The 205,820-nt window shown below is 40.0% G+C and overlaps 2 protein-coding genes, 1 long non-coding RNA gene and 1 other non-coding gene across 19 annotated transcripts; 2 read left to right on the top strand and 2 right to left on the bottom strand.

Moving 5' to 3' along the window:
- Positions 1–3,108: 3,108 nt before the first annotated feature.
- LOC101081568 (phosphatidylinositol glycan anchor biosynthesis class P) lies at positions 3,109–39,490 on the bottom strand. Of its 8 annotated transcripts, none has more exons than XR_006584794.1 (7): positions 38,693–38,796; positions 32,159–32,231; positions 31,500–31,618; positions 30,306–30,439; positions 18,459–18,610; positions 8,881–9,026; positions 3,109–3,171 (listed from the first exon to the last, which is right to left on the bottom strand). XR_006584794.1 is itself a non-coding variant. In XM_045036623.1 (6 exons), exons 3-6 carry the CDS (start codon positions 38,772–38,774, stop codon positions 30,309–30,311), a joined length of 405 nt encoding a protein of 134 aa, XP_044892558.1. In that variant the 5' UTR covers positions 38,775–38,796; positions 39,217–39,305; positions 39,408–39,490; the 3' UTR covers positions 30,185–30,308. The 8 variants fall into 8 exon arrangements, 5 of the variants coding, with proteins under 5 accessions (XP_044892558.1, XP_023094515.1, XP_044892557.1 ...); XR_006584795.1 differs by lacking the exons at positions 3,109–3,171; positions 18,459–18,610 and adding exons at positions 4,227–4,704; positions 18,641–18,700; XR_006584793.1 differs by lacking the exon at positions 3,109–3,171 and adding an exon at positions 4,227–4,704.
- A 63-nt stretch (positions 39,491–39,553) lies between these two features.
- Positions 39,554–167,488, top strand: TTC3 (tetratricopeptide repeat domain 3). Of its 9 annotated transcripts, none has more exons than XM_045036617.1 (46): positions 39,554–39,641; positions 52,309–52,463; positions 53,569–53,611; positions 54,451–54,601; positions 55,069–55,156; positions 56,402–56,455; positions 58,564–58,684; positions 61,026–61,111; positions 62,566–62,660; positions 63,798–63,860; positions 74,420–74,474; positions 82,687–82,849; positions 83,787–83,832; positions 84,886–85,006; positions 86,119–86,182; positions 88,320–88,380; positions 91,361–91,445; positions 96,541–96,675; positions 97,330–97,410; positions 100,047–100,159; positions 103,326–103,446; positions 105,846–105,968; positions 106,981–107,082; positions 108,657–108,749; positions 109,378–109,442; positions 110,461–110,597; positions 112,406–112,732; positions 115,047–115,298; positions 118,152–118,198; positions 119,358–119,414; positions 119,949–120,022; positions 122,032–122,196; positions 126,695–127,763; positions 128,693–128,758; positions 134,317–134,466; positions 145,238–145,377; positions 149,462–149,530; positions 150,962–151,058; positions 152,474–152,574; positions 155,304–155,394; positions 155,826–155,927; positions 158,568–158,929; positions 160,698–160,824; positions 160,998–161,132; positions 164,656–164,748; positions 165,926–167,488. In XM_045036617.1, exons 2-46 carry the CDS (start codon positions 52,320–52,322, stop codon positions 165,989–165,991), a joined length of 6,000 nt encoding a protein of 1,999 aa, XP_044892552.1. In that variant the 5' UTR covers positions 39,554–39,641; positions 52,309–52,319; the 3' UTR covers positions 165,992–167,488. The 9 variants fall into 9 exon arrangements, with proteins under 9 accessions (XP_044892552.1, XP_044892548.1, XP_023094514.2 ...); XM_045036613.1 differs by having other exon boundaries at positions 39,566–39,750; positions 122,035–122,196; XM_023238746.2 differs by having other exon boundaries at positions 39,566–39,750.
- On the bottom strand, positions 95,496–113,742 carry LOC123379860. Its single transcript, XR_006584796.1, has 2 exons — positions 113,370–113,742; positions 95,496–96,938 (listed from the first exon to the last, which is right to left on the bottom strand). It is a non-coding gene; the product is annotated as an uncharacterized LOC123379860 (long non-coding RNA).
- LOC111556510 lies at positions 100,974–101,079 on the top strand. Its single transcript, XR_002735959.1, has one exon. It is a non-coding gene; the product is annotated as a U6 spliceosomal RNA (small nuclear RNA).
- Positions 167,489–205,820: the final 38,332 nt, after the last annotated feature.

Genomic DNA, 205,820 nt, shown 5'->3' with positions numbered 1-205,820 from the left:
TTGAAAAACACATTTTTTAGGGGAAATTTCATAGCAATTTTATTATAAATACTAACATTAAGAAATAAAGCATCCTTTCTTCCCTCCAGGCTAATTTTTCATTGTAAATTTTTTTATTGAAGAATGACACCTGTGAAAACATATGGCATAAGCTTGATATGTATTTGCAAGGTTAATATGATCATGCAAACAGCACTCCAGATCAAATAGAAAACACAAGTAGGGGCACGTGGGTGGCTCAGTCTGTTAAGGGTCTGATCTCAGCTTAGGTCATATCACAGTTTGTGAGTTTGAGCCCTGCATCAGGCTCTCTGCTGTCAGCACAGAGCCTGCTTCGGATCCTCTGTGCCCCTCTCTCTCTGCCCCTGTTCATTCTCTCTTTGTCTCTCTCAAAATAAGTAAATTGAAAAAAAAAACCTCAAAAAAGGTTTAGGGGTGCCTGGGTTGCTCAGTTAAGTGTCCAACTTCATTCAGCTCAGGTCTTCATCTCCCGGTTCGTGAGTTCGAGCCCCACGTCGGGTTCTGTGCTGACAGCTCAGAGCCTGCAGCCTGCTTTGGATTCTGTGTCTCCCTCTCTCTCTGCCCCTCTCCGACTCATGCTCTGTCTCTCAGTCTCTCTCTGAAAAATAAATAAACATTAAAAAACACATAAAAAAAAAAAAGGAAACACAACTAGCCCCCTAGGATAAGTCCATGTGCTCCCTTCCGGTCATGACCCCCTCTTACACTATAGACTCCATGTGACAGGTTTTGAACTTGGGATCAGTAGGATCACAGGACATGTGCTCTTTCCTGTCTGGCTTCTTTCCTTGACATTCGTTTGTGAGATTCTTTCAAACTGTGTGGGCAGTTGTAGGGGTCTCATTCTCTGCTGAAGAGACCCCCACTGTGTGGCTGTACTACATGTGTCCATCCCCTCTCCTTGTGGTGCATATGTGGTTTGTTTCCAGCTTGGGGCTATGAGAAATAACACTTCTTCAACTGTTTCCATACTCGTCTACGGGTGGACAGGGGCCCGATTCCATTGTGTGTACATATAGAAGCAGGAACAAGAGCACAGTTTTTAGAAGCCTGTCCTGAACATGTCTGGTCTCCTCCAGCCAGAAAATAACATAAGGGGTTGGGTGAAGGTGCACGGGCCAGGAAGTTCCAGAGGAAAAGAACGACATTACCAACAAGGCCAATCTTTTCTTTGAGACCTTTTTTTTTTAATTAATTAATTTTTGAGAGAAGGAGAAAGTGTGAGTGTGTACGAGTGCAGGAGGGGCAGAGAGAGGATCCCAAGCAGGCTCAACACTGTCGGAGCAGAGCCCAATGTGGGGCTCAAAATGAGGTTTGAACCCATGAACCATGAGATCATGACCTGAGCTGAAGTCAGATGTTACCCAGCTGAGCCACCCAGAGGCCCCTCTTTAGATCTTTATGAATGGGCTAGAGCTCAGGAGTGCTGAGGTGCCCAGTGAGTGACCGTGGGCAGTGGGCTCTTCATTTTTCTTGAGTTGAGATTTTGTAAAAGGGTTTAGGAGCTTACTTCATTAGCAATGAAACGGGTTGTGAAATGGAAATGTGAAAAGAGATCTGGAACATTCCATCCTGGAGGAGAAAGTCTAAGAACTCTTCTCTGCAGGTTCCAAGAAGTTTCCAGGAATTTGGTAAGGTTTCAACCAAGCTCTTGAACTCACCTGATGCCTTTACATACAGAGGAAATTCAGTTACAACAAGAGTCAAGTTTGAGAACAGAACCCGCATCCGGCAACATGTCCCCTTTCCAGCAATGAGGCCCAGCTCCGTCCCCACTTCCCTGTGACGGGGCAGCTTTGTACGCCAACCATGGGCCTCATGATGCTTTTTCTAGCTGTTTCTGTAGCTCATCCCTGCCATGCTAATTATATAGACTCTACTAAGAGTTTTCCATTATTTTATTTTAGACCCTGAACAACCAACTGAAATCAGAGGGGTTGTTTGTTTGTTTGGGCAACTTATTTCTATCATCTCTCCCCCCACCCCCCACCCCATGATAGGAAGATAATATACCCAAGCAAAAGGAAAAACTACCTGTTTTTCTCTGTCTGTGTGACTCATTTTTGTAGAATTGCTGGTGAAACACCAACGCATAAATAGGTTAACTTTTTATGATGATTACGAAAATGATGGATATTTATAAAAATAACTTCAACTGCCTTGGAGTTTGCTGGGCAAATCTAGAATATGATATTATTGTAATATTCCATTATATCATTACACAGTAACCTTTACAAGCAGATTTTATTTTATAGTTTGAAATATTTAAAAAAGATGCTTAACACAACTAGCTATTACATAAATGAAAATTAAAACCACAGATACTGTCACGCGCCTACTAGAATGATTACATTAAAAATTTTCCTTATGCTTATTTATTTATTTTGAGAGAGAGAGAGAGAGATTGAAAGTGCATGCGCAAGAGGGGGAGGGGCAGAGAGAGAGAGGAGAGAGAATTCCAAGCTGACTCCGTGCTGTCAGGGAAAAGCCCAACATGAGTCTGGAAACCACGAACCATGAGATCATGGCCTGAGCCGAAATCAAGAGTCGGACGCTCACCAACTGAGCTGCCCAGGCGTCCCTAGAATGATTACAATTTTTAAGAGACAGATAATAACAAGTATTGGTGGGGATGTGCAGTAATAATTGGAAGCCTCATACATCACTGGTGGGAACGTAAAATGGTTAACAGTTTGGAAAACAGTTTGGCAATTTCATTAAAAAGTTAAACATACATCACTCAGGGCGCCTGGGTGGCTCAGTCGGTTGAGCATCCGACTTCGGCTCAGGTCATGATCTCACGGTCCGTGAGTTCAAGCCCCGCGTCGGGCTCTGTGCTGACAGCTCGGAGCCTGGAGCCTGTTTCGGATTCCGTGTCTCCCTCTCTCTGACCCTCCCCCGTTCATGCTCTGTCTCTCTCTGTCTCAAAAATAAATAAACGTTAAAAAAAAATTTTTAAAAACAAAAAAAAACAAAAAAAACATACATCACTCACCATCAGAAATACAAATCAAAACCACAATGAGATACCAACACACCTGTCAGAGTGGCGAACATTGACAACTCCGGCAACAACAGATGTTGGCAAGGGTGCGGAGAAAGAGGATCCCTTTTGCATTGTTGGTGGGAAAGCAAGCTGGTGCAGCCACTCTGGAAAACAATATGGAGGTTCCTCAAAAAATTAAAAATAGAACTATCCTACAACCCAGAAACTGCACTACTGGGCATTTATCCAAGGGATACAGGTGTGCTGTTTTGAAGGAGCACGTACACCCCAATGTTTATAGCAGTGCTATGGACAATAGCCAGATTACAGAAGAAGACCAAATGTCTACCAATGGATGAATGGATAAAGAAGATGTGGTCTATATATATATACACACACACACACACAATGGAGTATTACTGTGTCATCAAAAAGAATGAAATCTTGCCATTTGCAACAACATGGATGGGAACTAGAGGGTATTATGCTAAGCAAAATAAGTCAGTCAGAGAAAGACAGATAACATGATTTCACCCATATATGGAATTTAAGATACAAAACAGAAGAACATAAGAGAAGCAAAAATAATATAAAAACAGAGAGGGGGACAAGACATAAGAGACTCAAATACAGAGAACAAACTGTTGCTGGAGGGGAGGTGGGTGGGGGGGATGGGCTAAATGGGCAAGGGGCATTAAGGAAGACACTTGTTGGGATGAGCACTGGGTGTTGTACGTAGGAGATGAATCACTGGAATCTACTCCTGAAGTCATTATAACACTATATGCTATACTATAATCATTATAACATTATATGCTAACTAACTTGGATGTAAGTTAAAAAAAAACTGATAAAACAGAATAAAATGAAAAATATCCCCCCCCCCAAAAAAAGAATTCTTGCTTAAGTTTCATTATATGTGTCACATCATTCACTTCTTTTCAAGTTGAGTCTTCTCTCAGTACAAAACTTAGAACATTATAACACTCAGCAAATATTTTTAAATGGATAGATTTATAAATGTATAACATGAGCATATGCAATGCTTGGAGGCTCAGGCTTTATTTAACTGGTCTATCAATATTACTGCAATAAATAAAAAATCCAAATAGAAAAAAAAAGTTAAACATAAATTTACCACACAACCCAACACTACCACTCACAGGTGTCTACCCAGCAGAAACGAAAACATTTGTCCACACAAAGACACGGACACCAATGTCCATAGCAGCTTTATTTGCAAGAATCCCAAACTGAAACCAATCCAGATGTAGATCAACTGGTGAATGGATCAATAAAATGTGGTCTATCCATGCAATGGGATATAATTCAGTAATAAAAAGAGATGAAATGAAATAGTAAAACATGCTGACACATGAATGGACCGTGAAAACATTGTGCCAAGTGAAAGAATCCAGATACCACAGACTACCCTGCGTGGTTCCATTACATGAAATGTCAAGAGAAGGCTTGCAGCATGCTCGGAAAGAGAGTCATTGTTCAGGAACCAGGTCGAAGGGTCTCGTGCAGCAAGCTCAGGGGCCCGGCCGATCCACAGAGGGCTGTGGAGAAGAGCCTTGTAGAGTTTTGAACAGGAAAGTGATAGGATCAGGTTTGTGCTCTGAGCATTCTTTCTGTAGAGACGCAAGACTGGGCACAGGAAAGTCAGATGGGAGGCTGTCACAGTGGCTGGGACCCTGGGAGGAAGACCAGAGAGGAGGACACCTGTTTGAGGATGTACATTTCCGTATGCACATTTCTGAGCACTTGTTGTGGGGGTTGCTGACTCGTAGAAGATACTCCTGCTAACTAGACAACTGCTGTAGCTCCCCCAAATTCATGCTGGCCAACTTACACAGGCGATTGCTTTAGGACACCCCAGCTACTCTCCATTCCTCTGTCTTCCTATAATGAGATTTCGTATAAACTGCTCCACGAAGGAGATTGTACTCTCTGATTATGGGTAAAGAAAATCAAAAGCTTTGTCTTAAGCATGTGATTTCTCCTCTGCCTTCTGTCCCATTGTGCTGAGCTCCTCAGCAGAATGAAAGGCATGCTTGTTTCTTGTTAATAGGCCCTGAACATAAATCTAAGTAAGCAAGAAAAAACAAAAGAAAAAAAAGAGAAAAGGCAAGTCTTTAATCACAAAGCATAATATATAATTATATATTATATACGGCTATATAACATGCATTATACATTATATATATGTGTATAATGCAGAATGCTTGCTTAGCGCTGGGAGTGAGTGCCCTCCTACAACAGGGATTGACTGACAATGGGTGCAAAGAAATTTTGGGGGTGATGGAAATGTTCTAAAACTGGATTATGGTGATTGTTGCACAATTCTATAAATTTCCTAAAATTATTGAATTGTGCAGTGCCACGATTGGGTAAATATATGGTACATAAGCTACACCCCAATAAAGCTGTTAAAAAGCTGAGACTCAACTACTAAAACAGTATTTGTATCTTTTTTTTGCCCATTAAGCCACTAAACAAATAATGCAATCTTTTTTTGGCATGAAAAAAAAAAACCCATATTAAAAAAAAAATCAACTCAAAGGAGAAAGCTCTAAAGAAATCATTTGGTTTCTTCCCTGACACCCTTCGTTTTTGACTCTCTGGGTTTCTCAAGGCCTTGTCTTCTGCACACTTGCAGTGACCTCTGAGCCATCCATCACAAAAAGGTGAAGAGGTCTCAGGTGTATGTTCAGGATGATGACTTCAGTTCCAAAGTAAGACACGAAAGGAAGACCATTTGCTGAGATCCAGGCCATCAGGAAGTTAGATCTTTCGGTGAGTATCTTAAGTTACTTTAAACTCCAAGATTACATTTTTGAACAATGTGGTAGGGTTATGACCCGGATTTAAGTTAGGTGTAAGACTTGGGGCTCATTACTAACAATACCAAACAATAATGGTCACCAGCTGTCATAATTTGGGGGTCTCTCCAAGTACATCCACTACACCTGCAAATGCAAAAGTTTTACATAGTTTTCCACAAACAATATACTGATCCAATAGTTACACCTACCATATAGATCGTTAAAAGGTATTTTTTAAAATACATTCATCAGCATACAACAGATACAGAAAAGTGAACAAATCATAAGTGCTTGATGAATTTCATTTTTTTAATTAAAGATTTTGTTTTTAAGTAATGTCTCAACCCAACATGGGCCTTGAACTCGCAATCCCTAGATCAAGGGTCCCACGCTCTACCAACTAAGCTAACTGGGTTTCCCGGTACTTGATGAATTTTAAAATAGAACACAGCCTTTAAAATACAAGCCAGGGGGATGCCTTGAGTGGCTCAGTCAGTAGAGCGTCTGACTTTGGCTCAGGTGTGATCTGAGTTCATGAATTCAAGCCCCATATTGGGCTAACTGCTGTCAGCATGGAGCCCGATTTGGATCCTCTGTCCCTCTCTCTGCCCCTTCCCCTGCTTCTTTCTTTCTCTCTCTCTCTCTCAAAAATAAATACAACACTAAAAATTTTTTTTAAATACAAGCCAGGTTAAGAAATAGATTATCATCACCCCGGAAGCTCCTTTTATGTGTTCCCCTAGCTAACACACTCACTCCCTTCCCCAAGGATAGCCACTATTCTGACTTCTAATACCACTGATTTTTCTTGCCCAGTTTTGAAATTTACCATACAGTGTGTGCTTATTTGTGTCTGGTTTCTTTTACTCAAGATTGTGTACCTAAGAGTCACTCATTGTTCTAGGGTATTCTATTGTAGGAGTATATCACTACTTATCCATTCTATTGTCGATGGATGTTTGGATTGCTTCCAGGGTTTTGGCTATTATGGATAATTCCGCTATGAATTCTTTTGAATATGCCTTTTGTGCATATGTGTGTGCATTTCTATTGAGTACGTATCTAGGAGCAGTCCCTGGGTCATAGGGTATGTGTATGGTTAGCTTTAGTATAAATCATTTTAGTTTGCTAAAATCAAGAAAGCCACTTGAAGTGATTTAAGAGTAAATACACTCAAATGCAGAAATTTTCTAAATATAAACACACGTTCATTCTTCGTCAGAGTTGGCCTGAACAAACACTGGCATAGGCAGGACAATTGAATATCAGTCACGAAGTCACTGGAGTGTGATGTCTCACAAACATAACTTCTGAAGACACCATCTCCTGTGAGTTTCAGCCCTCAGGAAATGAGGCCGCTGCGAGCTCTCTGGCATTCCTGTCTGCGCCTGGGCGGGAGTCTAAATGAGCAAGGCTTGTATCCCTGCCTTGGCTTTGATCTCAGAGAAAGCGTTATGTTTGTTCCATTTCCCCCTACAATCTGGAAATAAATTTATTTTGGGGTTAGTAAAAAGTCTCAGGTAGTTATTTGCACAGGATACCAGGCTGAGGCTCTCGGTTCCTGGACGGCCCTTCCGTGGCTGTCTTCTGGAGTTCCGTGGCTGTTTCCCAGGAGGGCCTATAGGCCTTGCCTCCACCAGTTCTTCTGGGGTGGCCTTGGGCTCATCAACTACCCCGTGTCATAGCCTATCCCTGAGCCGACACCTTGAGATTCGAATGCAACCCACAGCCTTCCAGCAGGATGTTTTCACGGCACAGGTTAATTTCAGAAATTCAGAGGATTTGCCCCAACAAACAAAGCATCCACATCAGTTTCACTTCCTGGTCTCCGGACTGGTTTTCCACTGGGATTTGGAGAAAACTTTCTCTCAAAACAAGGAAACTTCTAGCTTCCTGCCTGCCTTTGGGAATTTGAGGGGCTCACCAGAATTCCTGGGCCTCGGGGTTTTTACAACCCTTAATAGACCAGGCTGTGGCAGGAGGGGGCGGGGGTCTCAGTTTTCTTTTCTTTCTATTTGGATTCCTCCTGTTGCTGCCTGTTCTTTCTGAGGTCTCCGAGGTACTTAGTCCCTAGAAGGAGCGGCTTTTGGAATAGTGTCCATTATGTCTTAGTGTTTAGACGGGAAGCGATGACTACATCTTCTTTCTTTTTTACAACACCCTAGTGTCCCAAAGAGACCGGCTTCAGCTTTAAGAGAAGTTACCATACCCTCTTAACTGTCCGCTTTGGTTTGCTTTAAAAATTGCCACAATGTTTGACGTTCTCATTTGCCAGTGGCTGAACAGAAATTATGTTCTCTGAGTCAGATGGGCTCCCTGAATTCGGTCACACTTTTCCTGTTTTGATAAACCATGGCCGTGTTCTAAAGCTCTGCCCAGAACATGTTTTGTGGAAAACTTGTTATTTGTAAAATGGCAAATATTTAGTACAAAGACATATAGGACAGCTAATGACCTACTTGCTTAGGTTTATGAAATGGAAAGTAATTATTTTTTTTTAATTTTTTTGTTTTTAACGTTTATTTATTTTTGAGACAGGGAGAGACAGAGCATGAACCGGGGAGGGTCAGAGAGAGAGGGAGACACAGAATCTGAAACAGGCTCCAGGCTCTGAGCGGTCAGCACAGAGCCCGACGCGGGGCTCGAACTCACGGACCGCGAGATCGTGACCTGGCTGAAGTCGGACGCTTAACCGACTGCGCCACCCAGGCGCCCTTGGGATCCCATATTTTGGGCTAACTTAACATTTTTAAATAATTATTTATTGCATAAGAATATATATTCTTAGGGGCCCCTGGGTGGCTCAGTCGGTTAAGCGTCTGACTCTTGACTTTGGCTCGGGTCATGATCTCACAGTTCATGAGTTTGAGCCACGTCAGGCTCTGCGCTGACAGTGTGGAGCCTGCTTGGGATTCTCTCTCTCTCCCTCTTTCCAGGCCCCCTTCCCTGCTTACTTGCTGTCTCTCAAAATAGATAAAAATAAACTTAAAAAGAAGTATACATCCTTATAACATATAAGAATGCAAAGAATATAAATTCACTCACCATTAGAAAGCTGGTTTGTTAATACAAGAGGAGAAGTCTTTATCAAGAGAACAGGTGAGGGGTGCTTGGTTGGCTCAGTCAGTACAGCATATGACTCTTGATCTCGAGGTCATGAGTTCAAGCCCCATATCGGGCAGGGAGCTCATCTAAAAAAAAAAAAATTTTTTTTAAAAAGAGAGAGAGAGAGAGAGACCAAGTTAGTCAACCAGCCCTTCCTAGTTTTCCATGTTTAAGATGATATAGATGTGGCTGACTTAAATTGCTTTTTTTTTTTTTTAAGTTTACTTATTAATCCAGAGAGAGAGAGAGAGAGGAGTGGGGCAGGAGCAGAGAGAGGGAGAGACAGAGAATTCCAAGCAGGCTCCGTGCTGTCAGCACAGAGCCCAATATGGGGCTCGATCCCACAAACTATGAGCCAAAATCAAGAGTCGGATGCTTAACCCACTGAGCCACTCAGGTGTTCCAGATAGCTTTTTGTTTTAAAACCAGTTTTCTTCCATCCAACCATTAATTTTTTAGCAGCTTTATTGAGATGGAATTCACATATACTGTAATTCATTTAAATTGTACAACTCAGTGGTTTTTTTAGTACATTCACAAATATGCGCAACTCTCACCACAGTAAATTTTAGAACATTTCATCATCTCGAAAAGAAACCCCACAGTCTTTAGTTATCAGCTCCTTCCTCTCCCACCCTGAGCAACCACAAATCTGCTTTTGGTTTCTGTAGATTTACATTTTCCCCCCCAAGTTTTAATTTTATTTATTTATTTATTTATTTATTTATTTATTTATTTATTTATATTAAATTTTTTAAATCATTTATTTATTTTTGAGAGACAGAGACAGGGTGTGAGCGGGGGAGAGGCAGAGAGAGAGAGAGAGAGGAGACACAGATTCCGAAGGAGGAGACACAGATTCCGAAGGAGGCTCCCGGCTGAGCTGTCAGCACAGAGCCCGACGCGGGGCTCAAACTCATGAACTGTGAGAACGTGACTTGAACTGATGTCAAACACTTAACAGACTGAGCCACCCAGGTGCCCTGAGAATCCCATGTTTAATGAATTGCTCTTTCTTACTCTTCCATTTGCTTCTCCGCTGGCTCTTTCAGATAAAACTAAAATAAAAATAGGAGATACACGGAGGATTTCCTCAATTAACCAGGAAAATGAGCACAATTATTCTGTGCACAAGGGAAGCCACAAAGCTCACTGGAATAGCGGTTTTGTCAGTTACTTTGATCACCCTGAGTACTTTTCAGTATGGTTTGACCATTTCCAAGCGCATCACTCAGAAAAGCTATCTTCTGGGATGCCTGGGTGGCTCAAGTAGGTTAAGTGTCCGATTTCTGCTCAGGTCTTGATCTCACGGGTTCACGAGTTTGAGCCCCACGTTGGGCTCTGTGCTAACAGCTCAGAGTCTGGAGCCTGCTTCGGATTCTGTGTGTGTGTGTCTCTCTCTCTGTCCCTTCCCTGCTCATGCTCTGTCTCTCTCTGTCTCAAAAAAAAAAAAAAAAAAAAAAAACACACACACACACACACACACAAAAGAAAAGATATCTTCTTCACCTCATACATCCAACGAAATATTTAAAATGTGACAAGAAGGTAACAGTAGATGCAATAAAAATAACTTCAGAAATTTTAAAATAGCTTCTGAATAGTCCAAGCCCTTGAGATCAGGACCGTGCCTTTTCTTTATGCCATTGTGCCTTGGTTGTTATTTGGAGTGCAATGGCTTCCAACTTCAGGTCCAAATAAAAGAAAATATCGTTTTGCATTAGTCCAAGAGATATCTTGATTTAATTCTACCGATCGTGACATCTAATGTTTTAGTTTTTTGCTTTTTCATTTCAGAAAGGACAGAAATTCCGACTGTCATTTTGATATCGGCATGCGATGAATTCCTACTGATGCTCTCTTTTGTCCTCTAGTAGACATCTTTTGGGGGGGGGTACGTCCAACTCACAATCATTTCCCTCTTCTTTGGGGACCATCCCTCAGTTCACCAGGGAAGCCAACCTAGGAACGTGGGTGGGTCTATACCACGAGCATTTCGGAGTTGTGAGTGGACACGTCTGGCCCCGCAGTAGACAAGGTTAATCTATAGCGAGATGAGAAATGAAACAGACGTGCTTGGAGGAACAGAGATGAGTGGCCGAGAAACCTGTTGGTTGGTCAATTCCTGGTTCCGCTGCATTCCTGACACCTAGCTGCATTCCTGCCCTATAGATGTTCCCTCCACACAAAAGTTCAAAATAAGGAGACCTATAGAAGCCGAAACTAATACTGTAGTGTATGTTAACTAGCTGGAACTTAAATAAAAACTTGGAATAGGGCGTCCGGGTGGCTCAGTCAGTTGAGTGTCCAACTCTTGATTTTGGCTCAGGTCATGATCTCACGGTTCCTGCCCTGAGATGTTATGTTTTTTTCAACAAGAGTGATACATACTCATATGACACCGATAGAATACCTACCATGTGCCAGATGCTGTTCTAAGGACTTCTGTTGTGACAGTCTCACGAGACCCTATGATGTCATGACTGTTATGGTGCCCACTTGACAGATGAGAAAACCGTTCAACCCTTGCTGGAGACACTTGGGGGCAGTGCCCAAGACCCCGGGATTCTGTTGGTGGCACGCAGGAGGGGTGGCCCTGTCAGAGAGTGCTGAGGGAGGAGCAAGGAACCCACAGCCACGGGTTGGCCTGAGGAAGGACCTCAAGAGTAGAACAAGAGAGTGTCTGTCCAGCTCCAGGTGAATGAGCATTGCAGCAACTAAGTGACCCTGTTCTCTGCCTCTGCTGCCTACCAGGCTGACATCAGTGAGGAAGAAAGGGAAGATCTGGGGTGACAATGGAAGGTGAAGTTATAGTTTCTCCCACCTCAGAGAGGGGGAGGACTACTGGCATAGACATGGGGGCCTCAGGTCTGTCCTTCGGAAAGCTGGCCCCTTTCACCAGCACTTCTGGGGGTTCCGAGGGTGGGTGATTCTATTTGCGCGGTGGCCGGAACAGGCATCCTCAACACTCGGGGGTGGACGTTTAGCACAGGGCTGCCCATGGCCACACAGTTAAGAGCATTGCAGACTTATGCTTCTTACATCACAGACGCAGCACCGTGGCTAAGGTTACACCATTGTGCCCACAAGCCAGTTGCATGGGCCGACGTGACGCCCTGGAAGGGCCTGGCCCGGGGTGCCGACCGCCTGGAGCCCATCCTCTTGCCAGAGAAGCCCCTGTCTTCCTTGTCGTTCTAGGCCTGCCCCCTTGTCCTGTCCCTCCCTCCCTCTGCACTGGGCGATGCAGCCACCGTGCCTCTTCCAAGCTCCACTGCTTTCTGTGGCCTGTGGCACCAGGTTCCACCGCCCACCCTGGGCTGAGTGACTTCCTGTGTCTTCCTGGCTCCCCTCTGCTTTCTGTCCTGGACTCAACACGTGAAACGGCTGTTCTCATTTACCTACAGAAATCACACCTTCTCATAGGTCACCTTAAACTCAGGCCTTTTAATTTTTTTATTTATGGGAGAGCACAAGCAGGGGGAGAGGCAGGGAGAGGGGGACAGCAGATCCGAAGCGGGCTGGAACTCGCCAACCGTGAGATCATCACTTGAGGGGAACTCAGATGCTCAACTGACTGAGCCACCCAGGCGCCCCAAACAGTAGGCCTTTTTTATTTGAAACATCTTGCTGCTCACTGCCGCAGGAAAATACACAGAAACAAAGTAGGAAATCTGGGCACACGACAGACTCCCTGGAGACTGTACAAGATCGCTTTCCCGGCCTGTCTGCCTTTCCCAGGGGCCTTTTAAACAGGGAGTTTTGAGGACGTCTCCCAAGGTTACCCCATGGCCTGACCTGAATGTCGGACCCAGTGGCTCTGCTCAGACGGTGGTTGGGCCCGGCCCACCCTCCTATCCTCGTCCTCACATCTCTGCTTCCCTCTTCTCTCCTTCCTGCAGGCTTTTCTTCTGCAGCCGCCTCTTGGTCCCGGGCTGTCTCCCAACCCCCGTGAGAAGGAGGCCTGGCTGCTCAGGCCTGTGTGACCTCGCCGTTACCTCCCCGTCCTGTCCTGGAGGCCCCTGGGGCCAGCCCCCCGCCCCCCACTTGCCTGTTTCTCTCTGTACCGTGTGTTTTGCCCACAACATTTCTCCTGGCCAGGCTGCTAAGTCCAGAAAAGTTTAGTTGCCTTATCTCCGCTGTGGGTTTCTATCTGAGCCAGCTCTCTCCTCAATTCACGTTTCCCTACACAGCAGGAGCCACCTTTGCAAGCCCACCAGCGGCTTCCCCCACCCCCACCCTGCAGATTCTGTCTCTGTTTCGGGCCTGAGTCCCTGCTGGCCTCCCTCTGGGGCCCAGTGTCGAGGCTGCATGGCCCGCTCCGGAGCAGAGGGCCGCTGACCGCCAGCTGACTCCACCCAAACCTGACTCCCCAGACTCACTCTCTGAAACTCCCCTCAGGTAGCCCGTTGCCCCCTCCCAGTGCACGGCAATGGATCTTGAGTGGAATTTCTACTCGGGGTCCTCAGAGGGAATCTGATCAGAGATCAGAGGGTTACCAGTCGGAGCACGGGGGACAGGCCGAGCAGAGCTACTCTGGGATAAAACCAGGCTGCTATGTTGGCAAAGCCCGCTCCTGGGGCCTCTCATGAGCCTGGGCAGGGAGAGCACTGCTGAGTCATTCCTGGGCCCCTGCTGGTCCCCCATGATGCCTGCAGACTTCACCACCAGCACCCAGCCACTTGGCCAACAGTGACCAACCCAGCCAATCCACCCATCGGGCCCCTCTTTTCTATACACCCTCTTTTATAGTGACCGGTTGTTCATTCAACCACTCACGCCATTCAATAGAAATGTGTTGAACACCTAGCGCCTGCCAGGTACATTTTAGGCCTTAGGGACATGTGGTGAATAAGACAGATGAGGTCCCTTCCACTATGGAGTTAATAGTCCAGTGGGGACAAACCAATGATTATCCAGCTGCATGGGCTAGTAGGGTCTGTGGACTAGAGCTGGGACACAGATCTGTGTTACCAGCTTGAGTTGAGGTAACACAGAAGTTGAGAGAAGTGTTTAGAAACTTCTTTTTTTATTTATTTTTATTTTTTTAATGTTTATTTTTGAGAGAGAGAGGGGTGGGAGGGGCAGAAACAAAGGCTCCAGGCTCTGAGCTGTCAGCACAGAGCCTGACAAGAGGCTTGAACTCACAAGCTGTGAGATCATGACCTGAGCCAAAGTCAGACGTTTAACCAACTGAACCACTCAGGCACCCCTAGAAACTTCTATAGTGATTTGATAGAGTAATCTTATGTTCATTGAGTCTAGTAAAAAAAAAAAAAATCTGGCTTCTATTGTTTGTCTTTTTTTCATTTTATTTTTCTAGTAATTCATTTCTAATATATTTTACAAAAATATAGATCTGCAATGGGTTGCAAATTTAGAAAAATTCATCCTATACTCCAGAAATTTTGAGAAGCATTGCTCTAAATTACAAATTGCAATTTGTGCCATGAAAAACATGATGGAGAATAACGGGAAAAACTTGGTCTAAGAAGGGTGGTGTGTGATGTGACCTAAAGGGTGAGGAGGAACCAACCAGGCAGAGCTGGGGATGGAGCTTTCCAGGCAAAGGAACAGCCGATGCAAAGGCCCTGAGGGGAGTGAGAACCTGGAGGGCTAAAACAGAAAAGAACCTGGCGGAGTAAGGGGAGACAGGTGGGGCAGGCAGGGTGGGCGGAGCAAGGGGAGACAGGTGGGGCAGGTGGGGTGGGCGGAGCAAGGGACACAGGTGGGGCAGGTGGGGTGGGCGGAGCAAGGGGAGACAGGTCGGGCAGGCAGGGTGGGCAGTCAGAGGCCCCCATCCCGGGAGTGCATTTGAAGGGCAAGGAGAAGCTACTGAAGTGCTTTAAGTGTCGCATCAGGGCTTCCTACCTGCCCCTTTCCTATAACACATGCACAGCCAAAAAGGGACCGCTTCATCCTGGACTCCATCGGGAGGGCTTAATGGCTGGATCCAGGACATTGTGATAGCAGTATCTCTACTAAAGTCCAGTTCTGAAACAGGAATTTTCATAACAGCTTTCTTGGGGCACCTGGGTGGCTCAGTCAGTTAAGCGCCCGACTTGGGCTCGGGTCATGATCTCGAGGTCTGTGAGTTCGAGCCCCGCGTCTGGCTCTGTGCTGACAGCTCAGAGCCTGGAGCCTGTTTCAGATTCTGTGTCTCCCTCTTTCTCTGACCCTTCCCTGTTCATGCTCTGTCTCTCTCTGTCTCAAAAATAAATAAACGTTAACAAAAAAGTTAAAAAAAACAGCTTTCTTGTAAAGGTCTGCAAACCTTTTTTAAAGGAACTTCTTGTGGGGCCCCCGGGTGGCTCAGTCAGTTAAGTGTCAGATTCTTGATACTGGCTCAGGTCACGATCTCATGGTTCATGAGTTCGAGCCCCGCATTGAGCTCTGTGCTGACAGTGCTGAGCCCGCTTGGGATTCTCTCTTCCTCTCTCTCTGCCCCTCCTCCATCTCTTTCCCTCAAAATAAATAACATTAAAGAAAAAAAAAAGACACTTCTTGTACCTTGGGCACTTACTGGTTGAGACAAAATGTTGCCAGGATGGAATTTGATTTAAAGAAGGATTTTCAGGGCACCTGGCTGGCTCAGTCGTTAGAGCATGAGACTCTTGATCTCAGGGTCATAAGCTAGAGCCCCACATTGGGCATAGAGTTTACTTAAAAAACAAAAACAAGGGGCCCCTGGGTGGCTCAGTTGGTTGGGCCAATGACTTCGGCTCAGGTCATGATCTTGCAGTTTGTGAGTTCGAGCCCCGCATCGTGCTCTGTGCTGACAGCTCGGAGCCTGGAGCCTACTTCGGATTCTATGTCTCCCCCTCTCTCTGCCCCTACCTTGCTCACACTCTGTGTCTCTCTGTCTCTCAATAATAAATAAATGTTTAAAAAAAACACAAAATCTTTAAAAGAAATAAAGAAGGATTTTCTCAAAGATACTACACTTTGCAGGGTGCCTGGGTGGCTCTGTCGGTTGAACATCTGACTTTGGCTCAGGTCGTGATCTCCTGGTTTCTGAGTTCAAGCCCCGCATTGGGCTGTCTGCTGTCAGCACAGAGACCACTTTGGATCCTATGTCCCCCTCTTTCTGCCCCTCCCCTGCTCACTCCTCTCTCTCTCAAAAATAAATAAATATTTTTTAAAAAGATACTGTATCTTGCAACTAGGGAAAAAAACTAAAGAATGGAAAAGAGGATTCTAATCCATCATTTTTCCTTTTTTAAAGTTTTCATTTAAATTTCAGTTAGTTAACATACAGTATATTAGTTTCAGTTGCACAATATAGTGAATCAACACTTCCATACAACACCTGGTGCTCATCACAGGTGTGCACTCCTTTTTTAAATAAGAATAGGGATTGGGTAACATGGTTGGTTGATCTGGCCTTCCATCAACCGGTCTGTGCTTCAACAACTGTTAATAACGACAATGATGCTAAGGCTCTAAATATTTATAAAGTATCTTGTAAGTCCCCCAAAGCAAAATTATATAATTTAAGCATTATTTTAGAATTGTGGTTTCTGTATTCTTTAAAAAAAAAATGTGGTGCCTGGGTGGCTCAGTCGGTGGAGCATCTAACTCTTGATCTCGGCTCAGGTCATGATTTTGCCATTTGTGTTGGGTTCTGCACTGACAGCATGGAGCCTGCTTGAGATTCTCTCTCTCCCTTTCTCTCTGCCTTTTCCCTGCATGTGCATGCACACAGTCTCTCTCAAAATAAACTTAAAAAAAAAATGTAACTGAGATCTATTGAACAGGATAGACTGGCTTTAACTTTAACGACTGGCTTGTGTCTAAAATGAGATCATTGTCGTCTCCTTGCATTCTGTTACTTTAACAGACTTTGCTAGGCTCTTTTCACTGCAGGTGAAGGTCTTTGTATATTCCAGAGAGTTATTGCACATTGTTTGCAAAAGATAACTTAGGTGGGCTCAAAGTTTGAACCAGCCCCATAACCTTTTTCATTATTGTAAAGTAATTTGTATGTGAAGGGGATTTCCTGCATGAGTTTGTATGTGAAGGGGATTTCCTGCATGAGTTTGGTGAAACTTTAAGTTATGCCCTGCAGATAAGTCATTTCTACCTCCTAGACCTGCCAGGAAGCTCTTAGTTCTGGTTTACATGTTAAATAAGTCTCGCTAAATTCCTAAGAGATCATTGCCTTCAAATTTCTTTGAACTTATTTAGTTATTCTGAAAATGATCATAGAAGATCTACTATCATTTTCTTGAATAGTTAAAGCTTAAAATGCATATTAAATAAATAAATAGGTTAGCAATACATGATGTCGACAAATGAACAGTCACGCTTTGCTGGTGGAAATGTAAAAACGGAGGTTAGCTTCCTGGCAATTTGGCGATAGGTAATAAGAGCTTTAAGAAATTTCATATCGCTTACCCTTCAAATACATTTCCAAGAGATATAATCAGAGATAAGAACAAAGATTTCTATACAGGGATATTTGTTACACTGACATTTATAAAAATGAAAATCAGAACGATCCTTAGAGTCCTTTAATAGAGAATTTGTGAAATTATGGTGCATCCATATGCCACAATATTATGCAATTATTAACTGCTCATAATATAATGTTATTTGAAAAATGAGGCACACAAAATTATATTCACAGTATTTTTTTGTTTTTTGTTTGTTTGCACACACATGTAGAAGGGCTTATAGAAGACAATTAAGAATATCTTTGAGTGATGGGTTATGGTTGATTTAGTTTTGTTTTCTATAATTTAAAAATTCTCGGGGTGCCTGGGTGGCTCGGTCAGCTAAGCGTCCGACTTCAGCTCAGGTCATGAACTTGCAGTTTGTGGGTTCGAGCCCCGCGTCAGGCTCCGTGCTAACAGCTTAGGGCCTGGAGCCTCCTTCGGATTCTGTTTCCCTCTCTCTCTGTTCCTCCCCTGCTCGCACCCTATCTCTCTGTCTTTCTCTCAAAAATAAATAAAGAATAAAAAAAAAGAAATCTCTATGATGCATGTGTATTACTTTAAAAATAAATGATACTGATTAAAAACAATGCAAATATTTAAAGTATCCGTCATTAGATACCATTCCACATTCATTACTTATGTAGATTTAAAATGCTATAATCATGAAATGATCTTAGCCAAAATCTTACGAACTTTAATCAAGGGCATTTCTGATATGGTCTGTTGATCCATAGACTGTGTGGCTGATGGGCTCTTCAGTACCTTTCAATCACATAAGTTATTTGGTTCTTGGCATTTTCATGATTAATCCAACATGAAAAATCTGATCTAGCCCAATGCACTAACTACCACTAATCTTATTGGTGACAAGAAGCTTCTGATAAGGATGGCTTGGAGAGGTGAAAAAGAGGGCAAGTTTGGGGATTTAACTTCACTGAAACCATTTTCTTTGAGGGATGGGATATCTGATCCGATTTCGTTTACTTCAGATCTTTGAACAAATCATTACACAGGGATTTTGGGGGAAAAGGAGTTAAGTCGAGAAGCAGTGCTTGATTTAGCATTTGTTTTGGAATCACTTACCTTTTGGGTTGCTGACAGCAACAAACATTTTCTAAATGCCCAAAAGAACAAAAGTAGATTGTCTTCCCATAAGAAGTGGCAGATGAAAGTTGGTTATTTCTCTATATTCATTCAGATGAATGTTTGAGCGAGAAAAAAACCCAAGAAACAACCTGAAACCAAACAAAACAGGTAGAAGTTACCTCTTAAATTTGTCAGGCATCCGTACATGGTGTGTGGCCTTCTCTAACTTCCAAGATGGCCTAGGAGAGATATTTATTTTGTAAAATAAAGTTCAGAAAGGCAGAGATATCATCCACTTAGACCAAACATTCAGTAACTCCTGCAAATGGATTGTCAATAGGCCTTGACATCCATTCCTTATTCTGGCCAGGAAGGAATAGAGTTATTCTCAAGGTTAAGTAAAGGTCATCTCTCTCTGCCAACTGCCAGTCAGCAGTGATGGAAAAGCACAGGCTGGGGCTAGGTGCCTGGAAATTTCACTTAAGAAACAAATGGCCCCAGTCTGTCTGTTCACTCAGGTCACTTCTGTTAGTTTTCCCATAATTGTGCTAGATCGGTAGGCAAGTGAAATGACAGATTCGTCACTGATAGAATCTCTATCTTGGGTTGACAATTCTTTAATTTGTGGCCCTTTGTGGTCAGAGGCCATTATTTCTGATTGCCTTTTTGTCCCACGGCAGTTCATCTGTCTTTCACGAGCATTAAATTTAATCTTCTCGTTCAGAGATGACAGTGAATTCAGTCTGAGGTAGCTTTCAAACTGATTTCATAAATTTAGTAAATTCAGGGGGAAAAAAATCTTAAAAGGCACCAGAATTTGAAAGTAGAAGACAAATAATGATGGCTTTCTGGAAATTTCGGGTCGTTACAAGATCTCCATATTGATCATCCTAAATATTTACGGCCTTAAATGATTTGACTCCTTAAAAATATGAGAAAAGTTTATATCTCCCTCATTCCACCTTCAAAACCATTTAATTGTAATGCTTCTGATGATTCCAGCTAGGAGCCTCTGAATTTTTCCTTTTTCACTCAATAACCATATACTTTGTTGTCTGTGCTAGAAACCCAGGACCCAAGATGAATCAGCCAAACTCTCAGGAAGTGAAGTAAAAACCAAGTGTGTGCGTGGCCCTGTGTGTGTAGCACAGAGGACATTCGGTGAGAGATGGACACAGTGTGGACGGGGTGTGGGGTGTGGACAGGGAGCAGCAGGGACAGATGTGGGCCAGGATCTGTGATTCCAGGATTTTCATCGCTTTACCTGATTCAACCCTCAAGATTATCTCAAGGTAGGTGTATCCCTCTAGCACGTGAGAAAACGGAGCTTTCAGGGTGGGGGGAGGGGAAATCTCTCCAAGGCCTCCCACTCCACCCAGGAGGTGAAGTGAGGACTCGAGAGCTTGTGTTCTCATCCAAAACCCAAACTCTTAACTTTGCAGGCTCTCTTCCTGAGGACAGGGGCAAAATCGGAAAGGGTTTCTATGAGTGTGGTGGTCCAGCCAAGTGGGGGGTGAGGGGACAGGGGACAGGTGGGGGTAGAGAGAGACAGCAGAGGAGAGAGAGAAGAGTAATACTGTGTATGGGCATGTTGATCTCTCTCTCTGAGTCACAAGAGGGATTTATTGTCTAACACAGTCCACTTATGGCATCGGCTCTCTCTGGGTTTGGGGTATTCTGTGGCACACTTTGCCATCAAAGATAAAGGGTTTTCTTCGTCGTGCTGTGCCAACCTTAGCACTTGGGTTTTCATCCTCAGGCTTGAGGGAATACTTTCTCTTCTGTTTCCTGACATGGATTTTAAGCCAACCTTGATATATGATTGGGGTAGCCTGAATAATGGCCCCCAAAGACATTGGCAGGTGCCAGTTCCTGGACTCTGTAAATGTCATCCTATAAGGGAAGAACGGTCTCTGAAGATGTGACAAAGTTAAGCCTTGTCTTGTTTTACTATATCAACACTTTATTAAAAGCAGCAGACCAGCGGGGCGCCTGGGTGGTTCAGTTGGTTAAGCATCTGACTTTGATCTCACAGTTCACCAGTTCAAGCCCCGAGTCGGGCTCTGTGCTGACAGCTCGGAGCCTGGAGCCTGCTTTGGATTCTGTGTCTCCCTCTCTCTCTCTGCCCCCTCCCACTTGTGCTCTGTCTCTCTCTGTCTCTCTCTCTCTGTGTCTCTCTCAAAAATAAATAAAATGGAAAAAAAAAAAAAAAGAATGGGTGGAGAAATGGCATAGATTATAGACAGTGGCCCGCATGAGGAAAAGAGTGAGATAGAATCATGACGACCGTTAAAGGCCTACCATGTGCCAAACATGTTTCCCTATATCCTATAAAATGGGTGTTGTTTGACAGATGCAGAAACTGAAGGTCAGAGAGGTCAAGTGACCTGCCCAAGGTCACACTGGCAGGAAGTGGCAGAGCGGGGATTTGGACTCAGGACTCATTGATGCCAAAGCCCTAGTCTTTTTGCTTTGTTTCCTGAAAGTTGGCCATTTGAAGGTATATTTATTATTTTTTTATATAAAAATAGGTACATTTATATACTTATATAAATTTTTGTATAAAAATTTTTGTAATATTTTTTGTATAAAATATTGAGCCTAGTTGTATTCAAATATGCAGATTAAAACCGCGTACATTCGTGTACTTATTCCATTAGCAAAAGCAGAGCAGGCAATGCTTCCCCGGCCACACTGTGGCAGATTGCTCATGTTTTGCTGCTATAGATTCACTAAGAAAAACATACAGTGTCTTCCCTTCCCATACCATCAAGGAGAGACTGGCAGAGGGTCCAGGTTTCTTTTAGGGGGTGGTGTGCATGTGTGTCTGGAGGAGAAGTGAATGGAACTTTCTGTGCAGATCAAGGAGACTTTGCAGCCTGGAGGCCCTCCCTACCGAGGCTTGTGGTTTTCAAGGGTCATTATCAACATGGGGTCTGTGGCCTATTCCCAGCAGAGCCTCCAAGGAGGCCTGTTAAAAATGCAGATTCCAGGGCCTTCCAGACTTACTAGAGCTGGGAACCTGCATTTTAACAGCTCCTCAGGTGGTTCTTGGCCATTTCAAAGTTGAAAATAGACCTCCAAGCCCATTCTGGCCATCAGCAGGGTATTCCAGAAGGAAGAAGATGATGGCTTTGTGCCTGAACACTGGTGGGAACTGTATTGTTAGGTTTAGCTATGGCTGTGACTGGACGACCCAAAATTAACAGTGGCTGAAACCAGATAGAAGGACGTTTCTCTGTCCAAATCCGGAGGTTGGCCATCCAGGGCTGGTGTGATGTCAGGATTTGGGCTCTTTCAATCTTTTTGCTCTGCTGCTGTGTGGCTTCAACTCCTAAGGGCACCTCATGGTCTAAGGGGCATTTCCATTTCCAGTCATTAAATCCACACCCCGGACAGTAGAAATGAGGAGAGCCGAAGCAGGGCATGATATGTCCTTGAAAGACACCTTACCAAAGTGACACACACCCCTTCCCCTCCCGTCCAATGTACTGCCCAGAAGAAACTCAGGTGGTGCTGTCTTGCTACAAGGGAGAGAGCACTTTGTTCTAGGTAACCATGCACCTCATTAAAATTTTTTTAAATGTTATTTATTTTCAAGAGAGAGGGAGAGAGACAGGGCGTGCACGGGGAGGGGCAGAGAGAGAGGGAGACACAGAATCCGAAGCAGGCTCCAGGCTCTGAGCTGGGCATGGAGCCTGCTTGGGATTCCCTTTCTCCCTCTCTGCCCCTACACCATTCACGCACTCTTTTTCTCTCAAAATAAATAAAATAAACTTAAAAAAAAAAAAGAAAGGCTCCACATTAAAAACAAATAAAAAGAAGAGAGAGAAAAATCCACCCTTCCTCCACTTTTTATTCTATCTGGGGCTCTCAAAGGACTGGAGGTCCACCCACACTGGAGAGGTTGGATGTTCTTTACCTAGACTGATTCAGATGCTAATCTCTTCTTGAAACACCCTCGTGGACACATTCAGAAATAATGTTTTATCAGTTGTCTGGGCATCCCTTAGCCCAGTCAAGTCGACACATAAAATTAACCATCACACCAGTATAGCAGCGAACTGTAGGGAGTGTGTTTAATAGATATGACCTTTTTGAAGATCAGTCTGACATCACATATTAAGTGTGAGAAGTAAGGGAGAGGACTCATTTTCAGAAGTACCAAATAAAAGCCACGCTGTCTAGTTAACAGTAGGTTTATAACCTATTGGAAATATGTACAACCCCTCCCCCCTCTCCACAATGGGGTCCTAAACCTTAGACACTTCACTTCCTGGTTTTTCTTTCCCTTTCTGTTTCATGGGCTTATTTTTGCAGCCTTTGCAATGAGCATGCGCCAAAGAACAAAGGGAGGAGGGACTGAAAGTCTCTGTCACCTCAGAGAATGTACCTTTGTTCCAATCAGGCTACTTTTTTTTTTTTTTTTTAAACGTTTATTTATTTTTGAGACAGAGAGAGAGAGAGAGAGAGAGAGAGAGACAGATCATGAACGGGGAGGGTCAGAGAGAGGGAGACACAGAATCTGAAACAGGCTCCAGGCTCTGAGCTGTCAGCACAGAGCCTGACGTGGGGCTTGAACTCACGGACAGCGAGATCATGCCCTGAGCTGAAGTAGGCCGCTTAACAGACTGAGCCACCCAGGCGCCCCTCAGTCGGACTACTTTTTGCCTTCCATGGGCATAGGCGACTTCCAGGTAAGGCTATAACCTCTGTAGTGCTCAGCCAATGAGGAACCAGGGGAGGGACTTACCTCTGTGGTGCTCAGCCAATGAGGAACCAGGGGAGGGACTTACACTGTAGGAGATAAATTATCTGCTGTAACTGCCCCAACTGTGCCTATCCGTCAGACACCTGCTCTTGCGAGAACGTTGATTAAAGCCTTGCTTCACTGTGCTCCGCCTCCCTCCTTTGATTGATTGGGTTGGTGGGCTTATTCCTCCCTTTAAGTATCTTCAAGATGTTCAAGCCCTTTGATCCTGTCACAATTCCAATGTCAGGAACCTAGCCCAAGGGCACAATTTCACAAAGCTTATCCACAAAGATTTCCACTGATTGTTCCTAATAGGGGAAAACAGGAGACAACCTAAGTGGCCAGAGTAGGGAAACCATCATCCTTCTGCTCATATTTCTGCCTCAGTGACTAAAACAGCCTGCCTTCTTGGGAAAGCATTGGGGGAACACACTCCTGCACTATATTCCACACTCAACACTCACAGGTGTGTGACTTATCTGATGGGTGAGAAATGGCCACACTGACTGCACAAGACTTGTCTGCTATCTGCCAGGACCACACAGGACGCAGTGCACCACGCTCTCTTGTGCATGCAGATGGCTGGGCCGTGTCTAACTCTGCAGGCCAGCCCTCCTCACATCAGATTTAAGGAAGAAAGCTGGGTTTTGGCTTCATTTTTATGCAGCACTTGAACATCTGGCTCCATCAGTATTAAGGTGGACAATGTATTAAAAAAAATGTTTTTAATGTTTATTTTTGAGAGAGCACAAGTTGGGGAGGGGCAGAGAGAGAGAGGGAGACACAGAATCCAAAGCAGGCTGCAGGCTCTTGGCTGTCAGCACAGAGCCTAATGCAGGGCTCAAACTCACAAAAGGTGAGATCATGACCTGAGCTTAAGTTGGAGGCTTAATCGACTGAGCCACCCAGGTGCCCCAATGGACAATGTATTTGAATTCCCATCAGGCACTTGTCCTTCACAGAACAGTGACGACGAGTGTTGTGTTCACCCCAGTGGAATGCATGTCAACCTGTGGTTCACTGAGAGGTGTCAAAAGAGGGGGTCCTGGAAACTATAGTGCCAGAAGGCAGGATGGGGCCTTTAGAAGCGGCCACGGGAGCAGGGTGAACAGGCTTTATAACACAAGTGGGCCAGCCTGGCCAACTATGGTGCAATTGGAGGGTGCCATTTGATGCTTTAACTGGCATCATCCAGCCCTGGCCATATGGCCCTCTGTGACTGACCTATACAAGCAGAGCTTGGACACTGGATTTGCAGAAAGAGCCTGATGAGACAGGTATTGAGTTACTGGAGTTTTTCCCCTGCATCACGTGAAACAGATTCACAGGGGGAAAACTCAGATCCACAAAAGCATCTGCTCACCAATTATAACTCAGTTTCTGTAAAGCCATTATTTTGAACTCTGTGGCTCCTTCGGTCCCTGAGGTTTCCGTTGCATTTCTGGAACACTGGGACTTATGTGGTGGTGAGGAATGGAGGGGTAGGGAACATTTGGTCCCTGGTCATAAGTCCACACAGGTGACCAGAGACATCCACGGTCTCTGTCTACATGGCTCCATTCTGATTTGGTGGTTATCTCCAAGTGCTGAACTTTTGTTGTGTCTACACCGATTGGAAAGGTGGGGGAAGTACGTCTGCCCATTCTGAAGTAGTATATATATAGTGCTACGGTTAATCCACCTGAGTTTTACCCTGAACAAGGAGAATCTTGACAACGGCCACAGCCTGAGCTGCACCTTGGGAAAACAAACCAAAAAGAATCTCTTTGTTTCTGCCTCCCGTTCCCCACATCCCATCCAGTCTGCGCTGAAGTGACTGCCTAGGACAGGGCATCTGTGTTGCCCAATGTACTGGGTCTGGGATAACTGCAGTAGCACTGGATTTACTTGAGTTTTCCAAGTTCTGTGGTCATGGGCCTGGTAATATGATACTGCTTGTCCCATCGGCTCTTTGAAATAGTGGCACATAGAAGAAATTATGGGCTGGATCAATTTGCTTAAGGAGTAACACCAGTTCTAATGAGCCCCAAGGCATCGGCTTCTGTAGAAAACCCAGCCTCCTGATTGAGATACTTCTCAGTAAGACAGGTAAGGTCAAGAAATTAGGGAGGGAAGAATTTTGGATTTGAATTGTTGGCTTTTCATTTAGGTGATTTCGTGTCTGGACTTCTATAATATAATTCTTGTTGGTAATCTAATTACTAGAGGGGGTTTTGCCAAAATCAGAAAATGTCTATATTGCTGACATTTGGGGAGTATTTTATGCTATTATTTAGGCTTATTGTAAAACATGGTGTCTTTCAAACCTTTTTCTTTTTAAAATTGTTTCAGTGTTTATTTTTGAGAGAGAAAGAGAGAGAGAGAGAGAGAGAGAGAGAGAGAGAGAGAGAGAGAGAGAGATCATGAGCCAGGGAAGGGCAGAGAGAGAGGGAGACACAGAATCAGAAGCAGGCTCCAGGCTCTGAGATGTCAGCACAGAGTCCAAAGCGGGGCTCGAACCCACGGAGGGGGCCGTGAGATCACGACCTGAGGTGAAGTCTGACTCTTAACCAACTGAGCCATCCAGGCATTCCTCAAATCTTTTTCTTAAACTACAGCGTGCAGCAGGGAAATGCATTACATATCACGGCCCTGCAACTGAAGCAAAATTTTTACAGAAAAGCCACATCTCAGCCTGGGGTTCTCATGAAAGCAGAGCCTGTGACAAAGGCTTGTGCGTAGGCAGTCTATTTGGAAAGTGACACTAGGGAAGAGTGGGCAGCAATGGAGCAAAACCGAGAAGAGCCAATTCAGGCATGCGCTACTGAGCTCACCATTGCCATGGTGACCACAGCTCAATCTCCCAGGGCCTCCTGAGGAGCTCCCGAAAATGAAGCTCACAATTGCTTCTTTGGGGGACGGACGCCTGCCCCACATGGAGCTCCATGGCGTCCTCTGGGGGTTGACCTCCCCTCTCTCCAGGGTGCACTGTCAAGGGGCACCTGTGGCTGATCAAAGGGGCATCAGTGGCTGGAATAAGGCGTGGAACCAAGCAGATCTGAAGTGGCCATTAGAGGTATTCAATTAAGATACTTATCCTTCCTAAGTGCAATACCGTATCCTACACACACACACACACACACACACACACACACAGTCTCTCTCTCTCTCTTTCTAGTTGAGGCCCACTAACCAGCAGTTCTCCAAGTGTGGTCTGGAGACTCTGTTTCAGGGAGTCCATGAGGTCAAAACCAATTTCATAAAACCATTAAGATGCTATTTGTCTTTTCCACTCTCATTCTCTCACAAGTGTGCAGTGGTTTTCCAGAAGCTCTGTGACATGTGGTATTGGAACAGACTGAATACAGAAGCAGATAGGAGAACCCAGCTGTCTTCCATTAAGCCAGATATTTAAAGCGATTTGCAAAAATGTAAAACAATTCCACTCATTTCATGAAGTTTCTTTTAGGAAAATATAGTTGTTTTTCATAAAATGTTATTTAAACATGTCAAAATGTAATGGGTATATTATTTATAAACAAATATTTTAAAAATTCCTATGTTAATTTCTAAATATAATCCACCTACACAAAAGCTCTTTGGGAACACTCTTTATGAATATAAAGGGGTCCTGAGGTTTAAAAAAAATGGTGAGAACTGCTGCACTAAACCAAGACCCTGGAAAGAACTGCATCCCATAATTTAAGAAAAAGCGACATACGGACAAAATGTCTTATAAAGTGTAAGAACAGCAGGGCTGGGAAACAGAATGAAAAGTTAATAGGGGGCTGGAGGCGAGGTGGGGTACTGCAGTTAATGAAGGGCCTTTTCTCACCCATTTCAACACCTTCATAGGCCTATCATTGGCCTGAGGGGAATGCAAAGGAGTGATGCTGATCCGGGCAGGAGTCTCACAAAGGTGGGAGGGCCGCTCCAACACTGCCTGTTCTTTCAAAGCTAACACCACTCCCTGGTTGACCACAGGCTCAGTTAAATCCAATGAATTAAGGCAGGAAGTTCTCAATCCTGGCTGCATGTTTTAAGTGTCCGGTTGCCATTAAAAACTACCCCTGCTTGGGTCCCACTCCAGACCAATGAATTAAAATTTCTGGGGATGAGGCATCGGCACTGTTCTTTACCTTTTTATTGATGTGTAAGTTACTTCTTGGTTGAAGGGACGGGTGAAACAGGTGTAGGGGATGAAGGAACTTCTAACTTACAAACTTCTCATAAAATAAGCCACAGGGATGTAATATACAGCATAGGGAATACAGTCGGTAATACTGTAATAACTTTATATGGTGACCTACTGTGGTGGGCATTTTGTAATGTACAAAACTATCCAATTACTAACTTGTACACCTGAAACGAATACAACATTGTATATAAACCATAATTCAATTTTAAAAAGCATTAAGTCAAATGATATTAACACAATGATTGTTATACCCAAGTAACTACAACCCATATCAAGGTGCGGGGCATTTTCAACAACCCCCCCACCTGCCCCCGGCAGGTTCCCTCATGGCTCTGCTAGTTAATATCACCATTCCAATATTTATCACCAGAGTAGTTTTTCCTGATTTTGAATTTCATGTAAATGAAAACATATAGTATATATTCTTTTACGTCTGTTTTTTCCCCCCAACATATATCTGTGATATTCATTCCTGTTGTTAGATAAAGCAGTGATTCATTGTTTGTACGGCTGTAGGGTTTTTCAATGTATAAACAGATCACCATTTATTTACCATTCTATCCTGGATGGACCTGACTGGTCCTCTTAAACTGCTCTTAAATGTGGTGAGATGCTCTTACCATAAAAATACAGGAAATGGGACAAACAACAGAACAGAAATAGCAGATTCCGGTCATCCTTCTCGTGCTCATTGGGCAGGGATACTGTCCTTGAAATGGAAGTCCTAGTTTTCTCAACTATTTAAAATAGTTTCTTTTTTTTTCATTTTACAGAAGGTATAGTTAAATCTGCACAAAAATGGGTAGCTCCACCTCTATGTAGAGATTTAGTGTGTTCAAAGTTAGAAGGCCTTGAATGCTTGCTAAGACTGGCCAACTGTGAGTATACTCTTACAAAGTTATACATGGTTTGTTTTTCAAACTTTAAGCTTCTTAATCTCACGTGGATGCAAACAGATGTTCACAAGGTGGCATCAGTCCAAGTAACTCATATACCAAATTCTCCAACCCCTTCACCTACACTTCCCCAAATACTGTCTGATTCGGCAAAAGGTAGAACCATCTACTCATTGATCCAAAAGAACCCAGGAGGGGCCCTTGATCACAACTTGTCTCAGCAGCTTGCCTACCCCGCACAGTCAGTCAGCTGCGTCTCCGACAAAGGCTGCAGAGTGACTCCTCCCCAGCTCCACCGCCACCACTCTGCTCCATACTCTTGCCCCATCCCCGACTCTCCCTCCTGAATCCATCCTCTATCCACCAGCCTGAGCGACTTTTTAAAAACATACATCAGGCCATGTCATGCCTTCCCTTAAAGCCTCCCGATCGCTCAGTGTCTAAAGGGTTCCAATGCCTCACACGGACTTCCTACTGGCCAAACTTCCTACACTGGCCCACAAAGCCCACTGCCGTGTTGCTGGCCTCTCTGGGCTCCCTTGACCACACCCCCTGGCACAGAGCACTCTAGGCCCCCTGCTGGCCTTCCGCCCTCAGGACAGGCTGAGCTCCTTCTCACCTGGAGGCCTCTGCCCTGGCTGCTTCACACCTGCAAGGTCTCCCTTGTCTCTGATCCTTCTGTTGGGCTCCTGCTTTTGCTAATCAAATTTCAGTCTCAACTGCCTCTCTCTGAGCAGCCTTCCCTGACCCAATCTAAAGTAGTCATCCCTTTACTTTCTAGAACATTATATTATTTTAATTCTCTGCATAGCACTCATCACAAATATTTTATTTGCTTAGTCTGTCTCAATCTGCCTCTAAAATGTAGGCTCTTTCGGAGAGAATCTTTTCATCGCTACATCTAGAAAAATACCTGGTATGTTGGAAGTACTCCACAAATGTTTCTTTGTGTCTTAGACACAAATATGATGGCAAGAACATACAAATTAAATGTACCCTTCTCCCAAATCAGAGTTCGAATTCTGGGCTTCCAAGAACAAACAGCAGGAAGGACATAATTGCCATTTAAAAATTGCAGCATGAGGGGCGCCTGTGTGGCTCAGTTGGTTAACTGGCCGACTTTGGATCGTGTCATGATCTCACGGTTCGTGAGTTTGAGCCCCACATCGGGCTCTCTGCTGACAGCTTGGAGCCTGGAGCCTGCTTTTGATTCTGTGTCTCCTCTCCCTCGGCCCCTGCCCTGCTTGCAGTCTCTATCTCTCTCTCAAAAATAAATAAACATTAAAAAAAAAAATTAAAAGGGGCGCCTGGGTGGCGCAGTCGGTTAAGCGTCCGACTTCAGCCAGGTCATGATCTCGCGGTCCGGGAGTTCAAGACCCGCGTCAGGCTCTGGGCTGATGGCTCGGAGCCTGGAGCCTGTTTCCGATTCTGTGTCTCCCTTTCTCTCTCTGCCCCTCCCCCGTTCATGCTCTGTCTCTCTGTCCCAAAAATAAATAAACGTTGAAAAAAAAAATTAAAAAAGAATTACAGCATAAATGTCTCTCTGGAGGGATTTCTTGATTTTACAGATACTTATGTTTCAAAAAGTCTGGTATGTGGTAATGCAGTATTTATTTATTTTGTCCATTAATAACTAATACTTGAGAACATCTGCATTTTTTAAATGTTTATTTTTGAGAGAGAGAGAGCGTGTGTGCAAGCACAAGACGGGGAGGGGCAGAGAGAGGGGGAGAAAGAGGATCTGAAGTGGAATCTGTGCTGATAGCAGACAGCACAATGTGGGGCTCGAACTCACGAACTGTGAGATCATGACCTGAGCTGAACTCAGGTGCTTAACCGACTGAGCTACCCAGGCGCCCCAAGAATATTCACAATATTAATGGAATTTAATCTAAAATAGGCTCAACTTATTTTTTTACATTTCAATATCATGTTTTAACAAGAGAGTGAAAATAATTATGGTCAAAATTATTACATCAAAAACTTTTATAATAAATGCTTGTTGTTAGTCTACATACAGTTTAGTTTTGGGTGTGATGTTCTTTGGCTGCAAGAAAGAACATTTGGTTTACTTCACTAATAGGAATATCTCTTAATGCCGGGATGGCCTCTTCTTGGTAATTCTTCCGCTGTTGATTTTTAGCATAGTTATCTGTAAGAAGAGGACAAAAAGCTATGCTTACCTAAGTAATTTCTTCTACGGTTTCTGTGGTTTATGGAGATCCACCACACAGTTTACTGAGCTAATATCTGCATAATAATAAATACCGTGTTAACATAATTAAGACTACTTGAATGCTCTCTTTAAAAGAAATGTCCCAACTGGAATAAAAACCAAAAAAGTCCTTTCTATATCTAACTAGGGTAAGAAATTAATATTTCATTCAACTGTACAGTGATGATTAAAGTCCCACTTGCACACTTCTCATAGGGACAGAATTAGACTGAGGCTTGGAAAACAGATTTAACCCAATATCCCCAAACTATTAAATCATTCATGCAAACTTAACGACATCCCCTTTGTACAAATTGTCTATTTGCAGTAATTCCAGGCAAGAATTCAGGAAATACAGTAGGTTCTCAGAAAAGAAATATAAAAATACTGTAACTGGTTCAAAATATATTGTAGAGACTCATGAAACAAAAGCTTTGAAAACTTAAAAAAAATCATACCAAGCAATATGGTGTGATTAATACCGTAAGTATAATAAAAAATACTTCACTTCTTACAATCTGAGCAAGCTCAGGAATTTACTTTGATCGTTAGACTTACGGGAATTTAAAAAAACTACAGAAACATGCTGTGGCTCTTTATCTACAGAACTGGGGTCAGATAGACACAAGGGTCCTGAGGAGGGGGCACATTGTCACATTGCTCTCCTAGACAAGGTCTACAGGTAACGATTTGCCTGCCTTGATCAACACTGCCTGTTTAGGATAAAATTTGTTTTTCTCAGGAACAGTTGCTAAGGAACATATTATGTACTTGTGGTCTTTATGGGAAAATACACATGCTATAAACAGCAGATTTAGAATTTATTTCTGCCATGTAAACATCTCCTCTGGTATAACTTTGTATTTATTTCTCCCAGGTTCTTTTTACCGGGCCAGTGTGTGTCACCTACTGTAGCCTATTCTCGGTTGCTTGTCTTGATAAAACTGCTGACCCTTTCTCTTCCATTCCCCCACACTTCCCTCTGAGGTACGTTTACCTGTGATCGTATGAATGGAGTTGAGTGGAGAGGTACTCATCATGTTTATTCCAAACAAGAGTACATAACCGATTACTATAGTAATGAGGAGGTAGACGGGCAATGCAATTGCCCAATACCTGCAGAAGAAAATATTAAAGTAGGTAACTGCCTAAAAAGTCATCATTCTCAAGAGTCTGTCACCAAGGTAACATGCTTTTTGAATTTAATTTAATTTTTGATTAGACAAATCATTCTACAAGGTCTCATGATGAAAAGCTGCAATCCTGTATCATTCCATACCATAGCAACATGGAAAAAGTGGAAACTAAGTCAGTTACCACTCACCTACCTGCAATCCATTTCCTTAAATTCTGTTGATACTTCTTACCTGCTATCCCATTATTTGTTCCCATGGGTTTACACCTTAAAATGTTTTTTTCTGTAGTGTTATCTGAGCAAGATGTCAGGAGGAAATGGAGATAATGATGTTGTGTCCACCTCACCATTTTTAATTAAAGGTGTATCAGTGATGTCCTTTAAAAAGCTTTAGATTTCTATATGGCTTTTTATGGATCTTAAAAGAATAAATATTTAAGATTTGGGAAGTCTAAAGGAAAAACTATGATCCTGAGAAACAGCATTAATACATTTTTATTTAAGAAAATCATTAAACTTACTTTTGAGGCCAGTAGGTTAAGCCTAAGGAGTTTAGCCAAGTTTCAGGAATAAAAGCCCACACAAGATATAGTACTGCAGAAAAGGGGAACAAAAAGAAAAAAGAGAAGTTAGTAAGGCATGTATCCAATCTATCAAGGTTTAGATAACACAAAAAGCTCCTTTGAAGGTTCCCTGATCACCTCAAAAATGACTTTTCTTTCCCTTCAGTCTTCTAGCTCCTTATCTGTATCATTCCTATGGTACTTACAACAAGTTAAAGTAGTATATTTCCATTGCTGTGAAATGGATCTCTAGAACTTTACCATCTTGCAAATCTAAAACTCTATACTCATTAAGCTACTCTTCCCCCCCCATTAGTCTTTTTTGTTTTAAAACATGTCTTAAGTCTTATACTATATTTTAAGCAATGTAAGGTCAGAAATCACTTTTTTAAAAAATGTTTATTTATTCTGAGAGAGAGCACATGTGTCTAAGGGAGGGAGGGGCAGAGAGAGAGGAGAAAGATAATCCTAAGCAGGCTCCATGGGGTCAGCACAGAGCCCAACGCAGAGCCCAATGTTGGGCTTAGTCCCATCCATCAACAGTGACATCAAGAGTCAGTTGATGAGCCGAAATCAAGAGTCAGTTGCTTAACCGACTGAGCCACCCAGGCTCCCCAGGATATAAATCACATCTTAGCTGTTACTGTGATCCTTACAGAACCTAGCAATTTGCCTTATATACAGTAGCTGTTCAACACTTCGTCCCCACAGGGTTGAAATGATTACAGACACTTGTTGCTCAAAGGTGAACGTATCTACTACCCTTGTCTGGACCCACTACCTGTTGGGCTTCTGCCCCATCTCCCAGAATACAATCTTATTTCCCTCAAGTGGAGTCTTTGTGGCCCCCTTTACTGTTGTTAATATGTAAAAACAACAGTCAACCTCCAAGTGCTCACTGTTGGCTAAGCATTTTACATGTAGTATTTAATTTAATCCTTAAAACAATCCTATGTGTGTATGTCATTTTTACAGCTGAGTAAATGAAATCTTAGAAATGTTACATCATCTGCCCAAGGTAAGGGGCAGAGATAAAATTCGAACTATCGGTGTCAATGATGATGAGTCATATTCTGTATCAGGAGCATGAGAAACGGTGGTGAACCCAAAAGACATGGCCTCTGTCCTCCCCGAGCATAAAATTAGGGGGGAGGGGGGACAGAGAGAAGTAAATTGATATTTTCACTGCACTGTGATTAAGTGGTATAAGTAATAAAAGACATAAGAACATATGAGGACCTTAGCCCACACTAGTGCTGATGGAGATGATGTTAGTGGTCAGGAAAGATTTCCTGGAAGAAATGACTAAACTGGGGCCTAAATAATGAGTAGCGGATTAGCCAGATTAAAGATGCATATAATTGGGGCCTGCAGATGAGGAAGGAAGGAAATATGAGACAACGATGTTCCCTGCCATGATCTACAGAGAGAGCATGAAGGATCTGGTGAGGCATTTAGTGTGGCTGGATGGTAGAGGGAAAAGATGGCAAGGGACCAGCTTGAAGCTTGTGATGGCTTTTAAGACTAAAGAAATGCAGGGGCGCCTGGGTGGTTCAGTCGGTTAAGCATCTGACTTCAGCTCGGGTCATGATCTCATGGTTAGTGAGTTCGAGCCGGGCGTCTGGCTCTGTGCTGACAGCCTGGAGCCTGCTTCGGATTCTGTGTCTCCTTCTCTCTCTCTGCCCCTCCCCAACTTGTGCTCTGTCTCTCAAAAATAAATAAATGTAAAAAAAAATTAAAAACAAAACAAAACAAAAAAACAAACTAGTGTATGAGACAGAAATGAGTCAAACGTAGTGGCAGGAACTTCCCATACAGTATCTTGTCTGACTCTTTCCAAATCCTTTGAGGTGCATGCTATTATTATTCATTAGCCACAGACAGAAAAATCAAAGCACAGGGAATTTACGTAACTTGCCTAAGCTGGACTGTGAACCCATGCAGTGTGTTCATACTATGCTTTCAGGCAGCAGCAAGAGCATTAGTTAAAATGGAAGTGAAGAGGAATGTGATGCTTCTGGGGGAAACTAAGGAGTTTAGAGTACGTACGGCATAAAGCATAAGGCTGTGAGTGCTGAGAGATAAAGCCGGAAAAGTGAACAGGTCCCAGATCATGAAATATGTTGTACAAGGAACTTGGACTTTATGCTCTAGGCAATGAGGACAGCCGGAGATACATATATATACACGTATATATATACACACATATATGTATATGTGTATGTATACATATATATACATATATATGTACATATGTATATACGTGTATATGTATATATTTTTTGCTTTCAAGATCTAGCAAACTATGAAGACAAATAACCATTTATACTCCGACCAGAGGTTTTAAGTAGAGGAGTTGGGTCTGCGTCCCAAATGAGTCACTGTGATGATTGTGTGTGTGGGGTCTATCTGTGGAAGAGCAGAGGCAGTAGAAAGCCCCACCAGATTCAGCGGCAGGAGCAGATGAATGAGTTGGGAGAAGAAAAAGTGTAAGTGAAGAACGACTCCGGGTTTTTTGAGTGGGTGTCTAGTAATTTCAAGGCTGAGAACACATGAGCAGTCATTCTCCACATGGCAATGAGTGATCTTCCAAAGATATAAATCTGACCATATTGCTTGCCTGCTCAAACCCTTAGAATAAATTAAGTGCCTTTAGAATAAAATTCAAACTCCTTTCTTGCAAGGACTTCAACATTCTGCTCACTTCTCCAATGTCTAGTCCTGCTGCGCAATGCTCCTGTTCCAGGCGGAGTCTCAGGGCCCTTGCACTGACAGTGAGTGCAGTGATTACTGTCTGCCTGGAATGTTCTTCATTTGATTCTTTCAATGGATGATTCCTTCTCTTCCATTCATTTCTTGGCTCAAATACCCTCTTTTTAAATGAGGCATTTTCCATCACTTGCTGTTCTAGCTGTGTGCCACCCACCACCCCCTCCTGACTCCTTTCATTTCCCTTTATTTCCTTCTAAGTTACTATCAAAATCTATAATTATTGTTATGGAACCAAGGTTTATATCTCCCTCAAATTCGTATGTTGAAGCTAGAATCCCCAGTGTGGAGGTATTTGGAGGCAGGGCCTTTGGGAGGTAGTTAGGTTTAGAAAAGGTCATGAGGGTGGGGCCCCATGCTGGGATTAGTGTCCTTGTAAGGAAAGTAAGAGACCAGAGCTTCCACTTGCTCTCTTGCCACTCTGTGAGGACACATCAAGAAGGTGGCTGTCTGTAAGCCAGGAGGAGGGCCTTCACCAAGAACCACCCATGCTGTTACCCTGATCTTGCACCTCCCAGCTTCCAGAACCGGAAGAAATGTTGATTGTTTAAGCCTCCAGTCTACGGAATTGTTACAGTGGCCTAAGCAGACTAAGAAAATTGCTTGTTTTCAATTCAGTAAATATTTAAATGTAGAGAGAATCATGTAATCCCTTTGTACCTAATACCTTCTTTTATCGTAACTGCTGGGTACAGCCTCTGACCTCTGTCCTATTACTTTCTACCTCATTTTCTCAGGCTTCAAGCCTACACCTCCATCGGTTTCTCAAACTCATAGGCACGTTCTTCTAAATGCTTCTGGTACTGGCTGTTCTCTGTCTGACTTTTTCCCGACTGCCCCACAGCTAACTCGCACTTTTCACGTCTGTGCTTAAATCACATCTCTCAGGGAGGTGCTTCCAGATTGCTGTATTTAAAACAACAACCTCCTCCTATGAGCCTTAGCCTCCTTTCTTGCTTCATTTTTCCCCATGGTACATGTTATCATCTGACATCATATATGTGGTACTTACTTAATTTGTCCACTGGCTATCTCCCCATACTAGAATGAAAACGCTAGGAGAGCAGGTAAGTTTTGAATGTTTTGCTCCTCCTTTGCCTATCACAGTGCCTGGCATCTGGTAAGTACTCAAAAATTTGTAGCATTACTTTTTGGTTGTGGGCTGTAGCAATTTCTTACTAGATAGGTCTCCTGAGGCAAGAGAAACAAAAGCAAAAATAAACTACCGGGACCTCGTCAAAATAAAAAGCTTCTGCACAGCAAAGGAAACAATCAACAAAACTCATAACGCAATCTATGAAATGGAAGATAATCACAAATGACGTATCTGATAATGGGTTAGTAGTGAAAATATATAAAGAACTTATCAAACTCAACACCCATAAAACAAACAATCCAGTCAAAAAAATGGGAAGAATGGACATTTTTCCAAAGAAACAGATGGCTAACAGATACATGAAAAGATGTCCAACGTGGCCCATCATCAAGGAAATACAAATCAAAACTAAAATGAGATACCACCTCACACCGTCAGAATGGCTAAATGAATTAAAGAAAACAAGCAATACTAGCGAGGGTGTGGCCCTTATACTGTTGGGAATGCCACCTGGTGCAGCCACTCTGAAAAACCCGTATGGAGGTTCCTCAAAAAATTAAAAGTAGTGGGTATTATTGGATTTAGGTCTTAAAGTCATTGCCTTTATTTACTTGTATAGTGTGTAATCTTTCTAATACTAAAACAGGGATTTAAAAAAAAATTTTTTTTTCAACGTTTTTATTTATTTTTGGGACAGAGAGAGACAGAGCATGAACGGGGGAGGGGCAGAGAGAGAGGGAGACACAGAATCGGAAACAGGCTCTGAGCCATCAGCCCGGAGCCTGACGCGGGGCTCGAACTCACGGACCGCGAGATCGTGACCTGGCTGAAGTCGGACGCTTAACCGACTGCGCCACCCAGGTGCCCCTAAAACAGGGATTTTTAAAAATGATGTTGTTGATGATAATAGTAACAGCAGCTAACACCTAAGTAATTATGTTCCTATATGTTAACTGCTTTTCATAAGTCACAGCAATTAATCCTCACAAGACCCGTGAGAGGCAGCAGGGTGAAGCCAACCCAGTGTCTGGGTTCAAATTCCAAGCTGTATCATTTACAGGGTATATTAGTTTGAACACATTATTAAAACCCTGTGCCTCAGGACTGTCGTTGTAAAATGAGGACAGTAATAGTAAGATCTACTTCACAGGACTGTCTTGCACGCAATAAACATTCAGTAAACTTGACCACCACCTTTTCACAGATGAAGAATCTGAAAGTTCAAGAGGTTAAGCAAATGGTCTCAGGTGACACAGCTCATCTCTAGAGGAGTCCCGATTTGAACTCAAGTTAGAACATCTTTACTCCGTACGCTACCCTAGCCAAAAGCATGGCTGGCTGTACTGATGCAGTTAAGGTTCAGAAACACCACCACTCCCTCACCTCCCTGGTTTCTACAAAATTCCAAGATGTTGGATGGGGACACCCAATTTTCTCTCAGGTTTTCCTCACAATTCCCGCATCCTTTTTTTTATTAAAAAAATTTTTTTTTAAGTTTGAGACAGCACAAGTGGGGGAGAGGCAGAGAGGAGAGAGGGGAGAGGGAGGGGGAGGGGGAGGGGGAGAGGGAGAGGGAGAGAGGGAGAGAGGGAGAGAGGGAGAGAGGGAGAGAGGGAGAGAGGGAGAGAGGGAGAGAGAGAGAGACAGAGAATCCCAAGCCGGTTCTGTCAGCGCAGAGGCGGATGTGGAGCTCAAACCCAGGAAACCGCTACTAGATCATGACCTGAGCCAAAACCAAGAGTCAGATGCTTTACTGTCTGAGCCTCCGAGGCATCCCCCCACATCCTTTAGAGGAGAGATGTGGGTCCTGCTGTGTGACCGTGGGCACATTAGTGTCTCAATGAGCATCAGTTTTCTTATCTGGAAAACCGGATCCTCCCCAGGGACTGAGCCAGATCCAGGATGTGAAGCACCCATGGCTTCTCTGGCCTAATTCTCTTCACTTCCTAGCTCCCACAGGCTGCACCCGCACCAAATTACTCACTCTACACCCTTCATTCAAAACCTTCCCACGTCTAGCCTGAGTGGCTCAGTGGGTTAAGCGTCCCACTTTGGCTCAGGTCATGATCTTGCGGTTTGTGAGTTCGAGCCCCGCGTCAGGCTCTGTGGTGCTGACAGCTCAGAGCGTGGAGCCTGCTTGGGATTCTGTGTCTCCCTCTCTGCCCCTCCCCTACTTATGCTCTGTCTCTCTCAATAATAAATTAACGTTAAAAAAAAAAAAAACAAAAAGTAAACCTTCCCACGTCTTGCTTCTTACTGGTTATTGTCGGGGAGAAAGCTGACCCTGATTTCCCAGGTTGATTTCATGTCGCTCTACTGGGTTCCCATGGCTCTTTTCACACTCTTAATTGTAAATTTACTTGTCTGCCTTGTCCAGAAGACTATGACCACTGGGACCAGGTTTTATCCACTTTGCAGTCCTGTCTGGTGCTATATAAATATTTGTTGAGTTAAACTATTTACGCTGGTGCCTGGCATACACAACACCAAACACAACTTCCCTTCGGGTTTTCTTAAAGACATAGGTAGAAAGAATCACAGTTCAGATGGGCCCATTCTAAGAACAAATGCAGTAATTTCCTTGTCCTTGAACACCAGAAAAAGGCCCTGGCCATCAAAGTACTCACTGAAGCCAAACTGGGAGCTTAAGAAAAGAACAAAGCCATAAATCGCTCTTTCTGGTAATGGCGACGGTGAATTTTCCACCATTTTCCCTGTGGCTTTGGACAATCTGTGGGAAAGAAACACAATCATCGTCAGTGATTTACTCCCCTTCGTCACTGGTCTGTCGTAGCCCCATTGCTTTGCTATGGGCACAGCCTCTGCAGTTTTTTCCCCTAGCCTAAACCACTGCACGCGGCCAACCTGCGGACACACCTCCCAACACACACCGCTTGCACGCGCGCACAAGCCTCCGGACCTCGCGTGCGCGCGCACACCCTGCAGCTGATGGGGAGGGAGCGCAGAGGAGGGACAGACGCCGCTCCAGCCCTGCAGACTTCGCTTCCCTGCGGAAGGGCAGGGCAGGGCCGGGCTCCTCCCCAGGTTTGGGCCCCGGCACCCGGGACCGGACCCTGCCCTCTCGGAGGAGCTTCTTGTTTCTCATTCGAGGCTAGGGGTGGGGAGTGGGGGGGGGGGGTTGGCCCTCGACCTTGGGTCCTTGAAGCGTCCACTCAGGCCCCTCCCGACAGCTCGACCACCTCAGCTTCGAGTCCCCTGCGCAAGCGCTGTCCGGGAAGCCTGGGGGGGGGGGGGGCGGTGCGAGAGAAGAAAAACTGATGGAAAGGCCGGGTCGCGATGGCGCTCCCCCCACGCCTCCCCCCACCCCAGGCGCAGGCGCACCGCGACCCTCCCCGGCTTGCAGCAAGCCCGCGCTGGGGGAAGCTAGATCGCTCCGCTCGCCGCCGCGGAAGGGGGGGCGGGGGGGCACGGTTACGCATGCGCGCTGCTGCCCACGTGATACGCCCGCCGCCTGCGCTGCCGCCCGCTCCCGCCCGCCCGCTGGCTGACGTGGAGGGCCCGAGGCGGCGGCGTCGGCGGCGGCCCGCGTCCGAGGCTCGCGGGCGGCGGGCCCCGGTGAGTGCACATCTGGCGCGCGGCGGGGCTCCCGGATGTGTCACCTTGTCGCGCTGCAGCCGAGATGCCCGGGGAGAGGGGCCCTCCACACCCCCTCCGTGGGTGTGTGGTGAGTGTGGGTGTGTGTGCGTCGCCCCGCGTCGCTAGCTGTGGTGCCCGTGGTGTGTCTGCGTGGGTCGGGGTGCCGGTGCGCTGGGGGTGTGGCCGCCTTTTTCGGCCCCAGTGGGTGTGTCCCCTTTGTCTTCTGGTCCCCTTCTGCAAGCTTGGGCCCCTCCGGGCGTCTGTGCGAGGGTGGGAGTAGCCCCTTTGTGTGCGCATCCCCCTGCCGCCCGCGCACTCTCGTCTGGAGGGTGACAACCCTGATAGGCGAGGGGTCCTTCGGCCCGGGCGTGCGAGCACGCGCCTGTGTGTCCACTCTCGGCTTCTTTGTGTCGCGACCGTTCTTCTTGGCGTGGGCGCCTGTGGCCCGTGTGGGTGGCCCCTCGTTGTGTCACCGTCCCTCTCCGGGGGGTGCGCGTCCACTCCTCGCGTGGCTGCGCGTTCTGCAGTCGTGACCCTGTCCTGGGGCATCTCCCGCCCAGGTGTGCGTCTTATCGTGTACCCGCCCGCGTGTCGCGCCCGGATCCTGTCGAATGTATGATTCCCCCTTGTGCGCGTTTTCGTTCGCGAGTGTTCGTGAACGTTCGTGCACGCTCCATCCTCTGTGTTTTGTGTGCCTTACGTCTGCGCCACCTGCTTTCGTGAGAACGGCAGTCGAGTCCGGGGGTGGTGGCCTCCTTCCCTGGAAGGGACCAGGGAAGGGAAACGCTCCCTCCTCCCTTCTTTTGGAAGCATCCTCCCACCCCCAACGCTGGTGGGAAGAGGGGAGACGGCAGCGGGTCTGGCCAGCTGCTCTATAGTGTTGACGACAAGTGTGGCCTGTCGAACCAGCCTATTCTGGGGATGGAATAAGGGGGGAGCCAAGGGCCCCAAATCGAGCCTAGGCCTAGGCGAATTTTGGCTGGTACCCGTGCAGAGTGCCTTTTCCAGAAGCGCCCTAGACACCCAAAGCCCTTCAACTGCAGACTCCTTCCAAAATATACGTACACGCCAGCTGGGTAAATATGTTTTAGCTGTTCCTGGGCATTCTTGATCATACTTAACGGTTCGTATAGTGTTTTATGGCGTTCACATAAATTGTCACTTGATTCTGACCAACACCCTGGCGAGGGGAGTCAAGGTAGACGTCTTACAGATTTTACTCCTCCCTTGGGAGCAGTGTCCTTATAGTTACAGCTTCAGTTAGGACATTTTTTTATTGCAAGAAATTTGCATTTTATCCTGAGCGAAATGGGATTTATTACAAGGATACCCAGGGAAAGAGACTTCAAACCCGTTAAAGACCCTACCTTCTACGCCTCCTCTTGCTCAAAGGTTCGTGCTCTGCGCTCAAAGGCTGTGTTTTGGTGTCTGTTTATTTCTGTTCATTTGTTCAGTTTTCTTACCTTTGCCTAATCTCCCTTTTTCTTTTTAACTTCTGGAATAGTTCACACGTAATATACGTAGGGGGATCTAACCAGTCCATGACCCAGATTTACAAATGTAATTATTTTGCCAGATTTACTTCAGATCCTTTTTTTTTTTAAGAAGTAAAATTGCAGATATTGGAGGTGCTCCGAGCTCCTCCACCTCCTCTAGAGGCAGCCACCGTGTTCCTATTTTATACTTGATTCACAGTGAATCCGTAAACAATATGTAGTGGTATGTGTTTTAAATTTTAAACGGTGTTAAATGATAAGTGTCTTTTGCAACTTGCTTTTTTCGATCAGCATAATATTTTGAGATTTATATACAAATAAATTGGATAATTGTGTTATCTTTGGTTCATTTCAATTACTGGTAAAGAACTCAATTGTATGAATATACCATAATCTATCCATTTCCTTATTGATGGATTTTGAAGTTGTTTCTGGTTTTTGACTCTAAAACAATCCTGCAATAAACCTCTTTGTACTTGCCTGCTTGTGCACACATCGGGAAGTTTGTCTAGAAAATGCACCTGTAGCAGCGTTGCTAGATAGGTTATGTGCATTTTCAATTTACTAAATATCACACAAGCTCTCAAGGTGGTTGTAGTAATTTTCACTCACTGGTTTTGAGTGAGGACACCCATTTATTTCCTCACACCCTTGCTAATATTTTATGTTATTAGACTTTTAACTTTTTTTGTCTTCTCTTTACTGACCAGCTTCCTTGTACTTTAGTGTATGGCTAAATCTGCTTGCAGCCACCTTGGCTACTGCTCCAGCTCTGTGTCAGATGGGTTCATCTCTCACAGCTAATTTGCTCAGTCTTTATCTCATGTGGTCCTCATAAGTTTAATTCCAGTAAAAATTTATTTTGCACCTATGGTTGATGTAAAGTTAGTAATTTCCGTGATATGTATATGTACCTCTCTAGTGGCAGTTGAGGCGATTTAATTGCTTTTTAAAATACGATGAATGGTTTTGAAAAATCTTTTTTTCCTTTTTAATGTACTATTTGATATAATCAAAATATATGTAACACAATAAAGATAATAAAAAACAAAATATATGTAATATATATGCAGGTTATGAAGCAAAATAATAAAATGAACACCAATCAATACACCCAATCCAAGAATCAAAATGACCAATATCGAATGTACTCAACTGCAGAGTGACTACTATCCTGAATGGTGTCAATTCTTGCTTTTTAAATATAATTTTGCCAGATATGTGTATATTCCTCAACAATGTATTGTATGGTTTTTGACTTAAAAAAAAAGGAATTCTGGATGCAGTTTTCTGAGACTTGGTTGTTTCACTCAATGTTATTTCTAAGAATCACTGATACTGAGTATAGATGTAAGTCATTTTTTAAGGCTGTGTAATATTCCATGGCGAATATAACACAGTGTATGCATTCTTCTTTGATGAACATTTTGGCTCTTTCTAGGTGTTGCTATTACGAAATTTTCATACATATCTTCTGGTACACAGTTGCAAGAATTTCTCTAATTTTCATGCTGGGGTGTATGACCCTCAGGGGAGTAATGAAGGTATTTCTAGGGAGTACTTGGGCACCACGGATATTAATGCCTCCGTTTCTAGATGATTAAATTCCATGTGTACTCTTTCCTGACGTTGGTAACACCTGAGGCCTGTAATAGAGGCCTCCTGTTGCTTCCACTTTCACCTTACCTTTCCTAGTAGCACTTCTACCTTAGATAAGGAAGGCATACCACTCATCCACGTGGAGTCTGACGAAGGCATTGTTCCAAGTGGAAAAGCTCCATGGAAAACAAAGAGATAATTTAAAATCTAGTGTATGTTGTTAGAGAAAGCCTTTTTAAAACCAGGCACTTCCCATTTCCTCAAGACTGCATTTGCAGTACATTTTAACACTTATCTTCAATTATCAGCGTATATAGTTATTGTTGATCAGTCGTATGCAATAATACGTATAACAATTTAAGTCAGTGATGTGTCAGCTTTATTTTTAAATGTCACAAGAAATTCATCCTTTGCAATTATTTAAACTTAGACTGAGCATTTTAGGTGTCATCTTAGTGTGAAATGATTAGAAGTATTTTTTGTGGTTTGTGAGTAAAAAAAGGTTGGAATACCACTGTGGTAAGCTATTTGCTAGAAGTGAAATTGCTGGATTATGGGGTATGAATGTTCAACTTTACCAAATTGTTTTCTGAAGTGGTTGTACCACCTTGTACTTCGACTAGCAGTTTTGTCAATTTATATACTTGGATGAGCAGTGTGTAAGAGTTATGGTTGATCTGTATCCACTCCAACACTTATTATCATCATCAGATTTCTTTATATTTGCTGATCAAATGGGTATGAAATGATTTGTCATTGTGATTTTTACTTGCATTTCTTTGTTAATGAGTTTGAGCATCTTTTCACATGTTTATGAACGGTTTTCCTTTTGTGACATGCCTGCTCGTATCTTTTAGCCATTTTTCTGTTGTCTTTTAAAACTAACAAATGGGTAACAGTGATCCTTTATTGATTGTATGCATTGTAAATATCTTCTTCCAGTTCATGGCTTGTCTTTTTACTCTTTATGGTGTATTTTGGTGAACAGAAGTTCTTAATTTTAATGTAATCTAATTGGAAACTTTACCTGGCCTTGGAATTATGAAGACGTTCTCCTATGTTTCTTTTTAGAAGTTTTAAAATGATGTCTTTCACATTTAAATTCATAATCCATCTGGTATTGATTTTTGTGTATAGTGTGAGGCACTGATCCACATTCATTTTTTTTTTCCTCCATGTGGTTACAGCTGTCCTCATACCATAGGTGGAATTGTCCCTCTGTTCACCAGCATGGGTTTGTTTCTGGCTCCCTTTTTCTTTGCCACTTGTTTCCTTGTCTATCTCTGTGTTATACCACACTGTTATAATTATTAATCCTGTAGCTTTACCAGAAATCTTGCTATTTGGGCCAGGAGGTCTTGAGTCTCAGCTGTTCTTGGACCTCTGTTCTTGTTTTAAGAATCAACTTGTCACATGACATGAAAAACTCTTTGGGAATTAATTGGAATTATTGAATCAATTTGAGGGAGAATTGAAATCTTTAAGATTTTGAGCCTTCCTGTCTGAGAAAATGGTATGTATTTCTATTTATTTAGGGTTTTAATGTCTTTTAATTTGGTTTTGTAACTTTATACAGAGAGAACATTAAACATTAAAATATTCTAATGTTTCTAGTAGTTTTGTTTCAATTATAAATGGTGTGATTTTTTAAGATTCTATTTTCTGTGTTTACTGTTAGCAAATAGAAATTTAATGGATTTTTATATTAGTCTTTAGCCACCCAATTGATAAACTTTTATTGTTCCTAATATATTTTGTGTAATTCTTTTGAGTTCTATGTGAATAATTATGTCATTGCAAATACACTTTTTGTTCTTCCTTTCAATTATTTTCCTTAAAAATTTTTTTTCTTGTCTTAATATGCTGGCATACTTTTACATCTATGTTCAATGGAAGTGATGATGATGATTGTTCATTAAAAGTGATTGTAGTGGACATATACATGTCTCATTCCCGATTTTAAAGGGAATGTTTCTGCATTAAAAATATTTAAGTTCTTGTAAATAACTCTTTATAAGTTAGGGAAGTCTTTGCAGTTTTGTCACATCCCTTTCTGCATGGGACAGAAAAACTTGAGAGAGAGTATCTTGTAGTTTTTCTTTTTTAATCTGTTAAATGTAGTGGATTTCAGGTAATACATTTTAAAATTCTTAATTCTCTTTTGTATTCTCTACTGAGATAAACCCAAATTGATCTTAGTGAATTGTTGTTTTTTTTTTGTTTTGTTTTGTTTTGTTTTGTTTTTTATGAACTACTGGATTGAGTTTGCTAATATTAGGATTTTTTTTATCTGTTTATGAGTGAAATCACATATCATTATTATTTATTGACTATCTGGTTTTGGCATTAATGTTACGCCACCCTTATACAATTAAAGAATAGTTCTTTTTTTTTCTGTTCCCTAGGACAGTTTGGATTGGGGTGATTTGTTTCTTAAATGTTTGGTGGAATTTACCCCTAAGATCATTTGGATCTAATGTTTTCTTTGTAGAAAGATTGTAAATGGTTGATAATTTGGTAGTAATTAGCAATGGAATAATAGTAGGACTTTAAGTTTTCCATTGCTTTTAATCAGTTTTGGTAAGTTTAAGAAATTTGTCTTTTCAACAAAAACTTGAAGTAGATTGGCATCAAGTTCATGGTATTGTCTTAATTTCTACCCCCCCTTTTTTTTTTATGTTTATTTATTTTTGAGAGAGAGGGAGAGACAGAGCATGAGCAGGGGAGGGGCAGAGAGAGAGGGAGACACAATCCAAAGCAGGCTCCAGGCTCTGAGCTTTCAGCACAGAGCCCAACACGGGGCTTGAACTCACAAACCGCGAGATCATGACCTGCGCCTGTGCTGAAGTCAGACGCTCAGCCAACTGAGCCACTCAGGTGCCCTCTTAATTCCCTTTTTAATTTATGCTTTATCTGTAGTTATGTTCCCTTTCTTATTTGTTTTGTTTATTATTATTATTTTTTATTTTGGAAGAGAGAGAAAGAGAGTGCAGGGGAGGAGCAGAGAGAGAGGGAGAGAGAGAATCCCAAGCAGGCCCATACTGTCATTACAGAGTGTCGATGGGGGTTCAGTCCCACTCACCTTGAGATCATGACCTGAGACAAAATCAAGAGTTGGTGCTTACCTGACTGAGCCATCCAGGCGCCCCAACCCCCTTTTCTCATTTTGAATATTTGTGCGTGACTTCTCTTTTTTCTAGATTAATCTTGCCAAAAATTTGTCTATTTTACTAATCTTGGAAATGGATTAATTTTTGGCATAATTAGTTCTATTAAATTTTTGTTGTTGTTCATTGACTCCTTTTCGTTTATTTACTTCCTTTTTCTTTCTTTGGGCTTATATTACTTTTTTAACTTAAATTCCATGTTTAACTTAGTAATTTCCAGCCATTGTTATTACCTAGTATAAGTGTGTTAGGCTGTAAACTTAACCCAAAATTTATTTTTGCCTTAGCTAACATTGTTTAACTTACAATGTTTTCATTAACTTTCAAATCTAAGTGCTTTAAAATTTTCATTTTGATTTCTTCTTTGATATACATGTTTTAAAATTTTCTTTGAAACATGTAACATGTTTTTTTAATTTTCGAAAGTATCTACATTAACATTTTTCTTTTTGTTATTCACTCCTAAATTGTGTTATCAGAGAATGTAGTATTTTGTCTTTTAAAAAATGTTTGCTTGCTCTTAATTTGTGGCCTTGTACATAGTGAATAATAACTGTTAAGTGTGTACTTGTGACAAGTATGTGCTTTCTAACTGTTATGTATCTGTTAGATCAAACTTGCAAATTGTGTTGTTCAGACTGTCTTTATTAATTTTTGTTTCACTGGTCATTAATTGAGAGAGATGTGTGCAATCTCCTGCTACTACTTTCTAACTGACTTCCTATAGTTCTAACAACTTTTCTGATGTGTGGTGAGATTATTTGATTAGGGATATAAAAGTTTAACATTATTTTCTTGATGGATTGAATCTTTTCTATTATGCTGTGATCCTCTCCATGCTTAATTTAGCTTTTTGTGTTAGTATCTATTTAGTCTATCTCACCTTCCTTTTGGTGGTAATTTACCTGGAATATACTTTTCCTTTATTTTGCTGTCACTTTTTTTATGCCCTGACATTTTAGGTGTCTGTTACAGAGAATATATTACTGGATTTTTCTTTCAATCCAATCAGTTTATGTCTTTTAGTTGGTATTTTTTAAGAAGTTAGTTCAGGTCTCTTGGTAGCTCAATTTTTATATAAAATTATTTTGATTTTATCCTTGTTCTTGAGAGAGGTTTGATGGGTATACACATTCTAGGTTGATCGATTATTTTCTGTCCACATGGTGAAGATATTATTCTACATGGAAAGCCTCCTGTGCGTTTATTTTTGCTACTTTGAAGAAACTTCTTTTTCTTTTGGTTGCATTGGATATTCTATCTTTGGTGCTATGTCATTTCCTTTTTAAGTCTAATGGAGATTGCTTTTTGTTTATCCTCTTTTGGATACACACATTTCTTGATTCTGAATTTTGTTGGATTCTGAATTTTGTCTTTCAAGAGGTCTAGAAGATTCTGAGCCTTGTAATAAATATTGTCTCTTTGGAAATTTAGTTGAATGTGCATGTATTGAACTGTTTCCAGGTTAGGTACTTTTCATCTTTCATAGTTTTCATTTCCTTGTTTCCCTATCAGAATTTACAGTGCTGGGTAATTTTATCAGCCATATCTTCTAGTTCATCAATTTCTCTTCATCTGTGCTTAGTCTTCTCTATAATGCGTCCATTTTTTCCCTTTTACTCTTAACCGTTATATTTTTTATTTGTAAAAGTTCCACTTGGTTCTTTTTTCAGATACATCAAGTCTTTCTTTCATGTTGCTTCCTCGTTTTTCTGAACCCATGGGTATTCTGTGGACTGTATCTGGCAGTCCCAATGTCTGATGTCTTTAGGGATCTAAATTTATTCCTTGTTTTTTTCTGTTGTGTATCTCTCATATTGGGTTGTCACCTCCTATGCTTGATGATCTTTGGTTTGAACTCTTTGATTGATCTTTCTCCGTGGGATCTTGAAAGTTTGATTTGGAGGCCCTTTTCTTCTGATAGGATTTGTATCATGTTTGGTTGGGAGCCAGGGAGTTTACATTGGACCACTTCCGGTGTCTTCCCTTTGCTTCTGGCCCAGGGCTGTGTCCGTTGCTGCTCTTGGCAATACTACTTGTAGCTCTTGACTCTCAGCTTTAGTTTTTAGCCAGAGGTTTGTTGCTTTTGGGGGAAAGGGTGGTTTTAGACATTCCTAGTTCTATAAGCTCAGCAAAATTTAAAAAATTTTAGAATCGAGGATCTACTTTGTTTTGCAGTGAGAGTCCCCTATTAGTTCATTGTAACTGATGGGTTTAGAAGTCCTTTACATTCTTACTTGAGTGTATTAGAAAAAAAAAAAAAAGTCCTTCCAAGTGTAAGGTTTCTTGTGGTATCAAATTTTCTATTAAAACAAGCTTAGATCTGAGTTAAAAGTTGAGTTATTCTCAAAAAAATATTGAGTAACAGTAGTAGAGGTAGCAAGTGGATTTAGCAAAGTTTTCTACTTAGGGAGCTTGAATAAAAAATTTGGCAAGTACTGAGCTAGGGAATCAAGATGAATAGAGCACAGTGTACCCTCTCAGCCTACAAAGATAAGCCTGTGATGACCAGTGTGAGAACTGCTGTCAAAAAGATGTGGGCAGGGCGCTCTGGGCTTATGGAGAAGAGGTGCAGAAAGGAACTTGGTAGTAGTAGTGAGAAGATCAGGAAATGCTTCCCAGACTGGTAGGCCTTAGGTGGTTGTAGAACAAGGTTTGTTTATGAATCAGAGGCAGTTGAGTATGAATGTCTTCTGTGTTGCATGTTGTGGAGTGACTGGAAATAAAAGCAGAAACAGGATTATTAAAGACCTTCCAAGCTGCAGTACGAAGTTTGGACTTTATTCTGAAGGTGAAGGGAAGCTATTGAATGAATTTAAGCAGTAAAATGTTACGGTCAGAGTTTTAGAGAGTGCCAAGTTTGAAGGCAAATCACCAGCTGGGAGTCTGCTTGTTAAGTTAGTTCAGAGAAGAAAAGATGAAGCGAAAATGAAGGTAGTGTCATTGGCATTAACAGGTGTATGGGTGCTAATTTTAGATTTCATAGGTGGGTAGAAACGACAGGACTTTGTGGTCAGATGGATAGCAATGTTGAGAGAGGCTGGGGAGTCCAGATGGCCTCCGGATCACTGGTTTGCTTAACCATGTGGCATGTAGAACAGTTGACTGGTAACATACGGAAAGAGGAGAGAACTTCGTTTCATTTGTTTGTTTTTGAAGAAAAAGATAAGTTTATTTTTGAACTTAATCTGAGAAACTTGTGGGACATCTTGTTGACAGGGACTATAGAGATGCAGTGCAGCCTGGAGAAATTAGAGACTTCAGCATCTGGACGTTTCAGCCGTTGTTTGCTTCAGTGCAGTTTGAGATAATTTAAAGTGGCACATGGATTCTGTAATAGTTAAGAACTTAATGTGTATGAAAAATGTAAATTGTATCTCAAATCTATGATATCATGGATATTACCACTTAGGCCAAGTGAGCCCAATAAAAGAGAACTACTAAATAAATAAAAATACATGCGATATGTGGAAATTGGAAAAATCATGGTGAAGCTGTGCAAATGATGGAAGTGCAGAAAGTACTATTTTGAAGCCCTGGGTATGGTGGATGAGGTCACCGAGGAGAGAGTAAGCCTGACAAAAAAAAGAGAGGTGACATTTGGGTGGCGGGGAATGGAGAAGAAGAGCCCATGGAAACTGAGGAAAAGCAGCCAGAAGAATAGGAGGAAAACCAGGAGAAGATGGTCTTTGGAGTCCATATGAAGAGTTCTGAGAAGGAGGAAGTGGTCAACAGCGTCAAGTAAGTTGTAAGCTGAAAAGTGCTCTTTGGACTTAGCAGTTAAGGTAGACCGTTTAGCTGGAAGCATCCAAACAGTGGATTTTTAAAAATATGCATCTAATACTAATGTTAACAATAGCTGATATTTATAATATTTCCTATATGCCTTGTACTATTCTAAGCACTATAAATGTGTTACTGGTTAATCAAATAGGTAGTATTGCTATCCCCATTGGAAATGTGAGGAAAGCGAAGTACAGAGAGGTTAAGTGACTCGCCCAGGATCACACACTCAGGAAATGAGGGAGCCAGGATTCAAGCCCAGGCAGTCTGGTTCCAGAGTCCATGCTCTTAATTAACCACTGTGCCATATTGCCTCTTTGGTTAAAACAAGATAGAAAATAAAAATTACTTGAGTGTCTAATCATAGAATAGTTGGTATAGGATGTGGTGAGTCAGGTGTGATGTCAGTGAGATCTGCCAGGCTGTGAATGACCAGCATGCTGTCACAGTGGCTCAGTCTCCTGGGTATGAGCACGTTAATTGGATTATAACCGATGCCGTGATGGCGATGTGTGGGCTATGACAGAGAGTTCTTGGCTCTACACACACAGAATGTTTGTAAGGCAAATGAATTAAAAAGTGTATATATTTTCCAGATAGCATATGTCCCACTTTATGTGCCATACCGTGGGTGCTAAAATGTCTATTTTTTTCCAGTCATTCGCTTTTGGAGTTAAATTCTCCAAACTCTGGAAACCTTGTTCATACAGACAGTTCAGGTTCCAGACATAATAGATAATCAGTCTCTTGTAGAAGGTCATTAATGACCTTGTTGCAAGCAGTTTTCCTTGAATAACAGAGGTGGAAAGCCAGTTGCAGAAAGCTGAAAGGATTCGAATGGGAGAAAAGGGAGGAAGAATTCTTGATGAAGAATGTCTGTGGTAGGAGGCAGGGGACACAAGAGCTGTATGACTCTTGGTTGTGGTCAGAAAGGAGCTAATCAAAGTTAAAGGTTTAAAAACTGGCTTAAACCTGCACAGTGATCTGGGGTGTAGCCTTGGGAAGGAAGAGCCTTGGTGTCACAGGTGGTGAAGATCGTTTTAGCCAAAGAGGTGGATGGTAAGGCTGGGGTCCTGAAGGGATCGTGTATACAGGCCTTGGTGTGGCTGGGTTGGTGAGAGTTTGGAGGAGAGAGGGGAACACTGTGATGATTGCCAGTGTTCTTAAACATGGCAACAAGCAAGAACTGGCTAGGTGGCAGTGACAAGGAAGAGTGTGTGAGAGGAGAGACTATGGAATCAGAGGACCTAAGTTTAAATCCTTCTAGCTTGGTGACCTTGAGCAAATTACTTAATTTTACTAAGCATGCTTCTTATCTGCACACTGGAGGTGATGATCGGACCTGAGAATTGCTGCGAGGATGAATGAGATGGTGTATGTGAAAATGTTTGGTACAACGTGTGACAAATAGCGTGAATAGTTTGCTAGGAAGATGGTTCTTGTTCTTCACTTCTGCTACTGTGAGGTTTTCGTACAGCGAATTGGACACAAGAAGAATTAAAAGAACAGGTTTGTATTTCAAGGACTGACGGTGGTCTTGCTTAGGAAAAAAGAAGCTTTGTTTGTCCTAACAGGAGCGGGGTGATAGTGGTGAAGTGGAAAGGTGTAAGAAACGGTGTTCATGATGGTGCTGGTGAGGAGAGGGAAAGACGGCCGTTACATGGGCGAGAGTTAGAAGCACTACCATGCTGCATTTTTCAGTGATACTTAGGTTTTGTAGCTAATCTCTGAGAGCTATAAATCTTTATTATTGAACTTTCTTCTGGAAAAAAGCCTTAGTCTGAAACTCCAGCCCTAATTTCCCTCTCCTCCCATTGAAATGATTCTTTTTAAAACATAGTTAATATGTTTGATAATACGAGGCTGTTGATAATATGAGGGTTTTTGCCTACCTTTGCAATCTAGCAGTGCTCTGTGGTGTGGTAGTTGTGAGAGTGAGAGATGCAATGATTGTTAGGAGGATGGAAGTCTGGATGTGGCTGTGGGAAGTTGGGAGATTGACAGTCTCACCCAGGACCACTCCAGCTCTGCCTCTTTGTCCAAGACAGGAACACACACGGAGGGATGGATAGCAGAATATGAACAGCCAGTAAGACACCATTTTCTCAGTGGAGTCAGGATTTACTTCTGGCCAGGAGGTTGAGAATATGGTAGAGTTTGTGTGTGATGAAATGGCATATTTTATAGGATGCAGTAAAAGCAGATGGTGTAGAAGGGCAGCAGTGGGAAGATGTCTTTTGTTCATTCAGCAAACAATTATTTGAGGGCTTACCATGTGCCAGGCACATACAAAAGTGAGTAAAATGCCCTTAATTATCTCCCAGCTAAGGGAGACATGCAAACAGATAAATTCAGAGTAGAGATGGTGACTATGTGAGTCTAAGGAAGAAAAGAAAGATAAACTGATCATTTGAGGAGAGTTGGGGAAAGAATAGCAGACTGAGGATGAGAATCTTCCAGAGCTCAGTGTCCTTATTGATTATTTTGAGGAGGCCTAAGTTCCAAGGTTTTTTTCTAATATACCATAGAAGCCAGGAAAACTGCTTCTCATATTATCTCAAATGATTTAATTACTAATTTGGGTTTGTGTTATTTCCTTAGGATGGTACAGCATGGATGATTTTGCCCTGGGAGATTTCACTGTAGTAGATGATGCCTTGTTAGAAGATTGCCCTTATGTGGACGATTGTGTCCTTGCTCCTGAATTTATGTCCAATGATTGTGTTCGCGTGACTCAACTTTACTGCAATGGGGTGGTAAGATTTGTTGATTCTTTAACATTGTGTCTTCTTCTTCTTCTTCTTTTTTTTTTTTTAATGTTTTTTTCTTTATTTTGAGAGAGAGAGAGTGAGAGGAGGGGCAGAGAGAGAGGGACAAAGAGAATCCCAGGCAGGCTCGTTGATAACAGTCTGGGCCCGATGTGGGGCTGGATCTCAGGAACCGTGAGATCATGGCCTGGGGCGAAATCAAGAGTCGGCTAGTTAGCCAACTGAGCCACCGAGGTCCCCCTAACATTGTGTCTTCTTAAAGGTTTATCATTTTATTGAGGTATAATTGACCTAAAACATTGTATTAGTTTCCCATGTACAATATAATGACTTGAAATACGTACGTGTCGTGAAATTATCACCACAGTAAGTTTAGTTAAAACTACGTTCATTACTGTTCGTAGTTAAAGATCTTTTTTTATTCTGAGAACTTTTAATGTCTACTTTTTAAAGGTGTTTTGATTTAGAGCTATGGGAGTAAAGATGTTTTTGTGGTACACAAGTTTTTAAAAAAATTTTTTTAATGTTTATTTTTGACAGAGAGAGAGAGAGAGAGAGATAGCGCACGTGTGCACATATAAGTGGGGAAGGGACAGAGAGAGAGGGAGACACAGAATCTGAAACAAGCTCCAGGCTTTGAGCTCTCAGCATAGAGCCCGATGCGGGGCTCGAACTCACGGACAGTGAGATCATGACCTGAGCTGAAGTTGGACGCTCAACCGACTGAGCCACCCAGGTGCCCCTGTGGTACACAAGTTTTACAGGAGGTACAAATGTGATTTCAGAAGGGAAAGTAAGCAGTGCCTCAACAAGAATGTACAATACCAGAGAATGAGTGATGAGGAAATATGGTTTTCTGACTGGAGATTAGAATGGTTCTCGAGAGAGCCGTAGATACAGGCTCAGGGGAAATGAAACGCTTTGAAAAAAGGCTTAAAGGCTCACCACTGAGCATAGATAGTGTAATCAAAGTGTATAAGTAAATGGGCACTGAAATTTGTTACTTTAGTACTGATAATCCTTACATTAAAAATTGAAAGCTGTATTTTTGCATTTCACCAGATACAAATCAAAAGAATTTTTTTCTATTTAGGGGATGCAGTATAAAGATTTTACCCAAAGTGAGAGAAACTTAGGTGAGTAACTTGGTATTTTAATTTGTTAAAAGACTGTAATGGGAGGTTCATCCATTCGCATCAACATACCAGTCCTACATATCTGTCATTTTTATTTTTTGATTTATGTCTTTTTAAAACATTTTTAACGTTTATTTATTTTTGAGAGACAGAGAGAGAGCGCAAAAAGGGGAGGGGCAGAGAGAGAGACACACAGAATCTGAAGCAGGCTCCAGGCTCCAAGCTGTCAGAACAGAGCCCGATGCAGGGCTCGAACCCACAAGCCGTGAGATCGTGACCTGAAACAAAGTCGGACACTTAACTGACTAAGCCACCCAGGCACCTTGGTTTATGGTTTTTTTTTGGTTTGTTTGTTTTTTGCTCATTTGTTTTTTAATTTGGCTCCATGCCCAGCACAGAGCCCACTGTGGGTCTTGAACTCACGACCCTTAGATCAGGACCTGATCTGAAATCATGTCAGACATTTAACCAACTGAGCCACCCAGGTGCCCCAATTTATATATTTTTAGTTGAAGTATAGTTGGTATACAGTATTCTGTTAGTTTCAGGTGTACAACATTTATATATATTAGGAAATGCTCACCATAATAGTTACCATATGTTACCATACAGAGTTATTACCTTGCTGATGACGATATCCCTCATCCTGTCTATACTTTACAGCCCCGCGATTTATTTGTTTATGACCGGAAGTTTTACCTCCTAATGCCCTTCACCTATCCTGCTCACCCCTTCTTTTTTACCTTTCCATATCTGTTGTAGCCTTTCCTTTATTAACAGTGTTGATTTATTTCAAAACGAGGCACAAAATATTAATTGAGTACTTTTTTCTAATTAAGAATTTGATATCTGCAATATGTGGTGTAGTAAACCAGTTTCTGTCCTGCAAGATTACTGTGATGCCATTAAAATACACATCTTCTGGCCACTTCTGTTTCAACGTCAGCACAGTTCTGTAATATCAAGGTTGCATCCTTGTGTGGAGGCTGGGTAAGTTGCTACATGTTATTTGTTTTGTGTAAACAGTTGTAAGCATGTTGCCCATTATTAAGGAACACCAAGTACAAGGGAAGCCTTATTCTTATTCTTATGTCTTATTCTTATATATTGTTTGCCTTCACTGTAATGTAATAAGGTGGAAAAAGTTAATGCTTTGGATTTAGATATGATTGACTAATCATGGTAACGTAATGAATGAATATCTGAAGAGCATAGATGGTAGGTTTGAAACCTACCTAGAGAGAATTAATATGCTTGTTTATAAATAAGAGTATTGTTATACAGAAGAGAGAAAAAAGTACAGAATTTTGTCCACTTAATAAATAACTTACTGTTACCTAGAGTGAAGAGAGAATTTTTTTCCAAATAGTTTAAATTGAGGTATAATGTAAAGTATAAAAGTCAATGAATTTTTATATATAAGAACCTGATGTTTTAAAAATGAATTTGTATTTAAGCAATTCTCATGCTTCTGAGATAAGTTTGAAGAAATTACAACATCTAGAATTGATGGAAGATATTGTGGATTTGGCAAAGAAAGTTGTGGTAAGTGATAGAATCCCCCATATCTAAAGAATATAAATACTCACAGGGTGTCAGGGCCACGTTAGTAACTTATAGTGGCTAACAGGTTATGGTTTCAGTTTGGTTTAACATGACATTATTCTGCTACCCATGAGTTTGCTGTGTATTTGAGAGATTAGATGGACTGCTATTTTCATGGTTCTGACATGAATGATGAGATCCAGGACTATTCCTTGTCAGTAAAGAATAGAAACTGGAATTTGGCACAGATGAAAGTATGCTCCTGGTTCACAGGAACTTTTGTCGCTGAAAGTGACAAGGTTCTCTCTTATAAAATCATGCCACTGTCACTATCACCACAATAAATACTACTACTTTGTGGTAAACTTTTATTATGCCGTATTTGAGGTAGTATCCCTGTACTGCACTGAGGGTTATTTTTTTTCCCTGTGAAAGCCATTTAGTAATTTTTCTTACTTCAGTTGGTTATGGAGCCAAGTGTTTTTCTTGGTATTATTCTGATTGCAAACTTAAATAAAAGACATTCTGATATTCATTTCCTGCTGATAATCCTTTGCTATAACTTCTGTCAGCCAGTGTAGTTGCTTTTTTTTTTTTTAATGTTTATTTTTGAGAGCGAGAGAACATGAGCAGGAGAAGGGCAGAGAGAAGAGGGCAGAGGATCCCAAGCGGGCTTTGTGCTGACAGCAGAGACCCTGATGAAGGGCTCAAACTCACAAACTGAGATCATGACTTGTGCTGAAGTCGGACACTTAACTGAGCCACCCAGGTGCCCCAGCCAATGTAGTTTTATAAAAAAATTGGTGTGGGGTGCCTGGGTGGCTCGGTTGGTTAAGCGTCTGACTCTTAGTTTCGGCTCAGGTCATGATCTCCTGGTTTCATGGGTTCCGCCAGCTCAGAGCCCGCTTGGAATTCTCTCTTCCTCCTGCTCTCTGCCCCTACACCACTCATGCAGTCTGTCTCTCTTGGAATGAACTTTAAAATCCATACATCTAAAAGGTACACTGAGTCATTTTATTATTAGAAGCCAATTTAAGACTATTTCTTAATTCCTGTTTCAGGGTTCTTAGGAGGTAAATTGGGCATGAAAGTACTTGTAGGAAGTGGACTCTGAACACACAGCAGTATTCATGAAATGTAGGATTTTTTTTTTGTTTTTTTATTTTTTTTGTCCACTGGAAAATTCAAGTGTAATTCATTGAATAAGGAAATAACTGTGTTTTTTTGTTTTGTTTTGTTTTGCAGAACGATTCATTCTTTATTGGAGGCTTATTGAGAATTGGTTATAAAATAGAAAATGTAAGTGTTAGATATGGGAAGCAGGCACAACAACTGCCAGTAACTGGCAGTCATCTCACTGGTCATTGCCCATGGATCGAGTTCACATGTTTAGTGTTTTACGTGTAGTATTTGGTAGTATCGATTTCTATATTTTGCTTAAAAAATCTCCTTACTCTGGAGGTTTGCATCATTTTCTTCTCCCTCCCGTGTAAGTAGTATAATTTTGAGCTTCTTTTACAAGTTGATTCTTTTTTCTTTTTTAGATTATTTACCTTGCATATATTCTCCCAAATGAAATTACTAGGTCTCTAGTATGAACGTTTTGAATATGTAATTACTAGATAATCTCCAGGTACAATAATCCAATTTTTAATGCTACTGGTAACATAATAAACATCTACCTGTTTCCCTTAAGCCTGATGCCAGCATCGATAACTCCACTACTTCTGAAGTCATTTCATATATATATATATATTTTTAATGTTTTTATTTATTTTTGAGAGGCAGAAGGAGACAGAGCATGAGCGGGGAAGGGGCAGAGACAGAGAGGGAGCCACAGAATCTGAAGCAGGCTCCAGGCTTCAGGCTCCAGGCTTCAGGCTGTCAACACAGAGCCCAGTTCGGGGCTCGAACCCACGAACTGCAAGATCATGACCTAAGCTAAAGTTGGACGCTCAACTGACTGAGCCACCCAGGCGCCCCTCGTATATATATATATATATGAGTGTGTGTGTATATATATATATACACACACACTCATATATATATATATATACACACATATATACGTATATATATGTGTATGTATATACACATATATACACGTATATACGTATATATACGTATATGTGTACGTATATACACATATATACGTATATGTGTGTGTGTGTATATATATATATAGTTTTTATTCTTATTTTTTTAATTTAATTTTGAAGGAGAGACAGAGTGCAAGTGGAGGAGGGCAGAGAGAGAGGGAAATACAGAATCTGAAGTAGGCTCCAGGCTCTGAGCTGTCAGCACAGAGCCTGATGTGGGGCTTGAATTCAAGAACCGTGAAATCATGACCTGAGCCGAAGTCAGACGCTTAGCTGACTGAGCTACCCAGGCACCCCTGAAGTCATTTTAGACCAGAAGTATGAATAACATTCTTGTGAACTCCTGACTCTTCATGAAGATCTTTGCACTGAATGCTCATTTGAGCAGTTGTGCTTTTCTCCTGTTGTTTATCTGCTTACTCTTCTCTGTTTGCCACAGACCATTTAAAATACCCAGTCCTGCGGTGCTGGGGGACTCAGTCAGTTAAGCGTCCAACTCTTGATCTCGGCTCAGGTCACGATCTCACAGTTCGTGAGTTCGAGCCCCACGTTGGGCTCTGTGCTGATAGTACGGAACCTGCTTGGGTTCTGTTTCTCCTTCTTTGTACCCCTCCTCCACTGTGCGTGTTCTCTCTCTCTCAAAATAAATAAACTTAAAAAATTAAAAAATTTTTTGAATGTTTATTTTTGAGAGACAGAGCATGAGCGGGGTAGGGGCAGAGAGAGAGGGAGACACAGAATCTGAAGCAGGCTCCAGGCTCTGAGCTGTCAGCACAGAACCCAGTGTGGGGCTCGAACTCACAAACCGCAAGATCATGACCTGAGCTGAAGTTGGGTGCTTAACCAACTGAGCCACCCAGGTGCCCTCCAAAAATGTTTTTAAAATACACAGTCCCTTTCATGAACCTTAATCTCTATACGTTTCACTTTGTGGTAAGGGTGGAAGTCCTGGTTTAGATGAGATCTGAGACCCCTCACTCACCTTTTGTTATTGTACTTTAGTGCTACACAGAGCATCCTCTGGCCAGGTTGTAAACCTCAGCTTCCAGGTCTGTAATCATTGAAGCAGCATCCTGTTCTCTGAGGGTGGCCTGAGGTTACTTAAAGATGTAACGTGTGAGTCCATGGTATCTGTTAACTTACAAATCGGGGTCCAGCTGTTCTAAGTTGCATGCTAGTGTAATGAAAGTAGGAGATCGTGTAAGTTTTTATCAAGAATCTAAAATGCTATATGTTACATATATAGTGTCACATGTAAATTTAGAGTTAATACCCAAATCACATTCTTTATCCATCTTTTTGATACAGAAAATCTTGGCAATGGAAGAAGCTTTGAATTGGGTGAAATACACAGGTGATGTAACAATTCTACCTAAATTAGGAGCGGTTGACAATTGTTGGCCTATGTTAAGTATTTTCTTCACTGAATGTAAGTATACATGCATTAAATTGTTTCTTGACTCAGTTTTTAAAGGAATTATTTGGGAAATGGAATGTGTGGTTATTTATCTTAGGATTTTTTTTAATGTTTGTTTATTTTTAAGAGAGAGAGAGGAACACAGAGCACAAACAGGAGAGGGACAGAGAGAGAGGGAGACACAGAATCCAAAGCAGACTCCAGGCTCAGCTGTCAGCACAGAGCCCAACATGGAGCTTGAACTCATGAACCGCGAGATAATGACCTGAGCCACGTTAGGTCCTCAACCGACTGAGCCACCCAGGCATCCCTATCTTAGGATTTAAAAAAATGTTTTTCTCTTGTGAATAAGAGAAAAGCCTGAATAAGAGAACTTTAAGCTTATAGTTTTATTCTTCTGTACTTCCTGTCTTAATGTTTTTTATGACATCATACTTCTAAAAATCCTACCTAATGAATGTCATGTTATTATATATAATACCCAGAAAAAGAGATCACAACTGGCACTTTATGTATTCTCATTCAAAAGAGAAATAAGGGGGCACTTGGGTGGCTCAGTCGGTTAAGCATCTGACTTCGGCTCAGGTCATGATCTCACGGTTCCTGAGTTCAAGCCCCACATGGGGCTCTGTGCTGACAGCTCAGAACCTGGAGCCTGCTTCGAATTCTTTGTCTCCCTCTCTCTCTGCCTCTCCCTTGCTCATGCTCTGTCTCTCTCTCTCAAAAATAAAGATAAAAAAAAAGAGAAATAAGAGCTGAGATTGTAATTTTCATTTCTCTGATGACTGTTAATCTTTTGTATGATGAAACTGCTTTATATATTTATTTACTTTGTGAAATACATTTCTCTAAATAATTTGAATGTTAGCAGTTTTTTTGTAGTATATCTTTTTTTTAATTAAAAATTTTTTTTAAATGTTTATTTTTGAGAGAGAGAGAGAGAGTACGCGTGCGTGCACGTGAGCGGGGGTGGGGTAGTGAGAGAGGGAGACGCAGAATCTGAAGCAGGCTCCAGGCTCTGAGCTGTCAGCACAGAGCCCAGTGCGGGGCTGGAACTCCCGAACTGTGAGGTCCTGACCTGAGCTGAAGTTGGGCACTTACTGACTGAGCCACCCAGGTGCCCCTAGCTATAGGGATCTTGAAGCAGAAGATATTTGGCTCCTTAGTTGATGATGACTGGTAATTTGGCATCCCTACTGAGAAGAGGTCAAGTCTTATGCTGTTTAATGAAAGTGGTAGAGAGAAATTAAGCTTAAACATGAAGGCTGGGTTGATAGAGGTGGTTCTCCTCATTGTTCTGGAGGCCTTTAATTACAGGGTAGATTTTATGGTAAAAGTGGAGGAGCACTATCACATCGGGCACCCATGTGGACTCGGTTCCAACGCTCTTTCTCTGGTCTCTTCTTTACAATAGCTGTCTTATGGTAGCTGCTGTTGTCCTTATTTTAGAAGTAAGCAAACTAAGGCTTTGGGAGGTTAAGTGATATTTCTGCAATCTAGTGAGTAGTACAGCCTAGGTGAGAGGTCAAGATTCCCTAATTTCAAAGCCTAGGTTTTTATCCTGTAATCTTACTTTATCCCTTATTAATTACTTTATTTGGTGACCTTTCAAAATTCTTTCTTAAATCTTAGATTTTAGATACCTTTTTCACCTTGGAAATGTATGTGTTTGGTAGAGGCTTAACTATGATTTTGTTGGGATAAAATTACTATCCGTTAAAAAATATTTTTTATAGAATAGCTAAAAATATAGAAAATGAAGTCTTGGTATACTTTTAATATAAGTTTTGGTTATTACCTACTGTGTTTTAATTAGTTTATTAAATTTTTAAAAGAATGGTATTTCAAATAACATTTTAACATTTCATTCATGAGAGTCAGAATGTTAGATTAAGGTATTTAAAATTATTTGTTACATTAAATACATTTTAGAGAGTTTTCCATGTTTTTGTTGTTAGACATTTTTATTGAATATTGTGCCAGGTACACCATACATGCTCAGTAATGTTTGTGGAACTGACTTGAGTAATTATGAGACCTGTTTGGAATATCATGACCGAACATTTATTTAAACTATAATTAGAACTAATGTAATAATAAGTGCTTTTTTTTAATGCTAGACATAAAACAGACGAGACTCACAGCAAGCAATGAATCTAATAATGTGTTCTAAAACATTCTCAGTTGTGTATTTTCAGCTGTATTATTTGGTACATGTAAAAGATTACAAGAAACATGTTATTTAGAAGGTATAATAATTAATTGACTTTATGGATTGACTTACATAACCTAAGTTTTAGAACATTAACAGTACCAATTTGTTTTCTCACTCTCTCCTAAAAATAAAATTTAGACAAGTATCACATAACTAAAGTCATAACAGAAAACTGCAATTTGCTTGAAGAATTTAAAACTCAAAATTGTGTGGAGTGTATAGAGGTGAGAATAAATATTTACTTGTAAGTATATTTTAAGATTTATCTGTTAGAACTTTTTATTAACATTCAAAGGAAGTTCAAAAAAACTGTCAGCACACAACGAACTGTAAAATTCATAAACAGGTTTGAGGGAAATTTTTAATAAATTTTAATTGGAATATTTATTTTTTTGGAACAGGCAAACAACATCTTGATCAAAATTTTCTAATGTTACACATATATTTTTAAAATATATATTTATATATTATTAAATTAAATTCACATAATGTTGAATAACGTAAACATCAAATTGTACATATTTTAAGAGTTAATTATAAACTGAAATTTGATTTTTTTAAATTGAAAGGCTTTTACTTAGTTGAGGAAGTATGATTTTCTCTGGTATAGCTTTTTTTAAGATGTAATTCACATGCCATAGAATTTAATCATAGGAAATACAGTTTTTTTTTATTTAAAGATTTTATTTTTAAGTAATCTCTGCACCCAGTGTGGGGCTCAAACTTAAACCCTGAAATCAAGAGTCACATGCTGTACCAACTGAGCCAGCTGAGTGCTCAAGTAAATAAGATTCAACTAAATTTTTAAAGAAGGATTTAGGAAAATACTTAATGTTCTATTTAATTCACTAATTAAAGCCTAATTAAAGCCATTTATGTGATCCAGTTTATTTTACTCTGTTTATTCTGAAACTGTAAGTATTTGAAGTGAAAAGTTTCAGTTGCATCTGTAGCATCTTTGATTTCACATTCTTACTAATTTTACTGCTTCATTTTTTGGCAATTAATCCATTCAATATTGCCTATATGTTACTGATTTATATATTGGGGTTTTTTTTGGCACTTAGGTTATTGAATAATACCACATTTTCTTTTTTTTAAGTTTATTTATTTTGAGAGAGAAAGAGTGCGTGCACGCTAGCACACAAGCAGGGGAGGGGCAGAAAGAGGGAGAAAGAGAATTGCAAGCAGGCTCTGTACTGTCAGCACAGAGCCTTACATGGAGCTTGAACTTACGGAATTGTGAGATCATGACTTGAGCTGAAATCAAGAGTTGGATACTCAACTGACTGAGCTGCCCAGGTGCCCCTAAATAATATCACATTTTCTAACTCTTGCATCTGCTTTTTTCCCTGCTGTGTGGCAGGCTCAGTAGGTATATTTAAAAGTGGGCCTGCCAAATACTATACACAAGGGGATTAATTATTAGTAGTTATTCATAATGTGGTTTTACTTTCTAATATTCCTTTAACAAAGTTAGCATTGAATCATCAGAGACTGGTTTCTTTAAATATATATATCAACATATTGGGTATTGCATTCCCCTTTTCCACATAAATAATACCCCAGGTTATTTCTGTTGTCAATGACAAAAACCTAGAACTATTTTTCCTAGATACTGGGTTCTTGATTGCCTTTGCATTTAATTTATGAGTCTTTTTTCACCTTGGTTTCTCAGCAAGGAGAACTAATGAAAATGAAAGGAAATGAAGAGTTTTCAAAAGAAAGATTTGATATAGCTATTATCTATTACACCAGAGCCATTGAATATAGGTAAGAGCGAAACAGAACGAGATCCTTTTTGTGTGGCAGATCAAGTTAGAATGCTAGTCAGGAGAAATAAAAACAAGGCAAGGAATTAGAGAGTAATTTCAGTTTGCCAAGTGGAATAGATGTTCTCGCCCTTCGGCACCAGAAGTATTAGGGATGGCCTGGGTCAATGAACTTAACCGAGCAGTAGAATTCAAGCAAGTCAGGCAGGATTGTGAATATTACTTTTACCCTACCCCATTTTCTCTCAAGCTTTCCAGTATAGGGTCATCTGTTTTTTTTTCTTGTTCTCATTTTGCCTTTAGCTGATATCTTCCAGATCGTTAACTGATCAAAAAGGGTTAGTTACTAATACTTAAGATTCCCATTAGAAATTCCCATTTGGGAAGTTTTGCTTCCTAAGAGGGAACTTTTAAAGGATAATAGTTGGGAGTGTTGAGAGAAGGTGTGTATTTTTTCTACCTCATCTTCTGTTTGCTCAGCTGCTAGAATTTTGTAGCATTCCTGCATGTGTAACTCATATTTGGTTCCTACTGACATATTAGCTGGGCCACCTAGTATTGTAGCAGCCTTTGCTTTGGAGGATGTGTTGCAGACAGCTACTCTCTTTCGTGCCTTGCCCATCTCCATGGGGAATGAGTGACTCAAGGTAGCACACCACACCTGGAAGGCTGCTGCTCTGCTCTGAGGAAAGAAACAGATAAGACTAGAAAGGATAAAATGTGAAATGAAGCTGTTTAAATTATTGTTGTAGTTTAAAGACTTTCAGAGTTCTTTGTCAAAGTGGTATAGTCCTGACTTATGTGAGTATAATTCTGTCCTTTGTACCTATGCCACACTTGTGGTTTGCTAACTTTTTATTATGCCTTATTTTATCTTCACAGCATCCCTATGAGCTAGGCAGAAATAGTAGAACATTTTGAATACAGGGAAATATAGATTGATTTGAATAAAGTTACTATGGCAGGAAGTGAAGGAACCAGGACTTAGCCAATTAGGTCTCCAAATCCTATATTCCTTCTGCTCTGCCACATAGATGTAAAGGTTTTGAGAAGTTTTTCATGCCTTATGTTTTCTGTGTGCTTTTTATTTGTTTTGTATGTAATGTACTTTCCTGACTAAACATTATTTCTTTTAAAGACCTGAAAATCACCTTCTTTATGGTAACCGAGCTCTTTGTTTTCTTCGCACTGGACAGTTTAGGTAAGTTGGTTAGAGTACCCCAGTCACTGAGCTATTATGCTAAACTACCCATTTTTGAGAAATATTTCTGTTTTGCAGGTAGACAAGAAAATCCTTCAGTAGTTTTGGCAGAAATAGTTAAATGGTTAAAGGGGCTCTATAGGCTTTATATAGAACAACAATGACAGCAGCAGCTGTTGATTGAATGGATAACATGTATGCTTTTTTCAGTACTTGTACATGTGTTTCTTAATTCTCATAACACACTTAACAGGTAATGTTATTCTCCACATTGAAATTTGGCGGGGGGCTCATACTATTAGTAAGTAGTGATGTCAGGATTTGAACACAGATCTTATCTGATGGTATCAAAGTTTGTGTTTATAATATCTATGTTACTCCCCCCCTTTTTTTTTAAGTTTATTTATTTTGAGAGAGAAAGCACGAGTGGGAGAGGGGCAGAGAGAGAGAGAGAGAATCCCAGGTGTTCCTGTGTTACCTCCTTTTGCTCCTTTAATTGATCTTTCTAATTCTGGAAGAATTTTTGCTGTTTCTTTCCTATATCTTGATATAAAAAATTAAGTAAATCTCACTTATAAGTGAAAGAAAGAAAAGATATTTAATGGTTTAGCTGTGAGACTCGAATTATGATTTATGTAATTCAGTCTTAGTTTCTTCTGTTGCATTGAGATTTTATGTATTAGTTGAGAAAGATTGTTGACACTGTGCCATGATTTTGTTGTTCCTCAATTAAAAATTTTTAGGATAATATCACAAACATTAGTAGTGAACAGTATATGCTATTACGTTTAGTTATATCCTGCCATACTGTAAGATGGGCTTAGAGTGGCTGGAGGAATGTATGCACTCAGTAGAAGAATATTACAAGCACAACAAGACAAACTAAAAAGCCAGTTTAGAGCTGGGGATCCTCAGAGTAAAGCTGCATAGGCATAAAGTCCTGTAAAGTTATTAGTTATAATTCATATTTGTGTTTGACCTTTCTATTGCCAAAATAAAAGGAGAAAACCTGACAAGTTACACGAGATTTTTCACTGTCCATGAAGAAGGAGGACAGAAGTTGTTCGGGTGAAACAGTTTTCCTGATGTTTAGTTCTGGAAGAAATTTCTTAGATGGCTTACAAGTAACTTGAATTGAGTGATGGACAAGAAAGAACCTCCACAACTTTTCTGTGAAAGCAGAAAACTCTCTGAAAGTGCAGTTTTGGGTTTCACAATTTTTTTGTGGCGTTTTCTGATGAAAGCAGAGAGTTTGATACCAGTGATTTTTTAGTTAAAGTGCTTACATTGGGATGCGGGAGGGTGGGAGTGGGGAAGAGAGTATGTTCCAAGTATGTAGCTTTTAAAAATAACATGTGTTTTTCTTTTATTATAAACAGAACACATTCTCATGGTAGAAAATTTGGAAAATACGAGAGTTTAAAAAGAAGAAAATAAAAATCACCAGTAATCCAACCACCTCGGAGAATACCGCTGTATTAACGTTATGCAGCTTTTAGATGGCTTAAGCCGTGGATAAACCGAGGCTATCTAGACTAGAGGAATGGATGGGCTTGACACAGTCTTCCATCAATACCACTGTCCTCAACTGGTTCTGACAAGAAATGAGCTGCAAATGTCCTTAGGTTACTGCGTCTGGCTAGGTCCAGAATTGCAGATATCCTATGCTGTTTGATGGTGAATCTGTGTGCTTTCAAGATGAATAGGTTGGCAACTTGGCTAGCCTCTTGTGAAAATCGAAATGTTGATTGGGCAAAAGGTCATCCGCTCTGCATAGGGGAGCTCCGAGAGCTGAGAGGCCAGCCAGGGGGTTTCTGCCCTCTTTCACGAGTGTTGAATGCTAGACATTCAAGGAGGATCCTCTTAAAACTGTGCTGCAAACGAGGTGCATCAAAGTAGAAATACAGAAGCCAGGTAGCCTGATGAGGTAAAGGTTAAAAGCAGGGTTGTGTGTCCATCCTTGTACTGACTTCCTGATGGTTTAGCTTGTGGTTCGACACCATCGAAGTTTTCACTAGAGGCAGGTCAGCAGCATTTCCTTCTTAGGTGATCACCAATATGTATTGGATGCCAATGTAATGTCAGAAATATTGTGCCACACGGGTTTGTTGGTGTTTCCCACCTTCTCACACATTGTTTACATGACTTGCTCAGTAACCTAGGGATGTTTTCTGAGTCCACAGTACGTTTCATTCCTGATTAAGTGAATAGATAGTGTAGATAGTGTGACTTCAGGAAGGAACACGTTGCCAGTGATTCACTCGTGTCATTGACAGCAGAAGGACCCATGCCCTTTAGCTGAGTTACCGTGGTTGAGATGTTTTGAAGGTCTCACATCTGAGGTTTGGTAGATCTGTCATGGGAATCTGGCTGAGCAGCTGTGGGACACCTGAGGGTAAAGCCTCCAACCACCACCACCCCCGCGCCCCCCCCCCCCGCCCCCGGCACTGTTCTGAGCACTTTACACACACAAGCTCAACAACCCTCCACGACCCCGTGAGGTGGTTGCTCCTGACTCTTTTTAGATGAGGAAACAGGAATGGGGAGGTCAAGTAAAGTGTTCTCAGATACTAGGTGGGTGTGATGGAGCCAGAATTTAAACCCAGACAGCCTGGATGCAGGGTCTCTACTACTAATCCCCATGGACGGGTGATGGTAGAATCAAAGGGTAATGTGAAAGCTGAAAAGAAAATTAAAAATAAATGCTTCAAATAGTCAATAAACATTAATATCCTTATAGGACATGCTGATTACAAACCGTGAGTCTTTTTTTCATGTCCATCAGATTGGCAAAAATTTTTAAAGCTTCATAATACCAAGTGTTTGAGAGGATGTGGAACAAAGGAAACTTGCGTACTCCGCCGGAGAAAATATAAATTGGTGCAATCACTTTCGACAGCAATTTGGCAAGGTGAAGATGTGCATACTCTGCAGCCCACTTCTAGGCTCATATCCTCCAAACTCAGACGTGTCCCCAAGAAGATACGTGCAAGCCTTCACGATAGCATTGTTTGTAAGAGTAAAGGAATGGAAACAACTCAAATGTCCATCAGTGGGGGAATGGATAAACAAATGATGGTATATTCATACAATGGAATCTTATGTAGCAGTTAAAATGATGACAATGCTGAGTGAAAAAGCAAGTTGCAGAATGATTTGTATGGTATGATGCCATTTATATAATGTTCACAATATGCAAAATGACTTACATATCCACAATTAATACATAGTGTGTATTAAAACTTTTTAAAATGCATGGGCATGTTAAACACTAGGGGAGTGGCTGTCTCCTGGGGAGGGAAGGAGGGAAAAGGATCGGAGATAAGAAAGATGATACACAGTGGATGTCAACTGTAACAAAGTTCTGCAAAAAGATCTGAAGTGAATGTGGCAAAATGTTAAGATCTTGCTAAGCTGGTACATGGGTGTTGACTATATTAATGTTATTCTTTGTACTTTTATGTATACTTGAAATATGTGATAAAAAGTGATACAGTGAAATTGAAAATGCACATGATGAGATGAAAAAAGAAAAAAGCAGCACTCCCTAAACATCAAGGATAAAATAAGTGAAAAGTAATCTTGAAAGAAGAGAAATAAGTATTTTAAGACCAAAGGTGGGGAGCCGGATATGAGGTGTATGGGGAAAATGCTTCATTCAGAAATGGTCCAAGTGGTGGTGGTGTGGTTTTAATGCCAGATAGTCACAGTTTGTAAATCAGGTCACCTTTGGGTGAGTGTAGGTGAGGCCAAGAGCCCACCTGAACTCTTCCCATTCATCAGACACGTGCACCTCCAGGTCTGCAGATGTTGCACTTGGGGAATCCTTGGAACGGGATTGGGGTGAGGGGGGTAGTGTGTGTGGAAATGCTCTATCTCCTGCTACAGCATCTGCTGAATACTTCAGGCTCAGGACTGTGCAGTGTACCCCAAAATGCCTGGTGTGGCTGAGATGTCCTTTTATTCATGTCTTCCAGAAGTTTACTTTTCAAATGCGATTTGGCAGTTACAGAGCATTATAGAGTGATAGTTTTTTTTCTTTAATGTTTTTATTTATTTTTGAGAGAGAGAGAGCATGAGCAGGGGAGGGGCAGGGAGAGAGGGAGACACAATCTGAAGCAGGCTCCGGGCTCTGAGCTGTCAGCACAGAGCCCAACGCAGAGCTCGAACTCACAGACTGTGAGATCATGACCTGAGCTGAAGTCGGATGCTTAAGCAACTGAGCCACCCAGGTGCCCCTAGAGTGGTAGTTTTAATTGAAGTAATCAGCTGTTTTTAGTTTAAAGGAGACTCTAGAAAAAGCAATTAGACATATCTATGGCTTCTGTAGTTATGGTACTTAAGCGAGGTATGTGATTAGGCTGTGCCTCCTTACTGTTTCATTCCTTCTGGTACTCACATGTGGAAATCTGCATTCTTTGATGGGATGTGATAAACTGTGTAAGGGGAAATGTAATTGGAGAAAGGGAAAGTTTAGCCTTGGGTGTTTTTTTTTTAATTTACTTTGGAAAATTATCGAGCTTTAAACTTGGTATTTACTTTGACCTTCACTATTTAATTACCCATCATAATACGTTCTCTTCTTTTAGATCCAACTTGTGATTAATAGCAGGAAGATAGACTTTAAAATGACTTCTGTTTTTTTGTTTTTGTTTCTTTGGTGTCTTTCTGAATTTCTCTGAGGCCAGAGGCATAAATCAAGTCAATTGTATGTTCCTGCGAGAACTTAAAAAAATCCTAGTGTGTGGTGCTTGACTGGCTCAGTCAGTAGAGCATGTGTGACTCTTGAACTCTTGATCTTGGGGTCATGAGTTTGAGCCTCACATTGGGCCTAGAGCCTACTTAAAAAAATCCTAGTGTGTGTGAGGAATGTCACTGTGAGTGTTTTGGTTTGGTGAATTTTTGCTCATGCTGCTCTCTTTCTTTTGCGGACTCTATTTTTACAAGCTGCTGAATTTGCTTTTGAAGCTTTTGAATTTATTTTTTCAGTCTTCTTTGTGCTTTTAAAAAGCAGTAATGCACATCATAAGAAGTTAAGAGTACAAAAGAATGAACCGAAAACTCTTGCCAAGCTCAGACCCCTGCCCTAATTCATCTTTTCAGATCCTTATGTGTTTCCATAACGTCTTATGGCTATATAAGCGCTTATTATGTTGAATCAAATGCAGTTGCCATTTTTATAAGTCAGAATATAGGCAGTTTCGTTTGGTTCAATGTAATGTTCGTGTGTGTGTGTGTGTGTGTGTGTGTGTGTGTGTTAAAATATATTCCTTGTGTGTGTATTAAAATATATGTATTTTAACATAGGAGCATGCTTTATACACTGTTGCACTTTTTTCCACCTAATACTTAAATCTTGGAGCTTGTTGCATATCAGTGTATATAGAGATATACCCTTGTATATGTTCATGGCTCCGTAGCCTTTTACGAAATGGATTACTCATGCTTTGGTTAGTTTGTATTAGAATATAAATTATTTCTAGTTAAAAAAAATTACAGCTCTGTAATGATATCCTTTTACTTATATTCTGCACTCAGGTACAAGTATATCTGTAGAGAAATTGCTGATTGCTTTTACTTGGATGAAAGAGTTTATATAATTTTAATTCCAGATGACACCTTTTGATATATAGTGTATGTGTTTATTCAGTTGATGGTTATCAGTCACTGCTTATTTGGCAGTGAATGACCATTACATCTGAATCCTGCTTTTGTCGCTTCATTGTAAGATCTGTGAACTTGAGGAGGAGTATTACTATTTCTTTGTTGGTCTGGTCAGTCCCTGATAGTGATGACTTATAATAGGGAATGAAAAAAGTGATAATCCTTTTATGTCTTGCAAAGTCCTTACATATATTGTGATTTGAGAGAGTCAGTAAATAGCATCCCATGTCCCTCCCAAGTCCAGAATCAGTTAAGAGATGGAAACAAAAGACAGGCAAATGATGATCCAGTCTTACCTCTAATGCTGATCCAGTTTTTAGAGAACAGAGCTTTATCAGGATAGTCTTATAGCTAAGTGACTTATTCATCCATGATCACAGACAGAACTGGCTACAGCGACTTTTATGAACTTTAAGCTTGGAGGAAAAGGGAATCTGGTGTTATGATGGTGTTCAGTAGAAGATTCCAAAGAGAAAAAGAAGAGGCTACGCCACTATGATTTGTGCCCCTCCCCCTCCACTAGGTAGTTATTATTCATCCTCCAGGGAAAAGTTAGGGGTGGGGAAGGAGATAGCTCAGAAATGGTTCATCTAGCAAATCCACATGGAAGCTAGAGGAGGGGACAATATGTATTCATTCCTAACATTTTAAGGCAAAATGTAGCACGTCATATATGAAGAAATAGGTGAAGGGGCTGGAGAGAGAACACTTTGCCATGTAACAGGTATTCAGTTGGATCATCTAGGCTAGAACTCTCTCTTACCTTCTGTTCAGTACTCTCACCATTATGTCACACAGTCTTTAAGAGTAAGTAGCCATTTGCATTTCTTGTTTCCTGTTTTCAGAGATGTATTGTTCAGGGTATTGCTGTTCCTAAATTTTTTTTTTCAACGTTTTTTATTTATTTTTGGGACAGAGAGAAACAGAGCATGAACGGGGGAGGGGCAGAGAGAGAGGGAGACACAGCATCGGAAACAGGCTCCAGGCTCCGAGCCATCAGCCCAGAGCCTGACGCGGGGCTCGAACTCACGGACCGCGAGATCGTGACCTGGCTGAAGTCGGACGCTTAACCGACTGCGCCACCCAGGCGCCCCGGGTATTGCTGTTCCTAAAGGCATACCTGCTCTCCAGAGTGTTTAGGTTTCAGGCTGTATTAGGTTGGATGAGCAGTAACCCCATGTAATTTACTATGCCCAGTTGGTTTTAGTAGGAGGATGTGGTCATGTGCTAGTAAATGTGAAAATATGTTAGTGTTCTTATATATTTGTATAACACAGGCACTAATGAATATAGTATTTACAACATGATTGTAATATAGTACTATAGTTGTAGTATTGTATATTATATTAATTATAATAACAATAACATTCAACATTGATTCAGCCAGTATGATGGGAGTTCTGCTTTTAGCTCTGTCAGAAATGGGCAAAAACGGACATAGTTCCCACTGTATTCTAGACGGTGGGCCAATGGTGGGAGGGAGGATGTTGTATTCATGGAATTAGTAGTGTGCTGGGTGGCCTGACTACAGAGGAGGAGGGGAGTGGTGGTCAGGGGCGAGACCAGGGAGGGTCTTGTAGGCTTCATTAAGACTGTTGGCCTTTAAGAACATCAAGAAGTGAGTAAAAGATTTTAAATTGAGGGGAGATGGCACGATTAATACCTTAAAAAGATCAGTCTAGTTGTAGTGAGGAGAATGGGTTTGGAGGGGATGCAGAAAGAATGTGGGTTAGGAGGCTATTGCGGTACTCTAGGCCAGAGATGATGGTAGCTTGGAGCAGGGTAATGGTAGTGGAAATGGAGAGGCGGAAGGATTTGACATACTTTGAAAGTAGAAGGTACAGAGGTTGCTTATGGTTTGGTGTTTGGAACTATTATGAAGTTTCTGCCTTCAGCCACTTCATAGATTATAGGCTTACTCTGTAATACTGAGCTCACTAGAAGAGATACATTTGTAGGAAATAGAACTTGACTTCAGTCTTGGACATCCTGATTTAAAGTGTCCTTGAAGGATTCCAGTTGGAATGTCACATCGGCAATGAGTTAGGTAGGTCTGCCACTCCAGGGGGAGGTTTGGGCAGGAGACAAATACTGGGATAGTTAACCTAGATGATTTGAAGTTGTAGATGTGGGTGAGGTTGCTTGGGGAGACGGTTCTCAACTTTTATTGTGCCCTGGAATTGAGCTTGGAAGAAATACCCCCAACCCAGAGATTTTTGATTAATTGGGCTTCTAGCAGCCCCCCAAATAGTACTCATGTGTAACCAAGGCTGAGACCCACTGGTCTAGAGTGAGGATGAGCTGAGAACTAGGACTGAACCTTGAGGGGCACAAATAGTGGCCAGTTAAGGGAAGATGAACCTGCATGGAGACTGTTAAGAGGTAGCCAGAGAGGTAAGAGGAAAACTGGAAGCGTGATGTCATGAAAGCAAGAGGGAGAGAGTGGCCAGTAGTGCCTGTTGCTGAGAAGCCAAATGGAATTTAGATTGAGCAATATGAACATCTTCTAGTTCCCATAGGGAGATCTGTCTGTGGGAAGCTTGGAATGGATGCTGGGTTGGAGTGGGTTGAGATAAGAGGAAATGTAACAGTATAGGCAGCTGTTAAAAGTATCTAGGGAGAGAAGTAATGAGACGAGATATGCCATTCTGTCATGATGTGTTTGGTTGCAAATAGTAGAAAACCCTGTTTACATGGTGAAGAAAACTTAACCTCATTCAAAAAATCCAGAAGAACGTGGCTCTAGGGTTGTGTATTTAGTTGCTCAACAATGTCCTCAAAGACCTAGGATTTTTCTAGCCCCACTGTGTGACTTGGACCTCAGTCTGGCTACTGTATTTCAGATGTTAAACTGGACATTCTAGTCTCCAGCAAAAGAATGGCTCATGCAATCTTCAGAAAAAAGAAAAATACACACACTGCGAAGCATATGGTTCATAAGTATATAGGTTGAATTTTCAGAAACCTTACATGTGTAAGGTCCCGGCACCTTACATGTGTAAGATCGGCACCCAGATCACAGCCCCAGAAGTCTGCTTTTTTCCTCTTCCCAGTCTGCCCACCTCCTCCCCCAGGATAACTACTATCCCAGCTTCCAGCGCTACGGGTTAGTTTTGCCTGTTTTTGTGCAATGTAAATAGTCATATGGTATGTGCTCTTTTATGTTTGGCATTCAGCATTGTTTTTGAGATCCATATTGTTGCATGTAGTTGTAAAGTGTTCATCTATTGCATGAATATACCACATTTTATCCATTCTAATGTTGATGGGCATTTGGGTAGTTTCTAGTATTTGGCTTTTACAGATAGTATCATTGTGAACATACGTATTCATTTCTGTTGAGAATATAATTAAGGAGTGGAGTTGCTGGGGCGAAAGTATGCTTATATGCAGCTTTCCTACATAATTTCCTGTCTGGTTGTATCATTTTATACTCCTGCCAGCAGTATATGAGAGTTTCAGTTCCACGTCCTCGCTGACACTTACTATTTTGTGTCATTTCATTTAGACATTCTGATGGGTATGTAATGACACATTGCTGTGATTTTAATTTGCATTTCCTTAAGTTGATCAAGGATATTTAAGTTGAGCATCTTTTCATACGCTTATCGACCATTTGGGTATTCTCTTTTGTGAAGTGCCTGTTTGGATATTTTCTTTTCTTTTGAGTTGAATGTCTTATTCATTAGGTTTTAAAAAAATTTATTTTGGATATGAGTCATTAGTCAAATATATGTATTACAAATAGCTTCTCACATTCTGTGGCTTGCCTTTTCACTTTTGATGTTTCGTTTTCACAAACAGATGACACTAACTTCAATATAGCGCCATGTATCAGTTTTTTCCTTTATGATAAGCACTTTTTGGGTTCTGTTTATAACCTTTGCTTTCTCTAACATCACCAGAATGTTCTGTTTCTTTCAAAAGCTTGATTTTTTAACTTTCGCACTTAGACGTATAGTCTACCTGGAGTTGGTTTTTGTATTTAGTGTGAGGTAGGGTTCAGGATGGACATGGATGTCTAATTGACTCATCACTGTTTCTTAAGAATGTATGTTTTCTCCATGCACAGCAGTGCTCATCTTTGTCAAGTAGATCAGGTGACTATATGTAAGCATCTGTTTCTGATTTGTTTGTACTAATCTGTTGGTCAGGTCATCTGTCTTTAGATAGACTTTTTTTTTTTTTTTTTAAACTGTATATAGTCTGGTAGAAGCTACTGCTATCTGGCAATGTAAGTTATCTAGCTTTATTCTTCCTTGTAATCTCTTTTTGAGCCCTCTGAGCTCTCATTGGCCAGCTCTGGGTTATAGGACTACCTCAAAACTAGTCAGTGCAAAGGAGAGTGAGATTGCTGTGATTGGCTTTACAATAATTCTAATTATCACCCTCGTTTTACATGTGAGAAAGCGGGCCAGAGAGGTTAAGAACTTCCTAAATAATCCCAAATTGAGTTAGCGATTGTACTGAATTTAACTTCCATCTGTGTTTCAGTTTTCAGGCTCTGTCCGCTGCAGCTTAGCTGATGTGTGAAAGATCTGGGAATTATATTTTTGGAGATCAGAAGTCTGGCTGACACGCAAAAATAGTGCAGAAAAACCATGCAAATAATAACAAGTTTGGCATAGATGTAGATAAGATATGTGCAGGAAATAACTCCAGAAATAAGAAAAGTAGTTATTCCTGGGTAGTTGTGATTGTGACTCTGGGTGACTTTTTCCTTTTGTTTTGCTTTTCTGTATTTTCCAAATTTCCTATAATGGACATATATGGATTTTTAAAAGTTAAAAAATTATTTTAAACTAGGTTATTTTTGGAAAAGAAGTACAAATAGATACACAATATATAATGCCTTTATTAAATACATAAAAATGAATATTTATTTTTCTTTTCAGAAATGCACTTGGTGATGGAAAGAGAGCCATTATTCTAAAGAGCAATTGGACAAAGGTAGATTTCTTTTATATTTACATTCAGCAAGTAATGCCGTATAATTTTGTGAGAAATCTGTGTACAGGATGTGAATTTATATGTAAAAATGCTGGATAAAATTAATGCAGAGCTCAAGAATGTGAGAGGGAAATCTTCAGTTCCATGATCAGAAAGGATACTTCACACAACAGTGAGGTCCTGCATGTCTGAGGAGGACAGGTAGCCCATAGGAGTGTTGAGGGTCTGGAGGGTACTTGAGTGATTGAGATGTCAGTATCTGCATTTTCTGGATTGGTCAAAGACCTTCCTATGAAAAATGAAACTTAAAACCTAGAATGAATTATAGGAGACTGTCTTTACAACCTTGAGGTGAGAAAGGATTTCTTAAATAATACACAATGCACAAATCTGGGGTGGGGGAAATCTAGTACATTTGAATATATCAAACTTAAAAACTACCGTATGTCAAAAGACACCATGAATGAAACCATAGTCTGGGAGAAGATAATTTGTCATATAGATAACATATATAACTGATAGGATTTATGTCCAGAATATGCAAAGAACTACAATAAATAAGAAACCCAGTAGAAAATGGGCCAGCGAAATAGATAGGCACTTTGCAGAAGAGAAATCCTGAATGGGCAATAGAAATAAGTTATGTTTTGTTTCCTAGAAATTAAAATTGTACAGTTAGAAAAATGAAACCAAGAGAGCAGAGAGCTTCCAAACAGACCTTCATATACATGAGTAAATAAAACAATGTGGTATTATTAGGTACTTTAGATTGGCAAATTAAAGAGACCCACAGTCCCAAGTGCTGGTGCATGTGTGTACTAACAGGAACCCTCCGTAAATGGGTGGGTGAGAATTGGTTGCAGCCAACTTGGAGAGCACGATCATATGCTTATGCTGTTGTAATGATTTGATTCTAAGTGTGTGTGCCCCACAAACATTCTTGCAATATGTGCGCATGGGGAGATATACAGAGTGGTCATCGTGGTGGTGTTTTTAGTGGCACAGAACTGCAGATACCTACATATCCATTGATGAAGCAGTGATGGATGTGGTATTTTCACTTGATCAGAGTTGTAACTCTCATCTGATCTGGCCCTCTTCTTAAACACCCATTATGTCACTCCTACCCCTCTCTCCCTTGTTCACTGTGTTGACCTGTTGGTCTCCTCGCTGTTCCTTACATATGCCAGGCACTCCCAGTTTGTACTTGTTCTTCCCTCTGCCTAGAATTAGAATGCCTTTCCCCAGAGTTAGCTCTCTTATTTCCTTTCATTTTTTACTGAAAATTGTCTTCTTAGTGAAAACTTCTGGCTGTACTACTAAAATGGCAAGCCTGCCCCTGCCTAGACACTTGCTGCCCTCTTTCCCTGCTTTACTTTTTTTCTTCTTGGCATTTATCGTTATTGGACAACTCTGTGTGTTATTTTAACTGTGCTTACTGTGTGTCCTCCTATACAACGTGAGCTCAATGAGGACAGGTTTTTTTGTTTGTTTGGTTCACTCTTGAATCTAGACTGCCCGACAAGCTGCCTGGCACATAGTAAGCACTTACTAGTAAATAGTAAATATTTGTTGACTTAGTGAATGAACGAACCAAATACTAGTTTGCAGTTGGAATAAGTTAACTGGCTTACCAACATGTATAGATTTAAAAAACAGTGTTGAGGGGTGCCCGTGTGACTCAGTGGGTTAAGCATCTGACGCTTGATTTTGGCTCAGGTCATGGTCTCATGGTTGTGAGATCGAGCCCCACATCAGGCTTTGCGCTGGGCATGGAGCCTGCTTGAGATTCTCATTCTCTCTCTCTCTCTCTCTCTCTCTCTCTCTCTCTCTCTCTCTCTCTCCCCCCCCCCCGCCCCGGTCCCCTCCCCCCCTTCCCCCTCTTGCCCTTGCTCTCTCTGTCTCAAAGCATAAAAAATTAAAAAACAGTGTTGAATGAAAAAAAGCAGTAAAAGCATAATGTAGGCCAGAAAGATATCTATCAAACTCATGATAATGTTTGCTTCTGGGCAGTTAGAGAGGGAACAATGAGAGAGGGTCCAAAGAAGATTTCAGCCATATCTGTATGGTTTTATTTCTTTCATTAAAAAAAAAATGCAAAACAAATACAACAAAATCTTAGCATTTATTTCTGGGTGTTATATTGATCACTGTATTTTCCTAAACCATAAAAATACCTGACTTTAAAAAAAAATTTTTTTTGAATGTTTATTTTTGAGAGAGAGAGAGAGAGAGAGGGAGCATGAGCAGGGGAGGGGCAGAGAGCAAGGAGACACAGAGTCCAAAGCAGGCTCCAGGCTCCGAGCTGTCAGCACAGAGCCCGATGTGGGGCTCGAACTCAAAAGCCGTGGGATGATGACCTAAGCCGAAGTCAGCCGCTCAACCAACTGAGCCACCCAGGTGCCCCCTGACTTTTTTTTTAAGTGGAGCTTCAGATAAGACACAGAAAGACATGTGTTTCAGACTTCATTCTTGGCTTTTTGTTTTTAAACCAGAGTGAATATAATCATAGAATTTTAGAGTCCCCCAAGTTGTGATTCATTTGGCCAAGGAGTGTATCAGAGTCTGGGGACTGTGAAATTCCCCAGGTGGACTTCTGCATCCAAATTTTGGAGTCTGTTTTTAAATGCCTCATTTTACAGATGAAGATATTGAATTCCAGAAAGGTAAAGGGACTTTTGCACGTAAAGACAAAACTGGATTGAGAATCCAGCATTGGATTTGCTTCTGTTTTAGAGTGATCAGTTTGTTGCTATTTTTATTTCCAGTCATTGTTGTACTTGATACAGAAATTTGTTGATCACTGAACCTTCATTTGGCATGTGCTCTGTAAACACTTACAGAATGTATGGATGATAGAATTCTTAACACTGAAACCCAGACCCTGAAGTTGGTTTTCTGGAGTTACCTTTTGCTATTTCAGTCTAGTATCGATTGAAAAAAGAGTACTACAACTTCCTGAATTACATTGAAGACTGTTACGTTATAACAGTTACATTGTAGAGTGTTTATTTCTGGATTAATTTATTGAGCAGAAAATACTTTTTAAAAAAAGACTTTATTTTTTAATTTTTTTTCTATTTATTAAGACTATTTTTTTAGAGCAGATTTGGGTTCACAGCAAAATAAAGAGGAAGGTAATTTCCTATAAGTCCACACACATGCATAGCCTTCCCCATTGTCAGCCTCCCCCGTTATCAGCATCCTCCGGCTGACTGGTGCAGTTTGAGAATTGATAAATCTACACGGGTACATTATAATCACCCCAAGTCCCTAGTTTCTCTTAGTGTTCATTCCCTAAATGTTAGGCATTCTGTGGATTTGGACATAGGTATAATGACATTTATCCGTCATTATGGTTTATACAGAGTATTTTCACTCTCCCCAGTATCCTCCTGATCTGCCTGTCCATCCTCCTTTCCCTGACCCAGTCCCTGGCAACCCCTGATCCTTTTACTGTGTCCATAGATTTACCTTTTCCAGAACACAGAGTTGGGATCATACAGTGTGTAGCTTTTCTCATATTGGCTTCTTTCACTTAATAATACTCCTTTAAGTTTCTGCCATGTCTTTTCATGGCCTGATGATGCTTTTTTTTTAGTGCTGAATAATACTACCTGCCTGCATGCACCAGTTTATTTATCCATTCACCTACTGAAGGACATTTTTGTTGCTTTCAAGTTTTGGCCATTAGGAATAAAGCTGCTGTAAATATCTATGCGCAGGTTTTTTTGCGGAAACGTTTTCATCTCCTTTGGGTAAATACCAAGGAGTATGATTGCTGGATCACATGACAAGAATGTGTTTAGTTTTTTAAGGAAATGCCAAACTGTTTTTCAAAGTGGCTGTAACTTTTTGCATTCCTACGCCACAAATGAGAGTTCCTGCCTCTCCGTATCCTCAGCATTTGGTGGTGTCAGTGTCCTGAATTTTGGCCTTCCTAATAGGTGTGCAGTGGGATCTTGTTCCAATTTGCATTTCCCTAATGACATGATCTTTTCATGTGCTTATTTGCCACTGTATACCTTCCTGGATAAGGTGTCTGTTAAGATCTTTGGCCCATGTTTAAGTGGGTTTTCTTATGGTTGAATTTTTAAGAGTTCTTTGTATATTCTTGGCCCTTATCAGATGTGTCTTTGCTAAATATTTGCTCCTGGACTGTGGCCTCTCATTTTCTTGACAGCAGTTTTCAGAGAGCAGAAGTTTTTAATTTTAATTAAGTCCAGCTTATCAGTTATTTCTTTCATGATCCATGAAAAAGTTATCACCGTTTTTTGCATTTTACATTTAGGTGTGTGATTCATTTTTAGTTAATTTTTGTGGAGAGTGTAAGGTCTAGATTCATTTTTTTTTTTTTTTTGTATGTGGATGTCCCACCATCATTTGTTGAAAAGGCTCTCTTCATTGTATTGCCTTTGTTGCTTTGTCAAAGATCAGTTGACTATAATTATGTGGGTTCATTCATTTTATTTAAATAGGGTTATTTTGTGATGATTGCAAAAATATTTATATAGATGCTAAACACAAATCCTAGTAAGTATTAAAAAAATTTGGTAAGTATAGCTAGGTCATTTTTCTTTTATTTTACCAGAAAGGAGTGCTCATTGAAGGGTAGCCTAAACTGCAAAAGCAAAGGTAGACTGTACAAGGTGCATTCTGTACTTCTACTTTAGATTAACTATGAGCCTCAGTCTGTTGAGTCATGCCTCGAGGGTATAAACCTGTATAGAAGGTATTCTTTAGATTCTGTGAAGGTGAGCCATTGTTCCCCCTTCTTTCCAGATAGAGAAGACTGGTACAATGTCAACTGTCCTACACATGCTTTCAAGCTTAAGAGAGGGTACATCATTGTATCACAAAGAGTGGGAATGTTTATAGTCAACAGACATTTGTCAGTAATCCCCATGCACTGTCTTTTGATATTGTCATATAGCATACAAACCAGTAGCCTCACAGATGCCCACAAGAACCTTTTAATATTGAGGGGGTGTATTTTGTGAGTGACCAAACCTAACTCCGATTGGGCCTAAGTAATTGGTTCATGTAATTGAAAAGTCTAGGGATCAGCTTCAGGCATGGCCTGATCCAGGTCTGCATCCATTTTCTTCCTATTCTCAGTTTTGCTTTCGTGTGTTTTTTTCATTTTCAGTCTTATTTTCCTCTGTTTTCATTCTGTGTTTCTTTCGGGGTAGTAGTGTCTGTAGTGTCTAATCTGCCCCAGTTTTCATCCCATGTATTTTTCATCTTAAATGCTTTAACTTTGGAGTTTCATTTTGAGTATTTCTTACATATTTTACATCTTAATATGTTCAGTCTTTCTTTTAGCTCCTTAAGCATATAGAATATGTTTATAATAACTGTTCTAATATTCTTAACTAACACTATCATCTGTGTCATTTCTGAGTTATTTTCAGTTGACTTTTTTTTCTCTTCCTTGTAGATCACATTTTCCTTATTTGCATACCTAGTAATTTTTTATTGGACATAAGACATTGTGAATTTTACCTTGTTTGTTACTGATATTTTTGTGTATCTGTAAATATTTTTGAGCTTTGTTTTAGGATACAGTAAAGTTACTTGGAAACAGTGTAATTCTTCCGAGTCTTGATTTAAGCTTTGTTAAGTGGGACCATAGCGGTATTTAGTCAAGGGCTATCTTTTTCTTCACAGCTGGGGCAAAATTCTTCTGAGTACTCTGTTATTCTGTGAATTATGATTTTTTCCACTTTGGTTGGTGGAAACAGGAATTATTCCTGGCCCTGTGAGAGTGCTGACTGTTGGCTTTCAAGTGGTTCTTTCCTTGATTTGGGTTTTGGGAGGTTGCCTTGCATGCACATACTGACTAGTACTCAGTTGAAGTCTCAATGCAGGTGGACTGTGTGAGGATCTCTGGAGCTCTCTGTGGAGCAGTCTCCTCTCTGGTCTTCTGCCCTGTGAATTTGCACTGCCTTGGCTTTCCTGGACTGCTGGTTCTGTCTCTTGAACTGAGACTGCGGGCCCTGTCTGGGTTCCTTTGCCCTGTGCCATGGCATAGAAATTCCGTTCAGCAAGGTGGAGCAGTCATAGGGTTTATTTTGTGTGTTTCTTATGTCTCGAGGATCACTCTCTTTTGTTGCTTGGTATTCAACGTCTACAAACCTTTGTTCCATATATTTTGTCCTTGTTTGTTTTAGGCAAGAGCATAAATCCAAATCTCTGTTACTGCAGCTTGAGCAGAAGTGGTAATTAGAGCGTAGGCTCTCCTGGCTTCATTTTGAAAAGGACTTTTACCATGTAGTGGGAGCCCCAAACTGATGTCCTTAATAGCTGTTAATTCTGGTGCAAAGAGAACCTCTTTTAATATCTGTATAGAACACCTGAGGGATGCCTCAGACTGATCCCGATTGAGCCGTGTGCCCACCAGCAGATTGATCCTACAACCTGGAAAACGGTGCATTTCGATTGGCCAGGCTCCTGGATCACAGCTGCACTCTTCCCTGTTTATTGTTGAGATGGAGCGCTAGTCCCAGCCCTGCCATTACAATACAGAGTAGGGACGTGGTGGCATCCGAAAAGAGGGGCTGCTCGGCAGATGGGCAACAGGGAGTTTCTATATATGTGCTACACAATGAGGTAGTGTCAAAGAAGAGCAAAGCTTTGTACTGCAATTGGGTTCAGGAAGCTCTGAGATACCTTTAATTTAAGCTTCCTTCACATAACTTCAGCAGCGATACCTGAATAAGCTCCTTTCTCAAATGATAGACATCATAGTAGGTTTTATAGAGTTTGGGAAGAGGGCCCAGCAGCAGATGAGGACAGTTGCCGGGGGCGGGGGGGGGGGTGCGGATAAGAGAAAGAAAAGGCGCTTTCTACAAATTCAGCAGGTATGGTTTATAATCTCATAATTTCTAATGCTATGAATTTTTATGCAGTTACCTAAATTTCAAAGTTGGAATATTCCTAGGGGATAGGATTTTGGTTTTGTAGCGTATCTGAGAGATCTATCTTCATATGCCTTTTGAGGAAAAGCAGAGTTTGAGCAAATGGAATCAGAATTGGGATCTTTAATCTGAGCCTAAATAGTCTGGCTATAAAAATGCTTCAGAACTCACAGATTGGGTTGGTGCACCAGAGTAGGATTATACATATGCACCGAACCTGCATAAACAAAGGTCCTCATGGTAGTTTACAGCCTGTTTTAGTGAAAAGTTCATCTTTCTTAAAAGGGTCATTTATCTCTGATTTAGTAGTTTCTTACAGAATGTTTTTTGTAAAATGTGGAGTAAGGAGGAAAGAGCTGTGGGCCCAGAGTCAATAGGTCAGGATTCTTTGGTTTGCCTCTACACAAATGTGCCATTAGGGCAGTTTCTAGCCTCTTTCACAGGTACGTCAGTTCCCAAGTGGAGATACTGTACCTACAACAGGAGCTCAGTTTGTGAGTAGGTAGAAGAGGGGGTGGTTGAGTTAGCCCCAAGTTCGGTAATACTAGCTTTCTAGATTAAAATGTTCATCCTTGATATAGAAGATTTCCCAGAGTGCATAAATGGGGCCAGCCAGGACTGCGGTTCTATAGCAAACAAAACAAAACAGGAAGCCCCGATCATTGGAATTGAGTAGATCTATGGTTTTTGGACCTTTTCTTCAAGCCAAGAACTACACCTAGAGATAAAAAATGAAAAGCTGATTGAGAGAGGTGGATGGAAGGTCTAGCCTAGGTGTACCCCTTATCTGTAGCCACGCTCTCAGAGGGGTTGCAAAACTTCTGTATAAGCTGATTTTCCTTCCAGCTCTAAAATCTGTGTGACGTCCAAAGTGTAGAGAGTGTAAGGACTTAGAGACTATTACTGCCTTAAAAGATTTTCAAAAAAATTAAGTTACTCCTATATAATGAATGTTTTTCTGTACTTTATTTGGCACAAAATAATATATTGCATTCTTTGCTAGTAAAATATAATAAAGGTTGAATTATTTTCTTTGTGGCATAAAAATCTCTTAAGCAAACATACTGATCTCTAGTTAAAATTATTATAAATACTGTTCATTACTTTTCATTTTAGCTCATTTAAGTAATTTTATTTCCTGAGAGGTATTAACATTTTAAAAAAATTTTCATTGATAGGGTCCTAATCTAACATTTTAAGTAATTAGTTTTTAAGCAAAATATTTTTCCTTATCTATTTTCTTTAACTTAAGCATATTTTTGAGAAAAAATTAAATTTATCTTTTGGAACAGGGTCATTATCGTTATTGTGCTGCTCTTTCTATGCTGGGGGAATATGACTGGGCCCTGCAAGCAAACATAAAAGCTCAAAAACTCTGTAAAAATGACCCTGAGGGAATCAAGGATCTAATTCAGCAGCATGTAAAGTTACAAAAACAAATAGAAGACCTGCAAGGTATTTCACCTAAGATTCTTTGGTTACAGTCGAATTCCCTTTAAAACTTTTGAAGGTGGGTTTCTTGGATTAATGGAGGACCATAAATCAGTTCTCAGGTGATTTGTACTTACTTTGTTTTGCTTTCTTGGTCAAGTCACTTAAGTTTTCCATTTCTATCTGTGTAGAAGTACATTAGTGTTATATTCCATTAGGTAATTACAAATGATTTGTATCTTTTAGTTGAAACAGACAACAACAAATTATAATTTGTTCTTTTGTAGATTTTGAATAAAGTGAAGCCTTTTGAAATAAAATTGTTTAAAAATTTTTCTTCCATGGTTATAGTTACTTCCTAAAGAAAGAACCCTTCAGTAGAGTTGTTTGATATTCACACCAAGTGTGTGGCTCATTCTATAGCATGCTGACCACATATGCATATATACATCTGTATATGGATATGTACACATACCAGAAATCGGCTGTGTGGGCTAGGAATTCAAGATGTTCATTCTCTCGTTTTCTCTCCTAAGTGATTTTGCTTTCTCCAATGCCCGAAATTTCCTTACTCTATACTTTCACCATATAGGTCTTTGCTGTTTTTTCTTCTTTGGGTATTTACTGTCTTAGGAAGCTGAGCTGAGATGTTATCATCCAACTTAATGTGATTGTAAGATTGTGAGCTCCTTGAAGACAGATACCATCTCTGGTTCAGATTTATATACTGCTGCAGCTAGTCAATGATCACATGTAATGGGATGTCAAATCAGGCTGTATAACAATTTGGTGAAGCCTAAAACTAAAACTAAAAACATCTGGAAATACAAGATTATTCAGGTTTATTTTTCCAGTTCTGTAAATTTGATGCTCTGTCAGCTTAAAGGAAATTTTAAATCTCTTTAAAGTATGTGTTGCTAATCCTCTGATTACTGTGCGTGTGTGTGATTGATTTTTATAGGTCGAACACCAGCTAGGAATACAATTAAAGCTTTTTATGAAAGCAGGTGAGTTAACATCTCTCAGGTCTGTAGCTGTTACTTGGGATGGCTTTGCCTTGTAAGTTTAAGAATCACTATGTATGATGCTTTGTAGCTAATGGAAACCACGGTAAAGTTGGGGAGGGGAACGACCCGGGTTTGTGCCTTAAGATCAGGTGACCCATGAATTGTCACATTTGTTTTGTGGACTGTTTTACTGAACCATTTTCATATGTATTTATGGGAGATCTGTAGCCTAAGCCTAGGGGAAAAGAGCTGTGTAATATTACTTTCATTTCACTCTACTCATATGGGAACAGTTTTTGTAGTGACGATCCTGGCAGCAGAGAGTAGGGACAGTCTGTACCTTTAAGTCTTAGCTGCTATCCTGGAAACATCTGTCTCCAGCCTCCCAGTATCTTTTCAAAGGCTAAGACACTTTCTGTTAGAAATAAGCAACCAGGCAGATTTTAATATGCTCACAAACAAATAGCAACCTGGGTCCTACGTTTGTTACTGGGCAATTAAAAGAGATTATGCCTTTTCCTCCATGCTTTAGATATCTAAGATATCGAAGCTGTTAAATTTAAAACAGGGAGACTTACTTGAATATTAGAAACCAGAATATATTATTAAACTCTTCTTAATCTGTTTTGAGTTTTCACTACCAAATTGAAAATAACATTTATGTATAAAGCCCAATCTCAGAGGTAGATTCTTTCTAAAACAGTATTACCGTGCTTTCAAGGGAAAAAAGGTGTTAATTGCTAAAACTTGTTTCTTTGAAGGGTAACTTTTTTAAAATTCATGCTAATCAGGGGCACCTGGGTGGCTCGGTTAAGCATCCGACTATGGCTCAGGTCATGATCTTGCGGTTTGTGAGTTTGAGCCCCATATTGGGCTCACTTCACTGTTGTCAACCTGTCAGCACAGAGCCGGTTTCTCATCCTCTGTCTCCTTCTCTGCCCCTCCCCCTCTTGTGCTCTCCCCAAAATAAATAAATATTTTTAAAAATTATTTTAAAAAATGCATACTAATCAGTATAAAAAAATTTAGTATTTCTTTTATTCCCCATTTCAGGGCCTACATACCTAGTTTATCAGCACCTGCATTTAGTACTTCACTTAACTTTGTGGAAACTGAAAAAGATTCCAGAAAAACTAATCACGAAATGGCAAACGGTGGTAATCAGAATCTAAAGGTAGGTTTAGTTAAAAACTAAAATTAAAATTATTTCAAGTTTAGAAAGTCTCATGTTTTTACAATATTTTGGTGATAATGGAAGCTAAATATTTTGGTGATACAAATCCCTTTTTGCCTATTGATACCAAGAGAATGATTTTCTTTTCTTTTTTTTTTCATTTTCTTTTTTAGTAAATATTCCAACTACCTCCTTCAACTACATGAAGATGATAGTCACAGTTTCTTTTGAAATCACATTTGTGTGTTTTCAAAAATCTTTTTTTCTAAATTTCATTTTTCCTCTTGGATAAGTTCTTTTTGTATGCTTTTCCTGCTTTACATGTCTCTCAATCAAACAGCCACTTAGGAATGAGTGACAATGGGGTCTGGTGGCCATGTCACCCCACTGCGTACAGTGCTTTGGATTTTTCTTTTCCTCCCTTTCCCCTTTTGTATCTACTTGGCCTTTGGCACCACACCAGCCTGCCCACCGGCTTGTGTTGCATTGGGCCTGGGAGGCCTGCCATCCCCATCTCTGCCCGAAATATTTCTGCAGCCTCTGTGGTGCTTCCCAGCAGTGGTCCCCAGGCTTTATTCCCTGCTGTGTGCACCAGCACCCAGGCCTGATGGTTTGTGAGGGCGCCTCTAGGCCTTCCAGTCTGCCTCTGTGATCAGCGTCTATATCTCCATTTTCTTCTGAACAGTAGTATATTAAAAATTCAGCAGGTATCACCAAGTACACATTCATATTTCTTTCTAGGATTTGAGAGGAAAAAAGGAAAATAGTGTTTTGGAGTAGGTGGCTAGGAGGCATTGAAGGGAGCTTTGCCAACTCCCTGTATAGTCCTTTTATTGTTAATAATGAATATCTCAGAGGCTGTACTCAGGGAAAGAAGCATAAGGAAAGATATGATAGTATTTATTAATTACACTTACTGAACAGACTTGTTAGGCATCATGCCAGGTGTTGGAAATAGAATGGTCATCTTGTTTGTTTATTCATTTAGGCCTAATAACCAGCTGGTTATTTTAGGCACTTGGGTAGATTCTGTTCTATTTTATTATTTAGCTATTGAATTCTTTATGGCTGTATTTTTGTTTTAATCTCACTAATTTTATTTTCATGGCTAGGTGGTAGATGAAGCTTTGAAGGTAGATGATTGTGACTGTCATCCTGAATTTCTACCACCATCAAGTAAGTTTTTTCCTTATTTGTTGCTGAATTCATGTAGCGTTCCTAAACTTCCATGGCCCAACATTTGTACAAGCCTCACTTGTATTTACTTTTGTTCTTTTCTACTTTATAATATTTCTATGTTAAGAAAACATTGAATATTTACTTGAAGTCAATGCTCAGTATTTTCGTATATTTAATAAATTTAATTTTGGAAATTCATATAAGAAGCACAGAAAGGAAGGATAAAACTCTTCTTCGTCTGCTACCTAATTCCTATTAGGCCAGTAGTATCTTTCAACTTTAATTAACCACCACCAACCCCTGACCCAGGAGGCTTTTTAAACTTTTTTTTTCCTATTTGCCCTCCTACCACAGATACTGTTTATCATTTTATGTCCTGTATGTACATCTGTGCTTTGTATATATAAAAAGTTAGATTTTTCTCATCTCCTAAGAACTAATTTTCACCCTGTTAGGAGTGATGCTGAGAATGGATGCTTTAGGCTTATTTTATTATTTTAACTTGCATGTGCTTAATGTATATGTTTATTTATGCATCTAGTAAATACACATACACCCAACAGGACTCCATTTACTCGACATCATTGGGAAATGATGGGTCCAGAGAAGCAAACATTGATGCTTCACTTATTTCTCAGTCTCCCTTTATATGACCAGATTTTGTTGAAAATTATTGTAGAGTAGATCATATGCTTCCCTGCCTTTTAAAACAGAGCTTAGGAAAATACAGATATTCTTGATGGCACAAAGTTGCTTATTAGATACAGATTTTGTCTCAGACTTTCATGTGCTCCTTCCAGGATTATTGTGGTGAGATTAGTGACGTAGTTGTGATCCTGCTGCCCTCTTTTCCTTTTTCTTCTTGGTTCATTTGTTTTCTGCTTCTGGCAGCCATTTCTGTCTTTTTTCCCTGCAGTTCTGTCTGTTCTTAGACTCTGGTGCCATATACCCAGCTATTTACGACTAGCCATTCCCATTTGGTTAGCTCATTGGAGGATGATAAAGAGGGCGACTCAGGTGATTGTCTTACCTGATGTGACTCTAATAGTGCATGAAAAATCTTTGAGGACAAAACTTTTCTTTTGGAAAACACCTTTTAATTTATTGATGTTTCTTAGGCTGTTATTATCAGCACATTTTTAAGTAAATAATTTAAATACCACCTTCAGCATCTGTATTCAGTCAAAGAAATTGAGGTCCTAGTTAAGCCTACATAGATTTGCCCTAAGTTGGACAGCAGGAATCAAACTAGAACTCTTCTGCCTTTCTGGAAGCCTCTTTTGTTTTCTGAGGCCACTCAAACCACTTTGGCTCTCATCCCCTCCTTAATTCATAGGTTCTGACTTGCCTCTGCTGTCTCTCCCCAAAGCTCCCATCACATACACCCTGTCCGTATTGCCGTGCTCTCTTCCACACAACTTTGTGCATTTGCCTCCCTGCTCCGAAGTACATAGTGGTTCCTACTCTCCAGCCTGTGGGTCAAAGTCTGGACTCACACAGCTCGAGTATCGGAAGCAAAGGACCTGTGATCGCTCACTCCAGCCAGCCTTCGCAGCCCCTTTCCAACCTTCTCTTCTTATCCAACTCCCCAGATCACACAGGTTTACTTAGTGTCTCTTAAAGTGAATGTCATTCTTGAGTTTGGCCCATCCTATCCAAATTCTGCTTGCTTCTTAAAGCTAAATATGAATGCTGCATTCCCACTAACGCTTTTCCAAGACACTCAACCTGAAGTGATTTCCACTTCTATGAGTTATAAGACCAGTTAACATGGAATTAGTATGTCAATAGCAACATGCCATATCTTCTTTTCTAAAAGTGATTGTCGTGTAATCCTGGTGACTGTTTTTTCTTCCCATCTGATTGTAAACTACCTGAGAAGAGGAACTGTGGCCTTTATCTCTCTGTATCTACTGTAGGCCTAAATAATATCATTGTAATTTATGTTCACAATAATTTTATAGCATATACAGACAAACATCATAGCTGTTTCTTTACCTGTTTGTAGTTTCACTCACATAAAACATTGCTTGCTTTGCTTTCTTATTCCAATGTACATAGTTTTAGTTGATTTGCTTTCAGGCTTGTTGATTGTTGTGTACAGATTTCGGGAACAAATACTTTGTATTCACAGGTCAGCCTCCAAAATATAAAGGAAAACAAAAATCTCGAAACAATGAATTGGAGAAGTTCAGGTATGTTGTTTATCTAGGTTTTTTTTCCCCCTTAAATATCCTCCTCTTAAGAAAAAAGAAAAAGGGGAGGGGGGTATGTCTCTTTCAAGTAGTAGCTATGATGAGTACTAAAATGCCTTTCAAATATCAAAGGCATGTCTTTAGGAGAGTGTCATATTTGGCTAAAATATTAATCCTGAATGTTAGTAATGTCTGAAAGGCATATAATATGAGATATAGCAGTGTTAATTCTTAGAAATCTCAAAATACATGCTCATGAGAAGAAAAAAGAAGTATGAAGTGAAAATTACCTCTTCTCCCTGCTCACCTAATTTCACCTTTCCCACAATTGCTTCTCTCATGGCTTCCTTTAGGTACTCATTGTTAACAAGTTCTTGGCCACCTGGAAGCTTACTCTGCATACACAGGCATGGGTGTGTGTATATTCAGGGGCCCTTTTGAGCAGCTGTCATTAGAGGAAAGTGTTCACTAATAAAGTGACTACATATAAAGTGAGTTCTACCAAACATCCCCTTCCCCGAATTAACAATAGGAACTCTTGCCACCTATCTTTACAATTAACCCACCATTGCCTGCAAAGATACAGATTCATTGCAGAGTGAGTGAACTTGTAAATCTTGCAATGGATACAGAAGTTCATGAAGTCAGTGAAAGTGATGCTGGAGACCCTGCAAAAGCATTTCTGCCAAAGGTACACCAGCTGTTGGCTTTCTCTTCATTTAAGGCTGATTCCTTGACAGATGTTTCAAGAAGGATTTGAATATCAAAGCAAGAGAATCTTTTCTATTGGCTCAATCTCTGTTGAGCTAATAGAGAAATTAGTAAAGCCCCATTAAAAAAAGGTGATCATTTTTTAATGCTGCTACAAAATTTAATTTAAAGCAAGGGCATAGATACTATGTTATTCTCTTATTCTGTAAGAAAATCCTGAGTCCTCCCCTCCCCCCTTCCCCAACCCTCAAAAGAAACCAAAAACATACAGGGACATTCTTTGAATGCATGGTTATAATTTAAACTGTTCTGCTAAAGATAAATGTTTTTTTTATAGTTTGTTTTTGTTTTCAAATTGAAGTCTTCTTATTTGATTATGTCCATTTCATGGGGTTATTTAATGATTAAGTAGGAGAGCCACATGAAACATTTAGAGCCCTGGAACATGGTAAATGCTCAGTTTACCTTAACTATCAATATTGTTTTTACCATCATTTTCATTGTTGTTAAGACCATTCTGGCCTATATCTTGCTTTTTTATCTCTTTCAAATATCTTGCATACCTTCACACATCAGATCATGGAGATCTACATCCTTCATTTTTATGGCTGCAGGATATTTCACAGTATAGATGTCTATTTGAAGAAGAAATTTCTAGAGTGGAATTGCTCTGTCATAGGGAATGTGTAATTTTAACTTAGATACTGCCAAATTGTCCTAGAAAATGAGTACCGTTCAGCATTCCTACTGAGCTGTGGGAGGGTGTGTGTGTATGTGTGTGTGTGTGTGTGTGTGTGTGTGTGTGTGTGTGTGTGTGTGTGTGTATATGTAGTCTCTGTCCTCCGTTCTTGGCTTAGAGCACCTAGGATCCTTGGAACTTTTGGAGTGAAAAGAGTATCTTTCGTTAGTCCTAACGGGCTCCTCTCTACCTTACCTGAGTTTAAACTGAGATGACTTAAGGCTGGGCCCCTACCTGCAGGATTGGGGTTGGTCACCAGAAAGAGCAAGAATGTGATTGGAGGGTTGGAACTCTCTGCTCTACCCTCTGGTCTCCAAGAAGGGGATGAGAGCAGGAAATTGAGTTCAGTCACCAATGACTAGTAATATAATCATTCATACTTATGTAATAATAACCTTAATAGAAGCCTTTAAAACCACTGGGGCTCAGGGAGCTTCTTCTGGGTTGCTGAATACATGGAGATGCTGAGAAAGTGGCATGGGGTGGCGTACCTTCCTGTGCATCTCTTCCGTTGGCCATTGTGAGTTACAGCTTTTGTGATAAGCTAATAATGATAAGTAAAGCACTTTTCTGAGTTCTGTGAGTCATTCTAGGGAATTGTTGAACCTGAGGGAGGGTCACAGAAACCTCTTGAGTTTGTAGTCTGCCAGGCAGTAGAGGGTAGCATGAACGCCTCCTTGTGGCTGACAGTATGGGGAAGGGCATTGTGTCTGAAGTGGGATCAGTTTTGTGGGACTGAGCCTTTGACCTGTGGGGCCTGTGTTAACTCCAGAGTTTGTGTCAAAATGGAATTGAATTACTGAACACTCCGTGCTGGAGAATTGGTAGGGAAAAATGACAACTATTTAGTGTCAGAAAACACTACCCAGAGTACCTGAATCTTCTTTACCCTCAGCAGCATTTGAAATCAGACTTTCTGAAACAGTTGTCATATTATTAGATTTTCCTATGAGATGAAGCATCTTTGCAATGTTTAATGGGCACATTTCTTGTTTCAAGCTATGTTGTTATTGATGACTGTAGATTTGTAATAACTTTTGATGATCATAAATCTCCCCAATTTCTTTTTTTTTTTTTAAGTTCTTCCGTGTCATCTTTATAATCAATTCTTCTGGTCCCCCTCCACCTCCAGTTTTATAGGGATTTTATTGAGATGTCATTGTATTTAGAGATTAATTTGGGGAGAATTGCCCTCTTGGTAATAATATTTCTATGTAGGAATTTGTGACTTTCCATTTATTCAGTGTTTGAAATGACCTTCACATGGAGATGAGAAGGATAGGATAGGGAATATCTTCAATAATGCTGTAATCATGTTGTATGGTGACAAGTGGTAAGCACACTTACCGTGGTGAGCATTGTGTAATGTATAGAATTGTTAAATCACCATGTTGTATGCCTGAAACTAATATAACATTGTATATCACTTTTACTTCAGTTTTTAAAAAATGACTTTTAGTAAATACTCTTTTCTTTCTATAAGCAGGAGTGTTTTATTTTAAAACAACTCAAAACACTTTTCTCTTTTAGTTCTACTTCACAGGGGAGTTTACCAGTAGATTTGAAAAACATCTTGGAAAAACAGTTTTCTAAATCTTCCAGAGCTGCACACCAGGTAAAGGAAAAGGCTTATTTCTAATTTAAAAAAGCAAAGTCTTTGAACAAAATATTTTTCGTATAAATTAAGTCTAACATACATCTCTAAGATGTATTTTTTATAATTTAAGTTACGGACATATAATTTTCTATATGACTGCTAAGAAACAAAACTATCACTAATTTAGATATTAACTTGCTAAAGCAGATTTTTTTAATGTTTATTTATTTTGGGAGAGACAGCAAGGGGGAGGGACAGAATCAAGCAGGCACCGCGCTGTCAGCACAGAGTCTGACACAGGGTTCGACTTCATGAACTATGAGATTATGACCTGAGCCAAAATCAAGAGTCCGATACATAACTGACTGAGCCACTCAGGCACCCAAACTTGATAATTACTTTAACCAGAAATTGTCAACTAATGGTTGACACTGAAAAATTGTTTGGTTCCCAAAGATTTAAAGATTTGGGATTCTTTGCTTTCCAAAGTTTTAACTTTTAAGATAATATTTTAAGATTTAAATTATTTTGAAAGGTTTAAGTGCTTGCAGTTTTATTATGCCTACCTGAAAGCTGTCAAAGAGCGAACTTTTTATTCATTGAATGATTTAACCATAATCAGATAACTTTATGTATAAAATTCTTTCTATGGTATTTAGTAAGTAATTTTAAAATATACATTAAGATGGGGCCCCTGGGTGGCTCATTCGGTTAAGTGTCCAATTTTGGCTCAGGTCATGATCTCACAGTTCATGAGTTCAAGCCCTGCATTGAGCTCTGTGCTGACAGCTTGGAGCCTGGAGACTGTTCCAGATTCTGTGTTTCCCTCTCTGTCTCTCTGCCCTTCCCCCACTCGCACTCTCTCTCTCTCAAAAATAAACACTTTTAAGAAATTTAAAAAATAATAAAAAAATAAACATTAAGGGGGAAAAATGATTAGGCAGAGCACAGAGGATTTTTAGGGCAGTGAGAATTTTCTGTATGATATCATAATGATAGTTCTATGTCCTTATACATTTGTCCAAACCCATAGAATGTACAACACGAGGAGTGTATCCTGTGGTAAACTATAGACTTTGGATGATTAAGATGTGTGAGTGTAGTTGTTTGGTGAAAAATATACTATTCTGAGTTAAAGAAGATATGGTATACATACAGTGGAGTATTCTTAAAAAAAGCATAAAATCTTGCCATTCTTAAAACATGGATGGACCTAGACCAGATTTCATTAAGTGAAAAAGAGAAAGTTAAATACCGTGTGATTTCACTTCTGTGTGGAATCTAAAAACAAAACAAGTGAACAAACACACACACAACATACAAAAACAGAAACAGTCCCATAAATCCGGAGAAGAAACTGGTGGTTGCCAGAGGGGAGAGGGTGGGAGGATGGGTAAACTATGTGAAGGGGATTAAGAAGTTCAAACTCCCAGTTATGAAATAAATAACCATGTGATGAAAAGTATAGCATAGAGAATATAATCAATAATATTGTAATAACTGGATTGTGACAGATGGTAACTACACTTATTGTGGTGAGCACTGCATAATGTTAAGCATTGTGGAATCACTGTGTTGTATCTCTGAATTTAGTATAACATATGCTTATTATACTTCAATAAAAAAATAGATATGTAAAATACACCATTCTGATGAGTGATAGTGGGGTGTACATTTGAGGAGGCAAGGGGTATAATGGAAATTTCTGTACCTCCTCAGTTTTGTTGTAAACCGAAAACTAAGAGAAAAAGTCTTCTAAAAAAATGCAAGGAGTATAGCTAAAAGATAACTTTGAAGGAAATTTATCAAGCTAAACGTATGTATGAAAAGAACAAAAACTTTTAAATTAATGAAGCAGTTATTCCAGGAGCTAGGAAAAAAGAAAGGCAGCAAATAAACCCAAAGAAAGGAGAAGGAAGGAAATAATAAAGACTGAAGTAGAAAATGATGAAATGGAAACAGACATGTAGTGGAAGAATTCACAGAGATAACCATAGATTCTTTGTCAGTATAAATAAAATTTATACACTGGTATTGAAACTGATTGAGGAAGAAGAAAAGAAGACATCATAAGACAATTTCAAGAATGAACAAGGATACATTACTACAGATCCTTGAATATTACAAATACATCAAAATACTATTATAAATGACATCATACCAAGAAATTTGAAAGCGTATATAGATGAAATGGATAAATTCCTAGAAAAATCCCAACTTACAAAAATTGATTCAAGAAGAGATAAAAACCTTGATGCAATCCAGAATTCATGAAACCTTGGCCAGTGACTATTCCAGTCACTGAACACTTATAGATTATGTAGTACTAAATGAAAGATGATCTTTTTTGGGTAAATGTGATTCATATGCATCTGCTCTGGTCATCCAGTTCTTTATGTAGACATAGTTTTATTTCTTCTAAAATAGAATATTGGAGGGGCGCCTGGGTGGCGCAGTCGGTTAAGCGTCCGACTTCAACCAGGTCACGATCTCGCGGTCCGGGAGTTCGAGCCCCGCGTCAGGCTCTGGGCTGATGGCTCAGAGCCTGGAGCCTGTTTCCGATTCTGTGTCTCCCTCTCTCTCTGCCCCTCCCCCGTTCATGCTCTGTCTCTCTCTGTCCCAAAAATAAATAAACGTTGAAAAAAAAATTTTTTTTAATAAAAAAATAAAATAGAATATTGGATTTAAATTTCACTCTTTTTTTAAAAAAAAATTTTTTTTAAATAAAAAAATAAAATAGAATAATGGATTTAAATTTCACTCTTTTTTTTTTTAAAAAAAAATTTTTTTTTCAACGTTTATTTATTTTTGGGACAGAAAGAGACAGAGCATGAACGGGGGAGGGGCAGAGAGAGAGGGAGACACAGAATCGGAAACAGGCTCCAGGCTCTGAGCCATCAGCCCAGAGCCCGACGCGGGGCTCGAACTCCCGGACCACGAGATCGTGACCTGGCTGAAGTCGGACGCTTAACCGACTGCGCCACCCAGGCGCCCCTAAATTTCACTCTTAAAAATGTGTATTAACATGGCATATAATACTTGTCCCAATATGGGGGTCATTTAAAAATTCAATTAACTATTTTAGGTATATATGACAAATATCTTCCAAAAGACTGAAGGAATGAAGCATGTTTCAAGCAGTTTATGAAAACATTTCTAACCAGTTGCATAAAAGCATCTTTAGAATTTCTGGCAGTTAGGGGTGCCTGGGTGGCTCAGTCGGTTGGGTGTCCAGCTTTTGGCTCAAGTCATGATCTCATCATCCATGAGTTCGAGCCCCACATCGGGCTCGGTGCTAACAGCTCACAGCCTGGAGCCTGCTTTGGATTCTGTGTCTCCTTTTCTCTCTGTCCCTCCTACACTCATGATCTGTCTGTCTCTCTCTCTCTCTCTTTCAAAAGTAAATAAAACATTAAAAAAAATTAGAATTTCTGACAGAGATATTAAAATTATGGTTTTTTTCATTGATTTACTGACTCTAGAAACTATGAAAGACTTAAATAGAAGAGACAGCCTGTGAAAGATCAAAGGTGATTTAAATAAATATGGTAGTTATTTTTGAGCCTTCCATTGTTCATTCAACACACTTTTGGTTAGGCCCCTCCCTGTCTGTCCTGAAGAAGGAGAGACATTGGGTATATGGCATTGCAACCCAGCCTGCTCTCATGGAGCTTTTAGTACTCCATGGTCGTTTATTGTATTTACTGAGAGAAACAATTTTTAACAGAAGCATGAGTTAAAAGGGACTATTTTCTAGAATGTGAAAGAGATTAAAATGGAATCAGTACATTCAGGGCTAATAACTAGTATTTGTGGGGATAACACATCATCGTCTATAACTTTTAAAACTCGTATCTTGGGGCACCTGGGTGGCTCAGTCGGTTGAGCATCCGACTTTGGTTCAGGTCATGATCTCGTGATTTGTGGGTTCAAGCTGTGCTGACAGCTCAGAGCCTGGAGCCTGCTTCGGGTTCTGTGTCTCCCTCTCTCTCTGCCCCTCCCCCTCTTGTACTTTCTCTCTCTCTCTCTCAAAAATAAGTAAACATTAAAAAAATAATAAAATTCATATCAACATAAATGTAGCTGTCCTCGAGCTTTTATTAAATACTGTAGCAAATACGAAGTTTATGTGAGAGCTTCTCTGTTCCGTGTGTGTATTCTGGGGGAAAGTTCTCCTTGGACGAAAGCCAGTAGGCAGCTTTTGTTAATTGTGACCAAACTGCTCTTCCCTTTGTGCTTTGTGCAGTGGGCCTCCTTTTGGATCTTTACTGTTAGGAACAGTGAGGAATATTGCACACGTATTTGCATCTTCTGCTTTCCTCAGTGGTGTGCACGTGTTATGTCAAGGAGTGAGGAAGTCTAGGCTTAACCTTGTAGTCTTCTCTCTCTAGTTTTTATGGAACTTTTGTGACAGCTATTGCCATGTAACTAAAACTTGAATTCAGCTTCTATGATGTATGTTCACATATATATCCAAAGGTACCATTTTTTCTCACTTTATTTCAAGGTACATTTATATTTATAGTACTTTTGTTTTTTTTAATTCTTATGCTCTTCCCTTTGCACTTAACCAAATCTCTCCTGATAATTTTATTGCGTTCTGTTCAAGCACATGTTAGGCAGAAGCAGAGCCAAAGATTGAAATAGCCATTTCTTGCTAAGAATTAAGGTTTAATTCTAGAGCACGAGGGCAGTTGTTAAAGTCTGATAGTGATCAGAAAATTGATTTCTTGTTCTTATTTGTCTAATTCTAGTTCCAGCCAAACAGTTACTTAAATTGGTGGCTGGTATTCTCCATTTGTGCTGTTAAAACTTCTGAATGCTGTCTGTTTGGTCTGGAGAAGTGAGCAAGGCTTAGAACCATACAGTGTAAAATGAACCACCCTTTACTGTCAGCAGCAGTAGGAGTATTGAAAATAAGATGGTGAAGTAGTACCTTTAAGTTTTTGCTTTAAAGGTGCCATGTAGAGAAAGTATAACGCATAAAACGTAATTTTGGGGGTTTATGATCAGTTGTAAAATATAAATGCCCTATGATGAACTTTGGCATCTTAAGTTTCAGACGGAACACATATAGCTCTGGATTACTGAAGTAGAATTTCTTCTTTTGCAGGATTTTGCTAATATAATGAAAATGCTGAGAAGCTTAATCCAGGATGGTTACACGGCTTTGCTCGAGCAGCGCTGTCGCAGTGCCGCGCAGGCCTTCACGGAGTTGCTCAATGGTCTAGATCCTCAAAAAATAAAGGTAAAATTTCTGTCTTATAACTGGCTCATCAATGCAGGAGCATTTCAAGTGAATGTAGATGAGAACGAAGCCTTTAAGGTCACTGTATTACTGTACCTTAGACCCACCTGAGATTGCCTGAATCTGCTCCAGGTTGTGAGAAGCCGGTCATGCTCTGATTCAGCCATTATGGTTGCACACATTATACGACCCGGGTTTAGACTCTCTCCTTGCTCTCTACTTGGTGCTCATTAGAACGCTTGGCTTCTCCTCCTGCAAAAGTACTAAATCCAGGTTTTGGACTCACGTTAGTCACATCTTTTCATCCAGAAAGAATTAGCTAGGTGAGTAGTTTATGCAAGATTATAAAAGAGAAAATGTCTTAATTTGTCACTAGTACCCATTTATATGCAAAACAGTATGACTTCAGTTATTCTAATCTGTCACAAACCATGCCTTCAAGGAACTCTGAGATAATGGTTCTGCGTCTTAAATACTTGATTTCAGTATAACTGCACATCTTTGCAAAATATATTTTCTATTTCTGTTTGGTCTTATCCCAATCATAGCAATTAGTGAGATTTTATTACATTTTTTTTCTATTGTGGCTACCAGGTTTGTGCACATTAGGCAAAATTATGTTCAAATTTTTAACTGGAGCATTTTTCTTGACAGCAATTGAACCTGGCCATGATTAACTATGTCTTAGTAGTCTACGGACTTGCTATTTCTCTCCTTGGGATAGGACAGCCGGAGGTAAGATTTGTAACAGAGATGATAAACAGTTAAAATATGCCATTTTAGAAGATATGTGAAAAATAGTTTTGCCACTTCGGTTTATTTCTTTCTGTGTACTTGCTTGATATTTTTTTTTCTGAAATACCTGTTTGTGGTTTTTGTTTTTTTTTTTAAAGAAAAATTAGTTTGTGATCCCATTAGAAAAAAGCTATGCCAGATGACCAGTAGAAATTTACTTTTTACTTGTATAAAAAGTAAAGCACTTGGGGCGCCTGGGTGGCTCAGTTGGTTAAGCGTCCGACTTCAGCTCAGGTCACGATCTCGCAGTCCGTGAGTTCGAGCCCCGTGTCAGGCTCTGGGCTGATGGCTCAGAGCCTGGAACCTGCTTCCAATTCTGTGTCTCCCTCTCTCTCTGCCCCTCCCCCGTTCATGCTCTGTCTCTCTCTGTCTCAAAAATAAACGTTAAAAAAAATTAAAAAAAAAAAAGTAAAGCACCTACTGTATCATTACAGATTTAAGAAACATGTTGAGTGAAAAAGACAAGTTAGAGAACATGACAAACATTGTGATAACCAGTTATGTACAGTTTGGAAAACTTGTGCAACAATAGTAGATATTGTTTATGACTATTTCTGCCTTTTGTAAAGGTAAAAAAAAAAAAACACTGGCTAGCCCTACATCAAGTTTGAGATAATGGTTGCATTTAGTGATGGAAGGAAGGAATGGCCTTGGGGAGATTAAGAAAGGAGAGTTCAACTTTGTGTTAAGTTCTCTTAGTTCTGGCTACTAAGTATTTGGGTATTTTATTATCTTCTGGAGCACAGGCTTCCCTTAAGCACATAGAATCAGTGTATAGGTGTGAGCACACATGGTTTTCATTATTCATGGTCCTTCAGTGCTCTCCTGCAAAGTTTCCTTAACTGCAGTGCACGCAGCATTATACAGTTGACTCTTGAACAACATGGTTTTGAACTGCATGGGTCCACTTACACGTGGATTTTTTTGAAAAATATAGTATAGTACTGTGAATATATTTTCTCTTATGATTTTCTTTTCTGTAGCTTACTTTATTATAAGGATGCAGTATATAATACATATAACATACAAAATACGTGTTGATCAGTGGTTTATGTTATAGGCGAGGCTTCCAGTCGACAGTAGAGACTTAGTAATTAGGTTTTTGGGGAATCAAAAGTTACACTTGGATTTTTAATTGCATGGGACACTTATGACCCCTGCATTTTTCAAGAGTCAACTGTACTTTGCTTTCCATGGTTTTTAGTTTTCAATAAAAGCCAAAATTTCAAAATTGCTGTAGAATTACCTCAGGTATAATATATCCTTTCTATCAACTTGGGCTCCAAGCTTCCTTGGCTGAGTGAAGCCCTGCCTGCTACCTAATAAGGATCAAGTCATCTTTTATGTTCCACTCTCACAGTGGTCCAGCGTCTGAGGTTCATTTTCCTTGTTACATGCTTGTTTCCTTATTATTTTTGTTTTGTTTTTAATGTTTATTTTTGAGAGAGAGAGATTGATTGAGGGTGGGGGAGGGGCAGAGAGACTTTCAAGCAGGCTCTACACTGTCAGCTCAGAGCCTGACGTGGAGCTCGAACTCACAGACAGATCATGATGTGAGCTGAAATCAAGAGTCGGACACCCAGGCACCCTGCCTTCTTTCCTTGTTCTTGATGTGACAGATGAGTATCTTCTATTAGGGCCTGTGTAATTCTCTTTTCTAATAGATTGTTGGAGATAGGACTTTATGATCTCAATTCTTCTATTCTTGGCAGAGTGATAATATCTTAACCATGTTTTGCTTTATCAAAATTGAAGAAATAGTTCACTACATTTGTGATTTCCTTTGAATTAATGAGACTGATTGAAAAAAACAAACCAGACACAATAGAACGTGGACATTTAAAAGAATATCATCACTCAGGGTAGCCCCAGAAGTAAGCAGTGTATTTACTCCAGGAGAGCTCTTGCTTAAAACATTTTTGGAATGCCTCCTTTGGAACTGGCCTCAAAGCTTTAATGAACTCCCATTTTGTAGTGACATTTCCTTTTTCACCCACAATGGGGTTACCAGGACTGCCTTGAGCTAAGTGTCTTTTGGATTTTTTCGAAAACAAAATTCAAAGCGTAGAAGTTTTCCATTGTTGGGAATTTTCAGAAGAATGTACTCTAAGTTCTATAAAGCTTTTGCTATTTTTAAGACTATCTTTCTTATGCCACAAAACATTGTGGTAACATCATTGGAGTGCCAGCGGAGCAGCACTTACTAGGAGATAGGTCATGGTGTGTTTGCATCCAGTCAGTCTTTATACCATGAACTCATACCTTTTAGTTTTAGCCAGCACATACTGGGCCCTCTGTGTGTGTGTTAGTAAATGCTCATTTGGTTGGTTGTCTGATGTGTCCCGCACCCATGTTTCATTCTGAAGCTGGATCACTTTCGTTGTGTCTCTGAGTATCCTATGATCAAAATTTGTATGTTTGCTAAGAAAATAAAATGCCGAAGGCGTGATTTTGCCATAGAAATTTTTGGATATACAGTTTGTAATACTACACAAAAAGAATCAACCTTCAGATAAAATCTGTTCTAGCCTTTCTTTTGTAGTGTTAAGTGATCATTGTTTTTATTGCTACTGAAGGAATTATCTGAAGCTGAAAACCAGTTTAAGAGGATGATTGAACACTATCCCAATGAGGGACTTGATTGCTTGGCCTACTGTGGAATTGGAAAAGTATATTTGAAAAAGAACAGGTTAGTAGGAATTGCACTTTTTTATGCTCAGGGTGGATAACTCATTTGAAGTCTAAGGTGGTGGTGGTCCCTTTTCTGGAATTATATTGTTATTTTCTCTGTGGCATACTATCATAATTATGTTTGCTTGGAGGAGCAGCATTTCTGTATCAATATTAATTATTAATTGAGTATGACCAGTCAGTTCAGCACCTAATGCTTCCTTTTTTTGAATCTTATAAGAACGTTTGAAATAAGGTAATGTGACACAAAAGATTGTATTTTTTTTTTTGTTAGTATATGTCACTTACAAATGGTGACTGAATTGATATAAGTTAATGCTATATAAGTCTGATTATATGATTTTTTTGGTTACCAAAATACCTGTTTCCACCAAGAGCCCGTATAAATATGGTTTTAATATAAGATATACATCTGTTCAAAGACATCATGAGTTAGAAATAAAAATTTGTTCTCTGAACTTACTCTATAGTTCGAATCATTTTTTTGTTTTAAGTTTATTTATTTTGAGAGAGATAGAGTGTGAGTGGGGGAGAGAGGGAGAGAGAGAATCCCAAGCAGGCTCTATGCTGTCAGCTCGGAGCCTGACTGGGGACTCGAACCCACAAACTGTGAGATCATGACCTGAACTGGAACCAAGAGTCTTTGGACGCTCAACCAACTGAGCCACCCAGCTGTCCCTATAGTTGGAATCCATACTCAAAGTTTAATATGTAGTTGTTCTCCAAATGTTTCTTATCTTATCTTCCCAAATTGCTATATGACCCTTTGGGAATAGGATTATGCATTGGGCTTTAAAAAAGCTCTCTGTTCAGTACTTGCTTGCACAGCACATAGACTAAAATTGGAATGATACAGAGAAGATTAGCATGGCCCCTGCACAAGGATGCACACAAATTTGTGAAGTGTTCCATATTTTTGGCACAATAAAGCAGTATAATTAACTGTAAAATAACAGTAACAAAAAGAAAATCCAAAATTTCCTGTTCTACACTTGCACTCAGTATAATCGTAGGTATGTTAGATTACTTTATGAAGAAATAATTGTTGACTAATTGAATAGCATTCATAGCTTTTAATTATTCTTACATTTTAATCTGTCTTTTGAGGGGAAATTTTATCAGGCCTTTGGTACTCTTGGAAGCCCACTCTGGGAGTGTGCTTAGGACTTCTTTTATATGTTTTTAAAGATTAAAGAAAGTCCTTTAACTTCCCAAAGTTAAGTTCCTGTGACCAGGCCGATTTATATAAAAATCAGGTAGAGGGAGGGGAAGTGAGGGTTTAGCAATCATCTGTGTAGTAATAGCAAGTGAAGTTAATTTCAAAGTTTAGCATAAATTGTTTAGGATATACCCTTTTTATTTTTATTTTTTAAGTTTGTTTATTTAGTTTTGTTTTTTTTTTTTTTTTTTTTTTTTTTTTTTTTTTTTTTGAGAGAGAGAACATGAGCAGGGAAGGGGCAGAGAGAGGGAGAGAGAAGTCCCAAGCAGGATTTGTGCTGGCAGCGTAGAGCCTGACATGGGTCTCGATCTCACAAACCGTGAGATCAGGACCTGAAGCCAAAATCAAGAGTCAGACACTTAGCCAACTGAGCCACCCAGGTGCCTTTAGGATATACCCTTTTAAAAAAAAATTTTTTTTTTAACGTTTATTTATTTTTGAGACAGAGAGACACAGAGCATGAACGGGGGAGGGTCAGAGAGAGAGGGAGACACAGAATCCGAAACAGGCTCCAGGCTCTGAGCGGGTCAGCACAGAGCCCGATGTGGGGCTCGAACTCACGGACCACGAGATCATGACCTGAGCCGAAGTCGGCCCCCCAACCGACTGAGCCACCCAGGCGCCCCAGGATATACCCTTTTTAATGCAGTGGTCATATGCAGTTATTCACAAGATCTAGGAATAGATCTTAATGTGTAATATCATGGGAATTATGATAAATGATAAAGTCTTTGCCATTTTGAAAAGCATTTACATTTTTATTTCAAAATAATCTGGTGTGGGGTTCAATGTCTAATATGCTGGTTGTTTGCTGTTGTGATACGCAGTTTCTGGTAAAAGTTCTGTGAACTGTCTTACGGTGGATGGTGAATTTTCTGCAGGTGAATTTTTCTTCCCCATAGGCAAAAAAAAAAAAAAAGGTTCTTAAATTGGGCAATCATTTCAAGATTGGAGAAAGCAGGAAAACTTTGTTCTCTAGTCTCAAGAGAATTATAAAGACTTGGTTAACTTTATAATCCAATATTTTAGTATTCTTTTGCTGAATGGACTATGGAAATCGATTGACATTTTTTAAAAACATAAACCATAACTAAATCATTTCATATAGTTAAAAGTTTACATACACATTTGTTCTTTTAAAATACTGCTTTATGGTTGAAGATGTCTAGCATACACAGTCTCTTTAGAATTTTTTCAGAAGAGCGATTTTTACTATAGATGTCCTAATAGAGTTAAAAAAAAAAAAGTATTTATGATTGATTAATTTAAATGAAGGGTTGCCATTTCTCTACAGGAATCTAACTTATTAGTAAACAAAACAAATAAAGATGGAACAACCAAATTGTTCAGTTTTCTGTTTTAATTGTTGGAAACTTAAAAAAAAATTTTTTTAATGCTTATTCATTTTTGAGAGAGAGAGAGAGAGAGAGGGAGACACAGAATCCAAGGCAGGCTCCAGACTCTGAGCTGTCAGCACAGAGCCCAGCGCGGTGCTTGAACTCACGAACTGTGCGATCATGACCTGAGCTGAAGTTGGACACTTAACCGACTGAGCCACCCAGGCACTCCTAATTGTTGGAAACTTTAATAAATTACAACTTTAAAAGGACTAGTGTGCACCTACCACAATAAAGCCAGTGTCCAGGCAGATTTGTGTTTTAATTTATATTACTTTTATAGTAAGCAATGGTAATGCTTTTCTAAAAAGTTTTTATTTTAATTGCAGTTAGTTAACCTATAGTATTATATTAGTTTCAGGTGTACAATAATAGTGATTCAACATGCCTGTGTTTTTTAAAGAAAATATAGGTTGTATTGAATATTTCTCTACAGTGATTTATCAGATGTATTCTTAGTAAACTTGAAATCTCTGTGACTTTTATGTGGGGAATGAAAATTCTTATCACAGCTTTAATATCTTCTTTCTTCATAATTCTGACTTTAGATTTCTAGAAGCTCTTAATCATTTTGAGAAAGCAAGAACCTTGATTTGTCGCCTTCCTGGAGTGTTAACTTGGCCCACAAGTAATGTGATTATTGAAGAGACTCAACCAGGGAAAATAAAGGTAACCATTGATTTTTGCAGAGAACTTCTAACTAACTCTAAAGAGCTTCTAACTGCAAAAACTAATTTGCACTGACTGACCCAGGTATCAGGAGACAAAAAGGTAGGGACACCCTGTCCTCAGCATCCCCACATGTATTTCCCCTTTAAAGACTAGTGAGAATCACTAACATCTGTTAACTGTTTCCTATGTGCCGGTCACACAACTTGCATTTATCATACCTTTAATCTGTACAGCAACCCTGCAAGATGAGTACTAGGAATATTCTTATTTTACTGTAGATTAAGTTAGGGAGGTTAAATGATGATCTCCAGGTTAAACAGCTAGGAAATGGTGGAGCTGGGACTTGAATCTCGGCATTCTGACTTGAGAGTATGCATTATTATTTTTTTTTAAGTTACTTATTTTGAGAGAGACAGAGACCATGTGAGTGGGGGAGGGGCAGAGTGAGAGGAAGAGAGATATAATCCCAAATAGGCTCTGGGCTGTGTGGGGCTGGAACCCACAAAGCCATGAGATCATGGCCTGAGCTGAAACCAAGAATCAGATGCTTAACCAGCTGAACCACCCAGGTGCCCTGAGATCATGCGTTATTAAGGAGTATGACTCACTGGTTATACTTAGGGAAAGGTATAGCATCATGGTTTCATCATGGTGACTATAGTTATTAAGATGGTACTTGAGGACTTAGAAAATAAATTTAGTCTCATATCCAGAGGCATAGAATGCTTTGCTACTTCTGAAAAGACTAAGTTACGTGTGGATTGACTAGAATAGGCCTTTACTTGTGGAGAGCTTGGCATGTGTGCAGAACTTGGCTTTTGGCTGAAGCTTTTAAAAGCACAGGGGTCAACTCTTACAACTCAATAATAAAAAGACAATCCAATTAAAAGTAGCCATCATACTGGAATTTAAAAAAATAATAAAAAGTAGCCAAAGGATCTGAATACCTCTATCTGCCAAACATTTCTACAGATAGCCAGTAAGCATGTGAAAGATGTTCAACACCATTAGCAATCTGAGAAATGCAAATTAAGACCATAGTGAAGATAGTGAAGTACTTCACACACTCGGATGGCTGTATTCAAGAAGGAAGACAAGTGTTTATAAGATGTGGAGAAATCAGAACCCCCATACGTTGCTGGGGGACATGTAAAATGCTCTGGCAGCTTCTAAGTAGGTTGAAGATAGAGTAACCACATGACCCAGTAGTTTCACTTCTGGGGATATACAGAGAAAGGAAATCATATACTCTCACAAAAATGTGTACATAAATGTTTATTAGCAGTATTATTCATAATAGTGAGAAAGTGGAAACAGCTCAAGTGTCCATCAACTGATGAATAATAGTTAAATCAAACCATTCATAAACCATTCATAAAATTGTATAGTGGTCCTCCCATAAAATTGAGTATTATTTGACCATAAGGAGTAATGAAGTACAGATAAGTACTACCGCATGGATGAACCTTGAAAACATGCTAAGTAAAGGAAGCCAGACACAAAAGATTGCGTATTTTAGGATTCTATTCATCTAAAATTTCCAGAATAGGCAAATCTATATTTCGAGACAGCAAGTAGATCAGTAGTTACCAGGGGCTGGAGGAGTAGGGGGAAATGGGGAGGGGCTGCCAATTTGTAGGGGCTGGGGGAGTAGGGGGAAATGGGGAGGGATGGGGTTTTTGGTTGGGTGATAAATCCGTTCTAACTTTAGACTGAGGCAGTGGTTGTGCAACCCTGTGGACATACTGAAAGCCCCTGAACCATACACATTTTAAACGTGGGGATTGTATCCTATGTGAATTATATCTCAACGAAACTGTTGAAAAAAAAAAATCATCGAATGTTCTCTTTGTAGTAAATTGGGATGGAGACAGAGGAGCTATTGATAACAGAAAGCCAACGCTGGAAGCATGGCCCAGGTCTCTTGGGGCGTCAGTGGCAGTGGGGTAATTCTCCAGGGAATGCACAAGATGCTTGAGGGTGATAGGATCCCAGGTGATGTGCCTCTGGCAAGGAGGAGCAGGGGAGATTCCTCAGGGTTATTCTGCCTCCTCTGACCCCCTCTGACTGCCTAAAGGACACTTGAAGAGCTAACCTTGTAAAATGAGCCTTGATGATAATAACACAGGATAAGATTTTGATTCTGACATTGAAATTCTGAAACTTTTGTTCAGTCTTTTTTTTTTTTTTTTTTTTGACTCTATCTCTGGGTATATCTCAGCCTCCTTCTGAAAGGAAAAACTTTAAAAGTTATATGTAGTTTATTCTTTGCTAAAAAACATTTAGTCATTCCTATGCTGAAAATGTTTTGATGGCAAGAGGTTATTGAAATCATAAGGACTTTCATTGACAAATTAGTGTTGTTATAATATTATTTTTGTTTATTTTTGTTTTAGATGCTGTTAGAGAAGTTTATTGAAGAATGCAGGTTCCCTCCAGTGCCAGATGCCATTTGTTGCTATCAGAAGTGCCGTGGATATTCTAAAATCCAGATATATATAACTGATCCAGACTTTAAGGTACATAATGAACATACGGTAGGACAGTAACTTGCAGAATTAGGCCTTAAAATGGATTCAAAACAGATTCTGTAATTGGAGGTACCTAAGTTCTCTGGCTTGTCAGCAGTTTTATGTCCTCTTGTCTGTACCCCATCCCCTGGACTTCTTAGGTCTATATCATCTCACATGGGGACCCAGAGCCAGTCACTAAAGAAACTCTGAGGGCAGGGAGTGACCTGAGAAGGCAGGCTAGCTAAGTCTATTTCAGCTTTCTAGCCACTGTTCATGTTCTTTAGGAACACTGGAAAGAAAATGAGGTTGTTACCTCTGATTTGTTGCAATTCTAATTTCTTGTAAAATTTGAGTCTAAGAATCTAAGGGCCATTGTGACCACTGAATTCACTCCTAGAGACCTAAATCAGAAACCAAATCTGGCACTTAAGGTTACTTGGCTTTACTTTATTCAAGACAGTAGCTGCCCACTGTTCCTGGTTAGTAGATCAGGTGAATACTGTTTATACAATATTTGGTATTATAAAGAATAATGCAACTATATGCTATGGAAATGAATATGCCAGTCAAGTTCTCTGTCTCTAGCACTAGGCATTTTGGGGTATAAAAAGATTGTACTGGGCGCCTGGGTGGCGCAGTCGGTTAAGCGTCCGACTTCAGCCAGGTCACGATCTCGCGGTTCGTGAGTTTGAGCCCTGCGTCAGGCTCTGGGCTGATGGCTCAGAGCCTGGAGCCTGTTTCCGATTCTGTGTCTCCCTCTCTCTCTGCCCCTCCCCCGTTCATGCTCTGTCTCTCTCTGTCCCAAAAACAATAAATAAAACGTTGAAAAAAAAAATTAAAAAAAAAAAAAAAGATTGTACTTCCCTAGGAGAGAATGTGATGTCTAGTTATGTTTGCCAGGTGAACGCAGACAGCTCTCTCTTTTATCTTAATATGTGTGTTGTGATTGTGAGGGAGAGTGTGTGTGTGTGTGTAGACATCTTTAAAATGTATATTAAAAATTGTTTTAAACCCCTAGGGTTTTATACGAATCAGCTGCTGCCAGTACTGTAAAATAGAATTTCACATGAACTGTTGGAAGAAATTGAAAACAACAACTTTTAATGATAAAATTGACAAGGTAAGTTCACAAAATAGCTTGGAACTTTTAGTATGTCTGTTGTATGTTGATTTTTTTCCCCTGAGAATCTTCAGAAAAAAACTTTAAGTGAATATAAATTCCTTTCTGTGTTGTTTTTTTTTTTTTAATTTCTTAAAATATTTATTTTTGAGAGAGAGAGAGAGAGAGAGCCTGCGTGTGTGTGAGGGGGAGAGGGACAGAGATAAAGAGAGACAGAATCCGAAGCAGGCTCGGGGCTCTGAGCTGTGAGCATAGAGCCCAGTGCAGGGCTTGAACTCAAGAGCCGTGAGATCATGACCTGAGCCGAAGTCGGGCACCTAACTGACTGAGCCATCCAGGCACCCCCCTTTCTGTGCATTCTAAACATAACTAAAAGTTTTAAATTATTATTCGAATGATAAAGTAGAAAATCAGTTTTTGTTGTTACTTTATACTGGTATAAAGGCAATAGCCATAGAGACCTTTAATAAACTGTTTAACCAGTTTTTACATTGGGAATGTTATGGTTAAAAATAAAAATTTAAATGTCTAATGTTAACATTCTGATGTAGAATTGGGGTTTCAGATTTTTTATTTTCTACCAAAATGTAATGGGATAATTTGTGCTAAGCAATCAACTTAAATTTGGTACTCCTGCTTCTTTTTGTGGTTTTTCTTAATTAGCAAGGTTATAATGTTAATTACCATTAGCTAGGTGTACTTTGAAAGAAGGCACAGTTTTGTAATCTAATTTGCATTCATAGAATTTGTTTCTGATTCAATAAGCTATTGACTTAAAAAAAAAACGTTTTCTACACTGCTTAGCCTCATGTAATCCCCTCTTGTTGGGGAAAAGAGTAAGGTGCTTGTGTGGTGTCTTCTTAGCAAGAGGAATTATTCAAGTTTGGTAGAAATAAATGCTCACATTTTATGCAGTTTCACATAGTTAAGTAATGATACAATGATATGAACAAATAACTGTTGCCGTTGAATCACTTTTGCTGTGTCTTACATTAACTGAGTTTCTCTAGTTACACAATGCTCCCTTAGTGGTCTTAACCATGCCTGTGGGTTGAAATACACTCTGTCAATTAGTCCTCTTTCACTAGGATGTATTAAAGTAATACACAATGCAAGTATCTCGTAATTTACAATAAGAAGAGTTCATTTCTTGCTGACATTGATTGTCCTAAAGTTGTGCAAGTTGTTGCCAGAGTTGGGCTGTAGCATCTCCAGTCTACGTAGCTGTATTGTTTCTGAGTTGAGGTTGAAGAGTGACTGGAACGTGTTCTTGTGGCAGAGGGTGAAGAGGAATAGCCAGTTCATTCGGTGTTTCTTACAGCTTTCGCGTGGACATAGTGTACGTTATGTCAGCTCACCTTGCATTGACCAAAGCAAGTCATGTGGTCAGCCCTACAGCTGGAAGTATATTCCTTCTATAAGGGAGGCTCCGAAAATCGGAAGACAATGGGCAGGGACTTTCAGTGCCTCCCTAAAGGAAGTTTCTGATGTATCTTGACTATTTCTGATGATTAAAATGGTATGCATCTATAGATTTATGCAGAGATATAGCACTTGTTTTTTTAATCAAATAGGATTTTCTGCAAGGAATTTGTCTTACCCCTGACTGTGAAGGAATCATTTCTAAGATTATCATTTTCAGCAGTGGTGGTCAAGTTAAATGTGAAGTAAGTATCTAATAAGGGGAAAATATTACCAAATTGTTAATCAAAACATTTACACCTTTTAAAATATGATTTAAGTTTGTAGAAGTTGTACAGTCTTATGTTTTCCAGGAAAAAAAAGTTATTTAAGAAAATATAGGAAATTTTAGGATGTGAGAATATACCTTTGCAATGAAGGATTCTCACGTTCTTTAATTTCCTAAAAGAGGAGACTTTTGACATTTCAGTTCTACAGTTTGAACTCTTTGATAATCTTGTTTCCTTAATCCTCAGTAAACTTTTGGGTATTAACAAGGGTGGGGTTCTTAGGGAGGGGGAAGAGTTTCAAAGGATTACCTTTCACTTCACAATATGGAGGGTTATGGGTTGTTCTCATGGTATTTGTAGTTTATTTGATCTGCTCACTCTTAATTTTTTTTAAGCTTCCTAAGGTGTGTCTACTCTTTTGTTCCTCTTTTCAGTAAATTGTTTTGCTAAAATTTTCTGGGCTTTTGTCTGGGTCAGAGCATCACCACTGTTCTCTATCAAATTGAACATTGCGGGTGCTTCTGAAATGCTTGTTGCTTGTGGTTTTGTGCTTTATGTCATGGGAGTATGAGACAAATTTTGGATGTCTTTGTTTTATTTCAAGTTTGAACACAAGGTCATAAAAGAAAAGGTTCCTCCAAGACCTATTCTGAAACAGAAATGTTCTAGGTAAGATTTTTAACAATCAATTGGTAGTTTAATGATGTCTATTAGAATGTAATTCTGTTAAATGCAGATTTCTGAATTATGCTGTGTTTTAAATTGGCTGTGTACACATACCCAAGTAAGTGGTGTTTAAATGAATTTTGTGGATATTTAAAACTTGAAAAGAGAACTAGCCTAGAATGGTTAAATATCAAAAGCTTGAGTAAGAAACATTATTTGAATTTTAAGTAAAATTATGACATTTGATGCTGTGAAATGATGTTTGATTAGTAGATTTGGCATTTAGATAAAAATTATACACTTAGCTCTCAGTTGTTTAAACTTTAATTCCAAAAGCATTTTTCTTTTTTTATCTCTCTTCAGCAAATATTTTTGAACCAATGACTATTTCTAACCCTAAAAAACTCAATATACTGTCAGAATTATTCACTTCTCTCTATATATGTTGTTTAGATCAAATAATTCCAGTGCTTTTTCTTTTTCTTTTTGGTCCTGCTTCTTGTTTTCCATTCTAAGAAGTGATTTTTTTCATCGTTTGTGACCAAGAAAAAGCAAAAGATGAACAGAAATATTTGTTGAAGAGAATTCTTTGTAAACCATATCAACCAAATTCCAATGTTGTGGGCTATCATTAGGATGTGAAAATAATATTTTACTGTGGAATCTTTCTTTGAAATGAGTGTACATATGCATTCTCTTACAGAGTAATTTTTACTATTTCTGTTTACCCTAAGCAGTAACTTATATACATGGTAATAACATTTGTATAACCTATACATGCCAGCCTTAATTATAAATCACTCAGTCATTGAATTCTTGTTTTCATGACACAAGTACCCTAATTTTAACTGAACACGTGTCAACAGTTTTTGATATTGAACAGAAGATGCAGGCCAAGTTCTAAATTCAGAGGGCAAATTCTAACTTACTGCTTGGAGAATGGTTTCTGTAATAGGCAAAGGAAATAGTTAATTGAGTTTATAACAAAGGTGGATTACCACTAACTGTAAATGCTTATCAGCCTAGAGAAGCTAAGACTGAAAGAAGACAAAAAATTGAAGAGAAAGCTCCAAAAAAAAGAAGCAAAAAAATTAGCACAAGAAAGGATGGAAGAGGACTTAAGGGAAAGTAATCTGCCCAAAACTGAAGAGCAGAAAGGTATGCTGAAGTCCAAGGCATGATGAGAATAATATATTCTTGCTTAATATGTCCGTCTTACTGGGCATTGTGTTGCTACCGAATTGAAATTAAGAGTTCAGTTAGTATGTTAATACCGTCACTTTCTTGTGTTGCTCTAGATGGGGAGAAGTTGGTGTAAAGAGCACTGAATTTGGAAGCAGTACATAGGGATTCAAAATCCTAGTACACAGGGATAGCGGTACACTAACATGGGGCAGAATCTGTGTCCATGTCCTCATCTCCAAAGTGACGGTGGAAATAATAGCTGACATGCATATTCTGTGTTTAGCAATGCTCTGAACCCTACTGTGCAGATATATGTGAATGTTGAATGTGAATTAGCTGAATGTGGAATTAGTTGAATGTGAAATAATGTTGAGTTCAAATAAAGAAACCGTTCATAAAAGATCGATAGAGATAACCTAACCCAGCCTTCTGTTTTACGTTCATCTTGTCATTATTCCCTGATCTACATGGGAATGTCTCAGTTGTTATACTGTTCCTGTGAGTATATTTACTTTCAGACTTTTTTCTTTTTAAACACTTTTTTAAGTTGATTTATTTATTTTGGGAGAGACCGAGACAACGCGAGTGGGGGTGGGACAGAGAGGGAGGGAGACAAGAAGAATGCCAAGCAGGCTCTGTGCTGTCTGCGCAGAACCCAATGTGGGACTTGAGCTCATAAAACTGTGAGATTATGACCGGAGCCGAAACCAAGAGTCTGAAGCTTAACCAACTGAGCCACCCAGGCACCAAGTTTTTTTCTTAATTAAGGTTTTTTTTTAAATTGAGGAATAGATGATGTAACATTGTATTAGTTTTAGGTGTACAACATGATGTATATATGGCATATTTGTATATATTGCAAAATGATCACCATAGACCTATTAACTTCCATCACCATACATAGTTACAGAAATTTTTTTCTCATGACTAGAACTTTCAAGATCCACTCTTCTAGTAGCTACTTTCAAATGTGCAATACAGTGTTATTAACTGTAATCACCATGCTGTACATTACATCCCCAGGACTACTTTCAGTTTTCAGCTGAAGGAAGTTAATCTTTCTTGTTTTCTACTGTGATGGCTGTTCCCAAAATGAAATATTTCCTCTTGTTTTTATGTTTTATTTAGTATTCCATTAATGTTTCACCAGTCAATCAAAATTATCTTTTCTACTGTAAAAGTCTTTGGTGAATGTGTTTTAATTTTGCATGCTTCAAGGGGCTAAATGGCCCTCTGTAAGGGAGATGCCTGGGTTGGGAACATGAACTCTGAGAAATTTTCTGAGAACTTTTCCAGCTTGGAATCAACAACTCCATGGGATCCTGTGATTTAGGATCCAATAATAAGATGAAAAACCTAACAGTAACTACCAAATATTAATTGAATTCAACTGAATAAATGATCCCTTCAACTCCAGAAAACACTTTTTGCATTCTTAGTGATTAAACATAGTTATTGAATGTAAATGTTGATGAGGCTGGGTTAAGATTGTTGAGGAAAGTAACCCTATTTTGGAGGAACTGAGTTTTTCGATGTTACATGAGTGATACAGAGTGAAGGAGTACTTAACTTCTGATGTGTTTGGTTTAATGTGACTGTGTTTTCAAACATTTTGCTAAGCAATTATTTTCCAAATTTCTTGAGTTTATTTAAAACATTAAGAATCCCTCTGAACCGTACTTTATGTTATTATGTAATGTTATATTATTTCTTTCTCAGTTTATATCTTTGCAAATTGGCCCCGTTGCTTACTTTAACTGACCACTTTTCTTTATCCTTAGAAACTGTAGACAGTGTTCAGAGTTGCCAGTTCCTTGATGACAGAATTCTGCAGTGCATAAAGCAGTATGCTGACAAGATAAAATCTGGTATTCTGAACACTTCCAAGCTTCTCAAAGAATTGCTTTCTTGGAAGGTTTTAAGCACAGAAGACTACACAACCTGTTTTTCTAGCAGAAATTTTCTAAATGAAGCGGTGGACTATGTCATTCGTCACTTGATTCAAGAGAAGAACAGAGTAAAGACCAGGATATTTCTGCATGTTTTGAGCGAGCTTAAAGAAGTGGAGCCCAAATTAGCTGCCTGGATCCAGAAACTGAACAGCTTTGGTAATGCCATTGAACTCGAGGGCTGCTGTTTATTAGTAGGAAGGCTGGATATCTGCCTCTGAACCCTCTTTTTTTCTATCATCATATATGATTTTTTTAAATGTAGGACCACAAATTGGTTAAAAGTACTGTTTCCTCCCAATTCACAATTTAGGTTATTTTATAGATAGGTTACGGTTATAGATAAGTTACCTTTTCAAAAGGTGTAAACACAAGAAAGTTCAGTCACTTAGAAAATCCAGTCCTATATTTTGCTACTATTTGTAAATGTGTAAACCACGTGAATAGTAGGCACAGTCATGGGTAAATAGCACCCCCCCAGGCAGCTGTCCGAGTGCCCTCTGGGACCGTGCAGTTCTGTAGACAGATTCCTTAGAAAACTTAGAGGAAAGAATGGATGGAACTAATTGCTTAGGATCACCGAGGGCAATCCGTATCTAAAGATCATGAGAAAAATTCTCTGAGGTTGAATCATAGGATTATAAAACTCTGCTACTACTGTTCCTGATTTTCCTAATTTGGTTGAGGAAGACCCTCTCCTCCCCCCAAGCAGCCCAAGGCTATGCGGGGACCTCAGAAAGCAGCTGCAGATAGAGTTGTTGTCTAACACTAGATTGAGAGTTTTCTGGGTACCTACCAGGGCACTGTTTACCTTGGTGACCGTGATGGCAACTGGCCTCAAATGGTAGATGACTCCGTTGGCAGCAGTTGGATACAAGGCCAGTAGGAGACATAGCAGGACAGTCCAAAGAGTGAGCCTGCCAGGCCTCTGCAAGTCACACGGATCTGCTGGAGTTTTTAGGGACAGGGAGCTGTTAGAATTCTAGAGTTTGGGGGAGTGTATTGATAAATTTCTGTCAGTGGAAACAAAGTAGGATAGAAGCAAGCTCAGCATAGTTGATAGCTAAGTGTTGCTGCTTTGAGCATAGGTCTGCATGGGTTTCTGGTCCCAGAAAATCACTCTTAAGTGATCAGGTTGTCATTAGCATCTACTAACAATCAAATAATAAATTACAATGTTATTCTCACTTTAATCTGCTTTGGAAGATAGGCTCAGGAGAAGTAGGCTTTCTGGTTATGTTTACCTGGGCAAGAGTGCCTGCCATTGTTGCTTTGGGTAAACTAGAGCATTTGAGACTTACAGTTCACTGATGGAAATATTAATGTGGCCTTTTGATATAATTCACATTTATTCTGAAGATTAAAGTATCATTTTAATAAGTATATATGCATAGTATTTAAAATTGTTTCTATTTAAATTACTTCAGGCATGTTAATTAAAGTAAGGTTGTACTATAACCCTGATGTAAAACTCATATATATTTAAGGCAAGTAATTTCCAATTCTTGGAATTTTACTTCTCAACAAAAGTCTATACTGTGGAGTCACATCATGTGCGTATTTAACATGAGAGGTCAGGTCACATGCAGGGTGTGGGAAGAGGTTAACATTTTAATACTAGAAGCCATCTCGTGCCTTCCCTTCAGTGAGCACATTTTGCATGCATCATGACCACTGCAAGGTAACTATTTCATCTGGAAGAAACAGCCATCCAAGGTAATTTTGACTCAGCAGTCTGCTTCATTTGCTGACTGATAAACCATGGCCAACACGAGGTGATCATGCTGTATCAGAGGCGAGTGGGAAGACAGAACAGAGCCAACCTTTACCTTTTGGTGGCTGTTGGTAGGGTCAGGGCTCACCGCCCCTCCCTCAGTAGCAGTACGAGTTTGCAGCTACTTCTTTCTCTGATTGGGTAGCAAGTGGAGTAACAGTGGGAATAGTGACTATCCTGATTTTGGAGGAGGGTAAGGAGCCATTGATGGAGGTATTGGGTGGGGGTGGTTACCCATGTCCTGTTTTAAAGGCATTTGGGAAGCTTTTGCATATCACTGATTTTTTGAAGATATATAGAAAAGCACTGTAAAATCTTGCTAGCTTGCACTAATTAGGATGAACATCATTTTGAATTAGTGAAAAAGTTGTTATATTTTTAAAGGAATTTAATGCCTGCTTTCATTGCCTAAGTCTAGTAAAAAAAACCTTATAAACTTTTAATATACGAGCTATTTTGTAAGAAGCTTTTGGTCCATCTTATTCAACTAATAGAGAAGAATGATTGTCATTAGCCTATCAGTGTTAAGTCGTATTCTAAAATGCAAAATAGCTTGAACAAGTTTATGTTCAAATATGTGTTTTTCACTGAAAATGTAAGCAAATTATAATTGAACTGCTTTCAGAGATGTATGACTGAGTGTGATTTTACTGTAAATGATTTTCCCTTTTTCTGATTTGGGTTTTGTTTTTATTACAGGTTTAGATGCCACGGGACCTTTTTTTTCTCGTTATGGAGCATCTCTTAAGGAGCTTGATTTTAGCATCATGACTTTTCTCTGGAATGAGAAATATGGTCATAAACTAGCCTCTATAGAAGGAAAGCAACTTGATTATTTCTGTGAGCCAACATCATTGAAGGAAGCACGATGTTTAATATGGCTGCTAGAAGAACACAGAGACAAGTTCCCAGCGTTGCATAATGCTTTAGATGAATTCTTTGATATAATGGGTATGTAGACTGAGTTTTAGTTTATATTATATCTAAGGGGGAAAAATATCTCCAAAGGACCTAGCTTATTTAATACTTAAAAAAATAGTGAGAATTGTGGTACAGCCAGCTTATGTGGGCAAATTAGTGATTAAGAATAATGATTTTTTTTTTTTGTCATAGAATCTTTTTACTCTGTTGAGCCAAGTGTTATAGAGATACTCAGATGGGTATATTATACCCAAGTTGAGCCAAGTGTTATAGAGATACTCAGATGGGTATATTATACTGACTACGTACCATACTGTTCTCATTTTAGGTACTTTAACAGTATCATGGCAAAGGTTGCATATTAAGTGGACAGAATTTATTAGTAAATGGTTTGATGTTTAACATTCAAGAAAACATTGCCCTGCAAAGGAGGTGATGTTTGCAGAATCTATAAATAGCACATCTGTTGTAGTGGGAAGAACTTAGAATTGGGAGTTAGGAAAAGTAGGTTATGGCCCAGCTTCTTCTCTAATTCAATTCATTAAAAACTTTGTTTTTACTACTTCTTCAAGGCCCCTGCCTGAGCTGGGTGTTAACCAGGTACTCAGAAATGTTTATACTAGTCCCTGCCCTCAAGACCTTATGTTGTTGAAAAGGGAGTAAAATGAATATACAAATAACTATAATATGGCCGTAAGCTCAATAAGAGAGGATCAGAAAGAGTGCTGGGGGTTCAAATGGAAGATCAAGCCCTTGTGCTCTTCCTGGGGAGGGTGAACCCTTGGTGCAGCACTGGAGTCCAAGCTGTGAACGGGGAGGTAGTTGGACACCTCCCAAGTTGACACCTGGGATTAGAGACATGGGGTTGAGGAGGGAGTCAGGTCGCCTGTTTGGGTAGTGGCATGGAGTCCAGTTTGGTAGAATAGGAGGACTAGTAGTTAATTCCTTAGTTTCCCTTGGATCTTAGTTTCTTCATCATTGAAGTGATAGGATTTAGAGCCATTGATCTGTGTGGTCCCATTTTGCTTCAAAATTCTAATATTCTTAGATTCTATATTAATTTTAATTTATCTTTGGTACTACATGTATGTCTTATGATAATCTCCCACCCCACCCCAATCCCTCAGCATTCCTTAGTATTTGCTTTACATGTTGTCAGCAGTTAGACCTAAAATTTCATGCTTTGTTTTAAAGAACACATTAAAAAGTCCAGCCTTGTACAGAAGTATCACACATTACAAATTTCATATGTATAAGGAACTGAAAAGCTTGCTTTTGTTCTGGGTCTTAGGAAGGAGCACATTCAAATATAGATGGCTTATTTTTCCAGGACACAGCTTCATGGCTGGAGGTGACGTGCTTGTTGATAGCCTGAATTTATTGCCGTCAGTTTGCTGCTGCTGGTAGTAAAATACTGTCTGGGGACTGAGCTTACAAAACCCGATGCATGTTTGGATCACACAACAAAATAACTAAAAAGGACACAATTCTTTCTTTGTGTGCATTTTTTCTGATTCTTGTGTTCTATACCCCAGATATACTATGACTATTCTTCTGGTTTTAGTCATAGAGTCAGAAGCCATCAACCAAATGACTAGCCATCCCAACAGATTTTCTTTCCAAGAGCTGTGCTTCTCACCCTCACTCCAGACATTTTCAATTTTGTCTCTTTTCATTTAAAGGGATGATTATATTTCTTAAAACTTTTCAGAATCCACTGATCTTGTAAATAAAAACATCCAATCCTATCACTAATTCAGAGTTTCAGCCTGTCTCCTGAACTCTGCATAATGTTTTACTGTTGGTAGTTCTTTGTAGACAACTGAAAGGTCCCTTAAGAGCAGTGTGGCTGAACCCACTTACTCTATCCCCAGAGACCTGTTTTTCCTAAATTTATCTCCGTAACATTGTTGTATATCTTGTATCTACGCAGGAAACCCTGAAAAAAGTCTTGATTCCTCCTTTTCCCTATTACCCCATATCTAGTCTGTCACCCGTTCCAGTAAGCTTTATCTTTGATCTCTCCTCTCCTGTCCATCTCCACTTCCCTAGGTCAGAACCTTAATAAGCTTTCCATGATTAGACCATGCTGGTAGCCTCTAAACTGGTGTCTGTTCTTTAGATCTTCCCACTACAGACCTTCCTCTTATATTGCCACTAGTGACTCTTCTGGAACATCTCTTTCATACAACTGTAACAATTCTGTTAAACACTTGCTTAGTTTTGCCTACACATTAAATTCACATCATCTGTGTGATTTATCATCACTCTCCCCATGTGCCCTGTGTACATACACCCCACTTCTTGAAGGTGTACAAACCCTCCTCGTACTTTTCCTGCCTCATGTCTTTGCTCCTGCATTTGCTCCAACTACGTCCTGCCCCTTTGCTTGTTTATTTCAAGTCTCATTTTGATATTGCATCCCTCTCTGAGCCCTCCCTGGCCTGTCATTGGGCCTTTATCCTTGAAAACTGTATTATTCCATCAGCTTTGTTTCCATTGTATTTATTGAGGCACTTGACACTCTGGGTTGCACGTATTTGCTTGCTTGTGTATTTGTACAACATAAGCTTAGAATACAAGCGTATCTATGACAGGGATTATTCTCTGCATCTTTGTATTCGCAGCATCTAACACGGAGTTTGATATCTAGAAGGCACTCAAATTATGCTGAACTAGATTGACATTTTGTGATTCTTTGTAGTTGGTTTCCATTTAATTGGCCGTTTGCTCTTGGTTTCTAAACTAAACTTGTGTCAAAGCAAAATAAGGAGCAAAACATAGTTGATGATAGTAGTGTCTGCAGTGATTTTCTTTAAGGCTTTAGTGTGCTGTCAGTGTAAAAATTTCATTTTCTCACAATTTATTGGTATTTTCCTACAGACAGCCGCTGTACTGTATTAAGGAAACAAGACAGTGGTGATGTGCCGGTAGGTTATTTGATTGCTTTAAACGTGTTAATTTGTGTTAGCCAAAGGAAGAGAGGAGTACCCAGGCCAGTGTTTATTTACATCACAGGTGGCATTCTAGAACCAAATATGGAGGATTTCTGGCTAACATATACTCATTTATAGAATGTTAATGCCAGTCTTCCTCTTGGAATTAGAGTGACAATCAGCAATCAGCAAATTCAAGAGGCTTAAATTAGACAATGTCCATAAAGTTTCGCAACTAATAATTGTTAATCTCAGAAATAGGGAAGGAGTTGAGTCATCTCCTGCCTAAAAATGAAAAGTTATCTGTAATGATTAAAATTCTAATGTTTTGTTTTGTAAGGAAAACAAAGAGACTTTGTTTTGAATGGCTCCAAACTAAGTTAAGTTAAAATAATTCCAGAGTCGTTTTTCTTAGTAGGTTGTGGCAGTTTTCAAACAGAAAGATGCATATTTACTGATTTTTTAGGATCAGGTCATCTGTACTTGAACTTTTCTTAATCTGCCTGTGAAATATACTGCCCAGCTAAGTATGGAAACACAACTAACACACCCAGTGGGAAGTTAAATGTCTTCTAAGTCCACTGTGCCTCAGAGTTGGCCAGGCGTAGAGTGTCCAGTTTACCTTAAGAAAAGGAATGCCATTGAAATGGTGGTAGCATATAATCGGAATTACTCTAAAAGACTGATTAATTACTTGAAATAACATACACCTTATTAAAATGTTGGACCAAGAGGTGGTTCAGTCGATTAAGCATCCCACTCTTAATTTCATCCCAGGTTATGATCTCACAGTTCATGAGATCAAGCTCTGCATTGGGCTCTGGGCTGACAGTGCAGAGCCTGCTTGGGATTCTGTCTCTCCCTCTCTCTCTGCCCCTCCTTTGCGTGCGCACACACACACACACACACACTCTCTCTCTGAAAAATAAAACATTAAAAAATTTTTGGAAGCAATTTTAGTTATAACAGTCATTATTAGGCTTTCTCTTATTTTCTATTATAAATCATAACACTAGGGCTAACATAAGAAGTGTTATTTTTGTTCAGCATTTTGTGTATATTCAACTTGTGGCTAAAACCAGTATATACTTTATACAGAGCTTCATCATGATGTTATTTGAGTGTTCATTGTTTTTTTCCCCCATTTTTCCAGTTTAATTCTGCCAAGATAAAAAATAAAGGCAAGAAAAAGAAGCCAAAAGATTCAAAGGTATGGAGTATTTTTGGTATTAATTCTTGTCTAAAATAGTTAATTGAATATATAAATTAGGATTAACAAGTTCTTGGGGATATTTTGAAGTACTTTATAGAGAAAGACTTTTTTTAGGATTTAAAGATTTGCTCCAAGCCCATGAGCCATATAGGGCATTATTTATCTTCTGGGGGGTTCTTCATGGCTGTCATGTATGTGGGAGCTCAGGAGGGCAGGAGTTGAGATAGTGAACAGATATCAGAGGAGGATTAGAGCAGCTCTTTGTAAGTTCTGCTAAAACTTGGCTTTTTATCTTTGACATTTGAGTTTTTTTGGAGCATTGGAAGCTACCTGAATGTTAAGTTGGGCCTATTTATGGGTGTTGAAACTTTATTACTATGTGTTCCTGTTCACAAGGAAATTTAGATAAGTCTTACATATTGGCAATTTGCATGCATATTTATATAAGCATTCATTTGTTTTAATGCTAATTTTTTTTTCATGGAATTTTAAGGTAGAAAATTGTTTTCATTTTTGTGTGTTTTAAACTAGCCTATGTTAGTGGGGTCTGGAACATCTTCAGTAACCCCAAATAATGAGACTATCACTTCAGGTGAAGACCACAAGTAAGTAAAATTGAAAATGTGTGCTTCAAATTTTAACTCAAGTGTATTAACTTAGCAAGTGGTATTAATTTAACATCATTTAAACTTGTGTTTTATTTCTCTAACTTCACTGTCTAAATTTGTGCATCTGTGATGACAGCCTAGTGTGATCCATCTTGGTTGATTTTATAATATGGCTTGTCAGCATTAAGAATTCCTGCAAACAACATTAAAATCATTGGGCTAATGACATTCATTAGATAAGTTTGGGAACTTACTATATGCAAGATACTATGGGAAAGATTTAGGAAATAGTCTTTAAGATGTTCAGTGAAGAGAATTTCCTACTGATAATTACTAGCATATTTGCTATAATAGAGAGGAAGATGTTTTAGATGTTCAATCTTAGATGTGAATGATTTTCAGTGGCATCTAGTTGTTGAAACTGAGTTTTCAGAAAACAAGTAGACGTAAGAAAAAGTAGTGAGTAGCAATGACCTTTTTGTCATATTCCTTTATGAACCAGAAACCCATTTTTTTTTTCACATTTCTTAAAGGAGTTGTCATAAGAGCTGCTTTTGCACATTTTCATGGATTCTTTTTTTTTTTTAATTTTTTTTTTTAACGTTTATTTATTTTTGAGACAGAGAGAGACACAGCATGAACGGGGGAGGGGCAGAGAGAGAGGGAGACACAGAATCGGAAGCAGGCTCCAGGCTCTGAGCCATCATTAGCCCAGAGCCCGACGCGGGGCTCGAACTCGCGGACCGCGAGATCGTGACCTGAGCTGAAGTCGGACGCTTAACCGACTGAGCCACCCAGGCGCCCCTTTCATGGATTCTTTAAATGGAGGAATTATTTTAAGTTCAAATAGTAATAGTCCATACTTAGACAGAACTTATGTACCAGGTACTGTTCTCAGGGCTTTACATATACAAACTCATTGAATATACTCTTCATCCTGGGAGATAAGTACTGTTATCATGTACATTTTATTTTATTTATTTTTTATTTTTTTAATATATGAAATTTATTGTCAAATTGGTTTCCATACAACACCCAGTGCTCATCCCAAAAGGTGCCCTCCTCAATACCCATCACCCACCCTCCCCTCCCTCCCACCCCCCATCAACCCTCAGTTTGTTCTCAGTTTTTAAGAGTCTCTTATGCTTTGGCTCTCTCCCACTCTAACCTCTTTTTTTTTTTTTTTCCTTCCCCTCCCCCATGGGTTTCTGTTAAGTTTCTCAGGATCCACATAAGAGTGAAACCATATGGTATCTGTCTTTCTCTGTATGGCTTATTTCACTTAGCATCACACTCTCCAGTTCCATCCATGTTGCTACAAAAGTCCATATTTCTTTTTTTCTCATTGCCACGTAGTATTCCATTGTGTATATAAACCACAATTTCTTTATCCATTCATCAGTTGATGGACATATCATGTACGTTTTACAGATAAGGGGATTCATGCACAGTGCAGTTGAGTGCCTAAGAACCTGAAGCTTGTACATGTCTGAGCCAGGATTAAACCTGGTAGTCTTGTTTTAGAACTCACAAACTGCTACATCTTTTTAGAATGCAAAATCGTACACTTTAGCAAAAGAATCTTTTTGTTAAGTGTTTTACTGGTTCCAATCTCACTTTAGCTTAAATTAATAGCAGTTATAACAAAATCTTTAACAAGTTACAATTAATATAACATTGATACTTTTAAAACCAGGAGTTTCAAAAAATTTGTTCTTGGGATCAAGAGTAAGTAGTTAGTTAAAAGTGCTTCCTTGGAGGTTTATAAATGTATACACACACACACACACACACACACACACACACACACACACACACACGGTTTATAAATGTCTACACACACACACACACACACACACACGGGTAACTTTTCTGCATTTAATTATCTGGTAGTGTTTTTTTGTATTGTAAGGCTGAGTCGTATGTTACTATCTTTGTTTTAATTTAAATATTCTGGGTCATCTCAAAGTTTAGGACTCACAAAAAAAATTTCTTTTTTTAATCAGCAGACGCAATCCAAATTCTGCAGGCCCATTTGTGGTACCTGACCACCTTCGGCAAGATGTAGAAGAATTTGAAGCTATCTATGAACAGCACAGCAGTGAATATGTTGTCCGTAATAAGAAGCTGTGGGACATTAACCCAAAACAAAAATGTTCAACTCTGTATGAGTAAGTAGTTTAACATTCCTACTAGTATTATTTCATACTGAAGCTGCCAGTTAAAGATTGCAGGTTGTTTAATTTGTGTCCCTTTTGCTTATTAAAGGAATCATTTATTGGCTTACAAAGTGGGGAAGGAAAGTATTTTTATGGCTTTTGTCGTGTAGTGCACAAAGTTAACTGAGGGTTTTTAATTTTAAATTTAGAATCCTGGAGCACCTGCGTGGCTCTGTTGGTTGAATGTCCCAACTCTTAGTTTCAGCTCAGGTCATGATCTCACCATTCTTGAGATGATTGAAGCCCTGCATCGGGCTCTACACTGACAGCACAGAGTCTGTCTGAGATTCTCTCTCCCCCCACTCTCTCGCCCTCTCTCAATCCCTCTCTCTCCCCCTTTCTCTCCCTCCCACCCTCCCTCCTCTCAAAATAAATAAGTAAACATTTAAAAAACAAAAAAAACACAGTGGTCTGGCTGGACCCAGGCTCTGGTACTTGAAGTAGATAGATAGATAGATAGATAGATAGATAGATAGATAAAGTAAGTAAAATAAATAAATAAATTCAGAATACTACTAATAATTGGTTTTGTCAGTTTGAGCTGCTAATAGAGATATTTTCTGTCTCTAAAACTGACCCTGGTATGTACTGATAGGACTGTAAAAGTTTCCAGCTATATCTTTCATCATGAATTCCAGGGTATACAGTACTCCTCCCTTATCCTTGGTTTCGCTTTCTGAGGTTTCACTTACCTGTGGTCATCCGCAGTCCGGAAGCAGATGATACTCCTTCTGACGTGTTGTCAGAAGGCCAGTAGTAGCCTAATGTTACGTCACAGTGCCTGTGTCACTCACCTCACTTCATCTCATCACAGAGGCATTTTATCTCCTATCATTGCAAGAATTGAGTGAGGATAGTGCAATAAAATTTTGAGAGAGAGACCACATTCACATAACTTATATTACAGTATATTATTGTAACTGTTCTATTTTATTTTTAGTTATTGCTGTTAATTTCTTATTGCACCTAATTTATAACTTAAACTTTATCATAGGTATATATGTGTAGGAAGAAATAGTATAGGGCTCAGTACTATCTGTGGTTTCAGGCATCCTGGGGTTGTGGAACATCTCTCTTGCGGATAAGGGGGGAGTTCTACATTTGACAAGGAGTCCTATTATTATTTGATCTCATTGTTCTTTTGCTGATGGATGCTGTTGTTTAGCATCTCCTAAGTCCAGTGACAAGTAATGTAGCTTGTCGAAGGGTTGCCCTTTTATTGGGTAATGAGGATACCAGGATCCCATTATTACTTCTGCTGAGGTGACAGGTGTTCTGCTGGAATGATAGTAAAGGTAACAGGACCTTGTATCTCTGTATTGTACGGGAGACTTGTCTTCCTGACATTGACATAATACAAGAGAAACAGACTTTTCTTTTTAAATAACTTTGGCTGTTAACTTTGGGGTTGAAATGTGAATATGAAATCAACGAGTCTGAGTAGGGTAGATGAAATAATGGAGTAAAGGGTTCAGGAAAATCTAGCAAGCAGTTACCATTTTGAGCTTGGTATTACTAAGTAGTGCATGCTACCTTCCTTAAGAAGAGAAATTGAGGGTTAAGATCTGCAATAGGAAATTAATTTAAGACCTGGTTATTCTCGCAGAAAACCTGTTACTCATCCATAGTTTAGTCCTTGTTTCTGTTTTCCCCAGTCGCTTCTTTCCTTTTCAGTCTGGTTATGCTCCCAGGCCCTTCTTTATGGTTTTTGTTTAAAATTTTTTTTTTAATGTTTATTCATTTTTTGATAGAGACAGAGCGTGAGTGGGGGAGGGGCAGAGAGAGAGGGAGACACAGAATGAAGGCAGGCTCTAGGCTCCAAGCCGTCAGCACAGAGCCCGATGCGGGGCTCGAACTCACTGACCATGAGATCATGACCTGAGCCAAAGTCAGATACCCAACCGACTGAGCCATCCAGGCGCCCCTCTGGTTTTTCTTTAGAGTTGAAATGCTGAGCATATCATATTTCCAGAAAACTCCTGGATGACCCCATGGAAACAGCTATAAAACTACACTAGTATTTCTTAAAATATGGTAGGCTTTGCTTCAAGCATCCGAAACTGAAGCTAAACTGTGTCATTGTCAGGACCTTGCTTCTTAAAGAATTTATTACTGTTATAAGTGGGAGGAAATTAAACAACTTTATGAGGAAGAAAATAGGCTGATGTATTTTGAGATAAAACTTTAAAGTCAAAAACTTACAGGAAGTTACACCTCAAAACAATTCTTTCTCTGAATTTTCAAAAGTAGACATGTGATGATGAGCTTAAGAACAATTTCTTTTAGGGGTGCCTGTCTGGCTCAGTCGGAGGAGCGTGTGGCTCTTGATCTCGAGGTCGTGAGTTCAATCCTCATGTTGGGTGTAGAAATTCCTTAAATGAATAAATGAATAAAACTTAAAAAAAAAAAAAAGAATGATTTCTTTTAGTGGCCAGTGGGTAAAAGAAAGAAAAATGAAACTAAAATTTTGTGTATGACAAGAGTGTTAGAGTAGAAAAAAAATATTATGCAAGGAATCCAGAATATTGGGATAACTGCTGTTAATTTTATCCTGACTCACGTATTCCACTGTGAAGGTGGGGATTAAACTGATTGGTGTATAATTGACTTGACCCTCTTCTAGTTCTAACAATTTATGATTTTAGATAGTTGAAGGGAATTGTATTTCACTGGGTAGCGTTCTGCACTTAGCTTTTCCTACCACCTCTTTCGTGGTATTAATTAGTCAGCCACGATTTATTTAACCACTTCGGGTTAAGCACTGTGGAAGATTGCAGACAAAGTGGAAGACACGGTCCTTTCGCACAGCTTGCAAGTAGCAGGAGAGCTGCATCATTGGTCTGATCACACTGTATTGTAAAGAGAATGACTTTGTGAGGGAAGAATCATGAGCTTCTACAAAACAGTGATTTGTCAAAGGACCACCGCCAGCATACTAGGGTGGGAATGCTTCCCCAAACGTTTTCTTCATCCTGTCCCTTGCCCCTGTGCCTTCAGTGGCCTGTAATGGCACTATGGAAGGCCAGCCATGACCATTTCAGACCCTGATGGTCCCTATCCAAGTGTGAAAATACATGTACGCGAGTAAACATGTACTTGCATATATGAGATAACAACATAAGAACTATTAATCTTTCTGGTATAGTTAGGTTTTTGTTTGTTTGTTTAAACTGCTGTCTCATGTAGTGTGCCGTTTTTACCTCTGGTTCTGAAGTGCAGGAACACTATTCCTTTTAGAGTCTGAGACTTTGAACAGGAGCAATGATGAGAAAGATGCATCTTGTTTAACTTGGCAAAAGTGGAGTCAGCCTCCTTGTTTCAGTTGTATCTAGCATTTTTCATTAGAGCTTTGGCCTCTTTCATGTCTGCCGAACAGCCATACCAGTACCACTGTTCTGTGCGTCAATGGACGGTTGCTAACCCCTGTAAAACACTGGTTGTAAAGAAGTCATATTTATGCTATTTTGGACCCAGTGTTTCCCTTACAGAGATGATTTTTCAGGGCTAGAAAGATGTATAAATAGAGTTAAAGTTCATTTTTGTGTTGGCGTTTCAAATAATAGCAACTATAAAAATTTTATTCACAATATGGTTTATAACACGCTTTCCCTTTGGGCTGGGGACCCTTGTTAAATTTTGTCCTGCCTCAATGTTTGAAAAATTCATTGCTACTTAGGCAGTGGAAAAAATGTGGAGGCTCTATTTCTTTGAAATTGCATAGTATGTGTCTTGGTTGCTAGTTATGCCATTGTTATAGACTGAATACCAAATTCTAATGGAAGAGGAAGGCTCTTGGAGCCTGACACAAGAATGGGAAAAGAAAATAGCCCCTTAACTGGAGTGCACCCCAGTCTAGGACTGGATGTAGATTAAGGGATCACCCCATTATGTGTGTCTGATCCTCTGCTATATCGATTTATTTGATTTTTTGTTTTGTTTGTATTGGTTTATTGATCAGACATGATTAGTTTCAGTACTTCTGAATCATTGCATATTCCTAAACAGAAAAATGTTAAGAGTTTTACTGTATGTAAATTCCAATAGGATTTTAATGAAATTTGATTTCTTCTCATTTGACATTCTTGTTACTGATACTCTTGTTATTTTTCTTGAATAAATTTTCTTTTCGTTACTTTTAAAATAGATTGTATAATTATGTAATTGAAATTTATGAAATAACTTTTTAATCCCTTTTCGTTTTTTTTCCCAACAAATTTTTTAAGGATTATTCTCCAAGGGTAAACAAAATTTTGCTTCTAGAGTATCACTGATTGCATATAGCTTTTGTCAGATTTAATATGAGTATAATATGTTTGTTGGGGAGGTGTTGAGATCAGTTGGAAGTGAAATAGTATTTTTCTTGGGGAGAATTTGGGGGGAAACACTTTTTTCAAAAGAACATGTTTAAGTACTTCCTTGTAATAACATGTAAACATAAATTTTTTCCAAGTTATTTCTCTCAGTTGTTGGAAGAGCATGGTCCCTTGGACATGAATAATAAAATGTTCTCTGAAGAATATGAATTCTTCCCAGAAGAAACTCGGCAAATACTAGAAAAAGCCGGAGGTTTGAAATCTTTTCTCTTGGGATGTCCTCGTTTTGTTGTGATTGACAACTGTATTGCATTGAAGAAAGTTGCATTACGGCTTAAGAAAAAGAGAAAGAAGAAAAACATTAAGACAAAAGTGGAAGAAATTTCAAAAACAGGGGAGTATTTACGAGTTAAACTACCACTGAATCCAACCGCGAGGGAATTTAAACCAGATGTAAAGTCCAAACCAGTGTCTGAGTTATCTTCAGCACCAGCTTCTGAGGACGTGAAGCCCAAACCTGTATCTGCTAATTCTCCCCAACCAACCTGTGAAGCTGTGAACCCGAAACCAGTGTCTGATAATTCTTCTAGATCAGTTTCTGAGGATGAGAAGCCCAAGGAGGTCTCTTTTGATTCTCCCACATCAGTGTCTGAGGATGCTCGTCACAAGCAAGTATCCTGTAATTCTCCCAAACCAGCCTCTGAGGATGTGAAACCAACCTACTGGTCTCAACCCCATTTGGTCACAGGATACTGTACATACCTCCCCTTTCGGGGATTTGACATTACCCAGACACCACCAACATATATGAACGTGTTACCCAGTTTGCCCCAGTACACTAACATTTATACACCTCTAGCCAGTGTTCCTTCTGAATATCAGCTGCAAAGATCAGTACCAGTGGCGCCATCGTTTGTAGCCAGTGACAGACCAGATGAAAGTGCTGCTATATATTTTGAGGGTCCTCATTTGAATGCTGAGAATACTCCTCCTGGTAACGAGATTGCCCCTAAAACACAGATCCTTCAGGAATCTTTGGAAGTATCAGTAAAGACACAGTGCAGCATGAATGGTGACGGTACAGCCCTCAGTGGGTCTAACAGCCATGAAGGTCACTGTGGAAATTCTGCCAACAAGTGGGAAGTAAATCTAGAAAGTACTGACGAAGTAACAAATATTCCACATACACAAATGGCTGCTATACAGGTAAGACCTAAATAGAAAAAAGTAATCTCAATTCTGAAGTTAAATTTTCCTTTTCATCTTTCTTTGCCATTTACTAAAATTCTTTTAAATTATTGACTTTATAATGGTTATGAAAGCTTTTGCCTGGAAATGTTTTAAAAATATGAACCCTTTTGTAGGGCATGATCGGTAATTCAGAAAGAATTTTTGGGTCTAGTAAGTAATACCCTTCTTCCCTAACCAAGTTTTGTACCAGTTGAGAAATGAGATAGAGGAATCAGCAGATGGAGCCATCACGTTAATGATTAATAATGGCACCATTGAGGATGACATAGTTACTTCTGTAGCACTTGCACATCCTGGTATTGAAGCCCTGACACACCAGCCTACCTACCCAGTTAGAGCTAGACCAGGAAACCTCACAACGTGGGGTGCTGGCCCCCACAAACTTACTGTATGGAGAATGAAAGGAAATATGCTTTTTGCACAGGTGGCCCCAAAAAACAGTCTGGGCTATATGTGACCAGTTTCTTTTATGAAAACCAGTTTCTCTAAAAAGACAGCCAGGTGGAGAGAAACAAAAGAGATGTGAATAAAAGTTACTAACAAGCATGAGAATAAGTTTATGTTCTGTAGTTCACTTTGTCAGGCGTGAATTCATTAGACCCTTGTTGGATTATCCCCCTCCTCGTTATGTTTTCTGTTTTCTAAAAAGCTCTGAAAGCACATGTTAGAGTAATAAACCACAATCATTTTCATTTTTACCAATTCTACATGATAGCTCTTTCCTAATACAAGAATTTGTAGAAAGTGTGAGTTATTGAAATTGGAGAAAAATAAATAAAACACACCTCGAAAAAATTGTGAGCATGTCTTAAAATGTCATTACATAATGGATTTATTGTACCACAGGAATTGAGATTAATGAAATTGTTTGTTTTTCCCCAAAGGTGTCTTGGAATACAACACATCAGGAGGTCAATACTGAGCCATATGATCCTTTTGAGGCACAACAGGTGAGTCAGAATTGTATTAAAGGTTTTTTAGTTTTCATTATTATAACTAGATGGCAATGATGAACTAGAACTATTTTGGAGTCTGCTAATTCCATATAAAATGTTACCATGCAATAAGCTTTAGAACATGACAAAAAAAAATTGTTTTTATTGAATTTGGGAAAGAGGCAGAAACAAAAGTGTTTTTTCCCTAGCTTATTTATTTCAAAGTATAATGGCTTTATTGTTTTAACTGGTATAATGAGCCTCTATTAATTTATATATAAGAGCTTATTCATGTGAATGATACAGAAAGTTTTGTAATAAAAACCTTCACCATTATAAGAATGATTCAGTTAGAAAAGCTATTAATATAATATATTGTGTTGATGTATCTTAAGAAAAGTTATTTGGCCAACTCCATAGTTCCTGAAAGGTATTAGATAAAATTCAATTCCCCTTCTCGTCTAAAACTCATAATAATATGGAGAAAGATGAATACTTCTCCACATGCTAATATCTTTTTTTTTTAATTTTTTTTAACGTTTATTTATTTTTAAGACAGAGAGAGACAGAGCATGAACGGGGGAGGGTCAGAGAGAGGGAAACACAGAGTCTGGAACAGGCTCCAGGCTCTGAGCTGTCAGCACAGAGCCTGACGTGGGGCTCGAACCCACGGACCGCGAGATTGTGACCTGAGCTGAAGTCGGCCGCTTAACCAACTGGGCCACCCAGGCGCCCCTGCTAATATCTTTTTCTCAAGCCAAAGCCTTCATCTCACTTTCAGGTGAAATATGACCTTTAGTATTTTATTATCCTGGAGATAGCAACTGACAAAATTAAGAGAAGTAAGATTGTAAAAGAGGAGGTGTAATATTATTTCTTACGGAGGCTAACATTGTGTATCTGGAAGATTAAAAAACAATCAAGTGAAAATGCAATACCAAACTCTTAAGAGAATTCAAAAAGGTGATTGGATAGAATACTTTTCCAAATATAAACAACAATCTGTTGCAAAGTATACTAGAAGATAAAATTCCATTTTTAATAGTAAGATAAGATATCTTTTACCAAAAGTTAAAATAGTTAAATCTATGAAAGAAAACTTTAAAATGTACTGAGAAATGCACAGAAGACTTACGTAAATGAAAAGTATTGAATAGGAAGGTCCATTATTGTGAAGAGACTGGTTGTCCCTAAAGCTTTTAACACAGTTCCAGTACAATCATGAACAACATGTATTAGTTACCTGTTGCTACGTAACAAATTACCTTAAAACCTAGTGCTTTAATTGGGGCGCCTGGGTGGCTCAGTCGGTTAAGCGTCCAACTTCAGCTCAGGTCACGATCTTGCGGTCCGTGAGTTTGAGCCCCGCGTCGGGCTCTGGGCTCATGGCTCAGAGCCTGGAGCCTGCTTCCGATTCTGTGTCTCCCTCTCTCTCTGCCCCTCCCCCGTTCATGCTCTGTCTCTCTCTGTCTCAAAAATAAATAAAACGTTTAAAAAAAAATTAAAAAAAAAAAAAAAAAACCTAGTGCCTTAAACAACAATAAACATTTATTATCTCACAGCTTCTGAGTCAGCAATTGAGCGGCTCAGCTGATGGTTCTGGAGATTGCTGAGGACTTGCAGCCAAGATATAGACCAGGGCTCATCTGGCCATCTGCAAGGAGTAACTGGGGTTGGAGGTTCTGTTTCCAAGATGGCTCACTCACACAGCTAACAAGTTGCTGCTGACTACTGGTGGGGGCTTCAGTTCCTTGCCTGTGGACCTCCATGTAGGACCACTTGAGTGTCCTCATGTTCTCATGGGGCCTGGCTTTCCCCAGAGTGGTTGATCCAAGGTAGAAGTAGCAATAGCATTCATGACCTACTTTAGAAAGCCACTTTCTATCACTTCTTTATGTATTCTCTTAGTCACACAGACCAACCCAAAAACCCTGATACATTGTAGGGGAGGACTGTACAAGGGTATAAATACCAAGAGGTGAGGATCTTGAGGGCCACCTTGGTGGCTGGCTCCTGCACAGGGTTTATCTGAAACTGGACAAATTGATTCTAATTTAGCACATAATCTATTTTAGCACATAAATAGGCTGTTAAAATAAGAGACAATAGAACAAAAGAAAATAGAAATTTAAGGTATAATAAATAAAAATGGTATTAGTGAGCAGAAAGTAGTTTAATAAATATGTGGTATTAGGAGAATTGTTAATTAGGAGAATTATTAAATATGTGGTATTAGGAGACGGGTTGCCTGTCTAGAAGAAATTAATTTGGGTCCCCACCTTATTTCCATATACCAAAGTAAATTCCAGACAGATCAAAGATTTCAATATTAAAAAGCAGATCCACAATTTACCTAGAAAAAAAGGGATTTTTTTCATGAGATTAATAAACAGTATAACAAAGAGTATCTGTTTATATATACACATCTATAATCTGTGTGTACATATGCATAGCATGTATTTGTATATGGACAAATAGACACATGATGTCAAAACACTAATGACAAACTAGGAAAGTTATTTGCGGGATAGGGACAGAGAACTAATTGCCTTGTTTAACGTACAAAGTTTCTGTAAATTAACCAGGGAAAGATTAATAATGCAAAAATGGGAATGGATGTGAATAGACAATCCACAATAAAATAAGGATGATTTTTTAAACCTATAAAAAGGTGCCCAGCTCCACCTGAAATAAGAAAGTCATTTATGCACTGTTGAAAGAATGTAAAAATGTAAATTTCTGGGGATGGCAATTGGGAATTTACCTGCACTCCTATATATGTATAGAGACCAGTGAACAAGGGTATTTGCATATTTGTTTCATCTGCGTTAGTGTCAGCAAAAAATTGAATACAACCTAAATATCCATCAGTATTAGACTCATTAAGTGAATTATAGTCCAGCAATTTTATTATTACTGATATGGAATGATTTGCAAGACCAGATAGATAATTAAGTAGGAAGAAGTAAGGTTAGATTGTGTTGCTATGCTTGGTACAAATAGCTTTATAGTTTTGGCCAAATAAAAAAGTAATGTAATGGGGTGCCTGGGTGGCTCAGTCAGTTAAGCGTCTGATGACAGCTCAGAGCCTGGGGCCTGCTTTGGATTCTGTGTCTCCCTCTCTCTCTGCCCCTCCCCCCCCCCCACACTCACTCTCTCTCTCTCTCTCTCTCTCTCTCTCTCTCTCTCTCTGTCTCAAAAATAACATTTAAAAAAAATAATGTAGAACTCTTAATTTTTTTAATGAACAATACTGAAAATTATGGAGAAGAAATTAAAAGTCATCTATGTTGCCTTCTCCCTTATTTACATTTTGATGTGCAGCTCTTAGGCCTTATTTTAACATTTACATTTAAGTAAGCAATTCTTTTTACACTTGATCTTAGCCAAAAGGCCGAGAAGCGATAGCAATTCTTTTTAAAAGATAGGATTGTAGCTTATATGTTGTGTTTAGAATTTTCGGTATTTATATGTTATGGATTTTTTCCATGTCAGTAAATATAGATTTTTATCATCATTTTTAACGCAGACTTGGTATTCTATTGTATGAATATGATAGTTTATTTGATTAGTTTCTTACTGTTGAACATTTAGATTGTGTCAGCTTTTCAGGCATACGGACAGTGCTATAGTGAACATTTTTGGGTATAGAATATCTGGTGTTGAGTTCTTACAGCATACTGAGTTCTAAACCAGGTATGCTCTTCACCCTCAAATTTTTTCATCAGTATTGGGAGAATTCAAAAACACTTGTTAAATTAGCAGTTAGTTTCAGGACCTTATCATTAGTATGGCTGAGTTTTTGCTTCTCCACCAGTGAGACTTGCAGTTAAGCCCCAGCACTGTTGCTTTTCCTCAGGGGCTTTAAGAAGTTGCCTAATTTCTCTCAACTTTGGTTTTCTGATCTCTAAAAGGTGTGAATAATGTTTCTTACAGAATTGTGGTGAAGTTTGTGTGTGATAACATAGAGATGGCTATAATTTCTTGTTCCTTTGGTGACTTGGGCATATAAATTGATACATAATAATAAGTTGTTAATTCATTGTGATTCTTTTGCTGAATTGAGAATGAACATAGAGGTAACTAAGGTCTAAAACCATAAAGTCTTTCTCCTGGGTCGCAGTGGGGTTGACCATTTAATTTATTATTTAAACGTGGACTCTCTATTCATGCTGCCAAACTTTTAGTCTGGACAAATAAAAATTGGGACACTCAAAACAGACTGACATGTGTGGTCACTCTGGTCACAGCTCATAGTTCTCTAACTGATAAATCACTGAATTTCAAAACCTTGATTCTCTGCTTTTTTAAACTTGGAAGATGCTGAGGTGCAGGAGGTGGGGGAAGATAGACCTAGGTTTGTGCCCCTGGGATAGAGTTCCAGGCTTGGCCACTAAGGCCCTGGGGAGAGCAGTCAGCCGCAACTGGGCGGACTTGCCAGCCCACCCAGATGCCTTTCAGACACACAGGTGTGATTGCTGACTGTCCTAGCAGAATGAAAGGTTTTTTTTATTTTTTTAGATGTTTGTTTATTTTTGGGAGAGAGTGAAACAAAGAGCACGAGTGGGGACGGGACAGAGAGAGAAAGGGAGACAGAATCCAAAGCAGGCTCCAGGCTGAGACACAGAGCCCAGTCCAGAGCTCAAACTCACAGACTGCCAGATCATGACCTGAGCTGAAATCCAACGTTTAACCGACTAAGCCGTCCAGTCTCCCTTCAGAATGAAAGGTTTTTATTTTTATTTATTTTTCTCAGAATGAAAGGTTTTTAAAAACACATAAATGACATTTTTTGTTGGATAATATTTCACATTGCAATATGCTTCTGTTTTTGCTTTTGCTTTTTAAGCTGGTCCAAGAGATAGTTACATAACTGGAAACCATTGATAATATTTTAACTTGTCATTTTTACAACTGTCCATTTGAAACACTTAAAAGTAGGGTCAGGGGCGCCTGGGTGACGCAGTCGGTTAAGCGTCCGACTTCAGCCAGGTCACGATCTCGCGGTCCGTGGGTTCGAGCCCCGCGTCAGGCTCTGGGCTGATGGCTCAGAGCCTGGAGCCTGTTTCCGATTCTGTGTCTCCCTCTCTCTCTGCCCCTCCCCCGTTCATGCTCTCTCTCGGTCCCAAAAATAAATAAACGTTGAAAAAAAAATTTTTTTTTAAAAAGTAGGGTCAAAGTTAATATGTTTTGTTCATATCTAAAATGCATATGTACATACAGCTTTTTAAACCTAGTAAATAGTTCTTGATGTTAATCATGGAGAATGATATTCACATCACACTATTGATTTAGTAATACTGAACCCTTTTAAGACAAATATTCAGAACTAATTATAGTACAGATTGAAATGTTTCATTATGAGTTACAGTAATATGAATAATTGTACTTTAAAAAGAGTTGGCTTTGCTAAACACTGTTTAGGAGGTTTTAATTCTTGAATTATCATGACATTTCCCTTGTAAATTTTCATCTGCCTCTTTTTCTCTTCTGTTTATTTTAAGAGACTGTTTGGAACAAGATGAGAAAAGGGTATTTTAAACTATTTTAACAGATAATTTTGTAACTTTTAGGGAGATCTTTCACAGATTGAGAAGGAATACCAGGTTTTACAAGAGCAGCTTAAGGAAGCATGTGAAAATTATGAGCAGATTAAACTCAAGGTCTCGGAAGAGACCAAGGACATGGAAGAAAAGTTGAAAAGGAACTCAGAAGAAAACAAGGTAATTCTGTCCGAAACTTCTCTTTAGTAGCATGTGGCATGATCAGGAGGTCTGTACTTTAGTAGCCTCAGTTAGCTGAATCAGCAGCATTGTTGGCTGAACAACGGATTTTTTCTTAATAATGCTTTTTTAAATTTCTGTATGACATTAAAGTAGCAGTGTTTTTGCAGTGTTTTAGAACCTCTGCTATATGTTGCCTTGTAAGAAAAGGGCTGTGAATCTGGGTTTTCGTTTATTTATACTCAGTTGCTTCTTTAATAAATCTGTTTTCTGGTGACTGAGATTTTTGTTTGTTTTTTAATTTACATCCAAGTTAGCATATGGTGCAACAATGATTTCAGTAGATTCCTTAAAGCCCTTTATCCATTTAGCCCATCCCCCCTCCCACAACCCCTCCAGTAACCCTCTGTTCTCCATATTTAAGAGTCTCTTATGTTTTGTCCCCCTCCCTATTTTTATATTATTTTTGCTTCACTTCCCTTAGGTTCATCTGTTTTGTCTCTTCAAGTCTTCATATCAGCGAAGTCCTATGATATTTGCCTTTCTCTAATTCACTTAGCATAATACCCTCTAGTTCCATGCACTTAGTCGCAAATGGCAAGATTGCGTTCTTTTTGATTGTCAAGTAATATTCCATATATATATATATATATATATATATATATATATATATATTTCACATCTTCATCCATCCATCCATCGATGGACATTTGGGCTTTTTCCATACTTTGGCTGTTGTTAATAGTGCTGCTATAAACACTGGGGTGCATGTGTCCCTTTGAAACAGTACACCTGTATCCGTTGGATAAATACCTGTAGTGTAATTGCTGGGTTGTAGGGTAGTTCTAGTTTTAATTTTTCTGGTGACTAAGTTCTAAGTTAATCCTTGTTTATATTGAGAGGCAGTGTAGCATTAGTGATTCATGGTGTGAGCCTTGGAGTCCGACCAACTGGGTTCAGATTCAAGCTTGATTCCGTACCAGTTCTCATCTTGGGCAAGTTACTTAACTTCTTTGTGCTTTAGTTTCGTATCTGGAAATTTTGGGTGACAATAGCTCCCATTTCACGGGGTAGAGTAATACTTGTAAAGTACTTACAGCTGTGTATTGTGTAGTAAGGGCTCTGTAAGTATTACCTCTGCCACTATTATTACTACTACTATTGTCATCATCTTACTCTGAAGGAAATGTAAGACTGACACATGAAGCTTAGGCATATTCGATCTGCAAAATCACCTAGACCATCTTGAATTGACCTTGAATTCCATCAGCTAAGATGGATTCAGTTACAGGTAACTGGCTATTGGAATTAATTAGTGGCAAGGCACACTGAATTGGTGGGAAAATGAATTATAGATGTAAAGGAATCTTAGCGTGTTTCTTTTTAAAACGAGGTCTTCTGTACAGGCATAACAAGTGGATGTTAGGCAATTTAAGAAAGGAAGGATTTACACTTATCGTGGTAAGCATTGCCTAATTTTTAGAATTGTCAATTCACTGTCTTACACACCTGAAACAAATTCAACATGGTATGTCAAGTATACTTCAATTAAACACAAAAAAGGTAAGAATTTGTTCCAGAAGTCTGGATCAGTAACTGTGGTAGCATATTAAAGAGAAGAAAATTAGCTTAGTGGGATTTTAATCAGGGAATTATCGGTATTTAAGTACACCCAGAACAAAAGGGTCAGTTTGTAAAGGTAGCTGTTAAAATACTGCTGTTGTAATGGTTACCACGTTCCTGTTATAACTTGTCTTCACTTGGGATGAGACAGGGGAGATTTGAAGGGTGAGAGCAGTTGAAGAAACCAGACTTTCTGGTCAGTTGCCTGGTTGAATGAGATCTTCTGATTGGGAGAGGAGAAAAGGAGCAAAAATAAAACCCTGTACAGTAGTCACTCATAGAACACTAATTTGAGTAAGCTGTCTGGGGGCTTAACAAAATAAAATATTTTTATAAACGTTCTATTACCTCAGTAAAATTCAGTTTTACTAAATCCATATGAGAATGCTTATGGCCACCTGATTAAGTGATGAGAGCAGATTTTCAGACTCTGCCACTTGGGCTTCCGGTGAGTGAGCTTTGCTTCTCTCTGGCAGAGGCTTGTCCAGCTTTATAAACTGCTGGTCTGACTGGGTCCTGTATTTGTGCAGTTTCTCAAGGCATCTTCCTTTCTTTCTATACTTGACCAAGAAATTCACAGTGACTCAATCACCTCGGGTGGAGGGCTGCTAGGGAGCCGCAGCTCTGACTGGGACTGGGCTTTTAATGTGCTTTTTTAACTTCACTGAGGCTCAGGTCTGCTTTCAAGTGGGGGGGTCCTAAGAGTGTAGTCGGTCTGTTTTTTAAAAGAGCCATTATGTAGTCCCCCAGTTTTAGGCCTGTTAGGTTGTTAGATTTCCCATGTAAAATGTAGGCCCGTGTCCTGTCAGAATAAATTGCTCATCTGAGTTTTTAGGTTGTTGTCTATACAGGAGCCGATGAGATGTAGCTGTGTCCATTTCTTTATTAATGATGATTGTGTTCATAATTAGCTTGTGGAGAAATCTTTTATAAACATAAAAAGAAATGTGTGGCTTTTATTGATCTTTCCCATGGTCTTGGACTCTGTAGATCACTGAGGTCATCAGCTAATACTTTTACTTGAAAGTTGGTTGATACCACATACTAGGTGCAACCACCCTTTGCACTCTAGACAAGCGATAGCAAATCACGTTTCCGAGCTCAGGCATCAGTAGGGCTGCCTAGGTTGAACTCCAGCACTACCATCTGATACCTCTGTTACCTTAGTTTACTTAACCTCTGTGACCCTCAGCTTCCTCATTAGTAATACAATCTGTACTTCGTAGGTTTTTGAGGACTCACCGGGGTGGTTGGATGAGGGTGGGTTGTCCAGAGATACTAAATATAGTTAGAAGGAAGAGTTGTCCCACCCAAAATGCCGCTCATGCCCCTACTCAGAAAAATTGTTTACAAAGCAGTTAAAGAGTGCTTGGCATATAAAAAGCATCAATAAAAATCTGAGCTAGCTATTGTATATAGCTGATGGGGTTTTATTATCATGAGCTAGGATGGCCTTAATAGTTATTTAGGCCAGTTATCTGTTATGTCGGAGGAAAATACCTGTTCTAAAGCCAGAATCTCCTGTTGGTTTTACCTCTAACTTGCAGTTGGCAGATTATAACTGACTGCAGTATTGCTCACGGGTTTATGTTCTTTTTAATTTATTAAGATAAAATTCATCATTTTATTCATTACAAAGTATGTAATTCAGTGTTTTTCAGTATACTCACAATATTACATGACCATTAACACTATCTAATTCCAGAACCATTGTCATAACGCCAAAAAGAAACCCTGTTGTACCCATTAGGCAATCATTGCTCGTCTCCCCTGTTCTTAAGGTACTTTAATGAGATTTTCATAGAGCTAAGATGGGTATTTAAGTTGACTTTGGCTCTTAAAACGTAATCAAAATAATTTTGACCTAGAATAAGTTAATGGAGTAGAATTTTAAAACTTTGTCCTATTTTTACATCAAAACAGAATCTTGGGCCCTGCCTGCCAAAAATTCCTCAGCCCACATCTGTGTAGAGGTGGGGTTCTCCTGTTCGTTCAGTCATGATCTTTGCCAACTTCAGCCTTTTTTTTTTTAAGTTTATTTATTTATTTTGAGAGAGAAAGCGAGAGCACAAGCAGACTTCTCACTGTCAGCATGCTGCCTGAATGGGGCTTGATCCTACAAACCATGGGATCATGACCTGAGCTAAAATCGTCAGTCGGACACACTTAACTGACTGAGCCATCCAGATACCCCTCGGCCTTTTTTTTTTTTTTTTAAGTTTATCTATTTATTTTGGGGGGAAGTAAGCAGGGGAGGAGCAGAGAGAGAGGGAAAGAATCCCAAGCAGGCTCTGCGCTGTCAGCATGAAGTCTGACGTGGGATTTGATCCCACAAATCGTGAGATCATGACCTGAGCCAAGATCAAGAGTCAGCCACTTAACTAACTGAACCACGTAGGCACCCTGAGTTCAGCGTTTATAATCTAACCTTTATGTAGCTCATTATGTGCCAGACTCAATTGTAAATTTTTTACATGGATTATTTAATCTCAAACAATCATAATATACTAATGTTACATAGTACACTAGTATTTTCTCCATTTTACTGTTAGGATATGGAGGCAGGAGCAGCTAATGCAACTTGCTGAAAGTCATACCAGTACTAAGTGGCAGAACAGTTAGTAAGTGTCAAGCTCTAGATCCCTTTTGTGCTCCCCTAAGAGAATGTCAGTTCCATAACCGTTTGAAAAATATTTCTCAGCACTTCACAAGCAGTATGGATGTGTCAGTTAATTGCTGCCATAATAATGCTGAGTAACCACCACCCACAAAACCTTAGTGACCTATAATAGTAAACGTTAAGTGTGTGAGTCTGTGGATTGGTTTATCCCAGTTAGGCTGGGCTGGACTGTTTCACCTTTGGATCAGCTGAAGTTCTGTTGTTCTTGGCTTACTTGCTCATATACGTGGGGTCACCTGGCTATGGAATGATCTAGAATGGCCTCAGCTGGGATGATTGGGGCAACCAGCTCTGCTCTATGTGTCTTTCTTCTTCCAGTAAGTGCAAGGACAAGCAGGGATGGTCACACAAGAAATTTTCAGGCCTCTGCTGACGTCAGGTCTGCTAATATCCCATTAGATAAAGCAAGTCACATAGCCAGCCCAGATTCAGGGGTAGAGAAAAGAGACTGCTCTTTATGGAAGGAACCTGGATGGTCCCATGACAAAGGGTGTAGATAAGGATGGGGCTGTGAATGCTATCCCTCTGCTGTAGTCGGTCAGCACCAAAATTCACTAACATTCAGTAGTTAACCAAGAGCTTAAAAACCCTTCCATGATTGGTGCCGACCCTCCATCATCCACCTTCTCCTTTACTGGTTAGTTCTCTGCATTATCCTCTATACTTACTGGATAGCATTTGTCCTGTGATTTTTTTTCACTTTTGGCTCTTTTCCTAGCACTGTTTCTTCTGCCTCAAGTGGCCTTCTTTCTCTCCAAGCCTGGCTCACTTCTCATTTTTTGGGTCCACCTAGCTCAGGCATCACTTTCTTAAGGGAGCAGTTGCTGATGGTAACCTCAGCTTTGGTTCAAGGTCCTTATTAATGCAATGGTAATAATAAATACCTCACTATATTATCCAGTGACTATTTTTGTTAACATTTTTGTTGAGATATAATTCATTTACCATAAAACTCACCCATTTAAAGTATACAGTTCTCTGTTTGTGGTACACGTACACAGTTGCACAGCCATCACCACAGTCTAAGTTCAGAACATTTTCCTCACCTTCAGAAGAAATCTCATACCCACTGTCAGTAACTCTCCATTCTCCTCCCTCCCACCGCCCTAGGCAACCACTCATGTACTGTATGGATCTGCCTGTTCTGGGCATTTTATATAAATGGAGTCACACTCTGTGTGATCTTTTGTGACTGCTTGCTTTCACTTAGCATAATGTTTTCAAGGTACATCCATGTACATCCATCCATGTAACACATGTCAGCACTTCATTCCATTTTACTGCTGAGTAATATTCTATTGAATGGCAGTGCCACATTTTATTTATCCACTCATCAGTTGATGGGTTTTTTTTCTACTTTTCGACTGTATGAATAATGCTGCTGTGAATATCTGCCATGAATATCTGTGGGCATATGTTTTCATTTCTTTTTTTTTTTTTTAAGTGTATTTATTTATTTTGAGAGGGAGAGAGAGCATTCCAAGCAGGGTCTGCACTGTCCGCACAGAGCCTAACGCGGGGCTCAAACTCACGAACCGTGAAATCATGACCTGAGCCGAAACCAAGAGCCAGACACTTAACCAACTGAGACACCCAGGCACCACCATATGTTTTCATTTCTTGAGGGAATATGCTTAGGAGCAGAACTGCTGGGTCATACACTAACTCCATATTTAACTGCTTGAGAAACTGCCAGACTGTTCGAAAATAGTTGTAGAAGCTAACATCCCCACGAGTAGAGTGTATGAGGGTTCCAGCTTCTCCACATTCTCATTAATGCTTAGTATCAACCATCTTTTTGATTGTAGCCATCCTAATGGGTATGAAGTCATTTCTCATTGTGCTTTTGATCTGCATTTCCCTAAAGGCCAGTGGTGTGGAGCATCTTTTCATGTGCTTATTGTCTATTTATATATCTTTGGAGAAATGTCTGTCCAATTTTTTGTTTATTAATTGGATTATTTGTCTTAAGCATTTCATATATGTTTAATCTGGGTGCAAATTGCTAGTTAAATATATGACTTCTAGATATTTTCTTCCATCTTCCATACTTGAAAATATATTTGTCCGATTTCCATTTTGCGGGTTGTCATTTCAGCTTCCTGATGGCATGATTTGCAGCACAGTTTTTTATTTCAGTATCGTCCACTTTTTTCTTTTGTTGTTTATTTTTGATGTCATATTTTAGAAACCTCGTAATCTAGGGTCATCAAGATTTACTTCTGTATTTTCTTCTAAGAGTTTTACAATTTTAGCTCCTCCATTTAGATCTATGACCATTTTGAGTTAATTTTTGTGTGTGGTGTAGTAATTATCATTTATGCATACTTCCCCCACCAAACTGTTGTCATCTTTTAATTTTTTTTTAATGTTTATTATTTTTGAGAGAGAGAGAGACAGAGAGCAAGCAGGGAAGGGGCAGAGAGAGAGGGAGACACAGAATCATAAGCAGGCTTCAGGCTCTGTGCTGTCAGCACAGAGCCCGATGCAGGGCTCGAACTCACAGACTGCGAGATCATGATCTGAGCTGTAGTCGGCCGCCCAACCAACTGAGCCACCCAGGCACCCTTAAACTGTTGTCATCTTTGAATCTCAGTGTACAGAATAGTTCTGCTGATGTTATCAAACAATGTGCGTTTGAGCACCAAAGAACTGGGTTAACTGGGTTTAGTGAATTGTGGCTGCATATTCTGTGTCCGCCTACATCAGAGAATATCAGGCCTGCACTTCTGTGAAGATTGTTGCTTGAATATTTGCTAATATGTGGTTGAGGATATTATCCACTGTTTCATTTGACAAAATGTATTGGATGCTCCCTTCAGTATAAGCCAGGCTCTGTGCTGGTCTTTCGGGACTTTTCTGCAGCGTACTCTTTATGAGGCCCTAAGAAGTTGTTTCGCTCTGCTTTCACTACCTGGGCTTCTTTGTGCAGCAGACTTGTTTTTATTTTGTGGGTATAGCTCACTCTGTTTCCTCGGATTTTGTCTACCAGAAAAGTTTTAATGCTCTTTCTAAAGAATGGCTAACGCCTCATGTCATTTACTTTTATATTACTCTCACTTCTGGTTCTGTATTACCATTTTTATCTTTTTATTTTGTTTTCTTTACCTACTTAGCATTCTTTTTATTTTGTCTTTTTTATTATTTATTTTGAGAGAGCATGCGGGGGAGGGGCAGAGAAGGAGACAGAATCCCATGCAGGTTCCATGTTGCCAGCACAGAGCCCGACTCAGGGGTCAGTCCCACAAACCATTGGACGCTTAACCGACTGAGCCACCCAGGCACCCCTTCCGCCTACCATTTTCTTATCCATAAAAAAGTCAGCCTTGCCCATTCGGCTACCCACAGGCTGTTAGGAAAGATGAAGTGTGATAATAGATGTGAAGCATTTGTAAAACTAAAGCCTGGAAGCGCCTGGGTGGCTCAGTCGGTTAAGCATCCGACTTCGTCTCAAGTCACGATCTCACAGTTTGTGAGTTTGAGCCCTGTGTCAGGCTCTGTGCTGATGGTTCGGAGACTGGAGCCTGCTTTAGATTCTCTGTCTCCCTCTCTCTGTCCCTCCCCTGCTCATGCTTGCTCTCTCTCTCTCTCTCTCTCTCTCTCTCTCAAAAATAAATAAACATAAAAAAAAAAAAAACCCAAACATTAAAAAGCAAGGAGAAACCATTGAACTTGCCAGATAAAGCATGTGTGTAGACCGCCTCTAGGTTAGAGTCATTTAGGCTAGAGAGTGAAATGTGAACACTTCTAGGCAAGCTGAAAGGGTTCTTCAGAATCCCCGAGTGCGGTGAGGGGCTCTGAGTGCTGAGAGACCTGAAGGAAAGGAAAGGGTGTTTGAAGTATGCACTTGGGAGGCTGACATACCCTCTGTCAGGGGCGCTTAAATCAGGGGTCCAGTGAAACTTGAGGGTGTTGCAGAAGGGTCCTTGGAGGATGGAACGAATGTCGGAAGGCGGAGGCTACTACAGACAGGACTCTTTCGAGCAGGTTTCAGGGGAGATTCTGCACTTTCCCCTTCGCCTTCCCTGCACCATGTCTCTGCTCCCAGCACCCAAGGATAAGACTGTGTCTTCTATAAATAGACTCTCATGGTCTGAGGACTTGCCCTCTGAACCCTGTAGACCTCCTTGCATCCAGTTCACAGTGTAACCAGGTGCATCCTGGAAGGAACTGGTAGACATTTAACTGACATTTCTAACATGGCTTTTCATGGGGAAATGCATTCCAGGTTACAACCAACCAACTGGTCAGTGGACTTGGAATAGGGTGGGACTTGCCCATATTGGGAAAGGCTGTTTTGGGGAACAAAGCATACCTGACTTGATTGTGTGCTGTTCTTGTGCTAGAATAGCCTGTTAGAATACAAGTGTCTGTTGTATAGACAAATAAGACTCAGAAGAATGTTGTTTCTTTCTAAATGGTTATGTTGAAAAGCTGTGTGAATTCAGTATTTTTATTCCTTTGATTTCTAGTCTTGTCAAACGCTTAGAAATTTCTGCTCTGTCCCATCAAACTGACTGCAGGGCCTGGGGTGCCTGGGTGGCTCAGTCGGTTAAGTTTCCAGCTCAGTGTCCTGAGATCAAGCCCCCTGTCAGACTCCACACTGAGCATGGAGCCTGCTTAAGATTTTCTCTCTCCCCCACTCTATCCCTTTCCCCTGCTCACTCGCACTCCCTCTTTCTCTCTCACTCAAAAGTAAAAAGATTTTTAAAAATGACTACAGGGTCAAAATTACGGGGTTCTCACATATTTATTCACAGATTTATTTAAACATCCATATCGGGGCGCCTGGGTGGCGCAGTCGGTTAAGCGTCCAACTTCAGCCAGGTCACCATCTCGCGGTCTGTTAGTTCGAGCCCCGCGTCGGGCTCTGGGCTGATGGCTCAGAGCCTGGAGCCTGTTTCCGATTCTGTGTCTCCCTCTCTCTCTGCCCCTTGCCCGTTCATGCTCTGTCTCTCTCTGTCCCAAAAATAAATAAACGTTGAAAAAAAAAATAAAATAAACATCCATATCTAGGTTAATGTGTCTGTTTTCATGCTTCCTAGCCTAGTACATCTTCTGGGCTCTTTTTTGTTAATGGGATTTTTAACTGTTCATCAAAGGTAGAAACCTATCTTTAACTCTGTCAACTTCTTTTTTTTTTTTCAATTTTTTTAAATGTTTATTTTTGAGAGAGAGACAGAGCATGAGTGAGGGAGGGGCAGAGAGAGAGGAAGACACAGAATCTGAATCAGGCTCCAGGCTCTGAGCTGTCCGCACAGAGCCCAACGTGGGGCTCGAACTCACAAACTGTGAGATTGTGACCTGAGCCGAAGTTGGCCACTTAGCCAACTGAGCCACCCAGGTGCCCGTAACTCTTCTTTAGGTCACAACTTCTGCTTTAGATCTCATATCCCACTTAGACATATGGTCTTATCTGTCCTCTTCTTTTAAAATTTCATTTATTTCTTTTTAGCATCCCTACCATAATCCTTATTGTCTCTCACGGACTATTACAGTGAAATTTTTAAGAAATTTTACCTTCGTCTAACGTAGTTTTTAACATTAAGGGTTATAATTCATAACGGGCTATGAAATCAGTTTAATGGTGGTGACTGGAATTGTTTTCAATAATTGAATAGATTAAAAATATCAGAAAGCATCTCCGAAAGGGCAGTTCTCTTTCAGTTTGCGTGTGTGTGCATATATACATACGGTATGGATTGTTATTAAAACGTATCTGTTGTTTGGGGTCACAGTCAAGAAAATATGAAGGCTACTGATTTGGTCTACCACTTTCACATGGCCTCTTACCTATTCTTCTTTGGGTTTTTTTTTTTTTTTTTTCCCTCTTACCCATTCTTAATCCATCTCTGTGTCTTTCGCTTATTTTTCTAAAACCAGAATCTAATCATCTCACTACCTTGCTTAAGAGTCTTCACTGGCTCCGTGTTATCTACCGGGTAAAGTCCACCCTCCTTAGCATTACTCACAAGCCCCTTTATAATTTGAACCCAAGTCATCTCGGGTATCATTCTCCCTGCCCTGCCTTCCATATGTCCACCTCGTATTCCAGCCACGTAGTGCCTCTTGCTTTCATTTGTACGTGTCTTACTCTTTTATCCTTCTGCCTCACTATTCCTACTGTTTGGGATCTATTCTCCACATGGCATCTCATCTTTAAAGACAGAAATCAGAAATCACTGCTTTTAAGAAGCCCTTCCCAAATACCAGATAGTCTATCATGCCTCTGTGCCTTTTTGTTTGACAGCCTCCCCCCAGCCTGATTCTGTGAGGACAAGTGAGGCCCAAGGCTGTGTGTCATATGATTCTGTATCCCAGGCTCAGCCCAGGTCCTAAGTGTGCTCTGCTAAACTGGAGTTATTGATTGAACTAATGCACCACCACAATTCTGGTCTTTGGGGCTCTTTTTTTTTTTTTTAAGTAAATCTTCCTATTTATTTAAGTGCTTTCTAAAAATGTTTTTAGATATCAAAGACAGAATTAGATTGGTTCCTTGAAGATTTGGAAAAGGAAATTAAAAAATGGCAACAAGAGAAAAAAGAAATCCAAGAAAATCTAAAAGCACTAAAGAAGAAAATGAAAAAGGTTCTAAATGCCAACGAAACGTAAGTTAACAATTGAAAGGCAATGATTTTTTATTATTGGGGCTTTTTTGTTGTTATTTTAACATTTTTGATATTCAGTTTCAGACTATATCAGGTAGTGTACAAATTTAAATACTGTTTTCACCTCATTTTAGAGAACGTTCTCTGGGGACTTACCTGAAATTTTTCGTAAAACTACTGTGTTTGCCAATCAAGTGGGACTATGAATGAGCAAAGAGCTGACTTCCTTCTAGTCGGGACACCACCCCTTACTGTGAACATTACCTTTGCCCCATTTTTTCCTTGTCTATAAAGTGAGGGGCTTAGTCTAGATCTAAGGTTCTTTCCTGCACTAAGATTCTGTGATGATTATTTATAATTGCTTTCATCTTGAGCCTTTAAATTACTAAAATTTGGTCTTGTGGTATGAAGGATTTGGTAATGCATACAGGTAATACAGTTGTCAGATGGGCCAAGTTTAAGATTCTCTGTGATCCATTCCTAACCCCTCTCTTCCCTAGTTGGTGACGTATCATATGATTCCTCAGCTTGTTACCTACCACTGTGTAACAAAACACTCAAACTTGGTGGCTTACATTAACAGCCATTTTATGTGATCATGATCTTGGAACCTGGTCTGAGTTCCGCTGGGCTGTTCTGATGGTCTTCACGTGGCAGGGAATTGGCTGGGGCTAGGCTCAGCTGGGATGCTGGGATGTCCTGGCTTTTTCTCTCCGTGTAGTTTCACGGCTGCTCCCTTTCCATGTAGCCTCTTCATGTGACTTTTATCGGTATGGTCTATCCAGGTGATCTCCAACACGGTAGCCAGGCTTCATATGTGGTGGCAAAGGGCTCCCAAGGGTACGGGAGCAGAAGCTGCCATGCCTCGTGAAGTTCAGGCTCAGAACCATCAGAGCATTACTTCCACCACATTCTGTTGTGAAAAGCAAGCGGCAGGCCTACTGGAGATTTAAGGGCATGAAGAAGGGGAGGCATGGTTCACGGGGGCCACACTACCATTCTCACCTTTCAGGACATTCGTGGTTTTTCCATTTGCCATGCCATAGGATCGACGACTTCATCGTGAGTCTTGCTGGGCATTAAATTTGGACAGTTTTTAGGTAATCCTTCCAAGAATGATGAACCATAAAACACCGCCTGTGTCTTGTCATTTTGAGTAGGCTCAGAGTAGTTCTATCAGAACACATGTGTGGAAATAATGTCTGCAAAGCTCTGTACAGTACCCCCCATCCCCACCTATAGGTTCATTTTTCACGGTTTCAGTTACCTGTGATCAGTGGCAGTCAATCTCAGATGATTCCCCTTCTGACATATTGTCAGAGGGTCAGTAGTCACCTAGTGCTGTGTCACCCGCCTGCGTCACTCGCCTCACCTCATCATATCACACAGGCATCTTGTCATTTCACATCATCAAGGAAGGCTGGGGACAGTGTAGTAAGATAAGATACATTGAGAGAGAGACCACACTCATACATAACATTCATTACAGTATAGCTGTTTTTATTTATTATTAGTTATTGCTGTTAATCTCTTACTGTGCCTAATTTATAACTTGAACTTTATCATAGGTATGTATATATAGGAAAAAACCTGGGTTTGTTACAGTCCATGGTTTCATGCATCCAGTGGGAGTCTTGGCACATACCCCTCTCAATATTTGAGCATGTCAGTAGTGAAGTTATTCAAAAATTCAGGAATATTTGTATTTAACATAGATTTTTGTATGCTCAATTCAGATTTACTGTTAAACTAGACAAAATAGGGGCGCCTGGGTGGCGCTGTCGGTTGGGCGTCCGACTTCAGCCAGGTCACGATCTCGCGGTCCGTGAGTTCGAGCCCCGCGTCGGGCTCTGGGCTGATGGCTCAGAGCCTGAGCCTGTTTCCGATTCTGTGTCTCCCTCTCTCTCTGCCCCTTCCCCGTTCATGCTCTGTCTCTCTCTGTCCCAAAAATAAATAAACGTTGAAAAAAAAATTTTTTAAACTAGACAAAATAAATGAGGCTGATAATGATAAGAAATTTTTTTGTGTGTGCTAGCATAAAAATCCATTTCTGTTGAAGAATAAAGTTTTTATTTTTTTTTTTTCACTTTATTAATACATGTTTTCCTTTTTTCTGTCCCAGTTTAAAGATTAGCTACAGGCTTCTTTATGTGCTTGGCTTTTTGCACTTTGTAAATGATATAAATCTAAATTTTATATCTGGATTTTAAAGTAAAGCCTCTTTTTATATTAAAAGTTTTATGTAGTCTTAAGTTTTGAAGCAAAACTCTGAGCAGGAGAATAATTGTATAATTAAACAGTTGACCCTAGAACAATGTGGGGGTTTAGGGGTGCTGACCCCCAACATGTAACTTTTGACTCCTCCAAAACTTAACTACTAATAGCCTACTGTTAACTGGAAGCCTCACTGATAACACAATTAACACATATTTTGTATATTTATTATATGCCATAATTCTTGGTAAACTAGAGAAAACAAATTTACTAAGAAAGTCATAAGGAAGGGGCACCTAGGTGGTTCAGTTGGTTAAGCATCAGACTCTTGATTTTGGCTTAGGTCATGATCTCACAGTTTTTGAGTTTGGGCCCCACATTGGGCTCTGAGCTGACAGCTCAGAACCTGCTTGGGATTGTCTAGCTCTCTGCCCCTCCCCCGCTTGCACTCTCTGTCTCTCGAAAATAAATAAACTTTAAGTAAAAAGAAAGAAGAGACAGTACATTTTTAGTATTATACTGTATCAAAAAAAAAATCTGTATATATGCACTACACAGTTCAGACTTGTGTTGTTCAAGGGCCAACTGTACTTCCTGTTTTGCAGGAAGTTTTAAAATTTAAAAAGAAAATGGTTTTGTAATCAAAATACCTTGGATTTACATTCTGGCATGCCAGTTCAGGTCTTTTCATATGCAGATCCCCTCCCCAAGCACCCACCCTTGAAATTTGATCTTGCTGGGATACTTTTTATTTATTATTTTAATTCAAGTTGGTTGGGGCACGTGGGTGGTTCAGTAGGTTAAGCCTCTGACTTTGCCTCAAGTCATGTTCTCCCAGTTCATAAGTTTGAGCCCTGTGTTGGGCTCTGTGCTGACAGCTCAGAGCCTGAAGCCTGCTTTGGATTCTTTGTCTCCCTCTCTCTGCCCCTCTCCCACTCGTTCATTCATTCTCTCTCTCTCTCTCAAAAATAAGCTTTAAAAAAAAATTCGGGGCGCCTGGCTCAGTCAGTTGGGTGTCCAGCTTCAGTTCAGGTGATGATCTCACAGTTCATGAGTTTGAGCCCTGCATCAGTCTCTGTGCTGAGCTCAGAGCCTGGAGCCTCCTTCAGATTCTGTATCTCCCTGTCTCTCTGCCCCTCTCGTACTCATGCAGTGTCTCTCTCTGTCTCAGAAGTAAACATTTTTAAAAAATTAAAAAGTTTTAGAAAGATATATACACTTCGTTTTGCAGGGTGTTAGACTGGATATGTGTGTGTGTTGACTGGGCTGTATTTCTTTTTGAGAGAGAGAGAGAGCGCGCGCGCGCGCGCGCGCGCGCGCGCAAGTGGGGGAGGGGCAGAGAGAGAGGGAGACACACAATCCACAGCAGACTCCAGGTTCCGAGCTGTCAGCGCAGAGCCTGACACAGGGCTCAAACTCATGAACTACAAGATCTTGACCCGAGTGGCAAGTCAGATGTTTAATCAAATGAGCCACCCAGGCACCCCTGTAAGTCCTATTTTAAAGATGAGAAGGCTGTTTTCATTTTGAATGAGAGCCACTGGTTATACTGATGATGATAGACAACACTGATACTCCTCTGGGTCATGTGGAGTCACCTGGAAGTGCTCCTTGAAGTGAACTGAGATAAGGTGTTGTCTACACTGCAAGCATATGACCTAGGGTGAAGAAAAGATTTCTGTCCTTTAGGTGTTAAAGGAAAATGACCCAGATTCTTTGCCTATTTAGAAGATAATAGAAATTAAATCAAAATGTAGAAGTTTACAAAATCAAGAAATGTTTGCCTCAAAGTAAGTAGAATTTACTATGTGGGATCGTGTTTTTAAATATCCTTGAAAATTAATTAAAATTTGGTGATTTTCTTCCATAGATATACCCAGAAAAATGATGGAAAGGATAAGGAACATGAATTACTTCTGGATCAGTCCCTCGAAATCAGGCAAATTAAGTTTATGTTTGCTTTTACTATTATCTTATACTTTTAATACCCAGAGGAACCAGCACACTAGGGTTCTAAGTCTATTGTGGCTTGTCTATTTCTTTTAAATAATTATGTCTCTTTTATTTGTTTCTATTTTATTCTTTAAATTAATGTTTAAATAAAATTATTCTTTGAGTATTTTTATTTTATGATGTTCCTACTACTTTTATTTTACATTGTCAGTATAAAAATCCTTAACTTTATTCGGGGTGCCTGGGTGGCTCAGTCAGTTAGGTGTCCTACTTCAGCAGTTCATGGGTTCAAGCCTTGAGTCGGGCTCTGTGCTGATGGCTCAGAGCCTGGAGCCTGCTTTGGATTCTGTGTCTCCTGCTCTCTGCCCCTCCCCCACTCATGCTCTGTGTCTCTCAAAAAATAAACAATTAAAAAAAATTTTTTTAAATCCTGAGTTTATTATTGTTGATTAACTGTTCTTTTCCTTTGAAGTCTCCTGAAACTAAAAATGTGGATTTTTTTTTTTAAAGATTTTATTTTTCAAGTTTATTTATTTATTTTGACAGAGAACACACGTGCTCCTGAGTTGGGATGGGGGATAGGGAGAGGGAGAGAGAGAGAAAGAGAGAGAAAGTCCCAATAGGCTCCTCACTCTGCACTGAGCCCAACGTGGGGTTCAGTCTCATGGACAGCAAGATCATGACCTGAGCCAAAATCAAGGGTCAGATGCTTAACCAACTGAGCCACCCAGGCACCCCTAAAAATGTGTTTTTAAAACTTTTCTTTTGTGTTACTTAAGATAACAGTCTCAACTTTATTATGGTAGTTGTTCTACAATTTTAAGTTTATTAAAGAGGGCAGATTTTTATTATGAACCTATAAAAAGTTTTGTTTTAAGCTTTGTTAATGGATATAATGTTTTTACCTACAGGTAGTCAGTATATTCATTAGTGAAGCAGTTGTGTTCTGCATTTTTCGTTGAATATTGTTTCACATAGACATGTCCGTTCGCATCATGATTCAAGGCCTTTTTGGTTTTTTTAAGCCCTTATACACATATTGCCGTGATTACTTTGTAGAGATCACTTTTTTCCTTTGGATGATTTCTTTGTCATATAATGTTTGTCAAAATAGAATTTCCTGACTGGAAGCATGAGGGATGTTCTGTAGCCAGATACGTTGTAGTCCACCTGCCCTGGTAAAAGTGATGAACCAGCTTCTCAGCATTTCCACCAAACACTCAATTTTTAAATTTTATATGTTCCTTTGATCATTTGTGAAATGCAAAAAGCACATATGAGTGAATCTGTGTGTCAGACACTAAGAAGTTTTGTGAGTCTCTCTGTGTCATGATTTCAAAGCTAACCTGGCTTAAGCCTTTAGTTATCTCACTGTTTTTTTCTTTTTCAAGAAGTTTTTTCTCATTAACATTTGCAGTGATACATTTACAAATGAGAAAATGAAAATAGAAGAGTGCATAAAGAAAGGGAAAGAGAATTATGAAGAGAGTCTTCAAAGAGCAGTGGCTGCAGAGGTGAGCCTGGGACACTTGGTGACGGACAGATGTGGTGAGATTGTTTGCTTTGTTTGTTTGCTTTGTTTGATTGTTTTTCATATGCCTACATATGAGGCATAACAACATTGCTGAAAAGTGTGGAGTCTGACGGATAGCCTCTCACCCAGAGTCCTACATCCCAGAAATAGCTACTTTTTTCCATGCATGTCACTTTTTAATGTTTTACCCTTGTGCTTACATGATATTACATAGCTGTACTCAAAGTGAACACCACATTTTGCAGTCTGCTTTCTTTATTTTTATAATTCAGTCATTTTCCATGCTGTACCTTAGAATGGCTTCATCATCTGTAATCAAGTGGTGTGCCATGAAGTAGCCAACCATAATAGTCACTACTGGAAGAGGAACTTGAAAATAATCCACTCATTAGAATATACTCTCAAAAAAAAAAAAAAGAAAGAATATGCTCTCTTCTTTCCTCAGAAGAATATATACCAATGTCCACATACTATTTGAGATACTACTGAGACAAAAATCAAAATAATGACCTCTGGCTGTATTTTATTGAGTTCCCAAAACATGGTTGTCTTTGTTTTCTCAATTGAGAAGAAATACTACTTGTTGGTATATATATATCTATGATTATTCTGGGAAATTAAAAAAAAAAAAAAAGACTTAGCTTATATAATCCACAGACATGGGACTTCTGATTAAATATTGGCTATGCAGCTGCTTCTAAGGAAAGGATGGGGAAAGAAAAGCTGAAGTGCCTATATTTTATGAGTCCTATGCCTACATGTATATTTATGAGCTTGGTCAGGTCCCATTTACCACCATTTGGCCAGCCCTTCTGCCTGGTGGGCCCTGTGAAGGTTACTGACACCTGTATTAAAAGAAAGCAGTTCTATATTTCTTGCAGTGCCTCTTACAAAAATGGCCCATAGGCTTGTGGGAAAACCAAAAAACATTCCCCAGAGGCTTTTGAAGCTCATACTGAGAACAACTTCTTTGAGGCCTTTCAATTTGATAGCGTGCAGCCTGGGGGTCATTGTGCAGACCCCTGGCCCTCTGCTTACCAGGGACAGGACCACAGATAATGCTCATCAGGCCTATACATGCAGGGAACCTGGCTCTGTGTTTGTACATGGCTTAAGCAGTAAGCCATGTGGAAAGTTTAGTATCTGAGAAAAGTACTCTGTAAGGTCAAATAATTTTCCTGTCATTATGTTATTCTGTTTTCAAATCCAAAAGTTTGAATTAATTCATGTTGACTTTTGTGAATTACCACATAAGCAAGTTCTAGTGCTTCTGTCATCATCTGTCATTTAAGGAGAAACTGGAAAGTGGCTTAGAATGTTTACGTTTTAACAACCTTAAGATAGTTTCAGTTTCACTGTTTGAAAATACTTCATTGTTATCTAATCTAATGGTAGGTATCTGTGCTTGAAAACTGGAAGGAGACAGAAGTGTACAAATTACAGATCACGGAATCACAAGCAGAAGCGTATCTGAAGTACCTGAAGCTCCTGAGCAGGTACTGTGTGGTGTCACGGGTGTGCTTCCCAGCATGTAGTGTAGGAAATCCACATTAGAGCTGATTTGACAGAAAAGTCATTACATTATTCAGGACCATTTTATTTTTAATAGTTATACATCATCAATACATGTTCAGTTGCAGAAAAATCAAAATATACAAACCAAACTGATAACGATTATCCATAATTCTTTTTTTAATGTTTATTTATTTATTTTTGAGAGACAGAGTAGGGGAGGAACAGAGGGAGAGAGAGAACCCCAAGCAGACTCCTCACTGTCAGCACAGAGCCTGATGTAGGGTTTAGTCCCACGAACCATGAGATCATGACCTGAGCCAAAATCGAGTCGGATGCTTAACCAGTTGAGCCACCCAAACTCCCTGATTATCCATAATTCTTAATTAATGTGTAACTAATTAGTATTTTAGAAGAAACCATTAAGTATTTGAAAAAAACAAAATTTTATAAATATATATATATATATATTTTTTTTTTTTTACTAAGTAATATAAAGGAAGCTTCCTTTCGTATCAATAATGACATTTCTCTAACCTAATTTTGAAAAGTTGGATAGTATTCCAGCATACAAATGTGTCATGATTTATTAAACCCCACTGTGGTGGTGCATAGTTGGGTTCTTTGCACACTCTGTTAAGAAAAGCTGCATTTCAGTGAGTTTCCTTGTAGCCGCATTTTTATGCACATTATGAATCATTTCCATGCAATAAATTTCTGGAGTGAAGATCACATTTTCAAGCTTTTTAAACAATTACCTTCTGTAAGAACAATCACTTAACAGTCTTAATGATAGAGTATGGAAATGTCACTTCAGAAGATACTCACCTATGGTCCTTTTTTCAACTCTCATAATCTTTACCTGTTTTTGTTTGTTTAGCTTTGATTTTGGAATAAGGTTTACCTGGGAATTCTAGAGGGTCTTCCTCAGTCTAGTCTCTAGCACTATTCTGTGTGGATTTTCACACAAGGGATTATTTTTCATCTGGTCTTTTTATCATTCCACAGTCAGGTTTTTCATCCTTCCCTGTGCTTTTTGCCTTACATTTCAAACCCTCAGTGTTGAGCCACAGGTTCTGTGGGTCACGGGAAAAAGTTTGGATGTGTTGTTATTTCTTCATTTTTCAAGATTTAGTTTTTTTCACATGAGAAAACCTTTCTAATGAGAGGAAAACTAAGACGCTGACTCGGGTTATAAGACTAGTGCAGCTGAAGTGAGGCCCAGGGACTCTGAAAGGCCAGTGTTTGACCTCGTGCACTGTGGTGCCTCTGAGAAACGGAGATCTCAGACCTCCTTTCATCTGACAGTGTCGACTTCCTTATTAAATCTCATAGGACACGTAGCTTCTTTCTTAGGTATGCCCTGCTAACTTTCCCATTCCACCAAAGGATAGCAAAAGAGAAAAGATGTAAAAGGAAATGTTCTGGGTTTTCTTTAAGATGTCTAAAGAAAACTGGGTGCTCAGTCAGTTAAGTGTCTGGCTCTTGGTTTTGGCTCAGGTCAAGATTCAAGGTTCGTGGGGCGCCTGGGTGGCTCAGTCGGTTAAACGTCCGACTTCGGCTCAGGTCATGATCTCGCGGTTCGTGAGTTCAAGCCCCACGTCGGGCTCTGTACTGACAGCTCAGAGCCTGGAGCCTGTTTCAGATTCTGTGTCTCCCTCTCTCTCTCTGACCCTCCCCTGTTCATGCTCTGTCTCTCTCTGTCCCAAAAATAAATAAATGTTAAAAAAATTTTTTTTCTTTTTAAAAAAGATTCAAGGTTCGTGAGATCGAGCCCCGCATCAGGCTCCCCATCAGCAGCACAGATCCTGCTTGGCATTCTCTCTCTCTCTCTCCCTCTCTCTCTCTGCCCCTCCCCCACTCACGTGTGTGTGCTCACTCTCACTCTGTTTCTCAAAATTAATAAACAACAACAAAAAAAGATGTGTAAGGAGAGCTGACACAATCACAAATTCATAGTGTTATTAATCTTCCCAGTTAGGAGTTCGAAAGCTTGTTTGTCACTTTCAGTAAAGGTGTGGAGGTATAACTTACCAGTGTGTCAGGCCCTACTCTTTAGTTTACAATAACGATGTGGGTTTTATTGGAATGTTTCAAGTGTTCCAGGCTGCCTTACAATTTTTTTTAGTGTAAAAACACCCTTTGATGTTAAACACAAAGATGTTAAGTGAAAAATGGTCAAATCTTCAAATTTAGGGAAAGAAATTAAAATTAAGGAGAATGTTTGCTCTCTGTCCACCAGCTTAGGGGTTTGGGTTAGATAAGCAATTAATATTTCCTAAATTGTTTCTAGTGGTGAGTCTGTAAGATACATAATTCTTTAAAAATAGGTTTTGGAGGGGCGCCTGGGTGGCTCAGTCAGTTAAGCATCCGACTCGGTTCAGGTCATGGTCTCACTGTTTGTGAGTTTAAACTCCGCCGCAGGCTCTGTGCTGACAGCTCAGAGCCTGGAGCCTGCTTCAGATTCTGTCACCTTCTCTCTCTGCTCCTCCCCACTTGTGCTCTGTCTCTCAAAAATAAATAAATGTAAAATAAAATAAAATAAAATAAAATAAAATAATTTAAAAATAGGTTTTGGTGTGTGTGTGTGTGGTCATGTGAAATACATCTTTCTGTCGTGTTTAAATGTTGTCATTTACACTTCAGTGCTTTTAACTTTTAAAACATTTCTAAAGTAAACATTAAATGGTTTCATGGTTCTCTGCTTTTTCAGTGATTCTGCAGCATATCCTGATATGGAGTCTGATGTACATTCATGGGAATCATTTCTTTGTAAGGTTGGAAAAGAAATTGAGAAAGCAAAGGTAAGTTACAAAATATTTTCTGTCAAAACCTAGATGATGATTATAGTTCTCAGGAGAGGCTAGTGTCATTGAAACTTTCTTTTTTGAGCTGTTAAAGATAATATATATTTTTTATTGTAATTATTAAGAAGAGTTTTTCCTGAAAGTAATGCTGTTTTCTTAATTAACTGTCTTAAATTCTGCCCTTAATTGATAAGATTAGAGAAGTTCCATTTGATAAGGCTTTAGAACATTCTGATTAATGAGGTCTCATTTTGAGTTTTTTTCCTTACAAGAAATAATTGTTCTGATACCTTGCATCTCCGTTATATTTCCTGGAAAATTGTTGACCATTTGTAAATATATAGTAAGGAAAAAAGCATTAATTGACAATTGTGATATTCCCCTGGGAATTTATTAGAAAAACTTAACACTTTTCCTTCTACCTACAGTCTCAATTTGAAGAACAAATTCAAGCAATTAAAAATGGCTCTCGGCTCAGTGAACTTTCTAGAGTGCAGATTCCTGACCTTTCATTTCCTGTCTGTAGCACAGTAAGTCTGTCACAGCTTCTGTCACCACAATTTCTTCCTTTTTTGGGCCCAAGTAATTTTTTATTGTTTGTATTCTGGGAGATTGCCTTAATGTTTTCATTATTGGTGCTACTGGTTAACATTTCATGCTGGATAGTAAACATTCTTACATAAATGGAAGAGGAGTCTTTCTACATCAGTGTCTAAGGACAGGACTGAAGTGAACACAGGGCTGGTACATCTGCCTTCTTTTCTGGATGCTGGCATGTTCCCTGCATTTGAACGAATAATCTAAGAGGAGCAGGTGCCTGTGGTTTAGACCAGCTCTCTCTACTGACACCACCTCAGAGTTAGTCTTATTTCTGGATACTTGTGGGCATAAGACCAAAATTCAGATCTGTGTCCTCATCAAATACAGAGACATACAAAGGTTTTGTTGGTTAGGTCTGTCATATTTTACTGCTATTTTGAGGTATTTGCTAAAAAATCTTTTGAATAATAGTGACTGCCAAACCTGTCTTTGTATTTTAAACTATGCAGCACAGTAAAGAAAAACATGAATTTGATATTGTGGACTTTAAAAATGGCTATACCAGGTACACTTTATTGTCTTCTGGGGGACATACTGCTTCTTTAGACACAGAGCAGATGCTCAGCCAATACTAAAATGGCTGAAGCCCAAAGGAGATCAGACTGTAAGAATTTAAAGAAGGACTCTATTCAAGAGTTGATTAGAGCTGGTTTCAGAATATTTTGGCACAACATTAAAACCTGTTTGTGAAGTAGTCTGCTGTAAGGAGACTGTTTTCCTTAGCTCCTGATTTGCACCTTCCTGCTACTGCCAGACCTTTGCCTAAACTGTCCTCCAGCCTGGAGCACTAGCCTCACTCTTGGCATTGTGTCTGTACCTGAAAGCCTGGTCAAGGCGGCCCTCATTTGCCCCTCACCCCGTAGCCCTTCTGTCACATGTGCTCAGTCTCCTTAACTGAGGTGACAGGCTCCCTGCACACAGGAGCCTGATCTCGAAAGGATTTGGCTTGCCAGTACTTTGCACAGTAAGCATTCAACTTGTGGTTTCGTCTGCCAAAACTGTGTTTAAAATGTTAAAAGTCAGCCACCTTGAACTGAGTAAAATATTCTATTGAGTTCCAAAGTTTCTTCTCTCCATAGAAAAACATTTTTTTCTCCATTGAACTGAGTAAGAAGTAGAGTTTTATGTAGAATTAAAGCTCACATATCATTTATAGTGTTTCCAAGCTTTCATGGCAGACATGGAAGGGAAAAAAATGTGAGATCTCAGCAGCATATTCACTACTAACTTTTAGTTCTAGCTTATGTAATTTTATAAACACACAAAAAAATTTTAATACCCAAAACCTTGGGAATTCGTAGGGTGCCAGGCACTTGAGTAATAAATATTACCCTAAAAACCATTAACTTTGTGTGTCATTTCTCCCCCATTCATTCATTGGGTATTTAGTGGTGATGAAGATTGGATGCGGTCTCTTCCCTCAAAGGACATATGGGTTTGGGAAAAGAGAGATGCTAAGCCCATAATTACAAGTAAAGTGTGCCAAGGTTTTTCATAGGAGCATAAAATGCTATAGCAGCATAAATTAGGAGGCACTAACCTAACAAAGAGGTCCAGACCTCAGCAGAAGATTCCCTGTTGGAGGTCTCAGTGAGTCAGAGATCTGGAATAGGAATTAACCAGGCAAAAGGAGGACATGGGTGTGTGTTTGAGGAGGGGTGGATGGTGTGATATTTGGAGGGTCAGAGTGTTCAAATGGAAGAAATAGCATATTTGGAGGCTAGGAAAATAGGGAACACTTCTTTCATGGATATAAAAGAAGTTTAGTATGACAGAGGGGGGGTTTGGTGAGAAATAGTATAAAAGTACCCAAGGGCCAGAACGAAGGGAACTTTGTTCTGTAAGGTGTGTTCAGCAGTTTGACTTTTCCTGAGGTCACTAAGAACCCAATGCAGGTTTCAAGTAAGGGGATGACTTGGAGCTGTTCCTGATGGCTGTCAGCTTGCCCGCAGTATGAAGTGGCAGAGGGGCTCACTGTCACCAGCCATGTCATGGATCAGAGAGTGGTTGTGGGGTTGGAGGGAGAGCAGGGTCAGAGACCGAGCTGAGCCTGCTTTTGGAGACACTGAGTTTAAGTGTCCTTGGAATCACCCAGTGGATTTGCCTAATAAGGGAGTTTGAATTTGCAGGTTTGGATCTCAGGCAAATATTCTAGACTAGGATCTTGTAAAAAGCGGCCATTATTAGTACCTAGCACGTAGTCTCTGAGGCATAAGAGAGTGTGAAATGTCCTGGGGACAGGGTGTAGCAGGGGCTGGAGATGCACCCCCCCTCCCCCGACAGCATAAGGAGCTGAGCGTCCACATTAAGGCACAAACAGGTGTAAGCACTGCAGGGAGAGCTGAGAAGGAGCTCCAGAGAGGGAGAGGGAGACCAGCAGTGCAGAGCCCAGAGAAGCTCATTTTAAAGTGAAAGCAACCAGCAGTTTTTTAAAAACAAAAACATTTAAGTCATTGGAGTCAAGTTCCCCATGCACTTGAGCACCCAGGTTTATTATAGTCGTGCTTATTTGTCAGTGTTTGTCCACAGATGTTTCTCTTCGTGATCCAACTGTGGTGTGTTCTTCCCAGATTCCTCCTAAGTTACTTCCCGAGTCTTCAAGCCATGACGATCACGGAACTGCCGCTGCCAACACTTCTGCAGATCGTGGGACTGGAAACCAAACAACAGGTCCCAAGGATTCAAGTCTGGTCTCCGCCAGCAGTGGCCCAGTGGGGGCTTCCTCTTCTCCATTGTCGGGATCGCTCTCCTGTCAGCCTGGAGTCACCCAGCGGCCAGAGTGTAAGAGCACGGGCCAGGAAACTCTGTCAAAACAAAGCCTTGTGGCTGATCAGAAACTACCAGGACGTGCTACTCGGTCAAGCCAGTCTCCAAAAAAGCCATTCAATAGTATTATTGAGCACCTGTCAGTGGTATTCCCATGTTACAACAGGTATGGCTATAAATTGTCTGTGACTGTTAAATATCTTAATGAACTGAGGTTTCCTGATCAGATAACATTTTGGCCAGTTAAGGGCTAAGGTGGAAACAATTCCATAATCGTTTTATTCAGAAAGACAGGTGCTACATTTCTTCCCTTTTTTGTAAACATGGAGGTGAGCATTTTCAAGCCAACCTTTTGATGCACATATCTAGATTGAAAACACTGAACACTGGTTACTCCATACTCATCAGAACCCAGGGCAATTTGCTTAGATTTTGATGAGATCATTAACATGCTATAGTCCTAGTTATGGAACCCCTAAATGAAAATAAAACTGTAGAAGCACCTGGGTGGCTCAGTTGGTTAAGCATCCGAGTCTTGGTTTCAGCTCAGGTCATGATCTCACGGTTCATGAGTTCAAGCCTCATGTCAGGCTCTATGCTGACAGCTGCAGAGCCTGCTTGGAATTCTCTGTCACCCTTTCTCTCTGCCCCTCCCCTGCTGTCTTTTCTCTCACTCTCTCAAAATAAACATTAAAAAACAAAAACAAAAAACTGTAAAACACTAGTTTTATATCATTTACGCGAAGAAATACCACATAGCCAGGAAAGTGGCAGCAACTTAGACCTTGCTCGACACCTCTGATTTGTTAGAGGTGTGAGGTCCGAAAGACTAGATGTAATCTGATAGTGAATCAGGGTTGTGGGTGTGTTATAGAGGGTCCTCTGAGGGTGGGGAGCACTGCTTTATCTCAGCCAGTGTTTCCACCTCCAGCCTCTGGCCTTGCTGTCTGGGTTGGTATGAAGGAGGAGAAGTATTCCTTGTCTCAGCCAGGAGAGAAGGAAAGGCAGTGTCTCTGGGATACAGCTAGGAAAAGAGGAATGCACATCCCTGGATGACCCTCTGTGCCCTGTCCCATGTTATTTCTGTCTTTGATATTAGTTACAGGTTTTGAAATCACACGTTTGAAGCAAAGTAGTGGTTAAATTATGATTGAGCAGAATTAATGTTTTGCATCTGTTGGCAGAGCCCTTCTTATTTGAAAACAGGTATATGCACATGGGCATATTTAGCCCTGCCTAAGTTTGAGAAACATTTTAAGTTCTCTCAATAGCAGTTCCCATGACAATTGTAAAAATACTCAAGTTGTAATTAGCCAAAGTACCTTAGAAATAAATTGTTTGCAATCCTGACTAAATTTGGGAGCGTTTACACCACCAAGTAGAAATGCATCCTAATTTTCTGAAAGTTAAAACATTTGAGGGATTAGTGCTACAAATAACAAGTTCCTGTTGATTAATGGTTTAATTCCATCCACTGCTACTTGTGAAAAATTCAGGCTTGGAAAACCTTGTCAGATTTTTTTAAAGAAGGCAGTCAGCAAATCTAATTTCCTCTTAGGTAGAAAGAGATTTTATTGATTTCAAGTCAGAACCAATGTTGTCTGCTCAGTCAGTGATTTAGCATAAAGCTACAATATACCCAGGCTGTAGGAAGTCAGGTTTCTAGGTAGAGATGGGTATCTCAAGTAGATCTAGTGATACACTGTTACTTTGACATTCTAGTTAAATAAATAGTTAGAAATATCGGAATTTTCATAACTGCTTGGAAAGAGTGATTCCCCTGCTTTTATATACCGTTGCTATTATTTACAAATTTATTTTGTTTGTATGTATTTGGTTTGTTTCTTTTAGCTGTTGATATCGGCACACAGTATTTCTTTACAGTAGAAAACCTTGAGTTTCTCTTGTCATTTGTGTCCACTTTCTCTTTTTAGCACTGAGCTTGCTGGTTTTATTAAAAAAGTACGAAACAAGAACAAGAACTCACTGTCAGGATTGAGTATTGATGAAATTGTCCAAAGAGTGACAGAACACATTCTAGATGAACAGAAAAAGAAAAAGGTCAGTGTTTCATCCAGATACAATAAAATGGTCCACTTTATTTATAAAATAAGAATTTATAAAAAAAAAAAAAATGCATTCAACCGAAATGTGGAGAACACTTCAATAAAGACAGAAGACGGGCAAGCTTTTGGATTACTGAACTTGCTTCACTCCCCACATTATCTCTGCAGCCAACTTCAGGAAAGGACAAGAGGTTGTCTGAGCCCAGCTCTGATGCTACTGTGACCAATGCCTCCCAGGGCCCATCCTCCCTGACTGCTGGACCGTTGCCCAAAACCAAGGAACAGAAGGCAGAAGATATCCCTGTGAGTGTTGTATGTGTGGTCAGTTTGTATTTTTTTGGGTTTTTTTTTGTTTTGTTTTTTTTTAACATTATTTATTTTTGAGACAGAGACAGAGCATGAGCAGGGGAGGGTCAGATAGAGAGGGAGACACAGAATCTGAAACAGGCTCCAGGCTCTGAGCTGTCAGCCCAGAGCCCGATGCGGGGCTCGAACTCATGGACCGTGAGGTCATGACCTGAGCTGAAGTCGGATGCCCAACCGACTGCACCACCCAGGCGCCCCTGGGGAGTGTGTGACTCTTGATCTCAAGGTCATGAGTTTGAGCTCCACGTTGGGCGTGGAGCCTACTGAAAAAAAAAAAAAAATTAGAAACCAAATTTAGATGTACTTGAGTTTCCCATTAGGACAGTCTGTGACCAGTAAGGCCCGCTTTTATGGGAACCTGGGGCTCCTGTTGGGAGAAGCGCCTACACCAAGAAAGTTCCAGCCACATTGTGGAAACTGGGCCTTCAGACAGTCAAGTACAAGTTAATTTTTTATATCACATGTGATATTTTGAGTAGTTCGGGAAAATGATTTTTGAATCATTTTATGCTGTGTCACCACGGGCTTTGGAATCACACAGACTTGGTTTTGTCACTTAGTAACACTGTGAGCTTAGGTCTTACCTGCTTGTTGAAGTTGCTATCTGGATGAAGTGCTACAGTAGAATTACCAGGGTCAAGCTGTGTGTCCAGGAGGGTCTGGCTGCTTCCCTTCCCTCTCCCCTTGAGTGCCTGGAGGGGGTGTGGGTGGGTAGGACACTGGAATGGGCTGAACTTGCCTTTAATTTGATACACAGATTTTAAATGTTTATTGTTCTTTCAGAACAATAAATGTTCTAGAATGTTATATTTATATAGATCTTTTTATAAAGTACTGTGGCATCGATGATCTCAATTGAGAAGACATTGCAATTGTCTTTGTAATGAGGAAACTGAGGCATAGATGATTCGGGCAGCTTGCCAGCATTCCCTCATTTGATCTGGGTGTGCAGCATTTAATTCCCTAATCCTCACCACACAGACCCAGCCGACACCGGGACTGTGTACCAGGGACCAAACGTGTGGTTGAAAGAGACGCCATCACCTCTGTGGCTCAAGGCCACGGGCTCCAGATTGAATTCTGGTGCAAAGCATGTTTTTTCCCTTTTGTCCAACTGTGGTATCAGAATTTAAATGAAATAAAAATTGCAATAGATTTTGGCCCCGTAGTGGAGTCAGTGATGCATGATTGGACAGAGTACTAGTTTGCTGACGAACTAAGCAGTGAATCTTTTTGTGAACTTGTTTTTATTCCTCCCGTACATTTTCATTTTCCACTATTCGTTGGAGATTTTCCAGACCTCATACACTCAGTTCCCAGAGTGTCTAACTCCAATGAGAAAGCTTATGAGCATGCAGAACATTCCTGCAAGGCCTGGCTGGAGTGCCTCCCTCTCCCCAGGCTGTCCCTGACTGGCCACAGGCTGTGTGGTCCTCCAACCAGGTCCTCAGAGCATCCTCACGGACAGCCCCACCCCCAGACAGACAGCAGTCACCTTCTGCAGAGAGATGGCTTTCTGCTTCACAGTTGATGTTGATAGTAATAAAGTTGTAAAAGTTGACTTACAAGAAAAAAATATATTCAAACTGGGACTTAGTTTGATCATCGTGGGTAGTTTTTTAAGGATTAAAAGTAGTTTGCTTTATGTTTTTAAATTACAAAACCAATATGTGTTCATAGTAGGAAACACAAATAAAAAGCATTTAAAGCCTCCCAAAATCCAGTCTCTAAGGTAACCAGTATTATGAGGCTGGTATTTCTAAACTCTTTTGTATGTGTGTGTATGTGTGGATTTAGTCATACTTTTTGTGTTTTTTGTTTTTTGTTTTTTCACTTAGAAATGTATTGTAGCGATCTTTCCATGCTAGGAAATAGTCAAGTTAACTGGGTTTTTTGAGCCAAACCTAGCTCTGAGCTCTGCAGAGGCCTTACCATTCCTTTCCCTGGGACTGACCCCTCTGTTGCTTCCCTGACCCTCCCATCAGGGGCCACAGAGAGGAGCTAGAACACCTCATTCTGCTGCATCTGCCCGGTCACTGTCAGAGGAGAGACAGAAAACCCCATTCAGCAGTTCAGGGTCTTCAGAGCCTTTTGCCCCCCTCTGCATCCCTGACCTTAATCCCACTGCCAGGGCTGCTTCCATGCACTTGCCTGACAGTTGATGGAGAATCTGTTTGGGGCCAGGTTCCTTGTCAGTTGCTAAGGTTGTAGATGAATAAGGCTCCTTCCTGCCATCAGGGTGCTCAGAGTTTAGAGGGGAAGAGGAGTGGAAAATACTGGTGCAGTGTGGGTAGGTGCTGTGAGTCGTATGGAGAACTTGTGCCTGGTGTCCTGGGTGCCTCTCGGGCTCTGCTGTCACAGAAAATGCCGTCTGTGCTCACCAGACTGTGTGCCCCTGCTGGAGACTCTCCCATTCAACTCTGCACCCTCGCGCCCCACACAATCCCTGACCTTGGTGTTTGCTGAATGAGCCATCAGATTGTTTTGTTTTGATTTGCACACGTAATCTACATTCATAGAAACTTTAGAAAATAGGAAAAAAAGTTAAATCTCTCTGGACGAAAAGTAACCATTTGTCCACATTCTGTATCTTTCCAGCCTCTTTCCTGGGTATCTCTCTCTACACCCATTCTCTTTATTTTTAAAAAATTAAGTATGTGATTATATGATATGTACTGTTTTATAACTTGCTTTTATTCAGATGTTAGTCGTGACCAGCTTTTTGTGTCAGGGATTGTGGACTTGAGTGATTGCAGTCAGCCCCACAGGAGTCCATGGTGTGGATCGTCATTTACGTTTGTATCTCCAGCTGTTAGATAATTAGATGAATGATTGGTTTATAGTGTTCATACCATAGTTTAGGTGTGAGGTGGGATAATTAGAAATTTGTAGTAATTTCCTGGGAATCTATCAACCGTATAAAATATTTTTTTCTCTGAGAAAATTAGAACTTCAGAAGTATATTTTTTCTTTTGTATGTCTGTGTTTTTCTTTTTTTAACGTTTATTTTTGAGAGAGAGAAAGCACGCGCATCTGCATGTGCGCAAGGGAGTGGCAGAGAGAGAGGGACACTGAGAATCCAAAGCAGGCTCCTCGCTGTCAGCACAGAGCCCGACATGGGGCTTGAACTCACGAACTGTGAGATCGTGACCTGAGCCGAAGTTGGATACTTAACTGACCGAACCACCCAGACACCACCCCGTCTATATTTTTTCTTAAACGCTGTTGAAAAATAAGTTGTTCCCAACTGAAGGTTACTGGTGGGGTATTGGGTGTGGGGATGGGCTAAATGGTGATGAGCATTAAGGAGGCACTTTGTTGGGATGAGCACAGGGAGTTATGTGTAAGTGATGAATCACTTAGTTCTATTCCTGAAACCATTATCACACTGTAGGAAGAGCTCATATAGTAAAAAGGAATTTAGTTATTCTTTATTATTGGAATACGTTTGTTCCCACAGGCACCGGGTGCAGCTTCCTGTGAAATATGCCATGAGGTATTCAAATCCAAAAATGTGCGTGTACTAAAATGTGGGCACAAGTTTCACAAAGGGGTAAGAATTCTCTCCGGCCATCCTCCTCATGAATTTTGACTATGAAGTATTTTGAAAATAAAAAGGAACTTTTTTTTCTAGGTGTCAATACTTCTTGGGGTTTCAAAGCACTTTCTTTATAAGCCAGTGTTCCTTGTCTCCCTTTCCAAAAATTGCTGCTGTGGCGAGGGAGAGAGGCCTCCTGGGGTGTGCACACTGTCCTTTCCATCCATCACATCATGGGTGGAGGAGAACAATCCTAGTCGGCTCCATCAATCAACTTGGTTGGTGCTGAAATTCAAAATAATACTAGTTTCTTGGAAAGTAGCTTCTTATATATATGGCTGAATAGGTGCACAGTGCAAGAGTTTGTCAGTTTCGTGCAGTATAGGAAGTTTGACATTTTAGAGGAGAAAAGCTAAATTTAACTGGATCCACTGTGCCTGATTCTAGGAGATTCTGGCTTGTACCCTTCCAGGATCTGTAGGTAGTTATCTTGGTTGCTGTGAGCATTCATTCTGCACCCCTGCTGCTGGCTGGAACAGATCAGGTCTCTGCCATGTCTGTTTATTCATCCCTTCAGAAAAGGGATAAATACAATATATTCACTAGGTGGGGTCAAGACAGCTTGCAGTCTCTTGCATGGCCTGTCTCCTGCAGGTATAGGGGTGTTGTGCCTGCACTTCCAGACTTAACACACACACCCAGCTTGGTAGCAGCAACACACCATCCATGAGCAACTTGGGACCACAGTGGGTAGACAGGCTCCAGTCGAGGCTGCAGTATGCAGGCTGGTGGGGTGTACAAGGTCCAAGACCAGGCAGGAGAGGATCGGTTAACTATTAGGTGAGTGAGTCCCAGGGCCAAGAAAATGCCAACCTCTGGAACTCAGGGCACTGACATGCCAAGGCTGAAGCTGGAGTGTGGGGCAAGTGGAGGGGCGAGGGGCAAAGCCGTCCCCCTGAGGTCAGGTTGGAGGCCCAGAGTGCATGGGTCAGATCCTGAGGGGAGATTATTTGTTCCTGAGGCTTGGGGCACACTCCTAGCTTGAGTAAGCTTCTGTGTTCCTCAGTGTTGGGCAGCTCCAGGCCCCATCAGAATTAGAAGTGAAGTTAACCATGTCCTTTGAGCAGCACAGGAGAGCTCAGGCTCCACGTGCCCCTAAAGGCACTGACTGATTTTGTTTTCTCATTTTCAGTGCTTTAAGCAGTGGCTGAAAGGGCAGAGCACTTGCCCGGCCTGCCTTGATCAGGATCTCCTGTAAGAAGAGTAGCCCGCACCTTCTGGAAGAGAGGCCAGTCTGCTTTTGTAGGTAGTCACAGTTCACTGAAGAGTCATTTACTGGTTTGTTGAATTGGGAGAATAACGATATATTACTTCTGGTATAAAAGGCAAACATTTGGAGATCCTTTGCACTGTGTGTCACAGCGCTGGTAAATGGAAATCTTTAATATAGTTGATAGTAATTTCCCTGCTCTTATTAAACACTTTGATAATAGCAAATAGTGGCTAATAAAAGTATGTGTAACCACATTCCTAAATTGTTGGGGCTGCTTACAGAGGTACTCTCTGAGACTGAAGGCTTCTTTTGGAAAGTGTTGTGAGCACCTCAGAGCAGTACTTGAATTGTAAGTATTCTGACCTGTTAAAGTGCCCCCAGTTAAAATTTTTACGAGTCAGTATTCCTTATAAAATGCCTACATTTTTCCTCAGAGATTCTGCACTTAAATGGGCGTAAGCAAACACATTTTAATAATCTGTAGTAAATGGTAACATATCGGCTGATTTAAACCAAAAGATTTAAATCTCCTTTTCATGGAAACACCATGTGATTTTGCTTTTCCATTTCATTATTTTATATCCCTGGTAGATTTATAAAGGACTTAGTTTTCATCACCTAAAGGTATACTTTGATTTTTGAAAATTGGTTACAAACACTTTCTTATTAGTGTCAGCCAAGACTTTTTTTGCCCTGAAAATTGAGGCTACGTGTTCCTCCCCCAACCCTACACTTGGAGCTTGGAGCTTCTCTTTCCATACCTTACTCTTAGGAGCAGCATTTGTCCTTCTTCGTGATGACAGGTGTTTGGGTATCTCTGTCTGATGCATAGCGGGCACTATGGGGAAATAGTCCCCGTCATTCCCCTCCCTGTCCCACCACCACAGAGAGATACTTGTGTAAGTAGACAGTCCTGAGGCGTCCGCGTTTTGCTCGCTCCGTGTGTGACATTTGTGTGGAGTAATGCATGCGCTTTTGTACTGTGGTGTGAGAACAAAACTGTAACTACATTAGAATCTGTTAAAATATTAGATAGCTTTAGTGACTTATAAACAGTGGTAAATGCAGAACCACGAATTGTAGATACATTCCATTTCTCTCAGACATCAAAAAATGTTTTTCATTGTGTTCTTTGTTCCCCTGGAAGCTCACAGTCCCAAGTTTGTGAGCTGATTTCATCACCTTCTTCAGCCTTGGTTCCCTGTGAGTTTTGATGTCGTGGTGACTTAGTCCACTGACACTCACTCTGTATTTTGAAGCAGATTCTCCTTGTGGGTCCCTGAAACATTGTCTGCATGTCCTTAATAACTGAGAACGGTAGATAGGAAGATATGTAGGGACCAGTATGTAGCAGCGGGTACAAAGGCAAGGAAGAGCAGCTAGAGGGTGAGAACATGTCTTTTGTACATCAAACAGACACTTGTGAACATGCCTTACCCATGTCCTGTTGTAAGTTTCAAAATAAAGAGCATTCTAAAATAACATCAGTTTACTGTCATGCTTGTCCATCCTTTGTCAAATTTTTAAAAGGATTCTACTAGAAAATTCAAGGCACATACAAATGTTATCTTTGGTTGGAAAAGAAGAGCCATGATATGTCCAGAGTCTAACCAAGGATCTTAGGAAATTATGAGCCTCTGTGCCTACATAAAGGCTGCTAAACTCAGTTTCACAAGATTGGCTATTTGTGAATGGAAAGTTTATACACAGATGATAGAATTTACCGTTTAGCTAATGTAAGGTTTTTCATGTGAATACGAATAAGAATGTGCAAGTTGATCTCTCATTACAATCCTCAGTACCCATTTTCCTTTGAGGGGCTTGTGGATTCATGGACTACTGAGGCCAAGCAGTAAGGTTTCTGTTGGAGAATTCTGGTGAGCACTAAGGGGTGATTGAGGAAATACCAGTATGTGTTTTTAATCTGATAGCATTTAATTAAAAATAAAATGTAACTTAAAGCAATGACTGTTCCTAAGAGCTTCCATTCTTTTCCCTGCTGAGCAGCTTCGTCTATGCTATAAATATTGGGTAATCTAATATAAAACTGAAATGGTGCCCCAGCAATGCAAATGTTACTATGTTTTCTAAGGTAATTTCTAAGACTGGAGGTAGGTGGGCAGAGTGGTCACACTACAGCACGGAAGCAATGGAACTGTTTTATTTTAGGTAGTTTTTAAATCTGATGACCCTCTCTGGAGAAATGGATTAAAGGAAACAGAAGAGACAGTAGCAAAGGTGGAAACTCCTCTTATCACACGAGGTACTTGGTACTTACTACGTGAGGTACATGAGGAAATTCCTCTTATTACATGAGACTGATAAAAAGCAGGTGGTAAAGTCTGTCAGAAAAAGGACCAAGAACATCACTACGATCCTTTGTGAAAGAGATAGGAAATACATTTAGGTATTCTAAACTTTAATCAAACTATATTAAAAGAATAGCTATGAAAACAATTGGTCAGTCATGTCTGATCCCATTTTAATATTCTCCTTCACTCTGCCATGATCTGAAAGGAGCCATCCGCCTTCATGTAGCCATATACCTTAAGCACTGGGCTAGATGTTTTGATACAGCAGTGAACAAGAGAGCAGGACTCTATGAAATTTGTCCTCCAGCTGAAGAGATAATAAATGTGTCATTTCTGGTGGCAAGAAGGGCTTTGAAGAAGTAGGTATATAGATTAATGATATTCTTGTAGGGCACCTGGGTGGCACAGTCAGTTGAGTTTCTGACTCTTGATTTTGGCTCAGATCGTAATCTTCATGGCTCATGAGATTGATCCCCATGTTGGGCTCTGTGCAGACTGTGTGGAGTCTGCTTGGATTTCACTCTCTCCCTCTCTCTCTGCCTCTCCCCTGTTCTGAGTCTCTAAATAAATAAATAAACTTTATTAAAAAATAATATTCTTGTAAAGTGTTTAGCAAGGTGCCTAGCACATAAATACTTGACAAAAGGAAATTAGTAACTGTTACTAAGATTAGGTCCTGGGGGCGCCTGGGTGGCTCAGTCGGTTGGGCGGCCGACTTCAGCTCAGGTCATGATCTCGCAGTCCGTGAGTTCGAGCCCTGCGTCGCGCTCTGTGCTGACAGCTCAGAGCCTGGAGCCTGTTTTGGATTCTGTGTCTCCCTCTCTCTGACCCTCCCCCATTCATGCTCTGTCTCTATCTCAAAAATAAATAAACGTTAAAAAAAAATTAAAAAAAAAAAAGATTAGGTCCTGGAAATTGCACAAGGAGTTTGGTGGTCCTGTATAAGAAAGGCCTTGTTAGATTAAGAAGTAGAATTTCTCAGTGTAGCCCAGACTGTCGAATGTGATCAAGTGGACAAGAAAGCAGAAGAAATCAAATCACCTCAAAGTCATTTGGAAAATAACAGCTTTGTTCCAAAATCTACCTAAAGATAACTGTGGACAATGTGATGATACAACAAAGGATAATTTAACCTGTGGCTTTCAACACACGCAAGCAGTTTTGAGGCCATCTTTCTGGTCGGTTTAGATTTAGGACCAAAGATCTATGGTTGGCTCACTTTGGAGATTTGTACTGGGGCCTGGGAAGGGTCTGAACAAGGCTAATCCTAGTGGAGAAGGTGTGTGATCCCAACTCCCTGCTTTGGGGTCAGAACTGTGCTCATTCACTCTGTCATTGCCTCCAGGTTATATTGTCTCTTCCTACTTCCCCTTTAAGAGTGAAAGAAAAGGGAAAAATATTCAGCAAAACTGCAGAAATTAAATGACACTTAGAAACTATAAAATCCTAATGAGACAACCATCAATAATCAGAAAAAGTAATCATTTAAGATGTACATATGGAAAAAAATGAACCTTGACCTCACACCACACAAACATGATCTCCAAAAGGATCATGGTCCTAACTAAGTAGAGAAAGTGAAATAAAGTTTCTAAAGAAAACAGATAATCTTCCTGGCCTTGGAATAGGCAAAGATTTATTAGGACACAAAAAACACCATGAGGGAGGCACCTAGGTGGCTCAGTAGGTTAAGCATCCAACTTCAGCTCAAGTCATGATCTCATGGTTTGTGAGTTCAAGCCCTGCATCCAGCTCGCTGCTGTCATGACATCACAGAGCTTGCTTTAGATCCTCTGTCCCTCTGCCTCTTCCCTGCTCGTGTACTCTCTGTCTCTCAAAAACATTTTTTTAAAACACCATGAGAATAAAAAATATGATAAATTGGATGTCACTACAATTAACTCATTATCAAATTATCATTGAGCAAGAAGTCAAGCCATGAAGCAGAAAAAATCCAACAAAGGACCCAGAATATGTAAATGTTACATATGAATAAAAAGACTGTATACTTAGAAATGAGCAAATAATTTGGCCATTTCACAAATATCCAGGAGGTTATTGTGCATTTTAATAGCCAAAGTTATTCAGTATTCATCATCAGGGAAATACAAACCCTGGAATGAGATACCGCTAGATAATCCACAAGGATGGCTGACCTAAAAAGAGGTCCGACGAGACCAAGCATTGGTGAAGTTGAGGAACAACTGGAACTCTCATACACTGCAGTTGGGAGTAAACTGGTACGACCACAGTAACAGTATTTACCAAAGCTAACACTACACTAGTACCCTTTGACACGATCCCACTCCCACACATGTGCACTTACCAGAGATGCATGCAATAGTACTAGTATTTTTATGCTAGTTTTGTTCATAATGGCCTCAGACTGGAAACAACCCCAAGATCCGTGAACAGAATGTTCTGGCAAATTGTGGTATGTCTACACAATGGTTTAATGTCTCAGAAATGAAATTAAGGGAACCATCACTATACACAACAACACTGGCGACTCTCCCAAACAGAATACTGAGCAAAAGCAGCCAAAGTTGAATTGCATACGTGTGAATTTCAAGAACAGGAAACCAAAGTGGGAGAAGTCAGAGTCCTGGTTACCTCCAAGGTGATGCTGCTGACAGGGAAAGAGTACAAGGTTGTCCACCAGGGCTCTGGAAATGTGTATCTTCGGCAGAGTACTACACTTACCTGAATAGATCGTTTGGAAAATCCACGGAGCAGTAAATTTAAAATTTGTGTACTTTCCTGTAGTGCTTTTCAACAAAGCTAAATGAACAAAAAAAATGCTAAGCCTGGGCTCGGGAAGCTTAGTGATTACTATGGTTTTTAGGCAGAGCTCCTGGAAAGGCTCATCACGCACCTGTACACCAGGCCTTGTGACTGTTAGACCAAATTCCCACCAGAAGTCAGCGCTGACCTATACGCCCCAGCACAGAACAGAACAACCTTTCCTTCGGTTGCCTGCTCCTGTAGTCTCCCAGCAATGACCTCAGCCAGCCAGTGGTTCTTCAGAAAGCTGCTCAGTAGGGTAGTAAAAAACGTGAGCCTGATGCCAAACTTGTAACTGGTGCTGAATGAAGAGAAAAAAGCCAAAGAGCACACCTTGTTAGGAAGGGAGTGCAAGTTGCCTTGGAGTTCACTCGTACTGGCAAGTGAGACCATTCTCTTTGCGAGGACCAGTTTAGCCAGCCTCCTTGGCCAGGGGAGGTCTGGGATGCTGGGGTTGGGTTACACTGGCCCCAGGAGCAAGAGCCAGTCATTCACTTTCAGGAATTTTGTGAGCCGGCTGTTCAACGCAACCATTGCTGAAAGTGGAATGTATAACCTTATAATTAAATTCTATAAAAAGCAAAGGTAATTCCTTCCTGATTGCTAGAGTTTATCATTATGCTTTTGGGGTCACTGATGTATATAGTTTCGGTATGGTGGGAATAATGTAGAGCGGGATTCTCCCAACTCTGTTCAATGCTGGGAGTATTCACACCACAGAAATTGGCAAATGTGACTTATCGAGGCTTTGCCTGCCTACTGCCGTCCACCTCCGAAGAAGCCGTGAAGGCAGTTTTGTCTGTCGTAGAAACAGCTGGTCTAATGGCACTGGAGGTGCCCTTTATGCCTTTCTCATTTCACATTTGACACAGCGATTAGGGGATTTTAACACATCAGCCCTTCGAGATGATTTTTTGCCGAACGAGCTCCTTCTCACGGCTCTATCAGGCGAAGGTCCTTACCCTCACTGCCAAGAGTGCCTTCTGTGTGCCCGTCCTGGGCCCTGTCCTGGGTTTGCTCCCCTTTCACTGCCATCCTGGAGAGAACACTGCTTACCACAGTGGCTGGGGCATGCTGGCCCGGAGACCCAGCAGAGTCTCAGCTCCTTCCAGCAGCCACTTGCCCGCATCACACCTGGTACGGCTGCGGGTCCTGTGCGAAGAAAAGAAAGAAAGACACCCTTCCTGCCTCAGGAAGCTCGCAGGTAAATCCAAAGCAGGTGTCCTTCAGGGGTGCCAGACAAGAAAGAACCACGTGGATCACCTCAAGCCACAGGCGACTGACTCATCTTACCTCCCTGGAGGCAGGAGGCAGCTTGAAATGGGGCCAGACCTCAGTCTTGCGCCCAGAGCCCTCCCAACAAAGTGGTTGGTATTTATTACCCAGGCTTCTGTGGCAGGACACTTCAAAGAGAAAGGCTTGCTCTTTCTAACATGTGCTTTTGTGTCAAACAGAGGTGTCATTGTTTTCAGCAAATACCTTGGGACGCGAGTGAATAAATACCATTCTGTTTTCCAATTCCCCCGCCCTCCATTTTTCAAAAGTTATGTATAAAGGCATTTTGCCTAATTCCTTCAGCCCTCTATTTCAGCTTCTATTTATTTGGTGTGATATAAAGGTCTTAATTTAGATCTCCCTGCTACCAGTTCCAAGAAATCTGCCACCAGCTCCAAGCTTCGTGTCCTGAAGTGCCACCCCATTCCAGCGGGGTGAGCCAGCAGCCTCCGAAAAAAGAAAGCCGTTGAACAGATGGACACTGTGCCTCCAGACGCTGACTGCAACTCCCGCGCCAAGCAGGACTCCGGCTTTGACGGGGGCCTCACTGGAGGCCACGGCGCTTTTGCTTCCAGTTTCAAAACTACCACAACTTCTAAACTGGTCAGACCTTCGGAGCCCAGGACACGGCACTCGCTACAAGCCTTCCCTGTGAGAGACATGGCCATCAAGCCCTGCTTCCGGGGCCTTTGTGAGACACAGCCCATGTGTCCATCCTTCCCTTGTCTTCGTCCCCCTAGGGACCCCTCCTGGAGGACAAGGGCCGTGTCTGCCCTGACACCTTCACTTTTCCCAAGAATTTTCAGTACCTTGTGGCTGTGCTTTCTGGGAGTAAGCCACATGGCCCTGGTCACTTTGGTGAGCTACTGAACTACAGCACATCCACTGTCCATTTGTTCACGCAGTCATTCATCAGATCTTCATGGAATAGAGTCTAGCATGTGCAGGCAGTGTTGTGAGTGTGGGAGATGCTACAGGGAACAGAAGCCATGAGAGGCCTGATCTCAAGTCTTCAACATTCTATCTAGTAGAGGAGACTGGCCTCAAGTACGATGGTAAAATACATGGTATGGCACTGGTAATCCAGAGAAAAGCAGAGCTGGGAAAGGGATGAGGCAGTGCGTATGGGACGGCAGGGCTCACAGATATTAAGCCAGATATTAAGCATTTGAGTGCAGGCAAAGGACCTGTGGAGGAAAGGGAGAAGGGCCGGACAGAACAGGCAGAGCAAAAGCAAGAACAGAGCTGGCCAAGGGAGCACCTGATGGGTGTTTGAGGAGAGCAAGGAGGTCAATGTTATCCCTTGTTCTGGTGGAATGTGCAGAGACAGGAGGATCCCAGGGCAGAGATGGGGCACTGGGGGTCATGGGATGGAGTTGGGGCTTGGGCTTGAGACCACCCATGTGGAGGCATTTCAACATCTGGCAGGCGGTACAGCTTGCTGATGGACCCTTGTTAAATGTTAGTCCTAAGTGTAGGCTTGGACTAACAAGGGACTTACTCTGAGGCATGCAGCAGGTGTTTCTTCTTCCTTCCTCCCTTCCTCCCTCCCTCTCTCCCTTCCTTCCTTCCTTCCTTCCTTCTTCCCTCCCTTCCTTCCTTCCTTCCTTCCTTCTTCCCTTCCTCCCTCCCTCTCTCCCTCCCTTCCTTCCTTCCTTCCTTCCTTCCTTCCTTCCTTCCTTCCTTCTTCCCTCCCTCCCTCTCTCCCTTCCTTCCTTCCTTCCTTCCTTCCTTCCTTCCTTCTTCCCTCCCTTCCTTCCTTCCTTCCTTCTTCCCTTCCTCCCTCCCTCTCTCCCTTCCTTCCTTCCTTCCTTCCTTCCTTCCTTCCTTCATTTCAAGTTTTTAATTTAAATTTTAGTTAACATATAGTGTCATACTGGTTTCAGGAGTAAGTTACACTTACATGTAACTCCCAGGGCTCATCCCAACAAGAGCCCTCCTTAATGCCCATCACCCATTTAGCCCATCCCCCCATCCACTACCCGTACATCAACCCTGTTTGTTCTCTATCATTAAGAGTCTCTTGTGGTTTGTTTCCCTCTCTTCTCTTTTTACCTCCTTCCCATATGTTCACCTGTTTTGTTTCTTAAATTCCACGTATGAGTGAAATCATATGGTATTTGTCTTTCTCTGACTTGTTTTGCTTAGCATAACACTCTAGCTCCATCCATGTTGTTGCAAATGGCAAGATTTCATTCTTTTTGATGGCTAATATTCTGGGATGTATGTGTGTGTCACATCGTCTTTATCCATTCATCATTCAGTGAACATTTGGGCTCTTTCCGTAATTTGGCTATTGTTGATAATGCTGCTGTAAACATCAGGGTGCATGTGTTCGTTTGAATTAGTATTTTTGTATCCTTTGGACAAATACGTAGTAGTACAATTGCTGGATCATAGGGTAGTTCTATTTTTAACTTTTTGAGGAACCTCCATATTGTTTTCCAGAGTGGCTGCACCAGTTTGCATCCCCACCAGTGGCTTAAGAGGGTCCCCCCTTCCCCACATCCTCACCAACATCTCTTGTTTCCTGTGTTGTTAATTGTAGCCATTCTGACAGGTGTGAGGTGGTATCTTATTGTGGTTTTGATTTGTGTTTTCCTGATGATGACAGATGTTGAACATCTTTTCATGTGTCTGTTAGCCATCTGTGTATCTTCTTTGGAAAAATGTCTATTCATGTCTTCTGTCCATTTCTTCACTGGATCATTTGTTTTTTGGGTGTTGAGTTATATCAGTTCTTTATAGATTTTGGATACTAACCCTTTATCAGATATGTCATTTGCAAAAAGCTTCTCCCATTCCATAGGTTGCCCCTCAGTTTTGTTGATTGTTTCCTTTGTTGTGCAGAAACTCTTTATCTTGATGAGGTCCCAATAGTTCATTTTTGCTTTCATTTCCCTTGCCTCCAGAGACATGTCTAGTAAGAAGTTGATCTGGCTGAGGTCAAAGAAGTTGCTGCCTCTGTTCTCCTCCAGGATTTTGATGGTTTCCTGCCTCACATTTAGGTCTTTCATCCATTTTGAGTTTATTTTTGTCCATGGTGTAAGAAAGTGGTCCAGTTTCATTCTTGCATGTTGCTGCCCAGTTTCCCCAACACCATTTGTTGAAGAGACATTTTTCCATTGGCGATGCTTTCCTGCTTTGTCAAAGATTGGTTGACCACATAGTTGTGGGTCCATTTCTGGGTTCTCTATTCTGTTCCATTGATCTATGTGTCTGATTTTGTGCCAGTACCATACTGTCTTGATCACTACTGTTTTGTAATATAGCTTGAAGCCTGGGATTGTGATGCTTCCAGCTTTGATTTTCTTTTTCAGGATTGCTTTGGCTATTCAGGGTCTTTTGTGGTTCCATACAAATTTTAAGATTGTTTATTCTAGATCTGTGAAAAATGCTGGTGGTATTTTGATAGAGATTGCATTAAATGTGTAGATTGCTTTGAGTAGTATCGAGATTTTTAACAATATTTCTTCTTCTAATCCAGCAGACATCTATGATACAATTTCAACTGTATTTTATCAGCCTCCTTACTGAGCGTCTGCTTCCACCCCTAACACCCTGCCCACTCCCACCCTCCTCTAGTCACTTGAAATTCTGGACCCGATCACACCCCCACAGACCTTCAATGGATCTGCCCAGCAGAGCTGTGGGCATACCAGTGGGCTCACGTATCCTGGGCCTGAGCCCGTTCATTCAGCACCAGCTCCCTCCCCAGGTCATCAGTGTCATTCTCACTTCTCACACCTTGTCTTCCTGTAGCCCAGACCAGCCCCTGACCTTTAGCCACCAGCTCCCTTCCAGTGCTGCCACTATAAGCTAAGACACCCAGACCTCCCCTTTCATTCTGCCACCTCCCTGCTCCCTGAATGCCTCTAGTACTGTGGCCTTGATAAATTTTTTAACCTCCTGGAACCTTGTTTTTCATATTCATACAATCAGGATCAAATGAGCATGCCATGCACATTGTGGCTGCTCAATCAACATTTTTTAAAACCAGTGAAGCCACAGAATAAGAGCCACACACCGCAAATGGGCTGTGGTGGCCTCCAAATCTCCCCTTCCTCACAACCCCCAACACAGGCTCTGACCTCCACTGTCTCCCAACATTCCTTTTACAAATGACTATTTCTTGAGTGTAGAAAAATGTTCAGGAGTACTGAACTGATCACAAACATCACAAACATCACAGCGTTTAATTTCTCTAAGTACCCTACAAAGTAGAGCTTACTTTTATCACCTTGTACAGAAGAGGAAACAAATCTAAAGAGTTAAATAGCTTCACCAAGGTCACAAGGCTGGAAAGTGTCTGAGTCAGGATTTGTACCGCCTAGGCCAAGACGCTGCATTCATCTACTGGCCACTGCCCCTCCAGCCAAAACAGCTCAGCTTCCTATACCCCTACAAACCCTTCTCCAACCGTGTAGACTATGAACCCCCTGGAAATCCCAGTTCCCCTGCTGCATGCACTCACATACAGCTGCAGTGGGGGGTCCCCTTCATTTACCTCAGGACACCATGCAAGTAGTGTCCCATGGTTAAATGGCCTTCTCCATGGTTACAATGCTACAACCTTTGTGCTACTCATGTTGGGAAAAGAACTTCACTGAATCCCCAATATCTTCCTATTCTATTCTCATCTTATCTGTTTGTCTTGGAGCCCACTGACTTCTGTTCTACATTGGCTCTTTTTTTTCCTGAAATTTTTGGTTGCCTGTCTTTCCCTCTTTATTTGCTCCTATCTTCTTCCATTATGCACCGTTAGCCTATTTTCTCAGGCTCTTGTCCAGCTTCATCATAAACTTACCTTTATTGCTATCTTGGATTGGACCCGCACCTTACCCAATGCATGTTTTTCTCCTCCTTGATATACAACTCTTTTTAGGATCTATTTGTTGATTTCTACAAAAATAGCCTGCTTGGGTTTTGTCATGGATTGCATTAAACCCATATGTCAATATAGGGAGACTTGGCATCTTCACAATATTGAATATTCCATTCCATGAACATGGTACATCTCTTTATTTATTTGAGTCTTCTTTAATTTCTCTCAGGAATGTTTTGCAGTTTTCAGTGTAGAGATCTTGCACATATTATGTCAAGTTCAAGCATTTTCTATTTTTGGTGATATTGGTAATGATTTTTATTTTAATTTCAATTTCTGATTGTTTACAACTAGGATATTGATATATAAGTGATATTTGTGTATCTATTTTACATTGTGCAAACTTGCTAAAGCCACTTACTCTAGTAGCTTTTTTTTTATATACTCAAGAATTTTCATAGATAATCATATCATTAGAGAACAAAGACAGTTTTAATTCTTCCCTTCTACCCTGGATGTTTTGTCTTATTGAACTGTATACAATGCACTAAAGCACAATGCTGAATAGAAGTGGTGAGAACAGGGGTGCCTGGGTGGCTCAGTTGGCTAAGCATCCAACTTCGGCTCAGGCATGATCTCACAGTTTGTGGGTTCGAGCCCCACATTGGGCTCTGTGCTGACAGCTCAGAGCCTGTTTCAGATTCTGTGTCTCTCTCTCTGGCCTTCCCCCACTCACGCACTCTTTCTCTCAAAAATAACTTCAGCAACTTCTTAACACGTCTCCAGAGTCAAGGGAAACAAAAGCAAAACTGAACTATTAGGACCTCATCAAAATAAGGAAACAATCAGCGAAGGAAACAATCAGCAAAACTAAAAGACAACCTATGGAATGGGAGAAGATATTTGCAAATGACATTATCAGATAAAGTGTTAGAATCCAAAATCTATGAAGAACTGATATAACTCAACACCCAAAACACAAATAATCCAGTGAAGAAATGGGCAAAAGACATGAATAGACACTTCTCCAAAGAAGACATCCAGGTGGCTAACAGACACATGAAAAGATGCTCAACATCACTCATCATCAGGGAAATACAAATCAAAACCACAGTGAGATACCACCTCACACCTGTCAAAATGACTAACATGAACAACTCAGGCAACAACAGATGTTGGCAAGGGTGCAGAGAGAGATTATCTCTTTTGCACTGCTGGTGGGAATGCAAATTGGTGCAGCCAATGGAAAACAGTATGGAGGTTCCTCAAAAAATTAAAAATAGAACTACCCTATGACCCAGCAATTGCACTACTAGGTATTTATCCAAGGGATATAGGTGTGCTGTTTTGAAGGGGCACATGCACCCCTTGCAGCACTATAGACAATAGCCAAAGCATGGAAAGAGCCCAAATGTCTTTCAACGGATGAATGGATAAAGAAGATGTGGTGTATATATATACACACACACATATATACACACACACAAGAGTATTACTCAGCAATCAAAAAGAATGAAATCTTGCCATTTGCAACTAAGTGGATAGAACTAGAGCATATTATGCTAAGTGAAATTAGAGAAAGACAAATATCATATGACTTCACTCATATGAGGAATTTAAGATACAAAACAGATTAAAATAAGGGAAGGGAAGCAAAAATAATATAAAAACAAGGAGGAGGACAAAATATAAGAGACTCTTAAATATAGAGAATAAACAGAGGGTTGCTAGAGTGGTTGTGGGAGGGGGGATGGGCTAAATGGGTAAGGGGCATTAAGGAATCTACTCCTGAAATCACTGCCACACTATATGCTAACTAACTTGGATGTAAATTAAAAATAAATAAATAAATTTAAGATTGTGCACGGGGGAAAAACATTAAAAATTTTTAAATTAAAAAAAAACCCAACATTTGCAAAAAAAAAGAATAAACATTTTAAAAAATTAAAAATAATAAAAAAAAAACAAGTGGTGAGAACAGGCAGCCTTACCTATTCCTCATCTTATGCCAAGAACACTCAGTATTTTACCACTAATTATAATGCTAACTGTAGTGTTTTCCTAGATATCCTTTATTAGATTGATAAAGTTCATGTATATCCCTTTTTGCTGAGTTTTTAAAAAATCAAAAATAAGAAAAACCAAAAGCAAATACCACACAAAAAGAAAATTGAGGCCAATATCCCCGATGAAGATAGATGCAAAAATCCTCAATAAAATATTAGTAAACCAAACTCAACAATACATTTAAAGGATCATGCACCATAATTAAATGGGATTTGTGGATCCCATTTAGTATTTATGCATCCAGGCATGTAAGGATGGTCCAATATCTACAAATCAATCAATGTGATACACCAAATTAGCAATATGAAATATCAAAATTATATGATATCTCAATAGATGCAGAAAAAGTATTTGACAAAATTCAACATCCACTTATCATAAAAACTGAATAAAGTGAGTATGGAAGGAACATACCTTAACATAATGAAGGCCATATATGACAAACCCACAGCTAACATCATAGTTAATGGAGAAAGGCTGAAAGCTTTTCCTCTAAGATCAGGAACAAGACAAGGTTACCCACTCTTTCCAATTATATTCAATAGAGTATTGGAAATCCTAGCCACAGCAATTACCCAAGAAAAAGAAATAAAAGGCATCCAAATCAAAAAGGAAGAAGTAAAATCCACTACTTGCAGATGACAGAATACTATATATAGGAAACCTTAAAGACTCCACCAAAAAACTACCAGAACTAACAAATGAATTCAGTAAAGTCAGAGGATACAACATTAGCATACAGAAGTTGAACGCATTTCTGTACACTAATAACAAGCTATCAGAAAGAAAAATTAAGAAAACAATCCCATTTAAAATTGCACCAAAAAGAATAAAATACATATGAATAAATATAACCAAGGAGGTGAAAGACCTATACCCTTAAAATGATAAGATACTAATGAAAGAAATTGAAGATGACACATATAAGTGAAAATATATATTGTGCTTAAGATTGGAAGGATTAATATTGTTCATATTAACATCCATACTAGCCAAAGAAATCTACACATTCAATGCAATCTCCATCAAAATACCAATGGCATTTTTTACAGAAGTAGAGCAAAGAATCCTAAAATGTATATGGAACTTCAAAAGACCCTGAATAGCCAAAGCAATCTTGAGTAGGAAGGACAAAGCTGGAGTTGTTATGCTCCCTGACATCAAACTATACTATAAAGCTGTAGTAATCAAAACAGTATGGTACTGGCATGAAAACAGACATACAGATCAATGGAATAGAAAAGAGAGCCCAGAAAAAAAACTTATACCTATATGATCAATTAATTTATGACAACGGAGGCAAGAGTATACAATCAGGAAAAGACAGTCTCCTCAATAAATGATGTTGGGGAGACAGGACAGATATATGCAAAAGAATGAAACTGGACCACTATCTTGTACCATATACAAAAATAAATTCAAAATGGATTAAAGACTTGCATAAACTCATAAAACTCCTAGAAGAAAACATAAGCAGTGAGCTCTCTGACATCAGTCTTAGCAATATTTTTTTGGTCTGGTCTCCTCAGGCAAGGGAAACAAAAACTAAAACGAATGGGATTATTTCAAACAAGAAAGCTTTTTTTTTTTTTTTTCCAAATTAAAAAGCTTTTGCACAACAAAGGAAACCATCAACAAAATGAAAAGCAACCTACTGAATAGGAGGAAGATATTTGCAAATCATACATCTGATAAGGGATTAATATCCAAAATATGTAATGAATTTACACAACTTAAATTTAAAAAGATTAAAAATGTCTTTTTTCCCCCAAGAATACATACAGATGGCCACCAGGCACATAAAGATACTCATCACCAATCATCAGGCAAATGCAAATCAAAGGAAGCCAAATGAGATATCATCCCACACCTGTCAGATTGGCTATTATCAAAACGACAAAAAATAAGTGTTGGAGAATGTGGAGAAAAGGAGATTCTCATACACTGTTGGTGGGAATGTAAATTGATGCATCCACTATGGAAAACAGTGTGGAGGTTCCTCAAAAAATTAAAAATAGAACTACCACATGATTCCACTTCTGGGTATTCCACTTCTGGGTATTTATCTAAAGAAAATGAAAACACCAATTTGAAGAGATACATGCACCCCTATGTTCATTGCAGCATTATTTACAATAGTCAAGATATGGAAGCAACCTAAGTGTCCACTAATGAATAAATGAATAAAGAAGATGTGGTATATATGTACACACAATGGAATATACTCAGCCATAAAAATGAAATTTTGCCATTTGTGACAACATGAATGGACCTAGAGGGTACTATACTAAGTGAAGTAATTCAGACAAAGAAAGACAAATACTATATGAGGGTGCCTTGGTGGCTCAGTCAAGCGTCTGACTCCGTTTTAGCTCAGGTTGTGATCTCGTGGTTTTGTGAGATTGAGCCCTGTGTAAGCTCTGTGCTGACAGCATGGAGCCTGCTTGGAATTATCTCTCTCCCTCTCTCTACCCCTTCCCCACTTATGCTGTCTCTGTCTCTCTCAAAAATAAATAAATAAGCTTTGAGACAAATACCATATGATTTCGCTTACATGTGGAATCTACAAAAACAAATTAACAAACAAAACAGAAACAGACTCATAGATACAGGAAACAAACCTTTGGTTACCAGAGGGGAGGGGGTTGGTGGGTGGGCAAAATATGTGAAGAAGATTAAGAGGTAAAATCTTCCAGTTATAAAATAAATAAGTCATGAGGATATAATGTACAGCATAGGGCATATAGTCAATAATATTGTAATAACTTTGTATAGTGACAGATGGTAACTAGATTTATCATAGGGATCACTTTTTTAAGATATAAAAATATTTAATCACTATGATGTACACCTACAATTAATAGGATATTGTCTGTCAGTTATACTTCAATTTAAAATTAATTAAAGAAATCAGTCAAATGTTTCTTTGCATCAATTTTGATGATTATATAGTGTTCCTTTTTCAGTCTATTAATATGGTAAATTATATTGCTTTGTTTTCAAATGTTAAGTAAATCTTATTTTCCTGGAATAAATCTCATTTGATCATCCTTTTTGTAATATTGTTGAATTCGATTTTCTAATTTGTTTTACAATTTTTTCATCTATGATCATGAGGAATATTAATCTATAATATCTTTTTTTGGTAATGTCTTTCCCTGTTTGTGATAATGGGATGATTTTTGGCCCAATATAATAAGTTCAAGAGTATTTTCCCTTTGATTTTCTGAAAGACTTTGCATAGAATTGGCACTATTTCTTTCATAAATGTTTGGTAGGATTCATCATTAAGTCCTGTAATGTAATGTTGTGTTTTTATTCAGTTCAAAATTATTTTTTTCATTTTGATTTTTATTTTCTCTTTTACCTATTGGTTACTTTAAAAATATATCATTTAGTTTCCAAATATTTGACTTTTTAAAAGATATCTATTTTTAATTTCTAATTTAATTCCAAGAGTCAGAAAATAAAATTTATATGATTTGAATCCTTTTAAAGTATTAAGAGTTTTTATGGCCCACAATGTGGTCTGTCATGGCAAATGTTCCACGTGCAGGATGTGTATTATGCTGTTGGTAGGTAAAGTGTCAATCAACAAATGGAATTAGTTGGTAGTATTTTCCAAGCCTTCTATAATACTTCCTGATTTTCTGTCAATTCATTCTCTCAATTACAGTGTGAAACTTCTGACTATAATTGTGGATTTGTCTCTTCTTGGACTACAATAGATTTTAATTTGTGTATTTTGAAGATGTGTTATTAGGTGCATAAATTATTTAGTATATGTTCTATATGTTCTCTTGATGAATTGACTCTTTATCACTATGAAATGACCAATTTTTATCTCCAGTAATATTTTTTATCTGAAATCGACATCATCTGATATTAATATAGATTGATACAGCTTTCTTTTGATTAATGTTGGAAAAGTATATTTTTTCCCATCCCTTTGCTTTTAACTTACTTGTGTCTTTATATTCAAACTAGGTTTCTTATAAGCAGCCAATCAAACATCACATTTTTAGCCAACCTGACAAGTTATGCCTTTTATTTGGGGTGTCTGCACATTGACATTTAATGTAATTGTTGGTATAGTTAAGTTTAAATTTACCATATTGCTGTTTGTTTTCTATTTGCAATATTCTTATTTTCCTTTTTTTGCCATCTTTTTGAGTAACTATGTGTTTAAAATTTTTGGTTTTGGTTTATTAGCTACCTGCTTTTCTAATTTTAGTGGTTGACTTATTTATAATTTACACCTTTAACTTCCATCAAGTAATATTATGTATATTAAATAATAATATAATTCCTTCAAGTAAATTATTCCAGTTTACTTATAGTATAAGAATCTTACAACAGTATTCTTTCCTTTTCCCCTCCTGACCTTTGTGTTATTTTTGCCATACATTTTGAACGCTATAAATTATATACCCTATAGTATGTTGCAATTATTTTTGTTTTTAACAGTCAGTTAGGGGTGCCTGGGTGGCTCAGATCATGATCTCACAGTTTGTGAGTTTGAGCCCTACATTGGGCTCTATGCTGACAGCTCAGACCCTGGAGCCTGCTTTGGATTCTGTGTCTCCCTCTCTCTCTGCCCCTCCCCCTTCACACTCTGTTTCTCTCTGTCTCTCAAAAATGAATAAACATTAAAGAAAAAAAAATTTTAAGTCAGTCAGGATGCCTGGATGGCTCATTTCATTAAGCGTCAGACTCTTGATCTCAGCTCAGGTCTTGATCTCAGGGTCGTGAGCTCAAGCCTCATGTTAGACTCCACACTGGGCATGAAGCCTACTTAAAATAAATGAGGGGCGCCTGGGTGGCTCAGTCGGTTAAGCATCCGAATTCGGCTCAGGTCATGATCTCACTGTCCGTGGGTTCGAGCCCCGCGTCAGGCTCTGTGCTGACGGCTCAGAGCCTGGAGCCTGCTTCAGATTCTGTGTCTTCCTCTCTCTCTGACCCTCCCCCGTTCATGCTCTGTCTCTCTCTGTCTCAAAAATAAATAAAACATTAAAAAAATAAAAAATAATAATAAATAAAATGAATGAATGGTTATCTTTTTATAGCAACTTTATTGAGATAATGTACAATTATACAATTGTATAATTTTTAAAAATTTTTTTTTAACGTTTATTTATTTCTGAGACAGAGAGAGACAGAGCATGAATGGGGGAGGGGCAGAGAGAGAGGGAGACACAGAATCGGAAGCATGCTCCAGGCCCTGAGCCATCAGCTCAGAGCCCGACGCGGGGCTCGAACTCACGGACTATGAGATGGTGACCTGAGCTGAAGTCGGACGCTCAACCGACTGAGCCACCCAGGCGCCCCTACAATTGTATAATTTATATACAATTATAAAGTATATGATTCCATGGTTTTTAGTATATGCAGTTGTGCAACTATCACCATAATCAATTTTAGAATATTTTCATCATCCCCAAAATAAATTTCATATATTTTAACAGTAACCCTTCATCCTCCAAAATCCTCAACAATCACCAATCTACTTTTTTTCTCTATAGATTTGTGTATTCTGGATATTTGATATGAATGGAATCATATAATATGTGGTCTTTTGTGACTGCCTTCTCTAACTTAGCATAATGTCTTCAGAGTTCATCTATTTTGTAGCATGTGCCAGTAATTCATTTTTATTGCCGGATATATTCCTTTGTATGAATATACCTCATTTTATTCATCCATTCTTCAGTTGATGGAAATTTTGCCTGTTTCCACTTCTTGACTTTTATGAATAATGCTGGAATGAACATTCATGTTCAAGTTTTTGTGTAGACATTTGTTTTCATTTCTCTTGGGCATATACCTAGCAGTGGAATTGCTCAGTTATATAGTAACTCTATACTTAACTTTTTGAGGAACAGCCAGACTATTTTCTCAAGTAGTGGCTGCACTGTTTTTGCATTCCCACTAGCAGTATACAAATGTTTCTGCTTCTCCACATCCTCATCAGCACTTGCTATTGCCCATCTTTTTTATTATAGCCATCTTAATGTGTCTGAAATGGTATCTCATTGTGGCTTTAATTGGTATTTTCCTAATGGCTGATGATGTGCATCTCAGTGACTCTCCCCCTAGCCCCGATTTTATTGAGATATAATCAACATCTGACATTGTGTAAGTTTAAGTTGTACAGTGTAATGACTTGATATATGTATATATTGTGAAGTGATTACCAAAATATTTTAGTTAACACATCCATCACCACCTTTTTTCTTTCTTTGGTGGTGAGAACTTTTATGATCTAACAATGACCTATTAAGGAGATTTTCTGAATAGAGGAGAAAACTCATTTTCATATTTATCAATACATGTAGTATCTCCAGTACTCTTTCTTTATCTATGTAGATATAGATTTCCATCTGGTATTACTTTTCTTCTGCCTGGAGGACTTCCTTTAATATTTCTTATAGATCAGGTCTCCTAGTGATGAATTCATTCACCTTTTCAATGTCTGAGAAACTCTTTACTTTTTTGTGAAAGATATTTTTGATGACCATAGAAGTCCAGGTTGATAGCTTTTTACTTTCAGTGCTCTATATTTGTTCCATTGTCCTTGGGTTCACATCATTTCCAATATGAAGTCTCATGTAATTCTTATCTTTGTTTCTCTGTATGTAATGTGCCTTTTTTCTCTGGCCCCTTTTTTAAGATTTTCTCTTTGTCAATGGTTTTGAGCAATTTGATTATGATGTGCCTTGATGTAGTTTATTCATGATTCTTGTGTTTATAGTTATAGTTTATAGTTTGAATTTCTTGGATTTGTGGGCTTATGAGTTTCATCAAACTTAAGAAAATTCTTAGCCATTATTTATTCACATCTTTTTCTTGTCCTCTTATTTCTCCTGTGCTGTCCAATAACAGATGTTAGGCTACTTTGTTATCTTACAGCTCAGTGATATTCTGTTCACTTTTTTTTCAGTTCCCCCCCCACACACATGCTATGCTTCATTTTGGGTAGTATTGTTATATATATATTTTTTTTTTTAATTTTTTTTTCAACGTTTATTTATTTTTGGGACAGAGAGAGACAGAGCATGAACGGGGGAGGGGCAGAGAGAGAGGGAGACACAGAATCGGAAACAGGCTCCAGGCTCTGAGCTATCAGCCCAGAGCCCGACACGGGGCTCGAACTCCCGGACCGCGAGATCGTGACCTGGCTGAAGTCGGACGCTTAACCGACTGCGCCACCCAGGCACCCCAGTATTGTTATATTTTTAAGTTTACTCATTTTTGTCTCTACAGTGTCTAATCTGTTATTAATCCCACCAAGTGTATTTTTCATCTCAGACATTGTAATTTTCAAGTCTAGAAGTTCATTTTATGTCTTTTCAATATTTCTATGGTTTTGAACATGCTTATTTCCTCTGCCTTCTTGAACATATAGTATATGGTTAAAAGGACTGTTTTAATGTCCTTTCCTACTAATTCTATTACCTATTTCCCTTTTTTTCCTGTTTTTGTTGATTGATTTTTCTCATTATTATAGGTCATATTTCTCTACTTCTTTGCATGCCTGGTGATTTTTGGTTGAATGCTAGACAGTGTAACTTTTATCTTATGTGGTAGATATTTCTCTATAAATATTCTGCAGTACATTTAAGTTTGTTCTGCAGTACATTTAAGTTACTTGGAAATAGTTTGATGCTTTCATTATTTTTTTTTTTAGCTTTGTTAGCTGAGACTAGAGTAGATTTGAATCTGGGCTATTTTTTCCTTCATTACTGAACCTTCTGGTTATTCTGGGTATTCTATCTGGGTATTCTTCTGGGTATTCTATCTGATGCCTTGTAAGTTATAACCTTTTGTATTCTAAATAACATGGAACCATTACTGGTCCTGAGTAAAGCATAGGGATTATCTCATCTGGTCCTCTTTAGTGATTCTTTCTCCAGTATCTGTTGGTGTCATCATAGGCATGCGCTGATCAGTAATCAGCTAAAGACTCAAGGGGACCCTTTGCAAATCTCTGGGACCCTCTGTCTATATGATTTCTTTCTCTGATAATTCTGCCTTCTCAACTCTGTCTGCCTTGGCCTCTTTTGACTCCTAGCTCCATCTTCTCAATTCAGGGAGACTGCAGACCTCCACTGGGGTTTCCCTTCCCAATGCAGTAGTTTGGAAACGCTGTCCAGACAGTAAACTGGGGACATTGTAGGGCTCCTTTGTTTTCCCTTTCTCAAGGGTTACTGTCCTGTGCTGCTTAATGCCCTTTATTTGCATATCATTGGTTTTTTTCTTTTTCTGGTGTTTTAGTGTTTCAAGCAGGAAGGCACATCTTGTCCTTGTTATTCCTGGAAGCAGTAGTCTTAGAAGGTATTTTTATTTATTTATTTTTATTTTATTTTATATTTTATTTTGTTTTATTTTATTTTATTTTATTTTATTTTATTTTATTTTATCTTATTTATTTTGAGAGAAAGGGAGAGAGAGAAAGCACAGGAGGGGGCATGCAGAGAGAGAGAGAGAGAGAATCTGTCAGCACAGAACCCAATGCCAGAGTTGAGAAGGCAGAACGGAGAAGGAAATCATATATAGAGAGGGTCCCAGAACTCATAAACTGTGAGATCATGACCTGAGCCAGAGTCAGATGCTTAACTGACTGAGCCACCCAGGTGCCCCTTAACTCCTTTTTTAATGCTTATTTATTTATTTTGAGAGAGAGCACAAGCAGCGAAGGGGTGGACAGAGAAAGGGGGAGGGAGGGAGAGAGAGAGAGAAAGGGAATCCCAAGCTGGCTCTGAGCTGTCAGCACAGAGGCCAATATGGGGTTCAATCTCACGAACTGTGAGATCATGACCTGAGCCGAAATCAAGAGTCAGAAGCTTAACCAACTGAGCCAGCCAGGTACCCATCCATTTTAACTATTTTTAAGTGTACAGGTCAGTGGCATTAAGTACATTCACATTGTTGTACAACCATCACTGCCATTCTTCTCCACAACTTTTGCATCTTCCCCCAGACTGAAACTCTGTACTCATTAAATACTAATGCCCTCTATTTGTGGATGCTCCTTTGTTGCATGCCTGTATGTTGTTGTCTTCCCTTAAATAATGTGTCCTTTTATTCTGAAAGGCAGTGAATTTGTTGATAGATCTTAACCTTCCAAGTCTTGCTAAAAGGTTTGTGAGGAAGCGTTTAGAGTGACCCTTGCTCTGGAGCAAGAGTAGTCCTACTAATGAGCTCCACCCTTTGGAGGGTCTCAACTAAATGAACAAGATGTTAAGCAAAGAGTCCCCAAGCAGAAAGCCAGGATGAATGTGGTGCTCACCTAATGTTTCACTTTCCTTAGGGACTGTAGTCCTCTAACGGCTTTTATCCAATGTCTGAAAGCAGTTGCTTTACATGTGTCCGGTTGTACTGTATTGTGAGAGAATAAGTCCAATACCTGAACTTCTGACCACATCTGGAAGTCCTGGAGGGCATGTAAAAAACGGTGTCTAAAATACCATTTAAAGTTGTGTGTATCTTTGTAATATGAGTGCCTCCTTCTCAACGCTCCCACTTCTTCATGAAATCTATCATAGTTACAAATTCTGTGTTAGTCAAGCTTTTGTGGAAGGTACATATTGAAGAAAAGATTCATGACTCCACGAGATGTGGAACAGAGAACCAGAATTTTTTTTGTTGTTGCTTTAAAAAGCATTAAAAAAATTTTTTTTAATGTTTTTATTTTATTTTTGAGAGAGAGAGAGAGAGAGAGCAAGGAAGGGGCAGAGAGAGAGGAAGACACAGAATCCAAAGCAGGCTTCAGGCTCTGAGCTGTCAGTGCAGAGCCTGATGCGGGGCTCAAACTCACAAACCGAGAGATCATGACCTGAGCCAAGATTGGACACTTAACTGACTGAGCCACCCAGGCACCCCACCAAAAATTTTTTTTTAATGTTTATGTATTTTTGAGAGAGAGACAGAGTGTGAGTGGGGGAGGAACAGAGGGAGAGGAAGACACAGAATCCAAAACAGTCTCTGGACTCTAAGCTGTCAGCACAGAGCCTGACACGGGGCTTGAACACACGAACCGAACTGTAAGCATGACCTGAGCCCAAGTCAGACACCTAACCAACTGAGCTACCGAGGCACCTGAGAAGCAGAAATCTGGAGAATGAGCTGGTGTAAAGAACAGAAGTCCCCTGGAACTTGCTAGTATATTGGAGGGGAAGTTGGATTTTCACAACGTAAGGCGAAGAAGAGATGGATCCAACTTAGCCTTTCCTGACTCAGAGATCAGAGATCTGAGAGACCCTGCCGAGAGCTGGGTTGCACTTACACTCCTCACAGCACCTAAAAGCGCATCTTACTTCAAAAATGGTAAGAGGTTTTCATAGAAACATAATGAATAAATAAATGAAGTTTTTTTTTTTTACATTTATTTATTTCTGAGAGACAGAGCACATGCAGGGGAGGGGCAGAGAGAGAAGGAGACACAGAATCTGAAGCAGGCTCCAGGCTCCGAGCTGTCAGCACAGAGCCCGATGCGGGGCTCGGATTCGCAAACCGTGAGATTGTGACCTGAGCCGGTCAGACGCTTAACCGACTGAGCCACCCAGGCGCCCCAAGTAAGTTTATGTTCTTATGTCAAAGGCACAAGAGAAGAGTTTCCTATATGTTTCTGCAATTTTTTTCTCAAGTAGTCAAAAGGATTTTAGATTTGTTTTAAGTTCTAATATCAAACTCTCTTTTATCCTAACACTTTTTCCCCAAGCCACACTTGGAAAGAGGTAAGCCCTTCTGTCTCAAGAAGCATCTGCACATCAGGTCAGCCTGACCGCCCAGAGATCGGTCATTAAGCAGTCTAGGCCAGCTGCCCCTCACAGGATGGGAGATATCCCAGCATGCCTTCTCTTGACGGGGCAGCTGGTGTGAGCCTTCATTTGTGGAAAAGGCCCTCAGGGGGCAGGGAGGAGAGGAAAGGAAAATGACTGTGCAGAATGGAATCTACTGCTTGTCTGCAACTTTCTGCTGCTCCGAACCAAAGCCCTTTGGGGCTCTGCCAACCTGGGGACCTAGCCCTGTGAGAATGGCATGCCCACTTCTGGTGCCAGAGACCTGAGCTGGGGAGGGCGAAGAGGGAGGGAAGGCGGGGAACCTGTGGCTTAGGGAGCTGGCCCTGGTGCTTGGTGGTCTGCCCTGGTTTCTTTTCTCCTCACTGACTTTCTCATTGGCTTCTCGGTGTCCTTCTTCCTCCCTGTCTACGACTCCAGGACAGGAACTGTGGGCAGTGGTGGAGCCTGTGAAGGGAGCAGCCCCAAAGCTTGTTAGGTGGAGGCGGGAGAGCCAGGCTGGGACAGGGCTGGAGTGAGGGGCCAGGGGCCCGTCACTGCCCTGACTGATATCGAAGATGAAGGGGACGGAGGGCACAAGGGGTGCAGTGAGCCTGGAGTTCAGATAAAGTGGATGCAGACGCTAGAAGCTTCTTCCGTGCCTCTTGCCAGTTGTCACCACACCGATACTAAAAATAGCCCCCTTAATCCTGATGAAACGACTAGAGGAGAAATGGACTGTGTTTGTTTCTAAGGCGTCCGTATATGGTAGACTGGCAGTAGGTGCTCTGCGGTTCCCTCTGGTTCTCACTGGCAAACCTTCATTTGTTCCTGTGGTGGGAGTAGTGAGAGGTGGCCAGACCCCCTCTGAATGGCTCCAGCTTAGCACACCCCAGCAGATGACAGCACACAAACACAGGAATTTTACAATGAATAAAACCCACTAACATCCAAACACTAGGGCTCCTGACCATGTAATACGAGAATATTACTGCTCCCTCCTCTCTTTTACTGCTGGGTTTCCTCACAGCCTTGACATCACTAGGATATAGTGGGGAGAGTCTGGATCTTCAAGTGGAGTAAATGTGAAATTTAGTGCCTGGCTAATGACTTCTATGTAGCGAGCATCGCTCCGGGCCTGACGTTGGGCTGAGTGTGCTACACGGCTGTTCCCAGGATCACACAAGATGCGGGGGGGCCGTGTCTGAAATAGAACTCTGTCCTACCGGGCACTTATTCACAGAGTATCCTTCAGGGTGTCTACCTGATGTCATCGATCAGTCAGAGTTCACAGGGCCCAGGAGAGCCTCTGTGACTTCAGCTCCTGAACAGGTTGAGACCTTCATCCTCACTCATTTGTTCTCAGCCATGGCTACTCATGAGAATACCTGGGAGCATCTCAGCAGCCTATAACCAGCATCCCCAGAACAACTAAATCAGACTCTTAAGGGGTGAGATCCATGCTATAGACTGAATTGGGTCTCCCCCTAAATTCACATGTTGAAGCCTTAACCCCCAATGTGACTTCATTTGAAAATAGAGTCTTTCAGGCTATAGCTAAGATTAAAAAAGCAGGTCATAACAGTGGAGCCCTAATCCCATACAACCGTGTCCTTATGAAAAAGGGAAGAGACCCCTGGGGTTGCACATACTAAGAAGAGACCTTGTGAGGACAGAATGAGAAGGCGGCTGTTTGCAAGCCAAGGAGAGAGGCCTCAGGAGAAACCCAGCCTGCCCACACCTTAATCTGGGATCTGAGACTTCCAGCTTCCAGAACTGTGAGAAAATAAATCTCCGTTGTTTAAGCCAGCCAGTCTGTGGTATTTTGTTATGGCAGCCTGAGCAAATGAATATAATCCAGCATCAGCATTTTCGTCTTTCAAAATAACTTTGGCAATTCTAGGTCTTTTGCATTTCCAAATACAGTTTAGAAGCAGGTATTTAGTACATAAAGCCACTGGGAGTTTGGGGTTTGCACTGAATCTACAGATCAACTTTAGAAGAATAAACACCTTAACAATGTTGATTATTGCAACTTATAACCATAATGGATCTCTCTCCATTTATTTAGATCATTTTAAATTTCTCTCATCAATGTTTTAAAGTTTTCACTCTGGTCTTTCCTATCTTTCATTAAATATATTCCTAAGTATGCTGCGTATTTAATAACACTGGAAATGCTATTTTTAAACTTCTTTGTCCAAGTGTTTTTTACAGGCTTGTATCCTGCAACCTTGACAAATGTGCTTATTAATTCTCTTAGTGTTGTTTTCTAATTCCTTAGATCTTCTATGTAGACAATTGTGTCTGCAAATAAAGGCAGTTCTTCTCTTTCCCTTCCAATCTTATACCTTTTTTTTTTTTGACTTACTGCATTGGCTAGGACATCCAGTATAAGAGGTTCTCACTTTGTTCCCAGTTTTAGGGGGGAAGAATTTAGTTTCTCATTATTAAGTATGATGTTAGCTATGGGTTTTCCATAGATGCCTTTTATCCAGTTAAGGAAGTTGATATTCTAGTTTGTTGAGAGTTTTAAAAATCATTAATAGGGGCGCCTGGGTGGCGCAGTCAGTTAAGCGTCCGACTTCAGCCAGGTCATGATCTCGCAATCCGTGAGTTCGAGCCCCGCGTCAGGCTCTGGGCTGATGGCTCGGAGCCTGGAGCCTGTTTCCGATTCTGTGTCTCCCTCTCTCTCTGCCCCTCCCCCGTTCATGCTCTGTCTCTCTCTGTCCCAAAAATAAAATTAAAAAATGTTGAAAAAAAAATTAAAAAAAATCATTAATAAGGGGGGTGGGCAGAACCTGGGTGGCTCAGTTGGATAAGTGTCCGACTCTTGGTTTCAGCTTGGGTCATGATCTCACAGTTTGTGACTTTGAGTCCCACATCAGGCTCTGCACTGTCAGTGCTTGGGATTCTCTCTCTCCCTCTCTCTACCCTTCCTCTACTCATGCTGTCTCTGTCTCTCTCAAAACAAATAAAATTAAAAAAAAACTTTATTAGAAATAATTAATAAGGACCTTGAATTATTTTCATAATGTAATAAATTAACACTGAATATTAAAAAGAAAGTTCTTTCAATTATTTAAAAAAATTTTGTCCATTTTTTTTAGTGATCACATAACTTTTTAATTCTGTTAATGTGGTGACTCACATCTGATAAACCTTATTTATTATTTATTTATATATTTTGATATTCTTGCATTATATTGGATAATACCCTGAAGATTTTTGCATCTATGTTCATGAGGCATTATTAGTCTGTAAATCTTGAGTTGGAATGTCTTTGTCAGGATGTGGTGTCAGGGTTTCATTGACCTCATAAAATGAATGGCAAAGTGTTCTGTTTTCTGAAAGAGTTTATGTAATATGGGTACTATTTCTTTGTTAAATGTTGGGTAATTTGGTATTTCCTCTACAGAAAGGCTTTTTGGTAAAAAATCTAGTTAATATATATAGGAGCATTCTGATTTTCCATTTCTTTTTGAGTTAGTTATACTAATTTGTGTCTTTCAAGTAATTTTTCCAGTTCATCTAGATTTAATTTGTTGGAATAAAGTTTTTTTTTTTTTTTTAATATTTCTTCATTGTCCCTTTAATATCTAAAGGACCTATAGATACTTCTTCATTCCTACTATTGGTTATTTCTATTTTCTCTCTCTCCTTTTTTAAAAAAATTTTTTAAACATTTTTATTTGAGAGACACAGAGAGAGCAGGAGCAAGGGAGGGGCAGAGGGAGAGGGAGACACAGAATCTGAAGCAGGCTCCTGGCTCTGGGCTGTCAGCATAGAGCCTGACACGGGTCTCAAACCCACAAACTGTGAGATCATGACCTGAGGTGAGGTCAGACACTCAACCAACTGAGCCACCCAGGCGCTCCTTTTTTTTTCATTAGTATTGACAGCTTATGAATTTTACTCCTCTTTTTGAGAAACCAGCTTTTGGCTTTAACTTTTTCTATTGTTTATTGCTCTCCTTTTTCTAGCTTCTTAGATTATTGGTTTTAAATATACTGTCTTTTCTATTATATATATATAAAATTATAAATTTCCTTCTAAAGAGTGCTTTAGCTGCATCTTACAAATTGTGATGTGTTGTGTTTCCCTTTGCATTCAGTTCAGAATATCTTCTAAATTCCCTGATGATGCTTTATTTGATCCATTGGTTATTTAGTAGTGTGTTTAATTTCCAATATCTGAAGTTTTTCTAAATATCTCACTTTGATAGAATCTAATTATATTGAATTATTGTGATCTAATATAATTTAGTTCTGAGAATATGTTTTATGTCATTTGATCTTTTAAAATGTATTGAGATTTGTTTTATTGGCACAGTTGATAAATTACCTTGGTGAACATACTATCCTTAAACATACTAGATGTGTTACCAGAGGGGGATTTGAAATATTGTCCAAATGGAATTTAGTAGCAAACTTGGGGTGACCAAGGAGTTCAGGGCTGCTGAAGTGTTTAGTATGAGGCCAGAGCTGTGTGAGGAGGGTGGGGGCACAGAGAGGCCCGGAGAGAGTAGCTGAGAGCTTCATCCTGTAGGGAGAACAGTCCACATTCCCTGTCCAAGGTAGATATTTTAGAGATACGTGAGGATGTGTTTGGTTGTCTCAATGACTGGGAGGCAGCTGGGGAGGGCCAAGGATGTGGGACTTTTCAAAGACCCACCAGACTCAGTCTACATATTAGTGCTGCTGTCCCATAATGCAAGTCACATATCCTTTCTCTTCCTCCCTCCCTGCCTCCTTTCCTTCCTTCCTTCCTTCCATTCCTTCTTTGCTTTTTTGTTCTTTACTTTCTTTACTGTTCTTTTTTTTCTTTTTCTTTCTTTCTTTCTTTCTTTCTTTCTTTCTTTCTTTCTTCTTTCTTTCTTTCTTCTTTTATTTCTTTCACTCTAGAGAGAGTGCATGAGCAGGGGAGGAGCAGAGACAGGAAGAGAGAGAATCCCAAGCTGCTTCACAGAGCCCTGTGCGGGACTCGATCTCACAATGGTGAGATCATGATCTGGGCCAAAATCAAGAGTCAGTTGCTTAACTGAGCCACCCAGGTGCCCCTAAGCCACATATCACATTTTAAATGTTCTAATAGCTACATTTAAAAAGTAAAAAGAAGCAAGTAAAATTAATTTTGGTACTACATCTTATATTTTTTTATTTAAAAATTTTACATTTTTATTTATCCAAAATATTATTTTAACATGTAATCAATATAAACATTAATATGGAGATAGATTACATTCTTTTTGAAATTATTCTAAGTCTAGTCTTCAATATCCAAAGTAATCACATTTCAAATTTTTTTAGTGTTTTATTTATTTTTGAGAAAGAGCAAGTGAGGGAGAGACCGAGAGAGAGGGAGAGAGAAGGTCTGAGGCGGGCTATGCACTGAGAGCAGCAAGCCCAATGTGGGGCTCAAATTCACAAACTGCAACATCATGACCTGAGCCAGAGTCGGATGCTCAACCCACTGAGCTGCCCAGCGCCCCAGGGTAATTACATTTCAAATGCTCAGTAGCCACACATAGCTAGAGGCTTGTGGCTACTGAACTGGACAGCACAGGTTGAGACCCTAACTTTATGCAAGAATACCAAGTATCCTTTGAATTTTAATGTACTTGAATTTTCTAGGAATGCAATTACTGTGCAAATAGAGGTTTGAGGGTTTGACTGTACTTTTTTTTTTTTTCCAGAATTTTACCAAAAGTTGTTTACTGTTTTGGAAAGTGATAGCCTCCAACAACACTCCCGTTTTGTGTTTGAGTCCCCAACACAGCACATACCCAAATCAGCTACATTTGTAGCTGTCATATTCATGGGGATTCTGCGCCTACAGGCATTAGGTACTTCAGTATCCTGTCTTGGTATCTTCTAGTTTCTCTGTGCCAACGTGATTAATTGAAGTATGTGTTATTTTACGATACATTTATTTCTTTGTATTAGAGTTGAGCATTGTAATGATTTTTAAAAATTGTGTATAGGCAGCTTATATATGTATCTATTTATCGGGTTACCATAGGAGCTATACATATTTGACCAATATTAAACTATTGCTAATCATGAAAATATTGGTTGTGAATAAAAAATACTAATTATAAGGGCACCTGGGTGGCTCAGTCGGTTAAGCATCTGACTTTTGGTTTCTGCTCAGGTCATGATCTCATGGTTTGTGGGTTGTGGGTTCAAGCCCCGCATGGGGCTCTATGCTGACAGTGTGGAGCCTGCTTGGGATTCTTTCTCTGCTTCTCCCCTGCTCGCTCTCTCTCTCTCTCTTTCAAAGTAAATAAGTAAACTTAAAACATACTAATTATAAAAAGGAATATTGGAACCCTGTAGCAGAGAAGGGTCCCTGATTTAAGTTTTAAATCTCTCCCCCTCTGAAAGAATAGAAACTAAAACTGGTTTCAATTGTAGGGATAGAGAAAAGGGACGGATTATTTGCTTGATTCACTTTTTTATATGAAAGACACACCAAAACTCTCTGATTCCAGAAACCTTGATGAGGCCTTTAGATTGTTTTACAAGGTAAAGCTCGTCTCAGAAAGTTACCTCCCACCATGTAAGGATGCGTTCTTAAATGCCAGTTTTCCATGCTAAATATTTGCTTTAAGATATTAGCTCTTCCTTTTGTCCTCACAGACTGAAACCTGTTTCTTGGTCTTAATTTAATTACATCCATCAAATCTTACCAGTTTCCCCTGTGGACACTTTCCCTCTAGATCTCTTACAATTCGGTGGAGCAGTTAGTGGTTCCTCTGAGGGTCCAGAGAATCATACCACGGGAACCACTTAGTCTCTTGCTATACGTGCTGCCTCGGAAATGATACTGGAAGCTTTTGCGTTTTTCTCAATGGCAGTAATGATAAAAGAACAGGACTCATGAGTGTAAGTGTAGTAACTACTAGGACAAAATGGTAATTTATTTTTAGGATTACAAACTCAAATTCAGAAATTCCCAGGCCCCTCCCCTCTGTGATTTCATGGGCTGTGAAGACAGGGGCAGCCGCTTGCCCGGTGTGATCAATACCCGGGAAATTCATCGTTGATGAAGTTGCTCGATTAGTCCCTGCCTCCTCAGGCCACTTTTTGAGGCCACTATTTACCCAGCACTTTTAACGGGCCAGGCTCTGTGCCAAGTGTCTGACTCCTTCATGGTAGGAGTTATTGTCCATATTTTACAGATGAAAGATTTATCTTTCTATTTGCTACGGAGGCAGGCCTGCGGATTTACATGCAATTACTCAGTTCTGGGTTGAGCTAATTTAAGTTCTAACCTCCTCTGTTTTTCAAAACAATGGCCAATTCAATCCTACTAACCACAGGTTGGTGATCTCATCAGTTTTCTCCCCAGGCCCTGCTTTTCATTCTCCTTATTCAGCAAACATTTGTTGCATACCTGCTCTATGCAAGGCCCGGGAAACTTACAGAAGCTGTTGGGTTTCTGAAGTGTGAGGCACAGGGGCAGGGCAGAGAAACCTCCTTCCCCTCACAAAGGGTGAAATTACAGAGCTTTAGAAAATGCCATCCTCAATGAGCTTGGCCGTGGCTCTCCAACTGGCTGCATGGAGAGTCACCATTTGTGGGGGGCCTGGGCTTTCTCCTCAGTAGCTGGAGTAAGTAGTCATTGTGGCCTATTTCCAACATGCAGTCAAGGTGGAAGACGCGGGTACCTGGGGGTAATGTATTATCGACGTTGGCCAATTGGACAACTGAATCAATCATATGCCAGTCAGGCCTGGAAAGAGCTTCCTGGGAAGTGCCCTGGTTACCTCCCACCCTGCAGTCAGGGCCCTAACTGGGGAGTAGCCGTGGCTGAGAATATCACCTCCAACACTCCCCAGCAGGTAACCTAGGGCAAATTGCACCGATCACTCCATGCTTCAGTTTCCACTCTATTAAGTTGGAGACAGAAGAGTATTGTCAGTGCACCTAGAATGGTGGCTGGCACATAGTAAGTGCTAGATAAGTGTGAGCTATTACTGTTAACAACAAGTCAAACACCAGTCTGCCTCTCCTACCTTCAAAGACTTTCAAGCCAAGCAGAAGAAACAGCCCTCCTTTCTCATCTTCTCTGCTAGCCTGGGAGCTTCATGTGGACACAGGTTCTGCTGCCTGGTGTGGGCCGGACCAGTGGTCACAGATCTGGGGGTGATGGCCAGAGCCTCGACACTGGAGGGCTACGCTGGAGTCCTCCTGGGGGGTCCGGGTTGAATAGTCTCTTCATCGCGGGTCTCACTCATTTTGCCAGCTCTTTGTTTTCTTAAGTGCTCTCTGAGCCTTTACTCCATTTTCTTGTGTTTCAGGTTTATACACATCCCAGGAAGAACTGTGTATGTTGGCAAAGATTTAATGCCTTGTGTAATGTGAAAATTATCATAGCATACTTTCTTTACCTTAAGAAAATTTTTTTTAACATTTATTTATTTTGGAGAGAGAGAGAGAGAGCGGGGGAGGGGCAGAGAGAGAGGGAGACAGAGAATCAAAGCAGACTCCAGGATCTGAGCTGTCAGCACAGTGCCCAATGCGGGGCTCAAACTCAAAAACAGTAAGATCATGATCTGAGCCAAAGTCGGACGCTTAACCAACTGAACTACCCAGGCGCCTAGATTAGTTCATTTTTTTTAATATATATTTTTTAATGTTTATTTTTGACATAGAGAGAGACAGAGCATGAGCGGGGAAGGGGCAGAGAGAGAGGGAGACACAGAATCCGAAACAGGCTCCAGGCTCTGAGCCATCAGTACAGAGCCCGGAGTGGGGCTTGAACTCACAGACTGTGAGATCATGACCTGAGCCGAAGTCGGACGTTCAACCGACTGAGCCACCCAGGTGCCCCTAGTTTTTTTCTTAATCTGTGTCACATATGTATTAGCATTTGTGTGTATACATACGCACATATGTATACCAATTTACAGTCCCATGAGCAGTGCATGAGAACACATCACCAATTTTAAATTGTGTTTGTTTTAAGAATAGAAAAAATATGTGGATGAGGTAAACATTCAAATGGACACAAAGTAAAAAAACTAAAAATAAATAAGAATCTGTCCTTCTCTCCCTCTCCCCCCATCCTCTGTCCAAAGGAATCTACTTCCAAAAGTTCACTGTGGCTACTTCCATACCCATTTCATATAAGATAATGTGCATCCTTTTCAAAATTAGACAAATGGGATGATTCTATACCTATTATCATTATACCTTGCTTTTCTCACTTTATAATACATGATTTTTCCATGCAAATCTACCTTATCCAATTTAACAACTTCCTAGCATTATGTCAATATTGATGTAACAAAATCTATTTAACTGTTTCAATTTTCATCACATTTGGAAAATTTTTAGTCATTATTCAAATACTTTTCTGCTCCCACTTAAACACTTTTTTCCAGGACTTCAGTGATGATAGACCACCTGACAATCAACCCACAGCTCGGGAGGATCCCTCTCCCTTTCCTTCCCCTCTCTGTTTCTTCCTTTTCCTTTTCTTTTCTCCCTGATCCAACTGGCCTAATTCAGTGATCCCGGAATCACACAGCATCCTTTCTAGTAAACAGGTAAATGCTCCCATTTGATTATTTTTTATGTCTTCAGTTTCCTTTCTGTTTAAAAACATTTTTTTTTTTTTTTTTAGTTTATTTATTTTTGAAGGATAGAGAGACAGAGGGTGAGGGGGGGAGGAGCAGAGAGAGAGGGAGACTCAGAATCTGAAGCAGGCTCCAGGCTCCCAGCTGTCAGCACAGAGCCCGACGTGGGGCTCAAACTCACGAGCCATGAGATCATGACCTGAGCAGAAGTCACATGCTTAACCAACTGAGCCACCTAGATGCCCCTTCAATTTCTTTTCTCATCATGTTATGTTTTTCACAAATCCTTAAGCATATTTTTTTTTAATTTTTTTTCAACGTTTTTTATTTATTTTGGGGACAGAGAGAGACAGAGCATGAACGGGGGAGGGGCAGAGAGAGAGGGAGACACAGAATCGGAAACAGGCTCCAGGCTCCGAGCCATCAGCCCAGAGCCTGACGCGGGGTTCGAACTCACGGACCGCGAGATCGTGACCTGGCTGAAGTCGGACGCTTAACCGACTGCGCCACCCAGGCGCCCCAAGCATATTTTTAATAGCTGTTTTAAGTTGCTTATCTGCTAATTTGACCATCTCTGCTAATTTTGGATCTATGTCTTTTGACTGAGTTTTCTCCGGTTTATGGATCACATTCTTCTGCTTCTTGGAGTGTCTAGTAATTTTGACTGGATACTAGATATTGTGTATTATACCAGTTGAGGGTCTGGAGTCTGTCTTCTTTTAAAGAGTGTTGAGTTCATTTTGGCTGATAGTTAAACTCTTGAAGATCAACTTGACCCCATTAACACTTGTGTTTAAGCTTTGGTGGGATGGGTTTAGAGTAGCCCTGCTAATTATGCATGACCCTTCTGGAATATTCCCTCTGGCTGGTTGGAATTCACATGCCTCCCAGCCACTGTGTCAGTTCTGTAAACAGTTTGGCTTACAGACACCTGGCATTTCCTTGACTTTTGCAGATTCACCTTACATATATATTGATGAGGGAACACAGGGCAAGGGGCAACATATAAGCTAACACATCCCCCTCCCCCAGGTGGGATGTATGTGACATTCCTCAGCCTCTCCTGGCTGCCCAAGAACAAAGGAAAGGAAAGAAAACAAATGGTTAACTGATAGAGATCACAGTCATACAGGACATGAGTCTCCATCAGTTTACAAATATCTTAGTAAATTATAAGAAAAAGGCAATCTTATCAATAGATTATCAACCTATTGATATCAATCTTACCAATCTCCAGAAACCTACAGACTCAGTTTCCTGGAGCCCCTAATATCAACCCCCTTCACAGTAATGTGGGGAACAAAGGCAAGAAGGAAATGTCAGGTAAAATTAAAGTTCTTTATAACCTGCAGGCTATTGACAAATACTTGGGGAAATACAGAGTATACATTTCTCCAGGAACCCCTACTGTCCTAATGTCAGTGCCTTACTAGAGGAAGAACAACCTTAGTTTGTCAATAGCAAGGCCTCAGGTAACTTAGGAGTCCTCTTTAGCACATGAAAGTCCTTCTGGAGGCCTCCCTCTTGCCTTTACCTCTCCCAATTCCATAGTATATAACCAGTCACTCTTCATGACCCCAGTGCAGCCCTTTCTGCCCACAGGTCTTGCCCCGTGCTTTAATAAATTCACCTTCTTGCACCAAAGATGTCTTGAGAATTCTTTCATGGCCATCGGCTCCAACCCCCACCCCCATCCCAAAACCCCATCATATGTGACTAAGTTTTCAGCCACAGGTTCAAGGGGACTCCTTTCAGATTTCTGGAGCTTTTTCTCTATGTATCTTTCTCCTCTCCAGTGTTCTGAAACTTAAATTCCAGCCATTCCAGTCTACCCAAACTCTGATCTCCGATTCCCCAACTCTGCAATGACATGTCCTCCTCAGTCCCCCCTCCATGTGCTAAGGCCCACATGCAAAGCCTCGGCATTCTTAGGACTCACCTTGTGTGTGCTTCCCTCTTTCCAGGGATGTCAGTCCTGCACTGACTAGCCTAATGTTTAAACACAGGTGGTTCCTATATTTTAGCTAGTTTGCTATTTGTTTGTGAAAGAAAGGCAAGCCTGGTACCAGCTTCCCCTTCATGAGTAGAAGCTGAATTTCCTAAACACTGTTTTAAAAATGTGCATCTTAAACCCCATGAGAACATACAGGTTGATCTGTAAACGAAGATCTGGGATATATTTAACCTTAGTGTGTAAAACACTTTAATTTCTTTATGTCTGTTACACTTTTGCAAAACGGAGATAATCATGGAAGCTGTATCACAAAAACTAGAAGCTGATGGTGAACAAAGAGCAAGAGAAAAGGGTGATTTCATTTACAATTTAGGTGAAAATCACGCACACCTAATTCACAAATGAACACTATTTACATTTTTTAAATTTAAAATTTGAAAAAAAATGTTTATTATATCAAGCAATTGATTTTAGCCAAGAGGTTAAATAATACGTTGCAGGTATTTAACGATTATTTATGATTTTGCAATACTGCTTAGCAAAAAGGCACACCACAGAAAATTTAGTTATGGAGCAGAGCCAGGTTTTAGGTTTATTTAGTGTTTCTTGCTAGTTTCAACCTGATTCATTGACAACAAGTTCTTTGTTTATCTCCCTGAGTCATAACTATTTTGTATCCTCAGTTTCTACTGTGAGGAAAGAACAGAAATTTGTAACATAGAGCCTGAACAGGCAGAGGATTATTAGGCCATGTGATTGGCATTACCATTTTTCTTTCAATGAAAAGATTCATGTATCTGATTTCATACGTTTCTGAATCAAAGAAAGGGCTTACATAATCTTGTTCCCACGTCTCCCTTAATAAAGAGAACTTAGGAACCTTTAACTTTCATAGACACCATGCTTTTTACCCTGTTCACTGGGTATCCCAGAAAAATGGCTGATAAATCGTATTGCCTAATACATATGTTTGCATAAATAAAGAAATTAGTGAGACTGACCCTTTTTTTTTTTTTTCATGAGTTCATTGGCTACATGTTTTTCCTCTGGTGAATTGTCTATTCATATCTTGACCCATTTTTCTTTTGGGGCGTTCATACTTTTCTTACTGATCAGTAAGACTATTCTTATATGTTAATGATATTCATACCTTGCAAGTCATTATGTCATAGTTTTCCTAATTTGTCTTTCCTCTTTTAACTTCCAGAAAATTTTTATGTATTGAAGGTTTTTACCATCAATATTCTTCTTGATGACATTTGTCCTTGCTGTCATATTTTAAAAGTTTCACCATATAAAAGTTATATATTATCTGTATCTTTTTTTTTTTTTAAGTTTTATTTCAATTCCAGTTAGTTAACATACAGTGTAATCGTTTCAGGTGTAGAATTCAGTGATTCATCAACTTACTATATCTTCTCTGGTATTGTTATGTCATTATTTACTTTTACATTGTTATACCTTTGAAATTTACTTCCTTTTGAGGTGGTTACTGGCAAAACAAATTTTAATATTTATTTATTTTTGAGAGAGACAGAGCTTGAGTGGGGGAGGGGCAGAGAGAGAGGGAGACACAGAATTCGAAGCAGCTCCAGGCTCCGAGCTGTCAGCACAGAGCCCGACGCGGGGTTCCAACTCACGAACCGCGAGATCATGACCTGAGCCGAAGTCGGACGCTCAACCGACTGAGCCACCCAGGCGCCCCGGCAATACAATTTTTAACACAACTTATAATATTCTCAATTCTTCTGCAACTGTTGAATGATGTTTTTAACTTCGTATTCCTTGCTTGTCTCAATACTGAGTTCTTATTTATACACCTGGGTCCAACTGTGGCTTTTATATTTGGTAAATTGCCCTGTCTCTTTTGGCACAGCTACCGTACTGTTTTAATTTTTGTTTTTTTTTTTTTTTTTCATACTACCTAATAATCTGGTTCGGTATTACCTTTCATTTTTTCCTTTATTTTTAAAATGTTATTGAATATTCTAAATACAAAGAACAAACTGAGGGTTGATGGGGATATGGGAAAGGGGCAAGTGTGTGATGCGCATTGAGGAGGGGGGCACTTGTTGGGATGAGCATTGGGTGTTGAATGTAAGCCAATTTGACAATAAATTATATTAAGAAAATTTAAAAAAATAACATACTTATTCTTCCATATGAACTTTAGATCCAAAGAAAATATTACATTAAGATTTATATTAGAATAAGGTTGAATATTAAAAATTTAAAAATTTTTATTTTTATTTATTTTTGAGAGAGAGACAGAGAGAGAGCATGAGCCAGGGAGGGGCAGAGAGAGAGAGAGAGAGAGGGAGAGAATCTCAAGCAGGCTCCTTGCTATCAGCACAGAGACCAATGCAAGGCTTGAAGCCATGAACTGTGAGATCATGACCTGAGCCGTGACCAAAAGTCGGACATTTAAGCTTGGGTGGTTTAGTCAGTTGAGCGGCTGACTTCAGCTCAGGTCATGACCTCATGGTTTGCGGGTTCAAGCCCTACATCAGGCTCTGTGCTGACAATTCAGAGCCTGGAGCCTGCTTCAGATTCTGTGTCTCCCTCTCTCTCTGCCCCTCCCCCTAATTGCACTCTGTCTCTCTCTCTCTCTCTCAAAAAAATAAACATTAAAAAAAAAAAAAGTTGGACGCTTAACCAACTGAGCCCCCAGGCATCCCTAAATATTAAAAAATTTCAATTAATTTGATAACTGATATTTTTACAATTGAGCTTTTAGATATGCAATACATACATTTATCTTGATTTTAAGAAGTATTCCTAGGGGCACTTACTCTCATCACTTGTATTCAACATTGTACTGGGGGACCTAGCCATGGCAATTAGGTAAGAAATAGAAATAAAAGACGACGTTGGAAAGAAAAAAGTAAAAGTAACTCTATTTGCAGATGACATGATCTAGTATATAGAAAATCCTAAGGAATCTACCCCCCCAAAAAAACCTATTAGTAATTAATTAACCTATTATTAGTAATTAACCTATTAGTGATTAATATCAGCAAGAATCCTGGATACAAAACAATATATAAAAATCAACTGTATTTTGGGGCACCAGGGCAGCTCAGTCAGTTGAGTGTCTGACTTGATTTCAGCTCAGGTCATGATCCCAGGGTCGTGGGATCGACCCCCACGTCGGGCTCCTTGCTGAGCATGGAGCCTGCTTAAGATTCTCTCTCTTTCTCCCTCTGTCCCTCTCCCCTGCTCTCTCTCTCTTAAATAAAAAATAAATTAAATTAAAGTCATAGGACTCATACTTTACAATTTCAAGACTTACTACAAAGCTACAGTAACCAAGACAGTATGGTACTGACATAAGAATAGACACATTGATTAATGGAATGGGGAATCCAGGGTCCAGAAACCCATATGTGTATAATCAATTGATTTTTTTACCAGGGTGCCAAGACAATTCAATGGGGAGAAATAGTGGTTTTTTGACAAATGGTGCTGGGACAACTGGATATCCACATAGAGAAGAATGAGGTTAGATCCCTACTTCACAACATACAAGAAATTAACTCAATTTGATCAGAGACATAAATCTGATATCTAAAACTATAAAACTCTTTGAAAAAAAGCCACAGGAGTAAATCCTCACGGCCTTTGGATTAGGCAGTAGGTCCCTGGATATGACAACAAAAGCTCAAGCAAGAGAAGAAAAAATGAATGAACTGGACTAATCAAATTTTAAAACTTTCGTGCTTAAATTATGTATCAGGATGGCAAGAAGACAACCCACAGAATGGGGGAAAATACTTGCAAATCATATATCTGAAAAGGGGTTTGTAAACAGAATGTACAAAGAACTCTCACAACTTAGTAATAAAAAGACAAAGAATCCAATTAAATACAGGGCAGAAGATCTGAATAGACATTTCTCCAAAGATGACACACAAACGGCCAGTAAGCACATGCAGAGATGCTCAATATCATTAGTCCTCAGAGAAATCAAAATCAAAATCACGATGAGATACCACTTCACACCTGCTGGGATGGCTGCAATGAAACGATGGGCCCTAACAAGCGGTGATGAGGACGTGGAGAAATGGGGACCCTGGGGCACTACTGGCGGGAATGTAAGATGGTCCAGCTGCTGTGGAAAACAGTCTGGCAGTTCCTTAAAAGATCAAAGAGTCCTATGACCCTCAACTTCTATTCCTACATGGAGAGTTAAGAGTAAAAATACATGTCCACAAAGGGCTTATATGCATATAA

The sequence above is a fragment of the Felis catus genome, chromosome C2 (assembly GCF_018350175.1).
Source record: "Felis catus isolate Fca126 chromosome C2, F.catus_Fca126_mat1.0, whole genome shotgun sequence".
Taxonomy (NCBI): Eukaryota; Metazoa; Chordata; class Mammalia; order Carnivora; family Felidae; genus Felis; species Felis catus.
This window is presented reverse-complemented; position numbering and strand designations above follow the sequence as displayed.

What these genes read in the sequence shown, in the direction of transcription:
- LOC101081568 (XM_045036623.1), bottom strand. Translation starts at nt 38,774, where the DNA reads ATGGTGGAAAATTCACCGTCGCCATTACCAGAAAGAGCGATTTATGGC. An exon ending in AAGCTCCCAGTTTGGCTTCA is followed by an intron (nt 32,232 to 38,692) that starts GTGAGTACTTTG and finishes CCTTTTCTGCAG; the next exon opens with TACTATATCTTGTGTGGGCT. An exon ending in CTCCATTCATACGATCACAG is followed by an intron (nt 30,440 to 31,499) that starts GTAAACGTACCT and finishes CTCTTCTTACAG; the next exon opens with ATAACTATGCTAAAAATCAA.
- TTC3 (XM_045036617.1), top strand. Translation starts at nt 52,320, where the DNA reads ATGGATGATTTTGCCCTGGGAGATTTCACTGTAGTAGATGATGCCTTG. An exon ending in TAAAGAGCAATTGGACAAAG is followed by an intron (nt 74,475 to 82,686) that starts GTAGATTTCTTT and finishes CTTTTGGAACAG; the next exon opens with GGTCATTATCGTTATTGTGC. An exon ending in AATGAATTGGAGAAGTTCAG is followed by an intron (nt 88,381 to 91,360) that starts GTATGTTGTTTA and finishes TTTCTCTTTTAG; the next exon opens with TTCTACTTCACAGGGGAGTT.